The sequence below is a fragment of the Micrasema longulum genome, unplaced genomic scaffold, assembly GCF_059751315.1.
Source record: "Micrasema longulum isolate JH-2025_06_02 unplaced genomic scaffold, ASM5975131v1 h1tg000707l, whole genome shotgun sequence".
In the NCBI taxonomy this organism is placed as follows: domain Eukaryota; kingdom Metazoa; phylum Arthropoda; class Insecta; order Trichoptera; family Brachycentridae; genus Micrasema; species Micrasema longulum.
The window spans coordinates 720,503-979,578 of record NW_028277903.1 but is presented as its reverse complement, the minus strand read 5'-3'; the positions used below and the strand labels follow the sequence as shown (position 1 = coordinate 979,578).

Sequence of the window (259,076 nt, the reverse complement as noted above, 5' to 3'; positions counted from 1 at the left end):
GCCGCGCAATTTTGCCAAACCGCGAACAATATATCACAAATATAAGATAATTTTGTGTCATGTTAAGTTATGTTTTACCACAAAATATATTTTACTGACTGGATTATTAAAAAAAACAGGTATCTTTATTAGGCAAACGTAAATAAAACATTAACTAATCATTTAATAATAAGGTAAATTAATACCGTTTAGAGTGGACTCCTTAATTTTAGAAAATTGTATTTATTTCAGCGCCTGAAATATATTTACTTGAATAGGGAATTGTTTAGTAACAATTTAAATCGTATTAGTAATAGATACGATAGTGTACTGTCAGTTCCAGGATGCAGAACTAAGTTCGCACAGAGGCACTCCTTACATGTTGGTCCAAGATCCTTCAATCTTCTAACCAACGAACTACAAAACATTAAATTACTGGCACAGTTTAAAGTAGGTTTGAGGTCTAGGATTAGCATGTAAGGAACATATAGACACATTCTTAAAAAAAAAAATTAAAAAATGCATACTGCAAATAAATAATGTTTTCGTAATATCAGCATATGTTAATTTGGTTTTTCTTTTATTATTCTTTTATTTTCAAATTCTTTTCATGGTCATGTCATACCATATATATATGCTATAAACTTTTAAATAATTAAAAAAGGAATGGCCCACGCTCAGAGACGCTAAAGTCTTTGTGGGCATTTTTTCCAATTCATGTAATAGTTTAATTTTAAGATGTATTTTTGTAATTATATTACTATGTAGGATTTTTTTTTTTAATGGCCAAAACGTAGATTACTAATACAATTTTTTTTATTTTTTATAGACAAACAAACAAACAAACCATCACGCCGTTTCCCCGTAAGGGTAGGCAGAGAGGATAGAACGCCACAACACTCTATCTTTGCATACAGATCTCGCTTCCTCTACATTCATACATCTTCTCATGCACGCGCGCCGATTATTCCGACTTTTGACATGTCCATCTTTAAGTATTTGTTGGATTTGGTCATGCCATGTCTTTCTCGGTCTTCCTCTATTTCTGCATCCATCAACATTCGCATTGTAAATATTCTTAGCCGTTCTCTCGCTGTCCATTCGTTCTACATGTCCAAACCAGCGCAGAGCTCCTTTCTTGATTTTGTCGATAATGCTTGTCTCAGCCTTACATAATGTACGGATCTCAACATTTGTGCATCTATCGTACAAAGTTTTACCACACATTCGCCTGAGAGATCGCATTTCGACAGCATTCAGCCTACTTTCATCCCTGTTTTTCCAAGTCCATACTTCGCTCCCATACATCAGGGATGGGACGAGGACTCCGTTTTTTTATTAATTTAGGAAAAACAACAATTAACCGATTTACGTGCGGTTTTCAGGAAAATATAGATCTATGCGCTGTGCGTGTTCGTAGATATTAAAATCTTCAATCTAATATGTAAAAAAGAAGTAAGAAGCATAAATGAGAAGAAGTTGTTTTTTGTATTAAAAAAAGGTTGTTTTTGAATGTTTACAAACATCATTTGTTTTTTGTGGATCTCAATCAGATTCTTTCCATAAATTCCTTATAATTTCTACCCATTTACTTAATTTTACTGGATTTTTAGTAATACTTAAATAATATAAAATTCAATACATTAAAAAAAATCGTATTCCTACATAAGTACAACCCTCTGTTGGTGAGATAACCAGAGTTTGACGTTTACAAAAAGAATGCCATTTTTGAAAAAATATTTATTTTATGTTTTGGAATTCAATCATAAACAAGTACCAAGGTACCTACTTAAATTCAATATTTGAATATTAACCATTTTTAGTTTTGGAATTTAATCACAAACAAGTACCTAGGTACCTACTTATCAATGAAAAGTCTTTTTCCAAGCTAATAGCAGGCAAGCCAATGTTCGGGCAGGACAACGTCTGTCGGGTCCGCTAGTATATTATATAATACAACAATATGGAGGTTATGGGATAAGGAAATAGAGTGGAGGAGAGGGATTTACAGATTTACACAGTCTAGTCATTTACAGGGCTTATGACCTGTCATTGGCTGGTTTGACAGAATGGTGAATGTTACACAGTGTGTAAAGTGGCCACTAAAACCAGCCAATGACAGGTCATAAGCCCTGTAAATGCCTAGACTTCCATATTCCCTTCTCAAAACAAATTTAGTGCTTAACGTATGCTACGAATTTGGATTGTGGCCAACATCATAACAATATTGCAAAAAATGTGTTAACCCCTCAATAGGCGGCCTCCGTGGTGTAGTGGTCAAGACGCTTGACTCACGCACGGAAGGATCCGGGTTCGATTCCCGGTGGGCCTCCTGGCCTGTTGTGGTGCAAAAAAATTAAATGAAATGAAATAGACTCTTTGCCAGAATGGGAAAATATCACATACTAGGAATATAAATTAAAATATATGAAATTGATTTAGAAAAATTAATTTCATTTTCCAAATCAATATGGATACTGTAGAGAAATGTTTTTTTTTTTTTTTGAGAAAACTTTAAAAAGAAATTATTAAAAAATATTTTCCTACAAAAATGCGATACGTCCTTGATAATTGTGACAATTTTCTATGTAAATTTAAACGATCACAAACAAAGTTCGAAATTAACATGAATCGTGACGTATTAGGGGCGTGGCCAATGCAATGGACCGCTTTGGTGGGAATTCAAAATGATAAATTAAATAATATTTTTTTTGATACTAAGTAAAAAAAAAATTTTTACTGGACAGTATTTCATAGTTTGCCTACCATGCAAGAGGTCTCGGGTTCGATTTCCGACATGGTTGACATGAAATATTCATTTAAAAACGTCTTTTTTACACTAGAATATTTCATAGCCCCTGAACTGGTACCTGAAGCGTAAGACTGATCATCTCATCTCTATGAAACAAAACTGGCCAAGATACAATGCGATTGGTGTACCAATGCAGTGCCCTATACACCATTAGTGCGTAAAGGGAATTATGATGATGTATTTCATTGACCCTTATTAATTTAAAACCATAAAAAAAAGTGAGATGTCTATTGTCCAAAAGGTTTGTTGAAGTAAATCCTAAGCTATTTTTAACCTCTGGTTTAGAACATGAAGCTTTTAACATATTACAACAGAGATAAAGAACATTTAAGAGAAGGTAATATAGAAGTCCAGGCATCTACAGGGCTTATGATCTGTCAATGGCTGTTTTAAGTGGCCACTTTACGCACTGTGTAACATTCACCATTCTGCCTATATTTGATCCATTGACAGGTCATAAGCCCTGTAGATGCTTGGACTTATATATTACCTTCTCTGAAATGTTCTTCATCTCTGTTGTAATATGTTAATATAAACAGCTCCCCAGGAAGTTGAATCCAGTCCTTGTCTACAAAAATTTGGACAAACTCAAAATATTGTTCATGAAGCTTTTGTTTTAATTTAATTTAATTTTTTACTTAAAATTTTTCATCACAATAAAATATTCTGTTGATAATATTATATTTATAAAAAAACGGTCTGGCAACATTACGCGGCCACTTCACGCATGCGCGCAGGAGGGATAGGGTAGGGGGAGGCATGTGACAAACTTTTGGACAAAGTGCGACGTATGCAACATTGGTTCTACGCGGCTTCTGGTATTTTATTCTATTGGTATTTTAGTCATTCCCAAGGCGCTGATGTTTTGGTAATAAAAGAATACATGGGAAATGAAGGGAACAAAATTAAAAACTTTAAATTTTGAAATAAGCTTCAAATATATTATCATAATAAACAATTTACAAGATCTAAATATCACAAGACATTAGTAATAGCGCTTAACAAAACAATGAAGCCTACATTCGGCCATCTTTAAAATTAATGTTATTCAATAGTACGTGCAAAACATTGTGCAAATTGTGCATACAAAAAAGAATATTAAATACTTGAATCATTTCTTACGTTATAAATATCGACAATATAATAGACCAACATTCACAGAGATGGAGATTACAATAATTTAATGGTAGTTATGTCCCAGTTACAAAGAATTGATAATCGAAGGGGTTCAAACCAAAAAGGCCAATTTCGATCACTGTTTTTGGTAACACCAACAAAACCAGCAGCGAAAAAACTATTTTATTTAGGTTCAATTTGCAGGTTTATTATGTCACACTTGCGTTTCGTTAGTTCGTTCGTTTGTCATATACAGCCTGTAACTGGGGGGGTGGATCATCGGTGGCAGAGCAACGGGGGACCTCAATGCCTATCGATTTAACCCTCATCTATGTTCAGCGATGCGATATTCAGTCGTTTAAAAGTTATTCAGATTTTTAATTTTTTTTAGTAAAAATCTGATTTTAGGCTGGATGTCCCAAGTGTAGCCAAACTATTAAGTCTACGATAGTATCTTTTTTTTACAAGTAGCTCAATAGTAGGCCTTTTATCCTACAATACAGTTTTGAGTCGTTATTTGATTGAATTCCAAATAAAAAATAATATTTTCCAAAAAACATACAAACTTAATTTTTCAACTAACTTTTAAGAGCTATAAAAAAATTTACATAAAAAAATATATTTAAAAAACTACTCTTATTTGTGGAGAAGTAACTCTGAAAATTTAATTTGGCTAAGTGCTAAGGCATCATGTTAAAATGTGAAATTAAATTGTTACAAGTGCTAAAATAAATATTTTTTTGTGTATAAAGTTTATTTTTGAAGCACTAACTTTGTGGTTATTCACATCATAATAAGAAAACAATAATTAATAACCAAATAAACAATATTTCTTTTAGTCCTCTCCTGTCCAACTTCGAAAATAATGATATCAAATTACCACCCGTGTAAGGAAAAAACGACTTGATTTATTGGGCCCACGTGTAGTATTTAGTGAACATGATAAAAATAAAAAAGGAATCATTAGTTACGTAAACCTTGACGAAGAAGCTTGTTTGCTTTGAAACCGATCGGTGGAAAATAAAAATTAGTGGTTAAAAACAAAGTTGTTTTATTTATTTTATTTTTTCTGTGCATCAGACGTACTTAAAAAATGAGTTCTTAAAAATCTGAATAACTTTTAAGCGACTGAATATCGCTGAACATACATGGGGGTTAAATGCTTCATGTTGTTAAATCTCCTCCTCAAAGCCCAAGTGCTTAAAGTAACGGGCTGTTAAGCGGGGGGCGAGTGCTCTCACATCCTCAGGTACAACTAACAGTACCCCGAGGAAGCGTCTTCTTTACAATATAAAGCGTAGCATCCACAATGTGTGTAGATATTTCATAATCAATTTGAGATGAACTATGCCTATAGTATAGTATAGTATGTATATTATAAAAAACAGTATAGAAGATTAACAAATTGCAACAGGGATAGAGAATACCATAAAGAAGGGAATATGGAAGTCTAGGCAATTACAGAGCTTATGACCTGTCAATGGCTAGTTTAAGTGGTCACTTTACACACTGTGTAGCATTCACAATTTTGCCTATGTTTGAACATCCATATTTCTTCAACTCTTCCATTTGTTGATGGGAGGGTGAGATCTAGTCTTTTGTCTACAAACATTTGGACAAACTCAATTACTGTAAAAAAACCAGCTGGTCCAAGAAGTTTAAAAATTGGAAAATTGTTTTCAGGCGTTGCCTAGTATGTGATTTTTTTTTTTGCACCACAACAGGCCAGGAGGCCTAATTACAGTGGTGAATTACATCACAGAACACCCAGGCTTGAGAAAAATCGCATTTTATTTTTTGTGTTCTCACCGGGAATCGAACCCGGAACCTTCCGTGCGTGAGACAAGCGTCTTGACCACTACACCACGGAGGCTATAATAATTCAGTCAGATAAATCTCTTCGCAACAATGAAGGTTTCAGCTCTTTAACTTCACTAAAATCAACAAATGGAAGAATTGAAGAAAAATGGATGTTCAAACATAGGCAAAATGGTGAATGTTACACAGTGTGTAAAGTGGCCACTTAAACTTAGAATACCATATTATCTTTTACAGGATATTTTATTTTTTCTTTCTTATGTTACATAAAAATATTATAACTGTCTATTATTTATTATAGGAGCAAAAATTCATTAACATTTTCTTGTATACCTACAAACAGAAAATGCCTTTGTGTGATTTTTGTTTACTATTTTTCTATTATATGTATTTCATTGCTTTGTAATTATGCTTTATTATTTAATACTCTGTTTTATTATTATGTTTATTGTAAAAAATAAAAAAATAAAATTAAATAAAATTTTTAAAAAACAGCTTTTGACAGGTCATAAGCCCTGTAAATGCCTAGACTTCCATATTCCCTTATTTAAGGTATTCTCCATCCTTGTTGTAATTTGTTAATCTTAATGACTCCCGAGGGGGTGAAATCCAGTCTTTTGTCTACAAATATTCGGACAAACTCAAATACAGTATAGAAGAGACTATTCTCAAAGCGCAAGCTTTTTGTGAAGAAGATAAGACAGTAAACGCCCCATTCTTGCAAAAATCCATGTACTGTGTAGCACTTCATGCCTTGATGCCCAAAATCTCCTGACTGTCAAATCAAGTCATCGAAAGGGTCGAGAGTTACAAATACCTTGGAGTATATGTTAGGGAAAGTGGCAGCTTTCAAAAAGAGCTGGAAGTGCGGCTAGAAATAGCAGGCACCACATTCAACAGTATGAAGGCTGTATGGAGATCATACATTTACTCGGTGAAAACCAAATGCCGCCCGTATAACGCCTGCATAACACCTATTCTTCTCCACGGATGCGAACCGTGGCATCTCACTAGGGCCCAAAACAGCAAAATCCTGAGTTTTGAGAACAGGTGTCTCAGACGAATCTTGGGTGAGCGGTGGTTTGACTTTGTAAGGAATGAAGTAATAAGAGAACGGGCGCAGCGAACTCGGGTGACAACTGTCATCGAGCGGAGGCGATACGGTTGGCTTGGCCATATGCAGCGGATGCCTCCTGAGACCCTTAACCACGCTTGCCTACTTTACAAGGCATCAAGTTCTCGACGTCCTGGACGTCCACTGCTGACTGTTGATCGGCAGTTCGTGTCAGAACTACGGGATGCACAGGAGCTGGCATCTGGCAGAAATGCTTGGAGGATCTTCGTGTATACCATATGCTCCGACTAGGGAGCGGACATGGAACGATGATCATTCGATTTTAAAAAGTGGATGCACGCATTTCTGATGTGAAGGATAAGTGTTAAAATAAAAATTAGTACACCTGAAAATCATTGGACATGACCAATTCGCCGAAATGATTACAACACTTTTTAAAAGCCTTGAAATTCTTTTTGGAAGCCGCCAGATCTGTATATCCGACAGGACCTATGGCAGGGCAACGGATAGTAGCGAGACGCTCCATGCGATAACCATAGATAGGGGAAAGGGACCAGACCACAGGATGTGTTTAGAAGATAAATTAGGATATCCGCAGCAGCACCAAGGGGAATAAACAATATTAAAAGCAAATAATTTGTCATTTAATTTACCATGACCTGATAAAAACTGCGTAGTCCAGTGATCGGGGATAACCCAAAAAGATTTTAAGCGCTGACGGATTGAAGGAAAAAAAAGAAAGTTGCCCCCCCTGAAGGGGAAGATTCCCATCGCGATTGCCGAACATCAAGAAGAGCATTTAAAGATTTTTTTTCAATCCCATTGAGAAATTCCTTCAGTTGGGAGTAGATGGACGCCACTAATAACAGAGGAACGCTTTTTTTATGTGGAAATTCGCGCATCGTCGCTGTACCTCCAGATCCAAAAGGGACAAGCCCGCGTGTAACTTCTAGTAATAAATATTTAAAATCTAATCAATATCATATAAAACTCTGCATGTACTTTTCCAATGACGTGCCCAAAGCACCAACGGGTGCAGATAAGGGTTTGATGTTTTTTTTTTACATTTATCTATACTTTTCAAAATAAACCAATCATTCAATGAAAACATTTTGTTTTGTCAAGTTTTTCTTTTCTTTTTTGCAACCTGCGTTAGCTTAAACCAATATTTGGCCCATGTAGCCTTTGAATTTGACACGCTTGATCCTAGAATCTAGATGTGTGTAGGTTATGATACACATTTCTATGTTAATGTGATGCTTTATATCATAAAAAAGCAGCATCCTTGGTTGAATAATGGTTAAACCTTAAGATGTCAGAGCACTCGCCCCTTACCTAATAGCCAATTACTTTAAAGACTTGGGTTTGGAGGAGGAGATTTAGCAATAAGAGACGTTCCGGTGTAAATAGATGTGAAAACATAATTTGAACAATGGACAATATAAAAAAATATATTGTAGTCTTACTTATAAATAACCATGAAATACTGAAAATATTTTAATCTGGCAATACTAAAACAAATCACAGTGAACTCGCTTTTCGTCAACTTATACGTGTCACTCTGTACCATGTTATTTAAAATAATTTATTTTAAAAGATTCCACAAAAATGAAGGTGAAGGAATCGATAATTTATAAAAATATTTAAGGATAAATTAGGGGCAAGTTGTAGCACAAAAACTTAAGTTCTTCTTCTTCACAAAAAATTCAATAATCGTTGTGTTGACAAAATCAAAACGAATTTTGTATAATTATTTTTTCATGCAGCCTATTTCACCAATTTTGACAAAAACGCAACAATTAAATGCGTTGGCAAAATCTACCAACTGAGTTTTAAATGCGACCTCTGATTGGTCAAGAAACCCGCATATTTGGCTTTACTACGAATTGCAACTTCGAGGCTAGAATTTGTATGCGCGCTCTCGCGGAGGATTTTGTATAACAGCGCTGGTCCATACCACGAAGTTGCCCCTGAGAAGCGCCCACTAACGTCACTTATCAAAAACATCGGTTTTGTTGCAGTATCTAGACTAGACCATAAATTTCCTTACTATCACACGGTCTCTTTTTGGTTGAGACGCGTTACCAGATTGATCAATCAGAGGGCACATTTAAAACTCCGTTGGTGGATTTCGCTGCCTGTAGCAGCTGCTTTTAGAGTTACAAAACACACTCTAGAGGTTTTCTACTACTTTTAAGAAAACAAAGAATAATAATTGTTTTACTGTATGCAAATTACAATAAACGTACGAGTCGGAGTGGGTTTTGCAACTCGCTGAATATTTATTTTGATATTTCAACACAACGGAGTAATGGTGTTGTCTGAATTTATGATTTTTTTCAAATATTAATAAATTATGCTTTTTTATTTAGTTCGTGCAGAGTAGGTTTGTAACTTTATGACTAATTACTTAGAAACATAAAATTCGTCTGAATATACTTGTAATATATAAATATTAGTTAATAAAAACAGTACAGTCAATGTACAATAACTTATTTTGCACAACCAATGCGTCTAGTCTTTTTAAAGGAATGTATTGTTTAAAAAAAAACTTAACTGGTTTTTTAAAAAGAAGCATTTTCTTTTCTAATAGATTTGGTTTAAACCTATTAGAATAGGTTGGAAATAACAAGCATTTGCTAACCTAACCTACAAAGGAAAATTAGTATATTCGTGGAATGAGGCAGAGTGATGGTCGTCTTTTTATGACCGCTCATCCCTTTTTCATTTTTTAGTGTGTATATGTCGTAAATATCATTCAATTCAATTCTGAAGGTAGCGATTGCTGAAACAAGTATTTAAACCTACTTTTCTAGCTTTTTATGGCTCCACATTTCATATGTTTTGCATATCTCCACTTTTCATATGTTTTGCATTGTTCCACTCTCCATATGTATTGCATAGTTTTACTTTCCATATCTTTGTAGCCATCACCAGCATCACCGGTGGGGCTACAGCCCGTTGTGGGCCCTGGCGTCCTCCAGAATCTGTCTATGTTCCTCCCTGCACCCTGCGGTTCTTCTCCAATTCGTCAGGCCAATGCTCTAATGTCGCTTTCCACATTATCCAGCTATCGTAATTTTGGTCTGCCTCTGCTTTGTCTGCCTTTCGGAGTGGTAAAAATAACCCTTTTTGGGGTACGATTATCATTCATTTTGTGCACATGGCCCAACCATTGTAATCTTCTTATTTTTATAAAGTGTGCAATTTTGGGTTCGCCATGCAGTGCCTCTAATTCATAATGAAACCGTCTCTTCCACACTCCGTTTTGGTTTACAGCACCAAACATCTTCCTAGATGTTTTTCTTTTAAATACTAATACCAAGTTTTCATCTGTTTTGGTCATAACCCAGCATTCGGCACCATATGCGATGACCGGTCTGGGGAGAGTTTTGTAAATAATGGTCTTAATTTTCCTAGAGAGCAATTTGGATCCTAGATGTTTGAACAAGCCATAAAAACATATGTTTGCTACCAATAGCCGTGCTCTAATCTCACGAGATTAACTATCGAGTGAAGAACACTCGACACAAGTGTATTTTTCATCTGCCTGTACTCAGACAAATCAATCAAATACTTTTTTTAAACATAGGCCCTTTTCACACATGCCACGCCAATCCGCCCGGCACGGTAATTTTATCGGTTCACCCTACAAAAGCTGACACGTTGTGTATGCTTATTTGTATTTGTTTCAACTACTGCAACCGAACAACGGAACAGAATCCAATGAAATTTGGAAAATAAAATAAAATAAAAATGTCAAGTGTCCATCTGCCTCATTCTGCAAATACAAAAAAAACTCCCACCGTAGCAGCTTTAACATTTTAAAAATAATCTATCATATTCAAAACATACATTTGTCTAATTATAATACAATATAACAAGCATTTTCTAACCTAACCTATCTTTAACTTCATTAAATAGTGTAATTATATGTTCAAAACATTATAAGAAGCATTTTTTTGCTAATCTAAGCTTAACTTTAAAAAAGCCTAATAAGTTTAAAACATTTGCCTAAACTGTACAAATATTTGCTAACATAACCTAACTTAGCTAAAGTTTTCTTATACAATCTACAAGGGTCGATTGAGATGCCCAACCTCTGACTTATTTCGAAGTGGATGAGAATTTTGTATTTTATTTTTCAACCTTTTTCTAGCGATGCTTCGACATTTCAATAGCTTCCTGGTAGAACATTTGTCCGATCCCTGCCAACCACACATCTACACACCAGCACTCATGCTCCAGCATACAATGCGTTATTGTTAATGGCTGCTTTTTACGAAGCTAGGTTTGAATGAATGAACAGCGGCCATATTCATCTGATCTAGCCCTCAGTGACTAATCGGCTATCAGTGGCGAACGGTGACTTTTTTTTATAGGTAAGCTAATTTTTTTCTTAATTTGTATGTGAATACATCATCATCTCTCCGTTTCTGCTGCTTACAACAGAAGACGGAATACCTACTTATTTTTAATTAAAATAATTATTACCAATAATCCACCAATTAAACTTAACACGTTCACAGCGTTCAATATATTGCGAACAATTACGTAAAAAACTGTGACGAGTACTTAATCACACTGACAGATTTTTTAGAGTGCAAAAAAACAGCAATTGTAGAGCTGTAGAATATTTGGTTGGAAAATAAAAATCACCAACATGACACAGTTGTCGTGACCGACGCGAGGCTGCAATTCTTGCATGGACACGGGAGTCGTGTCCGACGCACCGAACGCTTTAAACAATAATTAATAACTTCACGATATATGCAGATATATTATCCATTACTTTATTACAATACATATATGCAAAGGATTTAAAAAATTAAACAATGACATTCATTGCATATATTCACAATAATATTGCAAAAAAAATGTTAGCACTGCGCACCGCCACGTTACCGCCACCGTCTGCTCCGATTACTTCTAAAAATGAATAGTGCTAAAAATTTACACATGGACCGAGCGGAGCGCCACTAACATTACATTAAGACGGGCGGACGAAAGAACTGGTGTCAACTGTATACTATCAAAGGAAAATGATCCTTAGGAAATAATGTTCGAAATGCTTTTCTCCAAATAGAAAAGCTTCAAATAATAGCTGCAATCTGCGAGCTTACTTAAGGAGAAAAAACGGCAACTGGTTTTGAGATGTTAAAATACAGTGTACGTTTTTTACGAAGAGATCAGCTCAAGTAATCCGGCCAGTTTCTTTCCCCCGCTGGGAACAGACTAGGCGCTGGGTGTGCTTATAAATGTTTACATTTATTTTTTTTAAAAAAACTGCGAATAATCGCTTATATGGACGATTCGCCTCTGCCGGCTATTCTCATAACTCTAGGAACATTTGCGTGGAAATAAACTTTTGGACGATGAGGTCATGTGCTGTGCAAAGGTTGGCAGTGGTCGGACTAATGTTCTACCAGGGCTGGTATTCCGAACGCGTTTACAGCGCGCTATAATGCGTATTTAGTACGTAAAAACGCGCTATACCACGCTATAATTTCGTTTGGAATACCAGCCCAGGAAACTAAAGAAATGTTGAAGCATCGCTGGAAGAAATGCACACAAGTCCAGGGGGTGCTTTTCTGAATCTTCTCGCGGGGGTAGAGAGTGGTTAATTTGTGGGTATTTATTTTTTGCATGCACTACACTTTGCTTCATATATGGCCCCACCGATGATAAGTTGTCAGATTACGTAAAATAAACAGTTTTATAATTGACGTTTTGTCGCCCTAAAAACCTTAAAAATGGCAGATTTGAGTTAAACATGCCATTCGAAACATAAAATTATGTTCTTTAAGAGGCAAACGCCACTTAGTTAAGTTACGTAAATCAGAATGATTTATTTTTTACTACGTGACTTGATAATTTTATATATAAAAACACGTTGAAAAAAATATCCTTAATTAAAAAAATATATATTTTTAACCATAACATTAAAATAATTATTCCTCATATTTAATTCCTTTTACTAACTCTTTATAGCTTGCATCGTTCAGATTATAAACAAGCAAAAGACACTTAACCAAAAATTAAAAGATTGTCTGATTCTTTTGTTTAGTTTTGTATGGTAGCAAATTGTTTATTTGACGTTTAATTATCAGCGTGGCCATATATAAGCAAAGTTAAGTCGCATGCAAAAAATAAAAATCCCAAAATGTACTTCTTCTCAAAATTTTATGAAGATTCAGAATAGCACCCCAGGAGTGGTATTCTGAATCCTCTCTACCCCTAGAGAGTTAGAGAATAGTTAATTTTGGGATTTTTATTTTTTGCATGCACTTAAGCATTGCTTCATTTATGGCCACACTGATGATTTTACGTCAAACAAATACGAACGCGTGAAACTTAATATGAACATTTTCATTTAGACCATTATAGCGACCTTAAGCGTTACCCAAAACACTTAATTACGTTTAATTGACTAAACCGTATTAGTTTTTTTTCGTTTTTCAAACATCATTTGGCGTTTAACCATCAGTGTAGCCATTATGAAGCAAAGTGTTGTCGTATTAAAAAAAATCCCCAAATTAACCACTCTCTGGGGGGTAGATAAGATTCAGAGTACCACCCTAGGGGTGGTGATCATGAAAATGAAAAATAAAATTCCGTAAATTAATCACTCTCTAGGGGGTACAGAAGATTCAGAATACCGCCCCAGCGTGACTACGTCAAAAATAAAGGAACAGTAAATTTTTTTCATCAACTTTGAAATAGGTCTGGGGACGAACATATCAATCAACCCTCGTACAATATTTTTAAAACTGTCCCAAATGTTACAAATAAACTATAAACACTTATAATACAGTTATAATAATTTAATATAAAATATATTCAATGTAAACATTCACAGCACTATTATTTTATTATTGTTTATATCTATTTATTGGAGTATACTCGCAGATAATTTTTATTTTTTATTTTCAAATTCTATTGTAAATGATAATATTTTTAACATCTTTTTTAAAGATTGTCCGAGTCTTTTTTTAGTTTACTTTTCTTATGTCAAAGATTACAGTCGTTTGTGGATTATTACAAATCTCATAACAATATCATTTTTGCGTATTCTTTTCAATGATTCTTGATATGATCTTCCAATACCGAAGTCAGTATAAAAATTAAAGATTCACTTCACAAATATCTGCATCATCTTCTGTTCTTCTGAACTTTTTGCATATTTTTGGACACCAGTTCACAACTCGCAAAGAAAAACAATGCCACTTTCAGGGTTGATATTCCAAACGCTCTCGCAGCTGTATTTTGTATGTAAATACACGAGAAAAAGTGTTTCCTCGTGCCGCGAGAGTGGCTCAGAATAGCGTCCCAGTAGCTCAATCACAAATAACTATCGACGTGCTAATAAGCGACGTGATAACAATTTCTCACCGTGGTTGTCTATCGTATTCGCGAACACAATGCAACATCCGTGAACACCTAATATTAAATGTCAAAATATTTACGTTTCGCGACGTATAATCCTGCTGCGCAATCACATATTTGAATTTCACCAGTGTAAATATGGAAAATATTTACAAACTGCTATTTTTATTTATTTATTATTTCATCATCATCATTCCCTTTCCGCACCTAAAAATGCATAGGGCACTGCATTGGCACACCAATCGCAGCGTAGGCGGCCTCCGTGGTGTAGTGGTCAAGACGCTCGACTCACGCACGGAAGGTTCCGGGTTCGATTCCCGGTGAGAACACAAAAATTAAAAATGTGATTTTTCTCAAGCCTGGGTGTTCTGTGATGTAATTCACCACTGTAATTGGACCTCCTGGCCTGTTGTGGTGCAAAAATAAAATATAAAAAAATAAGTGTCTAATCATTTTTGTTACATGAAGGTAAGATGATCAGTCTCACGCTTCAGGTACCAGTTCAGGGACTATGAAATATTTTTAGTGTAAAAACACCCCTTAAAATAAATATTTCATATCAACCATATCGGAAATCGAACCCGAGACCTCTTGCATGGTAGGCAAATGCGCTGACCATTACACCACGAGGTCGACAATATTTATTATTTATTACGCTATCTATTGCATTTGGCCGGCGGTTGGCAAGCCAAATGTCAAGAAAAGCAGTCGCCATAGTAATTGTAATTTAATTTTCACTTTTTTGTATTAGATACTCCTTTTTATATTGCAAATGCAATATATTGTATGATTTTTTACAGTAAACGCCGATTTTTCGCCAGTGAACCCAGTGATAACTTAATCATGTTCATTATTGTTCATTGTGATCGCTCAAATACTTAGCATGTTTTTAAGCACGTCGTTAGTTATTAGTGATTGAGCTACTGATGGCCAACAGTACGATTGAGCTACAGGACAGCAAGATGATCTTTACGCGGCTAAATCATAAGTCTATATTACAAACAAAGGGTATCTATATTTGTTTTGATACCTTTGTATATAGAGCCAATCCAGAGACTGCAAAATTTTACAAGACGTCATATTTTGGAACATCCCGGAAAATATTCAAAAATCGAATAAAATTTATTAAATAGGGAAATATCACTTTTTTAAACAATTTTTAATTAATAAGGGTCTATGAAATACTGTAGAGTAATAAAAATACTTTTTGTGCTTATATTAGTACCATAAATAATATATTTAAATTTATAATTTCAAATTCCCGCGTAAACGGTTCATTGCATTGGCAACGCCCCTAATATGTCACGATTCGGTTAAATTTTGAACCTTGTTTGTGACGTTTAAGTTTAAATAGAACATCGTCACGTCACATCAAACATGTCGTGATTTTGTAAAGACATATTTTTTGACAATTTTATTTTAAAAATCATATATGAAAATGTTTCTTCACAATATCCATATTTATTTGTCATTTTTTATCAGTATCGTAGTATGTGATATTTTCCTATTCTACGATACTTGTGCGTTTGGCTTTTATCATCGTCATCATCATTCCTTTTTCACACCTAATGGTGCATAGGTCACTACATTGGTACACTGAATGCAGTGTATTCCGATCATCGGTTACATGGAATTAATATGATCAGTCCAGGAACATTTCTAAAACAATATTTCATGTCGACCTTCCCAGGAATCAAAGCCGGGTCCTCGGGCATGATGGGCAAACGCGCCAACACTACACCAAGGCGGACTTATTTCCACTCGATTTCCTTTTCAGGAATTTCACCTGAGAGTAGCCATCGAGTCAAAAGCACTCGTTCAAGATTCTGGTTCTATTTGCACACAGAACTGTTTTCCTTATCCGCTCTGACACAGAGAAACGGAAAAAAATAATCTCTAAGCTGAGAAAATGTGTCAAATACTGATTTTTTACAAGAGTAATACTTAATTTATGTAATAATAATAAATCCTAACTAATTTGATGGCATAAGCAGCTTTGGTTCTATGTACAAAACGGCGTATCAAAAATTCACTCTTTTTTTTCTAGAGTTTTTCCCCAAGATGTATCCACGCTAAACCTACACTAACACAGGAACGTTTTAAGTAAAATTTGGTGCCAAATACTTTTCTAAAATACGCTTAAAATAGAATCCGAAAATAGGAAAATAAATAATATTTTATTTAGAAAAGGGTTAAAAATTTCGACAAAGTACCCCGTTTTTTAAACGAGCGCAAGTACTGACCAATTTATTTTTGGTTTAAAAGCATTTTAATAATACTGGTAACACCACATCGGATGTGGTAGAATGATATAAAATACAAAATGTTCCAAAGCCGAATTTCAGGTATTTTCTGTGATTTTGATTTTGGCGGGAATATCTGTCAAGTGTCCATTTTGCCTTAAGCTTTAATTAATTGATTATTTATAGTTTTTTTCCGCATTACCTTTTTTAAGTTTTTTCAGGGGTTTCAGTTAAGATTTAAACAGCAGTTATCACTGGTCTGCAATTTTTCACTAAAATGACTTCCTGGATCCGAATATAGCCCCTATTTTATTTATTAATATATACGCCCAATGGGCATTCTTAATAACATTTTTAAGGACATTTATTTAAACATATAAAATTATTATAAAGGAAAGTAGAAAGACACAATGGTATATAGTATATAGTAGACTTGGTGGGAGTGAAAGCGGGAGAGAGGTGTTTATAATTAAATTTGATTCAGTGATCGTATGAAAGAAGACAACTTGTTATCAAAGAAATCAAGACTGGTATGTTTGTTGACAGACCTAAGAATTCTGGGCATAGGGGAATGAAAACCATAGTTAGTTCTATGGTTATCGGTATTTTCCCCATTACCCGCCGTTTTTAGGGAACCCCCTATTAAATCACATTTCAATAGTAATTTTATGGCCATAAATAAGATATGGAGAGGTGGAAATAATTATTTTAGCCGTTAAGAATGATAAAGGTGAGGTTTTCGATGAGCTGAACCAGCTGAACATTCTTCATTATCGGTGGACGTATCATTTGATGGTCCAGGCTATGGTTCAAAGTCGGGGAAGGCGGGTTCAAAATACGGGGGAAAACAGGGGTCATATTCGGATTCAGGAGATAATTTTATATAAGAATCAGCAGGAATGGTGTCACGGCTTATTTTCAGGCAGACCAGTGTTTGCCATTCTAATACCAATCTCGTATCTAATCCTAATACATGTAGCCATGGTCAATGACATATAATTGAATAGACTCGTCACTGGCGTGAAGAAAATGTCATTTCGGTTCATGGGTATTGCCTTTGTACATTTATTCTAGAACGGATTCTTATCATGATCAGATCGGTGGACGTATCATTTGATGGTCCAGGCTGTGGCTCAAAGTCAGGGAAGTGTGGCCAAAATAGGTAAGAGGGGGGTCTCTTCCAAAAACGGAGGTCATATTCGGATTCAGGAGATCATTTTTGAATGGTGTCGGGCTTAATTTATCTTATTTTTACAGGGCAACAATCGTTGATCCAAATACTGGTTCCTTTTCAATTTTCTAACGGGGAAGTTTAGTGGTTTTTTATATACTTTTATTTGTTAATATACCATATATATAGTATTATCAGCTGAAATTACTCCACGTGTGGCGTTTCAAGTTCTCTTCCGCTTCTTCTCGGTCAGATCAGCCGATTGGTCCGTTGACATACCGTAAACCGAAAATCTTATACAACTCTCTTATCATTGGTTGATTCATATGAACTAGTGACATCGTTCAAAGTAGTTCGTTTTTTTTTTTTTTTCAAACATTTTCATAAAACTTTGCAGTACAATTTGACGCTGTAATTTTTACCGCGCGTAAGAAAACATTTTTTTATCCAATTTCCTGTAGGGCTGAACTTCCTCATAATTGGTATATGGGGACGAGATGTGCATTTTGCAGACACAGAAGATCTTACACTCACAGAACTTATAATGTTTGCACTATTTTTCTTGATGGTTCAAATCGTTCCTTTAGTACGTTAAGTTTAGAGTTTTTGCAATGTATGACACTTATTAAAAAAATGTATTTTTACATCAAGAAAAATAATTTTTTCTCTTCAACTGTGTTTAAGAAGGGGTTACGCAAAACTTGAATAGTGTTAGAGTGAAACTGTGTTGTTGGAGACCGTGTTTTAGGAGGGTTACCCGTATATCAAAATATGTATGCATACCAATTTCTCAAATAATTCATTGCATGTGTATCTAGATCTGATATCTCTTTATTTTATTGTTGATGGAAATGCAATATTTACTAAAATTATAAAGCATTTATTTCTTCTATTCTTTTCCACATCCGCTCCTAAGTGGGGTATGTGGATATCACCAGTTGCCTCTGGGAGACCCCATCGCCAGCCAGCACACTCGCCTCCTCCCACGTCAATCCAGCGCCCCTTAGTTTCGCCAAATAAAGTCGAAACATCGTCATCGACACACTTCTATGACGGCGTGAGCCCGCAGGTTTAAAGAACAGGCAACTTGGGTTTAGGTTCTCCTGAGGTATGCGCAGCACGTGACAAAGCCAGGTCCACTGCCGCATTCTCAAGACGCTCGTTATAGGAGGCTGCTGTGTCTGTTCGCGGACTTCAATGTTAGCTATAAAATCGAATCCTTATGCCTAATATTCTCCTCAAGCACTTACTCTCAAAGCTTAGAAGTGATGTTCTTTGCTTTGGTAAGGTGCCAAGATTCGTACCCATATAGGAGTACTGGTATTATACAAGAGTTGAATTATTGGCATTTCGTTTTGACTGAGTTCTAGACAACACGCATCATGTTAAAAGTTGCTCCAGCAATTTCTAGGCGGGTTTCAAGCTCTTTGTGCATACTTCAATCCTCAGTTATGTGAACTCCCAAGTATTTAAACCTGTCAACTATCTCAATCCTCCGTCCATTATTGTAAAGAGGCTGACCAGTGTCAGGAAAGGATTCGTTGCACATAATCCGAGTCTTTTTGGTATTTATGCAATGAAGCAATGTACTAAGGAAATAACATGTCTATTTACTATACATCAATGACTTAATAGATAAAACTAGCATGAGACGGTTGAAAAATATATAATCGAGATGATTATCTAGTTGTTTCAAATTGAATCCACAAAGGTCCATTTTAGTTGCTTGGGACCATAAAGAAATCGCACAGTTTTGCACAAATTCCCACACTATTTGTTTTGCTGAGGCGTCGTAAATGTAATTACACAGTTGACCATGGAGATTTGAGTGTCTGCAATAATTCCTCAGTGATTGATCGAGGTTCTGACTCGACCAGGGATTTCAATATGTCATATTTAAACTGAACCACTGGCGGCTACTGACCAAAAACCTTAGCAGTGCATTTCTTAACATTTTGTCAACTTGTATTAAATATTAGGTTAAATAATATTATAACAATATGATAAGTCTGATATGGTAAAACCTGAAATGCTAAATTCGCCATTGTTTCTGTTTGCGTACTGTTTTATACGCACTAACATTTTAAGCACATTCTACGCAACTAAATCAACAAAATGCGTAGTATTATTACGTCATTATGCATGTTCAAAGTGACGTTACAAACGAACTTCAAACCTCAAATCTGCGCATGCGTTGGCAATGCCCAGAGTATGTATATTGTATTCTGACCCTAACACATATTTCACCGGTATGAAGTGTAGTCTATCTCGCTCAAATCACGGTTTTAGCAGATATGATATTTTTCATACAAATTCAGGGTAAAATATTGTGCAAAACAGAATATGCACGGTGACGATTGGGATCTTGCTAGACCCTTTGGCGTTAATATTGAATAATGAATATAATGTTTTACGAGTATAATGCTGCAATAAATCGTCAGCCCCTTTTTCTGACCTTAACACGTTTCATAATAAATACTGTGACCTTGATATATGTTATAACTGAGAAAAAATTAAAACTGAAAGCTCGATAACATATTTGGGAGTACGTTAAACTGTCAACAAATGGACTACTCCGATTGAAAACATTGTTAACAAATTGAGATATTTTACCTATTTTTTTAAACTTTTAACTATGGTCCTTAAAATGTAACATGATTAGAATGACAGTTGTCATAAAAAGTGACGACATAACTTTGTAGTAACGTCAAAGGAGTTATTTATATTTACACGAAAAATCATTTATACCTGGCGTGTTAATTTATTTTTTTATTACAATGCTTGAAACATAAATCAACATTAATATATAAAATCAGCTTTAAAACTAAAATAAACCTAATTATTAACGACGTTCTTACAAGGTTACATCATTTTGCAAAAACGTTAGAGATGGACAAATTGATCAATGTAAAATGATCGAATAAAAAAATAATTAATTTGATGTTGTTCATGAAAAAAGTATAAATGTCTCATTTTTTGGTGAATAATTGTGTTAAACACACTGTAACAGGCTTTTTTGAGTTTTTTATATCAATTTTTGTAAACAGAGTTTTACGATTGCATAAAATAACTGATAAAATCGATTTGATCAGTGATCAGTAATTTCCCATTACTAATGAAATTAGTTTGACAGCTGTCATTCTAATTAAGCTGTATTTTAAGGACTAGTTATGTTCATCCAAACACTAGCAAAATGGTTTATCATGCTCTTGTACAGTCTTCTCTTTCTTATGGAATAATTTGATGGGGAGGAGCCTATAATAAACATACTAAGCTTTTAGAAACCGTACAAAAACGATTTATTCATAAAAATTCAACTTTTCCCTCCAACCAATTATTTCAGGAAGCTGAAATTTTTAAGCTACGAGAAATCTATTGCCAGCAATGTCTAAAATACGTTTTTATGCGCCAAAATTTATTTCCTAAAATCTGTCATAGATCTAGTCAAATATTGAATAGTTTACTTGAAATCCCTTATTGTAAATCCAGACTCAGGCAAAGACGCTCATTTTTCATAGCTTCAAAACTGTTCAATGCATTTCATAAGGACAATATGCTAGAGATTAATTATTTGAGTATATTTCGATTTAAATTTTTGAAAAATTTATGGATAAAAAAACAGATTACAATAACTTCTTTTTTAATGAATAGAAAATACTTTTATGGTAGGCCCAGATGTGGCTAAGGTAGTGGTGAGTAGTCTATGAAACGCATGTCAGAAGTGACACACCAAGGCATTTTAGGTGACACGCATTATTTACTAAAAATCTAACGACAGCTTAACCAATAATATTTCCCTCAGCTTACTTTTGTGAGACCTTGCTCTCAGTGTTGACTACTATTAAAACAAATAAAAGAAAACGACTGACCAATGAAAATTTTGTTACTTTAGCTTGTGTTTAAAATGCACAAAATACCAACCTTCAATCGAAGATTTAGCAAATGTAATTCAGCAACAAAAAAAAACTAATGTAAATAAATACTTGTTTTGGCTTTTTACAAATAATAAATAAAAAGTTCAGAAACAGAGCTCTTTCATTTAATAAATTATTTATATTCCTAGATGTGACACGCCACCCGGGTCAAGCCAGGTTTGATTGAAGTTTTGAGACGCAGAGCTAAAACGAATACCTATCACTGGACACATGGAAAATATTCATCACCATAAATACACACTAAAAATTTCAAAAGAAAACGTTATGAAGAAGATTGTTAGAAAAGAGATATGAGTCATTTTCCACTTGGGGTCTCTTTACCACCAAGCCGATGATATGATCTTGTTAAATAAATGTTTAAAAAGAATAGTAAAAACCATGTGATAAAAACTTGCAGAAAGCATTAAAAAATGCAATTTTCAAAGGAAAAAAAAGCGAAATTACACAGAAAATAACACTTAAAAAGATCTAAATTTCCTAAAAAATCAGCATGCAGACATTGAAAAACCATACAGTAATTAATATTACTAATAAATTAATAGTAAAAGAGAAAACTATTATTATAAAATATAGACTTAACTTCCCCCATAAAAGTGTCACAATTACAAAATATATACTTTTTTAATAAAAAAATTCAAGCATGACATTTTTGAATTACCACTATCACAGTACTCTCATTTTTAATTCATTTCAACGGAGAGGGAAAACATTTTTGAGACGGGAATATGGAGGTTTTCCCTCTCTGTTGAAATAAATTTAAATATGAATAATTCCCTTGGGAGGAAATCCAGCGAGTCTGCAAGCATTTGGACAAACTCCAACTCTTATTTTAATTTACCTTATTGAAAGGAGTGTGCATAAATATATAAAAATAGGGTCTTTTTACGTTTTTCGGATAATTTTTCTACGAAGGTTTAAAATATGGATTATGGGACGTTTTACATCCTATGAGACAAAAACGGCATGTATTACATAACCGCGCCATAATTGTATGATATATTTGTTAGAATCGCACTCGGCAGGTATAACATGTGACATCAAAATGATGTGACGTCGACTGCGAGTCATTTTTTATGTACTCATTTTTAAACCCAAAAATTATAAATGAAAACTGGTTTGTGTTACCATTAGAATTGTAAAGATCTGCTTTAAATATTTAATATATTTTCGAAATTATTCCATATTTAAGAAAATACCCAATCGATTACATATTTATTAAATTATTTAATGATTAATGAAATCATTAAATTGCCATACCCTTGTGTTTTTATTTTTAGTATAGTATATTTTATTTGTATACTTTATTTTTATGTAAATAAATAAATATTTTTCGCTTGATCTCACTAACTACATTGTAAAATAATAAATACATTATTTCGATTAAATAATTCATAAAACTTTTTGAATTGTGACACTTTTCTATGGGACGTTCGATACTACAGTCCAAAATAAACAGAGTTAGGTTAATAACAAATATAACAAATTATACAGACACCCTGTGAAATCGGTACAAATGTTTAAATGACACAATTTACTGGTCGGGGCGTAGAGAAGTCCAAAGTTAAAAACATTTACTGAAAAGTGTTTCTAAAAGTAAAAATGACATAATACAGAATCTGATTTATTAATAAATGATACATGAAGCTTTTGTGTACATGTGTACATTACAGACATAAGTAATATATAATATCTTTTTTATCTTAAAATTTAATAAACCAGCTATAAAAATATTATATTCATTTTATTTAATATACTTATTCATAATTTTTTATATGATCATCTGTTATTAAAGATTTACTTTTATTTTTAAAAATTCGATTTGTCACAAAACAAGAACGACACATTTCAAGCAATTCCAAACGTACATAATACGTTGTGAAATTTGTGTGTCGGAAAAGAAAGGAACGATTTTTACAAAACTCTGCATTATGTCACTTTTTTTTAAGTTTAACGTTTACTTTAAAGTATACTTTTATGTAAAAAATCACCGTTCCTGTAAAACAATGACGCATTTGAGAAATGATCATTTTTTAGGAGAGACGAAAAAAGTGAATAAATTTTAGCTAATATGCGTTAAGAATAATAAAGGTTTAATAACTGACAATTTTAATTGAGTAGTGTTTAAAATTACTTAGCAAACCCTTATATTTGAACAGTGACTAAACGGAGAAATTAATTTTGGAACTAATGGCTTTTTTGAGTAAAAATGACAAAAATTGGCCGTTGAGTCATTTTTTCACCGGAACGATGATATTTCACTAGCTTAGGTCAAAATGGGCATTATATGATTTTCAAGGAGTGTCTGTATATTTCAAAAGTATTATGAAATGGATATATGTATGTATTGCATAAATATGGAGATTTTCTAAGATAAGGCACTGTAACAAGGTCATGCATGCAAGTTCGTCTCACTTCACAGCATTCGGTATTTAAAAGTCCCGCCAAAACACACAAGTCTTTAAAATCTGAAACAAAGAAAATATTTATATTACACATAATTGCGGCAATGTTAACATTACATTTTCCCTTGCAACATAATCTTTAAAAAATACATTTTACATTTAGGTATACGCTAAAGAGTGGCGATAGGAAATCATACAAGTTAAAATGTGCGCAAGCCCAACATCACACACGCTAATTTGTAGCGCAAGATTGGGAATGTACTATTTAGGGCTACCTAGTGGATGTTTTACTACTAGGTAGCCCTTTTTAGGGCTACTTGGTGGATGGCTACCTAGTGAATGTATTGTGTGAAGTTAGCTTCAGTGTGCGGTTTACACATTATGGTACCTAGCGACCCGCATAGCGTTTGTTTTAGTAACTAAAATTGTATTGTGTGAAGTTAGCTTCAGTGTGCTAACATTATGGTACCTAGGGACCCCCGCATAGCGTGTGTTTTAGTAACTAAAATTGTATTGTGTGAAGTTAGCTTCAGTGTGCTAACATTATGGTACCTAGGGACCCCCGCATAGCGTGTGTTTTAGTAACTAAAATTGTATTGTGTGAAGTTAGCTTCAGTGTGCTAACATTATGGTACCTAGGGAACCCCGCATAGCGTGTGTTTTAGTAACTAAAATTGTATTGTGTGAAGTTAGCTTCAGTGTGCTAACATTATGGTACCTAGGGACCCCCGTATATCGTGTGTTTTAGTAACTAAAATTGTATTGTGTGAAGTTAGCTTCAGTGTGCGGTATGCACATTATAGTACCTAGCGACCTACATAGCGGATGTTACTAAAATTGTATTGTGTGAAGTTATCTTGAGTGTGCTACACAATATTATAATTATTGTAAACAATTGTGTTCTGAATAAGTTTCAATTCATATCTGGCTTTTTTAAGGTTTTGAATTTTTCCGGGTTTGCAAGTAATACAAGGGTTGTCTTCTAAGTTTTGCATGTAGAGCTGGAATAAAACAGTATTTTAAGTGTTCTCCACGAAGATTAATACGCGCACGAACCAACTCTGGAAGCAGTCATTCCACTCGTTTGTTGGTACAGTCAAAATTGCGTTTTTGAAGGCGTCGACTGCTTCTTCTGGCGACTGGAACCTTTGACCACGCAGTCCGTTCTTGATTGTCAGAAAGGCGAAAAAATCGTTGGGACTTAGGTCGGGACTGTGCGGAGGAAGGTCTAGCAATTTGAAAATTCAATTGTCCTGCGAGCTGTATGCAAACTTACATTGTCTTGGTGGGGGACGATTTGTCATTCGTGATTGGTTTTCCGAAGCTCAGCGATGTCTTCCGGCAAACAAATGGTTAGATACCAATCGGCAGGAATAGTTCTTTGATCTAGCAGAGGAATTGTTGCTAGATGACGTGCTTTTGAGACAAATGTCGCGACCATCTTTTAGCACACACTTTGAGAACATGTGACATTTGTCAGGTTTTCTTCACCTTGGAACACCCAATTGGTTTTTGTTTTCTGGTTCATATGAGTAAATCCACGATTCATCACCGCTGACGATGCTGTCTACATTTTTAATGTTTCTTGCGTTGAAGCGGTCTAGAGTTTTTTGACACCAATTGACTAGCTTCTTTCAGTTGTTCGGTCAACAGATCTAACAGGAACCTAATTTTTTTTAGACAAAATTCTTCATGCAATTTTTTTTGAATAAAGGTATTTGAAATCCTCAATGATGCCCCAATCTCGCGATAAGTCAATTCTTAAAAAACAAACCGGAACAGCTTTCTCTCATTATATATTGTTGAAAATAAAAAAGATGACGGTGGTACCAACCTCACCCTAGCGCTCCGGCCGTCAGGGTCGCCAATGCGGCCAGCATGATTGTCACCACGCCGCTGGCACTAGCCGATACGGTTCTGCCATTAGCCTCCGCCGGGCCTTCCCAGGACGCTTCGCTAGGGGCATTCTCGAGCCCTACCTGGGCCCCCGTGCCCTGGAACTGGTCCACGGCAGTCAGGGAGCCCCCGTACATGGCTAGAAGGTCCATCACCACGCTGTTGGACCAGCCGAAGCCCAGCTGAAGCTCGTATTCGCCCCCGCCGCCATAGCCGCCCGATATCGTGGCGTCATACTGGAAACAGAAGAACAGAAATCTATAATATTATTACTCTACAAGAAATATAGTTGGATAATTTATACAGCGGCATTTTTGTGAAAATCAACTCAAGGGCGAATACTACATTCAGTTGATATTGTGTTTGTACTAAAAGCAATTTCAATCTTGTCATGAAAATAATAGAAACTTGAATACGTTCTCACTGTTTCCTGACAGATGGTGTTATCTTAGCCTTTTTACGTCGGGCAATACTACAGCCAACTTCATCAGGCCACACCAATAGGCTTGAAATGAATGTAGTTATGCAGAAAGCAGCCAGCCATAGAAAAGTGAAACTGAGATAATAGCACCTTTATGAAAAAAGTGAATAATCAAATCTACACAACAGTTGGAATGTTTTTGACTTTGACAAATAATAAACAATGAATACATTAGTTTTTTTTAAATATTACAAACCAAAAATTATGTATTTGACCAGTTTTAATGATTTTTAAAAGTACCGTCAGATTTTACTAGTGTTGTGGGTGTTTTTTACAAATTGAGAAATTCCGTTTTTGTGAACGACACCATTTTCAGAAGGTGATCAATGCAGTTTTTTGTATGCAAGCGGTTTGGCTGTTTTTAGCAGAACATATAATTTACCTTACTGCACCCGATAACACCAATATATCATTTTTCAAAATTGTGGACTGACTGTTTTCTGCATAGCTACGTTCAATTACGCCGGTTGGTGCCGGGGTGGGATTCCCCGGTTCGGCCGACACCAGACGATAGTAAGTGCTGTGATTCTAATAGCAGACACACTTTTACACGTTGTTTTATTCTATTGCCGTGTACGCGAGCAGCCTATTGTGTGCGTAAAATTGTTTCCGAGTTGATTTTATTACGTACGATTATATTTTAATTTTATTATTATTAAAATTAAAAGATTATTCAAATATTTTTGTAGTTTATGCTATGATTCTGCAAGAAAGGAAGCAACAATCAAAGCAAATGAAATTGGATCCTTTTTTCAAAAAAGTGTGAGAATTTAATTTAGTACCGACGAACTGGTGAGTTAGTATTTATTATAAAAAAACATTATTTATATCAAGAGATTATTATTTATTTTGTAAACGAATTTAAACTGGACTTATTAAATACATTTGTAATTTATTTAGAATATATATAGGATAAGTAAACATGTTAGATTGTTTCTAGAATTTTGACACGGAACCTAACCTTAAATCTTCCATTATATTTGTGTTCATTTTACGTTGGTGTCTCTCGGAACGGAATCCCGGCGTAAAACGACGTTTACTTGTACTTTCATAATTATATTTCCAATTCCATACTTTGCTCCCATCCATTTGAGTTGGCACTAGAATTCCATTATGAACTGCTAGGTTTGCCTCCTGCAATAAATATTTGTTTGGCAAAGTAGATTTCAGGGCACCGTTCACCCTGTTCCCGGCACTCGCCCTCCTTTAAATATCTTGCTCAGTCTTTCCATCCCTAGTAAATATACTTCCCAGATACTAAAATTCTTCTTCCTGATTCAGAATATTTCCCTTCACACTGATCTCAGATTTAGTTATATTTTCATCCCTTTCAATAACCATCACTTTTGATTTATCAAATTCATAAGCAAATCGCTTGTCTTGCATGCATAGTAGGCTTTTGTTACCAAGAATTGTAGGTCTTCTTTGCTGCTAGCAAGAAGCACGGCATCTTGTTTTAGTTTGAACATGTAATCCAAATTTGAGCAGCTATAGTGTCAGTTGAGTAGTTTATATGTCTCTATCGAGTTACCCCTTTTCCGCCGTTACTGCAGCGTTGTGAGCCCGAGAGTTTCCAGTCTCTGCACACACGAAAGCCGTCTGAGGCTTGACGATAGCTTAGTGGTATCTTTTACAAAATAAGGATTCCATATCTATATTCCATTCCTATCTATCATATATATTTCGTTATATTCGTTATATACTCGACTGTGGAATCATCTCCCATCCACCATCAAAGATGTTACTACATTATCTCTGATTAAATCACGTCTGAAGAAACATCTCCTTTCTCTTCCTTAATCTCTCCTCCTTTCCTTTTTCCTCTTTTTTCCTTTTTCCCATTGAGTAATAGTTTTGATTTAAGGTAATTTATAAACAAATACGTTTATTTCTACTTTTAAATATCTTTAGCTTTTTAATCTTTTTTTTCTATTGAGCACGTTCTGTAACTTGAATTATAAAAATAAAACTTATAGCACCCGCTTTTTCCCTGTACATTATTTCGCATATTGTTATCCTTTTCTCACGAGATAGTTACGTATAAACAACTCCTCTAACATATGGTTTTGCATATTCGGCCGCATTAAATGCGATGCCCTCCAGCCACCCGCGCTGACCTCAGGCCCCGCGAGACCCCTAAATTTCTCATCCCCCCTCGATTTTGGCCTTTATAAGGCGGATTTCTAGCCCCAGAAGTCAGAGTATTCCGGGTCGTCCTCTAACCTTTCTGCTTACCTAACTTCTTGGTACTTTTTGGTAAGGACACCCACTCAGGGCTCTCCGCAACCAGCTTGCTTTCCTTTTCTGGAACTCTTTGGTACTAGGCTACGCCCTGGCTCTCATCCCGTACAGTCATATTATACTGTCGACCCTTGCTTACCTAGTTGCTTGCCTTGTTTGGCACCTCCGGGTTCTTTGGTCAGACACATAATTTGATTAATCGAGATCCTAGTAATTGATCCCGAGTATTTATTTATTTATTTTACACTTTATATACATATACAATAAATATACATATAAGGGCGGGCATATTGCCTTAAGACAATTTCTCCCTACCTACCCAAACCGTTCAGTTTGAGAAAATTATAAATACATGGACATATTGAATCTTACAATTTTATAGAAAAATTAAAAGCAAAGATTAACAAAAATAAATATCTGTATAAAAAAAAATAACACTTTACTATGAAGAGAGGAGAGGGGATGGGAAGGAAAGAAGAAGGATAAAGGAACAATTTAAATATTTAGATAGTGACATTTCAATCTTGACTTAAATGTAAATAAAGAAGGTCTCTAACATTAGTGGGTAGATTATTCCACAATCGAGCGGCTACTACTGTGAAAGAGGAGGCAAAAAAATTAGAGCGATGACAAGGTATTGAAAGGGTTCTCTCGTTACTAGAACGAAGAGATAGTCCGTGTTGTGAAAGAGGTTGGATGAGCTCTCTCAGATAAACAGGCGAAGTGGGATTATTTAAAATATTGTGAAGAAGTGATAGAATGTGAATGTTTCTTCTATGCCTGATACTGAGCCAGTGTAGTTGCGTGCGATACTCGGTTATGTGGTCAAATTTGCGAAGATTAAAGATATAACAAATACAAATATTCTGCAATCGTTCTAACTTATCAAGCAATTCAGAGTTAGCATCCGAGTACCTACTCAGTGAAGTACGAATGCTAGCTGTTCGTTCGGCCCTTTTGCTAACTTCTGAATACGGTGCGAGACATAATTTTACTAGTAATATGATGTCTTCCTAGGAAGAGCTAGTTCGGTTGTCCGAGGCACACACTGGCCACCCGGAACCCGAAATCACCCCCTGTTGTGAACAACAATTCCGCTGCCTCTCAATCTGTAAAATCAGTGCTTGTCAACCCGCGTAATCAACGATATTGTATTAAGTTAATTTCCTAGTGCTTGTACTGTATGTTAAGTCATGAATCAATAAATTTATATGATACAAATCATACATTAATATATGATACAAATCATACATCCGCTTGCCATCCTTTAAACAATCCATAATAAAAATTAAAAATAAAATTGTTATATTTACATATTGCAAGAAATAAATATTTAAGGGAAAAAATAACTTAAAACTAAATTTCACCCTCCACGTACCTCCTCAAGTAGTAATTTTTTAAATGAATACAGTTATTTATTGACGTTCTATAGGACTCCGGTAGCCTGTTGTACTCGCTACAAGCAAGGTATAGCAGAGACCTTAGACCATACCTTGTCGTGCGTGATCCAGGTACGTGAATATATACTGATGGACGTCACGATTAAAGGTATAGCCAATATTAGTCAGAGAGTCTTTATTCACACCTTGAAGCACCGTTTTTGTAATCTCATGATACGGTATGACCAAAAATGGGAGAATGTCAGTAAGTTTGTAAATGTCTTTGACATGCGTTTCCATTGGTATGCCGTATATGTTTCTTATAGCTCTATTCTGTATTACTTGTATTTCTGATACACACTTTTTTGTGGCAAATCCCCAGATGCACGACAAATATACCATATGAGAGTGTATCATTGAAAAGTACACTGTATAATAAAATATCTTTGAAATATAACCAGACGTGTTATAAACTATTATTTTATTCAACATTATTTTGGTACGTGTATTTCTACATACACAAATCTGGATTTCTCCCAAGGGGGAGTATCTGCAGGCGATTACTAGTACTTAATTTAACTCGAAAGAGTCTTAACTACATAAAATAAAGTAATCTGCTAATTAAAATACTTAACTTCAATATCAATACATAGATGGCGCTCCAACGCGCTAGCGAAAGCTTTCCTTGTTTCATGACATATATACAAAAACCAAAAATGTCACCGATATGGATATTCGCTAATAAGCGGAATGGGGAATGTTGTAGTATCTACATAAAAGTGGCCACTTGAACCCAACCTATGACAGGTCATAAGCCCTGTAAACGCTCGAATATCCATAATCTTGAAACAAAAATTCTACCCATCTCTGTAGTGATATAAATACAAATAACACTATGTACAAAAAGTAAAATAAATAAATATTTGATAATACTAACCTTCTCAAACATGGCGGAGGCCTCCTTCCAGGCGATAAAGTTGGAGCGCACCCAGCGCCCCGCCCACTCCTCGGCCAGCCGCGCGGCTGAGGGTTGCCCCACCTGGCGCAGACCGGAGATGACTATGTGCTGCAGCGGGGGCCAGGCGTTAGGATAGTCCCACTGCTCTCCCGAGTGCTCTAACGTGGTAGGGAGACCGCCAGCATAGTTGTCTATCTGGAAATAGATATTTCAATTGATATGGGCTTTTAATCATTATCTTCGTGACTCCCCATTTCGCACACGGTGGTGCATAGATCATTGCATTGGTAAAAAAATGCAGCGCACTTGGATCGCCTGCTACGTGAAGATAGGGTGATCACTCTTACGCTTCAGATGCGAGTCTAGGAACAATGAAATATTACAGTTTGATCAGAAATTATATGAAATCTGATACTCGTGTATTAGCATTGTGTCTTGAAATTTATCTAGACAAAAAACATATATTTACTATTTAAATTCATCATCATTCCCTTTTTGCACCTGATGGTGCATAAGGCACTGCATATGTACACCAATTGCAGTGTATCTTGATCATTTTTGTTTGCGTATATTTTGTTAATTAAAAAAAATGATTTTATTTTGTACTAGTTCAGTATGTATATATACATACATGTAGTTTTTAAACTTTTTCAATTTTCTTTCCCAGATTGCATAATGTAAACATTATTTTGAATTTATTTCCATGCCTAGTATTCTGTTTATTTTGTTATTTTCAAGTATTTTTCATACCCTTTTTAATTTGTAGTATATCATAATTTTAATTTTTCTGCTTTTGTAAATAATATTATAGTTTAAAATGTAAAAACGTCTTCAAATAAATTTGTTATCTGTATGTCCCTAAATGAGTTTTTTTTTAAAAAACTCCTTGGGAATATTGTATATAATTATGTATAATATGTTTTCAATTTAATAAAAAAAAAATTTAAAAAATTGTTACATGAAGGTAAGATGATCAGTCTTACGCTTCAGGTACCAGTCTAGGGACTATGAAATATTCAATCGCCATTCCAGGACTTTTTAGGTCCATCTAGAGTCTGTAGTTCTGGCAATATGACCAGCCCAGCTCCATTTCTGGTTGGCAGCCCTATGGACCACATCGGTGACCTTTGTTCTCGCTCTAATCCATGTATTGGTTTTTCTGTCGCTCAACGAAATACCCAGCATTCTCCTTTCCATGGCTCTCTGTGTCACTGATAATTTGTGTATTTTTTTTTCGTGAACACAAAAGTTTCACAGCCATATGTCAGTACAGGGAGAACACAAGCATCAAAAAGTTTCTTCTTTAAGTAATGTGAATACTTCGGAGATTTTAGGATATATGAAAGCTTACCAGAGGCAAGCTTTTAAAAAGTTTTTACGGTATACTGAAGTTTTTAATTTAAAATCTAAATTGACAAAATTACAAAATGTTTAAATGGTAGCACTTCGAGTGCCAACCCCTGTATTCATTTTATTGAAATATTTTTACTTTTTAATTGACAAAATTGTCACCTTTGTGTTGTCCAGATACTTCATAACTCTGTTGACATAGTACTCCAATTTGCTGCGATCGTAGCTGCCAGTCCACAGGGGCGCCACGTTCGTGGGATAGAAGTAATCGCGTCTCTTTCCATTGTGAATGTCGTAGTCCAGCCACGCTCCTATCTCCTCATGCCACAATATCTATGGAAGAAATGAACGCATTCAGAAACATCCAGAAAAACTTCTGATATAAGACACACACCTGACTTTGTCTTGAGAATTTCGGATTATATCACACGTTTTTTTTATTTTATTTATTAATTTTTTCCTCATTATAAACAATAATATAATAAAAATAATGTGACCTCACTGGGGTGGGGTTACCCGTGCCGAGGACTCGTCATAACAATATAATATATTAACAAATTACAACAGGGATGGAGAATACCTTAAATAAGGGAATATGGAAGTCTAGGCATTTACAGGGCTTATGACCTGTCATTGTAATTTGTTAACCTTAATGACTCCCGAGGGGGTGTAATATAGTCTTTTGTCTACGAACATTTGGACAAACTCAAATATTGTAATATAATATATATTTGTTTTGCTTGTTTGGACTATGGACAATGCAAGCTAAAAGAGTTAGTGAAAGGAAGAAAATATTATGAATAATTATTATTATAATGTTGTGGTTAAAAATTAAGGTTTTAACATATTTTTTAAATATTTTTATTTATATCCCTACAGAGATGAGGTAGATTTTTTTCAAATTCAAGATTATGGATATTCGAGCGTTTACAGGGCTTATAACCTGTCATTGGCTGGGTTAAGTGGCCACTTTAAGTACTACAACATTCCCCATTCCGCTTATTAGCGAATATCCACACAGGTAACATTTTTGATTTTTGTATATATGTTATTAAATGAGAAACCATTCACAAGCGAGTTGGAGCGCCATCTATGTATTGATATTGAAGTTAAGTATTTTTAATTAGCATATTACTTTATTTTATGTATTTAAGACTCTTCCGAGTTAAATTAAGTACTAGTAATCGCCTGCAGATGACTCTGCATATTTTTTAAATGTTTTTATATGGATATTATGATATAAAATCACACAGTAAAAAGCAAATGATTCGGATGTACGCAATTTTGCAACTTAGTTACCTTGGTGGCGTTTGGCTCTTAGAGCCCCCGCTGATTGTGACAAAGGGTCAGTGACTTTTTGTCACAGTGTCAAGTGCTATGGAGATATATGAGAGTGCGCTCACTGTGGCGACACGACAATACGGTGGCAAAAAGTTCCAGCGGCTGGCGACATTAGCGTGACGTGACTGTCACCCGGCCTGTACATTGCTATGGGAGTGCGCTCACTATTTTATTTTTAATTTATATAAATGATATTGTTGAAATTTTTAGCGAAGTAAAATATTTGCTTTTTGCTGACGACCTTAAACTTTATAGAGTTGTAAATAATACTGATGATTGCAATACCCTGCAGATGAATCTCAACAGAATTCACGAGTGGTGCAATAAAAATAATATTTTTCTCAATATAGATAAATGCAAGGTTATTTCCTTTTCTAAAAGTAAGAAACCTTTAATTTTTAACTATTTGTTGAACCACGCAACAATTGAAAGAGTTGATTTCATTAGGGATCTTGGCGTAATTTTTGATGATAAACTTACATTTATCAAACATATTGACAAGATTCCAAATGAGGCGCTAAGTATGTTGGGATTTATTTGTAGGGTTAATAATAAATATGAAAGTATCACACCAATCAAGTCACTTTATTGCTCCTGGTTAGAAGTTGTTTAGAATATATTTCTCCAGTCTGGTCGCCCCATTATCGTGTACATTCTGATTCACTCGAGCGCGTCCAGAAGAAATTTCTAAAATATATTAATTTTAAACTTCATATTCCAGCGGCTTTATTTAATTATAATCAATTGTTGTCTTCAGCAAATCTTTTAAGACTTTCCGATAGAAGAATCCTAACTGACCAAATATTACTTTTTAAAGTGATCAATTCATCAATTGACTGTCCTGATTTGGTGGAGTTGGTGTGTTTCCGTGTACCTGGTCGACATACCCGCCACAGATCTCCTTTTTGCTCTGCAAGTTCTAGGACCAACTATCACAAGAACTCGACTATCCGTAAGATCCATAGATATGGCAATCAGTATGAGGACAAGGCTGATATATTTGGTTCTGGACGTGAAAGTTATAAAACGAGTCTGATTTATTTTTTTCTCTCGCAATATTATTCTTCATATTTAAAAATGTTTTTCCTTTTTTTGTTTTTTCATATTTATGTATTTATTTCGTTAATATTTTTGGTTGCTTATGTGTATTTACCTACTTGTTACTATTGTTATAGTTATGCAATTTTAAAATTTTTTGTTATGTTTTTATATATGTGTAATTTTTTTTCATATTTATGTTCAATATATGTTAAATACACTTATACATGCGTTTGAACCAATTTTTGAAGCGCTTTTTCCAGTCCAATTAGGGACCTCCAAAACATGTGATTTGAATGTATCAATCGCTTCTTCAGGGGTCGAAAAACGTTGACCTCGCGATTTATTTTTGATATGCGGGAATAACTGAAAATCATTGGGTGTCAAATCAGGACTGTACTGGAGGTTTAACTTAAGCTGGCGCGTTCAGAAAACTCACACTAACGCGTTTAAAATCTACAGGATGTTGATTAAAAAAAATGTTGTGTTAATTTTGACCAAATGTCCTACCTTTTCCTTTTTTAATTCGGTATTGGGTTAGAGTTGTGTATATTTAAAAAAATACAATGGGTTAAGAAAATGTAATATTAAGTTGCTCTGCCAGTTGATGTTTCATTATACATAAGTTTTGGCACTAAAACTCCATTGTGCATTGCCAGTCTAGCTTCGATTGACAAATTTTTGCTAGCAATTACTGTACTTAGCGCACCGTTCATTTTTTGCCTGCATTCAATTTCTTTCAGCATCTTTTTCAACTCTTCCATCTCTTAAAACAATGCTTCCCAGATACGCAAATTCTTGTACTTGTTCAAGAGATCTCAAAATGTTACCTTATCGATTGACACTATCCACTCGTTGGCAATAATCCTGTAATTATCAGCCTCGGTAGGGTTGCCCAGAATATCGTGAAACTCGGCTAACAACTGGGCGTTCCAGCACACGATGGCATTCAGGTCCACCGGGATTATCGAACGGGTCATCAGGTTTGTGAGATTACCTATGGAAACACAAGCAATCAACATTTTGAACGCAATAGGGTATTCATAATACCTTTATAGCAGTTTGCACTCACTTAAAAGAATGCAATTGCAGTTGTGAATTTTAACTATGAACTATCAGATAACTTCCCAGTTTGAAAAGGTGTTAGGCAGGGTTGCATTTTATCTCCCGTCTTGTTTAATATATATGGTGAATATATCATTCGAAAGGCACTTAACGGCTAGACATGTAAGTTCACAATTGCAGGAGGGAAGTTATCCAACCTAAGATATGCTGATGACACCACACTTATAGCATCGTCAGATATTGAAACGAAAGAACTAATTGACCGAATAGATGCTGCTAGTTCAGATCTGGGACTCACAATGAATATGAGCAAAACTAAGATCATTGATCGAGCTAATAAAGTAGCGCCATCATCCTTACTGCGCAACTTAGAAAGAGTCAACAATTTCATTTATCTAGGTTCTCTCATTAGCGATGGCGGTGGGTGTGAAGGTGGAATACGGCGACGTGTTGGTATTGCCAAAAGTGCTATGAGTCGGCTGGTGAAGATCTGGAAGAATCGCAGTATAACCATTAACACCAAAAAGAGACTGGTGAAGGCCTTGGTTTTCTCAGTGTTCATGTATGGTGTGGAGTGTTGGACACTGAGGGAATCTGAAAAGAAAAAAATCGAAGCTTTCGAGATGTGGTGTTGGCGGCGAGTGCTGCGGATTCCGTGGACGGCCAGACGTACGAATGCATCTGTTCTCCAAGAACTGGACATAGGAGAAAGACTGATATCCATGTGCGAGAAAAGAATCCTGCAGTTCTTTGGGCATATTTCCAGGGGAGATTCTGATAGTTTAGAGAAAACTATTCTCCTGGGAAGTGTCGAAGGGACAAGGTTGCGTGGACGTCAACTGACAAGATGGAGCGGTACAGTCACTGAGTTATCAGAATCATCAGTGACGAATGCGTATAGAAGAGCACAAGACCGTTCCAGGTGGAGGGAGACTGTCCACAGACGAGCCATGCCTGGAGTCAGGCGTAATCACCATCCTCAGACATGAGGCACGGATTGAAGAGAAAAAAAAGGATGCAGAATTTCTTGCCAAGTAATGTTAAGCAAACGTTAGTCTGGACAAGCTCTGGAGCTTACTTCTTCCACTCCTTGACTATGCCGATGTATGTTATCGAAATGAATATATATTTAAAAAATCTTCTGAGGAATGTTGTAGTTTCGAAGATACTTTTTCGGTAAATTATTTATTATAGGAGTACAAATTCAGTAACATTTTCTTGTATACCCACGAACAGTTAGTTCAACTTTATCACTGCAACAATCATATCTCAATATATTCTAGCAATTCAGTACTGAATCGTCTACACGCGCTGGGTAATAAACATGCGGATTTAGGTGACGTATTTTTATTGAAATTTCCAGCTTATGAACAATTACTTGTAAAACATTTTAGTGTGGAATCAATATTTTAATTATGTTCTTTCTAATAGGGCATTGAAAAAGTTGTTACTGTATATACTCCACTGTAAATACTTATGTATGTATGTAATGTAAAAGGTACTTGTACCGTTAATTCTTGAAAAAAAAATAACAGGCCACGCCTTTGTGGGTTTTTTTTTTACTATTTTTACTATTAATATGTATTTTATTGCTGTGTAATTATGCTCAATTTTTTTAATACTCTGTTTTATCACTTATGTTTATTGTAAAAAACAAAAAAAAAAAAAAATTTTTTTTTAGGGCAAAATGATTTTGTCGTTCAGTGAGTTCTAACTGACTATTGGCAGTATAGATAATCATTTCAGTCAAACTGATTTTGAAGGGGTTGATAAAAATTTGTAAATTTTGTTTCTTACTCTCGAAGTCTTGGAATCTGCTTTCAAACTACTGCAACGGAATTTCAAAACACGCTCATGCGGACTATTTAAAATTCGTAGGCGGGGACAATTTTTGTAATTTGCCGAAATATTTGGCATGTGTACCTTTATTAGTTCCATTGAGAATGAACCACCTGGTGGAAAAGTCCCAACCAGATTCTGCAGCGGCCTTTAATTCTGCGTAATACTCTTCCTTCTTTTCTGGTGTGTCAAAAAATCTGAAAAAAAAAACAATTTGCTATGTATTTTCATAAAATATTCGTTAAATATTTTTTTTTATTGCAGTACATGTAAATAATAATTGAACAAAATAATGATTTTAAAAAAAATCGATAGGCATAGTCTGCGCGTGGGTATACTGATTTGATCAGTTTTACGTGACAACACGATTTTATCAACCAAATTACACATACATACTGATCATACATAGACAAAAAACCAAAAAAAAACATATTTTGTTAGCAATTTAGCTTAAGTAAACAAGAACATCTCTTTCAATGACCCACTTTTTTAATTCTGTGAATGACTAACTTAACCTAACCTTTACCATTTCGTTTTACCTTTGGTGGTAATGGTTAGGCCGTTTTGATAATGCATCACAGCGTAAATAAATTCCTATATCTGTCTCCTTATCTCTCGCCAAATTCAATCCCGTCCCTTTCGCACCTGTATGAAGTTCATTTATATTTAATTTATTATTTTGTCACCTGGGGAAGCGAAGTATGGACTTGGAAAAACAGGGATGAAAGTAGGCGCATCGCCAGGTAATTTTTACAACACTTACGTTGGCACCTAATATTATAATTATGCATTGTTGAATTCTGTAATGTCCTGCCGGTAAAACAACTTTGTGACTGCAAATTGATTGTATATAACTTTGTTGATCCGGAATATAAAAAAAGAGTTTCCCACACTCACAACACTAGATTAAAAACTAAGGGCTCCCTGTTTGTTCCCCGAATTACAAATTACTTCGGAGAGCGAACATTAAATTGCGTGGTTCCAAGGTTGTTCAATGATCCACAAACCATCATTAACATGAAAGATCTTCAAATTTAAAAAAAAAGAACTGAAGAAATATCTTCTAGATACTTTATAGTGCCTGTTTATAAATAAATTTGTAAAATATAAATAAAATAAATGTAATATGTCTGTCATAAAAAAAATGTGTCCCACTAAATACCGATCTCAATTATATGTCTTCCTGCAAAAAGCACCACTTGCTTACTTTAGAAGATCGCCGTCTGCTGTTGGACATGGGGGTGCTTCATGACATACTCAGTGGACGCCTTGATAGTCCGGCTCTTATGTCGGAGTTATCATTAAATGTCCCCGGCTACCGCACCCGTCACACGTCGAGCTCTCTATTTCATGTGCCAGCAGTTCGTACGAATTATGCCCAGAACTCTCCACTTATACATTTTGTTCGTGAATATAATTTGAACTTTCCTTTATTGATCCATTTGATTGTAAAAAAATAACATTTAAAATGCGCGTCTTAAAACATACTTTTTTGTTTTATTTCTCTTCAATCCGTGCCTCATGTCTGAGGATGGTGATTACGCCTGACTCCAGGCATGGCTCGTCTGTGGACAGTCTCCCTCCATCTGAAACGGTCTTGTGCTCTTCTATATGCATTCGTCAGTGATGATTCTGATAACTCAGTGACTGTACCGCTCCATCTTGTCGGTTGACGTCCACGCGACCTTGTCCCTTTGACACTTCCCAGGAGAATAGTTTTCTCCAAACTATCAGAATCTCCCCTGGAAATATGCCCAAAGAACTGCAGGATTCTTTTCTCGCACATGGATATCAGTCTTTCTCCTATGTCCAGTTCCTGGAGAATAGATGCATTCGTACGTCTGGCCGTCCACGGAATCCGCAGCACTCGCCGCCAACACACATCTCGAAAGCTTCGATTTTTTTCTTTTCAGATTCCCTCAGTGTCCAACACTCCACACCATACATGAACACTGAGAAAACCAAGGCCTTCACCAGTCTCTTTTTGGTTTTAATGGTTATACTGCGATTCTTCCAGATCTTCACCAGCCGACTCATAGCACTTTTGGCAATACCAACACGTCGCCGTATTTCACCTTCACACCCACCGCCATCGTTAATGAGAGAATTTTATTTTATACTTAGTTTCAATAATAAAGTCTTATTTTATTTTATCTCTAATTCTTAATATTTGATATATATTTATATTTTCGACACTTGTGCAATAATATTTACACACATGTCCACCCTCATTCCAATATAACACCCACCCACCCACCCTCTCACTCACTTACACTCACACAAACACACTAGTATGTATTGTACGTGTATTTCTGTGGATATCTGTCATTGGTTTTATTTTCTGTATATTTTATTTGTTATATTTTTGTTACATGTTTTACTGTTGATATCCCCAAAAAATAAAAAAATTGTAAGATAAAGGTTGCTGAGGGTTTGGTTGGAGTTCCTACCCCAGTTAGAGATTGACAGAGAAGACACGAGGATGGTGATTAATGCGTATTTATTACATGGAGGATAAGATACAGCACTTGATTAGCACGAGCGTAGCGGCGATGATGGGTTGAAGTAACTGCACTCGAACTACATGCTGGAACTGTGTGATGTCGTCGAGCTGGTCTGACGTGAACTGAACTGACTGACGTTGGCTGGTCTCTTTATAGACGACGTTTCTTTGTAGTTCATTTCTTCATGGTAGGGACGATGTGAATGTACTGTAGAACGTTCCCCTCTGATTTCATGTGAAATACTGTTGGATTCGATGGAAAATGATGACATTGCATCATCGGTCATTAGTCTACTTCAGGTGAACTAATTCAACCACCTTTCTTCTCAGAATTTCCGCTTAGCTTTGCTAAACGCTGTATAAAACAAAATACGCAGCAGCGTTGGGAGAATCATTATCGCGCTCTTCTACAGGTAAAATCACTAAAATGTTTTTCCCAACGCTGGCTGATGCAGCAAACTTCCGTCGTCATCACCAAAGTACTTTCGAAACGACCCAAATTTTTACCGGACACGGAGCTATGAGAAGTTATCTACATAGGTTTAAATTGAGGAATGATGACTATTGTCCATGCGATGATATTTCTTCACAGAGTATCGAACATCTGTTATTTCAGTGCCCATTCTTCAGTCTGCAACGCCATTGAAGCAGAACGCAGGAAAGATGGAATATCCTTAACAGATATTCACACTGTAGTTAAAAGTAGTTATCACGCGCTATTGTTCTTGAACTTTGCGACAATGGTGATTGGACTCATAAAGGTAATAAACCAAAATCAGTGATCGAACATCCCATTTCCAAGACAAACAAAAACGATTTTTTCCGAGTACCTTAGCCTTGTACGTGACACTTAAGGCTACTAAATACAGGGGTCCAAATATATATTTAAAAAAATAAAAAAATAACTAATTTAACACGTGTGTGTCATCGACTATGGACTGTGGACCCTACAATTTTTTTATTTTTTTTAAAAAGTCTTTAGACTTAGTGGGTAAAAAATTCTTATAAGTGTTTTTTAATTATTAAATAAACGCTGCTCTGCAGCACTTAAACTGAATCAATCTTACTTTTAAAATAATATCATCTTTGTACCGTGTTATTTCATAACCACGAAAAAAGACGCTTCAGTGTACTCACCTTGCGCTTTCAATATCCTCTCTGTAACTCTCTGGTCTTGGTCCTTTCGAACCATCTGCATAGTGCGCCAGCCTATAACTGCAAACAGATACATCAATTATTACCGATCAATTTTTTGCACAAGTGATCAAGTATCCATAAATAGGTGATTAGCCAGAGTATTTAAAAAAAAAACATTTCGTTATCCAAGTGTCTTGCTCTTCAAAGAATCCAGAGTACTAAATATATTGAGAACGGTAGTGGTTACATACATAAATAGAGACATTTACCCAAGCGTCAACCACAACCATAATACAAGATACTCCAATAGGGATCTGATACTAAGTGAAGGGGTCAACACTGTTCTGGCATCGAGACAACACTAATACGTAGGCAAAAAGGTCCATAACCTTTTGCCAGAATCGTGGAAAGACGGGAGTGTTGTCAAGTCGCGGAAAGTGTTGACCTCGCTCTTTCATGACATTGGTCGTAGGGAGTCAGAAAAGTTGATGCATGCCACGGATTAGAGATTCTTACTGGATGTCGAAAATAAAATATAAAAATAAAGAATAATTTAAAAAAATATATTTATAGATGACAACCATGAAGTTTCGCATAAATATATTCTCTATGTTTTTATGAATGTGTGTATGTGTATGCGCGTGTATGGGTGTATGTATGTATTTTTTTTTTTTTTTTCTTTTATTTAGGAAACATACAGTACAGTTACAAAGTTTAATATTTTACACAATTAGACTTAATTCTTATGGACCAGTGAAGTTTCCATATTATAAAGCAATTATATGTAAGGTTAATTATGAAATTATAAAAAAGAGAAGGAAAAAATTAAAAATGAAGAAAATTTGTAATAGTAATTAAAAATTAAGAATTGAAATAAAGAATGAAAAACATGCTCAGATGTAAAAATAAAATAAAATAGTAATAACATTTTTTTAAAAAAAAAGGAAAAACATAAATATACACATATTTATTTTAAGGGATTCAAAGAAACGATGAGAAGAATCTTTATGTGAAATATAAGACAATAAATTTAAGTCAATTGAAAAAACATCTTCAAAATTAATGACACATTATAGTAAGAGCAGCAATATATTGATTTTATTTACATATATAATATAAGTAATTAAAAGTAGTTTAAAAGTATAAAAACATGCCAATGCAGCAGAGAAAAAATAAAAAATAAAGAAGGAATAACAAGTGTAGCAAGTAATCTTTAAAATTTGAAAAAGCAATATAAGGAGAAGATTTTAAGCCAAGAGAAGTCGATAAAATTTCATTAAAGTATGTGTGTATATATGTATGTATATATATGTGTATATATGTGTATGTGTGTATGTATATGTATCAAAATGTGTATACGATTAAGTTTATATTTTATTTGTCTGTGCTCTCTATTAATTTGTTAACTATTATCATATATTAAAATGTAATTGCCTAGCTTAGAACGGGGTGTGTACCCTTGTTAGCTGGACAAACTGAACGTAAAATTGTATTTTGATAAAGAGTGTAAATAAATAAATAAAATTAAAAATTAAAAATTACTAACTATAATCCAACTAAGCGACGGGAGAAAGCTGGGACTCCAATTAGTTTGATTGCTAATTGAAAAATTTTTTAAATTTATTTTTACATAAATGGCATAAAATGGCCCTTTAACTATTGAACATAAATATGAAAAAAAATACATATACAGGTGTTCTTTAAACCCTGTCACATCCGAAACCACGATGATCAGTATGAGCAAGAAGACATATTGACACATTAAAATAACTTTTTGGAACGAATAAAATTTAAAAAAATAAAATATCAAAAAACACAAATGGTTGCTTACTTCTGCAAGGGGGAAATGAGGGGGGGAGGGGGGAGCCAGATACCCGACAACCGAGCTCCCCTCACTTCTCCCCAGCAGAAATAAGCAACCATTTGTTTTTTTCAATATTTTATTTTTGAAAATTTTCTTTCATCTAAATATTTTTTTCGAAATATGCTAATATGCTTTGCATCATTTTGGAACTATTTAATAGTAATACATTCAAGTTTCCTCTCAAACATAACCATAATACACGCTTCACGTCTAATGATGGCTTGGTAGTACCAAAAGTATGTAATAAATATGGAAATAGAACTCTCAAATATTTAGTACCTAGAATTTTTTATTTATTACTAAAAGAACTTAAATTCAACTCACATTGTAACAAGAGCAAAATAAGAGAGTGGCTACTCGATCAAGAGTTTATATATGAATAGTAGTTTAGGTGTAAATATTTTATTTTTTCATATATTTTCTTGTATTTAAAAAATAAATTTATATATTATTATTTGTAAAAACATGTTTATTCTGATCTTTCCGGCTGTTAATTTTTATATGTTATTCATTGTTTTTATAAATGTAAATAATATTATTAAGTCAGTATAAATATAATCTTCACCAACAAGCTACAAAAAGTGGCTTGGTGGGATTTTAGTTTTAGTAAAAATATAACAAGTGAATTTTTTTTAAATTGTAAAAATGTATAATTATGCTATTAAATAAATAAAATTAATTTAAAAAATGTATTTTTGTCCATACTGATCATCGTGGTTTTGGATGTGACAGGGTTTAAAGAACATCCTGTATAAATACATAACAAAAAATTATGAAATTGCATAACTATAACAATAGTTACAACAAGGTAAATACACATAAGCAGCCAAAGATATTAACGAAATAAATACATAAATATGAAAAAACAAAACATTTTTAAATATAAAGAAAAGTTTAAGAATAATATTGCGAGAGAAAAAAAGAAACCAGACTCGTTTTATAACTATCAAGTCGAGAACCAAATACATCAGCCTTGTCCTCATACTGATTGCCATATCTGTGGAGCCTAGGGATAGGCGAGTGCATGTGATAGTCGGTCCTAGAACTTGCAGAACAAAAAGGAGATCTGTGGCGGGTATGTCGACCAGGTACACGGAAACACACCAACTCCAGCAAATCTGGACAGTCAATCAATGAATTGATCACTTTATAAAGTAATATTAGGTCAGTTAGGATTCTTCTATCAGAAAGTTAAAGATTTGCTGAAGAAATTATGTCGTATTACTGGAGAAAATATTCAAGACTTTTATTAGATGTTGCCACACAACTGTCTTTGCACACAGACCTCTTCTTATTTTCCACATCGGCTCCAAGTGGAGCATGTGGACATCGTCAGACGTCTCCAGGAGACTCCATCGCCAGCCAGCACTCTCGCCTCCTCCCAAACAAAGCCTTCCAGGACAGCGAAGGTGTAAAGAAGAAGCAACATGGGTTTAGGTTCTCCCGAGGCATGCGCAGCACGTGTTCAAGCCAGGTCCACCGCCGCATCCTCAAGACGCTTGTTATAGGAGGTTGCTGCGTCCGTTCCTCAGACTTCAATGCAAGTTATAGAATTGAACTCCCACAGGTCAACTATTTTTACCTGTTTGATTGTTTTGCTGCAAAATATAAAAAAAAATACATAATATTATTTGCCTTACTTTACTCCGTCTCTCTGAACATTGATGGTGTGGTTGGTCATCCAGAAGCGAAATTCCTTCTCCATCGTGTGCATGTTTCTCCTGAGGAAGTCGAGATCTTGAGTGTCATCAAAGTACGTCTTAACCATCGGCACCAACATTGGAGGCTGGGATCTGCAATCAATATTATCCTTCTTGATATCGCGAGGCTATATTTCTTATTTAAATTTAGTGACTGATCGAGGTTCCGAGTCGGGATGTGTCGGATTACGTTCGGCTGTACTCGGGTGCATCTTATAACTTGTGACTCGACCGAGTGACCTGTGAACTCGTAAGGTTTAACAATAAAAACGCCTAATTTTGGGCGCTTTCAAGTGACTTTTATTATTATTAAAATAGTTTTCTGTGGAATTCCTTCAATTATAGTACAATTTCAAAAAATGCACACATGCTCGTAGTACGCGAAAAAACAAATAGAAAAAAGTACATTAGTCACCGTTAAGCCTAACACATTTCTCCCAACAAGTAACAAGATTCTTCATTCCGTTACTGAAAAATTCTTCAGACTTTTCTCGAATTTAGGCCTTGAAAGATGCTTTCACCTTATCATCCAAGGCGTAATGATTACCCTTGGGGTCTGTCTTGAGTACAGGAAAATCACTATCGTCTGTGACAGTGATCGGACGTCCGCTGCGTGTTTCATCAACAATTATAGCTTTTCCAAGCTCACAACCATGAAATTATACTACTCATTGATTTACAGTAGACCTATCAACAGCATCGTGACTATAAACAGCCTTTAAACGACGATGAATCTCAGAAGGAGTCACTTTTTCAGCAGTTTCGATAACAGCACGCTGTCTATGCCAACGCATAGCATTAGAACACGTCTTCGTACTTCAACTCCTCAAAATACACTGGACGAACGCAACGTCTTCAAACCTGCGCATGCGTATAGAGGAGGAATGTTACTTCCACATGCCACCTAGCACGCATCTGAAGATCATTTCGTTCGCGTTCTAAAAGTATGTGACGATTAATTTTCAGCCTACCCTCATATATACGAATACAGATTGTTCTGCGCACATTTGTAGTTCGCGTCAATGCAATGATGCATATTAAAGAGCACAATAGGTCTAGCACAGACAATGGGTTTCTCAGTATACAATTTGGCAATACGCTGCCAGGTGTTGAACCCGGAACTTCAAAAATGGTAAGGATAAGCGCCAACCACTGCAATTAAGGCCGACAAATCTCCACTCGATTTCCCTTTTCGGGGTTTTTACCTGAGAGCAGCGGAAAACAACTGTTCAAGATTCCGGATCAATTTCATAGAACATAGAACTACGTATGCTATTTATTGATTAGATTATCGAGAAATTTCTTAAATGGTTAACATCTCACCTCATGGCGTAGTACACCCTTCCACCGTTTGGTATGTGTCCATTCCTATCCACAATAGAAAGGAAATTGGACAGCATTCCCCGGACTGTTTGCTTCATCTCGGAGAGTAAGAGTCCTTTGATTATCCAGAAAGAGTCCCAGTAATAGAATTCACGGAACCTGCCACCTGAAAGCGAAACCATCATTACAAATTATCTCAGTTGTCATCTTAATTCATCCATGCCTCAAACTTCATGATAACGTTCCCCGTAAATAAATTCTAGCCCCCCAAACCTTGGTTTTTAAAGAGCCAGGACCAAGAGTGAAGGACAAGTGATTTCATATTTATTACTAAATCTCCTCCATAAAGCTCAGGTTCTTAAAATATTGGGTTAGATAGGGAGCGAGCAATCTCACAAATCATCTGAACAGGCAGGACTCAGGAGTGGCTACATCGAAATTGACCACATTCATTCTTTGCGTACTTTGATTTAGATATGCTCCGAATATAATGTAATTTTATTTATTTATTATCATTTTATACATTTATTTCAAGTTGCTTTGAATATCTAACTAGGGTTATTCACACAGGGTGTTCTTTAAACCCTGTCACATCCGAAACCACGATGATCAGTATGAGCAAGAAGACATATTGGCGCATTGAAATAATTTTTAGAACGAATAAAATTTACAAAAATGAAATATTAAAAAAACAAATGGTTGCTTACTTCTGCAGAGGAGAAACGAGGAGGGGGGAGTCTGAACTGCACGGCCGCACCCCCCTCGCTTCTCCCCTGCAGAAGTACGCAACCATTTGTTTTTTAAAAATATTTTCTTTAAAAAAAATTTGTTCGTTCTAAATATTTTTTTAAATGTGTACAACACCTACGCAATTTGTTTAATACACACAAAATTTAGGATAAATGTCAACTTGCCATTGTAATACAGGCCCAGAGGTTGGTGTGTCAGCTATTTATTATTTTTACATTCCTTAAAAAGTAAAACCACCGCACGTCCAGAATTCTTCTAAGGCACCTTTTCCCAAAAACACAAGTAAAAGGTCCTCTTACCTGGTACTATTACTGGATGCTCGACGTATATAATAGAGTACAGATGGGGATTCATGGCGACATCAGACCTCATCTTCCTTCCTAGCTGGAGCCAGAGACGGTGGAGTTCAGCTGCCCACACTCGGAGTTGAGGATCTCGGATGTTCTCAAGAAAAGCTGGAACAAAAGTAAATTTACATCAGGTTTGGTTGCAAACAAAGATAAAATAATCACAAGGACCACCAGCCTGCAAAAACTGCAAATTATTCAGCAGAGCTGTTGGATTTACTTCAAACCGCGTCTTCTGCAATCAAGTCAACTGTGCTATCTGCTGAAATGTCATTTTATTTTGCTTATTAGGAAAACAAAATTCTGAATTTTTATTCTCTTAGACAGTCAGGCAGCTCTAAAAGCACTGAACTCTGTTGAGATAAATTCAAAATTTAAATAAAAATAAAAGCGCTTAATTGTGTCTTTGATTGTAACAGCATAAAAATGATTTAGGTACCTGAACACTTAGACATAGAAGGTAATGAGGCCGCTGATGAATTAGCGAGGCTAGGAGCTGAGACAACCTCAATAAGCCCAGATACCTACTGTGGGTTGGCAAAATGTGCTCTTTATAATGACCTTAGGTCGAGGGTCTAAAGTATAATGCTTTGGCAAAAAGCAACTAGTCAGCACCGTGCGAAGGAACTACTGAACAAGGAAACAGGAAATTTCGGAGTACTACAGGGATTTATTTTGGGTCCACTAATAAATATTTTATATATTAATGACTTATCACTGTAAAATTTGAAAGAAAAAAATATTACGTACGCCGACGGCATAGGACTCATCGTCATCGTTCCCTTTCCGCACCTAATGGTGCATAGGGCACTACATTGGTACACCAATCGCAGTGTATCTTGATCATTTTTGCTACATGAAGGTAAGGACTATTTTACAAACATCAAACAGACGCATAAGATAAGTTATTTTTTGTTTTGTACACCATTTTGTGAAAAGGACCTTAATTATATGGTTATGGTATTTGTTACAATCAATATAGTGTAAAGTTTCCGCAAACCAAGTTTTGTAAAATTTCCATTGAAAATAAACGTAAAAATTGCATTTTTTAATAAAAAATTATAAAAGCACCATCTATGAATAGTTAGTTTCATATTTTAGTTTAGAATCACCTTAACGGCGTGATGGTTTATCTGTGTTTGTTTGTTAAGCTAAAAAATTAATCATTTAGAGGATGCTTTGAGAAAGTATCGTAATAGGAAAATACCACTTTTTAAAACTATTTTAAATTAATAAGGCCAATGAAATACCGTAGAGTAAAAAAAAATATTTACTACTTATTGTAGTATAAAAAATATTTTTTAATTTAATGTCCATTGCATTGGTCACGTCCCTAATGCGTCACATTTAAATAGAACATCGTCACGAATCTTGACGTCACAATTATCAAGGCCAAACATGTCGCGTTTTTGTAGGGACATATTTTTTTATAATTTAATCGGTTTTTGATCCTGCGGCTATTCATTTTACTTTACTTTACCAAAGACTTTTAAATCCTAAATTAACTTCATTCTTGTCACGGTTAAGTTCTACATTATTGTACAGCATTGAATTACTTCTGTATTTTATGTATAACAAAATACATTTTTTTTGCACCACAACAGGCCAGGAGGCCCAACTACAGTGGTGAATTACATCACAGAACACCCAGGCTTGAGAAAATTCACATTTTTATTTTTTGTGTTCTCACCGGGAATCGAGCCTGGAACCTTTCGTGTGTGAGTCAAGCGTCTTGACCACTACACCACGGAGGCTGCCTAAAAAAAATACACTATTTACACTAAAAGATTCCACTACGCCCATATTGATTTTTTATTAAATCATTTACACAAAAAAATTCCACTACGCCCATATTGATTTTTAAAATACAATTCATTTACACAAAAAGATTCCACTACGCCTATATTGATTTTAAAAATACAATTCATTTACACAAAAAGATTCCACTACGCCCATATTGATTTTAAAAATACAATTCATTTACACAAAAAGATTCCACTACACCTATATTGTTTTTGAAAATACAATTAATTTTTCTAAACCTATTTCAAATATTTTTATCGGTATTCGTAGTATGTGATATTTACCTATTTTTAAACGATATATTAACCGAATTCAAATAAATAAATATGTAAAAAATTAGTTACTGGATTTAGGTAGAGAAAAATCGGAAAATTTTCTGAAAAACATTCTTAAATAATAAATAGCGTAATGAAATATTGCATAACTGAACAGTAAATTAACTAGTAGATAATAATGTTATTGTTGTTTTGCATAAAAATGTCTGCCTTAAAACAGGTTGTACCTAGTTGGGCAGACTAGACATAATCCAGAGAAATCTATTACCTAAAACATGTAGTAGATAAAGTTATTGTAATTTTTGTTAATAAATCGTGATTATTATGAACACAACAAATAAATCATCACGCCGTTTCTCCGTAGGGGTAGGCAGAATGACAGAACGCCATATCACTCTATGTTTGCATGCAAACCTCGCTTCCTTTACATTCATACATCTTCTCGTGCACGCACGCCGATTATTCATACTCTTAACATGTCCATCTTCAAGTATTTGATGAACTTGTTTGTGCCATGTCTTTCTCGTTCTTCCTCGTTTTCTGCATCCATCCTTTTAGCCGTTTTTTCGCTGTCCATTCGCTCTACATGTCCGAACCAACGCAGCACCCCTATTTTGATTCTGTCGATAATGCATGTCTCAGCCTTACACAGTTCACGGATTTCGACATTTGTGCACCTATCATACATCGATTTACCACACATTAGCCTGAGGGATCGCATTTTGACAGCATTTAACCTACTTTAATCATCATTTTTCCAATTCCATACTTCGCTCCCAAACATTAGAGTTGGCACTAGAACTCCGTTGTGAATTGCTAGTTTAGCCGCCTGCGATAAACATTTGTTTGCCAAAGTATAGTGCACCGTTCACCCTGTTCCCGGCACGGTGATTATTATCATTATCATATCAACAGAGATGAAGAACATTTAAGAGAAAGTAATATAGAAATCTAGGCATCTGCAGGGCTTATGACCTGTCAGTGGCTGGTTTAAGTGGCCACTTTACACACTGTGTAACATATTAATAAATAAATTATTGTTAATAAAATTGAAAAAATAAAATTTTCAGACGTCGCCTAGTATGTAGGTGAAATAATTCAATTAGATGAATCTCACCCGCACAAATAAAGGTTTCAGCTCTTTAACTTCACAAACATCAACAGATGAAAGAATTGAAGGGATATAGATGTTCGAATATGGGCAGAATGGCGAATGTTACACAGTGTGTAAAGTGGCCACTTAAACCAGCCATTGACCGGTCATAAGCCTTGTAGATGCCTAGACTTCTAAATGTTCTGTATCTCTGTTGTAATATGTTAATATAAACAGCTCTCCAGGGAGTTGAATCCAGTCCTTGTCTACAAAAATAGGACAAACTCAAAATATTGTTGATTATTATTATTGTGTAAATATTAGGTCTGACCACTAAAAATCTAACCAATTTTAATACTCAGTAAATATCCTAAATACGTTTTGCATAGATTGCAAAAATAAGTTTGGTTTTGCCACACAGTTTGCAACAAAACAAATCGTATTTAACATCATTATATTGAAAAGTTCTCAAGAAAGTGTTAGCAGTGTGGAAATAACACAAAAGTCCACGTTTCCTTTACAAATTGTCTTTTACAAAGGAGTTTTTATGATTCTTTGCAATAAACTGACATGAATATTATTTCTAGATGTATTATGTAACAACTTATTTATTTAAGATAATTTATACAGCGCTAGTTTTGTGAAAATCATCTCAAGGTTGCTGTAAAATAAACATACCAATATGCTTTTTTCATTTAAATTATTTATTGACAATTCTTAGTAAATAGAATTTTAGTAAATCAGCAGATAGCATTAAAAAACTCACCCTTATTAGCCCCCTTCGTTGGACTCTGTAGATTGTAATAAAACAATAAATATTTTTTATATAATAGAATATCAATGCAAGTTTGAATAAAGGGCTAGAGATGAATATTTCCAAGACTAAATGTATGGTTATTCGGAAAAAGCCACAAACTTTCCCAATGACTTTAAAACTTGGAGCGCAGTTTATTGAACAAGTTCATCAATATAAATATTTGGGATGCTGGCTGAATGATAAATGGGATCACTCGCAAGAGATCAAAGTCAGAATAGAGGTGGCGCGAGACTGCTTTTTCAGGATGCGTGACCTTCTTTGCAGTAGAGACTTTAATTTAGACCTCCGAATGCGCACTACTCGGTGTTACGTCTTCTCGGTACTTTTTTACGGCGTCCAAACGTGGACACTCACCCAAAACACTTCAAAAAAGATCGAAGCCTTTGAAATGTGGTGCTACAGGAGGATATTAAAAATCTCCTGGGTGGATAGAGTCCGAAACGATGATGTTCTCCGACGGATGGAAAAAGATAAAGAGGTACTGAAGACTATAAAGAAAAGAAAACTTGAGTACTTTGGGCATGTGATGAGAGGCGAGTCATTCTACAGGGAAAGATTGAAGGGAGACGCAGTGCAGGTAGAAGGCGCATCTCTCGGCTTAAGAACTTGCGCGACTGGTTCCATTGCAGCACTCAGTCCTTGTTCAGGGCAGCTGCCAATAAAGTAAGAATCGCAATGATGATTTCCAACCTCCATCGGGGAGAGGAACCATAAGAAGAAGAAGAATAGAATATCCTCTTAAAGTACACCGCCAACACATGTTTCAATCATTTGTCTCACTCTGTTCCATTGAAATATTGCGTATTGTATATTTTTCAACTTATTTTTAAATATACCTACACTTAAGATAATATTTAGTTTTATATAAATTACCCTTACACTGTATAATATTCACCAGTCTGAAGATGCCCATTAGAGGGTGAAAGCGCTAATTGGTAAAAATAAATAAGTGGAAGAGTACCGAGTATTTTTTAAATTAATAACTTATATGTAAATATAAGTTATTACATCATACCAATATGTCTTGCAGCTACAGAGCGCATAGGCGGTTGGGATTCTAATTCCCCACTTCCATTAAGGTTCAATTAAGGACAACGCGTCTTGCGGCTACATAGCACATGGACGTTTAGAAATCTAACCTCCATTTACACTGTACAAAAAATGAGTAAGAAGTGTTTTTAATTAATAAATAATCGTTTACGAATAGAATCTAGATGACATTTTTTGCAACTTTTTTTAAAAGTATTCATCATAGAGGGAAAATTATTTGAGAAGTGAATATGGAAGTCTAGGCATTTACAGGGCTTATGAACTGTCATTGGCTGTTTTAAGTGGCCACTTTACCCACTGTATAACATTCACCATTCTGCTCATGTTTGAACATCCACATTTCCTCAACTCTTCCGTCTGTTGACTTTTGTGAAGCAAAAAAGCTGAAACCTTTATCAGGTGGGTGAGATTCATGCGGCTGAACCAAATCACCTACTAGGCAACGCTTGAAAACAATTTTCAATGTTTATGCTTCTTCTTTTACCAGGTAGTTAGTTCAACAATGTTTGAGTATGTCCAAATGCTTGCAGACTGGCTGGATTTTTGCCCTGGGGAGTTATTCATTTTTTAATTTATTTCAACAAAGAGGGAAAACATTTTTGAGAAGTGAATATGAAAGTCTAGGCATTTACAGGGCTTATGACCTGTCGTTGGCTGTTTTAAGTGGCCACTTTACCCACTGAGTAACATTCCCCGTTCTGCTCATGTTTGAACATCCACATTTCCTCAACTCTTCCGTCTGTTGACTTTTGTGAAGTAAAAGAGCTGATACCTTTATCACGTGGGTGAGATATCCTTCACATAACAGATGTTCGATGTACGCTGTATCTAGTATACCAATGCGGTGCCCTATGCACTATCGGGTGCGGTCAGGGCACGATGATGCTGATATTGAATAGTCCCTGAACTGAAGTGCAAACTGATTATCTTACCTTCGTGTAACAAAAATGATTAAAATACGTTGCTATTTAAATTTATTTCAACAGAGAGGGAAAACATTTTTGAGAAGGGAATATGGAAGTCTAGGCATTTACAGGGCTTATGACCTATCATTGGCTGGTTTAAGTGGCCACTTTACACACTGTGTAACATTCACCATTCTGCCCATGTTCGAACATCCACATTTCTTCAACTCTTCCATCTGTTGACTTTTGTGAAGTAAAAGAGCTGAAACCTTTATCACGCGGGTCAGATTCATCCGGCTATCGAATGTTACACAGTGTGTAAAGTGGCCACTTAAACCAGCCAATGATAGGTCAGAAGCCCTGTAAATGCCTAGACTTCCGTATTCACTTCTCAAAAATGTTTTCCCTCTCTGTTGAAATAAATTTAAATATGAATAACTCCCTAGGGAGAAAATCCAGCAAGTCTGCAAGCATTTGGACATAATCAAACATTGTTAAAATACGTTGCGGTTGGATTAGCAATGTGTTGGCCTATGCACCATTAGATGCGGATTGGGAACGTTCGTGATGATGATAAAATAAAATGAAAAAATCAAAAAACTTTAGGTTGGAAAGAATATGTCTGTCATTACCTGGTTTCTGTTTCCAGTCGCTGGGTACCCACTCTTCAAACTCTGATCCCTCCTTGTCGAAGTTGTCTCTGACGAACTGCTCCACGTCAGCTCTGCTGGGCGCACTCATGGTCCGGTTCATCAGGGCCCCGAACTGGCGCAAGGTCTCTTCCTCGGGCCGGCGCAGCTTCATGTCCACGAAGGTCTTGGAGTCGCGGTAGATGCCGGCCATCTGGACTGTGTGCAGCAGGGGGCCGTGGCAGTATATCTGGCTGGAAGGAAATGGAAGCAGTTAGTTACGATTAGAGTTAACAATAGTTAACACTTTAGAAGACCTAAGTACAAACATGCATTTAATACGTACATATCATACATCATTTTTGAAAATATTAAACCCTGGCAAATTAAATTAAACGCTTATTAACAAAGATATTTATTTATTAACATACACGGCACGCAGTGCCTTTTACATTAAAAAGATACACATTAAAAATAATATAAACATTTCAATATAATGTGAAAAACTTAAAAAATTAAATATAAAAGTATTATTTTACATAAATACTATATATATAACAAAGCAGTTTTGCATAAAAAACATATTTAGATATAAAAAAATAATTAAACAATGTGAATGGACATATGGGCATACTTATCTGTCTATCTACCTAATAATTCCTTCGCCTCTCTTGATGTGAGTCGATTTAACTTAGATGTCTGTATATCTACCCAACAACTTATAAATGAAATATGTATACTCGTATATATATTTATTATTTTTATTTTTTCATACACAAATTTCATACACAAATTTTAAAAGATCTAATAACAAAACTTTACCTAGAATAATGCACTGTGGATGTGTTTCTGTTAGTGACGGCATGTCTATTTGCAATAAATTCAATAATTATTTTAATTCTGTTTATATACTCGACTTAAAAAAAAAACTTTTTGAAACACTGTAAAATGAAATATTTGTCAGGTGTAATAAGTTTATGTTCCTTTAATTATGTTTATTTTATTATAATATCAAAATTATGAATTGGTCAACTATATTATAAAATTCCCTCTCCTCCACTCCGCCACTATATTTCCTCATCCCTTAACCTTCTTACGAGCTCTTTTTTTTTTCTCATGTCTTATATATATAATATATTATTTTTCTCTTTACTGTGTAAAATTTTCTCTCATTATATTTGTAAAAAACTTTAACTGGATGTATGTACTATTTTTTATGTTTTGTATTCTTATATAACAACTGTTGTTTTTCCTTAAAAAAAAAAAATATTTACATAGAAATATAATTACAGAAATATATTTTAGAAACTAATCAAATGTAAGAGGAAGCGAGATCTGCATGCAAAGACAGAGTGATGTGGCGTTTTATGCTCTCTACCTACCCCTACGGGGAAACGACGTCATGGTTTGTTTGATTAAAAATATTATATATTATGTTTTCTATTCCAATACGGCAAGTCACGATTTTTCAGACACGATTAAAAAAACGTGCTTGCTGGCCCATAGTGATAAAAAAATAAACATTAATTATAAGTGCAGGTATTATTATAATATTGTAAAATGTCGCGTCGTGCATACTGTGATAATTGATCAATTGTGATGATTCATATTATTTTTTTATGTATGTTTTTTTATTTTATTTAGGAAACATACAGTACAGTTACATAGTTTTATATTTTACACAGTTAGACTTAACTCTAATGGACCAGTAAAGTTTCCATATTATAAAGTAATTATATGTAAGTTTATCAATTAAAGTACAAAAAAGAGAAGGAAAATAAACACGAAAAGAAGTTGTTTTATTTTATTTATTTTATTTTATTTTATTTTATTTTATTTTATTTTATTTTATTTTATTTTATTTTATTTTATTTTATTTTATTTTATTTTATTTTATTTTATTTTATTTTATTTTATTTTATTTTATTTTATTTTATTTTATTTTATTTTATTTTATTTTATTTTATTTTATTTTATTTTATTTTATTTTATTTTATTTTATTTTATTAAGGAAATCAACAATTCTACATACATATTTTTAGTAAACAAACAGATAAAGTGTATAAATTCAGAACTAATAACAGATTTCCACATTAGTATACAAAGTTAGTAAAGAAAATATATTACATATCAAATAAATACATACAATTTATACATATCAAAATGTTATTTTCATGTACTCAATAATCAAAGATTTTTTGAATATTTATTTTAAGAACATTAAGTTACCGTAAATTGGATGGGACAAAAATGCTTGAAGAGAGGATAAGGAGGGGAGGGGAGATGTACATATTTATTATTATAATGTCTACTGAGTTACATAATACATTTTTAGTGTAAATTTTAAATCTGACAGAGTGATGTTTGTGTAATCTATATTTTTAAATTTTGTATTGTACATTGAAAAAGTCCTACGAAAAAAAGCATTTTTAAGATACGATGTTTTACTCATTGGTACTTGAAACAGGTGGTACCGTCTACAAATCCTGGCTGGCACATGTATTGATATTAAACCAAGCAGCTCTGTACAGTCAACCATTCCTGTCATAATTTTGTAAAGCAGTAGTTGGTCCGCACACACTCTGCGGTTTAAAAATTAAAATTAAAGTAAATATCGTTCACGCCAGCTGGTGCAGGGTTCTCGCTTCGACGGTCTCGCCAATCTCGGGTGACATGCGAACGAGGAAAAAGACACACAGTTTCTTCAAAATATTATTTATTTTCTAAATTCCGCAATGTCACATAAATTACAATAGAAAACAGTCTGAAAGTTGAGCGGGCACATAGTCATTAAACAAACAAATCAGCTCAAATAAAACCACAGGGCAATCACTCCCTCACACTCGCAACTCGTAACACTCGAGGATGCGTACAAGCCTCGCCTGTCACTTAGGACCTTCCCTCATCGTCTCTAGAGGCTCACTATTGAATGTCACAGAAATAATAATTATTGCAACTATCCCCAAAGATAGCTGCAGTTTCTTTAAATAATTACCTAGGTAAACACATTTACCTAATACACGTAACACTCGAGGATGCGTACACTCTTCGCCTGCTACGGCCTGACGTCTGACTTCCCGTCAGCAACTCTACAAGCGCACTTGCAGACTTCAAGATGAAGACTAAAGCTTGTTCCTCTCCCACAAGCTTTTCAAAACCTATTTCAATTGCATTCTACAAAAAATACTGATATTTTAGTGCCAAACAAAGACCTTTTCAAACAATTACGAGATTTCTCTTCCTCAATAAATTTTATTTTATTTTATTTTATTTATTTCGAATACAAACAGATGTACAGGTTAAATAAATATTTTTTTAAAAAAAACTATATAAAATGTATACATAGTAGGGCCCGCCATCCAATTATATGTATTCACTAAATAATACTGTAATAAAACGACGACGGCTTGAAGTTTAAACTATATAAATAGTAAATATACTATATATTAAAATAAGATAAATATGGACAAAACAAGGAGATAGTGGAAAGGAAAAGAAGGAAATTGATAAGGAGCGGTAAAGGATGATTGAAGGAAAGTGAGAGTGGAAAATTGCATTTATTTAATTATTAAATGAATTATGAATAAAGAGCATGAATCAAGCCTATTTATTCTCTTCTGTACATATTGTATGGAGTGTTAAATATATCAAGACTATTAAATTTTTTGTTAAAAGTTTCACAGATTAAATTATATCCAGAATATCTAAGGGAACTCTGCATTCCAGATGAACTAGCTGACAGACGTCTTACGCTTAGATCAGCTACATCTACGTCAAAAGGAAAAGTTATTATACCTCTACGCAAACAGCGCACTAAATTCGGCGAACGTGCATTTGCGGTCGCAGGCCCTACGGCATGGAATGCTCTCCCAGCAGAAATTCGAAACTGTGAGAGTGAAGTGATATTTCGAAAGAAACTTAAAACCCACTTGTTCTCTAAATCATTTGAATAAATTCTTAGCATGTGGTGGAAAAGTAATATGAAAGAGTACATTATTTTTCTTAAATTAATATCTTAAAATTAAATTTATATCTTTATATAATCACTTTGTAAAGCGCCCTTGAGGTATTATTTTACGAAAATGGCGCTATATAAGTTATCCATAATTATTATTATTATTATTATTTTAACATCCTGGACACAAAACAATAAACTAAACTAGGATCTTAACACTTAAGTATAGGACAAATGCCCGGTTCTTTAAAATATTACATAAAAAATACAAGGGTACAAAGTATACACAGAAAAATAAATAGCTCAACTTCAGTCAGACAACATTTAAAAGGGCATAAAACCATAATTCACGATATACGACACTTTTGAAATTAATGAACACGTTGCAAAGCCGAACAATAACATCTGAAATTGCTAGTCGGTATACAAAATTAACCAATAAAGCGTTCTTTGAAAAGTATTATTTTAACCCGCCAAATCTTCGGAGCGAAGTTAGTAATTTAAATGCGTTCTGTAAAGAATTATTTAATAAACGAAATATTGCTCAATTTAGTTTTGGCCCCAACAATAAAAAAAATAAGAAAATTTGTAAAAGTAATTAAAAGTTAAGAATTAAAATAAAGAATGAAAAACATGCTTAGATGTAAAAATAAAATAAAATAAAAACATTATTTTAAAAATGAAAAACATAAATATACACATACATATTTTAAGGGATTCAAAGAAACGATAAGAAGAATCTTTAAATAAGAAAATAAATTTATGTAAATTTAAAAAGCATCTTCAAAATTAATGACACATAGTAAGAGCAGCAATATATTGATGTCATATACATTTACAATATAAGTAATTAAAAGTAGTTTAAAAGTATAAAAACATGTCAATGCAGCAGAGAAAAAAGAAGTAATAACAGGTTTAGCGAGTAATATTTAAAATTTGAAAAAGCAATATAAGGAGAAGATTTTAAACCAAAGGTAAATCGATTTTCGCAGTAATACAAATTTTAGTAGAAAAATTTGATTAAAATTAACAATATTAATGTATGTAATGTGAAGTGATGTAAGAGAAAAGGGGATCAACAGGAGTTTTATTCAAAAGCTTTCAATACACTATTTTTGAATAATTGTAATCCTATATGATAGATATCTATATGGCAGGGGCGAATGCTCCTTATAATCGATTACATGCAGCTTACCATATTTTTTTGACATTGTAAGTAATGTTTTATAATACTGTAGTATTATTAGGAAAAAACACATCACCAAAAAAATTTATTACTTTTCTTTGGTTATTAAATTTATATCATATTCCTTTATTCCATACAGCGACCAGTTGCGCCTCTATTGGCCTAAATTATTACTACTGGATTACACGAGATTACTCGGCTGACTTAAATACACTAATTCAAATATGTCTTTAAACCTAAAATTTTACAATCTTGTTCGAAAAAATACACTTGCGATTACAAACTGATTATAAACTGGATAATTCATTAGCGCACCACTGCATCTTTGGTTAAGTCAGACTATTATAACTTGTCTTGGAATAAAACACTATTTCTTTATTTTATTAGTAATAGTTCTAGGTAACTATTTGTTACTTTTGTTAAAAATTTGTTTTAAACTTCTTTATTAGTGTTTTTTTTTCCTTTTTTCGTTTCTTTTCTTAATTAATTAATTTATAAGTAAAAAATATTTCTCTTTTTCATTTTTTTTACATCATTATATATTTTTATACATAAACATATACTATTTATCTAAATATTAGTTTTCAATAATAATACATATATATATATTTTTTTAATGTTATTCAAAATTACTTCTTAGTTATTTTTTTAACTGGTTCAAAGTATTTCTAATACCAAATTATCTTTTTTTATCCATAATTCTACAACTGGTAATATTTTATTATTTTATATAGTTTATATTTCTTAGACTTTCTAAATTAATATTATTGTTTTAAATGCTCTGTATTACTTATAATTATGCTTACATGTATGTATATTTAATTGTATTTGTAACTAATATGTAAAAGGCACTAAGTGCCGTTTATTTCAATAAAATAAAATAAAATTTCTTAATAAATATATATTTATAGATGACAACCATGAAGTTTCGCATAAATAAATTGTCTATGTTTTTATGAATGTATGTATGTGTATGCGCATGGGTGTATGTACGTATGTGTGTATGTACGTATGTGTGTATGTACATGTGTATATATGTGTGTATATATGTGTATGTCTGTTCATATACATGAATCAAAATGTGTATCGGAATAAGTTTATATTTTGTTTGTCTGTGCTCTATATTAATTTGTTAACTATTATAATATATTAAAATGTAATTGCCTAGCTTGGAACGGGGTATGTACCCTTGTTAGCTGGGCAAAGTAAACATGGAATTGTATTTTGATAAAGAGTGTGAATAAATAAAAAAATAAAAAATATCGATGGATGCTAAAGACGAGGAAGACCGAGAAAGACATGGCATTGTCACGAAATTTTTGTTTTTATATTTGCAAATATAAAATAAAGTGTTCAGTAGACTCAAATCAGTGATTGATTTCATATATTATAAGTTTTGATAATTTATTGTTCTGTTATCAAGTAACCACGTCGCATATTTTAAGTTTTTTTGGAATTTTTACCGCAATTTGCCGTTTTCTAAATTGCAAAAAAGCATGTGATAACAATGTATTATTTTCTAAGTAAATAAAAAAACAGCTGAATGGCATTGTGATATATTGCGAATCAGGTTTACTTCCTGTTCATAGTTATTTGCTTCCGGTACATTTGTCTGAATGTAGAGAATGGAAAAAAACATAGATGAACGAAAAAACGGATATAATTTCTGCATTTTTAATGAGAAAGCGCTAACCGAAATTGAATTGTGAAATTGATATGGACAGTGACAATATGAACAATTCGTCGTGGTCACAGAACAACGACGGATGTGCGAAAAATGCGACGCTGACAATCTTTTATATACGATTATTTTGCAAAAGCTACTTATTTATTTATTAACGGACGTTGTCCATGTATACAATTTATAGGGTTTAAATATTACAATAAAAGAATAGTTTAAAACATTTAAAAAAAGGAATTCAATCAATTCTGTTAGGGCTTTCAGAATAAGCCTGTTGATTAGCTTTAAAAAAATATAAAAAATACGACAAAGACGGGGATTGGAGAATTAAGGCCATCGTTTGTTCTATGCTGATCAATGAAAAGTACTTTATTATATAACTCAATATGCCTAAAAGAGTGACATGTCACACTTAGTCCTCTTACCGCTGAATAAATATTATACAAATAAATAAACGCCGATAGCACTGAAATAAAAATAAAAAAACTTTTTTGGACATTTTAGAGATTATAGTTAGTCATGATTGTAGAACATCGACGCATGTGATTTTTTTCAACTTACATAAGAGCGCTTTATTTTTTTTTGACACTATGTCATATCTTGATAAATACAAAAGTATATTATTTGATCCTGGGGTTAGTCATTTATATTTTAATAAATTCCTGCTTGTTGTAAGCTGCTTGTTGTATGCTGACGATGCAGTTCTTTTAGCAAGCAGCAAGGCTGATTTGCAGCAAATAGTCTCTAGAATGTATGATGTATGCCTGGAGAGCGAATTGGCGATGAACGAAAGTAAGTCAAAAGTGATGGTATTTGAAAGGGATAGTGAGGTTACTGACTGCATAATAAATGTAAACAACGAATGTCTCGAGCAAGTAGAAGAATTTGTGTATCTGGGAAGCATGTTTTCAAGAGATGGAAGAGTAGAAAAAGATGTTGAAAGAAGAGTGAATGCGGGCAACAAAATGAACGGAGCACTAAGCACAGTAATTTCTAATAAAAATATGTCAATCGAAGCTAAACTGGCAGTGCACAACGGAGTTTTAGTCCCAACACTTATGTATGGAAGTGAAACATGGAACTGGCAGAGGAAGGATGAAAGCCGAGTGAACGCGGTTGAAATGCGATCTCTTGGACGAATGTGTGGGAAATCAATGTATGACAGGGTTACGAATGATGAAATCAGGCGAGAGTGTAAATCTGAGACAAGTATAATTGATATACAGTATAATAGTATAATTGAAGATTAAGAAAGGGTCTCTGAGATGGTTTGGTCACGTAGAACGAATGGACGACGAGAGAATGGTAAAACAAGTATATATGGCAAAAATGAACGGCAACGTTAGACGAGGACGACCAAGCAAGACGTGGCATGATCAGATAAACCAAAATCTTAAGTCTGGTCATGTCAAAAGCAGACAGAACCGAAGGGCATGTTTGACAAGATGGATGAATGTGGAAGAGGCTAGGATTGTATGCCAGGATAGACGTGTGTGGCGGTCCATTCTCTCTGCCTAACCCTACGGAGAAATGGCGTGATGGTAGTAGTAGTAGTAGTAGTAAATTCCGGAAAATTAAGCCGCCATATACCCTTTTCAAGATCAAATATTTATTATTCGAAAAGAATCCGATGTTGGTTTAAAAATTTCCTACAAAAGAGACAAGATCTGGACTTTTTGGTTTAAGTTTACAGCGGTGTAAACGAGCACTAAATAAAAAGTCCAGTGCCTCGATTATGATCGCTATCTTTATTAGTATATATCGAGACGGTATACTTAACTTCTGTACTATCTGTATCTTACCTCGGTATGTTCTACCTACTTGCCATATCGACATCATATGATCGAAACAAGCCAATGGAATGACCGCAAACAATGAGTCCGCGTTCCTTACATCATTAACATTTAAAATAGTTCTCATTTATAGTTCATATAGGCTTATGTAATAAAAAGTGCTCACTTCAAAGCGATCGTAAACTCCAATAAATCCCAATTCAAGCAAAAAATGCTCGCTTGAACGTGAGTTTTGTATGACTTTTGGAAATCACCTAGACGTACGCTTAACGATCGTCTGTATGTATCTACAGATCGACTACAAAGCCGGCTCCTTTAACGTCTCGATACATACACTTGGAAAAATAATAAAACCCACGAAACCGCGAAACCGGCTTGTCAAAGATAATGAAATTATATAAATTAAAAAAGTATGTTAACATTAAGTAAAGGATACGTATTTTTCACACAAAATATACAATGTTATTCATCTCTGTTGTAATATGTAAATATTAACAGCTCTCCAGGGAAATGAATCCAGTCCTTGGCTACAAAAATTTGGACAAACTCAAAATGTTGTTGATAAATCCACCCGGTCCACGAGGAAGTATAGAAATTGAAAAAATAATATTACCTCCCGAAAATTAAATTAAATAAAAAATCAAATAAAACATTTTGTAATATCTCTGTATTCCGAGATCCATTGAAATCTATTTGCCAGTCGTAAAAAAAGAAGAAAAAAGAGTTCAAGGTTAGATATTGAATAAAAAAATCCATTAGACTGGAGGAAAAGAGTACATTCTAAAATATGCCCATAAGTTATAATTTTATTGATTTGAAACCGCAGTTTAACTTGGTTTAAATTTGCAATAGCAATTTTCTATGCACCATTAGGTACAAATAAGGAAATAGTAAAATATCACGTTTTTTTTACAATTTTGAATTAACCTTTCCCTACTGTCCTAAAAACACTCGCGAAATACGGTACTGTGTAGTCACTACACATAAAAAAATAATAGAGTTAAAAAGGGAAAAATTGAATATTTATAGGGAATGGCTTTAATTAACCATAATTTAATTCAAAGATGATAATATTTCAAATCTAACTGCTGAAAACATGAAAAAACCGTTGGATATCGCTAACAACTCGGGCGAAACGTGCACCTGCGCCAACTATGTAGCTAGTACTGGACTACGTGACTGGACATGTAGTGTACGTGTAACGCCTGGGCCTCGATTATGATGGGAAGATATAGACGTCATACCTTCACCTTGACGGTATAGTTGAAGATAAATTCCCTCTAGCGATTATAAAGATATACTAGCCTATTAAAAATATGAGAGAAAAATAAGTAAGTTTTGAAGTCAAATGAAATTCTAGCAGTTATGCTAGAATTTCATGTGACAGTTATGTCACTTCAATAAAACGAACGCCTAGATGTGGAAATAATGTCGCTAGGTTCTCTCCTATTAACAAATAAGAGTATCTAGGCGTCAGACACAGATTATGTGCGTCAGAAAGTTACCACTCTAAAAAAATAATTTAGTTTTTATATTTTTTCCATCTGTTTTACTATCTTTCCGGGTGTATGTATCGAGACGTTATAGGAGCCGGCTTTGTAGTCGATCGGTACAGATCGGTAGATACAAACAGACGATCGTTAAGTGTACCGTCCAGGTGATTTCCAAAAGTCATGCAAAATTCATGTTCAAGCGAGCATTTTTTGCTTGAATTGGGATTTATTGGAGTTTATAATCGCTTTGAAGTGAGCACTTTTTATTACAGAAGCCTATTTTAAATAAAAATGAGAACTATTTTTAATGTTAATGACGCAAGGAACGCGGACTAATTGTTTGCGGTCATTCCATTGGCTTGTTTCGATCATATGATGTCGATATGACAAGTAGGTGGAACATACCGAGGTAAGATACAGATAGTACAGAAGTTAAGTATACCGTCTCGATATATACAAATGAAGATAGCGTTCATAATCGAGGCACAGGTGTTATTGATAAACTGTGAGTATACTTTTGATGATATTTGTAATTTATCCCCGATTTCCGATAAAATGATTTTTTGTGCGTAATAAGTACTTATTATTTAATAACAAATTATTTCAGTCGATACGTAAATGTGCAATGGAGGAATACTGAAAATCTAAACCCAGTATTTATAATATTTATAAAGATATTATAGTTATTAGACGCAATGTGTACTAGCTGCACATCACCGGGGAAAGAGGGTTAATAGGGTTTTATGAAATACTGTCGATATTTTTTTCATTTCGCGTAGTAGCATAAAAAACATACTGAAATTTATTATTTTAAATTCCCGAGAAAACGGTCCATTACATTAGCCACGCCCCTAATACGTCACGATTCTGTTAAATTTGGAACTTTGTTTGTGACTATTTAAATTAAAATAGAACATCGTCACGAATCTTGACGTCACAATTACCAATATTTTTTAATAATTATTTTTCTAAAGTTATGTATGAAAACATTTTTCCACAATATCTGTATTGATTTTGAAAATACAACTAATTTTTCAAAATCCATTTCACATTTTTGTATCGGTATTTGTGTGATATTTCCCTATTATGATTGTGAAATTATTATTTTTGACTAATGTAAAATACAAAAAAAAATTAAGCAATATTATTGTTCCCTTTTCACACCTAATTGGTGGATAGGGTACTGCACTGGCACCGCAGCGTATCTTGATCATTTTTGTTACATAAGGATGAGACGATCAGTCTTACTTATGCTCCAGCGGTGCTATTCTTAACCGCTATTGCGGCCGTATAACAATTTTATCTCGCGTATTTTGTCTGTAAATACGCGAGAAAAAAGTGTTTTCTAAGGCTGCGAGAGCGTTTGGAATATCACCCCAGGGTCGCGATTATGAACGGCTATCTTCATCGGTATATACTGAGACGGTATAAAGTAATATCGATTTTTATGTTTAAAAGTGTGTATATTTGTATAAAAATTCAAAATATCTTTGTCGGTAACCAGTAAATGAACATGTTTAGAAAAAAACATGTAAACATATTCTCTTTTTCATACAGAAAACTTAATTTTACCCAGAGCTGGTATTCTGAACGCATTTTAGTATAAAAACGCGCTATAATTTCGTTCGGAATACCAGCACAGTAGCTCAATCACAAATAACTATCGACGTGCCAAAAAACATGCTAAGCATTTGAGCGATCACAATGAACGTGCTTAAGTTTTCGCAGTCATAAGTCAACGCGTGTGTAATCTCTAAGTCAATGCTTGTGTCGGTTTGTTTTTTGTTTTCCTCGTAAATAAATACAGTTCACTGGCGAAAAATCGGCGTTACTATAAAAAATAATACAATGTATTGCATTTGCAAAATTGTAAGGAGTATCTAATACAAAAAAGTAAAAATTAAATTACAAACTATTACTATCGCGACTGATTTTCTTGACATTTGGATTGCCAACCGCCGCGCCGGCCAAATGCAATAAATAGCGTGATAAATAATAAATAACTAAATAAAAATAATAGTAATGGAATATTTTCTATATTTACACCGGTGAAATTCAAATATGAAAATATAAAATTAAATTGCTATGGCGACTGCTTTTCTTGACATTTGGCTTGCCAACCGCCGGCTAAATGCAATAAATAGCGTGATAAATAATAAATAAATATATAAAAATAGCAGTTTTAGAATGTCTTCCATATTTACTCCGGTGAAATTCAAATATGTGATTGCGCAGCAGGATTATACGTCGCGAAACGTAAATATTTTGACATTTGATATTAGGTGTTCACAGATGTTCCACTGTGATGGCAAATACGATAAACAACCATAGTGAGAAATTGTTATCACGTCGCTTATTAGCACGTCGATAGTTAATTGTGATTGAGCTACTGGTGCTACTTTCACCGACTGAAAGATAGCAGTTCGAGTGTAAAGCGCTAATGTTATTTCCTATATCATAATATTTATTTACTACCTTAACTAAAATAGAATTTTGTGACTTCGTATATTTTGTAAATAGGAGCCTGATTTTTGCGTTTTCTCCGGTATAATTTTATTTTATTTATTATACACGCCCAGAGGGCTTTTACATGAGAGGTACAAAATTAAAATGCAAGCTTTTCATGGTATAACAAGCCTATATGTAGGTACTTTTGTAATTTTATTATTTTTATTTATTTTATTTAATTTCATTGGAAAGCCAACAGACATTTATAAATTTATAAGATACAATTATATTGTAAATACATATCATAACGTCCAATTAGAGGCTTCCACATAATATTGTTATCGTAAATGTTGTCACATAAAAAAACTAATCATATAAAACTTATACTCGTATGCAGAGACAAAACTTAAGGTGAGGAAAGTACATTCTAATTTCAAATGCAGCGAAAAACCCGAAGGTAAAGACAATAGAATGTACTTTCCTCACCTTAAGGTTTGTCTCTGCATACTATGTAGATAGCTTCGTAAATATAAAAAAATGGATTTTTGAAATAAAAAATCCGAAAAACATAATTTATAGTTATAAAATAATAATATTAATATTTCACCGTTTTTGCTTGTATATGTAATTTTTAATACTATTTAAATGTTATTTGTGTTTTTTTCTTTTTATATACTTTTTTGGCTTGTATACATAATTTCAATTTTTTCAACGTTTTTGATAAAAAAAATTAACCTGTATTGGGTGTGCGCATATTTTGTTAATTAAAAAAAATGATTTTATTTTGTACTAGTTCAGTATGTATATATACATCCATGTAATTTTTAAGCTTTTTCAATTTTCTTTCCCAGATTGCATAATGTAAACATTATTTTGAATTTATTTCCATGCCTAGTATTCTGTTTATTCTGTTATTTTCAAGTATTTTTCATACCCTTTTTAATTTGTAGTATATCATAATTTTAATTTTTCTGCTTTTGTTAAATAATATTATAGTTTAAAATTTAAAAACGTCTCTAAAAAAATTATTATCTGTATGTCCCTAAATAAGTTTTTTTTAAAAAAACTCCTTGGGAATATTGTATATAATTATGTATAATATGTTTTCAATATAATAAAAAAAAAAATTTAAAAAAATACTACCTCTCTCAATGACAAAACAAAAATGATTATCTGCCAAATTTCATGCCAAATTTTCAGGTAAAATTGACAGAGTTTTTCTATTTATTTTTTTAATATAAAAGTGATAATGTTTTATAAATATGTTTATACTTTACATTAAAGTTGAAAGTACCGTACTTATAATGTAGAATTACCAACCACCTACTAGAAAAATCTGATCTTTGAGAAGCAATTGAACTCTAGAAAAACACTAAAATGCCCCCCCTGAACATTATTGATTCTGTCACTTGGTCAATTTCTCTTGTATGCCCACGATATATGAATGGATAAAATTAAAATTGAAATCAACCGACCGAAGACTGAATCTGTTTTAAACAACACCCGCCACAGAACAGCGCATCTGTCTTTCTTGTAATGAGTTCTATCTTCGTGCTCTCTCTTCTACAGATGTGTTGCGTTTGACGCGAAAGTACCTAAATTTTGGTATTTGGAACACTACGCCCATAATATTACAACAGTGCTACTAAAAGTGAACTGACATTTATTGATAAATACATAATATTTCAAATATCTTCCTTCTAATAACATACAAAATGATAAATCAAACCGCTCATACACGCGTTTGTGTAATATTCATGTAAAAAAGTGAATTGAACAGGAATGTTGCGTCTCATAAAACGAAATAATACGGACACCAAGTTGTTGGAACAATAGGCATAATCCCCCAGTAACTACACACGTGCGTTTCCAGAAATTATCAAGCAGCCAGTGGACCACATGGCGACGGTATCTACCTACTGTCTACAAAAGCTTCTCTTCGGACATCTATCTCCCTTTGTTAACCATGGAGTTGAAACAGTGTTTGATTTATTTAGATTTTTTTTGCTTACTTCTTGGCATGAACACTTGACCAATTTACTTCTATGCTCTATTTTTTATAAATTTATTGATATCATTTTAACTTTGCTGGAATTCCACTCATCCATGCGCTTTGTAGCTGCACGATGATTGGTTATCTAGCTTTCATATATCAACTTTAAAATAAATAATAATGTTGTAAATGGGCTCTAGAATTCCAATCGTCTATGCGCTTAGTAGCTGCAAGACGTGTTGTAATCTTACTCTTTTTCATTATTCATATATATATTCTTTAATATCATTAATACACTAAATTTATTTGTCAATTTTTAAATGTGTAAATGGGGGCTAAATTTTTAACCGTCTATGCGTTTTGTAGCTGCAAGACGTCCTGTAATCTAGTTCCTATCTGTTATATTTTTTTATTGATCTTAATTGAAAACGAGGAACTAGAATCCCAACCGTCCGTGTGCTCTGTAGCTGCAAGACGTACTGGGATATTTATTAATTGTACAGCGCCCTTAAGGTGATTTACACAAAAATGGCGCTCTATAAATTATCCAACTTTATATATATATATATATGCTGAATTAACGAACATTCATTCTTCGCGTGGCAAGGATAGATATTTTTTTATTAACATCCAGCACAGTTTTACAAATTTTACTTTCCAAATCCTGTGCGAAAATGTCCATTTTAGAATTACAAAAAATACGAGTTCGTCATTTAAAAAAATAAGAGAGAAATATTAAGTCTTGTGTCCTATGTCGACTAGTGTGACATCACAGCCATACAAGAGTTGATAGATTATTAAACTAAGCCAAAGGGCAAAAAATTCAACAACAAAAAAAGTATTGTCATCAGCGCTACGATATTTAAAGTTTTGTATTTCTGAAATAACTCCGCGTGTGACGTCAGAGGTTCAGAAATCTTCTACAACTCGGTCGACTCATATGAACCAGTGACGTCGTTCACAGTAGTTCGTTTTTATCGAAATGTTTTTATAACAATGCATGATTATATCCAAATACTTGCAGACTGGCTGGATTTCCTCCCTAGGGAGTTGTTCATATTTAAATTTAATTCAACAGAGAGGAAAAACATTTTTGAGAAGGGAATATGGAAGTCTTGGCATTTACAGGGCTTTTTTACATTTTTTTTTTGCACCACAACAGGCCAGGAGGCCTAATTACAGTGGTGAATTACATCACAGAGCACCCAAGCTTGAGAAAAATCACATTTTAATTTTTGTGTTCCCACCGGGAATCGAACCCGGAACCTTCCGTGCGTGAGTCAAGCGTCTTGACCACTACACCACGGAGGCCGCCTATCCTCTCTGCCTACCCCTACGGGGAAACGGCGTGATGGTTTGTTTGTTTGAAATTCAGGCTTTGCCAACAAAGAAATTTAAGGATTTTGTCGACAAGTCAGTCTGTTTGGAAAGAGATACTATAGAGTCGAAGAATATTTGCAAGACAGGACAAGAATAATTATACTCGTGTTCCAGTTGATTTTGATAACTTTTTTCCAAAATTTATTGATAAATAAGCGTATAAATAAGAACATATATGTACCTCAGAGACTGACAGCCACAAAATGAGTGACTAGAATCTGATACGAACATCGAATCTTAAGGATCTGGGCGTTCGATTTGTGAGCACTCGGACATTTCATGAACACATAGACACAATCAGTGGTGATGCATTGAAGATGTCAGGATTTGTTCTGCGTACTGCCAGGGTTTTCTCAATCATAAGGTTTCAAACTTTTTCCAAGTCCTTTCTTGCACCATTTTTAATATAATTACAAGTTTTAAACAAACAAAAAAAAAATATTTTTTTTTTATTTACATACAATATTACATTTTAGTTATTTTAAGACATTTTTGAAATTATTTTTTTTTTTTACAGGACTCACCAATGAATACTGCTTGTCGGTAAAGATCCTTTACAATTAATCATATGATAGTCCTACATGGTTTTATAATAATAATGACTACTAACTTAGATATAGGGAGCGAAAAAAAAGTACATGTAATTGATGCTTTCAAAAAAAAATATTTAGAAGATGTAAAAAAAAAAGCAAAAAATAAGTGAATGATCACGCAATTTTAAGATAAAAAATAAATAAATACAGAACCGGAGTACCAAAATTTTAAACAGAAGTGTGTACATATTTAATAGGCACAAAGCATTTTATTAAAAACATTATTTATTAACATATCTATATCTATATGTAAGTCTATATCTATATATCATCCTCATCCATATCCATACATATTTATACCCGTACATGCACACATACATATCCATACATACATATATACACATATATACATACATACACACATGTGAACATACATATACACACATAAACATCCATGAGAATATTACTTAGTTATAAATTCTATTTTATATATATCTATATTTACAAATATTCAATTTTTTTAATATATAAACTCCTGATCGAATAGCCAGTCTATTATTTTGCCCTTGTCACTTTTGGAAGTGCCATTTCTCAGATTGTTTGGTAACAAATTGAACATAACTGGAACCACATATTTTAAAGTTCTTGTCCCATATTTGTTTCTTGTCTTTGGAATCACTAAACCTTCATTTTGTGTAAATCTTGTGTTATAACCATGTTCCAATAAATTTTTGAATTCATCACTTTTTCTTTGTTCCAAAATGATACGCACCCACACACACGCACCCTCTCCCTCATTCATTCGCACACGCACATGTACCCTCTCCCTCATTCATTCACGCATACACACATTCACGTACACATGAATACAAACGTCACACACATACAATTACGTAAACTCATTTCTTATATATTATGCGTCATTAGATTTAGAGTGGATGTTTTTAATTGGCTCTAGTATTGTTAATATTTTTCTACTCATTTTGTTCATGCAATAGCTGTAAAAATCCCAAATAAAATAAAATAAAATAAACAAAATAAATAACATAAGAACGCAAATTAAAAAAATAAAAATAACAGGTCTCTATATAGGTGCGAATGTTTTCACGGTCACTGTTATCAATATTATGTATCTTTTTTGGGTGATACCGTGTATGTTGGATTTGATCCGACGTTTCGGCTACCATTGCAGGAGCCATCTTCCAGTTTTCCCTGAAGATGGCTCCTGCAATGGTAGCCGAAACGTCGGATCAAATCCAACATACACGGTATCACCCAAAAAAGATACATAATATAGGTCTCTATATATATATATATATTTGGATAATTTATGTAGCGTCGTTTTTGTGAAAACCGCCTCAAGGGCGCTGTACAATAAATAAATATCCCTGCATGTCTTGCAGCTACAGAGCGCATGGACAATAAGAAATCTAGCCCCTATTTACATTTCTATTTTTTTATTTGACAGTGGAGTTAAAAGTTTTAGTGATATTTTAAAAAATGAAATTAAAAAAAATAGAAGTTAGATAACAACAAGTCTTGCAGCTACTGAGCGCATGGACGGTTGGAATTCTCTAGGGGGTTAAATCCAGTCCATGTCTACAAAAGTTTGGACAAACCCAAAACATTGCTGGTCGGATTAAGATTACAGAATATAATATGCGTGTGGCAAATTGTTTGGAATTCATTTGACAACAAAAAGTGGTTTGTTAGCAATTTGGCACACAACGCCAGACCATTGTAAAGGCAGTGAAGATATTTTTAGGAATATGCTGACGCACCGCACTCCCACGCGGTAACAAAATGTTAAGCACGGTGATATCCGCAAAAAAACTGCACGGGACTGACGTACAAACGTGTGCATAAGTGTCACATCGGCTTTTCCACTCTTAAAAAGCTGTGCTATAAAATTCCTTAACACAAGGTGATGTAGCACCGCGTTACCTCAAGCAAAAGACAGAATATTTTGACTAACTAACTAACTAACTAACCATCACGCCATTTCCCCAGAGGGGTAGGCAGAGAGGATAGAACGCCACACCACTCTGTCCTGGCACACTTCCTTTGCTTCCTTCACATTCATACATCTTCTCATGCACGCACGTCGATTATTCCGACTTTTCACATGACCACTTTCAAGAATTTGTTGTACTTGATCATGCCATGTCTTTCTCGGCCTTCCTCGACTTCTACAACCAGACACATTCGCATCATAAATCTTTTTAGCCGTTCTTTCATCATTCATTCGCTCCACATGACCGAATCATCGCAAAAGACCTTTCTTAATTTTGTCGATAATGCTTAACTCAGCCTTGCATTCTGCTCTAATTTCGACATTAGGGCACCTATCATACATTGTTTTCCGCACATTCGCCTGAGGGATCGCATTTCAACAGCATTCAGTCTACTTTCGTCCCTTTTTTTCCAACTCCATGCTTCGCTTCCATACATTAGGGTTGGTACCAGAACTCCATTATGAACTGAATATTTTGAAGTTTTTTAAATTTATTTATTTAACTCTTTGCACATAATGTTATTTGTACATTGGCGGGCTTATTGCCAAATGGCAATTTCTTCCAACCAATAAATTAAAGTTTTATTTTTATAATTCAAGTTACAGAACACATTCAATAGAAAAAAAGATTAAAAAGCTAAAGATATATAAAAATAGAAATAATATTTGTTTATAAATTACCTTAAATCAAAACTATTACTCAATGGGAAAAAGGAAAAAAGAGGAAAGAGGAAAAAGGAAAGGAGGAGAGATTAAGGAAGAGAAAGGAGATGTTTCTTCAGACGTGATTTAAACAGAGATAATGTAGTAACATCTTTGATGGTGGATGGGAGATGATTCCACAGTCGAGCCGCATGGACACTATATGAGTTAGAGAAGAAAGAGGAATTGTGGATGGGTATTAAAAGAGTGCCTTGAGAATTAGAACGAAGAGGTAAACTATGAACGGATAAACGTTGAAATTTTTCACGCAGGTATATAGGAGCGTTAGGACTATGAAGTACATTGAACAGAAGAGAGAGGGAGTGATGGTCTCTCCGCTGTCTAATTTTGAGCCATTTTAGTAGCCTACGATAATCATAAATGTGGTCATATTTCCTAAAAACCAAAAATGTGCCTTATGCATGTATTCTGAAGTCGTTCAAGTTTATCGAGTTGCTCACAGCTTAAATCAGTCATGGAAACATCAGCGTAATTTAGAATGGGTAGCAGTAATTGTACAAACAAGGGTGCATTTAGTATTAATGGAAAAGAGTTTTTGCAACCTTCTAAGTGAACTTTTGCAACCTTTGAAGTTCAGACATCTAAAGAAAAAAAACATATAGACACAGTGTTAAATAATTTATTTTGCATGATTTATAAAAGTTATATCAAAATAAATTAAAAAGCATAAATACGCCGGTATATAACTAGCGTGCCCTCCCGCGTACTCCCAATAACCGATTGAATGAAAGAATTTATTATTTTATGTGTGTCTCTTTCACACAAACACTGGCCGCACAACAGCGACTCTGTCTTCCTTGTTATAAGTTATATTCTCGTGCTCTTTCTTATACAGTAAAACAGATTTACGGTGGTATTGGCATCACTTTCATTCGTATAATTATTCTTGGCGTAGCAATTATAAATAAATTTCGGATTAAAATCCAGCATATTTATACAAATTTCATTTCTCCAATCGAATGTGAAAATCTCTTGTCTTTTTTTCTTTTTTTATTCGTAAGACTATTAAACGGAGCAAAATTAAAAATCTTTTCATTTTTTATTTTTTATACATCTTATTATCAGCACCATGATTTTATGAAGTTTTGTAATTATGAAATAATTCCGCGTGTGACGTCAGAGGTTCTCCTTTGTCAGTTCTCCTGATTGGTTCGTTTACGGTAAGCAAACCGGCTATCCTTCACGGCTCTCATATCATTGGTTGGTTCATATGACGTGACGTCGTTTAAAGGAGTGCGTTTTTATTGTTTTTTTTCGTACATTTTCAAGTAACTTTGCCGTAAAATTGAATGCTCTAATTTTTACTGCGCGCAAGACAAAAAATTTTGTATCCAATTTCCCGTAGGGCTGAAATTCCTCATTGTAAACGTAAACTGGATCCCAACCACCTATGCGCCCTGTAGCTGCAAGACGTGTTGGGATGCTTATTGTACAACGCCCTTGAGATGATTTTCACGAAAATAACGCTATAAAAGTTCTCCAGAATAATAATACGTTACTTTTTGATGGATGTCTTAACCGAGATTAGGGACTGTTGAAAATGTAGAAGTCCAGGCATTTACAGGGCTTATGACCTCTATTACTGTTATTATATTGTTTCGGGAACCCTGAAATCCGTTGTATAATATACGGCGATGCATTTGATTTATTTATAGCTCGTGCGCCCATTCAATGCACTGATCCTCTGTTGATTATTACGAAGTAGGTCGGATGTTGGTCGCATTATTGGCAACAATTGACTTACTGATGCACACAAGATATTGTTTAATTTATTTTATTTATTTTACAGAAACAAACAGTCAACAATGATATAATAATATAAAAAGATACGGTTTAAAGACAGACCAGCGAAGATCCTAAATAAAAATCATGCATATTAAATTGTGGTACAACAAAAGGGTGTGTTTGTGCGTATTTATATGAGAGACAAACCTTAAGGTGAGGAAAGTACATTCTATTGTCTTCACCTTCGGGTTATTCTCTGCATTTGAAATTAGAATGTACTTTCCTTACCTTAAGTTTTGTCTCTGCATACGGGTATAAGTGTAGAGGTGTGTATTTGTGTGGGAGTAAGTGTTTAGGGCCTCGTTTATGATGGGAAAATAAAGAAGTCATACCTTAAACTTGACGGTATAGTTAAAGATAAGTTCTCACTAGCGATTACAAAGATAAACTATCGACCCCCCACCTTCAAGTTTTAGGTAGGGACATCGACGGAACAACTATGGATGGCTTCAGCCAGACGACAGAATTTGATTCAGGATACGGCACTACCCGATGTAAGGAGTACCGCTTTACCCACCGTTAAACTACTAGGAGTCATCCTTATTTCTGACCTTTCTCGACGCTCAAATTGGTAGAACGATAAGTTCACGCAGATATACTACTAGGATCTTAAAGAAACAGGATGCAATCACATTTCATCTGTAATTTGGAAATGAATGTGAATATAACAAATGCATTGCTAAGCCAAGAAACAAAATGGAAATTTCGTTGGTGTTGCCAGGGTGGTAATTTTTTTACCCTACTTTGCTCATCTAATGAAAGAATTAATAAAAATTAGACCTCAGATTAAAAAACGCCGAGGGGGACATTTGAACGACATTATCTTTAAAACATCAAACATTATTTAACATGATATCAAAATATCCGTTTTATGTCAAATAAAATTGGTTTTATAATTTAAGTTCAAAGTTCATTAATTCAATTACTCTTATTAAATGACCCTCTACTTATCTACTATGTTGTGTCAATCAATGTTTCCGCGTGCACAATAAAATTTTAGAGAATTTAACAGATTACTTTTTTTTTACCTTACATGTGTTATGATTTTTTTTCCCCATCAAGCAGATTGCAGATTATTCAGAATAGAGCGATCAGAAATGTGTTTCACCTACCGTATGATACTCATGTAAGGGACATTTATTTTGAAACAAAAATCATGCCTTTTAGCATGCTTTCCTATTTCGAGATAACTGACACTATCATTAATACTACTCTCGACTCGATGCACAGTAACATAAGCCCGCTTTCATTGGAGACATCCATCGGTACAGTACTCGATCAAAAAACAATATATATATTGGATCTGTGAAGTCTACGAAGTTTGGTACTAGATCTTTACAATACATAGGTTTCAAGGAATTTAATAAATTGCCACAAAAATTTAAAGTACCTATTTCAAAATATAGAAACAGGACGTGCGAATTGAAGAATTATTTTTTCCAGAAGTACTTTGAATAAATAATGTTAGTTTATCCAGAGAATGCGCATCTTGAACATATACCTTTTAATATTTTACCGTTTTTGCTTGTATATGTAATTTTTAATACTATTTAAATGTTATTTGTGTTTTTTTTATACTTTTTTAGCTTGTATACATAATTTCAATACGTTTTTGATTTTTTAAAAATAACCTGTATTGGGTGTGCGCATATTTTGTTAATTAAAAAAAATGATTTTATTTTGTACTAGTTCAGTATGTATATATAATTTTCTTTCCCAGATTGCATAATGTAAACATCATTTTGAATTTATTTCCACGCCTAGTATTCTGTTTATTTTGTTATTTTCAAGTATTTTTCATACCCTTTTTAATTTGTAGTATATCATAATTTTAATTTTTCTGCTTTTGTAAATAATATTATAGTTAAAAATATAAAAACGTCTTTAAATAAATTTGTTATCTGTATGTCCCTAAATGAGTTTTTTTTTAAAAAAATTCCTTGGGAATATTGTATATAATTATGTATAATATGTTTTCAATTTAATAAATAAAAAAAAAAGCAACTTTACCCGGCGACTTCATGAATGCGAGCGGCGAAAGTAAGGCAGAGTGGGGGAATTATTGGACACAGTCCGATGTATTCAAGTATGATTCTACGCTCCTTCTGGACTATCCTTAATTCTATGCCGACCGGTTTCAGAACACGACTGTCCCTTCGTCAACAGGAGGTCCCAGGTTTGATTCCCGGCTCGGTTTCATGTAAAACCAGCGTAATCGTAACATCCTTATTAAACAATCATAGACAATCTTCGGGGGTGGGTGAGCAGTGAGCGCGTTCATACGCGATTCAATCTACGTCATATAACATTTCGGCGACGCGCAATATGTTAATAGTGACATGGCAGGAGATGTACCTATACAACATTGCGAATCATTGCTAAATTACTGATTAAACTATTGTCTCTGATTACTATGACATTGGTCGCGTAAGCTTCTTCCGAGCACAGGGTGATTTTTAAACTGTTATCATTAGGAACCGGATTATATGCGTTGTTGAATTTGCTGAAAATAAACAAGTCCGTGAATAGATTGAGATTTTCTACTGACATTCCTTGGTGGAACTGCATTTTAATTATAACAATAAAAATACGTATACAGGTTTTAATTCCTCCACGGACTGGCGGCGGACTTCTTTGAAGCTGGATTCCAAAAGTGGATTAGTCGTCAACAAAAATGGGTTGAAAAATCTAGTGATTATGTTGAAAATAGTTAAGAAATTAAGCTTTCCTATGATGTATTTTTCAGTACAAATAAAAAATGCCTTAAACCTGAAAAAATTGAGAACCTTATTTTTTACACAACCCTCGTATTTCAGCTACGCCAAAATGTCTAATAAAATAATTAGGTTTGTTTCGGTACTTGCGGTGGATAACGCGTCAGGGCGTCGATTATGAAGGGAAGATAAAGACGTCATACCTTTCACCTTGACGGTATAGTTAAAGATAAATTCCCTCTAGCGATTATAAAGATATACGACCGACCCCCCACCTTCAAGCTTTGGGTACATCGATATGAATCAAGAAGAAGCGTACGTCACGAAACACATATCTACGCTCTAAAATGACATAGCTTCAGTATGACGTCATAGTTGAAGATAAAAGTCTCCCGACCGACTACAAAGATATAGTTTTGATGTAAGTACATCATTTTATACCGACGAGTCTAGAACCCCTCGATACGTTTATCTACGCATTAAAAGTGTCAAAAATTTTGTTTCACCGAGCAATTTTTCCTTTATTTGCGATTTATTAAAATTTTTAATCGATTTGAGGTTGGCACTTTTTTTCTTAAAAGCCTATTAAAAATATGAGAGAGAAATGAGTAAATTTTGAAGTCGAATTAAATTCCGACATAACTGTCACTTTAGTAAAACGAACGCCTAGATGTGAAAATAATGTCGCTAGATTCTGTCCTATTAACAAATAAGGGTATCTAGCCGTTAGAAAGTTACCACTCTAAAAAAAATCATTTAGTTATTATATTTTTTCCATCTGTTTTACTATCTTTCCAAGTGTATGTATCGAGACGTTAAAGGAGCCGGCTTTGTAGTCGATCGGTAGATACATACAGACGATCGTTAAGCATACCTTTTAAGTGATTTCCAAAAATCATACAAAATTCATGTTCAAGCAAGCATTTTTTGCTTGAATTGGGATTTATAATCGCTTTGAAGTGAGCACTTTCTATCACAGAATTATTTCAAATATAAATGAGAACTATTTTAAATGTTAATGACATAAGGAACGCGGAGTAATTGTTTGCGGTCATTCCATTGGCTTGTTTCGATCATATGATGTCGATATGGCAAGTAGGTAGAACATACCGAGGTAAGATACAGATAGTACAGAAGTTAAGTATACCGTCTCGATATATAGCTTTATTACTATACGCACGTAAACATTATTCTCTACCTTCTGTTACAAATACAAGAGTTACTAGATACTCCACCCTGATGCTGCAAAAAAAATAAAAAAATACAACTTTCGGTCAAAGAGGATTGGCCTACTACTCGGTTAAAGTGTACAATCTACTTCCATTATCCATAAGGACAATTAGTAAGTTCTCACAATACAAAATTGCTATTAAGAAATGGATAGTGGAGGTGGGTTGCGCACGGATCGATCAGTGGATCAAGCCACAAAGGTAAAATGTGTGTAATGTTTATGAAATTTGTTCTATTGGTCTATATAAATTGGTTATGTTTTTTATGATTATTTTAGTTTTTTATTGTTTATTATGTCAATTATGATTAGGTTAATTGGATTGATTACGTTTTTTTTATTGTTTTATTTATTTGCACTCTTTTTCAAAATACAATTCCATGTTCACTTTGCCCAGCTAACAAGGGTACATACCCCGTACCAAGCTAGGCAATTACATTTTAATATATTATAATAGTTAACAAATTAATATAGAGCACAGACAAACAAAATATAAACTTATTCGTATACACATTTTGATACATATACATACAGACATACTCATATATACACACATATATATATTTACACATATACACACATGTACATACACATTACACACATGTACATACACGTTATTATTATGTTTTTGTTAAATAGCTAATTTAAGGCATTTTGTAAAATGTTTCCCTCGGCACGGGAAACCCCAGTGAGGGAGCATTATTCTGTATAAAAAAAGAATACAAACAACGTAAAAGTATAAATAAATAAATATAAAGATGAAGATAGCGATCATAATCGAGGCACAGGTATCTCCATCCGACACGTCTGCAATTTAAGAGGCCACTTCAGGCAGGTTCAGAATCATCCCGAACGCATAGAGCGTCGGGTATTTACGAATATGCGTCCCGAAGACGCCTACTTAGGCGAAAGCGCTCGTTGCTCTAATAAAACAAAACAAACGTAACCGAATAATTTTATTGATATTTATATGAAAATCATTGACAAATATTATGGTAAACTGATTTTAAATTTATTCTATAATTTATTCAAATAGAAACACCTTGTGCACAGTGATTTAATATACATAATCCATAGACAGTGGGGTCCATACGTCCATAGTACCTAATGTGTTCGGTGATTTATCCGAACGTCGTTTTACCAATTTAAACATAATATTTATGTGATGTGGCTATAAATAGCAGTGGCAAGCGGTGATTTAAAAAAAAAAGTAATCTACATTTTTTTTTCATTAATTTGTACCTACGTGCAAGTACATAATATGTAAGTAATATTTACAAATCGCTATTTGCATTTTGCATAATGCAGCACTTGTGAGCACTGGCCGATTCCTTTTAAAATTATATGAAACCAACTACATATTCCAGCTGCTTTATATAATTATAATTAATTGTTATCTTCAGTAAATCTTTTAAAACTTTCTGATAGAAGAATCCTAACTGACCTAATATTACTTTATAAAGTGATCAATTCATTTATTGACCGTCCAAATTTGCTGGAGTTGGTATGTTTCCGTGTACCTGGTCGACATACCCGCCACATATCTCCTTTTTGTTCTGCAAGTTCTAGGACCAACTATCACATGCACTCGCCTATCCCTAGGCTCCATAGATATGGCAATCAGTATGAGGACATGGCTGATGTATTTGGTTCTCGACTTGATAGTTATAAAACGAGTCTGATTTCTTTTTTTCGCTCGAAATATAATTCCTAAACTGTTCTTTGTATTTAATAATGTTCTCCTTTTTTGCTCTTTCATGTTTATGTATTAATTTCTTTAATATTTTTAGTTGCTTATGTGTATTTACCTACTTTTTACTATTGTTATAGTTATGCAATTTTATCATTTTTTGTTACGTATTTATATAACCAGATAGCGGAGTTACCAAGAAGAATAGGGCTAAGTTGGGCTGCTTTCGGCAAACTTAAATATATTTTTTTAAATAAACAAGTCCCTATATGCTTGAAAAGACAAGTATTTGAATCGTGCATATTGCCGGTGACAACATATGGACTAGAAACCATGTCTATAACACAAAAAGGTAGCCAGAAATTAAAATGCACGCAACGATCCATGGAGAGACAGATGCTCGGTGTATGTCTAAGAGACAGGCGCCGAACTGGAGTCGTGGATATCATGGATCGTGCAGCGAAATTGAAATGGCAGTGGGCAGGGCACTTGGCGAGACAAAATGATGGCAGGTGAACACCCAGAATAATAAAGTGGAGACCATGGGCAAACAAAAGAAGTGTTGGAAGGCCACAGAAAAGATGAGCCGACGACATTGCCTCTATTGCCGGTAAAACGTGGATGATGAAAGCGAGTGATAGGAAGGAATAGAGACGTTTGGAAGAGGCCGCGATCCAGCAGTGGAGAGAATAAGGCTGCAGAAGAAGAAGAACAAGATTTATATATGTATTTTTTTTTTCATACTTATGTTAAAGGTAATTTATTTATTTATTTATTTTGTTCATTAACACCCAAGAGGCATTTACAAAAAATAAAAATGAAATACATGCTAACATACTAAATAAAAAACAGAATATACAGAACAAAATTGTGAAATTAGTTAAAAAGGATATAGTAAAAAGTTTTACAAAGCAAAAAAAGCAATAATAACAAAGGTATGCAAGAAAAAACAGCAAGCATATAAACAAAAAATGCTAAGATATGAGCTTGTGAAATAAATTCTGTAAAGCAAACACGGTAAATAAAGTTTTACGGTAAGCAAGAAAGACAAATTTAAGTTAAATTAATAAACAAGAAAGCATATATTATCGCGAAAAAAGAAGAAATAAAAATATGTATCTATGAAATGCGTATTAGCCAATACTATAATGCAATTTGATATAATATTAAAAAATAAAAAAACAAGTATAAGGTAATAAAAATAAACAAGTAAGTATTTTTTTTAATTTCTGGAATTGAATTGTCAATAATAGTTTGACGAGCAGCTACAAATAAACTTGATATTGTGGACTTATAAGATGGTAAAGAATTGGACAGAATGTCTGCAGCCGTTCCATAAGTGTTACCTAACCTATGCAGTCTCGGTATCAATGAATTGTTTTGTTGGTTGGAAGAAGTACTGGAGCAATGAAACAATAAAGTACTCCTAGTGTTGACAGCGGGTACTCTAAAATTGATCAATTCAAGTATTTTTGGTGCGTCAAAAAGAGAGTTTACAATTTTATACAGTACAATGAGATCATTAATAGTTCTTCTTTCAGAAAGTGTCAGGTTAAGCAGTGTTAATAAATAGTCATAATTCACATTTTGTATTGGAATGTTTAGTTTGTAGTTTATATATCGTAGAAATATATGTTGAATGTTTTCTACATTATAAACATGAACATTATAGCAGGGTGACCATATTGATGAATTAAAATCTAAATTACTTCTTACAAGAGAACAGTATAATATTTTCAATGATCGGATGGACTTGAAATTTTTTGTATTTCTTAAAATAAAGCCCAACATTTTTAATGCCTTGCTTGAAATTTCGTTGACATGATATACAAAAGACAATTTTTCATAAAAAAATACCCCGAGATCCTTTATCACTGATACTGTAGAAAGATTGACACCGCCAATACTGTAACAAAAAATGAGCGGTTTTTTTTATTCGATGAAAACGAATGATATGACATTTTTTAGTGTTTAAGTACATTTTATTTTCTTTACACCACTCATCTAGAGAATTGAGGTTCTGTTGAACGGAAAGGCAATCTTCAAAGGTCTTTATCACCCTATATATTTTAAGGTCATCCGCAAAAAGTAAAAACATGACGCCATTAAAAATTTTTGTTATATCGTTGATAAAAAGTGAAAAAAGCCGATTTATGCCGTTTATTTATTTATTTATTAACGGACATTGTCCATGTATACAATTTATAAGGTTTAAATATTACAATAAAAGAATAGTTTAAAACATTTAAAGAAAAAAGAAAGAAGCATTGACAAACATAAGGGACATCGAGACAAGATCTGGACTATTTATTTAGTGCTCGTTTAAATCGTTGTAAACTTAAACCAAAAAAGTCCAGATCCTGTCTTGAGTTAACAATACGACAAAGGCGGGTCATTGGAGAATTTAGGCCATAGTTTGTTCTATGCTGATCGATGAACAGTACTTCATTGTTTCTCAATCTACGAGTCGGAATATTGAATTTTACTTGTCCCAGTAATGATGGAACATCGATTATACCATTTAGTATGCCGAACATATATATGGAGTCAATATTAGTTCTACGTTTTTGTAGACTAGAAATATTTAACATTGACTCTATTTCAGCATAAGAATAATTATCTCTCTCTAGTCCGAGCATCCACGCTATTTTTCGAAGCAAGCGATGTTGGACTGATTCAATGTGATTTATGCGATTGACATAGAATGGAGACCAGACCACTGAGGCATATTCAAGAAGAGGGCGAACAGTTGAGCAATAAAGAGTTTTGATTGTACGGACATTAGTAAAATCAGAGGATATTCTGTTAATGAAGCCAAGTAATTTCAGTGATTTATTTACTGTATTATCTATATGCTCGTTGTATGTCAGTTTATAGTCCAAAACAACTCCTAAATCTCTGATGGACTTGACTACATCAATTTTGGAGTTTTCTAATAGGTACTCGAAGGAAATTGGTTGTTTTGTTCTATGAAATGACATTATTTTGCATTTTTTAAAAATGCAAAAATAAATAAATGATGTTTTTAATTAGCAATTAAACTAATTGGATTCTGAGAAGTCCCAGCTTTCTTCCGTCGCTTAGTTGGATTATAGTTAGTTATTACTCTGACTAATTACGTATTTATTGATACTTGATCACTTGTGCAAATAATTGATCGGTAATAATCGATGTATCTGTTTGTTATAGGCTGGCGCATAGGCGGGTGGTTCGAAAGAACCAAGACCGGAGAGTTACAGGGAAGATATTGAAAGCGCAAGGTAAGTACACATCTTCAATGCATGCATTACCACTAATTGTCTATGCGTTCATGAAATGTCAGGGTGCTCACAAACCTAACGCCCAGGTGGACATTTCACCCGGGATTCGGAAAGTAAAATTTGTGTAAATATGCTGGATGTTAAAACAAAAAATATTTATCCTTGCTACGCGAAGAATGAATATCCACTAATTTAGCAACACAACTGTATACGAGAGAGTACGAAGATAGCACTCATAACAAGGAAGATAGAGACGCTGTTCTGTGTCGGGTATTGTGTAAAACAGAGTCAGTTTGCAGTCGGTTGATGACAGTGATGGGGGTAGCACGCGCTATTTAAATTATTTTGCTATAACAAGGCTAAATTATATGTTTATTTACATAAATTTTGAAAAAAGAATCATTTAAAAAAATGCCATATATTTTTTTACAGAATATTTTACATTTGCTTTCTTATGTTACACAAAAATTATAGCTGTCCATTATTTATTATAGGAGCAAAAATTCATTAGCATTTTCTTGTATACCCACGAACAGGCCATGCCTTTGTGGGATTTTTTTGTTTACTATTTTTACTATTCATATGTATTTCATTGCTATGTAATTATGCTTTATTTTTTGAATACTCTGTGTTTATTGTAAAAAAAATAAAACAAAAAAAAACATAATGTATCGATGTGTTTTTTTCGAATAATAATAATAATGTTTGGATAATTTATATAGCGCCATTTTTGTGAAAATCACCTTAAGGGCGCTGTACAATAAATAAATATCCCAGCACGTCTTGCAGCTACAGAGCGCATGGACGGTTGGGATTCTAGTTCCTCGTCTCCAATTATGATATATTACAATTATGATATATAGGAGCTAGATAACAGCACGTCTTGCAGCTACAGAGCGCATTGCCAGTAAGAAATCTAGCCCTTATTTATATTTTTATTTTTCAACATTTTATTTGACAATGAAGTTAAGAGTTTAAGTGATATTTTAAAAAACGAAATAAAAAGCAAATTTATAAAAAATAGAAGTTAGATTATAAAAAGTCTTGCAGCTACTGAGCGCATGGACGGTTGAAATTTTAGACCCCATTTACTAAATTTAGATATTTGATAGTTGATAACATTTACATAATATGATAAAAATATTTTTTACATTTTTTACATTTTTTTTTGCACCACAACAGGTCAGGAGGCCTAATTACAGTGGTGAATTACATCACAGAGCACCCAGGCTTGAGAAAAATCACATTTTAATTTTGTGTTCTCACCGGGAATCGAGCCCGGAACCTTCCGTGCGTGAGTCAAACGTCTTGACCACTACACCACGGAGGCCGCAATGATAATAATGAATGTCTGACCACTGTCTTTTAAGAGGTAATATCGACTCCCAGTCATTTTTCCTTTGTTCACGGGCACTTGAATATTTTTTTTAATTCCTTTGCCAAATTTATGTTAGACTATACCCCGAGTAGCCTCTAAACAAGTTCATGTAGCGAATATTCATATTAATACATTCCATGTTCGCTTCCCAATTGGAGCATAATATAATGGTACATAGCCCGAAGGCTTGTCCGCGGCAAAAAATCAGCCATAATGGAGGACTATTGAAAGTGAAAGAGATAGGCATTATGAATATAATATGTATGATTTATTATGAATGGTAACATAATCAATGCCAAAACGATGTTTTAAAATCATTTAAGTAGGGTCATGTGGGGAACAGTGTAACACGGGGTACACAATAACAGTAATAATATTTCTATTATATTTATTCGTAGCATCACTGTTTTCTCTACAGCCAGGGCGATTACAATGGGAAGTGTACATTTCCCTTAAATTTTATCTACAAAGTAAAATTAATATAGTGCATAGATTTATATGCGATGTCCTTTAAAATACAGTCAAACTCGGTTATAACGATCACGGAAATAGCGAGATCTCGTATGTAACGAGGAAACATTAGTTGACATTTTAGTTCATGGTTTTTTCCATACAATTATTCACTGTTATAACGAGCTACTTCTCGGAAATACCGAACAAAAATACTATACAAAAAATCTTCAATTGTTAAAAACATCATTCTCGAAATAAAAATCTAAGTAATAAAATTTAAACGATCGGCTAAAGTAAAGGATAAATACCGCCGGGCGTTGGGATCGGATTATGTTTATGATAGCTATGTAAGTGTCTAGGACGTCTAGGTACCTAATTGGATTTTTCGCCGACAATATTGAAAAATTAACACATGGTTTTTAAAAAATCCAAGCTTTGTGAACTTAGTAAGTGCCGGTTCGGCACATTGTTACAATTTACAGCTGCTTTTATAGTTTATGGAGCACATGCTTGTTTCGGGGGTTTTTACGGGTTTATTATAGATTTTTCAATGTTCTAGCCTTATTTTAATACATAATAAACATTACAAGTGGGTGATATCAAATGAGTTCTAGACCAGATCAGTCAAAACCTACCCACTGTAAAAAAATATGTATGAATTGTATGTACACATATGTATTTACTTAGTGACAATGAGCAAGAGCGATTGTATAAAAAAAACCTTTCTCTGGTATAACGAGTAACGCTTATAGCGAGCAAATTCGTGGTCCCATCTTCCTCGTAATAACCAAGTTCGATTGTATAATATGTAATGTTTATTTTTTTGCAATTATTTAATTATGTGCGTGCCTCCACTTTCCATTATGTTGTATCCCAAGTCAACACAGGGCCCTTGGCCTCATGGAGTTTGGGATACGTTATTATTGTATTTTTTGTAATATATATGTTTTGTATGAATGAATGAATAAATAAATAAATAAATAAGTTTTCTGTATGATAAGCAGAATATGCGTACATTTTTTTTTCATACCGACTTTTCTATGTCTATCAGTTTAACGACATGTATTTTAATAAGCAACCCTTATATGCACTGATTAGGTTATAAAAATATTTGATGTTGTGGGAGAAATAGTTAAAAAAAGAGTGAGGGCATGCAGGGAGGGGCGTGAGTTTAATAGGTATGGAGTGACTATTACAATGGGACATCGTATAATGGGCTATATTGAAAGGTTGTTTGATTATTGATTAAATGAACATTATTTTCTAAAGCCTTCCTAATGTGAAAGATTTCCATAATATTAACTTTTAATCCTTTATTATTTAAATGTAAGATTTTAACGTCTGTATCTATATTAACGTCATGATTACAATCAATCTACAAATAATAAATGATGTGGTTTTAAATCCGCGTATTGGTTTTATATTTTTGTGCAATTAATAATAAGTGGCGCATTCGGTATAACGAAGAACTGTACAATATACACTAGTTGACTTAAGTGTGGACACTTTTCAAAATTTGTAGTTTGACCGATGAAAAAAACTTTTTTGTAATAAAGCTTTACCGAAAAATTTTTTCGCGTTACTTGTACTATATTTTATTAATTGACATGCCTTTTGTAATGCCAAACTAGAAAAAAAAATTAAATACTATTCACGATAAATTAAAGCATTTGCCTTAAAAACACTGAAATTTAGCGAGTAATATTTTCGAGTTGTGGCAACATTATATTATCATATGTTCATTCTAAACCAATCATAGAGCATATAAAAATGGCCTACGCTCCAATTAGGACACTCGAAGATGCAACAAGATAAGTTTTGCAATTGTTTAACTTAGCCATTCCTTAAAATAAAGTAATCGGTTTTTTTTTTTTTTTTGTATCATTGAAAATACTCCTAAAATGCCAAAACGTGCTGATTGGTCACCTGGAAAAAGAAGCAGAGCAGTTACACTTCGTGAAGAAGGCTATACATTTGGAGAAATCGCTAAAAAATTGGGCGATGGAGCTACCTAGTCTGGAGTAAGAAAGGTTTTCTAACGTTGCAAGGAGACCAAAAATACAAGAGCTGCTTCAAAATCCGGCCAAAAACCGAAGGTTTCACCACAAGATGAAAGAAGAATTTATCGACTTGCCCTACAGGATCGCCGTCAAACATCTAAAGATATAAATAAGGTTATTAAAGTTACTTGACTTGATATTACCGACAGAACAGTTAGGAAAAAAATATACAAGGATGGATTACGAGCAAGAATACCTAGAAAGCCTTACCTGAGCATAAATCAGAAGCAAAAACGACTTAAATGGGCTGCAACGTATAAGAATTGGACGACAGAAGACTGGGCAAAAGTGATGGGACCAAAATTTATATTTTTGGGAGTAATGGGATCAGATTTGTTCATCGTCAAGGCAAAAATATGCTACCAGAATGCACCACTGCGACAATGAAACATCTTGTGAGTGTGATGGTGTGGACTTGCATGACAAGAGATGGTGTTGGGCGACTGAGAGTGGTAGAAGGCACAATTACTGCTAAAAGGTACCAAGACTTGATTCTGGAGCCTAAATTATTGCACAGCATCGATGATTTGTTCGAAGGTGACCATAGTAGATGCACTTTCAGCAAGATGGTGCTCCATGGAATACAGCCAAAATGAGCATTAAATGGTTACAGGACCACAACGTCAATGTTCTTTCTTCCAGGGAACAGTCCAGATTTGAATCCTATGGAAAAATACTGGTTTCTCGTTGCACCCTGAGTATTAAAAGAGAATTGATAGAGGCGATAATTCAAGCATGGTTTAATATCATCACACCTGATGATTCACGACGTTTGGTGGACTCTAGGAGGTCCCAACAGAATGCCCGTACGAGGTTCTCGCGTAACCTAAACTTCTTAATACCGAGAACGCGTACGATGTTTGCTCGGAGACACTTTTCATGTTTACTTCCAAGAGTGTTCAACGTCTTGGATGAACATTTAAGGTTCTCCAAAACAACGTCATTATTTAAGGTGAAGATCCATAATTGGATTGTATCGAGGGGAAGAGACCACTGTATGAGATTGCTTCGGGAATAAATGCATAACATCGCTGCTGTTTTCATTATTATCCATATACGTATATAGTATATGTGTATGTCATCACTGTCACACGTATTAATTTATAACTTTTCTACATTCCATTTTTCGACATGAATAAATTTTTATTATTTATATTTTTCTATTATTATTTTGTATATTGTTTTGCATACTGTTATGATTACTTGTATATTGTTTTAATACGTAAATAAATATTTTTGATTTATATATCGAAGAGTCCCGACTTAACACGGAATTTTCTAACAAGTCGGGACATAGAAAAAAATTGTGCATTAAATAAATAAAAATATGCCTCGGAGGATTGAGCAAGTTATTAAACTCAAAGGATTTCCGACGAAATATTAATACTATACGTCAATTAAAAATATTTTAGTAAATCTTTCTAAATAATACATAATTTGCGTTTTGACACGTCGTTGTTTTATTCACTATTAACTAACAACAACAACAACAACAAACCATCACGCCGTTTCCCCGTAGGGGTAGGCAGAGATGATAGAACGCCATAACACTATATCTTGGCATACAGACCTCGCTTCCTCTACATTCATACATCTTCTTATGCACGCACGCCGATTATTCCTACTTTTGACATGTCCATCTTCAAGTATTTGATGGACTTGATCGTGCCATGTCTTTCTCGGTCTTCCTCGTTTTCTGCATCCATCAACATTTGCATCGTAGATCCTTTTAGTCGTTCTTTCGCTGTCCATTCGCTCTACATGTCCAAACCAACGCAGCACCCCTTTCTTAATTCTGTCAATAATGCATTATTATTAACTATTAACTACATTTATCAAAATAATAAAAAACGCTCATTAATACAGATTAAAATATTAACATATTACAACAGAGATGAAGAACATTTAAGAAAAGGTAATATAGAAGTTTAGGCATCTACAGGGCTTATGACCTGTCAATGGCTGGTTTAAGTGGCCACTTTACACACTGTGTAACATTCACCATTCTGTCTATATTTGAACATCTATATTCCTTCAATTCTTTCACCTGTTGATGTTTGTGAAGCTAAAGAGCTGGAACCTTTATTTATGCGGGTGAGAATCATCTGATTGAATTATTTCACCTACATACATCCTCAAAATATTGTTGTCAAATTAAAATAGTTTAACATATTGTTAAATTAATTAGCTAACCCAATTACAGTTAAACACTGACATAATGAGGAAGTTCAGTGGTTTTTTAATTTTTTTTTATTTGTTAATAGATTGTTAAACTAAGTCAAATTTTTTTTTTAAATTTTTATATATCGTATTATCGGCGCTACGATTTTTCAAAGTTTTGTATTTCTGAAATAACTCCGCGTGTAACGTCAGAGGTTCATTTCCGCTTATTCTCATTCAGTTCTTCCCATTGGTCCAGAAGCGACAAGCAGACCGGAAATCTTCCATAGCTCTCAGATCATAGGTTGATTCACATGAACCAGTGACGTCATTTAAAGTAATGCGCTTTTATCAAAATATTTATTATTATTTTTTCTGTACATTTTCAAGAAACTTTGGAGTACAATTTAATGCTCTAATTTTTACCTCGCGTAAGAAAACGTTTTTTGTATCCAATTTCCCGTAGGGCTGAAGTTCCTCATTGTGAAATAGTTTAATGAATATCGATATGAGCTGTTTTTAAAAAGTGTCCACACTTAAGTCCACTAGTGTATACCAGGCCCCGAGCATCTCGGCACATGTGAAGTTGCTTTGATTAAGATAGGCCGAACATGTACAGCGAATGCCTGACTCACGTGTCTCTAAAAGAATAATGAGCGGACGCCCTGGTGGAAGGAGATCAGTGGGAAGACCCAGGCTGAGATGGAGGATGAAGTGAAAAAGGATGCAGCGCAGTTTCTCCAGGTGGCAAATTGGAAGACGGCGGCGACAGAGTTGGAGGCGAAAGTTGCAAGAGGCCGAAGCTCGATATGGGCTGTAGCGCCATCGGAGAGAGACTATGGTGAAGATTTATATGGGGTTCGCATGTTAGTTTAATTTATGTTTTGACAAAGAGACGGGTACATCTCGAAACAGACATAGAAAAGTCGAAAAGTGGTTATGCACAAATATTTAAGAACATTTCGAATAACTATTGATTTACTGTGCGATTTACTTTTTCTTCATTTTTAATATTATTTCCATTTGTAAATACTCACTACAAACTACAAACCTTAAAATATATTTTTTCCACATAAATTTTAATTTTTAAACAACTTTCATTAATGTTTTCTTTTTCCTTCTCTTTTTTATACTTTCATAATTAACCTTACATTTAATTGCTTTTTAATATGGAAACTTCACTGGTCCATTAGAATTAAGTCCAATTGTGTAAAATATTAAACTTTGTAACTGTACTGTATGTTTCCTGAATAAAAGAAAATAAAATAAAAATAAAATAAAATAAATAAGTTTTCATAAAACATTTTTTTTTAATCTGAAATTAAATATTTGTTAGACTATTCCCCATCTGACCCTACACAATCAGGTCTTAGAACAAGCACTGCAGCCCCCTATAATTAGTGGCTTAGAGGTGCGGCAGTGAACCTGGCTTGGTCACGTGGTGCGGACGCGCAACAGCAATCGCCCAGAAGAATTTATCTTCAACTATACAGTCATAGTAAAGGTATGGATTCCATATCTTCTACTGTAATCGCCCCCCTGTCCCTGGGTTCGTATTATTTATCTTCAATTTTATCTATAAGTAAAATTAAGTTTTCTGCATGAAAATAGAATATGTTTACAATTTTTTTATAAACATTTTCAATTATTAGAAAAACATTAGACAATGGAAGAAAACTAAATGATTTATTATTTTCATTCAAAATATTAAATTCAGTATTTGATTGTTTCCAACTGTTACAGCTAATTAACTTGCGAGTTCCGGGTCGGGTTACCCGCTTTAATAAACTCTTCTTTGTAAATGTATCTACAACAAACTACAGCGCACACTCGCCAATAAGGAGAATTCATGCGTTTGCAAATGAATACGCATATAATATCGATATATTTAATATAACACTTTTGAATTTTAAAATGCAGTGCATTAATTTACTATCTTCAAATTGAAATACGTAAATAATACCATATTTATTCCAATTGTGTACCGTTTATTGACTTACATCTATTCCAAATTATTATTTTTGTTACTTCTTTAAATTTTAAGATTATTTTAATATAACTGATACGAAAAAATGCACTTCTGTTCTCTGCACTGTATTATTCATATGTATGTATTATTATGTACAACCATATATTTTTTTACTAATATGTAAAGATTATTATTTTTCATCTTTTTATTTTTATTTTTCTTCTTTATTTTTTGCTGCTTCTGTGTAAAATACATGTCTGTCTATTTTATTTTTTTATTTTCTTTTTTTAGGAAACATACAGTACAGTTACAAAGTTTAATATTTTACACAATTAGACTTAATTCTAATGGACCAGTGAAGTTTCCATCTTATAAAGCAATTATATGTAAGGTTAATTATGAAAGTATAAAAAAGAGAAAGTATAAAAAAGAGTCTACATTTGTATATATGTATGGAAAACATGTAAAAGCCTACAAGGCGTTTAAATAAATTAATAAATTAAATAAATAAATAAATTACCAGTTACCGACAAAAATACTTTAAATTTTAACACAAATATACACACTTTTGTATATAAATATCGATATCAGTTTATACCGTCTCAGTATATACCGATGAAGATAATAATCGTGGCCCTACTGGTAGCAACATTCGGGTATCGTTAAATATTGCTGAAAAAATGAAAAATGAGGGTACTATTTGCAAACCCGGCAAAATTCATGTTTCTTTATTTTTAGCAAATCACAAAAAATGAAACAATACTTATCTTCAACTTTTTTTAAACTTATATTTTATACTTAATATTTTAAACGTTACCAGTGATGACATAACCATGATTATGTCAAGAAACAGTAGAGAAATAATAAATTTAATTTTGTACATTCCAACTTTACAATACTCAAGTAGAGGTTGCCACGTTTGCAACAAACCCGATAATTTAAAAGTAAAGTTCTTACAAATAAAGCCGTATTTTTAATTGACAATGTTATAATTATTGTAAAAAATTGTATTCCAATTGGAACTTAATTAAGTTACAATTATTATCTAACTTTTTTTAGATTTTGGATTTTGCCGGGTTTGCAAGTAGTACCCTCAAATATTGTCTTAAAAAATAATTTAGAGATATATTTATTACGGTAATTGAGAGGTTAGTATTGTAATAATTTATTTTTTTATCTTAAATGATGGAAGGGTAAGAAAAATGTGTCAAACGACTTATAAATGAAATATATGCACTGAATGTTATTGAATATTTGTTTACCAGTTTCAAGACTTACCCGTCTCTTCGTCAGGACACTTATAAAACCAAAATGCAAAATCCACCATACACCTATGGACAAAAAAAGTTCGCACTTACCCCGCTATCCGTAATTCCCAGTTTACCTGACTCTATTTCTTAGAAACGATTTTATTATTTAACAATTGCTTTTGTTTATTGTTAAGGAATATATTGGCTGCACATTTAAAGTAATTACATTTTTAAACGCTTCATCAGTCTTTTAAAAACTACGTCTGAAGAAACATCGCTACAAAAATATGGAGAGTTCGGGTTAAATGTCTATCGCGGTAAAATCGAAAATTATTACTCTGTCACAGGAAAATATGTCGAATCGTAAAATTTTTCGTAGAATCGGTTTCTCGGAGTGTTACTATTTATTAAAGTATTTATTTATTTAAAAATAAAAGAAAATACTTAAAATCATTAAAATAGCATTATATCAACTCAATAACTCATAAGTTAACCCAAAGAAATTTTTTTGATAATGATCCTTAAGATAAAAATAACTTTATTTAATTTACTTACATATAACTTTGAATTATCTATCCTTACCTCTGTTTTGTATAAACGCATTTAACTCTTTAATAAAGATACCAGTCTCGAAGATGTCGCGAAAGCGATGAAACCGGTCACTGGATATTCCAAATTTGTGGATTAAAGTATCACTCGTGTTTTATTTATAACATAAATTAAAGATATGTAGTTTTGCCATTACTTAGGAGAGTCCGTCTATGTGTTTGGATCATGATTCTGACAATAATGTTTTTTTTTATTGTGTGGCTTGACACATTTTTGCGTTACACCATCCAAGTAGTAAATCTCAATTGTAAACAAATGAGGGGCATATTATTAGTACCTCGCTCCTCCCGACTAAACAATTTGCGAATAAGTGCAAAATGACGTCCGCATATCTAACTACGTAGTGCGAACAGCGGAAAGTCGTCAAATCACTTCCGCTCTATAATGCGCTCGTGTAGTGATAATGACATGCTAATTTATATAGCGTCGCTTTTGTGAAAATCACTTCAAGGACGCTGGTACTCGTACCCGTGGGTTCGGGCCAGGCTTGACAGTGCCGCGGTGAGTGACATGGCTAATATTCTCTAACCCCCTCAAATAAAAAAGACATACCATATTTTGCCAGATTGTAGATTTCATCGAGACGAATCCGGTAATAACCATACTAAGCGAGACTTATTTTTGGAATCTCTAAGTTCAGTCGTATCACTCCACTACTTCGGGAATTACACTGGCTACGATTTCCACAGAGGGTCGAATACAAACTCTGTTGGCTTATGTTTAAATCACTGCACAACTCTGCTCCGGAATATCTAAGGGAACTATGCATTCCAGATGAACTAGCTGACAGGCGTCTCACGCTTAGATCAGCTACGTCTACGGCGAGAAAATAAGTTATATTATACCTCTACGCAAACAGCGCACTAAATTTAGTGAACGCGCATTTGCGGTCGCAAGCCTGCGGCGTGGAATGCTCTCCCAGCAGAGATGCGAGGCTGTGAAAGTGAAGTGATGTTTCGGAAAAAACTTAAAACCCACTTGTTCTCTAAATCATTTGAATAAATCCGTAGCATGTGACAACAAAATAAATTGTTTTCATTAAATTACAAATTTAAAAGCTTTAATTAAATTTAATTATCTATAGAATCACTATGTTAAGCGCCCTTGAGGTATTATAATACTAAAATGGCGCTATATAAGTTATCCATAATAATAATAAGAATAACAATATTATAAACATAAAATAGGGAAATATATATATTTTTTCACATTTTCAAAAAATAAAGGTCTACTAAATACTGTCCAGTAAAAAATATTTTTTTTGATAATTATTAGTAGTGTATGGATGGGTCCGTGAGAATTGATTTTAGGTTAAATGACAAAGATGGATTACAATTGAAGTAATTTATTAAGTAAATACGCACGAGTTACATCCTTACATTTTTGTACAGCAGGTATTTACAATAGCGAACACTGGACGGAGAGCTGTGGTGAGCGGCACTAAATGTGTAATGTTCTTCCGGTGCACGACGTTTAATATCTTGTCCGAGCTGACGTGGCAGCGGATTACACGTTGCGGATCAAAACGGGGTTAGGCTCTGCCAACCACACGGCCTTTGGTGTAGCTCTCCACAGTAGCATAATACATATTTTTAAATTTGTAATTTTAGATTCCCGCAAAAACGGTCATTCCATTGGCCACGCCCCTAATACGTCACGATTCATGTTTTTTCCTTACCATTCAAATTCATTTAGAATATTGCCACGAATATTGACGTCACAACTATCAAGGCCAACCAAGTCGCGTTTTTCTAGCGACGTATTTAAAAAAAATTCTTTTTTGTATTTATATATGAAAACATTTCTTCACAATATCCATATTGATTTTGAAAATCCAATTAATTATTCTAAATCCTTTTCATATATTTTTATCGGTATTCGTAGTTTGTGATATTTCCCTATTATAATATATCAGAAGGCGCGTAGAATCATGTTTGCATATCTGACATCCCGCCTGCGCGCATGCGTGAAGTGGCCGTGTAATGTTACCAGACTGTGAACAATATATTATCATAACAAACTTTTTGAACTTTTTCAAAGATGGTAAATGGTAATTATATTTATTTATTCATGCATTTCATAATATATACAGTTTTTTGTTCACTTTTCCCAACTGTATGAAACAGTACTTATGATTTTCTTGCTGTATTACTGTAGAATGTTTTATTATTTTAACTTTCTACTGAATATGCTGTATAATTTTTAGGTTATTTTTTTAAATATAAATCTTGTATAATTTTTCGGTATATTTTTTTTTACAAATCTTGGGTATAAGGAAATTTATGTTAAAAAAAAATACACATATATTAAGCCAAATATGTTAGCATTAAAAATGTTTGTAAAAGGCAGATTTGCCGTTTTTGTTAATAAAATAAAAAAATATATAAAAATAACACAAATATAAGATAGATTTGTGTATTGTTATATCATGTTTTATCACAAAAGATATTTTACTGGCTGAACTATAAAAAAAAACAGTTACTTTGATTAAGCACACGTATTTTTTTAAATAATCATTAAGTAATTAAGTAAAATTAATACCGTTTAATATTATACTAACGTTTTTTAATAGAAAGTCGGGTAAACAAATCGACCACCCTGGCAATACTAACAAAATGTCCACCTTGTTTTATTTAATAATCTGACAGACGGTAAAACAATCGAATTCTTAAATAATATTATAACTCATGAACTGTGATCCCACCGTATTCCCTTTTAATCCCAGCAGTATTTTGACACTTAAAAACGACACGACACGGCACAATTGAATTTAAATCGGCAGTTGCGTACTAAGCCACGTCTACAGAGTAACTAATGGCCAGAACGTAAAACTACTCATGTGTGAGTAGTTTAGTCGGTTTCAGATAAAATATATCATTCCATTGGGAAAAATTCTTATAGATAAATAAAAACTCTTATTTATAGACGACACTACTAATCAATTACTTAAATAATTTCTCCCTTCGTGAGCGAACCCGCGGATAGACGAATGTACTCGTATATAGGGTGAGTGCTATAGTAATTGGACATGTTATAGTAATTGGACATGCTATAGTAATTGGACATACTATAGTAATTGGACAATCTAATCGTCAAAAATAAATAAACGTCCGAATTTACGAGTATCTCCACCATAAGATAAACACTTTTTGTGTGTGTTTTTTCTTAAAATGAACGGATTACATTAATTTATTTTTGACCATTAGATTTAGAATGTCAAGTCCAATTACTATACTCGAATCTAGATTTAAGAGTCCTGGACATAAGATAAACCTCTTCAAAACAGAGCAGGCTTAAAGGTCCTTAATTTAACCCATGAAAACCTTTGTAAAAGCGGGAAAAACTCTGTACGGGAGTCGTTCTATCTAAACTAACCAATATTTACATATGTATACAATTCCTCTGTACGTGTGATGTCGCCGTATTTCTTCTTAACGGCTTAACCGATTTACATGCGGTTTTCAGAGAAATATAGATCTTTGCGCTGTGCGTGTTCGTAGATATTAAAATCTTCAATTGATTATGTAAAAAAGAAGCATGTACAAATGACTTCATATTATACAGGGTGTTCTTTAAACCCTGTCACATCCGAAACCACGATGATTAGTATGGGCAAGAAGACATATTAGCATATTAAAAAAAAAAAATTAGAACGCAGAATTTTTTATAAAATAAAATATTAAAAAAAACAAATAGTTGCTTACTTCTGCAGGGGAGATGCGAGGGGGCGTGGTTATGTGGTTGACGGTGTATCAGACTCCCCTCCCCTCTCCACACTTCTCCCTTGCAGAAGTGAGCAACCATTTGTTTTTTTTAATATTTTATTTTTGTAAATGTTATTAGTTCTAAAAAAATATTTTAATATGCCAATGTGTCTTCTTGCTCATACTGATCACCGTGGTTTCGGATGTGACAGGGTTTTAAGAACACCCTGTATAATAGGAATAGGAAGCCTGGGCTGGTATTCCGAACGCGTTTACAGCGCGCTATAATGCGTATTTAGTACGTAAAAACGCGCTATACCGCGCTATAATTTCGTTTGGAATACCAGCCCTGGTTATGTTTATAGACCTCTGTAAAAGAAAGCATTGATGTATGAGAGCATTCTTTATAAAAGAAAAACGTCCCAATGTATAGAGCCTACCCTAACTCAATATGCCTAAAAAGTGACATAATATAATACATTAGACATCTTCATGCTAAATTATTATTTAAATTCAAAAGTGCGGTCGAATTTCAACAGATCCTCTTGCGTTTGTTTTGAAGCGTGAACATATATTTATAATAATTAGTCTTGGAACAAAAATTTAGAATATCTTAATTAATAAATAACACGTGATTACGTCAAATGGCGGACAATGACAATCTTGTACGTCTGAAAATATATTTGGCTGTGTGGGCGAGTGTAAGTACAGCTGACAACTCCTACATAAAGAAGACAGTATATTCTATTTTAGTTTCTGTAAATAAATAGTATTTCTGAAATATTATATATTCTGCTCACTTAGGAACATCTTGGACATGGGCACTCTCAGAATTGTATTTTCGCTCTTTTCAGTCAGTGGCTACCTGTGGTATAGTGGGCTGGGGAGGTTGCACGGCGTCTATCATGAACCCCCTAATAAATGTACAAAAAATAATACTTATGATGCTTTGATGTCGTCCCCCTTTCCCATATTAGACATTGTTTCAATTTATGAAGGTACTGGACTTTAGACAATTAAAAAAAAGAGTTATTGACACATTTCTGGTCATGCGGTTACAAGAGTAGATCCCAGCAGAACGCTGAAATTTTTCATACAGAAACCTTAATTTTACGTCGTATACACGGTGTTTCAGGGCCAGACCGCGAAACTTCGAATGAACATTCCTCGTGGTGAGCTTTAAACAAATCCCAATAACATATTGGCAAAATGTCATTTAAAAAAAAAAAAATAAATAAAATGCAGTAAATCCTTAATTTCTCAGACAAGCAGTCCCTCCCCTCTCCTGCCTAGCCGCTTCCCTTGTTCGCGTCTGGTGCGTAGCGCTTCGTTGGTCGAATATGTTTTTATCGCACCTTTTTTTTTGTCGGGGAGGGGTAAGGGTTTGCGGAAGGCACGCTAGTCGGAGAAATTAAAGATGTTCTCCATTTTGAGATCACATTTTTTTTTTTTTTAATTTTATGGGGATTTTTCAAAAAGTTTACCTTGAGGAATGTACCTCTGAAGTTTCGCGGTCTGGCCCTGAAACACCGTGTATACGACGTAAAATTAAGGTTTCTGTATGAAAAATTTGTATAAAGTTGAAGAAAAATGGTTTTTTGTGGTAGTACTTCCCATTGTAGTACGGGCCCCTGGGCCCCGATTACAATGGAAAGATAGCAGAGTCATCTTCATAAAATAACTTTGTTTTTAACCACTAATTTTTATTTTCCACCGACCGGTTTCAAAGCAAACAAGCTTCTTCGTCAAGGTTTACGTAACTAAATAATTGATTCCTTTTTTATTTTATCATGTTCACTAAATACTACACGTGGACGCAATAAATCGTCGTTTTTTCCTTACACGGGTGGTAATTTGATATCATTATTTTCGAAGTTAGACAGAAGAGTACTTAAAGAAATATTGTTTATTTGGTTATTAATTATTGTTTTCTTATTATGACTCGCTTTTTTAATTTCTAAGATTTCTAAGTTGTCTAATTTTAATATTTTATTTTCAACATGAAGTACTTTTAATCCAGTGTCTTTATTGAAGTTATGATTATTTTCTATCAGATGATTTGCGAATTCAGAAAAAATATTATTATTTAAGCATCTTAAGTGTTCTTTTACTCTAATATTAAAGTTTCTTTTAGTTTTTCCAATGTAGATTGAATCGCAATCATTACAATTTAATTGGTATATCCCAGATTTATTATATTTATGGACAGAAAACTTCATTTTACTTTATAGATAAAATTGAAGATAAATATTGACTTTCCATTATAATCGGGGCCGCATAATTTTTGTACTTCAGCGTGTATTTTTAAAATATCTCGTCTCTTGCTCAATATAACACAAGTTACAGCACCGCTTCCGAAGGGCCTTTTTAGCACAGTATTTTTAGAAGAAAAATATTAAGATTCTAACATGGCAACAAAATAAACTCAATAATTTTGTTGCAAGAGAGGGATTTTTTTTAAAAAGGGAATACGGAAGTCAAGGCATTTGCAGGGCTTTTGACCTGTCATTGGCTGGTTTAAGTGGCCACTTTACACACTGTATAATATTCGCCATATATCTTAACAACTCCCTAGGGAGGAAATCTAGCCTGTTACAAACATTTGGACATACTCAACGCATTTTTTTAAATATTTTTTTTAGTTTTTTTTTTACAATGTACATAAGAGGTAAAACAAAGTAATTAAAAAAATAAATAATAATTACATAGAAACAAAATACATTTAACAGTAAAAATAGTAAACAAAAAATCCCACAAAGGCATGGCCTGTTCGTGGGTATACAAGAAATGTTTATGAATTTTTTGCTCCTATAATAAATAGACAGGTATAATATTTTTTGTGTAATATAAGAAAGAGAAAAGAAAATATTCTGTAAAAGATAAAAGGATTTTTTTTATTTTATAGTAATTAAAAAAGAAAATAAAAAATTAAAAAAAACATTAAAATATTCCTTAACATTAAAGGGCAACAAAATATATCATAGAAAAAAAAGAGTTAATTTCTTTAGTTTGAATCCAGGATAGTGCGTGTTTTTTAAAAAAAGGAAAATTTTGAAAATTTGGGGTCAATGAAATATTTTAAGGAAAAAAAATTTTTTGGGCCTATAAAATATGCAGAGGTCTTTTTGCTAGCCTTGTTTTACAATGTGGTATTTCTAACACCATTTCGTCTTTGACTTGATCTATTTGAATTACTTGAAAATACATTTTGGTTCTTAAATAATATATATGTTAAACATTGAAAACAATATATTTTCTTATTTCCAAAAGTTTAACTTCTTCGAACAATTGGGTAGAAGGAAAAGTGTGGTTTTTGTGAAGCATTTTTTAAGATAATTTTTTGAACAGTTTCTATATGGTTGTTAAAAGCTCAATAAATAGTGTTTATTATGATGATAATGTAATTACCTTTCACATGTCGGCGGCAAATGACTTCTATCCTCTGCTTCTACCCTTGGAAGAAAAGTTCCAACAAAAATCACAGAAAACACAACAGCCAATGACGTAGAAATGTTAAGAAAAATCGGCAATCTTCGGCGGTTTGGGGCGAACTTATTCAAAATTTCAAAATAAAAAATATCACTAAATAAATTACGAGCCATCGTAAAATAATCAATAGGATAAAACTATCACAATTAAACTAAATAATATCACTTCTTGACGTTTAATCTCCGACAGAAATCACATTTAAGTTAACTTTTAAAAGGAAAATAATTAAATCATAAAAAACGCGTCATTTTTCAAAAAGAAAAATGCGCGTTAGGTGATTATTTAGCCAGGAACAATTTAAAAATCACAATTCACTAAATAAAAATTTGGCAACACTTTTTTTAGAATAGTTATCTATGGATACTGATGAATGTCACTGTAGTGTGGGTTTTCCCGCGTTTTTCTTCGGAATGCGCGCGTTATCCACGGTTTTCCTTCGGCGGGGTCCGTTCGGCTATGCACTCGGTCGGCGCGGGGTGCGGCGAATTACTTAATCATTTTCACACACACGGCGCTGGCGGGACCGTTCCGTCCTACGTCGGCAGACGAATGAGAGACGATTCGAACCTCATGTTGTTTGGGGGTCGATTGTGTAATCAGGCAGGCGCGAATCTGAAAAAAGAAAATAAACTCATTGATTAGATTCGGTGGCCGATCGCGTCATTGTAATATGAAAAATAGGAAATTAGGCAAACAAGATTTTCTACGGATTCTCTGTATATACGTCAAAGGCAGATATTCATCTGTTATGTTCGAGATTTTTTGTGTCCAGGCGGTAGATGAATACAGTTAAAATAGAACCCAAACCCTAAACGAATCTTTTCAACTCAACGGTAGTTCTCAGGTAAAAATCCCGAATGAGTAAATCGAGCGGAGAGAAGTCCGCCCCTTTGTTTATTAGTTGGTGAGTTCGCCTACCATTCCTGGGTTCTTGGGTTCGATTCCTGACAGGGTTGACATACTTGAAAACGCTCAAATGGTAAGTCCTACTCATCACATTGCCCCTTCCAATTACCTCTTATTCCGATTGATGATTCATGGTTTGGCTGAGCATCACTTCCATTTTTATAAAGATGCCAAAAAATAGCTCGATTTGCAGATAACCTCAAAAGATGAGTCGTTCTTAAGAGGTGGCATTCGTATGCAGCCAGAATAAGAGGAATAAAAGAAAGAGAGAAAGTAGTCGCCAGCGATGGACAATACTTTCAATAACATGTTCTTTACTATTTAAAAACAAAGCATTAACTTTCACGAAAAACCAGCGAAAATTAATTAAAATCCCCAATATGTTAGGTACAAATGGTATTTTCTTAGCAAAGAAATGAAATTAATGTAGTATATTATTCAAGAGTTCATGTTTAACAGCTGACAAAATAAAATAGAACGTTTGGCACGTCACCAAATCTGTCACACCTTTAACATTTTTTGTTCCATTTTATTTTTAAACCGTAGTGGGCGGTTCTGTCCACCTCTGTATCGTCATAATTCCATGTCCGCTCCCTACTTGGAGCATATGGTGTCTACAGTGAGCCTCTTGGCATCTCTGTCAGCTGCCAGCTGCTGTGCGTCCTCTTAAGTCATGAACTACCGACGAGTCGGCAGCGGACGTCCAATGTCTCGATTATGAACGTTACCTTAACTGTCTATATCGAGACGGTATACTTAAATACCACATTGTAAAACGAGGCTCGCACAGAGTCATGCATATTTTATAGGCCCAAAAATTTTTAATTATTTTTTTACTGATAATATTTAATTGATTCCAAACTCTAAAAATTTTCCTTCTTTTAAAAAACATGCACTATCCTGGATTCAAACTAAAGATATGAACTTTTTTTTTCTATGATTTATTTTGTTGCCCTTTAATAATAAGGAATATTTTTGTGTTTTTTTTTAAATATTTTTTATTTCCTTTTTTAATAACTATAAAAAAATACCACATTATCTTTGAGAGAATATTTTATTTTTCCTTTCTTATGTTATACAAAAATATTATAACTGTCCATTATTTATTATAGGAGCAAAAATTCATTAACATTTTCTTATATACCCACGAACAGGCCATACCTTTGTGGGATTTTTGTTTACTATTTTTCTATTAATATGTATTTCGTTAATATGTAATTATGCTTTATTTTTTTAATACTCTGTTTTATTGTAAAAAAACAAAAAAAAAAAAAAACTAAATAAAAATATAAAAAAACTTCTGTACTATCTGTGTCTTACTTCGGAATGTTCTATCTACTTGTCAAATCGACATCATATGATCGAAACAAGCCAATGAATGACCGCAAAAAAATTAGTCCGCTTTCCTTACGTCATTAACATTTGAAATAGTTCTCATTTATATTTTAAATAGGCTTCTGTAATGAAAAGTGCTCACTGTAAAGCGATTATAAACTCCAATGAGTCCCAGTTTACCCTGAAGGGGTACTTACTCCTACAATGGTAGCCGAAACGTCGGAACAAATCCAACACACACGTATCACTCAAAAAAGAAACAAATTGATTACAGTGACCGTGAAAACCTTCGTACCTACATACTTTTTTCAACAAAACGCACAGTTTACCCTGTAGATTGCTCCTGCAATGGTAGCCGAAACGTCGGAACAACTTCAACACGCACGGTATCACCCAAAAAATAAACATAATGATCGGTTTTTGTGTTTAAAAATTTATTTGAAAAATCGTCTTATCCGAAACTGATGATGCATAGGGCACTGCTTTGTTATACTAAATGCCGTGTATCTCAATTATCTGTTACATATTGATAACAGTGACCGTAAAAACCTTTGCACCTATACAAGAGATCGATGTTATCGCTAATATTATGATGTTATCATTATTTGAACAATCTTATTATGTCAGAATATTTGCAAACAAATACATACATGCAATATTATATATTCTATACGTGAGTAAGGCTAACATAAAGATCTTTTTTTCGTAATTCCGAATCCGTAGATAAGGAAATAATTATAAAGACGATATTTTGAGTTTGTAGATAAAAGACTGGATTTTACCCCCAAGGGAGTCATTAATATTAACATATCTTAACTTAAGTAAGTGCAAGGTTATGAATATTTTCGTCTGGAAAATCCAATCATATACGACTACTCACTGAACGATGAAATATTATCATCTGTGTCTAGTATACGAGATTTATGTATTATACTTAACACTAAACTTTCTTTTACAATTCATATTGAACATGTTTTCAATAAATCCTTAAAACTCCTTGGATTTATTAACAGAAGCACAGCTGACTTAAAAATATCATTACTTCTAAAACTCTTTTCTGTTCCCTAGTTCGCCCGCACCTAGAGTATTCCTTTGTTATCTGGTCTCCATATTATGATGTTCACATCAAAATATTGAATCAGTTCAATATCGGTTTTTAAGAAAGATAGGCTGGAGGTTGGGGCTTATCCAGAGACCAATATGCGTATAATGAGCTAAAAACTAGCTTAAATATATCTTCTCTTCAAGACCGTCGAAATAAATCCGACCGTCTAGTCCTATTTAAAATTCTCAATTCTTTGTTGCGCCTGAACTACTGAGCTCAATAAAATTAAATATCCCAACTAGAAACCTCAGACAAAACTTACTCTTTCATACCGATAACCATAGAACTAACTATGGTTTGCATTCCCCTATGCCCAGAATTATTAGGTCTGCCAACAAACATACCAGTCTTGATTTCTTTGATAACAAGTTGTCTTCTTTCAAACGATCACTGAATCAAATTCAATTATAAACACCTCTCTCCCGCTTCCACTTCCACCAAGTCTACTATATACGAGTACCATTGTGTTTTTCTACTTTCCTTTACAATAATTTTCTATGTATAAATATGTCCTTAAAAACGCGCATTGGACGTATAAATAAATAAATACTACAATAGACATGAATAACATTTTAAAGAAGGGAATATGGAAGTCTAGTCATTTACAGGACTTATGACATGTCATTGGCTGTTGTTTCAATTCATCCGATCGACGTATTTCACATACTAGGCGACGCCTGAAGAATCTTGGCACCTTACCAAAGCTCAAAACACCAAACTTCTGAGTTTCGAGAGTAAGTGCTTAGGGACAATATTAGGTATAAGGTGGTTCGATTTTATAACTAACATTGAAGTCCGAGAACGGACGCAGCAGCCTCCTATAACGAGCGTCTTGAGGATGCGGCGGTGGACCTGGCCTGGACACGTGTTGCGCATGCCTTGGGAGAGGCTAAACCCAAGTTGCCTCTTCTTTAAACCTGCGGGCTCACGCCGTCCTGGAAGGCCGTCGATGACGATCTTTCGACTTTATTCGGCGGAACTAAGGGGCGCTGGATTGACGTGGGAGGAGGCGAGAGTGCTGGCTGGCGATAGGGTCTCCTGGAGGTAACTGGTGATGTCCACATGCTCGACTTAGGAGCGGATGTGGAAAAGAAGAAAAAGACTAATGAAATAAAGAAAAATCTCCGAAGGGAAGCTTTTGTAGATTCTAGGTAGTTAATGCCGCACATGAGCCTAATATTCTAACGTAGAAAGAATGCATAAAGAATGTGGCTCACTCACAGTAAAGCAAAAAATAAAATATAATGAAGCCATCTTTATATATATACTTCCTCTGTACGTGTGATGTCACCGTACTCCTCCTAAACGGCTTAACCCATTTACGTGCGGTTTTCAGAGAAATATAGATCTGTGCGCTGTGCGTGTTCGCAGATATTAAAATCTTTAATCAAATGTGTAAAAAAAAAGTTAGGAGCAAAAATGTTTTATTCATTGATCTACCGGAGTTGCATTCGAGGAGAATGCATTTGCAAAAAAATGGAAAGATATTGTTTTTTTGTGTATAAAAGAGTTTGTTTTTGAATGTTTACAAACAGCATTTGTTTTTTGTTGATTTTAATCAGATTATTTCCTTAAATTCCTTATAACTTCTACCCATTTATTTATTTTTATTGGATTTTCGGTAACACTAAAATAATATTAAATTCAATACATTTTTAAAAATCGTATTCCTACATAAGTACACCCGTTTTTTGGTGAGACGACCGGAGTTTGACGTTTGCAAAAAGAATGCCATATTTGAAAAAATATTTATTTTATGTTTTGGAATTCAACCATAAACAAGTACCTACTTAAATTGAATAATTGAATAATTATATTTTTTTCTTTTTGAGTTCAATCATAGATTCACAATTGGAACCAGTAGGTGGAAAGTTTAAATATCTTAAAAACTATTGCGGAACCAGGCAGGCAAGCCAACGTTCGGGCAGGACAACGTCTGTCGGGTCCGCTAATATTTATAGATAAAATAATTAAGGGGACAAATAAAATAAAAAATATAATTGAATTTAACCAACAATGTTATACATATGAAACTAGGGATAACAAATAATAATAATACAAATGAGGAAAAAACTCTCAACGTCTCAAAGCTCCTTGTTCAAGGGATTGAAGCTGTACTATGAGTTACATGAAGATATAAATTGAACAGAAAGCATTCAAATATATTTTTTATTAATTTGAAAATTAACATATTACAACAGAGATGAAGAACATTTTAGAGAAGGTAATACAGAAATCTATATTCCTTCAATTCTTTCATCTGTTGATGTTTGTGAAGTTAAAGAGCTGTAACCTTTATTTATGCGGTTGAGATTCGTCTAATTGAATTATTTCACCTACATACCAGAAAATTTTATTTTTTCAATTTCTGTACTTCTTCATGGACCAGGTGGATTTATCTACAATATTTTGTTTTTATAGACAAGGACTGGATTAAACTCCCTGAAAAAAAATATGATTTTCGGGCGTTGCCTAGTATGTAGGTGAAATAATTTAATAAGATGAATCTCACCCGCAAAAATAAAGGTTTCAGGTCTTTAACTTCACAAACATCAACAGATGAAAGAATTGAAGGAATATAGATGTTCAAATATGGGCAGAATGGTGAATTATTATTTTACCCGCTAAGCCTCTATTTTGAGGCTTGTCAGCAGTTGGGATAGAGGGGATATGGAAGGAGGTAATGAAAAATACACCACAACACCCAGACCAATTGAGAAAAAATCTTTCTTGGATTTTTTCTTTCAACTGGCGGGAATCGAACCCGCGACGCCAGTTTCACAGATAGCCGTCTAACCAACTGCGCCAAGGCGCCTGTCTGCACACTACTGCACAGTGTGTAAAGTGGCCACTCAAACCAGCCAATGACAGGTTATAAGCCCTGTAGATGCCTAGACTTCCATATTACCTTCTCTAAAATGTTCTTCATCTCCGTTGTAATATGTTAATATTAACAGCTCCCCGGGGAGTAGAATCCAGTCCTCGTCTACAAAAGTATAGACAAACTCAAAAAAATGTTGGTTAATCAAAAAAGATGTGGTCTTGAGAAATTTTTATAAAAATTGTAATGTTATTAAAAGTTTATATTAGTTCTAATATTTTATGAACTAATTTAATGAAAAATGCTAGATACTGCAATAATATGTGTGTTTAACTGTGTTGGTGTTGTTTCTACACGCATACGACATGCATACTAACACACGATCATCACGTTTACCGATCACGAGAACTGTGACGTCACAGTCACTCCCCCGTGACACGTGACCGGCGGATGTCACACCACGTGTAATTATACCACGGGAGAGACTCAAAACATATTACGAGGACATTCGGTGCCAGACAATTTTGATGAATAGATATTTGAATAATGTTTTTCTGTGACTCTCTCGCAAACGCCTCCCCGAATTGTTCACTTATTCGGGTTACTTTCTCACTGTTATGCGGACGACCATAATTTTTTTTACCGCTCTCCCCAAGATGTGGACGATTTGAACAATCGTGTGTCTCAATGCGTCCAAACCGCCAATAACTGGATGCCATCAAACAGACTCAAATTTAATAATGAATTTTTTTAATGTTACATGATCGCCTTCTGGGGAACTGGTAACAAGACAGAGATAAAAAGAATACAAAGACAACAAAATAAAATTCTTAAACTAACATACAACCTACCCTACCTGACCTCTACGACTGAACTGTACAAAAAAACACACCAGTTTGACACAATCTACTTGACTAAAATTGAGACCTTAAAAATTGTGCACAAAATAACACTGGGAAACATACAAGACGACGACATAATATTAGTCAAAAATGCTGACATACACAAATATAACACCAGACAACAACAACACTATCATATTGAAAAAGCAAAGACAAACACAGGGCAGTCAAAAATACTACATAATGGACTTAAACGCTACAACGACTTACCTTACTACATGAAAACTTTTACTGGAGACAAATTTAAAATCAATCTGAAAAAGCACATGATGACTGAACTCACTAGACTAGACGAGACATAAAATGACTAGACAATATAAAATTTCTAATGTAACCCTAACGGGTTTTTTAAAATTGTAAATAAATAAAAAAATCCCTTTTAAACTGAGCTTCAACTGACAGCGACGACCCCTTTTAAAACGATCTCCAATTTCAAACACAGGGTGTGATCTTACCCCTAGTATAAATATTAAACTACTGGGTGTTCATTTAGATTCAGATCTTTCTCTTCATTCTCAGGTCAATAAAACGGTAAGTGCTGGTTTCTTCCATCTTCGACAAATCAAATCCGTACGGAGAAATATTCCGAAAGACGCAACTAAAGCTGTTGTGGATGCTTATGTCGCTTCGCGTCTATAGTCCTTAAAATATAGCTTGATTAGAATGACAGTTGTCAGCAAAGGTGACGTTATAACTGAACGTAGTTATGCAGAAAACAGCCAGTCCATAATTTTGAAAAAATGAGATATTGGTGTTATCGGGTGCAGTAAGGTCAATTCTATGTTCTGCTAAAAACAGCCGGACCGCTTTCATACAAAAAACTGTAAAAATCCCCTTCTGAAAATAATGTCGATCACAGAAACGGAATTTCTCAATTTGCAGAAAACACCCACAGGACTAGAATAATCTTGCGGAACCTAAAAATTCATTTACACTGTTCAAACACATGGTAAGATTCTTGTTTGTAATACCAAAAAACGAATGTATTCATTGTTAATCATTTGTCAAAGTCAAAAACATTCCAACTGTTGTGTAGATTTGATAATTCTCTCTTTTCACAAATGTGCTATTATCTCAGTTTCACTTTTCTATGGCTGGCTGCTTTCCGCATAACTATGTTCAACTGTAGTAACCTCTAAGAAGTGATTTATATTGATACACGAAAAATCATTCGTACCTGGCTTGTTATTTTAATTTTTAATGCAATGCTCGACATATAAATCAACATAAATGTATAAAATCAGCTTTAAAAAAAATAAAAAAATAAACCTAATTATTAACGACGTTCTTACAAGGCTACATCATATTGCAAAAACGTCAAAGATGAGACAAATTAATCAATGTAAATTGATCGAATAAAAAAATAATTCACGTGATGTTGTTCATGAAAAAAGTATAAATGTCTTTTTTTGGTGAATAATTGTCTTTAACACACTATAATAGGCTTGTTTTTGCGTTTTTATATCAATTTTCGGAAACAGAGTTTCATGTCTGCATTAAAAAACTGATAAAATCGATTTGATCAGTGATCAGTAATTTCCCATCACTACTGACATTCGTTTGACAGCTGTCATTTTAATCAAGCTATATTTTAAGGACTGTAGATTACTGTGATGGAATATACGCCAATCTCCCAAAACACCAAGCTGATAAAATTCAATCTGTTTTCAATGCGGCAGCGGGGCTTATTACGGGAGTAAAAAAAATATTCTCACATCTCACATCTTCAAGATTTGCACTGGTTAAAAAGGTCAGAGAGAATAAAATACAAGCTTTGCTGGACAGTATTCAAAGCCCTTCATAAAATGACTCCGAGATACATGGTTGCGAGAGTGGTTGGTGGGGTTAAGTGGTTTGTGGCTGGATAGACCGCCAGTTGATGAAGATCCACCTATCCTATCCATCCCGTAATTTCCCAACTTAAAATATTTATTTATTCTCCTCGTTGCTATGGCCATGGGTAGCCACGGTTGCTATGAGAACCATTTTTCATATCCATAGCAACCAACATCAACAATCTCTATTTTCTCTGTTCATAGTTTTGTCCTGTCAACAACCGCATGCATCAAATTCTATCTGCCGGCATCCGCTCGTCTTTTAATCATCTGCCCGCATCCGCACACCTTTACATTTTCTGACCACCGCGCCGCCACATTCATCTATATATTCCCCGAATAACTGTAGTGAAAGTGCTGTGTTCGCCGAAAAAGGTTAACACTACCCAGAAGCCAGGAAATGGAGATTGAGCATACGGATTCCTGTCCCTTATTCCCTTTCCTGACTTCCTTAAGTTATGATTTTTGTCTGCTGTAGTTTGTTTGGCTGCATACCGTTCTTGTCCGTATCTGCCATCATCGCGCAAGCGCATTATTATCTCACCCCGCAAAAACAAAATCAAAATGACATAAACAGACTACAAAGACAGCAAAATAAAATATTAAAGTTAGGATATGACCTTCCCTATCTAACAGCAACTAAGTAACTTTTTGAACAAACTAAACAATTAAATGTAACTGAACTCTTTAAACTAGAATCTTAAAAATTTATTCATAAATTAGCCACTGATGTAATTGTAGACGAAGAATTAAAACTTGAAAAAAACTGTAGTAAACATGAACACAATACGAGAATATCAGAAAAATATCATTAACAATCTTTTAAAACGAGAAAAGGACAATCGAGACTTATAAACCATGGACTGAAATTATACAATAAACTACCAGACAAAACTAAACAAAAGACTCAGACAACCTTTACAAAAGATGTTAAAAATATTATTATTAACAGTAGAATGTGAATTTTAAAAGTGAAAATATTTTGTTAAATGTATGTAACCCGTAAGGGTTTATTAATAAAATTTAAATCAAAAAAAAAATTAACACAGATCAACGATTCATTCAAGTAATACCCCCGCAAATTATATTCGCCACCCCAATACCTATCGGACCTTTGTATTACGGAAAATACACGTCAAAGTAATCTACCCTTAGGTATCATACACTCCATTAAACTGTTGTTTTTTAAACGTGTTTTTTTTGTGAAACGGTAACTCTAACTAACACTGTTACTAGAGACTAACATCCATGTGCGAGAAAAGAATTCTGCAATTCTTTGGGCATATTTCCAGGGGGAACTCTGATAGTTTGGAGAAAACTATTCTCCTGGGAAGTGTCGAAGGGACAAGGTCGCGTGGACGTCAACCGACAAGATGGAGCGGCCAGTCACTAAGTTATCAGAATCGTCACTGACGAATGCCTATAGAAGAGCACAAGACCGTTCCAGATGGAGGGAGACTGCCCACAGACGAGCCGTGCCTGGAGTCAGGCGTAATCACTAACTAACTAACTAACTAACCATCACGCCATTTCCCCAGAGGGGTAGGAAGAGAGGATAGAACGCCACACCACTCTGTCCTGGCACACTTCCTTTGCTTCCTTCACATTCATACATCTTCTCATGCACGCACGTCGATTATTCCGACTTTTCACATGACCACTTTCAAGAATTTGTTGTACTTGATCATGCCATGTCTTTCTCGGCCTTCCTCGACTTCTACAACCAGACACATTCGCATCATAAATCTTTTTAGCCGTTCTTTCATCATTCATTCGCTCCACATGACCGAACCATCGCAAAAGACCTTTCTTAATTTTGTCGATAATGCTTAACTCAGCCTTGCATTCTGCTCTAATTTCGACATTAGGGCACCTATCATACATTGTTTTTCCGCACATTCGCCTGAGGGATCGCATTTCAACAGCATTCAGTCTACTTTCGTCCCTTTTTTTCCAACTCCATGCTTCGCTTCCATACATTAGGGTTGGTACCAGAACTCCATTATGAACTGCTAATTTAGCCTCTTGCGATAGACACTTATTTGCTACGACAGACTTTAAGGCACCATTAACTCTGTTACCGGCACTAACCCTCCTTTCAATATCCTTGTCTTTAGGCGTAATCACCATCCTCAGAAATGAAGCACGGATTGAACAGAGAAACCGTTACTAGTTATCTTATACAAAATGCCCATCTCTAATGCCGACAGACAATTTGAAATTAAAAAAAACTGTACAAGAAATGGTACAACTTGTGGTACAATTTCTTGCACCATCTAATAACGGCATACGTGTAAAAAGGTCTAGAGGTCTATAGAACTAAGTTACACATATTTTTGCCCTTGCAATACAGAACAGACGACCTTCTAGACAAATGATTTCAATATAGTACGCGAAATCGCGTGATATAATTTATTGTTACTAACAATTCCTGGCTAGATAAACACTATACTGAACTAATGCGAGGTGAGTGGAAAAGACATGAACTGTCACGCGAATGAATTTTTAAATGTTGAGTAATTTTAGAAATAAAGATTAAGATATTGAAACCAGAATTTTGCAAATATCTATAAACGTAAAGAGAATCGACTTAAAGATACTGAACTGTTGGGAAAATTGGCTGTGAAAAAGCGAACCGCGGAGAAATTCGGCTGTGAAATACGGAATCGTAGCGAAAATAGGCTGTGAAATACCGAACCGTTGAGGAAATCGGCTGTGAAATACCGAACCGTCGAGGAAATCGGCTGCGAAATACCGAACCGTAAAGAAAATCGGCTTTAAAATACCAAAACGAATAAAAAATCTAACTAACTAGCTAACTAACCATCACGCCATTTCCCCGGAGGGGTAGGCAGAGAGGATAGAACGCCACACCACTCTGCCCTGGCATACTTCCTTTGCGTCCTTCACATTCATACATCTTCTTATGCACGCACGTCGATTATTCCGACTTTTCACATGACCACTTTCAAGAATTTGTTGTACTTGATCATGCCATGTCTTTCTCGGCCTTCCTCGACTTCTACAACCAGACACATTCGCATCATAAATCTTTTTAGACGTTCTTTCATCATTCATTCGCTCCACATGACCGAACCATCGCAAAAGACCTTTCGTAATTTTGTCGATAATGCTTAACTCAGCCTTGCATTCTGCTCTAATTTCGACATCAGGGCACCTATCATACATTGTTTTTCCGCACATTCGCCTGAGGGATCGCATTTCAACAGCATAAAAAAAAAAAAATCGATTATGTAAAACCAAAGCGTTAAGAAAATCGGTTATGTAAGACCAAACAGTAAAGAAAATCGGCCGCTAAATGACAAACTAACCTTTGAGAAAATAAATATTAAAATTATAACCTGTTGATATTATTGACCTGTATTAAGATAAGACCATAGCTACGCCTAACCTATGCACACAAATATGCAATGCAAATATGCAATGCAAAATAAAAAGTGAAACTTTACATAGTAAAAAAGAAAATATATAGATGGATAATGGACACAAGAAAAGTAATTGAATTAAAAAGCAAATTGTAAATAACTTGTAAAGAATTTAAACAAAAAAATAAATATATTTACATATACTTTTACGCATAAAAAAAATGGTATTAACAAATTATTGTTAATAACAAATAATAAAAATTAGTTTACAGTAAGTGTATATAATTTATAATTTAACATTTCGTTCTGATATTTTTTTTTATATTGTCTTCATTGAAATTTTATTATTCATACTTTACTTTTCTGGATTTTTATTCTATTGCATCACATGTTATTATAATTTAATTAATTATACTATGTATTTTTTATTGTTAATTAATAAGGGTTAGCACGAGCACAGCCTAAAAAGCCTTAATAAGTCCATGAGTATGTAAACGAGTTTAATTTTTTATGAATAAATAAAAATATTTTAAATTAATGTTTGTTTTATTCCTAATAAACAAAGTAAAATAAAATAAATGATAACACAGTGTGTAAAGTGGCCACTTAAACCAGCCATTGACAGGTCATAAGCCCTGTAGATGCCTAGACTTCTATATTACCTTTTCTTAAATGTTCTTCATCTCTGTTGTAATATGTTAATGATAACATTGTTGTAAAATACATATTTAAAAAAAATTATCTTGATATTAAAAATCTTGCTTTTCTTCCGATTTTATTTACTTTTACATAATACGTATGGCCATTGAAAACATCACATGACAGCTGATACCAATCAACACGATCAAATTTATGTAACAAAAATATATAATACGCAAATTATTGATTAGAAACAAAAGATTCAAAAGATATATCAACAAAAGCACGCCAGAAACGAATGCCACATCGCTCGATCTATATTTTATTTATTTATTTATACTAACAAAAACAAATACACATTACAAAAAAATATATTTACATATTATAATGTATAGTAAAACGATAATAATATTAATAATTTTTGGCTGATTTATATAGCGCCATTTTTGTAAAAAATCACCTCAAGGGCGCTTTACAATTGTATACCTAAACTTACATTCTAACTAAACTAAAGTGATTATTATATTTTCAAATTTAAAATTGAGGGTATGAAAGTCTAAAGAAGTGGAATTTTAGTTGGGATCTGAACTGACTGGGACTGTCGATGATTCGTAAGTTTGAAGGCAATTGGTTCCAGGCAGAGGGGCCGGCGGCGGCAAAAGCACGATCTCCAAATCTAGTGTTTGGGGAGCGCCGGATTTCGACAAGTTTTCCTCTTCCTGAATCAAATGCTGACCTAAGAGAAGATTTTCTTTGACATGTATTTTCCCTAATACAAAGGTCCGATAGGTATTTTGGGGCCATTTTATGAAGAGATTTGAATACGGTCCAGCAAAGCTTGTATTTTATTATCTCTGGGCTTTTTAACCAGTGCAAATCTCGAAGATGTTGTGAGATGTGAGAATATTTTTTACTCCCTTAATTTACATTTTTTTTTTTTTTAACATTTTAATTTTACATTTTTTTTTGCACCACAACAGGACAGAAGGCCTAATTACAGTGGTGAATTACATCACAGAGCACCCAGGCTTGAGAAAAATCACATTTTAAATTTTTCTGTTCTCACCGGGAATCGAACCCGGAACCTTCCGTGCGTGAGTCAAGCGTCTTGACCACTACACCACGGAGGCCTTGCTGCTCTATTGAAAACGGATTGCAGTTTATAACGATGTATGATAGGTGCACAAATGTCGAGATCTGTGAACTGTGTAAGGCTGAGACATGCATTATCGACAGAATCAAGAAAGAGGTGCTGCGTTGGTTCGGACATGTAGAGCGAATGGACAGCGAAAGAACGGCTAAAGGGATCTACGATGCGAATGTTGATGGATGCAGAAAACGAGGAAGACCGAGAAAGACATGGCACGACCAAGTCCATCAAATGCTTAAAAATGGACATGTCAAGAGTAGGAATAATCGGTGTGCGGGCGTGAGAATATGTATGAATGTAGAGGAAGCGAGGTTTGTATGCAAAGAAAGAGTGATTTGGCGTTCTATCCTTTCTGCCTACCCTTATGAGGAAACGGCGTGATGGTTTGTTGCTGTTATATATTTATGATTTTTTAATACAAAATTTTAACCAATCTCTTCTTTTGACCAGTTTGCTTTTTGGTTGGCTAGAATACATTGCTATTAGAAATAAGTCCGCCAAAGTACTTATTTTTTGTAAACATTCTTTAACTTCACAAACGTCAACAGATGAAAGGAATATAGATGTTCAAATATGGGCGGAATGGTGAATGTTACACAGGGTGTAAATTGGCCACTTAAACCACCCATTGACAGGTCATAAGCCCTGTAGATACCTAGACTTCTATATTACCTTCTCTAAGGTGTTCTTCATCTCTGTTGTAATATGTTAATTATTTTTTGTACTCAAAAGTTTTTGATAAATGAATAAATATGGAAGATGGAACTGGCAAAAAAGGATGATTGCTTTTTTACTTTTAAAAAATGGCTGAAACATTTATACATGTTTAGAACCCAAACTCCCTTTTTTTCTTTCCTGGATCCTATCCTGCCTCCTTCCAAACTCCTCATCATAGCATTAGTATTTTAAACAGGTTTATATCATGATTGTTATGTTATCTTTTAAAATTCATATTGAACATGTTATCAATAAATCCTTAAAACTTCTTGGATTTATTAACAGAAGCACAGCTGATTTAAAAAATATCAATACTCTTAAAACTCTCTTCTGTTCCCTAGTTCGCCCGCACCTAGAGTATTCCTCTGTTATCTGGTCTCCATATTATGATGTTCACATCAAGAATATTGAATCAGTTCAACATCGATTTTAAAGACAGATAGGCTGGAGGTTGGGCTTATCCAGAGACCAATATACGTATAATAAGTTAGAATAGACCTTGAATATATCTTCTCTTCAACACCGTCGAAATAAATCCGACCTTATAGTCCTATTTAAAATTCTCAACTCACTCTTTGATGCGCCTGAACTGCTGAGCTCAATCAAAATAAATATCGCAACTAGAAACCTCAGACAAAACTTACTCTTTCATACCGATGACCATAGAACTAACTATGGTTATCATTCCCCTACGCCCAGAATTCTTAGGTCTGCCAACAAACATACCAGTCTTGATTTCAAGTTGTCTTCTTTCAAACGATCACTGAATCAAATTCAATTATAAACACCTCTCTCCCGCTTCCACTCCCACAAAGTCTACTATAAACCTCGAGTCTTTCTAATTTTGTTATAATAATTTTCTATGAATAAATATGTCCATAAAAATGCCTATTGGGCGTATATATAAATAAATGATAAAACTTATTAAAATCCCAAAATCCTTATAATATTGGATATGAATGGAAACTTATAAACCAACACCCCAGCAGCCAACAGAGCCATTGCTGCAGCCCGAAAAACATGTATTATGGCAGAAACCAAAAAGTGGTATAGTATCCGTTTTTGCACTAGCAATTACTGAATTTTGAATTCTCTATCCTTAACTCTGTTTCGTATAAATTCACTGAACTCCTTAATAAAGATAGCAGTCTCGAAGATGTCGCGAAAGCGATGAAACCGGTCACTGGATATTCCAAATTTGTGGATTAAAGTATCACTCGTCTTTTATTTCTGTAATAAATTACAATGAACTTCCATCAAGAATTTTCACTTACAAACTTGAATGTTTTATTCAGAATACTATGAGGAAATTCAGTGTATGTTTAATTTTTTTTTATTATTAATGGACTATTAATCTAAGCCAATAAAAAAAATAACTTTATGTATCGTATTATTAGCGCTCCGATTATTTCAAGTTTTGTATTTCTGGAATTACGTCGTGTGTAAGTTGTCTTCCGCTTCTTCTCGGTCAGTTTTACCGATTGGTCCGTTGACGGTAAGCAAACCGGAAATCTTCCTGAACTCTCTTTTTTTTTTAATAAAAAGAAATATTTGCGTTCTTATGATTTACCCAAATATTTCATTTTGAGGGCCATTTTCAACGAGTTGTAAATAACTCACTATTAGAAAATGGAATCGAGTTGGGGTAGAGTGGGGCTCAAACCACGGACCTTTGGTCTGTGAGTCCGAGACACTAGCCACAGGACGACAAGCCGATGATTATTGGTTGATTTATATGAACTAGTGACATCGTTTTAATTTTAATATTTTTAAAGAAACTTTGCGGTACAATTTAATGCTCTAATTTTTACCGCGTGTAATTTTTTTTTTGTTTTTATTTTCCTGTAGGGCTGAAGTTTCTCATAGCATACAATCATTATAACATTGTCAGTTCAAAACAAGGGTTTATTTTTAAGAATCCGGCTTTCAAATTATTGAGTTTGTTGCAAACATAGAAACCTCTGCTTGAGTATTGCTAAGTTAGCCATCTCCTAAATTAAATTAATTATTTCACCATCATTTCATTTATTTATTATTTATTTATCAATATACATGGCACGTAGTGCCTTTTACTTTACAAAAAATACATATTGTGTAGAAATAAATACTTCAAATAATATACAATAGATAAAAGAGGTAAAAAAAGCATAAAAAGTTTATATGTACATATTATATCACAATAATGTATTTATTTATTTATTTATTCACACTCTTTATCAAAATACAATTTGCCCAGCTAACAAGGGTACATACCCCGTTCCAAGCTAGGCAATTACATTTTAATATATTATAATACGAGTAGTTAACAAATTAATATAGAGCACAGACAAACAAAATATAGACTTATTCGGATACACATTTTGATTCATATACATACAGACATACACATATATACACACATGTATATATAAATATACACATATATACACATGTACTTACACACACATGTACATACACCCATGCGCATACACATACATTCATAAAAACATAGACAATTTATTTATGCGAAACTTCATGGTTGTCATCTATAAATATATATTTTTTAAATTATTCCTTATTTTTTATATTTTATTTTTGACATCCAGTAAGGTTCTCCAATCCGTGGCATGCATCAACTTTTCTGACTCCCTACGACCAATGTCATGAAAGAGCGAGGTCAACACCTTGCGTAACTTGACAACACTCCCGTCTTTCCACGATTCTGGCAAAAGGTTATGGACCTTTTTGCCTACGTTATAGTGTTGTCTCGATGCCAGGACAGTGTTGACCCCTTCACTTAGTATCAGATCCCTATTAGAGTATCTTGTATTATTCATTATGTATTATTTAATTTAGTACGTACTATTATATGGCATATGATTTATTGCTCCCATTTCTTATATTTTTTACGTATTGAGTGAGTTTCTAGAAAACATATCTCAAGTATCATTTCAATTATGTTTTTATATATATATTCTTTTTATGTTGATTTCAATAATACTCTTATTTTGTTTTTTTTAATACTACTATATTTTAATATTATTTAGTTGATTTTAATGTTACCATTATTTTGTATATTTTATTATGTGTGATTCTTAATTTGTATAATTTACATTTTAAAAATTATTTCTGATTATCTTTTTTGCATTGTATTATTTGGAATTTTATTATTTATTACTTATACCTTTTTTTCTAGATTGTTATTCTATTGCATCACATGTCATTATAATTTAGTCCAATTAATTTAACTATGTATTTTTATTGTTATTTATTGTGGCTTGACACGGGCATAGCCTAAAAAACCCTAATAAGTTCATAAATATTTAAACTGGTGTAATATTGAATGAATAAATAAATAAAAAAACAAAAAAAATATTTCATTCAATGAACACGGTAACATATTGTGTAAACAATAAAAAGTCATTACAAGGAATAAAAAAAAAACATTAAAGGGAATATAAAAATTAAAAAGGACAAAAAATGTTTTTTAAATTATTTTTTAAAAAGTTATTTTTTTAAAAAAAGGACAGGTAGATATCTTTAATCATAATTACAATGAACAAAAAAAATCATGACATAATCACGATTATTTCAACACCAGCTACATATAAAATATCAACTGGTTATTGAATATTTTAAAAGTTGACGCTATTAATTATTACATCAGTTTTTTGCGATCAGCTCAAAATAAAGAAATATGAATTTTGCCGGGTTCGCAAATACTGCCGTCATGCGTCATAAGCTAAAAGGCAGCTTAAAAAATGTTTTGAATATGTCCAAATGTTTGCAGACAGGCTGGATTTCCTCCCTAGGGAGTTATTTCAATCAAATTTTGATGCAAAAGAGAGGGGAAAACATTTTTGATAAGGGAATATAGAAGTCTGGCATTAACAGGGCTTAAGACCTGTCGTTGGTGGTTTGGTTCTGCCTGGGTTTAAACATCCACATTTTTTCAACTCTTCCATCTATTGACTTTTGGGAAGTAAAAGATCTGAGACCTTTATCATTGAGGTGAAATTTATCCGGCTGAACCAATTCACCCACTAGGCAACGCCAGAACAATTTACTAATTTTTATTCTCCTTTTACTAGTTACTTGATTTAACAATGTTTTAATAATGCGCAAATGTTTGCAGGAAGAGTTGAGCAAATGTGGATCTTTCAACATAGGCAGAATGGTGAGTGTTACACAGTGTGTAAAGTGGCCACTTAAACCAGCCAATGACAGGTCATAAGCCATATTTCACCTACATGCTAGGCAACGCCTGAAAATATTTTTCAATTTTTATACTTCTGGTGAAATAATTCAATCAGATGAATCTCACCCGCAAAAATAAAGGTTTCGGCTCTTTAACTTCACAAACGTCAACAGATGGAAGAGTCGAAGGAATACAGATGGTTAGGCGAAATGGTAGATGTTACACAGTGTGTAAAGTGGCCACTTAAACCAGCCAATGACAGGTCATAAACCCTGTAGATGCTTAGAGTTCTATATTCTCATCCGTAAAATGTTCTTCATGTCTGTTGTATTATGTTACTTTTAAAAAAAAAAATCATTTAGACAAATTTTTGCCAATAACGCCGTATTTCATCATCATCATCATTCCCTTTCCGCACCTAATGGTGCATAGGGCACTGCATTAGTACACCAATCACGGCGTATCTTGATCATTTTTGTTACATAAAGGTAAGATAATTAGTCTTACGCTTCAGGTGCCGGTCCAAGGACTATGAAACATTCTAGTGTAAAAACACTCTTTCAAATAATATTTCATATCAACCACGTCGGGAATCGAACCCGAGACCTCTTGCATGGTAGACAAATACACTGACCATTACACCACGAGGCCGACAAATTTCGTCACTGAATATAAATTTTTAGTCTCTATATATTACTGGGCAATTTTTTTAAATTCACTGAAATTTTACAATAATTTATTTTTCAATACTCACCGATTATTTTAAGACGAAATAAAATAAAAACAATTCACGATACACATTGAATAAATAAATGTTTTATATTTAGTGTTCTTTTTATTAGTTTCACTAAAACTCCGGTTTAATTTCTCCAACTGTCGTAATTGTGATCGTAATTGCGCGCGCGTTTCGCTAAAACGCGCGGAGCGAACAAAAACGCGTCCTGTCAGCGCGGCGGTCGCGTCAAAACTGAAATCAGAAATGAAAACTGGAAACTGGAAATATCAGGCGATGCAAGTGATATTATGTGGGGCAGAGTTCGAGCAGGTATGACGTTTACAAGGTGTGCAATTTAACCCCATAACACGAGAAATTAAAATTAAAAACAACGCTGAATATTTTTTTTACATAAGAACGGACCTACGATGCAAATGTTGATGGATGCAGAAAACGAGGAAGATCGAGAAAGACATGGCAAGATCAGGTCCATCAAATACTTGAAGATGGACATGTCAAAAGTAGGAATAATCGTCGTGCGTGCATGAGAAGATGTATGAATTTAGAGGTAGCGAGGTTTGTATGCCAAGATAGAGTGTTATGGCGTTCTATCCTCTCTGCCTACGGCGTGATGGTTTGTTTGTTTGTCAAAACAAATCATCACGCTGTTTTTCATGAGTGTAGGCAGAGATGATAGAACACCACTTTAGTCTGTATTTGATTTATTTATAGATACGTATGTATTTAAAAAACAAAATGGCACAAAAAACACTCTGAAAATATAAGTTTCTTTTATAAACACTACCGTCGTAAGCAAAAAGGCAGATTTTGATAAAAAATACAGAATGTTATGTCTTACAAGAACAAGAACAAGAAGACATGTCAAAAGTAGGAATAATCGGCGTGCGTGCATGAGAAGATGTATGAATGTAGAGGTAGCGAGGTCTGTATGCCAAGGTAAAGTGATGTGGCGTTCTATCCTCTCTGCGTACGGCGTGATCACGCCGTTTTTCATGGATGTAGGCAGAGATGATAGAACACCACTTTAGTCTGTATTTGATTTATTTATAGATACGTATGTATTCAAAAAACAAAATGGCACAAAAAACACTCTGAAAATATAAGTTTCTTCTATAAACACTACCGTCGTAAGCAAAAAGGCAGATTTTGATAAAAATTACAGAATTTTATATCTTACAAGAAACGGTATGGGCGACATTTGGTTACTCAGTGAAAACCAGATGTCGCCCATAGAACGTCTGCATAACACCTATAAAAAGAAATCAAAACACATACATTGCATTCATAGACCTGGAGAGAGCCTTTGACAAAGTGGAATGGAAAAGATTCTTCGAGATTATAAAGAAAATTGATATCAAATATAGAGATAGACGAATAATCCAGGCGCTATACAAGAATGAGGCCACTATAAAAAGATGTGACGATGATACAAAAGAAACCAATATAAGACAAGGGGTAAGACAGGGATGCTCACTATCACCTGTTCTTTTTAACGCTTATATACAGAGTGCGATTGACGACTTGAGAGAGACGACGAGTCACAGAGAAGGTGTAAAGATACACGGGCAAAAAGTGGATATGATAAGGTTTGCTGACGATATTGCTATGGTTGCTGAAAGTGAAGAAGAACTGCAAGAGGCCTTAACAACTATGGAAAGCATTCTTCAAAATAACTACAGTATGAAGATAAATAAAGACAAAACAAAGCTACTGACTGTAGGCCGAATGCAACACCAGATGAGAGTAGTGATGTCGGGAATACCACTAAAGAACACCAAGGAGTTTGCCTACCTCGGGAGCAAAATAACGTGGGACGGTCGGTCTAAGAGCGAGGTCGACAGCCGTATACATCAAGCTAGACTTGCATTTAATAAAAGGTCAAAAATAATAGAATCAAATAATATAGACCTAAAACTAAGAATACTCCTAATCAAGACCTATGTATGGAGTATCTTGATGTATGGCTGCGAGACATGGTGCCTATCTGAAAGAAATAAACGGAGACTAGAGGCTTTTGAGATGTGGTCCTATAAAACTACTAGGAATTTCCTGGAGAGACCACATTACAAATGACGAGGTTCTCTAAAGAATCGAAGGTGGAAGGCACCTGCTCAGGACCTTGTCCGAAAGGCGAGCGAGATGGATCGGCCATGTGATACGTCAAGAAGGCCTCCTGCATGTCATAATGGAGGGGATGACCGAGGGGACAAATTCTAGGGGACGCCCACGCCGAGAGTACCTGGAGGACCTATTAGAGGACGTGCGCTGCTCATCATATGTTGACTTTAAAAGAGCCGCACAAGACAGGGAGGAATGGAGGAGAAGAATGAAAGTAATTGCTGCCAGCCAATCCCAGGATTGAGACCAGAGAAGGAAGAAATAGAACACCTATTCTCATCTACGGATAGGAATCGAGGCACCTCACTAGGGCCCAAAACTGAGAGTAGGTGTCTCGGAAATGTCTTGGGTGTGCAGTGGTTTGACTTTGTGAGGAATTAAGTAATAAGAGAACGAACGCAGCAAACTCCAGTGACAACAACTGTCGTCAAGCGGAGGCGATACGGTTGGCTAGGCCATATACTGCGGATGCCTCCTGAGAGCCTTAACCACGCTTGCTTGCTTTACAAAGCAAGTTCAGGTTCTCGACGACCTGGATCCTCACTGCTGACTGTCTGTCGGCAGTTTATGTCTGAACTTCGAGACGAGAACCTGACTCGGGAAGACGCAAAAGAGTTGCAAGCCGAAAGAGATGAATGGAGGCTCTTTGTGGATACCATATGCTACAAATAGGAAGCAGACATGGAATGATGATGATAATAATTATCAGAGTTATGATTTTTCAAAGTTTTGTATTTCTGAATTACCTCCGCGTGTGACGTCAGAGGTTCTCTTCCGCTTATTCTCGAACAGTTCTACCCATTGCTCCATTGACGGCGAGCAAACCGAAAATCTTTCACACTCTCTTATCATTAGTTGATTCGTATGAACTAGTGACGTCGTTCAAAGCAGTTCGTTTTTATTAAAATATTTTTTGTAACTTTTTCGAACGTTTTCAAGAAACTTTGCCGTATAATTTAATGCTCCAATTTTTACCGCGCGCAAGAAAACATTTATTGTATCCAATTTACCGTAAGGCTGAAGCTACACGTTTGAAATATTTTTTGAGTGATAAGCGGTCTGAAAGTGTTAACACTAACACAGTTACAAATAACGTTCGCGAAATACAAACACAAAGTAAGCTGCGTATACAAATATAATTTATTGTGAGAATTCGTGACGTCACAGATTCTGACAGCTGGTGTTATCAGACTGCTAAAGCATATATATTTTTTTAGAATTTCATTAAAAAATCAACATCATAATAACACACTCATCTAATGGTACATAGGGCACCGCATTGGCCCATCAAATGCGGAGTACCTCGATCACATACCCGAAAAAAACCGTTGTAAAGACCGTGGGTCTTACTATCGGTTTAGGCCTTACCTACTGAAAATCAATGTTTTTTTTTGTTTCAAAATTCATTTGAAATATTTTTATCGATATTCGTAGGACGCGATATTTCCTTATTATGCCATTTACACCGCTTATTTTACGGTTCAACTCTTGTGTGGCTGTGATGTCACACTAGTCTACATACGATACAAGACTTGATATATCTATCTTATTTTTTAAATGGTGAAATCGTATTTTTGTAATCTTTAAATGGACATATCAAAATTGACATTAAATGCAAATTTTGAACACGTTAATAAAAAAATATCAAAAAAAATATTTTTCCTTAGTAGATTGAGAAATAAATTAAATAAAGATAATGCAGAACTAATTTACAAAACAATCATTCTTCCACATATAGATTACTGCTCAACAATATTATTTTTAGCAAACGAAGGAAATTTAAATAAACTAGAAATTTTACAAAATAAAGCGATGAGAATAGTTCTTAAGAAAAATAAATATAGCAATGTAAAAAAAATGAGAGATGAACTAAAATGGTTATCTGTAAGAAGGAGACTTAAATTTAATATGTTGATATTTATACATAAATTTTTTCACGATAAATTACCAAAATATTTTAAGGATAAAGTTGTCTTAAACGAAAATTGTCATGAATATGCTACTAGACAAAAGGATAAAATAAGACTACCATTATTGAAAAGAGCTGAGTCGCAAAATTGTTTGATGTATAAGGGTTTAAAAATGTATGATGAGATGCCTGAATGTATGAAGAATGAAAAGTGTCTGAAAGAATTTAAAAATAAATGTATAAGTTACTGTAAGGAAATGTAAATATATATAGATGATGTAAATGTACATAATAGTTTATATTAGTTTTAATATAAGCTAACTTAAGAAATAAATTTTAAAAAAATATTCACACCGGTTTTAGAATGTAAAATTTGTATAACAATGCTGGATGTTAAAACAAAAAATATTTACCTTGCCGTAGCAAGGATATGAAAGGATTCTTCTTACGAAGAATGAATGTCCGATAATTCAGCAAGACATCTGTATAAGAGAGAGCACCAAGATAAAACTCTAACGAGTTAAGTTAACTGTTTGTCAGCAGTTTATATCAGAAAAACTTGACTTAGGAGTACGTTCAAGAGCTGGTACCTGGGCTGGTATTCCGAAATTATTCCGCGTGTGACGTCTCAAATTATCTTCCGCTTATTCTCGGTCAGTTCTGCCGATTGGTCTGTTGAGGGAACGTAAACCGGAAATCTTTTACAACTCTCTTGTCGTAAATTGATTTATATGAACTAGTGACGTCGTTCAAAGTACTTCGTTTTTATTTATTTTTATTTTTTTTTCGTACATTTTCTAGAAACTTTGCCGTACAATTTCAACAACAACAACAACAAACCATCACGCCGTTTCTCCGTAGGGGTAGGCAGAGAGGATAGAACGCCATAAGACTCTATCTTGGCATACCGACCTCGCTTCCTCTACATTCATACATCTTCTTATGCACGCACGCCGATTATTCCTACTTTTGACATGTCCATCTTCAAGTATTTGATGGACTTGATCGTGCCATGTCTTTCTCGGTCTTCCTCGTTTTCTGCATCCATCAACATTTGCATCGTAGATCCTTTTAGTCGTTCTTTCGCTGTCCATTCGCTCTACATGTTCAAACCAACGCAGCACCCCTTTCTTAATTCTGTCAATAATGCATGTCTCAGCCTTACACACTTCACGGATCTCGACATTTGTGCACCTATCATACATCGTTTTACCACACATTCGCCTGAGGGATCGCATTTCGACAGCATTCAACCTACTTTCATCATTATTTTTCCAATTCCATACTTCGCTCCCATACATTAGAGTTGGAACTAGAACTCCATTGTGAACTGCTAGTTTAGCCTCCTGCGATGAACATTTGTTTGCCAAAGTAGATTTTAGTGCACCATTCACCCGTATTCATTCCGTACAATTTAATGCTCAAATTTTTATCGCGCAAAAGAAAACATTTTTTGTATCCAATTTTCCATAAGGTGGAGTTCCTCATTTCATCTGCTGTCTTCGGACGTGCGGTACACAAATATAAAAACTACTTTTTGAAAAAACAATCATTAAAATATTGACAAAACAAAATACACGACGTTTAGTAAAACCACAATGGGACAGCCTAAACAAAACCTTAAATTAATGGTATGGACAAATCATATCAACAATTTAATTAGCAAAGTGGCGACATTATCGAGTCTGTCTTTTAAAATCAAAAACTTTGTTCCAATAAAGGAAAAAAAATAATGTATGAAGCCTATGTAAAAACTAAAATATGTTATATGCAACTACTATGGGGAACAGGAAATCAAAATGACATAAACAGACTACAAAGACAGCAAAATAAAATATTAAAGTTAGTATATGACCTTCCCTATCTAACAGCAACTAAAGAACTTTTTGAACAAACTAAACAATTAAATGTAACTGAACTCTTTAAACTAGAATCCTTAAAATTTATTCATAAATTAGCCAATGACGTAATTGTAGACGAAGAATTAAAACTTGAAAAAAACTGTAGTAAACATGAACACAATACGAGAATATCAGAAAAATATCATTTGCAATCTTTTAAAACGAGAAAAGGACAATCGAGACTAATTTACCATGGACTGAAATTATACAATAAACTACCAGACAAAACTAAACAAAAGACTCAGACAACCTTTACAAAAGATGTTAAAAAAATTATTACTAACAGTAGAATGTGAATTTTAAAAGTGAAAATATTTTGTTAAATGTATGTAACCCGTAAGGGTTTATCGATGAAATTTAAATTTAAAAAAAAAAAAAAAAATATGCTCTGAAATACTTGAATCAGTACACCATATAACATATTTGGGAATAATTATTGATAAATATTTTAAATGGACAGAACACATAGAATATATATTATATAACACAAAAAAATAGAAAACTTTCCCATATCTTGAAGTCGATACGTAACATTATATTTTATGTAATTCAATTATATATAACTTATGGCATAATAGGATGGGGAGGCACTAATAAATCAATATTAAAACCTCTCAAATATTTGTGATCTTAGACATAAGGCAATTATATATTTTTAGAATAATATAGTTTGTGAAAGCAAATTATTCTACCAAATCCCAAAAGGAACACTCCCACTTTACAAGAAGTCAAACCAGAGGATGGGTCATGGGTCTACCACAAACTCTGAATTCGGGCAAAGAAATTTCAGGTTTCTGGGCCCCAAAATATTCAATATGTTATTCGAACATTGCAAAACCGTGACCCGGATTTATTAAAATAATTTTGTAAAAAACGGTTACTGGATTTAGGTAGAGAAAAATTGGAAAACATTCTCAAAAACATTCTAAAATAAAAAATGCTATTTAAATATCGTATAACTTTTTAATGAATCAAGTTGTAGGTAGTAATGTAATTTATTATTGTTATCAAAAACATTTTCACTTTGTGGTATGACATTTTACACTTATTTGTCTATAAATTTGTATAAACCACTTAATTTTTTTAAAATTACACTTCGACCGGTTTTGAGGGTACTACCTCATCGTCAGGAATTTAACTCCTGACGATCCTGATTCCTGACGATGAGGTAGTAACCTCGAAACCGGTCGAAGTGTAATTTTAAAAAAATTAAGTGGTTTATACAAATTTATAAACAAATAAGTGTAGTAATGTAATTGTTTATTTTGCATAAAAATGCCTGCCTTAAAACAGGTTGTACCTAGTTAGGCAGACAACATGATAAAATATTTATAAAGAGATGATTTGAATTCACAGAGACTCGAGTTTAAAATGTCGATATGAGAGGTACATTCGCTTCCTAGTGCTAAAAATATGTCATATTTAGTGGAAACTACCGGAATGTATGTAAATTATTACTCTTGTACCCGGAATAATGAAAAAAACATGTTTTTCAGAAACATCGCAGGAAAATATTACCATGTCAATACGTGATGTAATTATTTTCATTGTGGTGTGTATATGGGTACGACTTCAGAATACATGCATAAGATACATTTTTGGTCTTAGAAAATATGGCCACATTTCTGATTATCGTAGGCAACTGAAATGGCTTAGTGGCAAGAATATTGGGTAGCCTCTTCCCAAGCCAAGGGTAAACATCTTTTCCAACTGAAACCAAATGTAACAGAAAAGCCTTGGTTTTCCAAAGTGATTCTGAACAAGTTTGAGACATCCTCCATATGCAGAATGCGCATTGGGCACTGCTGCAATGGTTCTCACCTGTTCAGAATCCATGTCCGGGACTCTGCCGTTTGCGAATGTCAGCTAGATGAGGAAGATTTAAACCATATTATTTTTGGATGCCCCATAAATGATTGTTATCCTGATTTCCTATCCGACCTCTCTGATATTAATATCCCATTCCCTATTCATATTCTAGCTCTCCTGTCCCCACCCAATAAACTTGTATTTAAAATCCTATGTAAATATCTAGTTGTAAATGGTGTAAAGCTGTAAATATGTTTTATTATTATATGTATATATTATATTAAATACTAACATACTAACTTGTACATATTATATTACTAACACATGTGTATATATGTAAAAAAAAAAAACAAAAATACTCGACACTGGCCAGAACACCCGAGTTGAGATGTGAAAAAGCCATGAAAAAACGAAGAAGAAGAAATGGCTCAAAATTAGACAGCGGAGAGACCATCACTCCCTCTCACTTCTGTTCAATGTACTTCATAGTCCTAACGCTCCTATATACCTGCGTAAAAAAATTCAACGATTATCAGTTCATGGTTTGTTTCTTCGTTCTAATACTCAAGGCACTCTCTTAATACCCATCTACAATTCCTCTTTCTTCTCTAACTCATAGTGTCCATGCGGCTTGACTGTGAAATCATCTCCCATCCACCACCAAAGATGTTACTACATTATCTCTGTATAAATCACGTCTGAAGAAACATCACCTTTCTCTTCCTTAATCTCTCCTCCTTTCCTTTTTCCTCTTTTTTCATTTTTCCCATTGAGCAATAGTTTTGATTTAAGGTATTTTATAAACAAATACGTTTATTTCTATTTTTGTACATCTTTGGCTTTTTAATCTTTTTTTCTATTGAATATGTTCTGTAACTTGAATTATAAAAATAAAACTTCGATTTTATTAGTTGGTTGGAAGAAATTACCATTTGGCAATAAGCCCGCCAATTTACAAATAACAATATGTACAAAAAGTCAAATAGATATAAATATATATGTATACATAAGATTGAAAATTGTTTATACGCCCTATAGCTTAGGTAAGAAAATCAGTCCAATTAAATTTTATAATGTGCATTAAACCTGATTAAATAAGCACCTAAGGGCGTAAGTTGCACATTGTTTTGTAATAAATGGGAAGCATTGTTTTAATAAGCCATTGTTTTCGTCAATATTAGCCAGGCGCTCAACGGAATCAGTTCCGCGGAGTGTAACCCTTTTGCATTTCGGTAGTTTTAAAACGAAATCATTAATGTGATTAATTTATATCTTTACTAACAAAACAATAATTTTATCAATATAGATAAATAACAAAATGTTCAGACTAACTTCAAACCTCGGTTGAGGGCCAAAAGTAGTAAGGAATATTTTTTTAAATAATTTTTACGTTCAATGTGATCCAAAATGCAACTTTTAAGACCCCTTTCACTTTGATGTTTTAAAAAAAACTTCATACAGCATCGGCCCACTCAAAAAAACACCCATATGCATACGTACAAACACACATATATATATATATATATATATTTAATAGACACTATAATAATAAATATGTACATCTCCCTCCCCCTCTTTATCCTCTCTTCATGCATCCTTGTCCTAATCCCGCCCCATTTACAATAACTATTTATTTAAAAAAAATGTATTTTCTTTAATTATTTTTAAAAATACGTATCGGAAAATAACATTTTTATATGTATAAACTTATATGTATACATATATATATAAAATACATGTATCAGTACTTTCTTTACTAACGTCATCACTTTGTGGAAATCTGATATTGGTTTTTAGTTTATACAATATATCTGTTTGTTTACTGTAAATATGTACGTAGAATGCCTAAAAATTATATTTTAAATAGGCTTCGGTAGTGAAAAGTGCTCACTTCAAAGCGATTATAAACTCCAAAAAATCTCAATTCAAGCAAAAAATGCTCGCTTGAACATGAATTTTGTATGACTTTTGGAAATCACCTAGACGGTACGCTTAACGATCGTCTGTATGTATCTACCGATTGACAACAAATCCGGCTCCTTTTATGTCTCGATATCTTTACTCAGAAAGATAGTAAAACAGATGGAAATAATATCATAACTAAATAAATATTTTACAGTGGCAACTTTCTAACGCTTAGATGCTCTTTTATGCTAATAGGGCCGAATCTAGCGACATTATTTTTTGCATCTAGCCGCTCGTTTCCAAAACTGACAGTAATGTCAGAATTAATTCGACTTCAAAATTTACTTATTTCTCTCTCATATTTTTAAGAAAAAAAGTGCCACCCTCAAAACGATTAAAAATTTAAGTAAAGCGTAATCAAAGGAGAAAATTGCTCGGCGGGGCAAAATTTTTGCCACTTTCAATGCGTAGATAAAAGTATCGAGGGGTTCTAGACCCGTCGATGCAAACAGATGTACTTACATCAAAACTTGATGGTGGGGGTATCGGTAGCGTATCTTAGTATTCGGTCGGGTGAATTTTTATTTTTAACTATGACGTCATACGGAAGCTATGTCATTTTAGTGCGTAGATATGTGTGCCGTGACGTACGCTTCCCCTTGTTTCATATCGATGTACCTTCCCAAAACTTGAAGGTGGGGGTCGGTAGTGTATCTTAATGTGATTAAATGTGATTTTTCTCAAGCCTGGGTGCTCTGTGATGTAATTCACCACTGTAATTAGGTCTCCTGGCCTGTTGTGGTGCAAAAAAAATTAAAAAATCTTCGTAATCGCTAGAGATAATTTATCTTCAACTATAGCGTCAAGGTGAAGCTACGACAAGGCCTCTAAATTTTTTTTTTTATTTTTTTTTTTTTATTTAAATCTTAAAGTAGGGCACACACATCATACATATTGTTATGTGTGTTCTAATAATAACATTACAGATATATTTAATTTATAAATTGTTTATCACATATGTCTTGACCATTATTTTAAATTTTGATATGTTTTTTTCTTCATAAATATTTTTTTCCATTTCGTAATACTTTTTAATTGCTTTAAATAAAATTGAATTTTGTGACTTTGCCTTTTTCCTAAATGGAAGTCTAATTTTGTTCTTTTCTCTAGTATTGTGATCGTGTTCATGCTGGTTCCGATCAATTTTTTTCCAAAATTCTGTTTTTTTATTAGAGTTTATAATTTTATGAACAAATATCATTGTATTGTAAAATATTCTTTGTTTATATGTTAATAATTTCATTTCATTTACCATCGACTTTACCCTCGTATAATTTGTACAACATATCGCGTCATTTTTGAGTAACTACTCTTTACGTCTCAGACTTGTGGTTATTGACCGTAAGATATGGAATATGATTATGATTTTTTTTAGTTGATAGTTAAAAAGAAGGTTATCTTAATGATGGAAAAAAATGGCTAAAAGGGTTATGGTTAAATAGAAGATTTTCCAATTTTTCATCAGATACTTATCTTTTGTGGGTTATTTGCGCAATACAAACAAAAAAATGGCTTTGACCCGCATTGAAGTTTGCCAAGTAGCGGTAAGCGCTTTTGCCTACAACGTAAGAGGCCTCGTGTTCGATACCCGGAAAGGTTGACATGATTTTTTCAAATAATTATTAGTGGCATTATTACTGCATTATTATTGGCGGCCTCCGTGGTGTAGTGGTCAAGACGCTTGACTCACAGACGGAAGGTTCCGGGTTCGATTCCCGGTGAGAACACAAAAATTAAAAGTGATTTTTCTCAAGCCTGGGTGTTCTGTGATGTAATTCACCGCTGTAATTGGGCCTCCTGGCCTGTTGTGGTGCAAAAATAAAAAAATAAAATAATATAAAATTAAAAAAAACGGATATTACTGGCAGTGCACAACGGAGTTTTAGTCCTAACACTTATGTATGGAAGTGAAACATGGAACTGGCAGAGGAAGGATGAAAGCCGAGTGAACGCGGTTGAAATGCGATATCTTAGACGAATGTGTAGGAAATCAATGTATGACAGGGTTACGAATGATGAAATCAGGCGAGAGTGTAAATCTGAGTCAAGTATAATTGATAAGATTAAGAAAGAGTCTCTGAGATGGTTTGGTCACGTAGAACGAATGGACGACGAAAGAATGGTATAACAAGTACATATATATGGCGAAATGAACGGCAACGTGAGACGAGGACGACCAAGGAAGACGTGGCACGATCAGATAAACCAAAATCTTAAGTCTGGTCATGTCAAAAGCAGACAGAACCGAAGGGCATGTATGACAAGATGTATGAATGTGGAAGAAGCTAGGATTGTATGCCAGGATAGACGTGTGTGGCGGTCCATTCTCTCTGCCTACCCACGTCTACGGGGAAATGGCGTAATGGTAGTAGTAGTAGTTATTATTAAAGGCGTGATTTAACCTATCAATACTCTTCAGTAAAATTTTAACGTTCATCTCTCAGGCGAATGTGTGGTAAAGCGTTGTATGATAGATGCACAATTACTGTCGAGATCCGTGCATTGCGTAAGCCTGTGACGTGCGACTTATGGATTTTTTTCTCGAGGTACCTTATCGGGTCCCCTCGACATTGGCGATCACGAAAGCGAAAGCTTATTAAAAACATGAGAGTTTTTTACACTTTTATCACAGAAGCCTATTTAAAACAATAAAACGCTTTGTACTACAGCCAATCTGCCAAAAAAAATGGATTTTTTACCCTTGAAAATAGACGCACTAAATCTGAATTATGCTATTTACATAAATTATTAAATAATAAAGTAGACTCTTTTAACCTACTCTCCAAAATTAATCTTAATGTCCCCTTTCGTGTGACAAGCAATTAGTATTTATTCCATCTGCCAGTCTGTAGCACTAACTATGCACAACATTCTTTCCTCTATCGTTCTTGCTCTAACTATAATGCTTTACAACAGAGATGAAGAACATTTAAGAGAAGGTAATACAGAAGTCTAGACATCTACAGGGCTTATGACCTGTCAACGGCTGGTTTAAGTGGCCACTTTACACACTGTGTAAAATTCACCATTCTGCCCATATTTGAACATCTATATTCCTAGATGCCGAGACTTCTATATTACCTTCTCTTAATGTTCGTCATCTCTGGTGTAATATGTTACTATAAAAAGCTCCTCAGGGAGTTGAATCCAGTCCTTGTCTACAAAAATTTGGACAAACTCAAAATATTGTGTATAATGTTTTGTTTTCATCAATTGATATATTTAACACGCCCCTTAATTTATTTAAAAATAAATTAAGACTCATTATTTTTGGCTGCGATACGACCCCACTTGCTATTTAATGATGCTCACATTTACACACACCTGAACACTTACTCCCACACTAATACACATAAACACACATCTACACTTACTCTCATACAAATACACATAAACACATCTTTTTGTAACAATGTTTGATTATGTCCAAATGCTTGCAGACTGGCTGGATTTCCTCCCTAGAGATAATGACAGGTCATAAGCCCTGTAAATGCCTAGACTTCCATATTCCCTTCTCAAAATATTTTTTTCCCTCTCTGTTAAATAAATTTTAACATCTTTTTGTTGTACCACAATTTAATATTTATGATTCTTATTTATAAACTTCACTGGTCTTTCTTGAAACCTTCTTTTTTATGTTATTACATTACTGTCGACTGTTTGTTTCTTTAAAATAAATAAATAAATAATAAAATATAAATGAGAGCTATTTTAATTTTAATGAAGTAAAGAACGCAGACTAAATTTTCGGGGTCATTCATTGGTTGCATTCGATCTTATGCCATCGAGATGACAAGCCGGTAGAAGACAGGCGCCGTGGCGCAGTTGGTTAGACGGCCAACTGTGAAACTGGCGTCGCAGGTTCGATTCCCGCCAGTTGCAAAAAAAAACAAAAAAGGTTCTTTTCTCAATTGCTCTGGGTGTTGTGGTGTATTTTACATTATGTCCTTCCAAATCCCCTCTATCCCACCTGCTGACAAGCCTCAACTTTAAATAACTAAAGAAAATAAAAAAACATAACGAGGTAGATGCAGATAGCAAATTTTTACCGGACACGGAGCTATGAGAAGTTATCTATATGGGTTTTAATTAAGGAATGATGACTATTGTCCATGCGATGATATTTCTTCACAGAGTATCGAACATCTGTTATTTCAGTGCCCATTTTTCAGTTTGCAACGACATAATCTTGAAGCAGAAAGCAGGAAAGATGGAATATCCTTAACAGATATCCACACGGTAGTTAAAAGTAGTTATCACGCGCTATTGTTCTTGAACTTTGCAACAATGGTGATTGGACTCATAAAGGTAATAAACCAAAATCAGTGATCGAACATCCCATTTCCAAGAAAAACAAAAACGATTTTTTCCGAGTACCTTAGCCTTGTACATGACACGTAAGGCTACTAAATACAGGGGTCCAAATACGTATAGTAAAAATTAAAATAAGATGCAGATAGCACAGAAGTTAAATATACCGTCTCGATATGTACAGATGAAGACATCATTCATAATCGAGGCCCTGGAACGAGAGCGAAATACGATTTTGATTGTGTTAAGCTAGGGTTTCCTAGGACAGCGGTGCTCGTATCTTAACGGCCGTAGTGAACGGTGATGCGGTAGACAGCCGTCGTAACGTCGACTAGAGAGTGGTTTCCTAGTGAAACGGTGTTAAATGGTGTTGATAACACCGTTTTCCTAGGAAACCACACTCTAGTGATCGTTACGACGGCTGTCCACCGCATCACCGTTCACTACGGCCGTTAAAATACGGGCACCGCTGTCCTAGGAAACCCTAGTTTTAGAGTAAGATGGGTATATGACAAACGAACGAACGAACAAAACGAAATTGTGACGAAATGAGCCTGCAGAACACATGATTTTACAGCTGCGAATTCGTCATTATAATAAAATACAGTAAATATTGCAACGTCGCATTACAATGAAACCCGTGCCAGAGTTTGAAGAATAATAATTAATAATTTGTGTCTAAGAAATAGCGGGTTATTTTCCACACTACGTTGCCATTTTATATTTAACCCTTATACTGCTAAACAACGATATATCGTTGTTGTTAATCCCTATCATAAAGTTCTAACTAGACTGATGCTGACGTCATAATCCCCAAAAGGGTAAATGAATTCGGGAACTGCTTGTTGCACTTAACCGTCAGTGGTATAAAACATTTTCAAAACATTAAAATTACTTATTCGACGGGTTATTATTTAGTTTCGTACATATTTCAGCCCTACGGAAAATTTTATACAAAAAATGTTTTCTTACGCTCAGTAAAAATTTGAGCATTAAATTGTACGGCAAAGTTTCTTGAAAATGAATAAAAAATCATTGAAAATATTTTAATGAAAACGAACAACTTTGAACGACGTCACTTGTTCATATGAATCAATCAATGATAAGAGGGTTGTGTAAGATTTCCGGTTTGCTAATCGTCAATGGACCAATCAACAGAACTAACCGAGAAGAAGCGGAAGAGAACTTGCGACGTCACACGCGGATTAATGTCAGAAATACAAAACTTTAAAAGATCGTAGCGCTGATAATACGATACATAAAAATTGAAAAAAAAAGCTTTGTCTATTAACATTTTTTTTTTAAAAACCACTAAACATCCTCATTATAAATTTACTTATGATGTTTAAATTCGCAGTGCTTTAAAGAAAAGAGAAACGACTAAACACAGGAAACTTCTAGCTAGTCAGGACCTGAAACAGTGACCTTTTTTACAATTCAAAAACAGTGAAATAAAAAATTAATCAATATTAATAGTTAGATTTTTAATCACTTATATGATATTTGAGGAAAATAATTATATTTGGTGTTTTCCCCGCTATTAAACCCGATTCAGTGATTACGAAAATATTGATGTACTTCCGTAATGAATAACTAATTGAATACTTTACCTTTGATATAATAACTCTTATCTAATGAGGTCCTTATATCACCGGAAAACCCCATAATTAAGAATATAAACAAATAAGTAAAGAGCCATAAAACATAAAAATAATTCACCATGGAACCTAATGATTGTCAATTAGGACGTCTGAATATTAAAAAATTCATTTGTTAATTTATTATAATGGGTACCCACAGTAATGGGAAATCAAAATGTTTTAGCTGTTCATTACCTAATGATTATTAATCTACTAACAAAACGTAATTATTACCATACAAACTCTATTTTACAAACTATTCTACAAACAAAACGTAAATGAGGTATATCAGCTCGATATTGATCCAAAAATACTTCAGAAAAAGCTTCTTCGATTTCGTGCTCTTCGTAAGAGTCATATTATAAATTATTATCACTATCACTTAAAAAAATATCGTTATTGTCTTATTCACTTTCGGAATAGGTTGAGCTGCTAAGCCTCCGAGTTTCTCGGCGAGGTACTATTATTTCTTTATCACTTTTACTATCCGTTATCATTTTGAATGATATATTTTGTAAATTTATTCATAATAAAAAGGACGCTTTGCAGAGTTAAATTGTCAGAGTAACAAAGTAAGATTAAAAATATATATAAATGTAAAAAATATGTAATTTACCTCAGCTGTTTTTAATTTCAGTAACTGTTGTCTATCTCGCTCAATCCATTATGCGTGAACTAGCTATTAGTGAAACGGAATATTTTTCTTAGAAGAGATATCAATTTGTGAGACAGTTGTACAAAAAAATTTTTTTTTTTAAATTAAAATTATATTATAACAACTATCAAGAAATAATATCACTTCTTTGTACATTTACCGGTTACCTTTAAGTTTCAATCTAAATAACTCCCTACAAACATTTGGACATACTCAAAATATTGTTTATAAAAATAACTTGCATAAAAAATTAAAAGAAATTTTAGGCATTACCTAGGAGGTGAAATAATTTATCCAGATGAAACTCACCGACATCAATAAAGGTTTCAGCTCTTTAAGTTTGCAAAAGTCATTAGATGGAAGAGTTGAGGTAATGTAAAAATAATCATGAATGTGGATGTGCAAACATACCCAGAATAGTGAATATTTCGCACTGTGTAAAGTGGTCATTTAAACCAGCCAATTACAGATCATAAGTCCTGTAAATGCCTAGACTTCCATATTCCCTTGGCAAAAATGTTTTTTCTCTCTGTTGCAACAAATTTCAAGATATATTTTACTCAATTTTTCTTTAGATGTATTGATGGAATTGGTAGGTTTGATAATATATAACAGAGCACTTTGCCCCGCAATCAACAAAAAAACTATCATAATTATTTCGTTTCAATAATAACAATGCGCCTTGAGATTGCAGTACGAGATCAGTTTGTTTGTTTTTATTTTCAATTAAGAAAGGGTTTACAACCGCTGTACGAAAATTGTCTATTTGCGGCACGAATTGTCTATCTTGCTCACTCCATTGGGCTTGAATTAGATATTTATGAAATGGAAGATTTTTCTTGGAATTGCTATTAATTGACTAAACAGTAGTGTGTTTGGAAAACAACGTATTCGATAAAATATTTTTTAAATGTATAAATAAGAGGATTTCTGATTAGATTCTTGAAAAACTGCGTAGCAGCGTAAGGGTTAACCCTTACGCTGCTACGCAGTTTTACAAGAATCTAATCAGAAATCCTCTTATTTATACATTTTAAAAATATTTTATCGAATACGTTGTTTTCCAAACACACTACTGTTTTATCAATTAACAGCAATTCCAAGAAAAATCTTCCATTTCATAAATATCTAATTCAAGCCCAATAGAGTGAGCAAGATAGACAATTCGTGCCGAAAATATACAATTTTCGTACAGCGGTTGTAAACCCTTTCTTAATTGAAAATAAAAACAAACAAAACTGATCTCGTACTGCAATCTCAAGGCTCATTGTTATTATTGAAACGAAATAATTATGATAGTTTTTTTGTTGATTGCGGGGCAAAGTGCTCTGTTATATATTATCAAAACTACCACTTCCATCAATGCATCTAAACAAAAATTGAGTAAAATATATCTTGAAATTTGTTGCAACAGAGAGGGAAAACATTTTTGCCAAGGGAATATGGAAGTCTAGGCATTTACAGAACTTATGATCTGTCATTGGCTGGTTTAAATCACCACTTTACACACTGCGAAATATTCACTATTCTGGGTATGTTTACACATCCACATTCATGATTATTTTTACATTACCTCAACTCTTCCATCTGTTGACTTTTGCAAACTAAAAGAGCTGAAACCTTTATTGATGTCGGTGAGTTTCACCTGGATAAACTATTTCACCTCTTAGGTAATGCCTACAAACACTTTAAATTTTTTATGCAAGTTATTTTAATCAACAATATTTTGAGTATGTCCAAATGTTTGTAGGGAGTTATTTAGACTGAAACTTAAAGGTAACCGGTAAATTTACTAAGAAGTGATATTATTTCTTGGTAGTTGTTATAATATAATTTTAATTTGAAAAAAATAATGTTTTTGTACAACTGTCTCACAAATTGATATCACTTATAAGAAAAATATTCCGTTACACTAATAGCTAGTTCACGCATAATGGATTGAGCGAGATAGACAACAGTTGCCGAAATTACAAACAGCTGAGGTAAATTACATATTTTTTACATTTATATATATTTTTAATCTTACTTTGTTACTCTAACTAACAATTTAACTCTGCAAAGCGTCCTTTTTATTATGAATAAATTTACGAAATATATCATTCAAAATGATAACGGATAGTGAAAGTGATAAAGAAGTTCAGTCATATCACTCCACTACTTCGGGAACTACACTGGCTACGTTTTCCACAGAGGGTCGAATACAAACTCTGTTGGCTTATGTATAAGTCACTGCACAACTCTGCTCCGGAATATCTAAGGGAACAATGCATTTCAGATGAACTAGCTGACAGGCGTCTCACGCTTAGATCAGCTACGTCTACGGCGAGAGGAAAAGTTATTATACCTCTACGCAAGCAGCGCACTAAATTTAGTGAACACGCATTTGCGGTCGCAGGCCCTATGGCATGGAATGCTCTCCCAGCAGAGGTGCGAGGCTGTGAAAGTGAAGTGATGTTTCGGAAAAAACTAAAAACCCACTTGTTCTCTAAATCATTTGAATAAATCCGTAGCATGTGACAACTAAATAAATTATTTTAATTAAATTACAAATTTAAAAGCTTCAATTAAATTAATTTAACAATAAAATCACTATATAAAGCGCCCTTGAGGTATTTATTACGAAAATGGCGCTATATAAGTTATACATAATAATAATAATAAAAAAGAAATAATAGTACCTCGCCGAGAAACTCGGAGGCTTAGCAGCTCAACCTATTCCGAAAGTGAATTAGACAATAACGATATTTTTTTAAGTGATAGTGATAATAATTTATAATATGACTCTTACGAAGAGCACGAAATCAAAGAAGATTTTTCTGAAGTATTTTTGGATCAATATCGAGCTGATATACCTCATTTACGTTTTGTTTGTAGAATAGTTTGTAGAATAGAGTTTGTATAGTAATAATTACGTTTTGTTAGTAGAGTAATAATTACTACCTAATGAACAGCTAAAACATTTTGATTTCCCATTACTGTGGGTACCCATTATAATAAATGAACAAATGATTTTTTTAATATTCAAACGTCCTAATTGACAATCATTAGGTTCCATGGTGAATTATTTTTATGTTTTATGGCTCTTTACTTATTTGTTTATATTCCTAATTATGGGGTTTTCCGGTGATATAGGGACCTCACTAGATAAGAGTTATTATATTAAAGGTAAAGTATTCAATTAGTTATTCATTACGGAAGTACATCAATATTTTCGTAATCACTGAATCGGGTTTAATAGTGGGGAAAACACCAAATATAATTATTTTCCTCAAATATCATATAAGTGATTCAAAATCTAACTATTAACATAGATTTATTTTTTTCACTGTTTTTGGAATGTAAAAAAGTTCACTGTTTCAGGTCCCGACTAGCTAGAAGTTTCCTGTGTTTAGTCGTTTCTCTTTTCTTAAAAGCACTGCAAATTTAAACATCATAAGTAAATTTATAATGAGGATGTTTAGTGGTTTTAAAAAAAAAAAATGTTTTTAGACAAAGATTTTTTTTTTCAATTTTTTTGTATGGTATTATCAGCGCTACGGTCATTTAAAGTTTTGTATTTCTTACATTAATCCGCGTGTGACGTCGCAAGTTCTCTTCCGCTTCTTCTCGGTTAGTTCTGTTGATTGGTCCATTGACGATTAGCAAACCGGAAATCTTACACAACCCTCTTATCATAGGTTGATTCATATGAACAAGTGACGTCGTTCAAAGCTGTTCGTTTTTATTAAAATATTCATTAAAATATTCATTAAAATATTTTAAATGATTTTTCATTCATTTTCAAGAAACTTTACTGTACAATTTAATGCTTAAATTTTTACTGCGCGTAAGAAAACATTTTTTGTATTAAATTTTTCGTAGGGCTGAAATAGGTACGAAACTAAATAATAACCCGTCGAATAAGTAATTTTTATGTTTTGAAAATGTTTTATACCACTGACGGTTAAGTGCAACAAGCAGTTCCCGAATTCATTTACCCTTTTGGGGATTATGACGTCAGCATCAGTCTAGTTAGAACTTTATGATAGGGATTAACAACAACGATATATCGTTGTTTAGCAGTATAAGGGTTAAGGACCGAACCCACTAACCTGACAGTAACGTCAGTTAGATTTTTTAACTCAGCACCACATAGTAACGATTGCTTATCACTTCCCTATCAGCAACATGTGAATAGGGCACTACGTATGTACACTATTTTTATATAATTATTAGCAGGCAGTCTTCGCTGTAATGCTATAATGAATCTTCTCGTGTGGGGAGAAAATACATTCGAGGATTCAACAATGTTTTGAGTTTGTCCAAATGCTTGCAGACTGGCTGGATTTTCTCCGTAGGGAGTTGTTCATATTTAAATTTGTTGCAACAGAGAGAAAAACATTTTTGAGAAGGGAATATGGGAGTCTGGGCATTTACAGGGCTTATGACTTGTCATTGGCTGGTTTAAGTGGCCACTTTACACACTGTGCAGTAGTGTGCAGACAGGCGCCTTGGCGCGGTTGGCGCATCTGTTGATGTTTGTGAAGTTAAAGAGCTGAAACCTTTATTTATGCGGGTGAGATTCATCTAATTGAATTATTTCACCTGCATACTAGGCAACGCCTGAAAATATAATTTTTTCAATTACTGTATTTCTTCATGGACCAGGTGGATTTATCAAAAATATCTTGAGTTGGTCCAAATTTTTGTAGACAAGGACTGAAACATCAACAGATAAAAGAATGGAAGTGATATAGATCTTCGAATATGGACAGAATGGTGAATGTTACACGGTGTGTAAAGTGGCCACCTTATTTATGTTTGAACATCATTGTACAAAGTACATTGTTTCTATTAAATTAAAAAAGTTTTAATTAATTTGTATCTATACATAATCACTTTGTTAGGCGCCCTTGAGGTATAATATTACGAAAATGGCGCTATATAAGTTATCCATAATAATAATAATAACAATTTTGGGTATGCGGTGGTTTGACTTTGCAGGAATGAAGTAATAAGATAACGAACGGACGCAGCAAACTCCGCTGACAACTGTCATCATACAGTTGGCTGGGCCATATACTGCGGATGCCTCCCGAGAGCGTTAACCACGCTTGCCTACTTAACAAGGCATCGGGTTCTCGACGTCCTATACGTCCACTGCTGACTGTTCGAAGGCAGTTTATGTCAGAACTACGGGACGCGAACCTGGCTTGGGAGGACGCACAGGAGCTGGCAGTCGACAGAGATGGATGGAGGCTTTTTGTGGACACCACATGCTCCAACTAGAGACCGGACATGGAATGATGATAATGATGATAAAGTACTAAATAAATCAAAAAAAACTACTACTACTACTACTACTACCATCACGCCATTTCCCCGTAGGGGTAGGCAGAGAGAATGGACCGCCACACACGTCTATCCTGGCATACACTCCTAGCCTCTTCCACATTCATACATCTTGTCATACATGCCCTTCGGTTCTGTCTGCTTTTGACATGACCAGACTTAAGATTTTGGTTTATCTGATCATGCCACGTCTTCCTTGGTCGTCCTCGTCTAACGTTGCCGTTCATTTTTGCCATATAAACTTGTTTTACCATTCTCTCGTCGTCCATTCGTTCTACGTGACCAAACCATCTCAGAGACCCTTTCTTAATCTTATCAATTATACTTGTCTCAGATTTACACTTTCGCCTGATTTCATCATTCGTAACCCTGTCATACATTGATTTCCCACACATTCGTCTAAAGCAAAAAAAAAATATGTGTAATATTATTAGCGCTTTGTTTTTTTTTTTTAATTACTTCGCGTGTGACGTCTCAAATTCTCTTTTTTTCTTCTCTATAAGTTCTGCTGATTGGTCAGTTGAATAACCGTAAACCGGTAATCTAACACAACTTTCTTATCATTGGTTGATTCGGAAGAACTAGTGACGTCATTCAAAATAGTTCGTTTTTATTAAAATATTTTTCATACATTTTCAAGAAACTGCGCTGTACAATTTAATACTCCTTTCATATCCGATTTCCTGTAGGGCTGAACTTCCTTATTGACAGTTCCATATAATCATAATTAATATATTACAAAAGAGACAAAAAATATTTTATAGAAGTCTAAGCATTTACAGGGCTTATGATCTGTGACTGGTTGGTTTAAGTGGTAATTTTACACACTTTGAAACATTCACTATTCTGTCTATGTTTGAGCATCTGTAATTTTATAATTATTACCGACCGGTTTCAGAGCAACGTGTGTATATTCTATTTTTAATCATACATCGATAAAGGCACACGTGTTACTCCGAAACCGGTCGATAATAAAATAAAAAAATGTATTTTAATTTGAATATTTTTTATGATGAGTGGGTTTAGGGTTTACGTAGCGCCAGGCCCCTCGAACGGCGGCCCCCGATTGGCCGAGATCCGCGCCCTGCGGTTGGCCGGCGCGGTCGCGCCTTCGTGACGTCACGGCCGCCCGCAAAAGGAAAACTGGTTCTGAGAAAACTGCCGCGGCATATGCACGTCGTTTGCGGACAGATACGCGCTATTAAGGTCAAAAATCGTTTGACGGGGTGACGCGACGTGCAGACAGGCCCGCGTGCCTACGGGCGCCAATTTGGATTTGAAATCGATCGAACTTTATTGAAATAGTGACGCCATTTTGAAATGAAGTAATTCCCGCCAAGTTTTCTCACCAAAACAGGATTTCACACAATTTCATTATGCTCGCCTAGTGGTGCATAGGGCATTGAACTGACACTCCAAACGCAGCGTCTTTATCATTTTTATGCCAAACTAAAATCAATAAAATCGAGGTCTCGTATTCCAGATTTCTGCACCCCATACTGTTAGGTTAAAATATTTTTCTGCCTTATTAGTTCTATAATAATTTCCCCGCGCAAACAGCAAAGATTTTACTATATATTTATTTATACTTTTACATTGTTTGTATTCTTTTTTTTATACAGAATAATGTTCCCTTTCTTGGGGTGTCCCGTGCCGAGGGAAACATTTTACAAAATGTGAAACATGCCTTAAATTAGTTGTTTAACAAAGTTAGTTTGTTTCTATGGAAATATTGGCGTTATTATTTATTTATTTTAAAGAAATAAACAGTCAACAATGATATAATAACATAAAAAAGATACGGTTTAAAGACAGACCAGCGAAGTTTCTAAATAAAAATCATACATATTAAATTGTGGTACGACAAAATGTTGTGTTTGTGTGTATTTGTATGCGAGTAAGTGTAGAGGTGTGTTTGTGTATATTTGTGTGGGAGTAAGTGTTCAGGTGTGTGTAAACGTGAGTATCATTAAATAGCAAGTGGGAGCGTATCGCAGCCAGAAAGGATGAGTCTTAAAAATTAAGGGGCATGTTAAATATATCAAAAGATGAAAAAAAGGCATTATAGTTTGAGCAAGAACAATAGAGGAAAGAGTGTTGTGCATAGTTAGTGCTACAGACTGGCAGATGAAATAAATATTTATTTCTTGTCATGCGAAAGGGGACATTCAGATTAATTTTGAAGAGTAGGTTAAAAGCGTCTACTTTATTATTTAATAATTTATATAAATAACTCAGAGTAATAATGCGCCAAGCTATAGAGGAGCCCAAATGTAGGAAAACCTTTCTATGACTATTGGGTATTAAGTTAGTTACAGTTCGAAGCAAAACAATGGGCCGTACTCGGGTCGAGAATTGCCAAATGGACATTAATTTGCATTGTAAATATTTTTTAATATGTACCCGTGTATTTATTATTGGAGGGTTATTCCAATTTATTTTTCTATAATTCGCCTATATTTATTTTATAAAACTGAAAATACATGTGTGTGTTTATTTTTGTATTTGTTTATTCATTTTATTCACAATATACTTATGTTACATTTATTGATACATAAATCCCAGCTCCATGGAACCAAAGTCAGGTGTTGAGTTTGTTTGTTTGTTTGTCCGTCACATCTCCGAAACGGCGAGTAGTAGCGGCCTGAAATTTGGACACGTCATTTAAGATGCAATTTTAAGGTTAACATTGCTATTTTCGAGTAAAATTTTAATCGACCTCTACTCGATAAAAACTAAAACTTTATATTGATGTCTTGTGCGGCTCTGACATATTGCCTATAATCAACTGTCATTATCAACAGTAAACATAATTTAATTCACAAATGTATCCTCTAAATTGGGAAAAAATAGTATCTGAAGTAAATATTTTGTTATAATGAAAGATTTTAGGCAACATAATACACGTGTCGGGACAATAAATGCCAAAAATCAATGTAAATCATGGGAAAATATTCGAAATCAATTACCTGTGAAAACTGAATCCTTTAACACTTTGGACGCTCCTACTGCTGCAACCAAACATACTGCAATTCACCATAGTCGATTTCTATTTATTATAACGTACATATCCTAGAACTAGAATCCCGACCGTCCATGCGCTCTGTAGCTGCAAGACGTGTTGGAATATTTATTTAATGTACATCGCCCTTGAGGTGATTTTCACAAAAATTGCGCTATATAAATTATCCAAACATTATTATTATTACATCCAAGTTATTTACAAACAAAGCCAAGCACACCGACAAAAGCATCCGACAGAACCGTTATGTGTTTGCTGTCAAACAAAACAAAATGGCCACCAATTAGTTGCTAACCAACAAACCAATATCGTTTGCATTCTATGAAACAAAGTGATAGGTGTTCTCTATGGGTTACGCATTAAGACTCTGAGATAAATAACATGATTCAGATAAAGTGCGACGTTTTTCAAGGGTAAAAATCCATTTTAATTGGCAGATTGGCTGTAAGTGCAAAGCGTAATTTTGTCATCATAAGCTCGACAGCCCTGGGTGGGTCTTGGCTGAATCCAGGAGTTTCCTCCACTCTTGCCGGTCTGCTGGCCTTCCTCTCCAGTTCCTCACTTCCATCCATCGTAGTCTATCTATCGCATTTTGGGCAGTCCTGGTATTCGTCGTCGTTGTGCCACAGATAGAGTTAGGCGCTTTATGGGATTCTTACAATTTACCCAAATATTTACGTTTTGGTGGCCATTTTCAACGAATTGTAAATGTTAGTTCCAAAATTAGTTTTACGTAATACGAATAGAGTAGGGTAGATTTTATTAAGAAACCTAGTAAATAAATTCATTTAACATGTTGTAGTAGGTTACATTGTTTCGCTAACAAATGTTTTTTATGCAGTTGTATTATGAACCAAGGGGGTCTCGTAAATTTTGTGAAATCTGATCGGGATCCTGAACACGTGTTGCCGGCGACAAGGTCGGAGCTGAAATGAACTAGAGGCGGGATGCAACCGGAGATATAGTTGGCTCTTTTTGGCACCTGCAATGTACGTAAACGATCGATACCGTGGAGAAGGGCGACGCTAATTTTTACTATTTACGTAAACATAAGATGACTTCTCATTGGCTAAGAATACACCAATTACAGACAGCGCTTTACAAAAGGATGCAATTGTTGCGTTGGAGCTGAGTATTTGTGTGTTCTTACAGTTAGTAAATTTAAAATAATTGCGTAAATAATACGGAAATACTTTGGCCCGGTAAATGATAAGATGACATTGTCTTTCCTGAATAGAAATAATGTATTGTAATTTTATTTTAATGTAACATTCATATGTTTTAGCTAGATAAACTAGGGTAGTAGCATTGTTCGTAGAATTTATTTGAACTTTTTATTATGTAAATCATTTTACAAAATTGTAAGTCTATGATAATATAAGCAATAGCTAGCCTAGGTATTGTATAATTATATCTAAAATTAGGAATATGTGTATGGAATAAAAATAAAGCATAAAAGGGAGTGTCCTAGAAAATTGGCGCGCTCAAATGCAGTAAAATGGGGAATGGCCTCAGGGATCAAGGGTAATTATTTAAGCTTAGGTTTCTGAGAGAGAGGGACAGCTCCGAACAAGAAGCCGCAAGAAAGAGACGAACGGAGATCGCCCAAAGAAGAAATTCGAGACACCATCTGGAGATTCTACAGTGATTTACCGCTTTATTTTTAACAACCCGTTCTTTGTTATAATAAAGTGCTTGAGTTAAAAAAGTTCACCAGTTGTTTGACTTGAGAAGGAAAGGCGACCCCTCACCTGAAAGTTCTGTCTGTGCTGGTTTTCACGTACCACTGATGGTTTGAGCACAAACAGTAAATAACTCACTATTAGAAAATGGAAATCAAGTTGGGGTAGAGTGGGGTTCGAGCCTCGGACCTCTGGTCCGCGAGTCCCCAACACTAGCCACGGGACCACAACCCGATTCTAAATCTGAACAAGAGAGTTTCTCATTTTATTTTATTTATACGGCCTAAGCCAATTACAACAGTTACTTGAAGAAACATATGTACAAGAATCTGAATAAAAATCGGTAGTCAGATGGCAGAAAGGACCATCTGTATTTTTTTCTGTTTTAGTTTTAAAATGTTTTAATAAATATTTCGGTAAAAACACATAGAAAAAAAGAAAAAAAAACAGCATTATTTAGAATGGTAATTTGTTATTTCAAAATAACACTAAAATATTTTAGTTTGTGGATCGAAGTCTTGAAATTGAGTCTTATTTCAGCTCTCCTGAACATTTTTGAAAATTACAGATGGTCCCTCTGCCATCTGACTACCGAAATATTATAAAACTATGTAGTTAAGACAAACAAAGGCAATAAAATAATAGTATACAATATATTTATAAACACGATAAACAAATAAGACTTATAAATGTTTTCACTGAATTTATTACTTTGTTTTTGTCATTTTTTTGCTACGTTTTTTTACTACATTTTTACTATGTTTTTACTACATTTTTATTATGTTTTTACTACATTTTTACTATGTTTTTACTACAATTTTACTATGTTTTTATTACATTTTACTATGTTTTTACTACATTTTACTATGTTTTTACTACATTTTTTTACCACGTTTTTACTCCATTTTTTACTTTGTTTTTCACTTTGTCCTGTATCTTTATAACTGTTTCTATAAATTGATTTCTGTTTTTTATATTTTTTTGACTGCCTTAATACGGGGTAAATAACCCTAGTTAGACAGTCAAAGCAACTTTACATAAATTATAATTTTGTGTATGTAATATAATGATAAATAAATAAAATTTAAACAGTGTACATTATAATATAAAAGTAATTAAATATTTCATAATGCTACTTCAGGTTAGCCTGCTTAACAAGGCATCAAGTTCTCGGCGTTATTTGTAATACATACCACCTGTATGATCAACCACCCGATGGATCTAAACCTGGTTTTCGCAGTCACGTAAAGTGTCCTAAAACAAAGCTACTCGTATTTGTAATATCTTTGAAAAATAAAAATTAGGACGTCAAATTCGTTTCTTACCAAAAAATAATTTAAAATACTGTAAATTACGGTATTTTACCGCGCCTTTTGGTAAAATTACGTAATTTTACATCCATACTTACTGCGATAACTTAAGCATGTTCATTGTGATCACTCAAATGCTTAGCATGTTTTTAAGCACGCCGATAGTTATTTGTGATTGAGCTACTGGCCCAGTTACATTTTGTTTTGTCTATACGAGTGTTGCTCGTAATTTGTTATTGTTCCAAAATAAACAAATAAAGACCTTAACCTAACTTTTAGACCTGGCTTTGTGATACGAAAATACATCAATATGTACAAACGACCTTTGCTAGCAGTAAAACCTAGACATTTAAGTCGTATTCGATTTTTACTAATAACATAATCCTACGGCAATCGATTTTTCTGATAAAGACAACAGTTGCAACACATGATCGATAAAGCGTGTGACGTCGCGCTGGGGGCTCGTCGCATTCTGATGCAATCGGCCACAGAAAGCAGTCACTTGGAATATTATGTACTTAGCATGAGTACAATGTACAAGTTTTAAGTCTGAGCAAGTTTTAAGTCCTCTTTTGACAGTTTGATACTTACCTGCCTGACGGCATTATTTGACTAGAATAATCTATGTACACAATGTTACGAACATACTTGTTAAGAACTTATTTGCTCTGTCTGTCTATCACGAATGAATTGAGGCCAATTATTTTTATATTATACATTATATGTTTTTTTAAATATATATGTTTTTTTTAATATTTTTAAAATTATTTTTTATGTTTCTAATACTATATATATATGTACATAAAAAATATATACATATAACCCCTGTATTTAGTAGCCTTACGTGTCATGTACAAGGCTAAGGTACTCGGAAAAATCGTTTTTGTTTGTCTTGGAAATGGGATGTTCGATCACTGATTTTGGTTTATTACCTTTATGAGTCCAATCACCATTGTTGCAAAGTCCAAAAACAATGGCGCGTGATAACTACTTTTAACTACAGTGTGGATATCTGTTAAGGATATTCCATATTGCCTGAATTCTGCTTCAAGATTATGGCGTTGTAAACTGAAAAATGGGCACTGAAATAACAGGTGTTCGATACTCTGTGAAGAAATATCATCGCATGGACAATAGTCATCATTGCTTAATTTAAACCTATATAGATAACTTCTCATAGCTCCGTGTCCGGTAAAAATTTGGGTCGTTTCGAAACTATTTTGGTGATGACGACGGAAGTTTGCTGCATCAGCCAGCGTTGGGTTTAGTGATTTTACCTGCAGAAGAAGCGCGGTAATGATCCTCCCAACGCTGCTGCGTATTTTGTTTTATACAGCGTTTAGCAAAGCTAAGGGGAAATTCTGAGAAGAAAGGTGCCGTTCTTTTACAAGTTGCGGCTCTTGCTCGTTCATCCGCTCTCTCATTTCCTACGATACCAGCATGTCCTCTTATCTAGCATATTTGAATGATCATCCCTCTTATTTTTAGATGCTTGATTTTACTCGGAATATCTACAATTAATGGATTTACCGACCGAGTATCAGTTATAGCTTGAACGCCCGAACGACAATCTGATAATATTTTTGCAATAACCCATATCTCTGGTGGTTTATTTAATAACCATTCTAGAGCTTCTCGTATTGCGAGTACTTCAGCCTGAAAAACTGAGCAGAAATTATCTAATTTAAATGTTCGGCCTGGTAATTCTTTATCACTCTCAAAAGGAACAAATGCCGCTCCCACTTTGCCATCGAGCAGGCTACCATCCGTAAAGATTCTTATTTCATTGGGAGCATAACGAGGTATATCTTTGTCAAGTAAAATAATACTTTCGGGAATTCTTTCGCACGGGTGCATCCTATATTTGTGGTGATATATTCATGTGTCATATAATTGCTCGTCTCCCATAGAGTTGGGACTTATTGTTTAAAAAAATGTACAATAACCTTATGTATGTAAATAAATAAATAAATTAACAGCATTAAGCTGGTGCGTCTACATCTAATGTACTGTGATTTAAATAGGGATAGAAAGCATAAATTAATGCAAATTAAAACGCTTTATAAATTTTATATTTGAAGCACTAACTTTGTGGTTATTCATTATAATAAAATAAATAAACCAACTTTGTTTTTAACCGCTTATTTTTAATTTTTCTACCGACCGGTTTCAAAGCTACACAAGCTTTTTTCCAATGTATACGTGTACTCAACAAATGAATTCTATCCTATTTTATTCTACCGCTTAGTGTGTATGGAAGTAATAAATCAAGCCTTTTTGTCTTATAATGTGAGATGGATTCCTGAGAAGGAAGACTTGATTTATTATTTCCATACACACTAACTGATAGAATACAAAACGATAGAATTCTCTCTTACAACTCTCTTCTGTTCCCTAGTTCACCCGCACCCTGTTATCTGGTCTGCATATTATGATGTTACCATCAAAAATATTGCATCAGTTCAACATCGATTTTTAAGAAAGATAGGATGGATGTTAGGCTTATCCAGAGACCAATATACATATAATTAGGAGCTACCTCAAATATATCTTCTCTTCAAGACCGTCGAAATAAATCCGACCTTCTAGTCCTATTTAAAATTCTCAACTCACTCTTTGATGCGCCTGAACTACTGAGCTCAATAAAATGAAATATCCCAACTAGAAACCTCAGACAAAACTTACTCTTTCATACCGATAACCATAGAACCAACTATGGTTTTTATTCACATATGCCCAGAATTCTTAGGACTGCCAACAAACATACCAGTCTTGATTTCTTTGATAACAAGTTGTCTTCTTTCAAACGATCACTGAATCAAATTCAATTATAAACACCTCTCCCCCGCTTCCACTCCCGCCAAGTCTACTATATACCATTGTGTCTTTCTACTTTCCTTTATAATAATTTTCTATGTATAAATATGTCATTAAAAATACCCATTGGGCGTATATATAAATAAATCAATATAAATGTGTAGTTTTATTGATGTTTTTAATAAGAATTATTATTAATAAAAATAATGTGACCTTGCTGGGGTTACCCCTGTCGAGGATACTTCATTATATACTTTTTTTTTTATTTGTGAGAATATACAAAGAAGACTAAATATACAAAGAGATAACAAACTGTTCAGACAGTTTTAAACACTACGTATTTATTTTTATAGTTAATTTATGTATACCTATACTATTTATATTATAAAACGAACAACAAAAGAACAAAAACATAACATAAACTAAACGTTTGTGGAGCAGGTGATTTAATATTGGTTTGGGCGAATGAGACAATCTATTTGACTTCTACCAGCTCCACTATCCATTTTCATATCCTTTTTAAACATTTTCTCGTTACTAATTGTTTTAATAGACGGTGGAAGTAGGTTATAGATTTTAATTGCATAATACTGAAAATCCTTTTGGCCGAAAGTGGTATTAGTTTGAATTTTTTTAAGTTGTCTTTGTGTTGAAGATCTAGTGATTATATTATTTGAATGTGGTATGTCTTTCATTCAAGTAAGAATAGTTTTTGAATCTGTTAGCGAGTATTGTTTTAGTGTATCATTGCTTTGGTGTCATAAGTTGTGATTTGCGGAATATTTCTTCAGTAGATGTATGTATCGGGACTTTGAGTATTATTTTAACTATGGATTTTTGTGCAACAAATAAACCATTTAAAACTGTGTCACTCGCACCACCCCATCCGATTTTACTGTACTCGATTGGCACAATGCAAAATAAATCTTTAAAACTGTTCTACATTAATAATATTTCGAATCGTTTTCAATATATACGTATTTTAAGTTTATTTGTAATATTTTCAATGTGATGTTTCCACTTTAAGTTTATATCATTAATTCTCCATAGTATTTGACGTTACCTGCCCTATCTAATATTTGGCAATTACAAAGAGCACTTCGAAGACAATTTTTACTATGTAATTTGATGTTTAGATAAGCGTTTTTTGAATAGTTTCTAGTACTGATTTGACGTATTATTCTGATAATATATTATCTATTGTGTCCGTGTTTACTTTTTACTACATTTTTTTCAAGTTTTAGTTATTTATCTACAATTACATTAGTGGCTAATTTATTTATTTTATTAACATAAACGGCAAATCTGCCTTTTACAAATATTTATAAAATTAACATATTTGGTTTAATAATTTTTTTTTCCAAAACGTAAATATTAAAAACAAGATTTATAAAAAAAATATAAAAAAATCACACCAAAAATTTATATTTAAAAAAAATAACCTAAAAATTATACAGCATATTCAGTAGAGAGTTTAAATAATAAAACATTCTACAGTAAAACAACAAGAAAATCATAAGTACTGTTTCACACAGCTAGGCAAAGTGAACAAAAAATTGTATATGAAATGCATGAATAAATAAATATAATTACCATTTACCATCTTCGAAAACGTTCAAAAGGTTTGTTCTATAGGAACAATACCCTACACTAAATATATCAGATACGTGGGAATGACTATTGCCGAGTTCATGAAGTCTATTTAATACTGCATTACAAGTATAAACTGTCCGTGAATTGTTGCTACAAAACGGTGGCACCTGTCTAGTCATGAATATCTATTATGAATATATTTAAGGATTCTAGTTGAATAATTTCAGTAACATTAAAACGTTTATGCGCTCAGTAGCTGCAAGACTTGTTGTAATCTAACTTTTATTTTTGTAAATTTGTTTTTTATTTAGTTTTTTTTATAATATCACTTAAACTCTTAACTTCATTGTCAAATAAAAAAAAAAATGTAAATAGGGGCTAGATTTCTTACTGTCCATGCGCTCCGTAGCTGCAAGACGTGCTGTAATCTAGCTCCTATATATCGTAAGTTTTATATATCATAATTGGAGACGAGGAACTAGAATCCCAACCGTCCATTCGTTAGCTGCAAGACGTGTTGGGATATTTATTTATTGTACAGCGCCCTTGAGGTGATTTTCACAAAAATGGCGCTGTATAAATTATCCAAGCATATATATAGATATGTAAAACCTAAAAGGCAAATAGATAATTAACCCCTTCTTAAAGAGATTTTCCATCTCTGTTGAAATGTTTATCAGTCGTATTTTAAATTTAGACAGGCCAAAGAGTTATTTCTCGCATAGAATTACAAAACTAAAGTCTGTTTTATATGGATCATAAAACGAAACAAAAAATTGTTCGGAATTATGGATGTAAAATTACGTAATTTTACCAAAAGTCGCGGTAAAATACCGTAATTTACGGTATTTTACGGTAATTTTCGGTAAGAAACGAATTTGACGTACTAATTTTTATTTTTCAAAGATATTACAAATACGAGTAGCTTTGCTTTATGACACTTTACATGACTGCAAAAACCAGGTTTAGATCCATCAGGTAGTTGTCGAGATTTATTAGAAGTATGGGACGTTCAACGTCATTCAATATGTACTTTTTTCACTTTTTTTTATAAAAAGGTTATTACGTTTTGAAACTTAACAGGGTCGGTGGACATAGGGTCCTTGGTAAAACCTTAGGTTTGTGACCTTGAACGATGACCGCTCATGCCGGATTTAAAAAAAAATGGTGCTTAAAATCAGTTTTTTGCAAAGACAGAGTGATATGGCGTTCTATAACCTCTGCCTACCCCTACAGAGAAACGGCGTGATGGTTTGTTTGTATAAAAGCTTTAGAATTTTTTCAACTTAAAATCTCGTTGAGTACCTACAAGATTTTTGGGGTTCTGAGGTTGAGTTGATCAATACAAGAAAAAAAATGAATATCTGACCAATTTTTTTAAAAGTTTTCCGCTCCATATGAAACGGGCCCCAGAGTGTCATACTTGTTATAGTATGTATTCTATATCCAGGGATCGTGGACCGCCACAAAATCTGTTCTTGACATACTTGGCTATCGTCTTGAATTCAGTTGCATCAATGAGATTTCTATCGACAGCATAGGCTCATTTTTTCATCTCTCCAATAACAGATATCTCAATAGAGACCATTTAGGTATTTTATATTTGATAACATTTACGTATAGAAGCTAGATTACCAATCGTCGTGCAGCTACAAAGCGCACGGGCGAGTGGAATTCTAGCAAGTGAAAACGATACCAATAAATTTACAAAAGATAAAAGTAAACGTTGAGCATAGTAAATTTGTCAAGTGTTCATGCCAAGAAGTAAGCAATAAAAAACTAAATAAATAAAGCACTGTTTCAACATTATGGTTAACCAAATAAAGATAGATGTCCAAGCTCTTAGCTTTTGTAGATAGTAGGCAGATACCGCCGCCATGTGGCCTACTGGCTGCTTGATAATTCCTGGAAAATGGTGCACACATGTGTGGTTACAGAGGGATGATGTCTATTGTTCCAACGACTTGGTGTCCATTTTGGTCCGTATTGTTTCATTTTATGAGACGCAATTATATTATTTATGTTCAAAGCATTGACTAAGTGGTCAATATGGTTAAATTGGTTATGTTTTTTTATGATTGTTTTAGTTTATATTGCTTATTATAGATATTAATGATAATTAGGTTAATTAGATTAATAACGTTTTTTTTATTATTATGTTAAATAACTAATTTAAGGCATATTTCACCTTTTGTAAAATGTTTCCCTCGCAAGGGACACACCCCAGTGAGGGAACATTATTATGTATAAAAAAATAATACAAACAATGTAAAAGTATAAATAAATAAAGTATAAATAAATAAACATTTTGATTAATTAACATATTACAACAGAGATGAAGAACATTTAAGAAAATGTAATATAGAAGTCTAGGCATCTACAGGGCTTATGACCTGTCAATGGCTGGTTTAAGTGGCCACTTTACACACTGTGTAACATTCACCATTCTGCCTATATTTGAACATCTATATTCCTTCAATTCTTTCATCCGTTGATGTTTGTGAAGTTAAAGAGCTGAAACCTTTATTTATGCGGGTGAGATTCATCTAATTGAATTATTTCACCTACATACTAGGCAACGCCTGAAAATGTTATTTTTTCAATTTCTATACTTTTTCATGGACCCAGGTAATTTATCAACAATATTTTCAGCCCCTCCCTTTCCTACCCCCCCCCCCCCCCTACCACACACACAAACACGCATTCTGCGACATATCGCTAAATATGATTAACCTAAATTTAGTGCATGTTAGGACATGGTGGTGTTTGCATCCCCTTTAACTCAGCATGTAATTTACGTATTTTTTCGTAAAGGACGTAAAGGTGAAAGTGTATTTTAGTATTCGCATGTTGGCGTACTGAGTGTCCTGACGAAGAGACGGGTACATCTTGAAACCGGGTCTTGAAAAAAAAGATTCAGTGTAGGTACATTAAAAAAAAAAATACTTATCATATTTGTATAGTAACACGTTTGAAGACTGCAGATAAAAGTGGCTCTAGTTCTCATAGTAAAATATTTATGAAAAAAAAAAACGAAAGAGACACGCCAATGGATATCTATAGTGTGTAAAAAAAAACATTGCTCTAGTGCAATAATCCAGGGAGAAAATACGGAAATACGGATTCAAAAGTTAAAAAGTGAATTCAAAGGCGCATTCAAAAGCGCATTCAAAAGCGCGTTCAAAGGTTTAAAAGCGATTTTTGCGATACTCAGTAATTATCCATTTCTTGTATTCATCATCATTTCTAACAGGGAATCTCGTCGTCAATTTTTTCTCAGGAAACACTTCTATAAGCTGATTTCTGGAAGTATATACAGGGTGTTCTTTAAACCCTGTCACATCCGAAACCACAATGATCAGTATGGGCAAGAAGACATATTAGCATATCAAAAAATATTTAGGACAAAGAATTTTTTTTTTAATAAAATTTTAAAAAAACAAATGGTTTCTTACGTCTGTAGGGGAGAAGTGAGGGGAGCGCGACGCAGTATCAGACTCCCCCTCCCCCACCTCGTTTCTGCCCAGCAGAAGTAAGCAACCATTTGCTTTTTTTAAATATTTTATTTTTTTAAATTTTATTCGTTCTAAAAAAATATTTTAATGTGCCAATATGTCTTCTTGCTCATACTGATCATCGTTGTTTCGGATGTGACAGGGTTTAAAAAACACCTGTATAATCCAAATACACTGAAAGAGATCAGCTTGTATGTTCCCCATAATCATACTAGAGCGAGATCTCATGCACTGTTTTACACACCGAAAAGCCGTACAAATGCAAGTCAGAATTCGCCCGTTAATAGGGCAATTCAATTGCTAAACACGGCTTCTGCGGATAATATGGATCTATTTTTCTGTACATATAGGCAGTTTAGCAACTCTCTGCCTTCTTTTAATTAATTTCTAACTTATTAGGTTTTAGTTAAAGTCAATAAAACGTTTAGCAACCTTGAATACACGAAGGCTGGGGTACCCCAGGGATCCATTCTGGGTCCATTATTGTATATTACTTACGTCTCATCAATGTCAAAAGTTTTAAGTAAGCCAAACATTATGTCTACGCCGATGACACGGCATTTGTTGTTTCTCATTGCGGAAAGCCAATTACAAGAAGACTACAATTCCTTGCTTAAATGGTCGCATGATATGGGTCTCATAATAAATGCAAAAAAGACTAAAATTATGCATGTCAGATCCCCTCATGCACCAGCACTGAATCAAATTAATATAGTATCTCATAGTTTCAACTGTTTTCATAATAGTATTGTCATATTATGTTACCATGGGAAAATTGGTGTAGTTAATAATTATGTGTATTTAGGCATTACTATTGAAATTTTTTTAATGGGATAAACATATTACTAAATTATGTAAAAGATTTAGGACAGTTAAAGGCTTCATGTTTGGAATAAAATATTTTGTTCCCATAAAAACATTAAGACTTATTTATCAATCATTGGCGGAATGAATTATTATGCATATTACCAGTTGGGGCCTTTCTTTTAAAACTAACATTAAAAATTCAATTAAAAAAAAACTCGGCTCTTAAAGTAATCAACAGATCAGCTAGAATTGACAAGGAATAGGTACCCAAACTTTTTAAAAGGCAGGGGTGCCTGTCCGAAAATGCTATTCTATGGCTCAAATTTGTTACCAGATATCGATTTGACAGAAACTACCAGAATAGGTATTTACATATATATATTTATATATTTGGATAATTCATATAGCGCCGTTTTCGTGAAAATCACCTCAAGGGCGCTGTACAATAAATAAATATCCCGGCACGTCCTGCAGCTACAGAGCGCATGGACGGTTGGGATTATAGTTCCTCGTCTCCAATTATGATACATAGGAGCTAGATTACAGCACGTCTTGCAGCTACAGAGCGCATGGACAATAAGAAATCTAGCCCCTATTTACACTTTTTTTATTTGACAATGAAGTTTGGAGTTTTAGTGATATTTCAAAAAATTAAATAAAACAACAACAACAACAACAAACAGAGAGGATAGAACGCCATAACACTCTATCTTGGCATACAGACCTCGCTTCCTCTACATTCATACATCTTCTCATGCACGCCGATTATTCCTACTTTTGACATGTCCATCTTCAAATATTTGATGGACTTGATCGTGCCATGTCTTTCTCGGTCTTCCTCGTTTTCTGCATCCATCAACATTTGCATCTTAGATCCTTTTAGCCGTTCTTTCGCTGTCCATTCGCTCTACATGTCCAAACCAACGCAGCACCACTTTCTTGATTCTGTCAATAATGCATGTCTCAGCCTTACACACTTCACAAATTAAATAAAAAACATACATAATACAATACAATATACAAAACAAAATGACTCGCCTACAATATGTATTGAATGCCGCAGCGAGACTTATTTTCGGAATCTCTAAGTTCAGTCATATCACTCCACTACTTCGGGAACTACACTGGCTACGTTTTCCACAGAGGGTCGAATACAAACTCTGTTGGCCTATGTATAAGTCACTGCACAACTCTGCTCCGGAATATCTAAGGGAACTATGCATTCCAGATGAACTAGCTGACAGGCGTCTCACGCTTAGATCAGCTACGTCTACGGCGAGAGGAAAAGTTATTATACCTCTACGCAAACAGCGCACTAAATTTAGTGAACGCGCATTTGCGGTCGCAGGCCCTATGGCATGGAATGCTCTCCCAGCAGAGGTGCGAGGCTGTGAAAGTGAAGTGATGTTTCGGAAAAAACTTAAAACCCACTTGTTCTCTAAATCATTTGAATAAATCCGTAGCACGTGACAACAAAATAAATTGTTTTAATTAAATTTCAAATTTAAAAGCTTTAATTAAATTAATTTAACAATAGAATCACCATGAAGCTATATAAGTTATCCATAATAATAATAATACAAGGCTAGCACAACGTGAAGGCTTGTCTGTACCGAGGTTTGTAAACAAGTATGGCCAAAGAACACTTCATTATACAATTCCTAAAATTTTCAACAATATTCCTAAGCAGATCTTAAAAGAAAATGATGACAAAACTTTTAAGAAATAAAATAATTAAATGGCTTATATGTAACAAGGCTTTATATTGATTATTATATTATGTTAACAGTCATCTATTTAAACTTTTGTAAAAAATACGTATGCTTTTAGTTCTTAATAATGCCTTATATTACTTTTTAAATTTATATAATTTCTAATAAAAAAATAATAAAAATAAGAAACCTGCTGACAGCCGGTTTCGCGGTTTAGTGCTGCTACTACTACTACAGACACGCCATTTCCCCATAGGGGTAGGCAGAGAGAATGGACCGCCACACGCGTCTATCCTGGCATACAATCCTAGCCTCTTCCACATTCATACATCTTGTCATATACATGCCCTTCAGTTCTGCCTGCTTTTGACATGACCAGACTTAAGATTTTGATTTATCTGATCATGCCACGTCTTCCTTGGTCGTCCTCGTCTCACGTTGCCGTTCATTTTCGCCATATATACTTGTTTTACCAGTCTTTCGTCGTCCATTCGTTCTACGTGACCAAACCATCTCGGAGGCCCTTTCTTAATCTTATCAATTATACTTGACTCAGATTTACACTCCCGCCTGATTTCATAATTCGTAACCCTGTCATACGTTGATTTCCCACACATTCGTCTAGGAGATCGCGTTTCAACCGCGTTCACTCGGCTTTCATCCTTCCTCTGTCAGTTCCATGTTTCACTTTCATACATAAGTGTTGGGACTAAAACTCCGTTGTGCACCGCCAGTTTAGCTTCGATTTATATATTTTTATTAGAAATTACTGTGCTTAGTGCTCCGTTCATTTTGTTGCCCGCATTTACTCTTCTTTCAACATCTTTTTCTACTCTTCCATCTCTTGAAAACATGCTTCCCAGATACACAAATTCTTCTACTTAATCGAGAGTGGGTTTCATTATTTTTCCTTTTGTATTTTCTGTTCATGTTAACCTTCTTAAATATTAATAAAAAAAAATAATAAAAGTGTTAACATTTTGTATTACGTGATGGGTTAAACAGCCCGTAAAGTAATGCAGACTACAGTAAATTGAATAAATAAATTCGCTATCATATTTTTTTAAACGCAATATTTACCATATCTCACCATATCTTAGATGTAGCTAGTATAGGAAGAACGTGTCTATTTATATACATCAGTGATGTATGGGTAGGTATGTTTTGTGTCCATATTTCTTTATCAAAAATAAATAAATAAAAGCGGAATACACGAAACTTGAAAATTTTTCGGGCCTTACTCATAAACTTGGTATAAAGTTACACCTAAGCATAGCGGTAGAATACGGATAGGAATATCATCCTTATTACTGTGGTAGAATGAGGATGGTATTCCTATCCTTATTCTTCAACTAAACCTAGGCGTAACTTTACACCAGGTTTATAAGTAAGGTCCTTCATTTATCTAAATTTCGCTTAACGAAGTTCGTCAAAAAATCTCTTGAAAATATTTGCCGTTCCAACAACAACAAACCATCACGCCGTTTCTCTATAGGGGTAGGCAGAGAGGATATAACGCCACATCACTCTGTCTGCATACAGACATCGCTTCCTCTACATTCATACCCAATTTAATAAACTGCCCGATGAACTTATAAACGAAAAGTCGAATAGTAAATCTAAAAGTGTAGCGATTAAAAAATATTACTTGAGTCTTTTTGATACTGATAGTTATTAATATAATTTCTATAAAAAATAGTGTACTCGTATAATACTGTGTCCCATGATTCGTATATTATGTTTTCATACTATTTTAGATTGTATTAACTGATATTATGTATGGTCACAAAAATATTTTCTTTTTATGTACCATCTCAAACATTGAGCTATACAGGGTGTTCTTTAAACCCTGTCACATCCGAAACCACAATGATCAGCATGGGCAAGAAGACATATTAGCGTATTAAAAAAAAAATTAAGACAAATGTTTTTTTTAAAAATAAAATATTAAAAAAACAAATGGTTGCTTACTTCTGCAGGGGAGAAGTGAGGGGAGCGCGGCGCAGTGTCAGACTCCCCCCTCCCCCACCTCGTTTCTCCCCAGCAGAAGCAAGCAACCATTTGCTTTTTTTGATATTTTATTTTTTTGCATTTTATTCGTTCTAAAAAAATATTTTAATATGCCAATATGTCTTCTTGCTCATACTGATCATGGTGGTTTCGGATGTGACAGGGTTTAATGAACACCCTGTATAACTAGAGTAAGCATGAGCGTTCGAAATATGGTCCCTCAACCTGCGGCCAATTGGCATATGTTTGATAGAACTGACTTTAGTCTGTTGCGAGCGTTCGCCGGCTACTTTTGAACTTTTGTCTCCTCGCAATTACTAAAATGCCTATATGTACGCTAAGATACTGCAAAAATCGATCTGGAAAAGATAGAAAAAGCGACGGTATGCAATGTTTTTATCTTAACCAATACTTGTTGAAAATAGTTATTTTAATGTTAAAAACGTTTTATTAATATGTTACCAGCTATCTCCTGTCTCTGTCCTGCTCAGTTAGTCGGGCGTATAGTGAAACGATAAACAAAGGTGACGCGTATGCAGAAGGGAGCGACACACTGAATAGAACTTACAGTAGACCGATGTAAACGGTAAGTGCTTTTTACCGTGCTACGTGTTTTGCTTGCCAAAGTCGACGTGATTAAGACGCGCGACACTTGCTCCCTCCGCTGGTCATTCCCTTTCCTTTGGAGACGACTTTTTAGCTCGGATATGTATGGAGTGTCATATCTTTATATTGTATCCCAAATGAGTTTTTTTTATAACTTCCGGGAGTACAATATCTTATGCATGTATTATTTGTTTTTTTTTTTAAATAAAAAATAGGTACATACATATAACAAATGGAAGAATTGCGGATTTTTAAACCTGGGCAAAATGGTGAATATTAGTGTGTAAAGTGGCCACTTAAACCAGCATATGACAGGTCATAAGCCCTGTGGATGCCTAGACGTGCATATTCCCTTTTCTAAAATATTCTCCATCTCTGTTGTTGTGTTAATTTTAATAACTCTACTGCTACTACAACAACATGTCATTTCCCCGTAGGGGTAGGCAGAGAGAATGGACCGCCACACACGTCTATCCTGGCATACATTTCTAGCTTCTTCCACATTCTTACATCTTATTATACATGCCCTTCAGTTCTGCCTGCTTTTGACCTGACCAGACATACGATTTTGGTTTATCTGATCATGCCACGTCGTTCTTGGTCATCCTCGTCTCACGTTACCGTTCATTTTCGCCATATTTACTTGTTTTACCATTCTTTCCACGTGACCAAACCATCTCAGAGACCCTTTCTTAATCCTATCACTTATACTTGACTCAGATTTATACTCTCGCCTGATCGCCTGGACCCTGTCATACATTCATTTCCCACACATTCGTCTAAGAGATCGCATTTCAACCGCGTTCACTCGGCTTTCATCCTCCCTCTGCCAGTTCAATGTTTCACTTCCATATATAAGTGTTGGGACAAAACTCCGTTGTGCACTTCCAGTTTAGCTTCGACTGACATATTTTCATTAGCAATTACTGTGCTTAGTGCGCCGTTTATTTTGTTGCCCGCATTCACCCTCCTTTCAACATATTTTTCTACTCTTCCATCACCTGAAAACATGCTTCACAGATACACAAATTCTTCTACTTGTTCAAGACATTCGTTAATAACTCCCTAATGTGAAATCCAGTATTTCATCTGCAAACATTTGCACAAACTAATATTGTAAAGTTAAATTAATGCTCAAATATTTTTTGTTTCATTTTTGAACCGTGTAATATCGGAGCCGTGTAAAAAGAGGTTCCGGTGTACATTTAGGCAAATCGAATAATAATTTCGCATAACCTTGAAAGTAAATTATATGTAACTACCTACAACTATCTACATTTATAAAATGCGGCTATTTCCGTTTCCAAGAAGCAATTAAAAAAGTAATAGGTAACACAGCCGTGAAGGCAAACTAAATTAAGTTTTTTACGACAGTTATTTGCAGTTTTAAAAGTCTTTAATGATATGGAACAAGTCAAGCGATAAAATCAACTGCGCTCTAAGCATATATAAATATTTATTTTCCAGACATCTCTATTTACAGAATGTCACGCATACAAGTGAATTAAATCATTAAACCCCATAAAAACACGTGCTAATAAATTAATGATATAAAATATTTACATACCTACGCCGGCTGTGCGCCTTTTACAACAATGAACGCAAGTCACTACGCGAAAAACAGCTTAAATTATATCAATATTGATTCGATCGAGTCTTTAATTGTCCACGGGTAGTTGTTTGCACAAAACATAGCGTAGAATCGAAGTTTTACTGTTCGTTACAGACGTCAAAAAAAGTACTGTGCGCTATTTGACAGCTGTCAAACAGAGAACTGCAATAATGCAACTGCATTTTGTAAACGCTGCGCGTTGTCGCGGGAACTATGTGTCTAGAAACATCTAAACATTAATTATTACACCTTTAATTTGCCCGTCAATCAAATGCAGTTGTTATAATGTATAGATTAGGTTAATCCGCGCGCCGGAAGCGGGGATCAAAAGTCTACCGAGCGGCAAGAGATAAGAAACGTCAAATTTCAAAACAGCTGTTTGGTTTGAAGTTTCGATCGCCATTTCATATAATATTGCCAGATGTATAAAAAAATAATGTCATTAGCTAGAAAAATTAAGTTTGAAAAGAAAATAGCCTACTCAGCAAGTTATGAATATTTTTATGTTCTCTGGAAATTTATTGATGTATTTTCGAGTATTGTTCACAAATTGGAAATTTTATTAAACTGTAAGCAAAGTTAAAACAAAACACTGGTTAGCGTTTTAACAATTCACAGACACTAAAATATCATATTTTGTAAATGTTCGCAGTATTCTGGAAATTGTTCCGCAGTGCGTTTTTCTCAATACTTAAAAAATACATTTTTAGATTTGAAATGATTTCAAAAGCATGTTTGACGTATCTTAACTATCGATAAAATATACATTTGAATGACTATTAAGAAGCTGCACCATACCACATTTTTTTTTGTTTTAATCAATTTAAAATCAAATCATTGTTTTCGTACACCGAAACTACGGCTATATTTAATGATATTAAATTAAATCAAACATTACCTATGTAAATTAACTTACTTTTGAGCAAACCAATAACTTCCTAGTGACACGGCTAAACTGCAATTTATTTTATCAATTAAATACACCACCTTTTTGAAAACAGGAGTCATTTTTATTGGTAAGTAAAAATGCTTTAAATTATTTCATTTTAGTCTTAAAGTAGTACATGTATATTGTAAATAATAATGCTATGCTAACTGTTGTAACTGGCCATGTTTTATTTCAATATCTTCTCTTATCATTTTTGTTGATTGCTAACTTTATTAACTCTTAACAAACTATTATCAAAAATTCCTTTTCAAACGGTGCTGTAATGTCATGTTTCATTAAGCAAAAGACAAAATATTTTGTGATAAGGTAATTAAAAACCAACCAAGTCCGTAGCTTGCATGAATATTGTTCCATAATTTGGGACCCTTCTGAGTCGAACCACATCCTTGAAATAGAGTAGGTTCGAAAGCGATTTTCGGCGTACTTATATCTAAGTATTATAGTTATCCATTCTTGCATCCATCATTATTTCTAGCAGGGATGCTGGATCAACACCTTTGAATCTCGTCATCATATTTTTCTTGGGAAATGTTTTTATAAGCTGATTTTTGGATTCTCAAATATACTGAAAGACATCAGTTTGTACGTTTTCAATAACTATGAGATCCCATGCACTGTTTTACGCACCCATTATTATTATTATTATTATGTTTAGTTAGTAGTTTATACAGGTACCATTTTTGTGAAAATCACCTCAAGGGCACTGGTTACGCCACATTTACTTTGTTGGATTTATTTGCTGCATACTGGGCCCTGGTTAAGATGTTGCGGTTCTTACTGTGGGTAGGTACCACATTTTGTCTCCAGCCCAGCATGTTCAATATTCAAAATTATTCAAATGCAATTAACAAAAGAACAATTGTTAATAAAACCGAACTGTCAGTATTTATGTGCTCAGATAATTTTTCTCTTCTCACCGCGATCGCGAACCAGTTACTTTATCCACTGTGACGTGAAATATTTATAATCAAGAAACCATCTCAAGTGCCCCTCCTTCATGACCCCACGATCTCATCTGATCCCGACTGCCGCGAGACAAGTTTAATAAGGTACCAGAACCCCAGTGCAAGGTAGGAATTGCATTCATTGTATTTGGGGTCAGTGGAAAAGCATAAAGTTAATACATTCCGCGAACCAGACATTACGAACGTTCATCTGCCAACGGGCAAGTGGCGCGATCATTTTGGCACTGTACAGTAAATAAGTATTCCAGCATGTCTTACAGCTACAGAGTGCATGGCCAGTAAGAAATCTAACCCCCATTTCCATTATGTTTTTATTCGACAATGATATTTGAAAAAACAGAAAAAAACTAATTTTAAATAATAGGATTTGATAGTTGATAAAATTTACCTAATGAAGCTAGATTATCAATTATCTTGCGGCTACAAAGTACATGGATGACTGGATATCTATCAACTTAAAATGATATCAATAAATTTACAAAAATAAACATTGAGCATAATAGTAAATTTGTCGAGTGTTCGTGCTTTTTAGCTTTTACTTCTTAGGCGGCCTCCGTGGTGTAGTGGTCAAGATGCTTGACTAACACACGGAAGGTTCCGGGTTCGATTCCCGGAGAGAACACAAAAAATTAAATGTGATTTTTCTCAAGCCTGGGTGTTCTGTGATGTAATTCACCACTTTAATTGGGCCTAAGGCCTGTTGTGGTGCAAAAAAAAATGCGTAAAAATGACAACAAATGAAGCACCGTTTCAACTCTATGGATATCAAAATAAAGGAAAATATCCGAAGGGTAGCTTTTGTAGATTGTAGGTAGTCACTGCCCCACATGTGGCAGCAGGCTGCTTGCTAATTCTTAAAAGATGGTAGATGCCACCTTATATTTACAGACTGCATTACGTAATGGGTTAAACAATCTGCAAAATAATGCAGACTACAATTGTCTACAATTATGCTGTTTAGTAATCAGTTTTCCACAATTTATAAAAATAATAATATAATTTAGGGAATACCCTAATAAGATGCAAACGTAGAAATCTCCACCAAAAACGGAAAATTAGTTATTTATGCCAAAATAAACTATACATAAAAACCTACCTACCTAAATAATAGCATAATTCAAAACGGTCTCCAAATTTTACAAAAACAGATTTCAATTATACTCGACACAGCAAACTTAGCATTCTCCATTGAGTTGGTGAAGCATAATAACTAAAAATATCACAATCGCTTTTCAAAGTTTTTTTCTAATATCTCAATATCAATGGAGATTTCTGTGTTTGTTTTTCATACCCTCAATTTAGACCTGTTGAAAAATATATATATTATATCTCTCTTATTTATAATTTATAAGTCACTAAGTATAGTGTCTATACAAGTCTAATATACAAGTCTCAGTATTTATAATGTCCGTCCGTATACGCCCTTTTAGCAATGGTTGTTTTTTAATGTATGGAAAATTACTATATTTATGTATTATTGACTTGGCTTGTAATGCACAATATTTTTATGTATTTGGTGAGTGGCAATATCTTTTATTTTCTATCCATGTCTGAATAGCGTTGGAATAGAGGGGATTTTAACTGTGGACCTTCACAGGAACTTCTAGGCATTGGCTTTATGAAAATGAAACAGCACAAAGCTCATTCAAAAGAAGCCGGACTATTGATGGAAATCAACATAATATTTTACTTGATGATCGTGGCATTTTATGTTCTGTCATACAGTGCTTTATGCTTATACGAGATACTATCTCTTGTGACTTATGTAAGATAATAGTTGTGATAGTCATCTTTACTTATTCAAGATACTACCTCTTGTGCTCCTTTTGGCTTATGCACGATGCTTCCTCTTGTGATATTCCTTTTGGCTTATGTAAGATACCACCTCTTGTGATATTCCTTTTCCCTTATGTAACTTGCTCCTGTGATATTCCTTTTGGCTTTTGTAAGATTTTCCTCTTGTGATATTACCTTTATATACCCTGATATGTAAGATACTACCTTTTGTGATATTCTTTTTGGCTTATGTACGATACCACCTCTTGTGATATTCCTTTTGGCTTATTTATTTATTTATTAACGGACATTGTCCATGTATACAATTTACAAGGTTTAAATATTACAATAAAAGAGTAGTTTAAAACATTTAAAGAAAAAAGAAAGAAGCATTGACAAACATAAGGGACATCGAGACAAGATCTGGACTATTTATTTAGTGCTCGTTTAAATCGTTGTAAACTTAAACCAAAAAAGTCCAGATCCTGTCTTGAGTTAACAATACGACAAAGGCGGGTCATTGGAGAATTTAGACCATAGTTTGTTCTATTCTTATGTAAGATACCACCTCTTGTGATATTCCTTTTGCCTTATGTATGTAAGATACTACCTCTTGTGATATCCTTTTGGCTTATGTAAGATACTACCTCTTGCGATTAGCCATTGTGACTTATGCGAGATTTCAGCTAATATTTGTAGTACTTACGACTTATTTATTTAGATTAGATCCTCACCAACTTATTGGAAAGTAAAAATTCTTTAAATTATTATTTTTTAAAAGAAATATTTGTGTTCTTACGACTTACCCAAACATTCAAATTTTGGGGCCATTTTCAAATACTTAGTCGGAATAACTTCGGGTTCAAATTATGTAATATATTCTAAGACAAAATCAAATTGTTTCGTAAGAGAGACCTTTGTAAAATACTTTAAAATTGTGTTTTTAATACCAGATCTTTACACCATTCTCTCTCTCTCTCTTCTGTCTTTTCCACATTCGCTCCTAAGTCCAGCGTGTGGACATCACCAGATGCCTCCAGCTCATCCCTGTGTCTACCCACGTCGAAATATCGTCATCGACATACACCATTCCCATCAACATTTGCGAGTGTAAATGAAAAACCTCATTCCTCGCTTTATTTATGATTATTTTTTGGTTATGCTGCAAAGGAAATGGGGTAACAATATAAATAAAATTCATGAAAATATTTGAGAGCAAATATATTTTTGTAATATATTTAAGATTTACAGGTTTCACATAAAATAATTAAAAGGAATATGAGTAATAATTACAGCTGTCAATCCCGCCGCCGTCTTGCATTATTGGTAAATATAATATAAATATACTTAGTCCTTAGCACGCCTGTCTTCATAATAATTATATATTCAATTTTACAAACAACAGAATGCAAAGATCATCGCGGGCGGGATTACAAAACCAAGTGTTAGTCAAATCTTATAGTTAAACATACATTTCACATATCATTTTGTGTATATCGTAATATGTTCAATTATTCTAAATAGCCTAGATTTTCTTATAGTAATGAGTGGACGATACAATATTTTAATGTGTAGGCCGAAATATACAACAGACTAAAATATTCATATACATTTAATCTTATTATTTACAACACTGTAAAACACACATTAGAAACATCGAATAATTCATTCGGCGGCAAACTTCAAACAAATATTATCGATTGAATCAATTCACTTTGCAAAAAAATATTAAAGGCTGTTTTTTTTATCTGGACACTTTTCGATTGACAATACTGTCTCTCGTCATTGTATCAAATAATGACATTTGTGCTCTGTAACAATATTCAAATTAATAATGGTACGCCTTACACTCAAACAACGCTTATTCAGTTCGACAAACGTAAAGGGCTCTTCATGAAACAAAGAATTTACTGCGCGACAAGTTTGGTAACATTATTTCCAGAAATGGTTCTGTTAATTGGCCCCCATGATACTGTGATTTGACGCCATTGGATTATTTTCTACGGGGCTTCGTTAAGTACATGTCCTAATGAAACAAACCAACAACTCTCGAAGCATTAGAAGCCAATATGAAATGTACCATTTTTAAATAACGCCAGATTTATTGGAAAAATTGGAACAACAAAGAAATAGTTGATTTTCATTCCTTTGAACACAATTAATACAAAGTAATTCCAACAAATATTTGCTTTTTGATTTCAATTTAAGTTGTACCACGCTTAAAAAAAACAACGATAACAAACTGCTTAATTTAGCTAAATTTCAATACATTAAACCCCGATAAGCGTGTAGATAGATTTCGCGCTTATAAAATCTTGCTTTATCCACCATATTAGTTCAGCGTTGTGTCCATATTTTAACTTTCACAATTCTACAATTTTAAGTCCTTTACATAACCGTAAATTTTTATGTAGTTTTGTGAGCATGTCCAAAATGCCAAAAAAAGCACTAAAATCAAAAGGCGTCATTCAAATTGAACATTAGTTGAAATCGACAAAAAGTTTAAGTAACTAATTGAGCTATCAGACAGATAAAAATGAATACAATAATATTTGAGTAAGGTAAATTTAAATTATATTTTAATTCAAGTCAAATTTAACTTTATAAATCAATCGAGACAAATTTCTTAATTAGTTTAAGTACCTCGTTATTTCTCTACTTATTTTTTTTATTTTTAAAATTGTTGGAAAAAAACCAATCTCCAAACGGTTTTTGAAGCTGCCTCAGAATTCCGTTTAATTTTCAAAATATAATACTGACAAAATCAAAATTATCATACAAGCAGTTAAATATTTATGTACAAAAGAAGGAAAGAAATAAAAGATGCTTTTTTAACATAATATGTACAATTTTTTATATATTTCAATCGTCCTATTCATCAAATTGCAACTGCAATTTTTATCCACAAAAATCTAATAGTTTTTATGAGACAGGATGTATTTTTCATTTTCTCAAAATCAAAATTGTTAAGATCAGACTGATGAAGGACGATTGATGTAAAATGATTTTTTTCGTGACATAAGAACTATTTTTTCAGAAATATTTACAAAATAATTTCAGTCAAGAAAAATAAAGAAACATAGTTATTTTTAAGTCAGTCATGGTAAAATGATTGGGTAAATCATGAAATTAAAATCACTGTGGAATTTTTGTCATACAAAGGGAAATAGGAAAATATTACATACTACGGTACAGATAAAAATATGTTTATGAAATGGATTTAGAATAATTAATTGTATTTTCAAAATCAATATGGATATTGCGGAGAAATGTTTTCATACATAAATTCCAAAAAGAACTTTAAAAAAAAACTTGAATAGAACTTTCAAATCAATGTAGAAATTTCTCAGTGTATGTCAAAAAAAAAACAAAAAGAACCGACTGGCATTAAAATGTCTTTTACAAGGAATATATGTAAATGCAAAATAATATATATATTAGTATGCACATATAAAAACATAAATGCAGTTTGAGGAAATTTGACTTATAATAGAGTTTCCAGTTAACTAAAATATGACAGTTTATGACACAGAAATTTGAAATTACAATTACATAAATTTTGCTTAATTTTGATACTCGTGCAACGTGTAAAAGTGTACGCTATCTATGTAATTTACATTTGCATCGTAAATATGTATTAAATATATCTTAAGTATAATCAATAATATATTGTGTATAATTGTTTGTTTAATAAATGTTTAATATTCTGTATATAAAAAGTAACAATATCAATTGTCATAAGAACTTCATCAATTTAATTATTTTGTCACCCAATCGTTTGCGATTCAAAATATTTGTTCAATTCCTTAAGAATTACGGAGCAATGTAAAATTCCTCGGTACAGTTCGGCTTGAAAGAGAAGAGAATCAAAATATGTGAGAAAGGCATTCATTTATCAATATGTCAATGTTTAGTGGTAAAAAGAACCAAGTCGAGAATATTTAACCATTAGAGCGCTATCGCATTGCAAATTATAGTCACGAAAAGCGACGTAGCACGTCGTTCTTCAGAGAGTATTTGTCGTTCTTTCAGAGAGCACGTGTTACATTTGAGAGCGGCGTATTGTGATTTGCATGTACCTTCATAACTATATTTCTTCAGCATACTGATAAAAACTCTCTAAATAATAACATTTGAAAACAAGTTAAAAATGCATTAATATGTAATTTTTTGAGCTTTATCAAATGATGAAATCATCTAAATCCTCTGAGTTTTAGTTTTGAAGTTATCATGTATAAAAAAACCCACTAGAAATACTTTTAAAAAAACATTTTGGTAAAAACGATTACCATTTACCAGATACGACATCAGATAAATTTTCCACAATGGTTTATTTTGAGCATATTTTGAATAACTTGAAAATGTGACACTCGCGCCCTATGCGACAAACGGCACGTATTATGTTACCGTGAAATACTTGTTAGAAGCGTACTCGCGGGCATTACACGTGGCGTCAAAGTTACATGACACCAACTGCGAGGCGTTTTATATATAATTTTTAAACCTGAAAATTATGAATGAAAACTTACACATTATCATTAAAATCGTAAAAATCTGCTCTAAATCATTTAAAATATTTTCAATATTATTCTCGATTTGTGAAAATACCCCACTACAAAGCCAGACATCTTGTATAAAACAGTATTCAACAAATTTAAATATGAAATAGAAACATAATATAAAAAGTAATTTTATCGACAATAGTAAATAAGACAAGAATCAATATGCCGTACAGATAAGTCAAACAGTTTTTCGCGCGCGTCAAAACTCTTTTATAGCTGTAATTTTGTGCGTAAAGTATAGAAACTAAAGTATTTTATGTATGCTTGTCAAGATAACATACACGAAAAGCAGTCTTGACACAATACGCATATTTCTTAAAAAAGTGGACAGTTATTTTCTTAAGAGTAATAATACGCCACCGGCGAATAGAGTCGCCCATACAGACAAAAACAATTCTATAATTATCAACCACGAAGTAAGCAACAGTTTACAGCAATATAACGGGCCATATGTACTCAGGTCGAGAATTGAAAGCGCAAACCGAAACCGTCCGTTACATGTTTGTTGTTAAACTAAAAATAAAACCTAAAATTTGGAACGCTTTTGTTCAATGCAATTGAGCTAAATGGCTTCTCTTTAAGCGGGCGCAAATTATTACTCTAGGTTTATTTTAATCATTTGGCTGCATGTCAGAAAAAAATTTTTTTTTTAAAAAGTAAGGAATACAAAATATTTGTTTTTCATAATTGTTCATTTATTTAAAAAATAAACAAGAGACCTGGAATTTTAGTGAAAAATTCATTTTTAAATGAGTTTTGGAATTAAAATGTGAATTACGGTAAAAAAAAAATCTTTTTGTCACTGTTTTAAAAAACACAACTAAGATTTTAGGAGTGTAATCCTACTTTACTATGTGTCCATGCGGATACAGAATAAAGCTCTGTGTGTGAAATAGAACCAGAACTATTAATGAGTGTTTTCGACTCATTAGATGCTCCTGAATAAGATTCGATTCCTGGCAGGGAGGACATGAAAAATTGATTTTGAAATTTGTTCAAACTGCAATATTTCATTGTTCCTGAAGTGTGAGACTGATCACCTTTCCTTCATGAAACGGATGATCAAAATACACTGTATTTAGTTTACAAATGCAGTGCCCTATGCACCACTGCGTGGGGGAAAAGGAACGATGAATCCTCGCAAAACTACTGATAATTTTTTTTAATACAATAAATTTAGTAACATTGAAAAATTAATATGTTAATATTTTTCAATTTTGAATACTGTTTTTAATTTATTATTTTTATGAAGGTGCTAAAAGTTGTAATGTTTGTTTGACAAAAAGGAAAACATTCATCAAAAAATAATCTAGAAATGAATTTCTAAAATAAGTAGTCATTGCATAGAATTTAGACCCTAATGAATTCAAAGATCTTTTTTCAAGATCAGAATTGACGCTATTTAAAAAAATGGCTTTGTATGTGATAAGCAAATGCTTGAATTACACTGAAATGTATTGGCAGCTGTCAGTTTATCATTTACGTACTTTGAAATTATGAAAAATGTACTTAAAAAGTTACTAATTATCTACTTATTCCATTAATTGGATTGAAATTACAAATGAAGCGATATGTCTGCACTGTTTTTTACAGTTACAGCATAATTAAGCTTTTCTTTTCACACGAGGCGGCTATAATCAGAATAATCTTCAAAGCGTCACTTCTGATGATGACGAAAGTCAGTTGGATAATAAACGCATTAAGACAAGAATTGAACACAGTAATTTCCAGGTCTCTGAGGCCCAAGTTCATAAGAAAAAAATATATTAATTTAAAATATATTATTTATTATAACATATTATAACTGTACCATTTAATCTTCAATTGACATAAAACACAAATGAATCTACGGATCCCATATTTAAGAGTCAATTTTTTTTTATAACAGAAATATCAATAATAAATTAATGTTTTCATATAATTTAAAGTTATATTTTTTATTCTATCTAATTATTAACCATGTAAGATAAATAGACTTTTTTAATATCATTGTAATATATTTTCTGTAACTATTACAATATCCTTACAATGCATAATATTACAATTACACATACATATAACATTTAAGGTTTTCGACAACTCTTATACCCGATGGGTATTTGACAACTCTTATATCCGATGGGTATTTGACAACTCTTTCCGATGGGTTTTTGACAACTCTTATACGCAATGAGTTTTCATATATTTAAAATAAACTATAATTAATTAAATCAGATTTTATACCAATAAAATATTTTGTTTTTGAATAACATTAAAAAAAATGGTTCTCGCTTTTCGTCATGAGTACCAACTAAATAAAAAATTTACAGGTTCGATTTCTTGCTGGGTTGACAAGAAAAATGTTCAGGCCTAGTGAGTTATATGTAAATATTGGTAACTCCATACGGGGTAGAATACAGCCTTATCTGCAAACATTTGGACATAATCAAAATATATCAATAAAAAGTATCATTTTCTTATTCACACCATGTAATGCATAGGGCACTGCAGGGATCTTGTGGATCTTGATCGTTTTATGCACAAAACAAGATGATCAATCTTACACTTCAGTCCGGGAATCGAATCCGGAACCTTTTAAATAAAAAAATGTAAATCAAATTTTAAAAACGAATGCGTATCGTTGACAGTAAAAGAGTTCTCAAAAAAATAATTCAATATTTTATATGTACATACATATCAAATTGAGTAATATATATAATTTGTGGGTACATTATTTTTTAATACATGTATTTGGCTAAAGGCCTCGTATCAATAGGCTTTACATAAGTGTAGATTTCAATGATATAATTTGTCGACTATACAATATAAATATTTTTAAAATGAATTCACTGTATGCATAAGACTGTTCACACAATTACAATATAAATTTTTGTTACAAAAAATGCAGTCTAATGGTTACTGATCAAAAAATTGTAATGATTAAAATGTTAAATAAATAATAATAATAATAAATAAGATATAAATGCGATTCGAATTGAAAAATTAAGTCACCCATTTCAATATTAATTCTTAGAAGACTGTGCTAAAAAAATCCTCAGGAAACAACGTTGTATCGTCGTGTTACATTCAGCAGAAGATGAGATATTTTGTATAAAATTTAATATAACATGTGTTTTTTAACAATCTATTTTCCACAATTTATAAAAATCCTCATATAATTTAGGGCCGTTAAAGAAAAACAAGACTTTATTATTTTTTAATAAGAGAGATATAAAAAGTCTTGAATGTAATATATCAAATTGTAATGGAGAAAATTAGTTGGACCCTTTCCAGCCCGGGGCCCCGATTACAATGGGAAGTTAACATTTATCTTAAATTTAATCTAAAAAGTAAAATTAAGTTTTTTGAATGAAAAGCAGAATATGCATACAATTTTTTCGTCTAAACATGTTCAATTATAGGTTACCGACGAAGATACTTGAAATGTTAATGCAAATATACTCATTTTCGTACACAAATAAAGGTTTTTCTTTATAGACAGCCTTCCCATTGTGTTATTTCAAATACCAACCAAAATTAAAAAGCAGTGAATTTATTTTTGTATTACTAATATCTATTTTTTCTGCTCATGTTGGTAGCCAGCATTAAAAAAATTTGGGTTTTAGTTTAACAGCTGGTTTCTGGCTGGTTTGTTTGTTTCAGCACGAATTGTCCCTAAAAATTATATTTAAGGAATGTTTTAATTATATTTCACGAAAATTAAACTAATTTGATTGAATGAGCATATAATGTAAGTAATAACACCTGCTTAACACGTTTCTTGCACGGCTGTCGCCGTCAAGTCCAAAAGACATAGGCAGCGAAAGACGACTATAGCGTACGTGAAACAGTGATAAAGAATTTTGTCAGTTTATCGAGACACAGTTGTCATTAAAAATTTAAAAAATAAAGGGGGTGTGTTTTATGAAATGTTCGAGTATTTCGATTACGATTTATAAATTAATGTTAGGTGTACTTTTCATGAATTATTTGAAATTGGGTGACGAAAAACATAAATAAATAAATTATTAAATGAATGTATAAAATTAAAGAAATCGTTTGTTGATAAATTGCTATAATAACCCGTTGAAAAAGCGTAAAATACAGTAAAGGCGTATGAGTAAAAAAATGTACAAAAAATAAACTTATCTATTTCGAATGCAAAAATCAAATCACATATAGTTCACTCGAGTCATGGCAAGTTTGTTCTGTTAAAATTATACAGTAAACTTAAGTAGTGTTCTTACAACGAAATTGGCTAATTTACACAGTTAATCTGAAGTATACGTGAATACCAATTCTGTGGAAAACGGTGTTTTTATTCTACGCCAGATTATTTAATCAACATCAAAGTTCGTGTTATTCCACGCCCACGCCCACGCCGTAACACAAATAAATAGGCTTGGTATGATACTACAATACACAATTAGAATTAATAAAACATCACAGGTAGATAGGTCAAGTCTGTATGTGTCTATCTACGCGCACCGATTGGAAACAGAAATAAAAATAAGAGTTTTTCAGTCACTCGATTACGTTAATTTTCCCTTCGTTTAAACTAGGTCGTCATCCGAGAAGTAGGGTTCGGATCAGAAATCCAGCTCTCCGTAGCTGGCCATCAGCTCGGATCAGGTTTGCGGGTCTTCCAAGGGCCGGAACCTGACGAAGCCATCCTGCGCGACGAGCATACTGCCGTTCCTGTCCTCGCCGTCGGCCACGTGTTCCGGGTTGAGGTACGACCCGGAGTGATCGAAGTTCTGCCCTCTGGCGGTCTGCGAGTTCCCCCCGATCGCGTTTGTGAAATTCCTGTCGTTCGGGTTGTCGGAGAACCCGTACAGGTCCGTGGACTTCGGCCGGTCCTGGTTGGCGAAGACGTGGTTGTTTTTGCCGCGCTTCTGCGAGCCGCTCGAGTTCACCATCGACGAGGTGGGCGACTGGTTCCTTCCCCGGCGCTGAGAGTCGCGCCCGCCTTGCATCATCATCGCAGAAGGGTCGTAATAATTCCGCATCGGATTCAAAGTCTGAATCCCGGACGTGTGAAACGATCCGTTGTCAGACGGGTAACCGAACTCGCTGGTTTCGTTCATGTGCGGATGGTGATAGTGTGAAATGTTTGGATCGTAACCGAGAGTCATGCAATTCTGTTGGTTTTTTGCGTTGGCGCTCTGCTTGTTCCTATGTTTCTTTCTCGGATTGCTTAAATTATGCCCGCTATTATTGCGGGACGATAACCGATCGAACGAAAGGTGTTTGAAATTGTTTTGAGAGCCTCGTATGGAGCCGTCGTTGCCGTAAGCGCCGGCCGATGGATTGTTCTTGTGGTTGATATGTCGGACGAAATCGGAATTGCTGTCGTACTGAATAACGTTGTATTCGTGGTCAATCGGGTCTCCGTTGGGATCTAGGTTTTGAATGGTCGGCTCGCAATTGGAATAATGTTCTTCCGAAGCAGAAATGTTGTCCATATACCCCTGCATGTTGGAATTTGCGTTCCCTTGCATATGTCCCTTCATCAAGTGATTCGTGACTCCCTGACTAGAAGTAGCATTGCTGGATTCGGTCGAGCTGCTATGCGCCGCGTTAGCAATAGAGCTATGTCCGGAATAGTTCTCAGCGATGGAACCATTATCGCAATTGACTCCCAGAGCGTTCAGTTGAAACCTCTGCCCTTCTAGACCAGTCGAGCAGCACTGATCGGGTACCCCTTGCAAATGGGGCCCCAAAACCCCGGCATCGTAAATTGGTTTGCCAGTTCTCAGAGTATAAGTATGCAGATTTGTGTTAGTGTTACAAATAGCGGGATAGTCTGATTCGAATTGCTCATTGCTAGAGCTGGCGGTGCAAGGGAAAAGTCCCGAGATTTTATGGCCGTCCGCTTTCTCGTGTTGACTTGTAATTATTCCGACCTTCAGGCTAATAACCCAGGAGATCAAAGCGACGATGGTTATTTCAATAAGCCTCAGAGAAAACTGGTATCCCCACTGAATCCAGTTGAATTTGGTCATATTGACCTGTACGTTGATTCCAAATATTCCATATATCTGCAGGCATGCCAAGAGGATGAAGAGCAATGCTGTGGCCAAGTTGATGTGGATCGCTTGGTACAAGTTTTGGAAACCGTGGATATACGAATGGGACTTCTTCTGCAATACCTTCTTCAGAGTTCTGTATACATACAGATAAAGGAGACCCAAAGTCAGGCAGACCAGAACAAAAATGACTTGGCACACGAGACCGAAGATCCTCCTTTCCACGTTGTCTAAATTCTTATACACCGAACTTGTGTTCTCAATCATATGTAGGAGAATGCAGAAGACGACATGAAGAAGACCACCGATAATGATAGTTCTCGGGCGCACAATCATCGAATAGCAGCTGTTCTTAAAATTGATGCTGTTAATCAACAGGAAAAGAATGGACGCCGAGAATGCGATGCTTAAGAATATCTCGGGAACGTGAAGCAGTATTTCACTCAAGAACATGGGCAGAGAGTTGTTGATATTGTAAGGGTCGTAGCACATGTAGAAAATCCGCATCAGACAGACGAGAACTAGAATGAGGTGTAGAATGATGAAGTAATACTGGGTGAACAGGTGTGTAAATTTGTTGTAGATGATTATCTTGAATATGGAGTAAACTGCCAAAATCGTGAACATGGCTGTGGCCAGATAGATGTGAACATTCCAGGCCACCGGCCAAGTCACCCCAGCTCCGTTTTGTCGGGTATGGGAAACTGAGGTGCCTCCCGCCTTGGTTGGCTTATGTTGCACCTTGCCTTCGGTATTCACATTGGCCAAGTTGTGAAATCTTTCCGTTGAAAGTTCCATATCTTTCAGAACAAATGTCGTGAGTGTTGCCCCATTCTGATCGGAGTTCAGTTTGCCTCCATTATCAGCGGCGCTGTTGTCGTCGTGGCGGGGGGGTTCCGGACGTTTGTTGGTGGCGAATTGCAGATTTCTGCGTGTGTTCGATTCTCCGGCATTGTCGACAATGAGTGGTCTATCTAGATTTCCCATGTCTGGTTCCATGACCGGCAGAGCGCTACCTTCCGTCGAAAACTCCGTATCTGCAGCAGTTCTTTCGATGCCCAGTCCCTTGTTTCCTTTGGGCCCGGAAATTCCTAAAACCGTGCTTTGATTTCTGCGAGTAGTTTCGACCCTCGGCGGTTCGAGGTTCTGCGTACCCGAGGCGGGTTTCGATGTCACGGTCCGAAGTAGAATATCTGGAACATCATCCTTGCGTCCGTTTGATCCTGAGAGTATTCTTGACACAATGGATCTGTTGAGAGGATTGGGGACGAAATCCGTGAAGTTGGCTTGCTCGGGAGAACTGAGAGATCCTTGAGAGCGGAGGTCGTCAATAGACAGGCCGGAAGAATCGAGACTCCCATCGGCATTCACCTGGAATTATACAAATATATGGTTTAGTTCGACTCCAGTCTAAGTACAGATTGAAATTTATACAATACACAATCAACTTGATAAAATATATATTGATTAGAAAAGTATTGTACTCGTTGATGATTATTCAATTATTTGAGGTGGTCATTTCAATGTAAATGACATGACTCATTATTATTTGTTCTTTCTATACTGATTTGGTATGAGTTACTTTTGAATTATATTCTTTTAAATTATAATAATATTGAAGTACTATATCGTCGTCGACTTACTACAGTCAGTTCCAATAACCAGCTGATAAGTAGTTCTGGTCGTAAGTCGGCTAATGGAATCCTGTGGTTTAGTATTTGTTGAGATTGTCTTTGTTTGCTCAATTCTTGTTATAATTACTGGAAGGGTACACGGCAAAAAAGAACTCATTAGCAAATAATTCATTTTACAGAAGAGCAAAAAGAAGAATAAAAACCTTATTTGTGGGACACTAGCTTTGTAAAACATTAATCAGAAAAAAACTAACAAAAACGTCCACTTTAATTTTTTTTTTTAAACTTTCATCAACAGACAAAAAGAGCTTAATGCAAGTCGCATTATACACTGTTTTTTTTTTTTGCCAGCTATGATCCCATATTTTTTCCTAGGGTTTATAAGCCACGTTTTTGTACCTTATAATTTTTCGTTCTACTGAACACATTTAGGAGAAAATATTGTATTAAAATCTCGAAAATTAAAAAAAATGTAATGAGCCCATTTTTGTCATGAACCCTTCACGGGTTTCGCTGTTTTTGTTTTCAATAGCCTTTCAGCAGATTGAGAAAGTGTCTTTTTTTTTGTAGACATCTTGAAAGGGTTTAGTGCAGACGGTCAACTGAGCGTGGATTGTGGTCGTTAAATTGAACAGCCGCATGTGTATTTTATGTCCCAATTCAAGTTCCACCGACTTGCGACTAGTAATAAACGTAAATAAATCAATTATTAGTGAATTAATAATAAGTAAATAAATAAATTATTTTTGTAGGTTACCTTGTGACTCGGAGTGTTGAGAGCCTTTTTCTTCTGATGAGGATCTCCTGGGATCGGTGGGGAAGGAACTTGAGGTGATGGAGGTTCCTGCAACACAAAAAACAAAAGGATTATTTAAGGTAATCAAAGCTTTATCAGGATGTAAAGGCGGGATAGCAAACTGTTAGTCCAATGCGAGCCCGGGAGGAAAGCAATGGGATAGAGCCACAGATAACTACCATACTCCCTCGTGTAGAGTTACCTCAGAATGTTTTTCTGTGCCCTCTCCAACATGAGGGAATATCTTTTTCTTAATCGTGCATATTATTATTGCGATTTTTGTTTTATTTCCAATTTTTTATATTTTAATTTTAAGATCTATTATATTGTTTAGGGTTTATCTGATTTTTCTGGCTTGTTTTGCTCCCTGATAAATATTGTATGTTTCTGGCTAGTATTACTAAGAATGGTAAAAGCCATGATAAATTAAATTTAAAAATATGTGTCACAATGCACTTTTTGTTTAGTCCGTGGCTTTGATAAGGAAGGGGGCGGCGGAAGCCCAGATATGGAGACACCATTTTATTTGTGAACAGAGGGTCTCTTGTTTTACTCGACTAATCTAGTCGGTGGATGAAGAAGCTCGGGTGGGTGCTTCGCCCCTGAATTCCTCCATCACAGTATGCTAGTTTTCTTCCCCAAGGAGTCCCGCAATCCATTGTTGTTCTCAATTTTCATCAATAATATTAAAAATGTAATTTTGAACTCGCGTTTTCTGCTGTTTGCGGATGACTAACTGAAGAAAACTATATTTAAAGGTGACAACTTCTGAAGATTTTTATCGATCACTTAGGTTTAATGTTTCCAAGTGTTCGGTCACGTTCTTCACGAGGGCCCAAAAAACTCTATTTTTTCGCTACAAAATGAATGACCAGAATCTGATACGAACATCTAATGTTAAGGATCTGGGCTTTAGATTTGTGAGCACCCTGACATTTCATGAACACATAGAGACAATCAGTGGTAATGCATTGAAGATGTTAGGATTTGTTCTGCGTACTGCCGGGATTTTCTAAAATACCCGCGTTACCGCAAACTCTTTACAACTCTTTGGTGCGAAGTAGACTCGAGAGTGGCTCGATGATTTGGGGGCCACATGAACTGAAGTACTCTCTTATGATAGAGAAAATCCAAAAGAAGTTTCTGAGATATCTCTACATGAGAGAGTGCGGGTATTATCCTCGGCTCTACCCGACCGAGTTTCTCCAGGGTATGCTTGGCTATAACAGTTTAGAGACTGGATGGAGTGTGTATTTGACTACACATTTTTATCCATTGTTGCGCGGTGTGATCGATAATTCTGAGATTATGATGAGCATTGGTTTGTATGTTCCTTACCTAAGACAGCGTCAGCATAGATTGTTTTATATTCCAATATACAGGACCACCTGCCTATGATAATGCCTGTTGGAAGGGCTACCGCTATGCTAAACAACATCGCTTTGGATGTTTATCTGATCCATGTATCCGAAGGGGTTTTCCGCAGCAGGATTCTCTTACTACTTTGACATGAGTCTCTTGCATGTATTTTTTTCTTTTTTATAATATATATATATATATTTGGATAATTTATGTAGCGCCGTTTTTGTGAAAATCACCTCAAGGGCGCTGTACAATAAATAAATAGCCCACCACGTCTTGCAGCTACAGAGCGCATGGACGGTTGGGATTCTTGTTCCTCGTCTCCAATTATGATATACAGGAGCTAGATTACAGCACGTCTTGCAGCTACAGAGCGCATAGACAATAAGAAATCTAGCCCCTATTTACATTTTTAATTTTTTATTTGACAATAAAGTTTAGAGATTTAGTGATATTTAAAAAATTATATAAAAAACAAATTTATAAAAATAGAAGAAAAAATAGAACAAGTCTTGCAGCTATTGAGCGCATGGACTGTTGGAATTCTAGACCTCATTTACTAAATTTGGATATTTGATAGTTGATAACATTTACCTATTGAAGCTAGATTACTAATCGTCTTGCGGCTACAAAATGCATGGACAAGTGAAATTCTGGCAACTTAAAATTATCAATAAATTTACAAAAACAAACATTGAGCATAATAGTAAATTTGTTAAGTTCGTATCGAATATATGTTTGTAATGTATATGTTATATTTAAAATAAATTAATTGAATTGAATTAAGATACATTTTTATGAAAATATACTTTTTAAACAAGGGCAGTTTTTCATTTCTCTAATGAAATCTAAATTAGGTAAAGTGACTATCAATAGAATAATGGAAATAAATTAGACCAAGATTAAAATGAATTGTACAAACCTGTCCAGCTCTGAATGGTACTCTTTCGTGTCCAGGAACTAAGGACGGCGGGGGAATGGGCCTCCGGTTCAAGTAACTTCCGCTGTCAGCATTTGTTCCTGAAAGTCATAAGAGGAAAATTGACAAACCTGACAATACAAGAAGTTGACCAAAAGGGGTTAATTTTTAAAGAGATTTTAAGTCAAAGGATTATGCAAGACTGCTGTGTTAAAGCATTTCTCTGTAGGGGTAGGTGGAGAGAATTGACCACCACACACGTCTATCTTGACATACATTCCTAGCTTCTCCCACATTCATAAAATAGATATAAATATGGCGAAAATGAATGGTAACGTGAGACGAGGACGACCAAGGAAGACGAGGCATGATCAGATAAACCAAAATCTTAAGTCTAGTGATGTCAAAAGCCGACAGAATGAAGGGCATGTATTGACATGGTTTATCTGATCATGCCACGTCTTCCTTGGTCGTCCTCGTCTCACGTTACAGCTCATTTTCGACATATTTATATATGTTACCATTCTTTCGTCATCCAGTCGATCTACATGACTAAACCATCTCAGTGACTCTTTCTTAATCTTGTGAATTTTCCTGTCTCAGAATTGCACTCTAGCGTGATTTCATCATTTGTAAACCCTGGCATACGAGATAAGAGATTGAATTTAGACCACGTTCGCTCTGCTTTCACTCTTCTTCTGCCAGTTCGATGTTTTACTTCCATACATAAGTGTCGGGACTAAAACTCTCGCCAGCCTAGCTTCGTTAAAAAATATTTTAAATGTATAGAATTGGACTGTGGTCCCATGGTTAGTATTGCAAACTCGGGGCAGAAGTCAGAGGCTTAAACCCTGTTATATTTTCTAATTGTGAGTTGTTTACAACAAAAGTTATTTGAAATATTTTAGTAAGTCATGAAAATGCATATATTTCTTATTCCCTAAAGACTAAAGTCTCGCGTCAATAAAGGTTTCAGCTTTTTAATTTCAAATAAGTCGAGGAAATATGTACATTAAAAAATGCAAATGCATCTAATTTAGATCTAAATAACTCCCTAGGGAGGAAATCCAGCCTGTCTACAAACATTTAGACATATTCCTTTACAATGAAAAGATTAGGTCACAGTTGTCGCCAGAAAAGTTATTACATATAAACAAATTAATATTTACTAACATTTATTAATGTTTGACCACAAAGTTGATGCTTTAAATATCAATAATACATATTAGAAATTTCTTCTGAACTTGCTCTAGTGAATTTGAATTTAAGGGTATTACTAAAAGGCACACATTTGTCAGACGATATAATATTATAATACTATTTTAAAAACACAAAAATAACATTCACACTCACCTCTAAGAGTTGGCTTGTCTGCAAATGGATTCTTGAAGTCCGGTGGAAGAGGAGGGGTGAAGTGTGTCCTGGACGGGGGAGCGTAGGAGGGCGGAACACCAGCTCCGGCGAGTATAGAAGCCCCGTGATGAGAAGGAGGTCTGAAAATACAATAAAATAATTCATTAATTTAGTGTACTATGAAGTATGTATGTGGAGAGGCGGGGGTTAGTGAGGTAGGCGCAAGGCGGAAAACGGAAAACGGCCAGCCTCGCAAGGCAGACTTTGCTTTCACCCTTTCTCTGCCAGTTCCATTTTTCGATCGCATACATTAGTGTTGAAACTAAAACCCCGTTGCGTGCTGGCAATCTAGCTTTAATTGACATATTTTTATTAGCAATTACTGGGCTTAGTGCGTCTTTCATTTGCCCGCATTCACTCTCCTTTCAACATCGTTTTCTACTCTTCCATCTCTTGTAAACATGCTTCGCAGGACCACAAATTCCTCTACTCGTTCAAGACATTCATTGCTTAATTTATTATGCACTCAGTAACCTCACTTCCCTTTGAAATATCATAGCTTTTAACTTAATTTCGTTCATCACCAATTCGCTGTCCAGGCATACATTATACATTTTTTTTGTTTGTAAATCCACCTTGACACCATCCAACGAAAGGTCATAAGCCCTGTAATGCCTAGACTTACAGGTAGTTTGGAGATGTCTGGCCAATGAACTTTTAGATCAATATGCAGAGGAATCAGATTATTATAGGCTTGAGAGCACTCAATAATGTTATTCAGTACTTCGGATCCATATCAGATCTACGCAGTACAAATTGTAGACTGGAAACCCCCTGAACGAATGCATTTGACACAATTGCATATCCGATTATGCAATCAGCCACGTCTTACGCTCAATATTCGAGATATATCTCACAAAACCCAAAAATGAAAAGGGGTATAGCAGTTATTGGCAGCTAAGACTGATGATCTTACCTTCACGTTACAAAAATGATCAAGACACGCTGTGATTGGTGTACCAATGCTGTGCCCTATGCACCATTAGGTGCGGAAAGGGAATGATGAACTCTTTCAGCCCTGGGCTACGAAATCAACGGGAAGTTAACAGAGTTATCTTCAGTTGTCATTAAAATCTAAATGTCTGTACGATAATGTATATGTATATTTGATTTAAAATTTGAAGTAACATCCACGGTTACCCACGGTTAAACATATCTCTTTTTTTTTATATCGAAATTACAATCGGAAGTTAATAGAGTTATTTTCGTTTGTCTATAAAGTAAAATCGATATTAATACTTATAATATAAAAAATCAAACACTGATTTGAGTCTACTAAACACTTTATTTTATTTTTACAAATATAAAAACAAAAATTTCGTGACAATTCGTTTGAAAATGCAACTCCATCCCTGTTGCAACAAATTTAAATAAGTATATAAAAAAGAGTATGTCCAAATGTTTGTAGACAAGCGAGATTTCGCTTCCTATGGAGTTATTAACTCTTAAAAGACTGTGGTAAATAATCCCTTTGCGCGCGGTGATGTAACATCGTGTTACCACTAGTAAAATACGGAATATTCTTAAGTTCAGAAATTAAAAATAAAAAATAAAACATGGTGACACACTGTTTAATAATTATTTTTCCAAAATTTATGAAAATAAACATATAATTTGGCCCTGTTATACCAAAATAATTTAAAAATCACAAATACGCCGTTCATGTTACGCGCGTGCGTCCCCCATCACTGTCATCAACCGACTGAAGACTGAATCTGTTTTAGACAACACCGGCCGCAGAACAGCGTCTCTATATTCCTTCTTATGATTTCTATCTTCATGTTCTCTCTTGTATAAGGTATTGGTATAGATGTGTTGCTGAATTAGCGGACATTCATTCTTCCCGTAGCAGGGAAAAATATTTTTTGTATTGATATCCAGCATAGTTATTCAAATTTTACTTTTCAAATCGGATGTGAAAATGTCCATTTGAAGATTACAAAAAATACGAATTCATCATTTAAAAAAATAAGAGAGATATATCAAGTCTTGTGTCCTATGTCGGCTAGTGTGACATCAGAGTTAAGATCTAAATTTATTGCAACAGAGAGGGAAGAATATGAAACTCTAACCATTTACAGGGCTTATGACCTGTCATCGGCTGGTTTCAGTGACCACTTTGCATGTTTAAACAGCCACATTTACTCAATTCTTCCCTTTGCTGAATTTCGTGAAGTTTTTTTCTCTGCAGCAATAAATTAAATAAAAAAGAAATATAATCCAAAATTATTTGAAAAATATGTGCGACGGGAGATTTTTCATCTCCGACATTATTATATTATTTGCATGAAGGGGCAATCAGAGAGGCACCGGGGGTGGATTTAGGGTGAGGGGAGGAAGCAGGAAGAATGTATCCATTTCTCGACCAGACGGGGATGCAGACTTGGCCGTGTTCCCTGCGATCGTGTACCAGTGTACTACAGAGCTGATATAAAGCCAGATTTGTACGGGTCAAAATTTTCAAAAATATAATAACTTATTATTTACGTTTTTTTTTTACTGTTTATTTTTTGCCCCACAACAGGCTTTGAGGCGGTGAAAAGATGAACAATGAAAATAATACAATTAGAAATTGGCTTCTTAATTAAGAGTTTTATATTAATGTTCTATAAATGTATCAAATCGGGTTGTGGTCCCGTGGCTAGTGTTGCGGGCTCACGGATCAGAAGTCCGAGGTTCGAACCCCACTTTGGCCTAACTTGATTTCCACTTTCTAATAATGAGTTATTTACAACTCGTTGAAAATGGCCACCAACATTGAAATATTTGGGTAAATTATAAGAACGCTAGTATTTATTTTTCATAAAAAAATAAAAAAATAAAATAAAATGTGTTCAAATTCGATATACTTGTTTTTATATTGTTTTATCTTTTTGATTGAGCGGATACAGTTTACTTACTGTTCCTTATTTTGATTGTAATTGTTTATGAAAGATACTTATTTTAAAATAGGATTATATTTAAATAGGTAAACTTCATCAACAAGCCACAAAAAGAAGTTTGGTAAAGTTCTTGTATTTATTAGGTGTATTTCTCTTTTATGTAGAACGAATGGACGACAAAAGAATGGTAAAACAAGTATATATGGCGAAAATTAACGGCAACGTGAGACGAGGAAACCGAACAAAACGACCAAGGAAGACGTGGCATGATCAGATAAACCAAAATCTTAAGTCTGGTCATGTCGAAAGTAGACAGAACCGAAGGGCATGTATGACAAGATGTATAAATGTGGAAGAAGCTAGGAATGTATGCCAGGATAGACGTGTGTGGCGGTCCATTCTCTCTGCCTACCCCTACGGGGAAATGGCGTGATGGTAGTAATAGTAGTAGTAGTAATGTATACTAATTTTTATTCATGTGTACTTTTACAATTACATAAGTTCAGGGAAAAGAAAATTCACATTTCAATTTTTGTGTTCTCAAAGGGAATTTAACCCAGAACCTTCCGTGTGTGAGTCAGGTGTCTTAACCACTACACCACGGAGGCCGCCATGTCTACCGATGAGTTTTTTTGACATAAAAAGTCAGTAAGGAGTTCATATACGAATATTTACTAACATCGATATAATAACTTATTATCTGACTTAAAATATTGTTGACTAACCAAAGGTCCAAGAAGAATTATAAAAATAATAATAATTTTCGGGCGTAGGTGAAATAATTAAGTCGGATGAATCTCACCGACATCAAAGAAGGTTTCAGCTCTTTAACTTTACAAAAATTTAAAAAATAAAAACTCCAAAAATTCTAAATTAATAAATAAAAATTCATCGACATCCTTTCCTTTCCAGAGCAAATAGTTTAATGGCCACCACATTGGTGCACCAACCAAGCGAATCATGATCATTTTTGTTACATGAAGGTAAGATGATCAGTCTTACGCTGCCGGTGCCAGTCCAGGGACTATTGAATATTCCAGTATAAAAACACATTTTAAAATAAATATTTCATGTCACCTAGGTCGGGAATCGAACCCGAGGCCTCTTGCATGGAAGGCAAACACGCCGACCATTATACCACGAGGTTCAATTATTTGTCCCGTATAAAACAGACTTTGCTTGTGCGGAGATCGCACAGTGATTTGAGCACATGCATTTTTGTGGACAAAAATGCAATGCAAAACGAAGATTCGCAAATTTGGAAATTATTATTTAAATTTTGGATCAAATCCAGGACGACAAAAGTAATACACACGACGATGTTCTAATAATAATAATATTTGGCTGATTCATACAGCACCATTTCAAAAACGCTTAACAGTTACTTTGTACATAAATATGTCTGCATTGGAATAATGGTGGCGTCCCTTAGCAGTGGGGTACATTTTATTATCCGTGTCCAGGCGGATGAACCCATTTTTTCTGACTTGCCATTTTCGAAAGTTTCAATATTTATGTTACGGATTGACAAAATTATACATAAACGTGCCCTATAGAGTAAAATATTTTAAAAAGTCGAATGTTCTGAATGTTCTTCATCTCTGTTGTAAAATGTTAATATTAACAGCTCCACGGGGAGTTGAATCCAGTCCTTACCTACAAAAATTTAGACAAACTCCAAATATTGTTGATAAATCTACGTGGTCCACGAAAAAGTACGTATAGAAATAAAAAAAATAAAAAAATTCAGGCGTTGCCTAGTATGTAGGTGAAATAATTGAATGAGATGAATCTCACCCGCATAAATAAAAATTTCAGCTCTTAAACATCACAAACATTAACAGATGAAAGAATTGAAGGAATATAGATGTTCAAATATGGGCAGAGTGGTGAATGTTACACAGTGCGTAAAGTGGCCACTTAAACCAGCCAATGACAGGTCATAAGCCCTGTAGATGCCTACACTTCTCTATTGCCTTCCCTTAAATGTTTTTCATCTCTGCTGTAATATGTTAATATATTTTTTACAAAGTACAAAGAATGATTACTTTGGCGGACTTATTGCCAAAAGCAATGTCTTCCAGCCAACCATAAAACAGATTGGTCCAAAGAAGAGTTGCTCGAAATTTTGTACTAAAAAACCATATATATATATCAAAAGTTACTATTATTATTATTATGGATAACTTATACAGCGCCATTTTCGTAATATAATATATCAAGGGCGTTTTACAAAGTGATGAAATTTTGTACTAAAAAATCATAAATATATACCAAAAGTTACTATTATTATTATTATGGATAACTTATATAGCGCCATTTTCGTAATATAATATCTCAAGGGCGTTTTACAAAGTGATTATACAAAGATATAAATTTAATTTTAACTTTTTTAATTTAAGTAAAACAATGTACTTTGTCACCACATACATGCTTAGGATTTATTCAAATGATTTAGAGAACAAGTGGGTTTTTCACTCTACAAGTTACATTCATAAAATACAAATAACCTAATTAATTAAAACTAACAGCTGTTTTTTCACTGGGAGATAAGGCTTGCACATATTACTAAATTATTTTACATACACAAAAATAAAGATTGAGGAAGAGAAAAGAGATGTTTCTTTAGACGTGATTTGAACAGAGATACTGTAGCACTTTGATAGTGAATGGGAGATGATTCCTCAGTCGAGCCCTTTTCAAAAAATAATATTCTCTTACCAAAAAAGTTTTCCTCTCAATGTAAAAATTAAAAGCTATAATAAAATAGAAGCGAAAAACGTCTAGACTTAAATTTACTTCTCAAAAATGTTCGCCATCACTGATGTAATAGTTGTCAAACGTAATTTCACTATTGCTCAATACGACTTTCGTTTTTCGATGTGCCCATTACGGCTTATCGTTCGACACATCTGCAAATTGTCGATGGTCGGATGGTATTATTGTATTGTTCGACAATCTATTGTTGTCGCGCCGTGGCCGCACGGGTCGGACTTGTCATTAGCTCGTTTAAGTGGCCACTTTACACACTGTGTAACATTCACCATTCTGCCCATATTTGAACATCTATATTACTTCAATTCTTTCATCTGTTGATGTTTGTGAAATTAAAGAGCTGAAACTTTTATTTCAGGACAGGTCATAAGCCCTGTAGACTTCTATATTACCTTTTAGAGAATTTTAGAAGATGTTCTTCATCTCTGTGTAATGTGTTGATATTGACAGCTCCCCGGGGAGTTGAATCCAGTCCTCGTTTACAAAAATTTGGACAAACTCAAAATATTGTTAATCTATAAGGGTTTATGAATAAACTTCAAATAAAAAAAACTCTCATTCAATATTCTGATTCGCCAGTTACGAAATATTGATATCCTATTCCTTGAGCAGCACAGCATAAACTATGGCTTCTCTGTACCAATGTCTATTTATTTATTTATTTGACACTTTATATACATATACAATAAATATACATATAAGGGCGGGCGTATTGCCTTAAGGCAATTTCTTCCTACCTACCCAAACCGTTCAGTTTGAGAAAATTATAAATACATGGACATATTGAATCTTACAATTTTATACAAAAATTAAAAGCAAAGATTAACAAAAATAAATATATATATAAGAAAAAATAACACTATACTATGAAGAGAGGAGAGGGGATGGGAAGGAAAGAAGAAGGATAAAGGAACAATTTAAATATTTAGATAGTGACGTTTCAATCTTGACTTAAATGTAAATAAAGAAGGGGCGTATCTAACATTAGTGGGTAGATTATTCCACAATCGAGCTGATGTCTGAGCAATGTCCCGATTATGTCACATTGTTAACTCGATACAGAATCTGGACTTTTTTGTTGCAAGTCTTTCTAGATTTTAACAATCACTAAAATAGACCAGATCTTGTCTCGAGGTATGCAGTTCATTTTTTTTTTGTCCTAGCTTTATTTCATTTTTTAATACTTCTATTTATCGTACCTGTACATAAAAAAAAAAATATATTTTATTATAACTAAACGGACTGAATTGGTCCGTATATTAATAAATAAAAATACGCTTTAAAAATGTTTCAATACACCTGTTATAATTAGTTTTTTTTTAAATCTCTCTAAGGAATATTATATAAAGTTTTGTATAAGTAATACGTTCAAACATAGCGTTTAAGATGTATGGAAATATTATTGGTCAAGTAATTATAAATTACGAAACTGAACTGTGATGCAATTCTATCAATTAAAATATATACGCTTGATTTATGGGATAATAAATTATCATTAGAATGTTCGTGTGAAAAGGTTAAATATTTTACCACATTAATAAGGTGAAGTGGAGTATTAAAACGATATGCAATTTATGAAAAATATTAATTAGTATCTACTATTCATAGTCGAATTAAAAAAAAGCTGTTATCCGAATATTTTTATTTATTCAACTTTTTGTACATGATGTTGTTTGTACATTGGCGGGCTAATTGCCAAATGGTAATTTCTTCCAACCAACCAATAAAATAAAAGTTTTATTTTTATTAATTAAGTTACAGAACATATTCAACAGAAAATAAAGATTAAAAGGCTAAAGATTTATAAAAATAGAAATAAACGTATTTGTTTATAAATTACCTTAAATAAAAACTATTACTTAATGGGGAAAAGGAAAGGAGGAGAGGTTAAGGAAGAGAAAACAGATGTTTCTTTAGACGTGATTTAAACAGAGATAATGTAGTAACATCTTTGATGGTGGATGGGAGATGATTCCACAGTCGAGCCGCATGGACACTATATGAGTTAGAGAAGAAAGATGAATTGTGGATGGGTATTAAGAGAGTGCCTTGAGAATTAGAACGAAGAGGTAAACCATGAACTGATAGACGTTGAAGTTTTTCACGCAGGTATATAGGAGCGTTAGGACTATGAAGTACATTGAACAGAAGTGACAGGGAGTGATAGTCTCTCCGCTGTTTCAGACTCCTAAAAACAAGAATCAAGGCAACTCAGAACAATTTGTAGCTCAATCACAAATAACTATCGACGTGTTAAAAAGCGACATGATAACAATTTCTCACCATGGTTGTTTATCGTATTCGCGATCACAATGGAATATCCGTGAACACCTAATATTAAACATCAAAATATTTTCGTTTCGCGACGTATAATCCTGCTGCGCAATCACATATTTGAATTTCACCGGTGTAAATATGGAAAATATTCCAAAACTGCTATTTTCAGTTATTTATTATTTATCACGCTATTCATTGCATTTAGCCGGCGCGGCGGTTGGCAAGCCAATTGTCAAGAAAAGCAGTCGCCATAGTAATTGTAATTTAATATTCACTTTTTTGTATTGGATACTCCTTACTATTTCGAAAATGCAATTTATTGAATTATTTTTTATAGTAAACGCCGATTTTTCGCCAGTGAACTGTATTTATTTACGAGGAAAACAAAAAACAAACCGACACGAGCGTTGACTTAGAGATTACCTTCATACGCGTTGACTTATAACTGCGATAATTTAAGCATGTTCATTATTGTTGATTGTGATCGCTCAAATGCTTAGCATGTTTTTAAGCACGTCGACAGTTATTTGTGATTGAGATGCGGGACAGTTTTTAACTGCAAATTTCACCTCCTGATTGTCATTTTGATATCCTGTTCCCCATAGTAGTTGCATATAACATATTTTAGTTTTTACATAGGCTTCATACATTTCATTTTCATTTTTTGATTTTTTCAAAAAAGACTCGATAATGTCACCTTTTTGATAATTAAATTGCTGATATGAATTTTCCATGTCAATTGTCCATCTATTGTTAGTCCTAAATATTTAACATGTTCAATTTTAGTTACTCGTTCATCACTTATGTGAGCGTCTATTTTATGACATTTTTTCTAGATTCAAAATTGATAATATTGCATTTTTTTTATTAAGTGTAAGTAAGTTTGTGTTTGTCCATTTAGTCAACATAGTTAGGTCTTCGTTTATGTCATTGTTTGTTAATACGTCTATTTGATTTTTATAAAATAATCCAATGCCGTGGGCATACATAATATTTTTTCCTTTAAAATTGTACAGTGATAAATCATTAATATATAAAATATATAATAGTGTACCCAAAATAGATCCCTGCCTGCTGACGAACCTCTAAAATATAAGCTTAGCGGGTATTTCTTTTTTTTTTAAGCAGCGACAGTACAAGAGATCTGTTTCGCCCGGTAACATCGCTTTCGCTAACACGCTCCGAGTCGCGAGAACATTTCCACGAACCCGCTGGGATTTTTCCTAGCCCTTTATTTGTTTCAATCTACGGCCGGTGAAGAATCGTCGCGAATATATATCTGTCTCGCTTGATTTAGCGTCGCTAGAGACTGACGGATGATGAACCGAGGGGTGGAGAGGAAAGTGACGGGGTGGCAGCTGTTTGTGTGACGTCAGAGCCCACGGGAAATAAGGATTAAAAATTGAAAAAGGTTCGATAGCTACCACGACAGATGATGAACATTTTTGAGAGGGAAATACACGAAAGCTAGCGATCTGTCGGTGGCCTGATTTATCGCTGATTATCTATTTGTCATGCCCGTCCGGCAGTGGCGGACGGTGACTTTTTTATTAGTAAGCTACATTTTTGTACATTAGGGTGGGCCAATATTTTTTTTCCGAATTTTTAAATGTAAGCGGTCTTAAAAGTTGCCTTTTGGATCGGACTCGGAATGCAAAAAATATCAACAAAAAAAATTGATACAACATTTGGCCCTCAACCAGAGCTTGAAGTTTTCGAAAAAGTTAATTTTTTGCGCTAAGCCCGCTGTCATTTCGTATTTCAGTAAGAAAATCAGGCCAATTAAATTTTATAATGTACATTAAACCTTATTAAATAAGCATCTAAGGACTTAAGTTGCACTTTGTTTTGTTATAAATGGGTAGCATTGTTTTAATGAGCCATTGTTTTCGTCAATATTAGCCAGGCGCTCAACGGAATCAGTTAGGTGAAGTGTAAACTATATGTAATTTATTAACACAAAAAAATCTTTTACAATAACATTTGTTTTTTTTCTGAATAAACTTAAAAAAAATGACATTCATTAGATATATTCCCAATAATATTGCAATAAAAATGTTGCACCGCCACGTGACCGCCACCGTCCGCTTCGTTTCCTTCTAAAAATTAATAATGCCAAAAATTGACGCAAACGCCAAGCGGAGCGCTACCAGTCAGAGGACACAGGACAGGGAGAATTGGACACTGCATACCAGAAGGGCCGACCCTAGATGCACTGGGAAGAGGCAAGGAAGAAGAGTTTATAGATAAAGGACCTGCGGGCTTTGAAACTGTTTTTACTATTATTATTATGGATAACTTATAAAGCGCCATTTTCATAAATAAGACCTCGAAGGCGCTTTACAAAGTGGTTCTATGCATTAATAAATTTAATTGAAGCTTTTAAATATGTATTATTTTGTCATCACATGCTACGGATTTATTCAAATGATTTAGAGAACAAGTGGGTTTTAAGTTTTTTCCGAAACATCACTTCACTCTCACAGCCTCGCACCTCTGCTGGGAGAGCATTCCATGCCGTAGGGCTTGTGACCGCAAATGCACTGAATTTAGTGCGCTGTTTGCGTAGCGGTATACCGCTATAACAACGTTTTTTCTCACCGTAGACGTAGCTGATCTAAGAGTAAAACGCCTGTCAGATAGTTTTTCTGGAATGCATAGTTCCCTTAGATATTCCGGAGCAGAGTTGTGCAGTGATTTATACATAAGCCAAGAGAGTTTGTACTCCACCCTCTGTGGAAAACGTAGCCAGTGTAATTCCCGAAGTAGTGGAGTGATATAACTGAACGTAGAGATTCCGAAAATAAGTCTCACTGCAGCATATAATACAGACTGTAGGCAAGTCATTTTATTCATTGGTGGACCTGCGTAGATACCATTACAATAATCGACTCTAGACACTACAAACCTCAGAGTAATACTGCGCCAGGCTATAGAAAAGCCCTATCGCTATGTTTCATAGAACGGAAGCGTTGTTGGTTAGCGACAACTTCACTCTGCTGGCGGCCATTTAGTTTTGTTTGACAACAGACGCATAACGGTCCTAACGGACGCCTTTGTCGCTGTGTAAAATAAACACACACATGTGTTTTCAATTTTATAAAATAAATATAGACGAATTATAGAAAAATAAATTGGAATAATCCTGCAATAATAAATACACGGGTACATATTTAAGAGTATTTACAATGCCAATTGATAGCCATTTGGCAATTCTCGACCGGAGTACGGCCCATTGTTTTGCTGAGAATGTAGCTAACTTAATACCCAATAGTCATAGAATGGTTATCCTACGTTTGGGCTCCTCTATAGCTTGGCGCATTATTACTCTACAAACGCATTTATTAATTGCCGGGCGGCATCAACCGGCAAATTTTAAAATTAACTTATCTTTTAATTTGTTCATGTATCCAAAATAAAACAAGTTTATTGGATTTTAAATCTACTTTATTTTTTATTAAATATACAAAGGGTATATTGTGACGCGTTTCGTCTTGTTAGGACAATATCAAAACTGTTTGAAAATGTCCTAGCAAGACGAAACGCGTCACAATATACCCTTTGTATATTTTATAAAAAATAAAGTAGAATTATAATCCAATAAACTTGTTTTATTTTGGATATATATATATAGTTGGATAATTTATAAAGCGCCATTTTTGTGAAAATCACCTCAAGGGCGCTGTACAATTAATAAATATCCCAGTACGTCTTGCAGCTACAGAGCGCATGGACGGTTGGGATTCTAGTTCCTCGTTTTCAATAAAGATCAATCAAAAATTATAACAGATAGGAGCTAGATTACAGGACGTCTTGCAGCTACAGAGCGCATAGACAGTTAGAAATTTAGCTCCCATTTACTTTTTTTAAAATTGACAAATAAATTTAGTGTATTAATGATACTAAAAAAAAATAAAAAATAATATGAATAATAAAAAGGAGTAAGATTACAACACGTCTTGCAGCTACTAAGCGCATAGACGATTGGAATTCTAGACCCCGTTTACAAAATTTAGGTATTTTAAAGTTGATATATGAAAGCTAGATAACATAATCATATTATCCCATAATCGTGCAGCTACAAAGCGCATGGACGAGAGGAATTCCAGCAAAGTTAAAACAATATCAATAAATTTATAAAAAATAGAGTATAGTAGTAAATTGGTCAAGTGTTCATGCCAAGAAGTAAGCAATAAAAAACTAAATAAATCAAACACTGTTTCAACTCCATGGTTAACAAAGGGAGATAGATGTCCGAAGAGAAGCTTTTGTAGACAGTAGGTAGATACCGTCGCCATGTGGCCCGCTGGCTAGTAGATAGTTTCTGGAAACGCACGTGTGTAGTACTATTATGCCTTTTGTTCCAATGACTTGGTGTCCATTTCGGTCCGTATTATTTCGTTTTATGAAACGCAACATTCCTGTTCAAATTCACTTTTTTACATGAATATTACACAAACGGATACATGAACAAATTAAATATGGAATTCACAATACACAATAAAATTAACTTATCGTTCATTTACGGGCATGTGAGGGAGTGCCTTCACTAGAATATTGCCTAGGCCCTGTTGCGACTGCCGACAAACTCTTTCATATTTAAACAACCTTGTGCGTCATGATTAATGGACGTAATTTTTATCATAACCTACGTAAAATAAACAGACGTCTCAATAAAACGTTAGAATAAATATGTTCTGCGGCGCCATATAAGGCCCCTGTACAGGTTTGGAAATCAATGTTTTGTGTTTTAAGTTTTAATGTTCCCGAGATAGCGATCTACAGCCTGTTACCTCGTAAAAAGGTATTTTTATTCGCTTATTATAAAGTTTATTAACAAGGTTAAAGACGAAATGCGAGCTTCCTACACGCGGAAGACAATACAAAAGCGTTGAGTGGTTATGTTATGGGCTGGGCGAGTTAGGGATACCAAAACCGGTTTACCGGTATAACTTTTCTTTGTAATACTTTATTCCTCATTTATTTATTGTGGATAACTTATATAGCGCCATTTTCGTAATAAAATACCTCAAGGGCGCTTTACATTATGATTCTATTGTTAAGTTAATTTAATTGAAGCTTTTAAATTTGTAATTTAATTAAAATAATTTATTTTGTTGTCACGTGCTACGGATTTATTCAAATGATTTAGAGAACAAGTGGGTTTTAAGTTTTTTCCGAAACATCACTTCACTTTCACAGCCTCGCACCTCTGCTGGGAGAGCATTCCATGCCATAGGGCCTGCGACCGCAAATGCGCGCTCACCAAATTTAGTGCGCTGTTTGCGTAGAGGTATAATAACTTTTCCTCTCGCCGTAGACGTAGCTGATCTAAGCGTGAGACGCCTGTCAGCTAGTTCATCTGGAATGCATAGTTCCCTTAGATATTCCGGAGCCGAGTTGTGCAGTGACTTATACATAAGCCAACAGAGTTTGTATTCGACCCTCTGTGGAAAACGTAGCCAGTGTAGTTCCCGAAGTAGTGGAGTGATATGAAAATAAATCTCGCTGCGGCATTCAATACAGATTGTAGGCGAGTCATTTTGTTCATTGGTAGACCTGTAATTATTAAAATACGGTTTAATAATCACTCTGGCAACGGTGCTGTAATTTCGTGTTACATTGACCAAAAGACGCGACAATTTGAAATAAAGGGAATGAGGAACTTCAGCCCTACGGGAAATTGGATACAAAAAATGTTTTCTTACGCGGGGTAAAAATTAGAGCGTTAAATTGTACGGCAAAGTTTCTTGAAAATGTACAGAAAAAATAATAATAAATATATTGATAAAAACGCACTACTTTGAATGACGTCACTGGTTCATGTGAATCAACCTATAATCTAAGAACTATGGAAGATTTCCGGTCTGCTTGTCGCTTCTGGACCAATGGGAAGAACTGAATGAGAATAAGCGGAAATGAACCTCTGACGTTACACGCGGAGTTATTTCAGAAATACAAAACTTTGAAAAATCGTAGCGCCGATAATACGATATTTAAAAATTAAAAAAAAAAATTTTTGACTTAGTTTAACAGTCTATAAACAAATATTTTTTTTTTTAAAAACCACTGAACTTCCTCATTAAGAGATTTTGAGTATTATTCAATGAAAATCTATAACCTACTTCCACTATCTATTAAAACAATTAGTAACGAGAAAATGTTCAAAAAGGCTATAAAAAAATGAATAGTGGAGCTAGGTAGAAGTAAAATGGATTGTCTCATTCGCCCGAACCAATATTGAATCAACAATATTTTGAGTTTGTCCAAATTTTTGTAGACAAGGACTGGATTCAACTCCCTGGGGAGCTGTTTATATTAACATATTACAACAGAGATGAAGAACATTTAAGAGAAGGTAATATAGAAGTCTAGGCATCTACAGGGCTTATGATCTGTCAATGGCTGGTTTAAGTGGTCACTTTACACGCTGTGTAACATTCACCATTCTGTCCATACTTGAACATCTATATTCCTTCAATTCATTCATCTGTTGATGTTTGAAGAAATTTCAAAAAAGCCCTTCAGGTACCCCAGCGTCAAGTTATTTGAGGAATTTGAGATCATAGATATAAGGCAATTATATATTTTTAGAATATTAATGTTTGTGAAAGCAATTTTTTCTACCAAATATCAAAAGGAACACTCCTACACTACCATAAGTCAAACTAGAGGATGGGTCAAAATTGGTTACTGCGTTTAGTTCGAGAAAAGTCGGAAAATTTACTCAAAAACATTCTTAAATAAAAAATGGTATAAATTAATATTGTATAACTGTATGGTAAATTAACTAGCAGGTAGTAATGTTATTGTTTGTTTATTTAGCATAAAAATGTCTGCCTTAAAACAGGTTGTACCTAGTTAGGCAGACTAGACATGATCCAGAGAAATCTATCACCTTAGTGTGTGTGTAGTAGATAAAGTAATTGTTATTTTTGTTAAAAAACCATTATTATTATTATTATTATTATTATTATCATTATATTATTAAGCCTGGGTGTTCTGTGGTGTAATTTACCGTTGTAATTTGGTCTCTAGGCCGGTTGTGGTGCGAAAAAAACGGCAATCGAAATAATAATTACATTTGACCGGTTTTCCGGTAACGCCGGTTCTCTCTTTAATTTTGCACAACCCTGTTTTAAAGCAATGGCAGTATAACAAAAGGGAGAGTAGATGGTGTTGTAGATATAAATGGAGATGTAGGATATATACACATTAATATCGAATCATAATAATTAGCCGGTGTTGAAATATGAATCCGATCAAGCGATTAATAAATTAACGATTATTATAGCTGTGTTGTTTCTCACGAAAACAGCACTCGACAAGTTATGTTATCGAATTGAAAATTACATAAAAAAATAAAAATCCGCCTCGTGGCCAAATGGTAAGCGCGTTTTTCTACCACACAACAGTTCTGGACTTGGAAAAACAGGGATGAAAGTAGGCTGAATGCTGTCGAAATGCGATCTCTCAGGCAAATGTGTGGTAAAACTATGTACGATAGATGCACAAATGTTGAGATCCGTACATTATGTAAGGCTGAGACAAGCATTATCGATAAAATCAAGAGAGGAGATCTGCGCTGGTTTGGACATGTAGAACGAATGGACAGCGAGAGAACGGCTGAGAATATTTACAATGCGAATGTTGATGGATGCAGAAATAGAGGAAGACCGAGAAAGACATGGCATGACCAAATCCAACAAATACTTAAAGATGGACATGTCAAAAGTCGGAATAATCGGCGCGCGTGCATGAGAAGATGTATGAATGTAGAGGAAGCGAGATCTGTATTCAAAGATAGAGTGTTGTGGCGTTCTATCCTCTCTGCCTACCCTTACGGGGAAACGGCGTGATGGTTTGTTTGTTTGTTTGACAACAGTTCTCGGGTTCCATTCCCGACATGGTCGTCATGAACTATTTATTTAAAAAGGCGTTTCAACACTAGATAAAATAGACTTAAATTAGCAGTTCACAATGGAGTCCCACAAGTATTGACTTAGAAAAACAGGAATGAAAGTATATAATATATGTGGTAAAAATTACTAAGTGTTTCATTTTAAATATATTCAAAATGTTTTTCCACAAATTTAATGCTGAAACAATAAATAATAAGATTTAAACGAGCACTAAATAAATAGTCCAGATCTTGTCTCGATGTCCCTTATGTTTGTCTATACTTCTTTTCTTTTTTTTTAAACGTTTTTGACTATTCTTATGTTGTAAAATTTATACCCTATGAATTGTATCGACCTCGTGGGGTAATGGTCAGTGTATTTGCCTACCATGCAAGAGGTCTCGGCTCGATTCCCGACATGGTTGATATGAAATATTATTTAAAAGGGTGTTTCATGGTTTAATATTCCGAAAGGAGTCAAACAAGGATGAGCAATGTCACCGTGGTTGTTCAACATATAAATCGATAACTTTATGAAAGAACTGAAAGATTTAAGAATGGGAGCAAAAATGAGTGGTGTAACTGTCAACTGTCTTCTGTATGCGGATGATGCCGTGCTTCTTGCTAGCAGCAAAGAAGACCTTCAATTCTTGGTAACAAAAGTCTACGATGTATGCAAGAAAAGCGACTTGCTTATGAATGTTGATAAATCGAAAGTGATGGTTTTTGAAAGGGATGAAAATATAAATGTGATCAGCGTGAACGGAGATATTCTGAATCAGGTAAAAGAATTTGTGTACCTGGGAAGTATGTTTACTGGGGACGGAAAGGCCGAGAAAGATTATTAAACAGCACGTGAAACTTAAGTGTGCACATAAATATATTTTATTCTTTATTTATTATTAAACTATGTACTTACTTATATATTTTTTTAAAATGTAATGTAACTCGCAGACAAGCTTCGGCTTTGCGGGAATAAAAACACAATTAAGTATGTTACTGATTTGTTAAAATAAATAAAACTTTTTTTTTTTTTTATTAAAAAAATATCCTTCACAGCTTCACATCATTAGTTGGTTCATATGAACCAGTGACGTCAATCAAAATAGTGCGTTTTTATTTTTTACAAAAATTATTATTTTTTTCGTACATTTTCAAGAAACTTTGCTCTATTTTTTACCGCGCGGAAAAAACATTTTTTGTATCCCCGTAGGGCTGAAGTTCCTCATTCATCAAATTTCTCTGAAACCGCAATCCTATTAAATGTTCTTCTTCGTTTTTTAATGGCCTTTTCGCCTCTCAACTCGGGTGTTCTGGCCATGTTAAATGTTTGAATGAGGTTGTAGCAAGCGGATAGGTGTAATTTTAATTGATTTTACAATATACATTTTCAATTGCCTTCGGCAGTCCACGGCTGTATTGGCTATGTCGTGTCAATATTGGAATGCGCGGTAATTGAATTCCGAACCCTCGAAGACTCGCCCATAGGACGACTTCACACCAATCGCGGTGGTACTTATTCACACGCCATGGTAAAATTAGAGCGAACTAATTCTCATTAAATTTTATTTTTTGTTCGAATAGAGAAATATCACTTTAATAAAATAAAATAAATAAAACAACTTTGTTTTTAACCACTAATTTTTATTTTTCACCGACCGGTTTCAAACAAAGTTGTTTTATTTATTTTATTATAATGAATAACCACAAAGTTAGTGCTTCAAATAAAAACTTTATAAATATAACCTTTTTTACATTTTCAGAGTAATAAAGGTCTATGAAATACTGTCTGGTAAAAAAAAAAAATTTGCTGATTATTAGTACCATAAAAAATATTTTTAAATATGTAGTTTTGAATTCCCGCAAAAACGATAATTCTATTGGCCACGCCCCTAATACGTCACGATTCATGTTTATTAATTTGTTCCTGGCCATTGAAATTTGTTTAGAACATTATCACGAATTTTGACGTCGCAACAAAAAAATATTTTTTACATTTATGTATGAAAACATTACTCCACAATATCCATATGGTCATTCGAACAGGTCATATGCCCTGTAAATACCTGGACTTCCATATTTCCTCCTCGAAAATGTTTTCCTTCTCTGTTGCAACAAATTTAGATCTAAATAACTCCCTAGGGACGAAATCCAGCCCGTCTTCAAACATTCAAACATACTCAAAACATTGTTTGGGTATAATATATATTTATTTATGGTTTATTAAGTTCGTTCATAACATCTTAAGAACTAAAATAAACTTTGAATAACATTACAAATTCTTTTTCAAAATTTCTCAATAACATATTTTTTCAAATTAATTTTTAATATTTCGATCTTTTCTATCTCCAATATTTTGAGTTTGTCCAAATTTTTGTAGACAAGGACTGGATTCAACTCCCTAGGGAGCTGTTTATATTAACAGATTACAACAGAGATAAAGAACATTTAAGAGAAGGTAATATAGAAGTCCAGGCATCTACAGGGCTTATGACCTGTCAATGGCTGGTTTAAGTGGCCACTTTACACACTGTGTAACATTCACCATTCTGCCTATATTTGAACATCTATATTCCTTCAATTCTTTCATCTGTTGATGTTTGTGAAGTTAAAGAGCTGAAACCTTTATTTATGCAGGTGAGATTCAACTAATTGAATTATTTCAGCCATTGATAGGTCATAAGCCCTGTAGATGCCTGGACTTCTATATTACCTTCTCTTAAATGTTCTTCATCTCTTTTGTAATATGTTTTCTATCTCCTTTATTTCTTCAGGTAACTCATTGTACAGCTCCAATCCCTTGTCCAATAAGTTTTGAGATTCTGTTTTTCTCCTCATTGGGAATCTTATCTTTTTTTTATCCCTTGTTACGTATATATGACAATGTTGGTTAAATTTTATAATTGTTTTAATTTTATTCACTCCCCTAATATTTTTATGTATAAAAATTGCTGCATTATATTTAATTTGATACATCAATATTGATGTAACGTCTAATATGTACATAATGTACCGCTACAGAACGGCTGGTGGTACCTTTATCCCAGTAACCAATGCCCGAAGCGATAGTGAAAGCCGACTGGGCGGTGCGCTTCGCCGTGTGACGTCATCGCGATAAATACGCTACACTTCACATGCACGTACATGAATGCTGATTCTGCACACTGCTCCTGAAACTAAGGCACGCGTACAATTTATTAATTTCGCACCTCCTTTCTGAAATCATTTCATTCTTCCGCTTTACATTACTTCTATGTAAATGTATATGAGATTATGGTGAGCTTTTGATTTTCACGTTCCTGACTAAGACAGATAATTAAATAAATATTTAAATTTACACACATTAGAAACTAGAAGAAAATTAAATGATTTGTTATTTTTATTTAAAATATTAAATTCAATATTTGACTGTTCCGAACTGTTAAAACTAATTAACTTGCGAGTGCTCGGCCGGATTACTCGATTTAATAAACTCTTCTACATAAATGTATCTACAACTAACTACAGTGCACACTCGCCTTTGAGGAGAAATCATGTGTTTGCAAACAAATACGCAAATGATATAGATAGATTTTATTATATTTATTATATAGGCGTTATATTTATTTTTATTAATTTATTTATTTATTAGAGTGTACACGGCACGGCACAAATGCCTTTTATAAACATAAACATAAATACATTTAACATAACAGTGTTCTATTACAAAATTATGAAATAATATAATAACAATATATCTATACATAGTACACAGTTGTTTAAGTTTAGTTTTTTTTTAATTATTATTATTCTGATGGATGTAGGTCTGTTCGCACCTGATAACTATCTTCGACAAAGACAGCATCGATTATTTTACCTACCACGATGCAGAACCAACCTGCCAATGGTTATGCCGGTTGGTAGAGCAATCTTGCTACTTAATCGCATCGCCTCGGATGTCGACATATTTCACGACAGTGGGCCTTCCCTTAGGAAAGCACTTTCTAACTTTTAATTTTTCTTTTTACATTTTGTTACATTATTTTAATAACATAACTATATACTGTAATTTGTGATCTATTATTGTATTTAGAATGAATTGGGTCTTTTTTCGGCAATGTTCTAAATATCTGAATAAAATAAATGAATATACATTGTTCTATATAATAACTTTGGGATTTTAATACTTAAAATACTGAAATGGCTCAAAATTAGACAGCGGAGAGACTATCACTCCCTCTCACTTCTGTTCAATGTACTACATAATCCTAACGCTCCTATATACCTGCGTGAAAAATTTCAACGCTAATCTGATCATGGTTTACCTCTTCGTTCTAATATTCAAGGCACTCTCTTAATACCCATCCACAATTCCTCTTTCTTTAACTCATATAGTGTCCATGCGGCTCGACTGTGGAATCATCTCCCATCCACCATCAAGGATGTTACTACATTATCTCTGTTTATATCACGTCTGAAAAAACATCTCCTTTCTCTTAATTAATCTCTCCTCCTTTCCTTTTTCCTCTTTCCCCTTTTTTCCCATTGAGTAATAGTTTTGATTTAAGGTAATTTATAAAGAAATACGTTTATTTCTATTTTTAGCTTTTTAATATTTATTTTCTATTGAATATGTTCTGTAACTTGAATTATAAAAATAAAACTTTTATTTTATTGGTTGGTTGGTAGAAATTGCCATTCGGCAATAAGCCCGCCAATGTACAAATAACATTATGTAAAAAAAGTTTAATAAATAAAAAATACTAATGTAAAAAATAAAATAAAAAATTGTAATAGTTGAAATTTAGATAACGCGGTATATTCGAAATAGCAAAAATCATAAATCATTGATTTGTTGGTACTGTTGCAATGTATATTGAATGCCCTAGGTATAATACTAACTGTTTCCTGATAAAAGTTCAGGAGTTCTCAACCGTTTTAAAAGTAATATATAAAAGAAACAAAATAATAAACCTTTTTAAAAAATTAAATATAAAAAATAAATAAAAATAAAAACTATAAAAAAAAACAAATATCTAGTCATACGTTTATAAATATATTTGACGTGTATTTACTTATACATTTCTTTTTTTCTTTTAACAAATGAACATAAATACTTAAACAGCAGTCAGAATCCAAAACTATTTCTTTAATAGCAAGTTTAAACGTCATTTGGCTAATGTGAAAAATGTCGATACAACTGATCTGGTTCCCCAGGCTGTGGAATTTTGGAATAGGTGAATAATAGCATAATTATTTGCAGGAATATCTATATGAAATGGGACATTATGTCTATAAAGGCGGCATTTGGTTTTCACTGAGTAAATATCCAATCTCGAGACAGCCTTCATACTGTTGAGAGTGGCGCTCTCCGCACTCCCAGTTATTTTTGAAAGCTGCCATTTTCTGTAACATATACTCCCAGGTATTTGAAACTCTCGACCCTTTCGATGATTTGGTCCGATGGTTTCGATCATCCGCATAATAATAATAATTATGGATAACTTATATAGAGCCATTTTCGTAATATAATACCTCAAGGGCGCTTTACAAAGTGATTATATAAAGATATAAATGTAATTTTAACTTTTTAATTTAAGAAAAAAAAAGTACTTTGTCACCACATTCTAAGAATTTATTCAAATGATTTAGAGAACAAGTGGGTTTTAATTTCTTCCGAAACATTACTTCACTCTTACAGTTTCGGATTTCAAACCAAGTTTTGTAAAATTTCCATTGAAAATAAACGTCAAAATGGCATTTTTTAATAAAAATGATAAAGGTACCATCTATGAATCATTAGTTTCATATTTTCAAACCAAGTTTTGTAAAATTTCCGTTGAAAATAAACGTAAAAATGACATTTTTTAATAAAAATGATAGAGGTGCCATCTATGAATAATAGGTTTCATATTTTATGTCAATCGAAAAATATGTCAATCGCTAAACTGGCAGTGCACAACGGAGTTTTAGTACCAACACTTATGTATGGAAGTGAAACATGGAACTGGCAGAGGAAGGATGAAAGCCGAGTGAACGCGGTTGAAATGCGATCTCTTAGACGAATGTATGGGAAATCAATGTATGACAGGGTTACGAATGATGAAATCAGGCGAGAGTGTAAATCTGAGACAAGTATAATTGATAAGATTAAGAAAGGGTCTCTGAGATGGTTTGGTCACGTAGAACGAATGAACGACGAAAGAATGGGAAAACAAGTATATATGGTAACGAGAGACAAGGACGACCAAGGAAGACGTGGCATGATCACATAAACCAAAATCTTAAGTCTGGTCATGTCAAAAGCAGACAGAACCGAAGGGCATGTATGACAAGATGTATGAATGTGGAAGAGGCTAGGAGTGTATGCCAGGATAGACGTGTGTGGCGGTCCATTCTCTCTGCCTACCCCTACGGGGAAATGGCGTGATGGTAGTAGTAGTAGTAGTAGTAATAACCTTAATAATAAAGATGGTATATGTACAAGACCACGCTGGCTGGAACATGGTTTTCCTGGCGTAGGAGTTCAGAGTATAACATAATGACCTAATAATCCCAGTACTATGGCACAACAAACATTGTATAGATGTATTTTTATTAGCTTTTATCGTTACACTGCATAATATTATGCTAATATTACAAGGCTTTGTAAATGGGTTATGTAAAAAAAAACAATTAAGGCGATATAGGGTCAAAGCACCAATGAATGACCGTTCAAGGTGCAGCTTGTAGTGAAATCAACGTTAAAGGTATAAATTTCATTATTTAAGCGTACAAAATAAAAGAAAACAATAAAAAACACATTAATTTTTCTAAGTACTTTTACTTTTTTATTGAAATACGAGTATTACAATTATAATTAATATTACTAACACATAAGAATATGGATATATTAAAATAATTGCATAAGAAATAGCGTCAAATAAAACACTTACCACACCTTTCCTTATAAAAACACTATCAATCTCAGAACAATAACGGGAAGACGCACTATTGCCTTTTGACAACTCACAGTTCAAAACTGATAGATTTGTTTCTTCCCAAAAGATGTGTCCGCCTACTGCTTTTATCATAGTTTCTAATGTTTCCAGTTTTTTAACTGGACACATGTAGCAATTCTTATTATATTGTGTTTTATGAACCAATGGTCATTTACTGGGGGGTGGTCATTTACTGGTGCTTTGACCCTACTTGTATACGGCTCGAGAAATTATTGCATCTAAAAGCTATTAGCCATGAGCGCATCGCATGTTTTATTTTTATAATATATGAATTCATATCGGCCATTCAACGGACCTAAAATTTAACTAAAAACAGAGTAGAAGTGAAATATTTTCAACTAAAACACCTTTCTAAAAAAGATTTAAAAAAATATTATTCCAAAGGGGTTTAAACGAAAATATTCGAATTATTTTTAACGACTATTCAAAGCATAATATTTATTTATTTATTCACATTTTTTATCTTACAAACTATAATTAAAATTAAAATAATGTGACGTCAGCCGTGCCGAGAACACTTGACAATAAACTTTTTTTTTTTTTAATGTTTTTTACATTTGAGAATAAACAAAGAAGACTAACTTAATAAACAGAGATAATTAACAAAATATTCAGACAGTTTTAAACACTACGTATTTATATTTATAATTAATTTATGCACATCTATATTATTTATATTACAAAACGCACAATGAAAGAACAAAAACCTAAAATAAGCTATACACATGTGGAGCAGTTAATTCAATATTGGTTTGGGCGAATGAGACAATCCATTTTTTTCCACCTAGCTCCACTATCCATTTGTTATAGTCTTTGATAAATCTTGGAATTTAAGAATTGGTATGAGAAGAGTTGATATATAGATCAAGGAGCACTAGAGCGGTACTACGCTGCGCATTGCGGCAACAATGAATCTTATTTTCACCGTTCTGGATGAAACAAACCGTACTATAAACGTTAAACTGCGCGGTGGAAAAGCGTTCCATTAATTAAATTATTTGTAGGGGTGCAGCTATAAAATTAATTTAATAATTAGGACAAAATGACTCGCCTACAGACAGTATTAAAAGCTGCAGCGAGACTTATTTTTGGAATCTCTAAGTTCAGTCATATCACTCCATTACTTCGGAAATTACACTGGCTATGTTTTCCACAGGGGTGAAATACAAACTCCGTTGGCTTATGTACAAATCAAGAACTATGCATTCTAGATGAATTAGCTGACAGGCGTCTTACGCTTAGATCAGCTACGTCTACGGCGAGAGAAAAGGTTATTATACCTCTACGCAAACAGCGCACTAAGTTCAGTGAACGCGCATTTGCGGTCGCAGGCCCTATGGCATGGAATGCTCTCCACGCAGAGGTGCGAGGCTGTGAGAGTGAAGTGATGTTTCGGAAAAAACTTAAAACCCACTTGTTCTCTAAATCATTTGAATAAATCCGTAGCATGTGATAACAAAATATTTAAAAAATCTAAATTACCAATTTAAACGCTTCAATGAAATTGATTTATCTATCAAAACACTATGTAAAGCGCCCTTGAGGTATTATATTACAAAACATGGCGCTATATAACTTATCCATAATAATAATAATAAAAATAGGTCAAGATAAAAAAAGAGCACGTAAGAAGGTTAAGGGGTGAGGAAATAGAGTAAAGGAGTGGAGGAGAGGGATTTTCATAATATAGTTGAACGATTCAAATTTTTAATATGATAATAAAATAAAAATAATTAAAGGAACATAAACATATTATTACGCACTGACAAATGTTTCATTTCACAGTGTTTCAAACCGTTTTTTTTTTTAAATCATAAAATTTTGTATAAAAAATATCTAAATGGGAACCGTTTAAATTTAAATAAAACATCGTCACGAATCTTGACGTCACATTTGTCAAGACCAAACATGTCGCGTTTTTGTTAAGTCATATTTTTTAACAATTTATTTTTAAAATTATGTTTTTTTTTATATTTAAATTTCATTGATAAACCCTTACGGGTTACACACATTTAACAAATTATTTTCACTTTTAAAATTCACATTCTACTGTTAATAATAATATTTTTAACATCTTTTGTAAAGGTTGTCTAAGTCTTTTATTTAGTTTTGTCTGGTAGTTTATTGTATAATTTCAGTCCATGTTTTATAAGTCTCGATTGTCCTTTTCTCGTTTTTTATTTTTTTTTATTTATTTACAATTTTAAAAAACCCGTTAGGGTTACATTAGAAATTTAATATTGTCTAGTCATTTTATGTCTCGTCTAGTCTAGTTAGTTCAGTCATCATGTGCTTTTTCAGATTGATTTTAAATTTGTCTCCATTAAAAGTTTTCAAGTAGTAAGGTAGGTCGTTGTAGTGTTTAAGTCCATTATGTAGTATTTTTGACTGTCCTGTGTTTGTCTTTGCTTTTTCAATATGATAGTGTTTTTGTTGTCTGGTGTTATATTTATGTATGTCAGCATTTTTGACTAATATTATGTCGTCGTCTTGTATGTTTCCCAGTGTTATTTTTAAAAGATTGTATATGATATTTTTCTGATATTCTCGTATTGTGTTCTTGTTTACTACAGTTTCTTTCAAGTTTTAATTCTTCGTCTACAATATACATCAGTGGCTAATTTATGAATAAATTTTAAAGATTCTAGTTTAAAGAGTTCAGTTACATTTAATTGTTTAGTTTGTTCAAAAAGTTCTTTAGTTGCTGTTAGATAGGGAAGGTCATATACTAACGTTAATATTTTATTTTGCTGTCTTTGTAGTCTGTTTATGTCATTTAGATTTCCTGTTCCCCATAGTAGTTGCATATAACATATTTTAGTTTTTACATAGGCTTCACACATTATTTTTTTTTCCTTTATTGGAACAAAGTTTTTGATTTAAAAAAATAGACTCTATAAAGTCGCCACTTTGCTAATTATATTGTTGATATGAATTGTCCATGTCAATTATGAAAACATCTCTCCAGAATATCCATACTGACCCATCGTGATATTTTCGTATTATGGGTGTCAGAGGTATTAGTATTAGGAGAATATAATCTCAAAATGGTAAGTCACTCATATATCATTTTAGATTGTTTCCCAAGGATTTGAAGGCATAATTACGTACAAGCTTATGTGGAGAGCGTTCAGACGTTTTTAAGTGCCCGAACGTGCCCGGCCCACCTACGCCAACGAGCATTGTGACTTATTATGTTCCTAATGATGCGTAAAAAGGTTTCTTGTGAAAACTTTTAAACTCTAAATTTGTTGCAACAGAGAGGGAAAACATTTTTGAGAAGGGAATATGGAAGTCTAGGCATTCACAGAACTCCTTAATGAGGAAATACAGCCAGTCTGCAAGCATTTGGACGTACTAAAGACATTGTTAAATAAACCACCTGATAAAACGAAGAAGCATAAAAATTGGAAAATTGGTTGGTTGATTGGCCTCGAGAGGGAAGACTACACTTACGGAGAAATGGAGTCAATGTTAAAAATCTCAAGTCTACAAAAACGTACATACAAATAACATTGACTCCATATTTATGTTTAATTTGCTGGATGGCTTAATTGATGTACCATCGTTACTGGAACAAGTGGCATTCAATGTTCCGATCCGCCGGTGGCGAAATAATAATGTGCTGTTCCTTGATCAGCACAGCACAAACTATGGCTCGCATGCACCAATGTCCCGATTGTGTCGTATTGTAAACTCGAGGCAAGAGCTGGACTTTTTTTGTGCAAGTCTTTATAGATTTTAAAAATCACTAAGATAGACCGGATCTTGTTTTGAGGTAGTATTTTTTTTTTGTTCTACCTTTAATTTTATTTAGTTGTATTTTATTTGATTAGTACCTGTATTTATTATAAGAAATTGTATTTACCATTTTTGGAATGAATTTTATAAGTCCGTCAATAAATAAATAATATTGTTTTCAGGCGTTGCCTAGTAGGTGAATCAGTTAAGCCGGATGATAAAGAGCTTTATTACTTCACAAAAGTCAACATATGGAAGAGTTGCGGAAATGTAAAATTGCCACTTAAACCAGCCAATGACAGATCATAAGCCCTGTAAATGCGTAGACATCCATATTCACTTCTCAAAAATGTTTTCTCTCTCTGTTGCAACAAATTTAGATCTAAATAACTCCCTAGGAAGGAATTCCAGCTAGTCTGCAAACATCTACACAAGCTTCTTTATCAATGTAAAATTGTATAATATTTTACTATTTTATTTTAGCAGTGTTTACTAAATATTAAATCTAAACATAAGGAGTTAATAAGTCACGTCTTTTTGTCACGCTGTTATAGGATAAGATTCATTAGAAAATTATACCTTGATAAAGAGAAGCTTGGGTAGCTTTGAAACCGGTCAGTAGAAAAAAAGAAGTTGCTTAGTATTTATTTTATCATAATGAATAACCACAAAGTTAGATCTTCAAATTGTATAAAATATATATATTTATATGTTGTTTTTTCCTACCTTGGCTTGTGATAAGTGGGGTTGCTATTTGTCTTTAGAATGTCTGCGTTAGGCATAGAAGTAGGCAAAGCGTGGTCTCTCTCCAAGTCGGCTTCATATCCCTCGAACGGCAGGTGCTTCCCGGGAATTGGCTCCACTGAAAATACAAATAATTACAATTATTACATATTTGGATATATGTTTACTAAGGACGGAAATATTGGGGAAATGTTTTGAAGGATCAGTGTGAACGGTGCACTAAAACCAATCCGGTCAAAAAAATGTTTAATCAGGAGGTGAAATTTGCAGTTAAAAGGTGTCCTGTATCACAAATAACTATCGACGTCCTTAAAAACATGCTAAGCATTAAGGCGACCACAATCAACAATAATGAACATGCTTAAATTATCGCAGTTATAAGTCAACGCGTATGAAGGTAATCTCTAAGTCAACGTTCGTGTCGGATTGTTTTTTATTTTCCTCATAAATAAATACAGTTCGCTGGCGAAAAATCGGCGTTTACTATAAAAAAATGATACAATATATTGCATTTGCGAAATAGTAAGGAGTATCTAATACAAAAAAGTAAATATTAAATTACAATTACTATGGCGACTGCTTTTCTTGACATTTGGCTTGCCAACCACCGGCTAAATGCAATAAATGGCATAATAAATAATAAATAAATAAAAAAAGCAGTTTTGGCATATTTTCCATTTTTAGAAAGTGGTATTAGTTTGTATTTGTTTAATTTGTCTTTGTGTTGAGGATCTAGTGATTATATACGTTGAACATCCATGGTGAGATCACACATTTCTGTTTGACATTTTCTCTTTTAAAATATATATATCAATCTCCAGTTCGAGTAATGTTGTCATTTTTTTCGGATTTGCGACTCGCATATGAGGGTACTACTTGCAAACCCGGCAAAATCCAAAATTAAAAAAAGTGAGATATTAATTGAAACTTATTCAGAATACAATTTTTTACAATAATTATAACATTGTCAGTTGAAAATACGGCTTCATTTGTAAAAACTTCGCTTTTAAATTCTCGGGTTTGTTGCAAACATGGCAACCTCTACTTGAGTATTGTAAAGTTGGAATAGATAAAATTAAATTTATTGTTTCACTACTATTTCTTGACATAATAATGCTTATATCATCACTACTTACGTATAAAATATTAACTGATTATAATAAAAATTGAAGTTTAAAAAAGTATTGTATCAGTTTTTGTGATTTGCTCAAAATAAAGAAATGTGAATTTTGCCGGGTTTGCAAATAGTACACTCATATATCTGACGATGTTATGTTAAAATGGAAATAGTCGGTTTTGCATTTCAGCCCTGGAAATCAAACCCCCCCGTTGGGCCCCATTTTCACCCAGATGATCGACTCAACCAGAAACTGATCCGGACAGTTTTTTAATTGGATTTTAAATTCTGGCATCATCATGTCATCCGTTAGTCACAATTATAATTGTACAATAATATTGTCAGCGAGGAAAAATCCCAGCTTATCAATAATCTTATTGAACTCATCAGAAATTTGAATACCTATTTTAAAGGACAGATAGGAGAATTAATCATAAATTATTGTGAAATTAAAGTTAATTTCTGTGTCCAGGCGGAAAAATAAACAGTTCTGTGTTTGAAATAGAACTAATATCCTGGAAAAATATTTTCGGCTTGGTGGCGGCTCTCGGCTAAAAATCCTGAATAAGTAAATTTAATGGAGATAAGGTCGCTTCGTTGTAAAGTGGTTGGGGTTGTCATCACAATAATTCGAATTCTCATATGCAAAAATGCCTTAACCAACCTCAAACTGAGATAATTGATGTTTAACGTCAGCTCATTAAAAAAAAAAATCATTATTTAGCTTGACTGTTAAGTTTAAGGTACAAAAGTTCCTTGTGTAACAAAAAAGATTATTATTTATTTAAATATAAAAATTTAACAAAAAAGTGGAATAACTAATTTTTACATAACACCTATATAGATCCTATTTTTGTGGTGATGTACTCGTGTGTCTGTGTCAACTAATTGCTTGTCCCATCTCAACACAGGACTTTTAGTCCCATGGTGTTGGGACTTATGTCTCAAATCTCAAAAGATAACTTATATAGCGCCATTTTTGTAATGTAAATATCTCAAGGGCGCTTTACAAAGTGATTATATAAAGAAATAATTTAAATTTTAACTTTTTTAATTTGTTATTTGAGAAAAACAATGTACTTTGTCACCACACATGCCAAGGAATTAATCAAATGATTTAGAGAACAAGTGGGTTTTAATTTTTTTCCGAAACATCACTTCACTCATATTGGCATAATTTATGAAAACTTAATTGGTCTTTTTATGTTAAAAAATGGTTGTTTTTAATACTTATTATGTATGACTGTATTATTATTATGGATAACTTATACAGCGCCATTTTCGTAATATAATACCTCAAGGGCGCTTTAAAAAGTGATTATATAAAGAAATAAATTTAATTTTAACTTTTTTAATTTGTAATTTAAGAAAAACAATGTACTTTATCACCACGTGCTAATGATTTGTTTAAATGATTTTGAGAACAAGAGGGTTCTTAGTTTTTACCGAAACATCACTTCACTCTCACAGCCTCGCACCTCTGCTGTGAGAGCATTCCATGCCGTAGGGCCTGCGACCGCAAATGCGCGTTCGCCAAATTTAGTGCGCTGTTTGCGTGGAGTATAATAACTTTTCCTTTCGACGTAGATGTAGCTGATATAAGCGAAAGACGTATGTCAGCCAGTTCATCTGGAATGTAGGGTTCCCTTAGATATTCTAGAGCAGGGTTGTGCAGTGACTTATACATAAGCCAACAGAGTTTATATTCCACCCTCTGTGGAAAACGTAACCAGTGCAATTTCCGAAGTAGTGGAGTGACATGACTGAACTTAGAGATTCCAAAAATAGATTGCATGGTTTTTGGTCAATACTATAAGTTGAAATATAAAGAATTTATAAGTTCAAACTGATTAAACTATTTTTTTAAAGTACACGTACCACTTTTGGATCATGATTCCAACACTAAATAAATTTTTTTTAATTTTATGAATTGACGCATTTTTGAGTGACATCATCCACATTTAAAAAAGCTTTAGTGCAATCATTAAACAAATCAACAGGTAAAGAACTGACACATATAGGTTGTTAAACAAAGACAATATTATGAGTAATAGCGTATATATTATATAAAGTGAATCAGACAATAAAAGGTCAGAAGCTGTGTAATTGTTTTTGCTCGAGGATTCAATATATATATTTCTCTCAAGGTGTGCGAATGAAATTTCAGCTTACAATGCTCTAGACGTCAAAAATAATATTACCGCTAAGTAATTAGATAATTCGAGTCTAAGTTAATTAATTAGACGCCCGCTGGATAGTCGTCGGAAACGTGAATAATTTGATCAAAGTTTAAACAAATGCAAAATTTGCTTACTAGTAGAAACAATTTTAACGAAGCGTCAAAAAAGGAAACGTTTTGGCAAAACAGCAGGCATTTGGTGGTCGTAATAAAGACAAGTTTATCCTAATTTAATTTTCAGGATTTTTCTTTTAAATAAATGTTTGGTTTGCCCGCCTTAAGTGCTAGTGGTTTTAAATGTACTTTTAAGCGGGAAACATGCGTATAGTAATAACAAACAAAATTAAAAAGAAGCGGATATATTCCTTGGTACCTACACTCTACACTACGCACACAGATGCGTTTCTACTATCATCTCCCAGGGAACAGCCAAATGTGAACCAAGTGTTCTTACAGTTATTTACTAGGGAAAAAACAATAGATCCTGTTTACTGCACACCAAAATAAAACAGGGACGAGTTTGAGTTTGAGTATCGTCTATTGTCTTGTTAACCTTAATAATAAGTTAAGGAATGCTATCTTTGTTTAGTTTTTTTATATTTTACTTTTTATGCTGTCACATTTTCACTTAATTGCCATACTTACTAGTTCTTTGCTCAATGTATTATTATTGCGTTTCTTAAAATTATTTTTTATTATTAACTTTTTAAAATCATTCTTATGTTGTTGAAATTCCATTTGTCGATGCGTTTTGAAGCTGCAAGACTTTTTGTGGTGTTAGCTATCATACTATGTAAATGTTATCAACTATCAAATATCTAAATTTAGTAAATGGGGTCTAGAATTTCAACCGTCCATGCGCTCAGTGGCTGCAAGACTTGTTGTTATCTAAATTCTAATTTTATAAATTTGCTTTTTATTTCGTTTTTAAAATATCACTTAAACTCTAAACTTCATTGTCAAATAAAAATAAAAATTGAAAATAAAAATGTAAATAGGGGCTAGATTTCTTATTGTCCATGCGCTCTGTAGCTGCAAGACGTTCTGTTATCTAGCTCATATATATCATAATTGTAATATATCATAATTGGAGACGAGAAACTATAATCCCAACCGTCCATGCGCTCTGTAGCTGCAAGACGTGTTGGGATATTTATTTATTGTACAGCGCCCTTGAGGTGATTTTCACAAAAATGGCGCTTTATAAAGTATCCTAACATTAAACATTAACTATCGAAATATTAATACATAAACCCGCCCTTTGGAGTTAAGTCAGAATTTGATTCAGGATACGGCACTACCCGATGTAAGGAGTACCGCTTTACCCACCGTTAAACAACTGGGAGTCACCCTTAATTCTGACCTTTCTCTTGACGCTCAAATTAGTAGAACGATAAGTTCATGCTTTTACCAGCTGAGACAGATCTAATGCATACGCAAAAATTTGCCAGTTGATGCCGCCCGTCAATTAATAAATACGTTTGTAGTGTCTAGAGTCAATTATTGTAATGGTATCTACGCAGGTCTACCAATGAATAAAATGACTCGCTTACAGTCTGTATTGAATGCCGCAGCGAGACTTATTTTTGGAATCTCTAAGTTCAGTCATATCACTCCACTACTTCGGGAATTACACTGGCTACGTTTACCACAGAGGGTGAAATACAAACTCTGTTGGCTTGTGTATAAGTCACTGCACAACTCTGCTCCAGAATATCTAAGAGAACTCTGCATTCCAGATGAACTAACTGACAGACGTCTTACGCTTAGATCAGCTACATCAACGTCGAAAGGACAAGTTATTATACCTCTACGCAAACAGCGCACTAAATTTGGCGAACGCGCATTTGCGGTCGCAGGCCCTACGGCATAGAATTCTCTCCCAGCAGAGGTCCGAAACTGTGAGAGTGAAGTGATGTTTCGGAAGAAACTTAAAATCCACTTGTTCTTCAATGAATTTTAAAAGGCAGTGTATCAATTTACTACCTTCAAAATGTAATACCTAAATAATACTATGTTGGTTTTAATTGTTTACCATTTATTGACTTATATCTAAATTCTAAATTAGTATTTTTCTAACTTTTTCTAATTTTAAGATTATTTATACGAAAAAATGTACTTCTGTTCTCCACTACAATATATGTATGTATCATTATGTATCCCCGTATATATTTTCTACTAATATGTAATGATTTTTTTTTTTCTTTTTTTACTACTACTCCTACTACCATCACGTCATTTCCCCGTAGGGGTAGGCAGAGAGAATGGACCGCCACACACGTCTATCCTGACATATATTCCTAGCTTCTTCCACTTTTATACATCTTGTCATACATGCCCTTCGGTTCTGTCTGCTTTTGACTTGACCAGACTTAAGATTTTGGTTTATCTGATCATGCCACGTCTTCCTTGGTCGTCCTCGTATCACGTTACCGTTTATTTTCGCCATATATACTTGTTTTACCATTCCTTTGTCGTCCATTCGTTCTAAGTGAACAAACCATCTCAGAGACCCTTTCTTAATCTTATCAATTATACTTGACTCAGATTTACACTCTCGCCTGATTTCATCATTCGTAACCCTGTCATACATGGATTTCCCACACATTCGTCTAAGGGATTGCATTTCAACCGCGTTCACTCGGAAAAGAAAAAAAAACAAATCCCATCTAAAAGCCAGAATGTTCATATTTTGGTGATTTTCGTGAAGCAAGTCTATTCGGGATAACCATTCTCGAAAGCACTCCTGTTCAAACTCCCGCTAGGCGTAAAGTAATTAGCATAAAAGTTTTTGATTGCCCCTAACGTAGTAAACGGAGTAGATCCGCGGTACTATTATCCGTACATACGTGATTAGCTCCACTCGGCCAATTTGTGACATTATTAGATTCAGACAATGGAGAGGAAATAACATTAGGGAAAATTCAGCCAAAAGTTCTGCAACAACTACTCTACGATAAGCTAATAAGCTGCATTTTAATTGACGTTTTCGTGTGAGGAACTTTTGGAGTGTTTGCGCCTTTTAATATATAATGTAATCACATAATAGCATGCGTCTTTTTATATAATACGAGCTGAACCCGGCAACGCATTGCTATTGCTAGATTTGAGTACATACACGTTTATAAATTGAATAAACACAATCGAAAGTTTAATATATTTTTTTTATTCAATTTAGTTCAAATGAAATATGCACGAAAATTGGTAATCTAGATTCCAAATGTAAATGTTATTTTATTTTTTATTAAGAAAATCATGCAGTCTTTATATAAATACAAGGTACAAAATGACAATTAAAAAAAGTAAGACCACTTACAGATTTCACATTAATTTATTATGAATGCAGGAGGAGAGGCGAAAAAATAATTAAATTCTAAAAAAATAAAACTATATATATTAAATAAAAAGCACATAAAAGGGAGAAGACATTGTATAGCTTCAACTCTTCTTTCCTCCCTCTCTCTCTGCTTCCATGAACATTTAGATTTCTTAGTAAAAATTCACAACCAACAATAATTCATAAGATGCAGGTAGTAGATGTACATATGAATAAGTATAAATTAAGAGTTGAAATTGAAAATTAAAATTAAAAGTTAAAGTTAAAATTCAAAGTTTAAGTCAAAATTGAAAGTTAAAAGTTAGGCAGGAGATAAATTTAAAATGTCTTTATCAGATCTGATAAAAATATAATATTTACAATGTAATATGTCGATGTCACTAAAACTGTCATTATGGGTAATCTGTATTTTTCATAGAGTGCTATATCAACTATCAACTATAAAATACCTAAATTTTGTAAATAGGGTCTTAGAATTCCAACCATCCAAGCGCTTCGTAGCTACAAGACGTGTGGTAATCTTACTCCTTTTTATTATTAATATTACGATAATAATACGTAATAAACGATGCCCGCCATCTCTGGGCGAGGACTTCAGCTACACATTAAATTAAACGTTCTGTCATGAATCGATTTAATGTATCCCCTTCTGTAGCTCAATCACAAATAACTATCAACGTGCTAATAAGCAACGTGATAACAATTTCTCACCATGGTTGTTTATCGTTTTCGCAATCACAATGCAACACCCGTGAACACCTAATATTAAATGTAAAAATATTTACGTTTTGCGACGTATAATCCTGCTGCGCAATCACATATTTAAATTTCACCGATGTAAATATGGAAAATATGCCAAAACTACTATTTTTATTTATTTATTATTTATTATGCCATTTATTGCATTTAGCCGGTGGTTGGCAAGCCAAATGTCAAGAAAAGCAGTCGCCATAGTAATTGAAATTTAATTTTCACTTTTTTGTACTAGATACTCCTTACTATTTCGCAAATGCAATACATTGTATTGTTTTTTATAGTAAACGTCGATTTTTCGCCAGTGAACTGTATTTATTTACGAAGAAAACAAAAAACAAACCGACACGAGCGTTGACTTAGAGATTACCTACACACGCGCTGACTTATGACTGCGATAACTTAAGCATGTTCATTATTGTTCAATGTGACTGCTCAAAAGCTTAGCATGTTTTTAAGCACGACGATAGTTATTTGTGATAGAGCTACAGTATATAAAATTGACTAACTAACTAACCATCACGCCATTTCCCCAGAGGGGTAGGCAGAGAGGATAGAACGCCACACCACTCTGTCCTGGCACACTTCCTTTGCTTCCTTCACATTCATACATCTTCTCATGCACGCACGTCGATTATTCCGACTTTTCACATGACCACTTTCAAGAATTTGTTGTACTTGATCATGCCATGTCTTTCTCGGCCTTCGTCGACTTCTACAACCAGACACATTCGCATCATAAATCTTTTTAGCCGTTCTTTCATCATTCATTCGCTCCACATGACCGAACCATCGCAAAAGACCTTTCTTAATTTTGTCGATAATGCTTAACTCAGCCTTGCATTCTGCTCTAATTTCGACATTCGAAAAGACTGCTAGAGGTATAAAATTGAAGTACTATTTATTTATTTTTTCATTTATTTATTTAACTTTTTGTACATAAAGTTTGTTGTACATTGGCGAGCTTATTGCCAAATGGCAATTTATTCCAACCAACCAATAAAATAATAGTTTTATTTATATAATTCAAGTTACAGAACATATTCAATAGAAAATAAAGATTAAAAAGCTGAAATATATAAAAATAGAAATAAACGTATTTGTTTATAAATTACCTTAAATCGAAACTATTACTCAATGGGAAAAAGGAGGAAAGAGGAAAGGAGGGGAGAGATTAAGGAAGAGAAAGGAGATGTTTCTTCAGTCGTGATTTAAACAGAGATAATGTAGTAACATCTTTGATGGTGGATGGGAGATATTCCACAGTCGAGCCGCATGGACACTATACGAATTAGAGAAGAAAGAGGTATTGTGGATGGGTATTAAGAGAGTGCCTTGAGGATAAGAACGAAGAGGTAAACCATGAAGTGATAAGCGTTGAAATTTTTCACGAAGGTATATAGGAGCGTTAGGACTATAAAGTACATTGAACAGAAGTAAGAGGGAGTCTGCTGTCTAATTTTGAGCCATTTCAATTGCCTACGACAGTAAAATATGTGGTCATATTTCCTAAGACCAAAAATGAACTTTATGCATGTATTCAGAAGTCAGCTATTTACTCATACCGGAATTTATTTTACACCTATCATCACAAATAGTTTCAGACCTATCGCGCACCGTTTTGTTTCCATAGAATCTACCCAGCGATCAATACATTTCTGCGAACAGAACACAACAATAGAAATAAAAACAAATACAATAAAACAAAAGAAAAAGGGCAATAAAACCCCGTGGAATACAAAATATATAGGGGGTCATCGCTCAACTAAATAGTCAGCCTGACACCCATTTAAAAGCCGTACTACTGAACTTTGCCAGACTCCTGAGAAATAATGTTCCCCCACGCTGTTCGGAGGTCTACGTATGTTTGTATTATTTTACTGCCGCCTGTCTGTTTGTACGTATATTTGATCCTTTATCGGCCATAAAAGATCGCGAATCATCCCCTAGCGAGGAAAACAGAGTGGCGATATATAAGACGCACAGAATAATAGAGGTTCAAGTCCACAACAGACAAAGCGGAAGTTCAATGATTTTATTTTATTTATTAAAAGACTATCGAACTAAGCCAATATTTAAAAAAATATTTTTATAAAATCTAAATATATAGCGATATAATCTTTCAAAGTTTTAAAATTTTGAAATTACTCCGCCCGCGACGTCACAAGTTCTCGTCGCTGAGTTCTGCTGATTGGTGAGCAGGCTTCTCGGAAACCGGAAATCAATCACATCTCTAGACTATCGTCCGTCGTTTTGGATGAACTTGTGACGTAGTTCAAAGAAATTCATTTTAATTGAAATATTATTTTTCCATAAACTTCGCCAAACAGCCCCGCCACACTATGCTCCTTGCGCTGCTCATAACTATACTCCTCGCACGATGTTGCCCTCTATGCACTTGTCATTTCAGCCACTCGCACTCATACTCATCGCCGGTCCTTTGGCTTGCGCTAAAAAAACCGGTAATACGGGGAGCGGTGGGCATGACAGGAGCATGACGTGCGGCATGACGAGTAATGTTGCCACATTACGTCTCTGCCTCCTTTCCTTGCTACTTCCCATGCCACTCTTCGAGTGTTTGGCAGGCCCAATACAGCTGGATGCTCTAATTTACTTTCTTCTTCTTTTCCACACCCGCTCCTAAGTGGAGCATGTAGACATCACTAGACACCTCCAGGAGACTCCATTGCCAGCCAGCACTCTCGCCTCCTCCCACTTCAATTTTGCGTCCCTTAATTCCGCCGAATAAAGTCACACAACAGGTATTCGAAGTTGAATCATATTAAATAAGTCAGGAGAGTTATTGATACAGTAACCATTGTATTTATTCCTTATTTAAAAAACGTGAAAAGACCCTACAAGACCATGCCATTTATCCAGGGGGGGTATAATTTCTAAATCGAGGAGTTGGACCATTGTCATTGTACGCCCCTCATATATTTTTTTAACTTACCCCTTCGGTAAAAAAATATTCATGCCCGATGCGTTTTATCGTTCGGAGTTGCCCCAGATCAGAGCCGATTGGCGTGCCTAAGGACTTTTAAACGATAAATGCTTGTAATCCGCAAGAATTTATTAAAAGAGACTGGTACGATAGCATCTTCGTATTTTAAAAAATAATACGAAACGACATTTGAATTCGCTGTAAGGTTTTGTTTTAGTGAAAGGGGATGATGCTAAAATAGAAAAAGGGGTTATATGGAGTTAGATCAAATCTGACCGGTATTTATGATAACATGGAAATTTTGTATATTTGGTTGGTGGTATAATGAAAACGGGGGGATGGAAAAGACCAAAGAAGGACTAAAAGGTCGAGTGGGGATCTCGCGAAGACAAAATAAGTAGAGGGAGGTCCCCACACGATGGTCTGACGAAATTAAGAGAACTGCTGGGGACTGGATCTAGAAAGCACGAGACAGGAATATGTGGAGGAATATGAGGGAATATTGTGTCCAGCAGTGGACAAAAATGGCTGTATAATGAATAAGGAAGTCCAGTCTTCAAGGAAATAGAAATTTTTTTCTTACACGCGGTAAAAATTAAAAGTATTGACTTCTATGGCGAAGTTTCTCGAAAACGTAAGAAAAAAATTATTAAATAAATTCTTGGTACTACGTCACAAGCTCTAAAAAATTAATTAACGATAACCCACAAATCAGCAGAACTTTCCGACTAGAACTTGTGATGTCACAGGCGGAGTAATTTCAAAATTACGAAACCTAAAAAAAATCATAGGACATAGGAATCTGATAATACATAGTAGGGCCTGCCATCCAATTACATGTATCCACTAATTTTAATCAAATAAAGCGACGGTTTAAGCAATATAAAAATAAAATGATATGTATTTTTTTTAAGGAAATAATAGGGACAAAACAAGGAGATAGCGAGAAGGGAAAGAAGGAACCTGGTGAAGAGTGGTGGAAGATGAATGAAATAAAGTAGAGGTGTTAAATTGTATTTGATTTGGGGACGAGAAATAAAGAGCAAAAAAAGACAAAACGTCCATTCTGTTATTCTGCATCAAGCTTATTAGTTCTTTTCTGAATCGATTTTTTTAAAAAGGAATAACCCGCTAAGCATCTATTTAGAGGCTTGTCAGCGGGTAGGAAAGAAGGGGTATGAAAGGAGGTAATGAAATATACACCACAACACCCAGACCAATGAGAAAAATCTTTCTTGGTTTTTATAGCTGATTTGTAAAAACTGTCCCAAGGTGCACATCGGGCAGATTGCCCGAAAAGTTACAATCAGCGTAAAGGAGGTCATGAGTGCATGCAGGCTCGACTACTCCGAAATATCGGCTTCGGCCGACACCACATAGAGACGGGGCATAAGTTTTCCATCGAGCCGATAATCTTAGGGAGACCAAAGAGCCACCAAACTCTATTGGTAAAAGAGGCGATCGAGATCTACAAACATCCCAACAATATAAACAAAGATGATGGGATGCATTTGAAAATCATCCCGGTAACCAGTTATAAAGAAATCACATGAAAGTGTAGACTGTGAAGCGCCACAGATTTCAAATTGACAAGCTGTGGACAACATCGACTGTGACAAGGTACAAATCCCAAGTGCTTAATATCACACATCTATCTACACAAATAATAGATGATGGACGCTGTAATGGGATCTGAAACGTCGGTACATAGTACGAACGACACATTGCATAATAACCCAGCAAAAAATATTGGGCATCAGAACGCCATGAAAATCTATGAATTTTAATCACTCTCAATTTTATTAACATTAATACAAAACTAGCATATAATGAAATTGAGAATGCGCATAATATGTTTTTGATTCACAGTAACTGGAATTCTATAACACCGATTGTCTTCTAAGATAGTGGATGAGAAACGATATGATAAGTTACGACTATAAAGTTTTATGTAAGCGGTTTCAATACTGCAGCATATTCAAAAACGTCGACGAACCGCAAAATAACAACCCGTAAAACCTAGAGCAGAAACTGGGAGAGCATGAAGCAAAACCTGCAAACTTTGATCAATGATGAAAACCGTCTTCCGATACATTGCACAATCGGGAAATCGAGCACGAGTAAGGTAAAAAGAGAAAAGGAAGAGAAAAGAGCGAAGCGAAAGATAGAGGGGAAAGGTACAGGAGATTTACCGCGAATGCAATAAAATTAATATACATTACACAGGGTGGACGAGCGCAAAATGTCCAGGGGGAGAGTCGCGTACCTTTGGGTACTCCCGACGCACTGAAACCTTGTCACCCGGAATGTGTAATGAACAGACACAGGAGCCATGAACAAGGTTGCCAACTTAACCGAAGAAAATCCGGGAGGCGAAAAAAAACAACAATCTATAATAATATCAAATAGAAGACTCACATGTGTTAATTTTTAAATACAATATATGCATAATATATATTTTTAAAGATACGTAATTTACTGTCGACCTCGTGGTGTAATGGTCAGCGCGTTTGCCTACCATTCAAGAGGTCTCGGGTTCGATTCCCGACATTGTTGATATGAATGACATGTTTTCACACTAGAATATTTCATAGTCCTTAACCTGGTACCCGAAGCGTTAGACTGATATTCTTACCTCCATGTAACAAAAAATTATCAAGATATGCTGAGATTGGTGTATCAATGCAGTGTCCTATTATTATTTTATTTTGTTTATTATTATTTTTATTTTTTTTGCACCACAACAGGCCAGGAGGCCCAATTACAGCGGTGAATTACATCACAAAACACCCAGGCTTAAGGAAAATCACATTGAATTTTTGTGTTCTCACCGGGAATCGAACTCGGAACCTTCCGTGAGTGAGTCAAGTGTCTTGACCACTACACCACGGAGGCCGCCAATGTATGCACCATTAGATGCGGAAAGGAAATAATGAATAATGAACGTATTTATTTGTGAAAAAATGTAAAATATGTAAGGGCAGTTCTGTAGATATTTCGGATTTTATGTGAATTTCATTGAGCTGATACAACTTTTTGACATAAGTTTTTTTGCTACGTTTAAAACTCGCTTAGATGCGGCGGATGGTTGATTTAATAAATGTAACTTGATTTTTTAATTTATTTCTCATGCTCACATTTTTTTTTTAAATATCCAACGTTAACCCCATTTGTCGGCACAATTTCGCAAAATTTTTGCAACAAACAGCAATTATCATCATACAGCAATCGATTCCTATAGATTTTAGCTGCATTCCGGGAGTCGGGAGATTAAAAAATTGACAGTGAATTTCGGGGAGAATCCCGGAATGCCGGGAGGGTTGGCAACCCTAGCCGGGAGTCGAATAGTGGGACATTCAACCGTACTTGGTAGCGTGCTCAGTGACCAATGTTCAGTGACTGTTCCACAGCTTTCTCGGTGCTGACGAACAGCCAGTGTGAATAATTTTTCGCCATTTTTTTAAAGTCGTTTTTAAAAAATATCCACTCAAAAACACGATAAAAATTGTTGGTTCAAGACAAATAATACTTATAATCTGAATGGAATCCATAAAAAAACGAATGTTGTTTGTAAACATTCAAAAACCAGTTTTTTTTATACACAAAAAAATAACATCCGTGCATTTTTTGTATCCGCATTCTCGGCGAATGCAACCCTTGTGATGGATAAAAAAAACATTTACGCTTCTTACTTTTTTTGTACTTAAAAAATTAAAGATTTTATGAGCTATAAACCTTCTCGTGGCAAAAATGTACATTTATCTGAAAACCGCACGCAAATCGGTCCGGTAGTTATTGAGTCCATCGAGGACAACTATTCGAACATTGCCTTTTATATAAATAGAAGATAGAAGATTGCGCGTCCATGTAGCCGCCGGTTGCGAAATAATAATGTGCTGTTCCTCGATTAACGATCAAAATTATTCATATGTTAGAAAAAAAACTTTAATAATCTTGCGGAAATCTTAAAATCTATTGATAATTTTTAAAACTTTAAATCTAAATTTAAAAAACACATCCCCACCCTATCCTGAACTCCCTTGAGTGGAAAATTGTGTATATTTAAGAATATAATAACTAATTTTAAGGAATCTGTTCTATATAGTAAAAATAAAATGTAAATAAAATATATATATATATTTATTTATTTTATTTATTAGTGTATACACGGCACAAATGATTTTTATAAACATAAACATAAACATAAATACAATTAACATACAGTGTTCTATTACAAAATTATGAAATAATATAATAACAATATATCTATACATATTACACAGTTGTTTTATAAATATTCTATATAATAACTTTGGAATTTTAATACTTAACATACTTAGGTAGAAAAATAATAAAAATAAAGATAACGCGGTATATTCGAAATAGCAAAAAGCATAAATCATTGATTTGTTGGTATTGTTGCAATGTATATTGAATGCCCTAGGAATAAAAGAATATATGTATACTTATAAATGTAAAAATTAATGTAAAACGAACTCACTCTCTGAACACGAGTTTTTCATTTTATTAGAGAGGTAGAAACGTTATAATTAACTATGTATGTACAAAACATTTATAACTTTATAATTGCTTTGTCAAGAAATCTTTTTCGATGAAAAAAAAAATAAAAAAAATAAAAAGAAGTCCACTTTGTTTTAATGCAACATCAATAGTCCCTGGTACGCTTTTTTAATATCTACTATTATTAACAAAATAATCATTATTTTACATTGCAAGGTCTTTATAGATAGAAATTATTGTTAAAAGTTATGACGTTTTGGGAATCCCACCATCACACAATCTTGCTTCCTGAACGTTTTGTTCAATGTTAATAATAATAATAATTATGGGTAACTTATACAGCGCCATTTTTGTAATACAATACCTCAAGGGCGCTTTACAAAGTGATTACATAAAGAAATAAATTTAATTTTAACTTTTTAATTTAACAAAAATAATGTACTTTGTCACCACATGCTAAGAATTTATTCAAATGATTTAGAGAACAAGTGGGTTTTAAGTTTCTTCCGAAACATCACTTCACTCTCACAGTTTCGGACTTCTGCTGGGAGGGCATTCCATGCCGTAGGGCCTGCGACCGCAAATGCACGTTCGCCGAATTTAGTGCGCTGTTTGCGTAGAGGTACAATAACCTTTCCTTTCGACGTAGATGTAGCTGATCTAAGCGTAAGACGTCTGTCAGCCAGTTCATCTGGAATGCAGAGTTCCCTTAGATATTCTAGAGTTGTGCAGTGACTTATACATAAGCCAACAGAGTTTGTATTCCACCCTCTGTGGAAAACGTACCTAGTGCAATTCCCGAAGTAGTGGAGTAATATGACTGAACTTAGAGATTCCAAAAATAAGTCTCGCTGCGGCATTCAATACAGACTGTAGGCGAGTCATTTTATTCATTGGTAGACCTGCGTAGATAACATTACAATAATCGACTCTTGACACTACAAACGAATTTATAAATTGGACGGGCAAATTTTCGCGTATGCATTTAATCTGTCTCAGCTGGTAAAAGCGTGAACTTATCGTTCTACCAATTTGAGCGTCAAGAGAAAGGTCAGAATTAAGGATGACTCCCAGTAGTTTAAATGTTACTCTCACCTTTTTTCTTCAAGGTACGGAAAAAACGCGGCGAATTATTGTAAATATTTTCAGACATTGGAAAGTCGGGGGAAAAGCACCCGGGATATTTTTATTATCGTTTCATCCCTGCCTTTTCAGGATCGTGCTTTATATTCTAGTGGCGCGCTTTCAGCGAAGGGGTGAGTTTTGTACACCATCAAGGGTGTGGGGGCGCACGCCGATGGCGATAATCATCAAATTAAAATAGATAAATGTATTGTTACTCTCCATTGTTCCTCGCTTATGTATGACAGGAGCATAGATAAAAATATTTTTAAAAGGGCATAACGAATCCCCATTGTAATTTCCCTGTTTTATGAAAACGGACTTCAAAAATAAACTAAAACTAAATGTAGGAAAAACAAAATGTATGATAATGGGTAAGAAACGCTGTTTTAACAGTGATCACAGTGTTGAATTAGATGGAGAAGTTCTTGAGAATGTTGAAAGCATAAAATATCTAGGAGTTTGGATTGACTCTCAATTATCTTCTTCAAAAAATGCAGACTATACGAGTAAGAAAATCGCAAAGAAGGTATCCCTGTTAGGAAGGATAAGGAATAAATTAGACATTAAAACCTCTCTGCTGATATTTAAAAGTATTATTGTTCCCCACATTGATTATTGCTCCAGTATTTTATATTTAAGTAATGACGGAGATCTAAAGAGACTCCAAATAATACAAAACAAAGCGATGAGGATAATATTAAGATGTGGGAGACGAACAAAAGTTAAGAAAATGATTCAACTTCTAAATATCATGACAATTGATCAAAGAATCAAATTCAATGTTGCTAATGAAATAAACAAAATTATTAAAGGAATAGTTCCGAGATATTTTCAAAATGAACTCAAAAATAATGAGTTTTTTCATAGAAACTATGCAACAAGAGGATCTAAAAATATAAGACTGGAAAAGAAATCAAAAGCAATGTCCCAGAACTGCCTTATGTACAAGGGAATACAACTAGTTGAAGAAATGCCAGAAAGCATAAAAAATGAAATTAATGTAAATATATTTAAAATTAAATGTAAAAAGTATATATGTGAAAAATATTAGGTAGTATATAGGGTAAATAGTGAATATAATTGATGAAAATGTACATATGAAACAGTTAATATTATAAATTAGGATATTAAGTGTATAATAGTGATAAATAATGTTAAAATAAGTATAGATGTAAATATTGTGTTGAAAATATATATTAGACTATGTTACATAGAACTAAATAAAATAAATAAAAAGAATTAAAAAAAAAAAAAAACAGTATCGTAGGATTCAAAACGTACATTGGAATTAAAAATCGATAAAAGATACAGCGGAGTTTATTTTTTATTTTTTTATTTAAATCTTAAAGTAGGGCACACATATCATACATATTGTTATGTGTGTTCTAATAATAACATTGCAAATATATTTAATTTATAAATTGTTTATCACATATGTCTTGACCATTATTTTAAATTTTGATATGTTTTTTTCTTCATAAATATTTTTTTCCATTTCGTAATACTTTTTAATTGCTTTAAATAAAATTTAATTTTGTGACTTTGCCTTTTTCCTAAATGGAAGTCTAATTTTGTTCTTTTCTCTAGTATTGTGATCGTGTTCATGCTGGTTCCGATCAATTTTTTTCCAAAATTCTGTTTTTTTATTAGAGTTTATAATTTTATGAACAAATATCATTGTATTGTAAAATATTCTTTGTTTTAGTACCAGAACTTGTGTATTTATTTATTTATTTATTTATTTATTCATATTTTTCGTTTACAAACTATAAATTAATAATAAAAATAATGTGACCTCACTGGGGTTTCCCGTGCCGAGGACACTTAACAATTTAGTTTTTTTTATTACATTTGAGAATAAACAAAGAAGACTCACTTAAAAAACAAACATAATTAACAAATATTCAGACAGTTTTAAAAACAAGGTATTTATATACATCTATATTATTTATATTACAAAACACACAATGAAAACAACAAAAACCTAACATAAGCCATACAGTTGTGGAGCAGTTGATTCAGCATTGGTATGGGCGAATGAGACAATCCATTTTACTTCTACCTAGCTCCACTATCCAATTTTTTATAGCCTTTTTAAACATTTTCTCATTACTAATTGCTTTAATAGATAGTGGAAGTAGGTTATAGATTTTAATTGAATAATACTCAAAATCCCTTTGTCTGAAAGTGGTATTAGTTTGTATTTGTTTAAGTTGTTTATGTGTTGAGGATCTAGTGATTATATTATTTGTATGTGATGTATTGTGGGGGTTATGTCTTTCATTTGAGTAAGAGTAGTGTTTGAATCTATAAGTGAGTATTGTTTTAGCGTATAATTGTTTTGGTGTCATAAGTTGTGATTTATGGAATATTTCTTCAGTAGATGTCTGTATCGGGACTCTGAGTATTATTTTAATGATGGATTTTTGTGCAACCAATACACTATTTAAAACTGTGTCACTCGCACCACCCCAACCGATTATACCGTACTCCAAAATTGATTGGCACAATGCAAAATAAATCTTTAAAAGTTCCTGTACATTAATTATATTTCGAATTGTTTTGAATAAATACGTTAATTTCTTAAGTTTATTAGTAACATTTTCAATCTGCTGTTTCCACTTTAAATTTATATCAATAATAACTCCAGATAAGCTTTGAAAAATCGGTCGAGTGTAGGGAGTCTAGACTTAACAAAGATTCGAAAATAAGATACTTCTGACATTGAAGTTTGACTGAAAACTTGGACAAAAGAGCATAATAAAATTAAAAGAAATTAACGGGACTAAAATTAGTAAAAGTTTATACTTATAATTTAAGAAATCAATCAATGATTTAAGTCTACTGAACACTTTATTTCATTTTTACAAATATGAAAACAAAAAATTCGTGACCATTGTTTCGCTTTGTTAGGGCATTTTCAAACGAATGTAAAGATTAGATGGATTTAATGTCCCTATGTAGTTATATAATTCAAAGTACTTAATAAAAAAATCATCTTTTGAACTATAGTATGTACATTTATCATAATTGTGGTAAAAACCAATAGTTAAGGGCAAGGCTAAGCGTTTAATAGGTAATGGGGAGTTTAAGTGTTTATATTTGAATTTCGGAAAAATTTATAACAAAGTAAGTATTTATTGATATACGTGTATGAATTGTAAGATAATTAATAAAGCTTCACAGTTTTCTCTTTAGATGTTTATTTTTTCGAATACAAACAGATGTACAGGTTATTTTTATTTTATTTTCTAAACTATATAAAATGTATACATAGGAGGGCCTGCTATCCAATTATATGTATTCACTAAATAATACAGTAATAAAGCGACGACGGCTTAAAGTTTAAACTACATAAATAATAAGTATACTATATATTAAAATAAGATAAATATAGACAAAACAAGGAGATAGTGGGAAGGAAAGGAAGGAAATTGATAAGGAGTGGTAAAGGATGATTGAAGGAATGTAAGAGTAGAAAATTGCATTTGATTTGACGATTAAATGAATTATGAATGAAGAGCATGAATCAAGCCTATTAGTTCTCTTCTGTACATATTGTATGGAGTGTTAAATATATCAAGACTATTAAAGTTTTTGTTAAATGTTTTACATATACGAGGGATCGTAGAATGTTTCCGATGATTAGTTTTAATTTTACGAATACAGAAAATATCAGAGAGTCTAGTTGGCCTGGAGGGGACACGGTAAGCAAGTAGATTAATGAGATCCGGGCAACTTTGGTTTTTATGCCCCAATGTCCAGAATGTGTAGATTAGTCAATTCATCACACGACTTGGATTTTTTTGGGATAGATCTTCCGGCTTTTCGTAGATCTCTTCGCGACTAAACAGTGTGGGATGAAGTTGGATTGGCATGGTTTTGCTCAAAGTTTTTGATCTTTCGTTTTTTTAAATATATTGTATACTATTATTGTTTTGCCCTTGTTGTCTTTGCTAAATAGTTTTATGTTCTTTTTGTTCAGTTTCTTGCATTTATGTTTCTTCATGTAACTGTTGTAATTGACTTAGGCCGTATATATATAATAAATAAATAAATAAAGTGTCAAATAAAATAAATAAAATAAAATAAATTACGGGTAAACCGCAAAGTATATGGCCAGTCTGATTCGAACGATTTCTCATACCACGATCCTCGATTAACCAATAAGCAGAGAGTACATCGACTGTTTGTTCTTATCAAACGTAGAACACATGTTCAACCATGGCTGTGTAAATAGAGGGGTTGGTGTTTTGTTTAACCTCAACCCCTTCAGTAAACAAGACACATGCATCAACACGTAACAAACTCAGACGCAAAGCAAACCTATTTGCCTTGGCAATTTTTTAAATTTCTAGTTTACGGAAAATGGTGTATTGCGACCAGTGGCGTGCGTTCCATAAAGGCACATAAGCAGTGCCTACCCTACTAGAATTTCATTAAAATGATAGCAAAAAATAATATCAAAAATATTACTCACTATTTTTAAAATTTGAAAAACGCGCCAGAGATAATTCGGTTAAGTAATATATTGTACCAATCAGCGCGTCGCTATCGGCCTGGGTCAGGAGAAGCACGAACTTCAAATGCCTTATTCTTCCATATGAATTCGCTTCATTAGTATGGTCCCCTCAATATAATGTATATATTAATCAAATTGAAAACATTCAAAAGAAATTTATAAGGAGCCTGAAATTTCGTTTTGGCAACATTGAAAATGATTACGGCGCATCTTTGATCAATTTTAATATAGAATCACTACAAAAAAGGCGCCTTATATATGATTTAATTTTTCTTTTCAATATTCTCAGTAATATAGTTGATTCGTCGTATCTTTTACAAAATATTGGTTTCCGTTGTCCTCTTCGCTATACTAGATTAAATTCCCTTTTTTTATGTACCAACTTGTAAAAACAATTATACCTCGAATTCATTCATTAGACGTACCTGTAGAAATTATAACGGACTCAGTATTGATGACATTTTTAACTGCACGTTGCATTTGTACAGAAAATTTATTCATGGGGTCGATTATTTGGGATAGTTGCTGAATGTGCATCTTGAGTGGTTTATGCTATGTATATGTGCCGCATGTAATGTATATGTTTGTGTATGTTTTATATGTGCGTTCATGTGTGTGCGTGGATGGCTCGGAGTGTACATTCGGTATTTTTATTTATTTTAATTTATTACCTCCATGGAAAACGCAAATGTCAACAATTATTCTTTTCTCACTTAAAATTCTAATTTTTTTTTTTTTTCGTCACATTTAATGTTTATATCTTTTTAATTTATGAAAACTTAATTGGTCTTTTTATGTTAAAAAATTATTGTTTTTAATACTTATTTTGTATGACTGTATGTTTTCTGAATAAAATAAAATAAATAAATAAAATAAAATAACGCGATGCGGAAACGATATGTGTATGTGTGGGTTTTATTTCAGTTGTAATTACGCGTGTATGTGTAAGCTAGTAGGCAGTGCAGTTCGAACGTTGGTAGGTACATTGTTTTAAAAAGAACAAACGAATACGTTACTAACATCTAGCGTTTTTTTCGATTATTTAATAAAAGACTGTCATGTCGAATAAATGACCTCAAATTGGTTTCTGTTATAAAATTATACAATCGAGAGTATTTTTGTTTCGCGTTCATTAAAAAAAAAAAAGTATTTTTTTGGAACTTATTGATTTGCTAGCTAAATATGTCGGTATCTTGGAAAATCACTTACAATTATGTAGTAGTGCATTTACGAGAATATCAAATAGAGCCCAAAATGATTTAATTTCGAGTGTAGCAACCGTAATAAATGAAAATATAAAAATATTCAAAAGAAGGATTTCGTAGCAATATATTACATAAATTATATTAAAAATAAGAAATATATCATTTAAATTTAGCATTTATTTGGATATTTTATTTGACTTGGGTAATTTCAATATTAACTACCTACGGCATAGTGATTCAAACTAATGTGACTAGTGAAGGAAACTGTTTGGTAAGATTGATTAGGTACTATATACTATATAAAAAGTACTTTTTTTTCTACTGCCTACCCTAGTTGAAAACTCTGTGCACGCGACTGATTGCGACTTTTTTGTATTCTAATAATAATAATAATAATTATGGATAACTTATATAGCGCCATTTTCGTAATATAATACCTCAAGGGCGCTTTTAAAGGCTGTAGTTGGGTAAAACGCACGCAAAATGAGGAAATCATACGATTTTGCCATTTTAAAACGAATGTTTTACAAAAATCACGCGATAATAAAAAAATCATAAATTAGATAAAAACAATAATTTTAAAGGTATTTCCATTAAAAAATATACTTAAAAGCTTTATTTAACTAAAATATAATTAATTACTTTTAGACCGGCAGATTACGCCATTTCAAATTTAGACTAAACTTGGGTATCGGGATTCTCATTTAAAGGAAAATGTGACAAAAATTTATGTGATTTAAAATGCTTGTATTTGTTTTTAAAAACAAAAAATTAAGATTTTGCTTCGGCCACATTCATGTTCAATTTATTATCTTCAAATTAATACGACGAATTTTTGTTCAATACTTAGCCTTTATATGAGAATCTATAACCCAAGTTTAGTCTAAATTTGATAAGGCGTAATCTGCCGGTCGAAAAATAATTATAATTTAGTTATATAAAACTTTTAAGAATATTTTTGTATGGAAATACATGAAAAAATTAATGGTAATTTATTTTTTATTGTTGCGCGACTTTTAAAAAACATTCGTTTTAAAATGTAAAAATCGTATGATTTCCTTCCTCATTTTTCGTGCGTTTTACCCGACTACAGTCTTTAAGTTTTACATGCAACACATATTTTTCTTTTTTTTTTTAAACTTTTTTTTATCGAATTTATTATTAACTTTATTTATTTAATGGGGAAATTTCGTAAGAACGGCGTTTTAAACTGGCTAAATCAAGAGTTTCTTTTATTTATCACACGACGCGTAACCGTCACCTCAGTCAAACGTGTTCAAAAACCCGGCAAAAAATTACTTTCATTTTATGGACTCGGCAAACGTACAAAAAAATTTTTAGGCGTTTATTTGTTCCCTCGGTTCGCTCGTTCCCAGGGTTATGGGCCATTATTGCGAACATTAATACCCACCCACGCGTTCTCGCAATAATAAAGGAGTTTTTATCGTAGTACAGAAAACGGTTGAGGACGATATTCGAAATGTATCGAGTCTATGGCATATCACCTTGCAGCGAATAATGGGAGCGCGATACGGGAGGGTTTGAATTTATTGGACCACAGAAATGAAAAGTAATTGGCAACTGAATAACCAAAGAAGCGAATGCCGAATCAGAATCGACGATGTTGTCACAGATCGGTTCGAGGTCACCACCGGAGTTCGTCAAGGTTGCGTCTTTGCGCCGTTTCTTTTTATAAACCTCACGAACTTCATCCTAAGTAGGCTGTAGGCTGTAGTTCAGAACTACGGGACTCGAACCTGACTGGGAGGATGCACAGGAGCTGGCAGCCGACGGACATGCCTGGAGGATCTTCGCGGACACCATTCGCTCCAACTGGGGAGCGGACATTAAATGATGATGAATAAATAAAACATTCCATTAAAAACCTTTCGACCTCGTAGTGAAAAAATGGTCAGCGTGTTTGCGTACCAAGAAATTTCAGATTTCATTCCCGACGTGGTCGACATGAAATATCAATTTAAAAAGGTGTTTTTATAACTTGATTTCCATATTAAAAAAAAAACGCATAAATACGGGCAAATTTGACCAACGAAGCAATACGCAGCGGACGCGGACTACGGAAGCGGCTGGATAGGGGAGGGGTGGGGGTTCGTGGAAGGGATGTTAGCCCGAGACCTTAAGGATCGTCTGCATTTTGCAATCAAATTGATTTATTTTTTTCCAAAAAAAAGTTTTTGAGAAAAATTAATTAGGGTTTTTTTTTTATTTTACCGCGAGGCATGTTCCTCTAAAGTTTTGCGGTCTGAACATGAAACACCGTGTATGTGTATGTGTATGTTTATGTATATATTTATTTATTTATTTATTTAATTTTACAATACGCCCAAGGGACATTTACAAAAAATATACAGTTAAGAACAAACATAGTGCGTGAAAATTTAACAGATAAACAATGATTTTTTGTATACATTTAGAAACAATAAGAAGCATACTGCCATGCAAAATAAAAAGTGAAACTTTACATAGTAAAAAAGAAAAAAAAAAATTTTATATGGATATAATAAAAGTAATTGAATTAAAAAGCAAATTGTAAATAACTTGTAAAGAATTCAAACAAAAAAAATAAATACATTTTCATATACTTATAAGTATAAAAAAAATGGTATCAACAAATTATTGTTAAAAACAAATAATGAAAATTAGTTAACAGTAAGTATATATGTGAAAATAATATAATATACGGTACACAAAAATATTTGATAAATTAATATCAGAAAGAGATAAGATAATAATAATACACATCAAAAACAGAGAAAGAATTGTATGAAAAAGAAAGTTTTATTACGAATAATTTGTTTCAAACAGTGCATTTAAGAACGTTTTAAAATTGATAATTGTCGTATTAAAAATGTCTATTTCACAAGTAAATTTGTTGGCTAAGGAATGTAAACGCGGAATCGGAGAGTGTCGTGCATAGTTAGTACCCACGTATGTACTCGTAGTTGCAAACAACTCCGTACTTCTAGTGACTCGATTAGTATATGTATGTGTATGTGTATGTATATGTATATATGTATGTGTATGTATATGTATATATTATGTATGTATGTGTAAATTTGTACACAAAATAATGCTGTTACGTTAAACTGATTAATCAATATACCCACACATAGGCTACGTCTATGTGGGATGTTATCATCTTTTTCAATATACGCTATGTAGGTACTGTGTGAATTTTTAAGGCAAAAATCAATAAATATATTTACAATTTTTCAAGGGTAACACGTCAGAAATTGAAAGAAAATTTCATTATAAACCACTTATCTAAAAATAAATAATTCATGTTAAGTTGAGTTCGTATCAAGAGTTACAAAGTGCATGCGAATTAATTAATATAACGCGGTCATATTACGCTTGGACCGGATCTAAATATGTATGTATGAAGTATCCCTGAGAAGGGTAACTCCCCCAACTCAGGGTAACACCGGCCGGACGGGGGTGAACTTTGCACGGCACGTGAGTCGGAGTCTAGAGCCACCCTTCTTGACTTAATGCGGTCATAATTTACAGCTCTGCATAAACAGGCGGCCAATATTGGCATTGGGTAGGCCACGGAGTCAGGGATGTCAGTTTTTGACACGAAGATCCTGCACGCTGTCATCTTCAATCCTCCATTCTTTCACCCCTCCGCGGTCTTTTGCATATTGTTGGTTTTCTTAACTGGAAGTGACTGGGGAACGCAAATTACATGATGGATTATATCGATCATGACCGCTTATTCATTTAAAATGGGTTAGGGAAGGGTGAACGCTTTTTATTTATTTATTATTTATACGGCCTAAGCCAATAACAACGGTTACATGAAGAAATGTAAATACAAGAATCTGAACAAAAATAGCATAAAACGATGTAGTAAAGACAAACAAGCGCAATACAATAATGGTATACAATATATTCACAAAAACAAAAGACAAGACTTTGAGCTAAAATAAGTGCCAAGAATTCCATTTTCAAATCCAAATCCAGTATTTTTTCTACAAACATTTGGACAAACTCAAAACGTTGTAATAAAACCAACTGGTATAAAAAAAAACTTTCAAAATTTTAAAACTATTTTCAGGCGTTGCCTAGTAAGTGAAATAATTCGATCAAATGAATCTTTTCACATGGAAGAATTGAAAAAACATAGATGTTTAAACATAGGCAAAATGGTGAATGTTACACAGTGTGTATATAGTGGCCACTGAAATCCAGCTAACGACAGATCATAAGCCCTGTAAATGCCGAGACTTCCATATTTCCTTCTCTAAAATATTCTCCATCTCTATTGGATTTATTTTATACCTCTCCGTCGATAAACATGTCCAGCTTTTTAAAAACAAATCGATTTGGGATTTAATAAATAATTTATTGTGGTTCTTAAACAACACTGAGCCGTTTTGTAATTTGGATTTGCAATATTTATTCCAGCTAATATGACACACTGAGAAAATTAAAAATTCGTATCCCTCAACGTACAACTCGGCTGCAACAATTGTTTCATGTTTTTGGAATCTCCAAGTTCAGTCATATCACTCCACTACTTCGGGAATTACGCTGGCTACGTTTTCCACAGAAGGTGGAATACATGCTGTGTTGGCTTATGTATAGGTCACTGCACAACTCGGCTCCAGAATACCTAAGGGAACTCTGCATTCCAGACGAACTAGCTGACAGACGTCTTACGCTTAGATCAGCTACATCTACGTCGAAAAGAAAAGTTATTATACCTCTACGCAAACAGCGCACTAAATTCGGCGAACGCGCATCATAGAAAACTATAATTGGCCTAAAATTTTAGTTTTTTTGTAAATATTGTATTTGTTTGTTATAGCTGTTGTTTTCTTTTAATAAATAAAATAATATGAAAAAATATATGAAAAACACTAAGCAACCTGCACTTAGTCGACCTCGTGGTGTAGTGTTCGGCACGTTTGACTACCGTGAAAGAGGTCTCAGGTTCGATTCCCGACGTGTTTGCCATGAAATATTTATTTTAAATGTGTTTTTACAACTAAATATTTTTGGTACCTCAACCGTAAGACTGATCATCTTTCCTTCATGTGACAAAAGTAATCAAGATATGCTGCGATCAGTGTACCAATGCAGTGCCCTATGCACCATCGGGTGCGGAAAGGGAATGACGATGAACCTGCATCATTACGGGCAAGATATGTATAGTAAATCTGAGCCCGATATTCCACGTTAATCAAACTTACGTGGCGCCGTATACGAAGGTATAAATTGAATTAAAAACGGTCTTAGCTAACTTTATTAGTTTTCTTGATGAAGAAGACGAGCATGATCATAATACGTAGGGCAGAAAAGTTGGTTCTGTTCGTCCAACGCCGGATTACCTCCAACTCCCGCGTACAACCCCGCAACTGAACGGCCGGATCCGGGTTTGGGGTTTGAACCGCCCGCTAACGAGCACCGGCGACTGAGATTATGGGAGATTACATTAGTGGAGTAAAAAAAAACTCTTCGGAACTCGTTAGACGCCCGCGGGATGAGGTAACGAGGCTGTTCGTGCATACTTTAAGCCACTTACGCCATTATACGGCGGCATTATGTGAGCTCATATGAACAGGATGTACTAGGGGTCGATAAAATGATTACGTCACGGGGTGAAAAACTGCTTTCAGTATTATTATTATTACTATGGATAACTTATAAAGCGCCATTTTCGTAATATAATACCTTAAGGGCGCTTTACATAGTGATTCTATGGATAAAATAATTTAATTGAAGCTTTTAAATTTGTAATTTAATTAAAACAATTTATTTTGTTGTCACATGCTACGGATTTATTTATTTATTTTAAAGAAACAAACAGTCGACAGTGATATATAAAACTTTTAAAAAAAAAATACAGTTTAAAGACAGACCAGCAAAGTTTCTAAATAAAAATCATACATATTATTAAATTGTGTTCAAAAACAACAAAAGGATGTGTTTATGTGTATTTGTATGAGAGTAAGTGTAGATTGTACACTTTAACCGAGTAGAAGGCTAATCCTCTTTGACCGAAGGTTGTATTTATTTTTTGCAGCATCAGGGTAGAGTCTAGCAACTAGAGTCTAGAATCTAGCAACGATTGGTGTACCAATGCAGCGCCCTATGTACCATTAGGTGCGGAGAGGAAATGATGATGATGATGGTCGAAAAGTAGTGATATTTAAGTTGATTGAAACTTTTAGGTATATTTTTTAACAGAAACATTAACTTATAAATAACGAACTTTTTTAGTGTATCTGACCATAAATCAATTTGGCATAAGCCAAATTGAAATTAACACCACAACATTATTGGTTATAACCTTTTAACGATCAGATTAAATGGTGTCAATAAGTTGATATAAATTTAATGGATTCGCAAATTAAATTTTAAGTTGGCGGACAAAATGCTAAGAGGATTAACGGGAATCAAATTATTGCGTATTTTTGGCGGTTCTATGGAATAATATCAATGAACGTAATGTTTGAAAAGTTGAATGAAATTTGTTAATTTGTGTGTTCAGAGATTTTATATTATTATTTTTTAATCGATCGATTTTATTTTATTTTTTGGATAAATCAATCAGAATAAAGTTTTCTGTGTCATTTTCTATTTCCGATATTTTAAATGATCATATTTGTATACCGTGCTGTTATGGCCCAATCCTCTTCAAGAATAAGATGGCAGGTTGTTCTGGTGGAGTGAACATTGAGAACACGTCTTTTGGGGAATTACCAATTTAATATAATTAAAATACACAAAGTAAAAGACTGATTACAACAAAGTTTAGATAGATGCTAATGTCAAGAAGTCCAGAAGATAAAAGATGGTGAAGAAAAGCGCGTTTGACTTAATATAGAGTTGATTGACGTCATTCGGGAATCTCTATTTACACACATCCTGTTATTCCAAATTCTTATCATAGAAAAATAAGTTTAGATAAATATTATTCTTCTCTAGTTACTTGTAAATAAGATTTCTTTGTGATCCGTCAGCGCTTAGAATCTTCTTGGGTTATCCCCGATCACTGGACTACGCAGTTTTTATCAGGTCATGGTAAATTTAATCAAAAATTATTTGAAACCGGTCGATGTGTAATTTAAAAAATTAAGCGGTTTATACAAATTTATAAACAAATAAGTGAAAAATTATTTGTTTTTAATATTGTTGACTCCCCTTCGTGCTACTGCGGATATCCTAACCAATCTTCTATCCTAACCAGTTTTCCTCTGCCTGAATCAAATGCTGATCTAAGAGTAGATTTTCTTTGACATGTATTTTCCCTAATAATAATACAAACGTCCGATGGGTATCTTGGAGCCATTTCATGAAGGAATTTGAATACTGCCCAGCAAAGCTTGCAGTAGCGAGAAGACCCATTCGGTAATCATAGAAAGAAAATGAACAAGACCACAGGATGTGTTCAGAAGATTGATTGGGATATCCGCAACAGCACGAAAGGGAATCAACAATATTAAAAACAAATGATTTGTCATGAAATTTACCAAGACCTGATAAAAACTGCGTAGACTAGGGATCGAGGATAACCCAAGAAAATTTTAAGCGCTGGCGGATTGAAGGAAAATAAAGGAAGCTAACCCCGACGTCCGAAGACGGCAGATAAAACTGGGCACGTTTACGGGTTTTTGGATGGTCCTAACTCCCATATTTTTTTTTTATCAAAATAGCAAAACAATAAAGACACGCCAATGGTAAATAATTTATAGAGCGTGTGGAGAGGGGAGACTTAACTTGCGGAGAAATGGAGTCAATGTTAAAAATCTCGAGTCTACAAAAACGTAGAAATAACATTGACTCCATATTTATGTTTAATTTGCTGAATGGCTTAATTGATGTACCATCATTACTGGAACAAGTGGCATTCAATGTTCCGATCCGCCGGTTGCGAAATAATTATGTGCTGTTCCTCGATCAACACAGCACAAACTATGGCTTGCATGCACCAATGTCCCGATTGTGCCGTATTGTAAACTCGAGACAAAATCTGGACTTTTTTGATGTAAGTCTTTATAATTTTAAAAATTCACTAAGATAGACCGGATCTTGTCTTGAGGTGGTAATTTGAATTTTTTGTCCTAGCTTTAATTTTATTTAGTATTTTATTTTATTAGTGCCTGTATTAATTATAATTGTATTTGCCATCGTTAGAATGGACTGCATAAGTCCGTCAAATAAATAAATGAATAAATAAAATAAAAAATCACTGTTTCAGTGCCATAAACAAGGGAGAAAATTCTAGAATACATTTTTATGAAGAAAAGTCAGACCGTGTATCTTCTTACTTTGCACGCTTTCACAATTTTCATTAATTTAGGTCTTAAAATAATGTCTTGTATCGGAGCGCAATAAACGAGATGGCTCTTCCGGGTTTCGAGCAGCACGATCCAGAGTGTATCAATTATTTATTTATCGGATACATTTAACAAGGAAAATGTTGGGATAACACCCGCTGAGCAAAAAACCTAACCGGGGAATTCGCACGCGATATATTTATTGCATTATGTATTACGCATGTCGCATGTTCAAAACCATACATACCATACCCAGTGCTGAGACTAGTTTACTTGGGGCTAGTTGACCCAATTATTCAATATGGATTAAGAATATGGGGATTAAGTTTTAAATCTTATACGGATAGTCTTGAACTTACAGGTACAAATTTTAAAAATTATCGTACCTGTAAAAATAAAGAATGAGGCAAAAGACAACAATAAAATATTATTTGATTTTGTTAACGTTTTGCCAATTAACAAACAGTGTCAGTATAAGATAATGACAGATCATTTCCTCGATTGCCATTTTAAATCCAAAATAAACCACCAGATCATGACCCGACAAGTATCGGCACAGCAGCTGATGGTACCACGACAGAAAAACTACTATGGTGACAGAACAATGGGTAGTGTAGTACCAAAACTGTACAATTTAATACCAGCTGAAAATCGTGAAGAAAAAAACCTAATTTCATTAAAAAAAATAGTCAAAAAATTATTAAACAGCAAGTGAAACTTAAGTGTATAAATATATTTTATTCTTTAATTATTATTAAACTATGTACTTACTTAGAAATTTAAAAAAAAAATGTAATGTAACCCGCAGACAAGCTTCGGCTTTGCGGGAACAAAAATACAATTTTGTATGTATTTGTTAAAATGAATAAAACTTAATAAAAAAAAAGGGTAAGCACATTTTTTATGCAAGACTTTTTTCAAGAAGGAGAATAATAGAACATCAAAATAGGAACGTTATGCATTTTTGTGGAATTATTATTTATTTATTTGACGGACTTATGCAGTCCATTCTAACGATGGTAAATACAATTTCTTATAATAAATACAGGCACTAATAAAATAAAATTAAAGCTAGGACAAAAAAAATAAAAATTACTACCTCAAGACAAGATTTGGTCTATCTTAGTGAATTTTTAAAACTATAAAGACTTACACCAAAAAGTCCAGATCTTGTCTCGAGTTTACAATACGACTCATTATTCTTTACATCTTATTCCGACTTTTGTCCATCTTCTAGTATCTGTAGGATTTGGTCATGCCATGTCTTTCTCGGTCTTCCTCTATTTCTGCATCCATCAACATTCGCATTGTAAATATTTTGAACTGTGCATTCGCTCTACATGTCCAAGCCAGCGCGGAGCTCCTTTCTTGATTTTGTCAATAATGCCTATCTCAGCCTCACACAATGTACGGATCTCGACATTTGCGCATCTATCGTACAATAATAATGAATAAATAAAATAAATAAACGGGGTGTTTTAAATTTTTTCGAGACATCATTTTCGTTCCACAGCAATATGAACAGAATTTTCTTTGTGAAATTGTATGAAATAATAATACATCGAGTGGCTCACAGTGTGAGCGATTTATATAAGAACAAACAAAAAATGTGGCAAAAAGTGAGGCCTTAGTTCGTCACGATCCAATCATGAAAACACATGGGCGTCGGCCGTGTCCGGAATCCGAACAAGGGAAGATGATAAATGGAAGAGGGTATATGGTAAATGACCAGAGTACAGAAAAGAAGCATACGTCATTATCCCTGTTTGAGAGTGTAAAAAAAAACACTGTGAAAATAACATTTTTTTACTGATCTTAAAATACAAAATCCTTACCAATTACCAGAGTTTTATGCCGCTCGATAATCTTTGAAGCAGACCAGAAAGGAAGGAGAAGAGAACAATGTTAATTTGAAAGGTCAAATGTACGGCGCTGGCATTGCAGATTAAAGGTAAATTGAAAATTTGTATTCTTAAATGTTATTTGGACATTGGCACTCTCAGAACTGTGTATTTTGTCCAGTCAGTGGCAACCTCTGGTATAGTGGGCTGGGGAGGCTGCACTGCGTCTATCATGAACCCCTAATAAACATACCAAAATTAATACTTAGAGTGATGCTGCGTTGTCCCCCCACTTTCCCATCTGAGACATCGTTCCAAATCACGAAGGTACTGGACATCAGCCATTTTTTTAAAGACTATGTCTTATGTATAAATAAAAAAATCTCTTTACTGTGTAACATGTTCTCTCATTATATTTGTGAAAAACTTCAACTGGATGTATGTAGGTACTATTTTTTATATTAGACTTTATATTTTTATAAAAATACCGTATTTTTATAGTGAATTTGAGGTACCAGCGATTTTTTTGGAAATATTTTGAAATGATGATTGTATGGACGCATAGACAGAGAATAATACAATCCAATGATACTGCTTAGGAAATTTTTTGACTATTTATGTTTTTAGACCGAGGTCTTCAATTATAAACGGTGACAGGTCTAGCAACATTATACGTCTTGTGTGAAATCTATGTATTTTATCCAGTTGTCTGTCATTGTTCCATGATAAATTTAATAAATAATTCATAAACATGAATCCATATACCGTGTGGATGCGGCGCATCCTTTGAAAATTAAAAAATAATATGAATTTTACAAAAAAAAACATTATAAATACGATATAAAACCTTCAAATATGTATTCCTAAAATTCTCACTGAGAACGTTCGGGTGCACGCGATTCAAACAATATCTTCAGCATACATACCTAGATACATTTGCGTATTTTCTATATCAACGTACGTACTGATATCTGGGTATCTTGTTCTTGATAGTATTTGTTGTATACGCGGGATACTGCTTGTCGAGTTGCGTCTAGTTCCTTTAGGCACGCGCTTTAGATTCATAAGGTTTTAGATTTCTCTTTCGAGACTCGGATAAATAAGAAGCATCCGACTTGTATAATGCAAAGAAAAAGCTACTCAGTAACGTTTATCATAAAGTTTGAAGTGGCGCATTATTGACACTTGGCCTAAATTTAAGAACGATTATCTCGGGTCTTGTTTTAGGTGTTTTGATGTTTATATTGTTTATCTGCTTTTTACACCTACGGGGATCGTCCTGGAAGACCATTGATGGCGATCTTTCAGCTTTGTTCGGCGGAACTAGCAGACGCGGAATTGACGTTGGAGGAGGCGAGAGTGCTGGCTGACGATAAGGTCTCCCGGAGGCGTCTGGTGATGTCCACGTGCTCCACTTAGGAGTGGAAAAATAAGAAGAAAATAAGAAAATTTACAGCTTCACCTCTGGACGCGCCTGTTCTCCGTCAATTTATTGATTTTTATTTTAATGGACAACTTATACGGCGTATTAAATCATTCTGAATAAACCTACTAAAATTAAGAACATGATGATTTTTTGTCAGCATCCTTACTGATAAAAGTCACCGCACGCGCCTGCCATATACATGTTTAGTTTATTGGATGGCTCGATTTATGTACCAATTTTCTGATCTGCTGGTTCCGAAATGATAAAGGACTGTTCCTTGATCAGTACAGCAAAAACTATAATATTGTATGAGCGAATACCTGTGATCAGCATAGCTCGTAAAATCATGAAAGTGATTGAAATTACGATTGGCACCGTAGTTTGACATTTCCTTACCTGAAACAAAAAAAAACAATTTATGAAAAAAAAAAATAATACATTGAAATCATTATTCTAGAATTAAATTACTATCCCCTTTCCACACCAAATATTGCATAGGGCACTGCTTGATTTAAGAATTCTTTCCTCTGTTGAATACAGATGTTCAAATATGGCCAGAATGGTGAATGTTACACAGTGTAAAGTGGCCACTTAAACTAGCCAATGACAGGTCATTAGCCCTGTAGATGCCTAGACTTCTATATTACCTTATTATTATTATTATTATTATGCAAACAAACAAACAAACCATCACGCCGTTTCTTCGTAGGGGTAGGCAGAGAGGATAGAACGCCATAACACTCTTTCTTGGCATAGAGACCTCGCTTCCTCTACATTCATACATCTTCTCATACACGCACGCCGATTATTCCTACTTTTGACATGTCCATCTGCAAGTATTTAATGGACTTGATCGTGCCATGTCTTTCTCAGTCTTCCTCGTTTTCCGCATCCATCAATATTCGCATCGTAGATCCTTTCAGCCGTTCTTTCGCCGTCCATTCGCTCTACACGTCCGAACCAACGCAGCACCCCTTTCTTAATTCTGTCGACAATTAATATGGATAGGTAACTTATATAGCGCCATTTTCGTAATATAATACCTCAAGGGCGCTTAACAATTTTTATTTTTATTTTTTTAATTTAAGTAAAACAATGTGCTTTGTCACCACACGCTAAGGATTTGTTCAAATGATTTAGAGAACAAGTGGGTTTTAAGTTTCTTCCGAAACATCATTTCACTCACACAGTTTCGCACCTCTGCTGGGAGAGCATTCCATGCCGTAGGGCCTGCAACCGCAAATCCGCGTTCGCCGAATTTAGCGCGCTGTTTGCGTAGAGGTATAATAACTTTTCCTTTCGACGTAGATGTAGCTGATCTAAGCGTAAGACGTCTGTCAGCTAGATCATCTGAATGGCAGAGTTCCCTTAGATATTCTGGAGCAGAGTTGTGCAGCGACTTATACATAAAACCACATCGAAAATATAGTGAACCGTGCACACAGAAACTTAGGTTTTGTTATCCGCACTTGCCAAGTTTTTAATGATATTGGTAGTATCAAATTAATTTATTTCGCTTACGTTCGTAGTCTCCTTGAATATGCCTCCTCTGTGTGGTCTCCCCAGTATTCCATACACAAGATAAGGCTTGAAAATATTCAGAAAACATTTTTGAGACATCTCAATTGGAGATCCAGATTTACGGACCTTAACTATAAAACTTCTTGTCATAAACATAATATTCTTAGTCTTGAGGATCGTCGTTTGTTATTAGATATGGGTATTTTACATGACATTCTTAATGGACGTCTTGATAGTCCTGTTCTGGTTTCTGAGTTGGCCCTTAACGTACCTGGCTACCGCACCCGTCACACGAATCTATCTCTTTTCCATGTACCCACAGTTCGCACCAACTATGCTCAGAACTCTCCTCTGATTCGCTTGACGCGTAATTATAATTTATTTTTCAATAACATAGACATATTTAATTACAGTAAACTCACTTTTAAAACCAAAATTAAAAAACTATTATTTGAAAAAAATTATGTTTCGTTATAAAAAAAAATATATTTATATTTTTACATTATAATTTTAAATTGTTTCTATTCACTCATATAAAATACACACTTACCCTGTCCTTAAACCTACCCTCACACCCATATACAATCACACACATATTCACATACCTACCAAAACCACACTCCACTTTTTTACACACGCATCCTCACACACAAAAAAAAACTCGCACACATGCACTTCTATAAATTATATTTAACTGAACTGGATTTTTATAATTGTATTTATGTGAAAAACTGATTTGGCTTTATTTTATGTTTTTTTTATTATGTTGTGTATATTTCTTTGTATTGCTGTTGTTTTTCTTAATAAACAAAATAAAATAAATAAATAAAATAAGCCAAAAGAGTTTGTTTGTATTGAAAACGTAGCTAGTATAATTCCCGAAGTAGTGGAGTGATATGACTGAACTTAGAGATTCCAAAAATAATTCTCGCGGCGGCATTCAATACAGACTGTAGGCGAGTCATTTTATTCTCTAAGATCTTCTTCATCTCTGTTGTAATATGTTAATTTTAAATACATAAATAAATGATCTTCGAACCAATTTATTGGATTTTAAAACCATATGAAAAAATATACCTCACACAAAAATAAAGTAGGTAATGGGGGCATACGATTTTACATAACGCACGTTCGTCCAATACCAAAAGCGAAATTGTCCGAATAAAAAAATCTCGACTGAATTCAAAAGCACCGGAATAATTTTTAAATAACTGAAAACCCTAAAAAGTAATGTGGCCTTAAGTTAAAGTAAGGAAAATATAAACGAAACCCTCCCCTTCTCCCGCGGCGTAATCGAGAGTTACAGAACTAAGGGAGGAATCCTAACATAACTGCGGTGTGTAAGTACAAAAATGTTGGTTTACTAAACATGCCCTAGGAATTCTAAACAGCCCTTAAGAATGTTTACAATGTATTTCGGCTTTGGCGTTCCCATTCAAAATAATATGACATGTTCAAATATGCAAAAAAATCATCCCCGAAAAAACATATTTTAATGGGGGTCGAGTCGTGATCCTTAGGTACACCCTTATACAAGGAAGGCGAACGCATTGGGAAAAGGTATTTTAAACTACTAGTATTAATAAATAACATTTGGAATTTTTATTTTATTTTAAATATTTTAAAAACTCTCGGCGGGCTTTTACATTTTTGAAAACATTATACGTACGTGAAGAAAAAAAAGTGAAAAGTTACATTTATAATTGAAAACGCGTTTTTTGTGATTTATAAGTTATCCTAAAAATATGAATAATTAAAAATAAAATAAACAAACTATTGTAAGACGTCACTCCCCATTATGTACACAATAATGGTTTTTTCTTTTACGTAATGGGAAACGTTTATGTAAATATATGTTTTTAATTCATAAAAAAATTGTATTTAGTATTCAATTCAATTAATTTATTTAAATATAACATATACATTACAAAAATATATTCAATATGTACATATGATAAAAAAAAAATACATGAAAGAGACTCATATCAAAGTAGTAGAAGAATCCTGCTCCGGAAAACCCCTTTGGATACATGGAATAGATCAACATCCAGAGCGATGTTGTTCAGCATGCGGTAACCCTTCCAACGGCAGGGTGGTCCTGTAATTCGGAATATGAAACAATCTATGCTGACGCTGTCTTAGGTAATTATCAGGAACATACAAACCGATGCTCATCATAATCTCAGAATTATCGATCATACCGCGCAACAATCGATAAAAATGTGTAGTCAAATACACATGCCTTCTAGTCTCTAAACTGTTGTAGCCGAGCATACCCTGGAGAAACTCACTCTCTCATGTAGAGATATCTCAGATACTTCTTTTGGATTTTCTCTATCATGAGAGAGTACTTCAGTTCATGTGGCCCCCAAATCATCGAGCCACTCTCGAGTCTACTTCGCACCGAGGAGTTGTAAAGAGTTCTCAGTACGCGGGTATTTTCGAGAACCCTGGCAGTACGCAGAACAAATCCTAACATCTTCAATGCATTACCACTGATTGTCTCTGTGTGTACATGAAATGTTAGGGTGCTCACAAATCTAACGTCTAGTTCCTAAACTTTCGATGTTCGTATTAGATTCTGATCATTCATTTTGAAGCGAAAAAATAGAGTTTTTTGGGCCCTAGTGAAGGACGTGACCGAACTCTTGGAAACATTAAACCTAAGTTTGTTTCGCCTTCCCCATTCGTAGTAGTAATATTGTTTACTTATATTTATCTGAATAAAAATAAAATTATGTTTATGGAGACATTGAAGTTATTAAATACAATGTGTACTGGGCTACACATCACCGGGAAGGGATATTTAATAATACGTTTTATTCGGATCATACGTCTAATTCCATATTTCTTTATTTCTAGTTACAGAAATATGAACAGAGATTTTGATATACAACTAATTGTAATAATATGGGCTGTGGACGCGGCATTTTCTACGGACAGTTCGATGTTTAATAATAAAAACGTCGGGCATGATCGTCATGGAATTGGCAAAGATGAGAAGCAAAAAAGTTTCAAGGCAAAAAACATCCGTTTTCATTCAAACTGTACAGAACAGAAAGACAGCGTGTAATTCTACAAAAAGCCAATGAAACTATTTGAAGAGGATTTTTAGTAAAGGGAGAGTTACAAAACGATAAGGAAAGTTACGAGGCATAAGTAAATCAGCCTAAGTTGAGGTCTACACAGTACTCACACTGATGTATATCTTGTATACAGTAGTGGTGAATGGTGATTTTGTTTACGGGTAAGCTATAAAAAAATATCATATATCTGTACCTACATAGAAGGTACATAATATAATGTAAGTAATATTTACTATAAATTTTAAAAATTCTGTTGTTCTGTGTGATACAACAACTCTCATCCATGAAACCAACTTACACGACGTAACTCCGTGATATATTATTTAATATAGATATATTATCAATTACTTTAATACATAACTCATTAAAAAATAAATAAAAAATAGCATCGTCAATATTAGGTATTCAATTGAAATGTCAAATGGCCGAATTGTTATAGAAATTAATAGTGCTAAAAACGGCCGCGTCGAACACCATATGACCCGCAATATGATGCATGAAAGTAATTATGGTCTTATGTCAAACGTACCATCTCAAAGAAAAATAGCCCTTAAGAAAAAATGATTGAAATTCTGTTTTTTAAATCAAGAATCTTCAAATAATTTGTGTAATCTGCAAGTTTAATCTAGTAGAAAAAACCTGCACTGGGGTAAGACATTCAAAATATAGTACGAAAATTTGTATGAAAAAATAAGCTGGAATAATCGGCTAGTTTCTTGGCTCACCGCAGGCGCTGGGCGCGCTATATTAATATTTATTTTAGGATAAAAATACAAACGTAATTAGTAATTTGTTTTTCTGTAAATAAAGTTACAGTAAAACATTATTATGGTTAGTCAAATATAATGGTAAGCTGCGCATAATCGCTTCAATACACGGTTCGCCCCTGGTATACAGATTGTTACTTTTCGGTCCAAATAATAATTTATCAGATTGAGTTTTTCTACTGACATTTCTTAGTGGAACTGTATTTTAATTATAAAAATAAAACACGTATTTAGATTTATTCCACTTTTATTTATAAATTTTTACCGGTGACCGGGGTTGTTGGAGAAGTAACAAGAAAAACTTCACGTTTGCAAACTACCTTATTGAGTTTAATCATGTTTTTGATCAAAATACAAATATTAAATTCCTTCACACATGCGGCAAAGGTAAAAAAATTAGATAAACTTGAAATTTTCGAAATAAACCGCGTAACATAAGTGGGTAGATTATACCACATTCGAGCAGCTACTACTGTAAAAGAGGAGGCAAGAAAATCATATCATATTGTCTTTTTGAAATGCATTGAATTTTCAAGCTATGAAAAATGAGAGAGTGCGCGAGTCTGGATTTACAATAAGAGCAAACTACTATTCAATCTAGATCTACTGCTTAAAACCAGCCAATGGCAGTTCATAAGCCGTGTAAATGCCTAGACTTCAAAAACGTTTTCCCTCTCTGTTGCAACAAATTTAGATCAAGATAATGCAGCCTGCACTATGAAATAATTAATAAAGAAAGCGGTGTGACGTCATTGGCGCGAAACAAGTAGGATTTCTCAATTCTGACCGAAGCTTTTGTAAATGTGCTCGGGTGGCACGCAAAAACAGCCCTTGAGAGCATTAATTCGACTAGGGAGATCGTTACGCGCGCGGGCCTTACACAGACCAAGTTACATAGAGTCTGTTTTCCTGTCCCTCTTTTTGCTATGGCGGGTTTTTTTCTGCCGTTTTTAAGGGCATTTCCCGGTAGCTGTCGCCGGCTTACGGACCCTTCCCGGCACAGAGTTATAGGGGATAAAGTCATAAATAAAACAAAGAATATTATACTAATAGGGTGGCGGGGATTAGGACGAAGGAGTGATAGAAAAAGGGGTGGATTTTCGGCAAAAAAGCTTATCTTTTATTGTATTTATTTTTTGCCGTAAGTGCGAATTCCGGTAGAAATGTGATAAGCCAATTTCGTGACACCCAACACAGCCGTGCGGTATTATTTAATAATACAAATATGTATATATTACAAGAGAGATGAATAATAAATAAATAAATAAATAAATTATTACTATAGTTGGATAATATCTTAATTCCTAAATTAAAAACAACTACTGCACAACATCATTACACTTACAGAGGAATATTTTTCTTTAGTGAAATGAACAATATATTTAAGAAAAAAGTGAAAAATTACATATATAATTCTTCTTTATGTAACACTGATTGAAAACATCGTTTATATCTTTTTTGTAATTTATTTATGTTATTCTAAAAATAATATTAATAAAAATAAAAAAAACTATTGTAAGACGTCAATCCCCATTATGTACGCAAGAATTGTTATTGCCACGTATCTGATATATTTAGTGTAGGGTATTGTTCCTATAGAACAAACCTTTTGAACTTTTTCAAAGATGGTGAATGGTAATTATATTTATTTATTCATGCATTTCATAATATATACAGTTTTTTGTTCACTTTGCCCAGCTGTATGAAACAGTACTTATGATTTTCTTGTTGTATTACTGTAGAATGTTTTATTAGTTAAACTTTCTACTAAATATGCTGTATAATTTTTAGTTTAATTTTTTTAATATAAATCTTGTATAATTTTTTTTTTTTTTTTAATAAATCTTAGGTATAAGGAAATTTATGTTTTTTTTTTTTTTTTAATGTATTAACCCAAATATGTTAGTATTATAAATGTTCGTAAAAGGCAGATTTGCTGTTTATGTCAATGAAATAAAATAAAATGAAAATAAAATAACTTAAGCGTGTTCATTATTGTTAATTGTGATCGCTCAAATGTTTAGCATGTTTTTAAGCACGTCGAAAGTTATTTGTGATTGAGCTACTGGTGTATTATATTTCACCTATTTCTTATCTGGACATCTTTTCAAGGCGAAACCTGACTGGACGGAAATGAAAAACCAAATAAGTTGAATTCCTTCATTATCATATATAAATTGCCTGAAAATCTTTCTCCATCTTGTGCGACCTATTTCAACGTCATGTCGCACAGAAGATTTCCCCTTTTTGTAGGTAGGGATGTTTTTTATCGTCCCAGTACAAGGTAGCTTTAAGCTCTCTAGCTTCTAATGGGAATTTGATGAAGAGAGTTGACTCACTTTAAGTTAATATGCCCAAATCTCTAGGACGCGTGACTTTATTTTTTTAGTAATTTGAGTTCACACGTTCAGTGCTAAATTGTGTGATATGGACCTTACGCTCAGAATAACAAAGGAATTAATATTTAAACATTTCGTCGTGATCGTAGGACAATGCCGGATGTGCAAAAATGCGACATTGACTTTAAAATATTTATTTATTTATTTACACCTTTTATCAAAAATACAATTTGACGTTCACTTTGCCCAGCTAACAAGGGTACATACTCCGTTCCAAGCTAGGCAATTACATTCTAATATACGAGAATAGTTAACAAATTAATAGAGCACAGAGTAATACAATATAAACTTATTCGTAAACACATTTTGATACAAATACATACACACATACACATATATACACATACATATATATACACACATACACAGGGTGTTCTTTAAACCCTGTCACATCCGAAACCACGATGATCAGTATGAGCAAAAAGACATATTGAAACATTAAAATATTTTTTTTTTAATAAAATATTTAAAAAAACAAATGGTTGCTTACTTCTACAGGGGAGAAACGAGGAGGGGGGAGGGGGAGTCTGATATACCGCGCGCCGATTATTCCGACTTTTGACACGTCCATCTTAAAGTGTTTGTTGTATTTGGTCATGCCATGTCTTTCTCGGTCTTCCTCTATTTCTGCATCCGTCAACATTCGCATTGTAAATATTCTTAGCCGTTCTTTCGCTGTCCATTCGTTCTACATGTCCAAACCAGCGCAGAGCTCCTATCTTGATTTTGTCTCAGCCTTACATAATACAATATTTAAAATTAAACCAAAATTACACAATATTTAAAAATATACCAAAATTATAGGCCAATTATAGTTTTTTTATATATGTAAATACAATCCAAAAAATAGAAAAAATGCGTACCCGCGAAACGCCGATCTGTATAATTCCACTTGTAAAAAAAAATAATATAATAATAACAATAAAAGATACCATATGAAAAGTTTTTTTTGTTTTTTTTTTACTGTTATAAAAAAAAACTTTCGTCAGAGGATCTACATGGGGTAACCCCAGATCAGCCGTCACTCCTTTCTTCTTTTGAACAAGAAAAAATAATATTTCTTAATTACTAATGCTATATTTTATAATTTGTATTTATGCTTCAATTTTTATTATTATCGGTATGTTTTCTAATTTATAATAATAATGTCTCATTTCTTAACTATTAGTAGTATATTTTCTAATTTATATTTATGAACAATATTTTGAATTTGTCCAAATTTTTGTAGACAAGGACTGGATTCAACTCCCCGGGGAGCTGTTTATATTAAAATATTACAACAGAGGTGAGGAACATTTAAGAGAAGGTAATATGGAACTCTAGGCATCTACAGGGCTTATGACCTGTCAATGGTTGGTTTAAGTGGCCACTTTACATACTGTGTAAAGGTTTCAGCTAATAAAGGAATAGGACATCAATATTTCGCAACTGGCGAATCAGAACATTGAATGACAGTTTTTTTTATTTGAAGTTTATTCATAAACCCTTACAGATTAACAATATTTTAAGTTTATCCAAATTTTTGTAAACAAGGACTGGATTCAACTCCTAGGGGAGCTGTCAATATTAACACATTACAACAGAGATGAAGAAAATTTTCTAAAATTCTCTAGAAGATAACATAGAAGTCTAGGCGTCTACAGGGCTTATGACCTGTCCTGAACTAAAAGTTTCAGCTTTTTAACTTCACAAACATCAACGGATGAAAGAATTGAAGGAATATAGATGTTACATTTACATTTTTTTTACATTTTTTTTTTTTGCACCACAACAGGCCAGGAGGCCTAATTACAGTGGTGAATTACATCACAGAGCACCCAGGCTTGAGAAAAATCACATTTTAATTTTTGTGTTCTCACCGGGAATCGAACCCGGAACCTCCCGTGCGTGAGTCAAGCGTCTTGACCACTACACTACGGAGGCCGCCGAGATGTTCAAATATGGGCAGAATGGTGAATGTAAACCAAACGTTGACAGGTCATGAGCCCTGTAGATGGGTAGACTTCTATATTTCCTTCTCTTAAATGTTCTTCTTCTCTGTTGTAATATGTTATTATATTAACTATTCAATTTCGATTATTATTACCTGCATGTTTTCTAATTTATATTTATATTGAATTTTTTGATGTTATTATTTTTCTTTGAATTTATTAAGCATCATTTAATGAAATAAATAAAAAAACACTTGTAAAAAAGAAGGTCCTTCCTAAACACAGGACTTTCCTGGCTAGTCTGGACCTGAAACAAAGAAACTCTGTACATTTTAAAACTGTGAAATACATAAATAAATAAATTTAAAAAATTAAATAAATCAAGTTACGGTGAAAGGATTGTTATTAGGTGGGTACTACGTTTGACAATTTCAACACTGAGGGTTAGCAACACTACTTCCTTTTGATGGGAAAGGACTTTGTGGGTGTGATCTTTGATCTGTGAGTCAGCGAGACGAGCCACAGAACTGGTGTTCCTGATTTATCCACCTAGCATCTAACGCACACACAGAACTGAATTTTTCATCTGTCAGATGGACTGAACCTATACAAACAAAGAATGTTGTATGGTGTTCAAATTGGAGCATACATAATGTAATATAATATATGTATATACAAACAAACAGACGAGACCAAAAAAAAACACTGTCCCCCTTTGCGGCATGAATAAGTAAACAAGAGTCAAGTGGTTTTAGAGGAATGAGACGAGACACGAGACATGAAGAGAATGTACAGGATAGGGGATGGTATGAAACAGGGATGGCAAGAATAGGGAAATATCACGTTTTTTTTCTTCGCATTTTAAAAGTAATAAGTCCAGTAGACTTAATTCTCGCAAAAACGGTAATTGCATTTGCCACGCCCCTAATACGTCACGATTCACGTTCAATTTCAACTTTGTTTCAAACCATTCGAATTTTTTTTAAATCATCGTCACGAATCTTGTCGTCATACCTAAACATGTCACGTTTTTCTAGTGACATATTTTTTTCATATTTTCTTTTTTGTTATATATGTATAATAAAACATATCTCTAAAGTATCCATATTGATTTTGAAAATAAAATTAATTATTCTAAATTCAACAATGTTTTGTGTACGTCCAATGCTTGCAGACTGGCTGGATTTTCTTCCTCGGGAGTTGTTTGTATTTAAATTTGTTGCAACGGAGAGGGAAAACACTTTTCAGAAGGGAATGTGGGAGTCAAAGTCAACGGATGGAAGAGTTGGGGAAATGTCGATGTTCAAATATAGGCAAAATAGTGAATGTTACACAGTGTGTAATGTAGCCACTTAAACCAGCCAGTACAGGTCATAAGGCCTATAAATGCCTAGACTTCCATATATATATATATATATAGTTGGATAATTTATATAGCGCCATTTTTGTGAAAATCACCTCAAGGGCGCTGTACAATTAATAAATATCCCAGTACGTCTTGCAGCTACAGAGCGCATGGACGGTTGGGATTCTAGTTCCTCGTTTTCAATTAAGATCAATAAAAAATTATAACAGGTAGGAGCTAGATTACAGGACGTCTTGCAGCTACAGAGCGCATAGACAGTTAGAAATTTAGCCCCCATTTACACATTTTAAAAATTGACAAATAAATTTAGTGTATTAATGATACTAAAAAAAAATAAAATAATATGAATAATAAAAAGGTTCCATATTCCCTTATTTAAGGTATTTTCCATCCCTGTTGTAATTTGTTAATCTTAATGACTCCCGAGGGGGTAAAATCCAGTCTTTTGTCTACGAACATTTGGACAAACTCAAATATTGCACTAATTCTTCTATCTTTTGATGTTTTTGAATCAATAAAGGTGCTCATTGACACGTTTTGACCTCAATTTGTTCATCATTTTCAGTGGATTTTCTTTTCGGTCGCTGGTCAACCCTGAAGAAAGTAGGTGTAGAGATCACAGCGCACAACCAAATTGGTTCGCTCTTTATTCTATACTGCGAGTCATTCTTTTTCACATGTCGCGTGAACAGATTTACGGAATGGTACAGCGGAGACTATGCTACCCTGGCCATATTGAAATAGGATCCGCCATGGAGCGAGGGCAATTCTCTCGCAATAGTGAGGGCGCGGCAAATGGCAGATTTTAATTTCGATCTGTATCTAAATTTATTTCAACAGAGTGTGAAAATATTGAAGAGAAGGGAATATGAAAGTCTACGCATTTACAGGGCTTATGACTTGTCATTGGCTCGGCGATCCAGAATGACTCCACTGTGACGATTGAGCCTTAGTTACGACGTCATATCCGTAAACCCATGTTTCGTCACCTGTTATAACACGTTTCAGTAATTCTGCATCGTCGTTGACTTTATTTAGTGACACCTGCTCAGCTTCCATTCGCCGCTGTTTTTGTTCGAAATTAAAAAAAATTGGAACATATTTTGCCGCCACGCTTTTCATACCCAAAACATTCGAAAAAAGTTCATGGCATGAGCCAATCGATATGCCAACATAATCAGCGAATTCTCTGATCGATCGTTCATTATAGCGTAATTCGAAGCCGTCTCTAAATCTTGCAAAACAGATCTCAATTATACTACTGGACACCGCAAACTTAGCATTCTCCATTGAGTTAGTGAAGCACAATTACAAATCTCACGATTCTTTTTCAAAGTTACTTTGTTTTACTAACTGAGATGTATATGTTCCAATCACCGGGAATTGCCATTGTCACTATGGTTGAATCGTCTGCGTAGCATGTGATGTAAACGACCTTATCTCCCTTAGTTCTAGATTTATCTCTTCTTTAAAGCGTTTTTACATACTTATTTTTTTTTGCACCACAGTGAATTACAGCACACAACTACCGGGCTTGAAAAAAACTCATTGTTTAAAAAAATATATATATTATTTAAGTCCCGAATTGAGTTGTAGCAACACCTGGGAATGTATTCAAAAACAGTTTTTTTTAAAAAAATGGACAAACAGAACGCGCAACGTATCACGTCTTAAAAACACAAAATGCCTAAAGCTAGGGTTTCCTAGGACTGCGGTGCCCGTATCTTAACGGCCGTAGTGAACGGTGATGTGGTGGACAGCCGTCGTAACGGTGACTAGAGAGTGGTTTCCTAGGAAAACGGTGTTAATAAATGCTATCAAAACCGTTTTCCTAGGAAACCACTATCTAGTCACAGTTACGACGGCTGTCCACCGCATCAGCGTTCACTACGGCCGTTAAGATACGGGCACCGCTGTCCTACGAAACCCTAGCTTAACCGGGTACTTTGTTTCGTTTTTTTTCTCTCCTACGTTCATAAATGTGTGGGGTTCATTGTCCATGATCGATGACACACACGTGCTAAATAATTTCAGCTGTAATATGGAGTCATGATTTATAGAAGCAAGTCAGCGTTTTCTATTGAATTCAATTCATTACATTCAGCGAAACGAGAGATCAAAGTCTTGCAGTACATTAACATGGAGATATGAAGAACAAAGGAACGTGGCCTATAAAGAGACCACAGGGCGCAGTCAAGTCAGTCAGTCACTCAGTTCCAGCATGTAGTTCAAGTGCAGTCGCTTCAACTCATCACCGCCGCTACGCTTGCGCTCCACAACCAAGTGCTGCATGTTATTCGCTACGTAATAAATACGCATTAAACAGCAACGTGTCGTCTGTTAATCGTCAACTGGGGTAGGAGCTCCAACCCTCAACCGCATAATCCTACAAATGTATTTTCCGGCTACATTCATCTTATTTGTTTTGAGATTTAATTTCACAAACATGGGATGAGAAACGAAACAAAAATAATAAGAAAATCGTCGAGAATTTTCCGGAAAAGATTTGCATAAAGATAAACAACGCGAGAAAAACAAATAGAAAGAATGAAAGAATTACGGTAATGCTATTATTAACGCTGTACGGATAAACTCACAAATCAAAATATTATAAGAAAAATGTAAAGTAGGATTCATAAAAGTGGTGTCAAGTCTGAGAAGAGAAATGGAAAGGAAATAAAAAGTGATTATAATTGGGGGAGAGGGTATTTAGTGTTTACCAAATAATAAAAAAAGGCGAGACATTTATTCCATTTTCCAAAAGACAGTGCACGAATGGCAGAGCAGAAACGGAAACAACAAAATGAAAACGATAAGATGGCCCGAGAATTAATTTGTTTATTGAAAATGGCGGCCTCCGTGGTGTATTGGTTAAGACGCTTGACTCACGCACTGAAGGTTCCGGGTTCGATTCCCGGTGAGAACACAAAAAAATAATAATGTAATTTCTCTCAAGCCTGGGTGTTCTGTAATGTAATTCATCACTGTAATTGTGCCTCCTGGCCTGTTGTGGTGCAAAAAAAAAATATAAAAAAATAAATAAAAATAAAAAAATTCCTCTAACGTGAATTACTACGTACCAAAAAGTAAAACAACTTTGACTAAGAGGCATTTCTCTGTGGTAGGTTAAAGGATATTTAATTTACTGGATCTGGGTGTGAATATTTGTATGAAAATTTAACGTATTTTCGAGGGTAATTGAACATGTTTAACAGAAAAATTGTTGTAAGCATATTCTATTTTACATACAGAAAACTTAATTTTACTTTGTAGATAAAATTGAAGACTTCATTCCCCATTACCTATTAAACACTTAACCTCACCCTTAACCATTGGTTTTTCCCTCAATTACGATTAATGTACATGCTATAGTTCATAAGATTATTTTTATTTTCTACTTAAGAACCTTGAATTATATAACTATATAAGGACATTCAATCCAAATAATCTTCACATTCGTTTGAAAATGCCCTAATAAGGCGAAACAATTGTCACGAAGTTTTTATTTTTATATGTTTATATTTGTAAAAACAAAATAAAGTGTTCAGTAGACTCAAATCAGTGTTTGATTTCTAATTATAAGTTTTGATTTTATTGACTTACAACACGAACTACCTACAAATTGGTGGCCTACTATTTTCAACATGAGAATGACAAAATGCGCGCTTGAAGAACTAATAAAATATATGAAAGTGTATTTGTTGAATTACAATCATCATTAATTATAGATAATTAATCATTAGAATAAATAACGTTGGTGTTATTTTAAGTGACGCCTTCGCAATTTTTGGTTGTGCCCACAAATATTTCACGGATGTGGGTAGGTACTTAATTAGTTTTTTGCGAATAATGTGCAACTCACACTAATAAACTAATTTTGCGAGTAAATATTACACCCGTAAATCTGTCCGATCGTATTCGCGAACTGTGATAACAAAACAAAGGGGCGGAAATAATTTCCCTTACTAATACAATAACTAATATTATGGGAATTAAATGGACTGACCATAATTCCTCGCGGGCAAGAGGGGATGGCCATGGTGCAGGAGGGTACAGGACAGGAAAAATATTCAGTAAAATGATCGTCCTACCCCTGTTCACACCCGATTGTGCATAGGGCATATCTAAGGTGTCATAGCTTCATTATGATGTCATAGTTGAAGATAAAGTCTCCCGAGCTTTTACGAAGATACACTACCCATCCCCCCAACCAAGTTTTTATGCAAGTATATCGGTTAGTAGTAAATTTTGAAGACGAATGGAATTCCGACATAACTGTCAGTTTTGAAAACGAACGCTTAGATGTACAGATAATACGGCTAGATTCTACCCGATCAAAGT

General features: G+C 33.9%; 2 protein-coding genes across 4 annotated transcripts; both read right to left on the bottom strand.

Moving 5' to 3' along the window:
- Nucleotides 1-23,333: 23,333 nt before the first annotated feature.
- Nucleotides 23,334-162,788, bottom strand: LOC148279537 (trehalase-like). Of its 3 annotated transcripts, none has more exons than XM_088229772.1 (13): nt 120,397-120,611; nt 100,589-101,281; nt 53,725-53,975; nt 47,102-47,257; nt 46,053-46,218; nt 44,670-44,822; nt 41,166-41,243; nt 37,610-37,722; nt 35,452-35,618; nt 32,405-32,575; nt 30,872-31,087; nt 25,772-26,069; nt 23,334-24,000 (listed from the first exon to the last, which is right to left on the bottom strand). In XM_088229772.1, exons 2-12 carry the CDS (start codon nt 100,780-100,782, stop codon nt 25,773-25,775), a joined length of 1,962 nt encoding a protein of 653 aa, XP_088085898.1. In that variant the 5' UTR covers nt 100,783-101,281; nt 120,397-120,611; the 3' UTR covers nt 23,334-24,000; nt 25,772. The 3 variants fall into 3 exon arrangements, 2 of the variants coding, with proteins under 2 accessions (XP_088085898.1, XP_088085897.1); XM_088229771.1 differs by lacking the exon at nt 120,397-120,611 and adding an exon at nt 162,659-162,788 and having other exon boundaries at nt 23,562-24,000; XR_015822842.1 differs by lacking the exons at nt 23,334-24,000; nt 120,397-120,611 and adding an exon at nt 162,659-162,788 and having other exon boundaries at nt 25,776-26,069; nt 30,872-31,083.
- A 4,809-nt stretch (nt 162,789-167,597) lies between these two features.
- Nucleotides 167,598-210,536, bottom strand: LOC148279536 (uncharacterized). The gene is made up of 5 exons (XM_088229773.1): nt 210,369-210,536; nt 183,028-183,167; nt 181,678-181,775; nt 179,355-179,441; nt 167,598-178,334 (listed from the first exon to the last, which is right to left on the bottom strand). The coding sequence occupies exons 1-5, from the start codon at nt 210,422-210,424 to the stop codon at nt 175,563-175,565; spliced, it is 3,153 nt and encodes a 1,050-aa protein (XP_088085899.1). The 5' UTR covers nt 210,425-210,536; the 3' UTR covers nt 167,598-175,562.
- Nucleotides 210,537-259,076: the final 48,540 nt, after the last annotated feature.

What these genes read in the sequence shown, in the direction of transcription:
- LOC148279537 (XM_088229771.1), bottom strand. Translation starts at nt 100,782, where the DNA reads ATGGCTCGTAATTTATTTAGTGATATTTTTTATTTTGAAATTTTGAAT. An exon ending in GCATCCAGTAATAGTACCAG is followed by an intron (nt 46,219 to 47,101) that starts GTAAGAGGACCT and finishes TTTCGCTTTCAG; the next exon opens with GTGGCAGGTTCCGTGAATTC. An exon ending in GTTCAGAGAGACGGAGTAAA is followed by an intron (nt 41,244 to 44,669) that starts GTAAGGCAAATA and finishes ATCTGTTTGCAG; the next exon opens with TTATAGGCTGGCGCACTATG.
- LOC148279536 (XM_088229773.1), bottom strand. Translation starts at nt 210,424, where the DNA reads ATGCCTAACGCAGACATTCTAAAGACAAATAGCAACCCCACTTATCAC. An exon ending in CCCACTTATCACAAGCCAAG is followed by an intron (nt 183,168 to 210,368) that starts GTAGGAAAAAAC and finishes TTGTATTTTCAG; the next exon opens with ACCTCCTTCTCATCACGGGG. An exon ending in TACCATTCAGAGCTGGACAG is followed by an intron (nt 179,442 to 181,677) that starts GTTTGTACAATT and finishes TTTGTGTTGCAG; the next exon opens with GAACCTCCATCACCTCAAGT.